The 288,358-nt window shown below is 40.2% G+C and overlaps 2 protein-coding genes and 2 long non-coding RNA genes across 11 annotated transcripts; 2 read left to right on the top strand and 2 right to left on the bottom strand.

Moving 5' to 3' along the window:
• Positions 1 to 39,932: 39,932 nt before the first annotated feature.
• On the bottom strand, positions 39,933 to 56,187 carry LOC113902310. Of its 2 annotated transcripts, none has more exons than XR_003513777.1 (3): positions 55,772 to 56,187; positions 40,955 to 41,111; positions 39,933 to 40,120 (listed from the first exon to the last, which is right to left on the bottom strand). It is a non-coding gene; the product is annotated as an uncharacterized LOC113902310 (long non-coding RNA). The 2 variants fall into 2 exon arrangements; XR_003513756.1 differs by lacking the exon at positions 55,772 to 56,187 and adding an exon at positions 55,020 to 55,394.
• On the top strand, positions 54,835 to 142,554 carry ST3GAL6 (ST3 beta-galactoside alpha-2,3-sialyltransferase 6). Of its 7 annotated transcripts, XR_003513721.1 has the most exons (14): positions 55,040 to 55,123; positions 79,047 to 79,199; positions 94,886 to 94,974; positions 97,157 to 97,256; positions 101,927 to 102,004; positions 106,460 to 106,563; positions 107,535 to 107,598; positions 129,947 to 130,042; positions 133,402 to 133,588; positions 133,691 to 133,828; positions 137,896 to 138,048; positions 139,213 to 139,328; positions 139,933 to 140,340; positions 141,183 to 141,905. XR_003513721.1 is itself a non-coding variant. In XM_027557094.1 (12 exons), exons 4-12 carry the CDS (start codon positions 97,168 to 97,170, stop codon positions 139,297 to 139,299), a joined length of 996 nt encoding a protein of 331 aa, XP_027412895.1. In that variant the 5' UTR covers positions 54,835 to 55,123; positions 79,047 to 79,199; positions 94,886 to 94,974; positions 97,157 to 97,167; the 3' UTR covers positions 139,300 to 142,554. The 7 variants fall into 7 exon arrangements, 1 of the variants encoding a protein (XP_027412895.1); XR_003513700.1 differs by having other exon boundaries at positions 54,835 to 55,123; positions 139,213 to 140,340; positions 141,183 to 141,535; XM_027557094.1 differs by having other exon boundaries at positions 54,835 to 55,123; positions 139,213 to 142,554.
• On the bottom strand, positions 140,970 to 226,251 carry DCBLD2 (discoidin, CUB and LCCL domain containing 2). The gene is made up of 16 exons (XM_027557045.1): positions 225,691 to 226,251; positions 202,808 to 203,035; positions 184,408 to 184,545; positions 170,191 to 170,242; positions 167,833 to 167,905; positions 167,404 to 167,537; positions 165,736 to 165,776; positions 164,124 to 164,339; positions 162,615 to 162,739; positions 160,040 to 160,190; positions 159,136 to 159,222; positions 158,865 to 158,990; positions 151,468 to 151,561; positions 147,566 to 147,615; positions 145,395 to 145,532; positions 140,970 to 144,734 (listed from the first exon to the last, which is right to left on the bottom strand). Exons 1-16 carry the CDS (start codon positions 225,905 to 225,907, stop codon positions 144,265 to 144,267), a joined length of 2,340 nt encoding a protein of 779 aa, XP_027412846.1. The 5' UTR covers positions 225,908 to 226,251; the 3' UTR covers positions 140,970 to 144,264.
• Positions 226,252 to 232,203: 5,952 nt separating this feature from the next.
• On the top strand, positions 232,204 to 237,909 carry LOC113898673. The gene is made up of 3 exons (XR_003512710.1): positions 232,204 to 232,466; positions 233,198 to 233,335; positions 237,827 to 237,909. It is a non-coding gene; the product is annotated as an uncharacterized LOC113898673 (long non-coding RNA).
• Positions 237,910 to 288,358: the final 50,449 nt, after the last annotated feature.

The raw sequence follows: 288,358 nt of genomic DNA on the forward strand, positions 1-288,358 counted from the left end.
TGCTTATTCTTCATAGATAAAATCAGTCTATTTTATCTGTTTATAGATTTTATGTATTCATAGATAAAATCAGTCTTCATGACATATCTGAAATTTCTTCCTACTGACTAGTCATGGAAATTTGCTCAAAACTGAAAATTCAATCTAATTTAAGAAGTGCCTGTTACCTACTAGGTATTTTGAAAAATTCAGGATAAGAATGAGATACTGTTTTGCTTTCAATTTTCTCATAATATGATTGCCATAATTTACTCTGGAATTTTAAACTCCTCAGTGCCTAATGCAAAAGTCACATTAATTTCCCCTTCTTTTTTTTTCTTTTTTGTTGTTCAGTCGCTAAGTTATGTCTGACTCTTTTCAACCCCATGGACTGCAGCATGCCAGGCTCCTCTGTTCTCCACTATCTTCCAGAATTTGCTCAAATTCTCGTCCATTGAGTCAGTGATAGTATTAACTATCTCATCTTCTGCCACCCCCTTCTCCTTTTTCCTTCAATCTTTCCCATCATCAGGGTTTTTTCCTAATGAATCGGCTCTTCAAATCAAGTGGCCAAAGTATTGAAACTTCAGCATCAGTCCTTCCAATGAATATTCAGGGTTGATTTAGAATTTACTGGTTTGATCCCCTTGCTGTCCAAGGGACTCTCGAGGCTTCTCCAGCACCACAATTCAAAAGCCTCAATTCTTCAGTGCTCTGCCTTCTTTGTGGTTCAACTCTCACATCCATACATGGCTAGTAGAAAAGCGATAGCTCTGACTATACAGACCTTTTTTGGCAAAGTGATGTCTCTCCTTTTTAATACAGTGTCTAGGTTTGTCATAGCTTCCTTGCTTCCAAGGAGCAAGCACCTTCTAATTTCATGGCCACAGTCACTGTCCACAGTGACTTTGGAGCCCAAGAAAATAAAGTCTGTTCCTGCTTCCACTTTTTCCCCCATCTATTTGCCATGAAGTGATGGGATGAAATGCCATGATCTGAGTTTTTGAATGTTGAGTTTCAAGCTAACTTTTCTTTTATAGCTAATTCTTATTAAAATACAGAGAATAAAAGCAATAGCTAAATAACAAATACCATTGGACATTTCTAAAAAAAGTTTTTTTGGCTGAACTGGGTCTACACTGCTTTGCACAGGCTTTCTTTAGTTGCAGGAAGCGGGGGCTAAACTTCGTTGCAGTGCGTGGGCTACTCATTGCTGTGGCCTCTCCTATTGTGGAACATAGGCTTTAGGCACACAGACTTGAGTAGCTCAGGTCCACAGGCTTAGTGAAAGTGAAAATCACTTAGTTGTAGTTGGGGTTACTCAGTTGTGTCTGACTCTTTGCGACCCCATGGACTATACAGTCCATGGAATTTTCCATGCCAGAACACTGGAGTGGGTAGCCTTTCCCTTCTCCAGGGGATTTTCCCAACCCAGAGATGGAACCCAGGTCTCCTGCATTGCAGACGGATTCTTTACCAGCTGAGCCACAAAGGAAGCCCACAGGCTCAGTAGTTCGGTTAATGGGCTCTAGGCCTTGGGCTCAGTGTTTCCAGTGCACAGGCTTAGTTTCTCTGCAGCATGTGGACTCTTTGGACCAGGGATCAAACCTGTGTCCCATGCATTGGCAGGTGGATTCTTATCCACTGCATATTACTAGGGAAGTCCCACATTTGCACCAACATTCTACAAAATTTGTGACCTCATTTAGGAAATGGATGTGCATAATTTGAAAGTCTTCAATATTGTCACAATTGCTTGGCGAATCAACAAGTAGCTTTACAATAAGGGAAGAGAGAATTGTACTACACAAAGGGAAGAAAGGATGAAAGAAAAGCTAGGGAAGCAATTTATTATTTTTTCAATTTTAGAAAAAAATATTAAAAATATGTTTCATTTGGTTTAACTGAGTTAGCATTGCTTCATCTTTAAAATATTTACTTGCAGGGAATTCACTTGCAGTCCAGTAGTTAGGACTCGGCACTTCCACTGCCCAGGGACTGGGTTTGATCCCTGGTCAGGGAACTAAAATCCTGGAAGCCATGCAGCACAACCATCCCCACCCTCCCAATTTTTTTTTTCTTACTTGCAGAATCCTCTTTGAATGCAGTTGAGAAAGAATACTATTTGAGTTTTTCCAAAATTATAGAATACATTATGATGTTAACTAATCAAATACTTAAATAAAGAAAGAGGCTAGAAAGAACAATAAGATGTGTGTGAAAACCAAGTTGTTACCTAAAAGAGTCAGGGCTTTTGACCTATAATCCCACTATTGGGAATATATCTTAAAGAATAAAAGTTATGTGTACATACCTTTGTAAAACAGTATTTGCAAAAGCAGAGTGCTAAAAACAATTTACTTGTGCAGCAGCTACACAATGGCTAATGAACAATGAGGGAATCTGTGCAACCACTAACAATATAAATAGACAGCTGCAGAAACGTGAATGCAAAGCTTTTAAGTGCAAACAAAGTAACTATAATTAGGTGAAATTAAAGTATGCATACATGTAACAGAAGAAGTGGTGCAAAGACATAAATAACTCTCCCGTATGAAAGCATACTTTTATATTAAAGGGTTTAGAGAGATACTGGGTTGGCCAAAAAGTTTATTCAGGGGTTTTTCCATAACGTCTTGTGGAAAAACTCGAACAAGCTGTTTGGCCAACCCAATATAGTAAATATACCATAAGAGTCATCTGTTTAAAGTTTACCATTCAAGGGTTTTAAATATATTTATAGAGTGCTTATTTTTTAGAATTATTAAAATTTTCCTTTCTTTTTTTTTTTAAAGATGAGATCAGTAGATCTAATTGCCTGGGACAAAGAAAGAGGAGTCACATTTTCATTTAAGATCTATTTGTTTAAGATCTTTTGAAAACTTGTTGCTGCTATACCCAGGCAATGAATATAATTTCCACTTAATATCTAAATAGATGTCCAGGCAATCCAATAAGACTTTCTTAAAAATCCAAATACACTGCTGACAGTAAATTACCTCTTCATTTTTCAGCTTACATAAGGTTTGTGTAGTCTGGTCCTTGCAAGTTTAAATCCACCTCGTCTACTGTCAAATACAGGGACACCAGTCTCTAGTGCATTCTGCACTGATATGAGGCTTTATTCTCAGGAATAAATGTGGTAAACATGTTAGGCTTTGAATTTAGACTTTCTGTTTATAAACAGTCCTGCTGGTTATCATCTAATCTTGGCCTCACTTGCCCGGTTACTTCATCTGCAGAATGGGGATAATGGCATTTTCTTTCAGGGTGGTAACTGGCATGATGGATACAAAACAACACAGTAGCTGAAATGCTGGTGAGGTTCACTCACTGTTATAATTACTACCATTATTCCTCCTATTATATTAGTATAGACCGAAATAACCACAAACAAGTCTTGTTTCTCAGATTGACCAACCATGAGTAAACCAATTAAGGACATGAATTGCTCCTAAGGAATTCTTCAGCACCCCTCCCATTTCCTGGGGTGCTCCTTTGCACCAACACTCAGGCTATGTGCCATTCCAGAAAGGAGGGGAGACTAGCCACCCTGTTCTTCTGCATGTGTGTGCATGCATATCCATGGAACTGTTCGGTAGCTACAACACCTCCAGCACTAATCTTCCTACTGCACTCATAACCTGCCCCCAAAGGGCCATCCACTCATTCCGATATGTGGCTCTGCTTTACTCCCAACTGTAGCTTTGGGGAAATTCCAAAGGATGGTCTTATCAGAGGAATAACCCAGTCATATCAGCCTTTGACTGTAAAATTAGCTAAAAGTTCTGCTATGTTGGCAGCAGCCTCACAAACCTATTTGCAAGAATATTCTGTACCTATACAGATACAAACCTGCTTAAACTGTGATCCAAATATTTTTGAGATGTGCCCAAAGTGCTGCCCAAAATATTTTGGTTATAGGTCCCTCGGGTTCTTTCAACAGCATTCTTGTAATTCTTATGTGTGTGTTCTTACATGTGGGCTCAGAAAGATTGCTTCCTAAAGAGGGTAAGAAGGTTTTGTATTATAAGACCCTGAGCTTCACTTTTGCCAGGAAAGAAGTTTAAAAGGCTTTGTTTTCAAAAACCTGGAGCAGAGTCTCCGAGGTCAGTTGTCTGAAAAGATCAGGGTTCCAAGATGGAAATAGAGTGGAGAGGCCTAGACTTGAGGGACAGGGGTGGTGGGAAAGACTGACACGACGGGGCTGCCCACTTCTCACACTTCTCATACCTGCCTGACTGCATGACAGTGAGGTTCCTGACAGTGTAGTTGGGGGTGGAATACACTATTTAACTTGAACAGTAAACAGTTTTGATTGTGACAATCAGAGTCAAGGTCAAGGTTCCATCTCAAATTTCCAATAAGCCCCAGAATTCCTTATAGAATTGAGAGATAGGAAAAGGGTTTCACCCACCCACTCCATGAATAAAATTAGATTTTCTGCCAGATAAAAACTAGATTGTCTTCCAAGCTGGATGGAAGTGTATGGGGAGACAGATTGATTTGATTTAGGGGAAAAAAGTTACATTTCTTTCATTTTGAATGAGTGGCATATATCGTGTTAGTTACTCTCCCACTTCAGCTGCATTTAACTGGAAGGGCTTTGGCAAGTATTCTTAGGCTTATTGTTGAGAAATTCTCTGTTACCTTGAGAAGTTGTATTCGCAAGAGATTATCTGCAAAGCAAAAACAGATTTATATATTTATATGTGATAGATTATTATTCTTTGGAATTTAACTTACATGATTAGATTCAACCATCTAGATTATTTAAATGAGGTATTGTCGGACAAGGCAATTTGTGAATTTGGAAGGAAACTGCAAGAGAAGATAAATACTGTGCAAAAACCAAAAGTTTTAGAGACAGAAAAACATGCTGTAAGAACTTGGGCAATTTGCCTACTTCCTCTTAGGCTTGGTATTTTCATCTGTAAAATAAAGATACGATAAGTATATATTCCAACAAGTTATAGTGAGGAAGAAAATGAATATATATTCAACAGCACAAATCCTTCAATAAATGCTCATTTTATTTTCCATTATAACCACACTTGGCTTCTTTTGATCTCCTTTATTTTATTTTTTAAAAGATTTATCTATTTTTAGCTGTGCAGGGTCTTCAATGCTGCTTTTGGGCTTTCTCTTGTTGGTGCACGGCCTTCTTATTGCGGTGGCTTCTCTCGTTGCGGAGCACAGACTCTAGGTGCACGGGCTTCAGCAGCTGCAACTCACAGACTACAGCACGTTTCCCCTGCACTGGCAGGTAGATTCGTAACCACTAGACCACCAGGAAACCCTGATCTCCTTTATTTTTAAATAAACTTTATTAGTATGTAACATACAGAACAGTACACCAAAAGCATAGTTTCATGAATTATCGCAGCAAGAATACACCTTTATAGTTACCATGAGGTCAAGAAATAGAACATAACTAAGTCAAGGAAGCCCCTCCTTCTCTCCCATTTGTTACCCCCTTTATATCCCTCACTGATGTGACCACTATCCTGACTTCTAACACCATCATTTAGTTTGGGGAGTTGTATTTTTCTCTTAACATTTTTTTTTTGTGATAAGGATATCACATGAGATATATTCTCTTAAACTTTAAGTGTACATTGTTGTTGACTACAGGTCCAATGTTGTACAGCAGATCTCTAGAGCTTATTCATCTTATTTAACTGACACTTTATGCCTGTTGATTAATATCATTATTAAGCTTGGATGATTTTTAAACTTAACACATATTGAATCATGCAGTACATATCAGTTGGTACCTGGCTTCTTTAACTTACGGTATTGATGAAATTCATTCATATTTTGCATTAAACAGGAATTTATTCATGATCATTGCTGAAGAATTCTTCCGTTGTTTGAATACACTACACTATGTGTATCCATTCTTATGTGAGTGAGCATTTGTGTTGTTTCCAGATTGGGACTTTCATGAGTAGTGCTGTGACAATTTTCACTCATGTGTATGCATTTCTGTTAGGAATATGTATAAGGGCCAAATTGCTATGTCATATGGTATGTATACAAACAGCTTTCATGTATACTGCCAAACAATTTTCTCAAGTGGCTGTGCCAATTTTCTCTCTCACAAGGAGTATGAGAGTTCCTGTTTTTTATCTCTGTACCTGGTACTGACAGTCTTTTCTTTTTTGATGTAGACTTTCTTCTCAGGATATGTTATCTCACTGTGGTTTGATTTAGATGCCCCTGATAACTAATGAGGTTGAAAAGCTTTTTCATGAATTTGCTACTTACTTGGATATCCTCTTTTGTGAAGGCCTTGTTTAAAAGTTTTATTGCACATTTTTAAAATTGGGTTGTCTGTTTTACTGTTAATCTTTTTATTTTGTTTTGGTAATTCTACTGTATGGATACCACATCTTTAATCCATTCACCTGTTGCTGGCATTTGGATTTCCCTGGCTTGGGGCAATTTTGAGTAAAATGTATACAAATATTTGTAAATACATATGCATATATGTCTTTCTATTCACATATGTTTCCATTCCTCTTGGTCAGAGTGAAATTGCTAAGTGAAATGGTATTTAATAAATAACTACCAAACTGTTTTCCAAATTGATTATACCATTTTATATTCCTACTGTATGAGTTCTAGTTGCTTCATATGCTCACCAACCCTTCTCCCTACCTCCTTCTCTTTCTCTGTCCCTCTCTCCTAAATTACTCCTAATCTACTCCTATTGCCTTTTAATTTTATTTTTTTCAGTTCTATAATTTCCATTTGAAGAATTTTATACTTTGTAGTTTTATACTGAGCTTTTCCATTTTGTCATCTTATTTCTGGAACATATTAATATGTTATCTTAAAGATCACATATAATAATTCCCATATTTGGATCTCCAATGAGTATATTTCTATAATCTGTCTCTTCTTGTTTTTCAGTCAGGTGCTCTCACCTCCTGGTATACCTGGTAGTTGGCAGGTATACCAATTGGCATACCAGGTAGGCAGCTAGACAATATATATGATAATTGTTTATGTGTAATATATATTATAGTTTTATATATGATAAATTGTAGAGATATTTTAAAATTCTAGATAATACCTTACAGAGAGCATTCATTTTTGCTTGGCAGTTTAGCAGTTAGCTAAAGGAAGATTAAGTTTCATTAAATCAAGGATTTAGTTGATTTACTGTCTAGCCTTTGTAGAGTTATAAGTTAAAACTGGAGTGTTTGCCTGAGTCTCTCCTTGGTCAGCCTGAAGTCTTCATTTTTGACCACAAGCACTGTAAGAATGTTGGAAACTCCACTCAGCTTCTCAGCTTCCTGGCTTCTACTCATAAACAGACAAATGGCTAAAGTGAGACATTAGGGTCAAGCTGGGCTCACTTCTCTAAATTTTCATTCTGTCTTAGCCTAAGTTCCTTAGAAAACAGATGCTGGGGTAAAGGTTAAGTGTTAATTTTTCACTAGGAAGTACACACAACACAACAACACAAGAGAAGGCTCTACACATGGACATCACCAGATGGTCAAACCAGAATCAGATTGATTATATTCTTTGCAGCCAAAGATGGAAAAGGTCTATACAGTCAGCAAAAACAAGACTGGGAGCTGACTGTGGCTCAGATCATGAACTCCTTATTACCAAATTCAGATATAAATTGAAGAAGGTGGGGAAAACCATTAGACCATTCAGATATGGCCTAAATCAAATCCTTTATGATTATACAGTGGAAGTGAGAAATAGATTCAAGGGATTAGATCTGATAATCAGAGTCCCTGAAGAACTATGGATGGAGGTTCATGACATTGTACAGGAGGCAGTGATCAAGATCATCCCCAAGAAAAAGAAATGCAAAAAGGCAAAATGGTTGTCTGAGGAGGCCTTACAAATAGCTGTTGAAAAGAAGAGAAGTGAAAGGCAAAGGAAAAAAGGAAAGATATATCCAGTTGAATGCAGAGTTCCAGAGAGTAGCAAGGAAAGATAAGAAAGCCTTCCTCAGTGCTCAATGCAAAAAAACAGAGGACAACAGAATGGGGGAGACTAGAAATCTTTTCAAGAAAATTAGAGATACCAAGGGAACATTTCATGCAAAGATGGGCACAATAAAGGATAGAAATGGTATGGACCTAACAGAAGCAAAAGATATTAAGAAGAGGTGGAAAGAATATACAGAAGTATACAAAAAAGATCTTCATGACCCAGATAATCACAATGGTGTGATCACTCACCTAGAGCCAAGCATCCTGAAACTCGAAGTCAAGTGGGCCTTAGGAAACATCACTATGACCCAAGCTAGTGGAGGTGATAGAATTCCAGTTGAGCTATTTCAAATCCTGAAAGATGATGCTGTGAAAGTGCTGCACTCAATATGCCAGCAAATTTGGAAAACTCAGCAGTGGCCACAGGCCTGGAAAAGGTCAGTTTTCATTCCAATCACAAAGAAAGACAATGCCAAAGAATGCTCAAACTATCACACAATTGCACTCATCTCACATGCTAGCAAAGTAATGTTCAAAATTCTCGAAGACAGTCTTCAACAATACATGAACCATGAACTTCCAGGTGTTCAAGCTGGATTTAGAAAAGGCAGAGGAACCAGAGATCAAATTGCCAACATCTGCTGGATCATCAAAAAAGCAAAAGAGTTCCAGAAAAACATCTATTTCTCCTTTATTGACTATGCCAAAGCCTTCAACTGTGTGGATCATAATAAACTGTGGAAAATACTTAAAGAGATGGGAATACCAGACCACTTGACCTGCCTCCTGAGAAATCTGCATGCAGGTCAGGAAGCAACAGTTAGAACTGGACATGAAACAACAGACTGGTTCCAAATAGGGAAAGGAGTACGTCAAGGCTGGATATTGTCACCCTGCTTATTTAACTTATATGTAGAACACATCATGAGACATGCCAGGCTGGATGAAGCACAAGCTAGAATCAAGATTGCCAGGAGAAATATCAATAACCTCAGAAATGCAGATAACACCACACTTACAGCAGAAAGCGAAGAAGAACTAAAGAGCCTCTTGATGAAAGTGAAAGGAGAGTGAAAAATGTGGCTTAAAACTCAACATTCAGAAAACGAAGATCATGGCATCTGGTCCCATCACTTCATGGCAAATAGATGGGGAAACAAAGGAAGCAGTGACAGACTTTATCTTTTTAGGCTCCCAAATCACTGCAGATGGTGATTGCAGCCACGAAATTAAAAGATGCTTACTCCTTGGAAGAAAAGTTATGACCAACCTAGACAGCATATTCAAAAGCAGAGACGTTACTTTGCCAACAAAGGTCCATCTAATCAAGGCTATGGTTTTTCCAGTAGTCATGTATGGATGTGAGAGTTGGACTATGAAGAAAGCTGAGTGCCAAAGAATTGATGCTTTTGAACTATGGTGTTGGAGAAGACTCTTGAGAGCCCTTTGGACTGCAAGAAGATCCAACCTGTCCATCCTAAAGGAAATGAGTCCTGAATATTCACTGAAAGGACTGATGTTGAAGCTGAAATACCAATACTTTGGCCACTTGATGTGAAGAACTGACTCATTTGAAAAGACCCTGATGTTGGGAAAGATTAAAGGCAGGAGGAGAAGGAGATGACAGAGAATGAGATGGTTGGATGGCCTCACTGACTCAATGGACATGAATTTGAGTAAGCTCTGGGAGCTGGTGACGGCCAAGAAAGCCTGGCATGCTGCAGTCCATGGGGTCACAAAGAGTTGGACACAACTGAGTGACTAAACTGAACTGAACTAAATAACTCTGAGATAGTAAAAGTAAAAGGAAAATAAAGCTGGTAGAAGAGGAGGAAAAGGAGATACAGATTAGTCTGCAGATGACCACAGCTTCATGTAGAGAAGCTCACTGTGTAGAAGCACTTTGTCTTGGAACAGTCTGTTAGAGGAAGAAAAAGACAGGAATTAATTCAATGGCTCCCTCTGTTGATTGACTTAACTTTTATTGGTCAACCTTTACCGTATAAGACATTAACATCTATGCATTCCTGATGTTTCAACTGACCACTTCAGACCCAACAAGGAAACAGAATCCCATACCCTACAACATGTTACTTCCTCTAACTCCAGAACTAATGAAAGAAATCAGATCCTTATGATTATGGTGGGACCTGGTGCCATAGCTGCAGCAGCTCATCCCGTTTCAGGAGCAATGCAATCTGTGCCGGAGACTAGCACTCACCTTGGAGGAAACGGAAGCACCCTGCAAAGCCTGTTGATGAAATAGTTGTGACTTCATGTCCATGGTAAGTTTGAGGACCTGGGGAACAGATAGGACCTTGAAGATTTAAGGAGGTTTCCTCAACTTATCCAACGCACCTTCTCCTAGGAATCTTGTTCTCTCAAAGCCCTTGGTGGTATCATAGTTTTCAAATGTCTTTTAGCAATGTTTTTATGTATTGTCCAGAATTTCTGATTGTCAGGGGAAGGTTTAGTCTGTAACCAACTACTCTACATTATTAGGAAACAAACAAACAAACAAACAAACCTCACTGCTATCTTTTAAAAGGGGCTTCCCGGATAGCTCAGTGGGTAAAGAATCCACCTGCAATGCAGGAGACACAGGAGACATGGATTTGATCCCTGAGTTGGGAAGATTCCCTGGAGGAGGAAATGGCATCCCACTCCAGTATTCTTGCCTGGAAAATTAAGTGGACAGAAGAGCCTGGTGGGCTGCAGTCCAAAGAGTTAGACATGACTGAGCACTATCATGGGTCCTTTAAAGATCTTAATAAAGTTAACTACAGGCACAACTGACACCCAAATATGGCTAAAAAGTGAGTTGACTTTAGCCTCAGAGTAAAACCTGTGGGACACCAAGAAGCCAGGTTCTCATCTGTTAGATGTAAATCACCCCTTATCTCTGTATTGATTTCTCAGGTAAATTCAGCTGATGTTTTCAAAGTCATCTTACCCGGATTTCCTCAGATTAGTCACAGACTTTATTACTCATTTAATGGAAATTCCCATCCTCACTAAAGCACTAACCTTGGGGAGGCAAGGGTACACAATATGCCAATGGCATCATTTCCAAAGCTGAGGGTTCACAAGTGATTTGTTACATATTTACTCTGTGTTTGTTACATAGTTACTCTGTGTTACATATTTACTCCGTGTTAATTTTACTGCTGCAAAAACTCAGCTCACACTAACATTTATCTTTCCTTCCTTATCAGACTTATCTCTGATCTTACCTACAGTGTATGATTCAACTCCTTGTGACATACTCTAAAAATTTCAGGGACTTCCCTAGCAGTCTAATGGTTAAGACTGTCCTTCAATGCCAGGGGAGAGATTTGATCCTTGTTGGGGGAGCTAAGATCCTATATGATTCCTGGACAAAAAAACCAAAACATAAAACAGAAGCAATATTGTAACAAATTCAATAAAGACTTAAAAAGAAAAAGAATTTTAGAATTTCCTCACCAGTTGTTCTGAAACACTGCTGACATATATGAACCCTGAAATTTTTAGCCTTGTCCAAGTTAGACCAAAGATTTTGGTTCCTAATGAAACCTTCTTACAGAAATTTACTGTTGTATCTTTCTATACTTTTATGTAATATGGAAAACAGGAAGTATAGTGTAAGGAGCTCTATCAGGAATGTTAAATAAAGGTCTTCTCTTCTACTTGTCTCCTTCTCAGAGTGCCTTAGATGCCTCTCTTTAGAAAATATCACCCTTTGGAGAATGGTAATAGATGCATGCTTAATGATACAAGTCATGGATATCCAAAAATGTTTCATTAGCTTTCTGCAAAAAACAAAACAAACAAACAAAAAAAAAAACAGCAAGTTTTCTATGAACATTTTAGGATAATAACCTTTCTCTACTTCCTCCCAATCTGTCATTTGTCTCCACCATGGGTCATCCTTGCCCCAGCAATTTGAACGTTTGTGACCAATGGGAAATGGTGATTTTTCCAAAGAGAAGAGGACTTTTCTTCAATGAAGGGAACATGCATGGCTGTGGTTCCCTGCTAATGTATAGGCCCCATCACAGCATCAAGAAATATTTTATCACAAAATTGTGTATGCAGTTAAAAAACTGTGTGCAGTATGATCTCAATTATATGATATGTGTGTCTACAAAATATATATGCATGTATGATGATATACACTAAAGTGTTAACCAATTATGAATCATAGAATTATGGGTATGAGCTAATTTTTTGTGCTTATCTGTGCTGTCATCATTTTACTTACTGGGCATATAATTTTTTTCAAAAAGCTTAAAAAAAACTGCTTTTGCCAGATGTTGTGTTCTCCCAAGTAAAATACACATCCTATGCTCTTCTAGGCAATAAGTCAATAAATAGACATGAAATGCATAGAATAGGACTTAGCACAGAGTCTGTTCTCAATAAAGATTAGTTATTTGCATACTACATAGGACATTAAATTCAGCTTTTTTGTTAACTGCAATTTTAAAATATCTGTGTGCTGCGTGCTAAGTTGCTTCAGTCATGTTTGACTCTTTGCGACCCTATGGACTACAGCCCACCAGGCTCCTCTGTCCAAGGGATTCTCCAGGCAAGAATACTGGAGTGGGTTGCCATTTCCTTCTTCAGGGGATCTTCCTGACCCAGGGATCAAACCCACCTCTCTGTGTCTCCTGCATTGGCAGGTGGATCCTTTACCACTAACGCCACCTGGGAAGGCCCCCCAAAATTTACAGTTAAGCTTTAAAAAATACCTTTTCAGTCATGATATCATTCAATTTAAGAAATTTTCATTCATTAATTTATTTTTTTTTGTCTATGCTGGGTCTTCATTGCTGTGTGTGGGCTACTCTCTAGTACGATGCACAGACTTCTTATCAGTGGCTTCTCTTGCTGCGAAGCATGGGTTCTAGCATGCAGGCATCTATAGTTGAGGCTCACGGGCTCCAGAGCTTGGGCTCAGTAGTTGTGGCACAAGGGCTTAGTTGCTCCACACCATGTGGAAACTTACTGGACCAGGGATTGAACCCGTGTTCTCTGCATTGGCAGCTGGATTCTAAACCATATGTCATTTAAATTTTAACATAAACCAGTGAGAGAAGCAGGAGAACATTCAGTAATATGTAATCAAGTAAGCACTAGAGTATCAAAATTGACTAATCAACTTAGTTCAGAATTTTAAAAAGTAAATGCTAAATAAAAGTAATTTTGTTTACAAAAAGTACAAATAAAAAATCTATATTCAAAGGCAAGGGTCTTAAAAGAGTATATGGATCTATTAAAGGAACCACATAATTTACTAAAAGTGCTTGCCTCCTTTTTTAATATGATATATAACTGAAACAGAGCAAAAAAACTTATAATGACTACTAGGCAGAAGATTGTAAGGGATTTGAAGTCAATAACTCTTTAGCTATGGGTGCTGCCCCTCATTAGCTAAGGTTATAATCTGGGTAGAAAAGAATGAAAAATTATTTGGAAAGAAAAATGATGAGCAAGAGAAGCATAAAAGAGGAAAAAGAAGGAAGGAATGGAAAGGAGAGGAAAAAGAGAATATTATAGAGCTTAACTGGAGGAAAGAAAAAAAGGAATGATGAAGCAAATAATTGGAAGCGTGGCATCTATGAAGACCAACTAATGCTACATATGCCAGGCCTCCTGCTAAGTGTTTTTCCAGAACTATCTCATTTAGTTTTTACATCAGCCCTCTGAAATTGGTATTCTATTGTCCATATTTAACAGATGGGGCTTCTTGGGTGGCTCAGAATAAAGAACCCACATGCCAGTGCAGAAGATGTGGGTTTGATCCCTGGGTAGGGAAGATCCCATGGAAAAGGAAACGGTAGCCCACTCCAATATTCTTATCTGGGAAATTCCATGGGCAGAGGAGCCGGTGGGCTGCAGGCCAGGGGGTCGCAAAGAGTGAGGCATGACTTAGAGACTAAACAACAACAACAACGACAACAATTTAACAGATGAGAAAACTAAGATTTTCAGGGTTTAAGTGATTTTCCCCCCAGATAAAATACTACATCTTTTTCATGAGGTATATCCTATCTCTTTGAGCCTCACTTTAGCCTGATTTATCTTCTTAGGGTGTGATGTCCCATCTTCCCATATTATAAAATAAATGAGCAGAATATCTGCTGTTTGTTTTACATCTTTTATATTGACATTATTTTCTATAATCCTCTAAATCAAGTAGGCTTAATGAGGCTTTCAATAATTTAATATGAGGAGGCATGGCAAGATCTAACAATAATACCATGTTCCTATTTTCCCAACTATAATTTGTCATTAATTCTAAGACATTGTATAATATTTTCAAATTTATTACACATAAAATTTTACTAAAGCATAAAGAGAAAATCATAGAATACTTTTTTGAAAAGCATCAAATAAAACAAAATTATGTTTTGGCCCCAGAATTCTAATGTCGTCACCATAAGGGCCAGACCTCTATATTGCTGCTTACTTAATAAGGAGATTTCCTATTAACAGCTGAATGGGAAAACTGTCTGATGTTAAATTTTATACTTCCCTCAATATTTGGATAAAAGGGTTCTGGATTGATAGAGAGTCCAGATGTAGGTTATAGCTTGTGCCCTGTCAGTTGTGCAATCTTTGACCTAGTCCCTAACTTCTCAGGGTCTTAGTTTTCTTTTTCTGTATAATTGTATTTATTTATTTATTTTTGGCTATCCTGGGTCTTCACTGATACAAGGGTTTTTCCTATACTTGCAGCAAGGGGAGGCTCCTCTCTTGTGCGTGGGCTTCTCACTGTGATGGCTTCGCTTGTCGTAAAGCACGGGATCTAGAGCACACGGCTTCAGACTCTACGGCACAGGCACAGTAATCGTGGTGCACAGGCTCAGTTGCTCTGCAGCATGTGGGAGCCTCCTGGTCGTTGTTCACATGATGTACTCTGCACAGAAATTAAATAAGCAAGGTGACAGTATACAGCCTTGACATACTCCTTTCCCAATTTGGAACCAGTCTATTGTTCCATGTCCAATTCCAACTGTTGTTTCTTGACCCAAATATAGGTTTCTCAGGAGACAGGTAAGGTGGTCTGGTATTCCACCTCTGAGAATTTTTCAGTTTGTTGTGATCAACACAGTCAAAGGCTTTAGCATAGTCAATGAAACAGAAGTAGATGTTTCCTGAAATTCTTTTGCTTTCTCCATGATCCAGTGAATGTTGGCAATTTGATCTCTGGTTCTTCTGTTTTTTGTAAGCCCAGCTTGTACATCTAGAAGTTCTCAATTCACATACTGCTGAAGCCTAGTTTGAAGGATTTTGAGCATTACCTTGCTAGCTTGTGAAATGAGCACAATTATACAGTAGTTTGAACATTCTTTGGCATTGCCCTTTTTTGGGGATTAGAATGCAAACGGGCCTTTCCCAGTCCTGTGGCCACTGCTGAGTTTTCCAAATTTGCTGACATATTGAGTGCAGCACTTTCACAGCATTATCTTTTAGAATTGTAAATAGCTCAGCTCAAATTCCATCACTACCTTTGTTTGTAATAATGCTTCCTAAGGCCCACTTGACTTTGCACTCCAGGATGTCTGGCTCTAGGTGAGTGACCACACCATTGTGGTCATCCAAGACTGGGATCGTCCCAGATCAGGGATCAAACCCGTGTCTCCTGCATTGGCAGATGGATTCTTCACCACCTAGCCACCAGGGAGGCCCAAAGGTCTTACTTTTCTGTTCTGTAAAATAAAGGTTTAGGCAATATGTTTGGGAAAATCCTATGAATGTTTAGCTTGTTAAAAAAAAACAAGGCAGGGAGCTCTCTTGTGATTAGAATTAGAATAAGAAGAACTCAGAAAGTAATACTTTAATGTCTCTGATACTTTGTTAACATTTTTTCATGTATTTAATCATGACTGTTGACTTCTATTTGGTGCCATAAATGAAGAAGGACTTCCCTGCTGGCTCCGTGGTAAAGAATCTGCCTACAATGCAGGAGATGTGGGTTTGGCCCCTGGGTCAGGAAGATCCCCTGGAGGAGGAAATGGCAACCTACTCCAATATTCTTGCCTGGAAGATTCCATGGACAGAGAAGCCTGTCAGGCTACAGTCCATGGGGTTGAAAAGAGTCGGACATGACTGAGTGACTGAACACACATAAATCAGGAAAACAGAGGCACTGTACTCTTAAACATTGGTTTCAATGATTTTTTTTTTTTTTGGAAATGTCTCTTAGGGAAGGGAAACAAAAGCAGAAATAGACAAGTAATACCACATCACACTAAAAAGCTCTTGCACAGTAAAGGAAGCCATCAATAAAACAAAAAGCCCACCTGCTGAATAAGAGAGGATATTTGCAAACAGTCTATCTGAGAAGGGTTTAATATATCCAAAATATACAAAGAAGTGATACAACTCAACATAAAAAAAAGAAACATGATTCAAAAATAGGAGGATCTGAATAGACATATTTACAAAGAAGACATACAGGTGGCCAATGGACACAGGAAAAGATGCTCACACTCACTAATGATTAGGGAAATGTAAATCAAAAGCACTGTGAGATATTACCTCAGACCTGTTAGAATGGCTATTATCAAAGAGACACCAAATAACAAGTGTTGGCAAGGAGATGGAGAAAAGAGAATCCCCATACACTGTTGCTGAGAATATAAATTGGTGCAGCTACTATGTAAAACAATATGGGGGGATTCCTCAAAAAATTAAAAAGAGAAGTACCATGTGAGCAAGCAATTCCACTCCTCAGTATTTATCCAAAGAAAACAAAAACAGTAACTCAAGAAGATATATGTATCCCTGTGCTCATTGCAGCATTATTTACAATAGCCAAGATATGCAACCAAATAGATAAATGAATCAAGAAGTTGTGGTATATATATATATACACACACACAAAAATAATAGTATTAAACCGTAAGGAGAATGAAACCTTGCTGTTTGCAGAAACATGGTTGGACCTAGAGGGAAATATGCTAAGTGAAATAAGCCAGACAGAATCCTCATGATTTCACTTACATGTTGAACCTAAAAACAAAGCAAATGAACAAACATAACAAAATAGAAACAGAGTAATAGATTAGAGGAGTAAGAGGTGATTGCCAGAGGGTAGTGGAGAAGTGCGAAGTTAAGAAATAGATGAGGGAGATTAACATGTACAAACTTCCAGTTGCAAAATAAATGAGTCACAGGTATGAATTGTGCAATGTGGGAAATACAGTCAATAATTATGTAATAACTTTGTATGGTGACAAATGAGAACTAGTCTCATCAAGGTGATCATTTTAAAATGTGCAGAATTATTGAATTAGGAACTGATTATATATCAGGAACTAGCATCATATTGTAGGTCAATTATACTTCAAAAATAGACAAACAGAAAAAAGATCATAGTTTTGGTTACAGGGGATGGGGGAGGTTGGATAAAGGCAGTCAGAATTTCTGGTTTTAAATAAGTGCTAAGGATGTAACATACAGCATAATCAATATAAGTAACACTGCTGTTAAGTATGCAAGCTGAGAGTAAATCCTAAAAGTTCTTATCACAAAGAAAAATTTTTTCTATTTCTTTAATTTTGTATCTATGTGATATAATGTTGTTTTTCAGTTGTTCAGTCATGTTCTGACTCTTTGCAACCCCATGGATTGCAGCATACCAGGCCTCCCTGTCCCTCACCATCTCCTGAAATTTGCCCAAGTTTATGTCTATTGCATCAGTGATGCCATCCAGCCACCACATTTCATATGTGATATAATAGATGCTCACTAAACTAATGATAGTAATTTCACAATGTATGTAAATCAGATCATCATGCTGTACACCTTAAACTCACAGAGCACTGTGTTAATTATAGTTCAATAAAACTGGAAGAAAAAAATAAGACATATTACTGGTAGGTGATAACGCTAAACCTAAAAAAAATAATAAGCCACCAATTTAGTGAATGCTAATACCAATTTGGTGAATGCCATTCACCTTTATCATTTTGTAATAATTTGGTTAAGATATGCCACAGCCAATGGTTTGGTCAAAGCTGAGATAATTGCATGCATTTTACTGATACACATAGTAGGTAGCGATCAGAGTGTTGACACCCAGTTAAAGAGTGTCACAGGGGCATGGAGGAAGAGGGGAAATAATTACTCAATAGCCCTTGGAAGCCATCCTCAATTAAGGTCAAATCGCACTAATAAATCACAACATTAAGATTGTATAGCTTACTATTTATGATACTTTTTCTCAGTTGAAAGATTTCAAAATCTTCAAAAGTGGAAGCCTTGAGAATTACAATTGTAAGTAGCTACAATTACAATTGTAAGTAGCTATATTTTTCAAATCACTTAGTGTGTATTTGGCTTCAAGCAATACATACACTACTTAAAGTGGCTTAAAAATAAAAATATGTTGCTTTACATTCAAGAAGTCTGAAGGGAAATGTTCCCAGATTTCTTAAAGCAGCTCAACAATTGCATTAAGTGGCAAACTCTACAACCACCAGCCCTGGTCATTGGCTCAATGCCTTCATGCTTACATAATGGCCTCCCGTGTTCCAGGCATCACAGGTCCATATGACAATATTTGGACCGCAAAACGATTATTTCTCCCATATGTCTTTTTTATTTTATTTTTTTTTACAGAAGAAATTCTTCCCTAGACTCCTTATTTTCCACTGGCCAGAAACGAATCTCCTACTAGTTCCCCAGCTGCAAGGGGTTTTCCTTGCAAAGCAGCACCTGCCTTTTCCAGGGCAAAAGGCAATACACGCTCACTCTTCCGTGTTGGTATGTGTCCTCCCAAGCATGTCTTTCTTGTGGAGTTTTAATCTACTTTGTTTAAATCATATTGAATATCAGGTTTTGCAACCTGTCTTTATATTTTACCGTAAGCATTTGTTCCACAGTAATAGTCTTTGGAGATTTATTTTAAATGATGACATGATATTCCATGCAAAAAGAGTACATCCTAACTAACGTATAATAAGCAGCATTCTTTTTATTTTTGGAAATCATACTGGGTAAAAAGCACTATATACCAGAAGATTTACACAAGTACCTCTAATCCTTAGAACAATCCTGCAAGGAAGCTATCATCATTCCAAAATAGGAAACCAACCCAGAGTTTAAAACTTACTGGCCAAAGGCGATTCAGCTCTATTTAAATAGAATTAAAGCCACAATGTATCATCTTGCTTTTAGTAAACCATCAGCAGGTATTCAATTCCTGTCAGTAGTTACACTGAACTTACTCTGACATCCTGTGTTTCACAATTCTTGGTAAGGCTTACTCTGATGCTTCATCCTTCATAATTCTTTAACAGTACTTCCTACAGTTGCCCTGACAGTTCATCTAGCACATACAATTAGTTATATTCTTCAACATTCTTAAAGTTAAGTTCAGTCTCTTATAGTACCAATAATAAAAATTCCTGGTTTGATTCTGTGTAGCAAAGTAAATTTCCTTATCCAATATACAATTCTGTGAACAAGATATGCAGATGCTTGTAGAGCAATATAGACAAAAGTATGTAAAGTAAGATTAACAAGTAAAGTTTATATTAATACATCTATATATGTGGGTACTTCCTATAAAAGGCTTGGTCCATATCCTCAAACAGGTGACAGTGTTTTTCTTCTGAAAACACTATAAACAGCATCTGGAGGTGTCAGTCATTTAAAGGGAATACCTAAATAAAAAAGGAAAAATAAGGAGTGGGGAAAGCAGGGAAAGAAAGAAGGAAGAAATGTATATATAGGGCTGCTGCTGCTAAGTCACTTTGGTCGTGTCCAACTCCGTGCGACCCCATAGACGGCAGCCCACCAGGCCCTGCCGTCCCTGGGATTCAACAGAAGGGAAAAACCAACATTGCCATAATTATTGTCAATTTTGCTGTGACAATGAATTCTAGAGCAGACTGGAAAACAGCACAGGGCAAATGTTTCTGGCCAACCAATAGGACTAGCAGAGATTAACCCAAATTCAACTTTGTCACTGGTTGCATCACTGCAGTTTACCTTCTCTGAGTATACACCCTCCTCCCCTCCCATCCAGGCACTTGAACTCTGCATCACAACATACTCCCTGTGCAGTTTCGGGCACTTTGCATGATTTGACTTATTTCCCTAGGACATACACCAGGGGCTTTCCCATATACCACCGCCTTTCAATGTTCAGGCCCTGCCTCCATGTGCTTCCCCTCCCCACTTGCCATTTTGGCTTTTGGTGAGGGTGGTTCCAGGACAAAGTTGACAGAAACAAGTTTCTTCTGGACTCCACACAGCAGAGCCAAATAGGAAATGATACTGGCAGCTTCACCTGTGAGGCCAGACACTGAAAAGCAGACGGGAACGCAGTCCCTTAGAGGAACTCACAGATCCACCCATGCGAGGAGCTGCCTGTGAGAACGGGGTCCTTTGTCCGAAGGACACAGCTCTGGGAGCTGCCTCAGTCCTTGAGGGTTTGCTTGCAAACATAGCTCTCTGTCCCGCCACCCCAGAGATTAGGCGCTTATTTACTGCAGGCACCTGGAGTTCTGTGCAAACTTCTCACGCACAGGGAAATGTTATCTGGTGTAAGAAATAATAACAGGGAGCCATTCCCATGTTCTCAAGATTTCTTGTGACTTTTTGTAAGATGTATAGGTCAACCAAGAAAAAATGTCAACTGTCTTGTCTTTCTCACGCTCTTCTGTATAAATATAAGATGCTGAATAAAGTTGGTGTCAGACTGCGTCCCTTCGTGGAGACGTGTCTGAACCTCTCGACCCCATCTTTATTGTAGTCTCTTGCTTTAGTTTCTTTCTTAGCCCCGCCGTGCACGTTCTCAGGACCTGATCGACTTTGCCGGCTAGCACTGGCACACCCAGCCACCCTGCTTTGCCCTCTGGCCTAGTTCCCCAGGCTGCTTCAGGGTGAGTGAATCAAAAAGTTCTTCTCAGTTTGTCTGATAACATATTGAATTAGGCTTCCTGGTGGTTTTTTTGCTCTATCCTAGTGGGATTTCTTTGGAAGGAATGATGCTAAAGCTGAAACTCCAGTACTTTGGCCACCTCATGCGAAGAATTGACTCATTGGAAAAGACTCTGATGCTGGGAGGGATTGGGGGCAGGAGAAGGGGACGACAGAGGATGAGATGGCTGGATGGCATCACTGACTGGATGGACGTGAGTCTCAGTGGACTCCGGGAGTTGATGATGGACAGGGAGGCCTGGCGTGCTGCGATTCATGGGGTCGCAAAGAGTCGGACAAGACTGAGTGACTGAACTGAACTGAACTGAGTGTAAGCCTCTGGGAGGGAGAAAGAAATTCAAGAATTTGCTGTGGTTTGATCTATGTAACTAACCAAGAAAAGTTTTGGTTTTATCTTTTCTTCATTCTAGATTACCAGTGTGGTTACTTAGTATCTTGTTAATAATCCAGTGCTACAGATTTAGCATTACTTGAGAGGAAAAAATGATGACTGAATGAAGACATGAAAAATATATCTTATTGATATGCATATTGATTAATAAGTAAATTTTATAAATTTATTAAAAGATAGACTTTTGATAAATATAGATCTGGTTTTCATTCCACCTTCTATATGTCCTAGCAGAGTGGCTTAGGACTAGTTGGCTAACTCCTTCAAGCATCATTCAATTTCTTCATCATTGAAATGAAGGTTATGGTTCCTACCTCAGAGGGATGTTATGTTTGATAAGAAAGGATGTCTATGAAGTGTAAGACATAGAGTGATCAAGCAGAAATACTAGTTCACTTTCCTCTCTCTTTAACCAATCATCCCCAAGAGAATATAGATTTTTTTTAAGTTTTTGAAATAATAAACAAATGCATTGCAGCATTAAAACAAATGCATTTTGAGCATAAAACCCTCAAAAAGTTTATAAACTAGTTGGGGACTTTAATGCTAGTTCACCTAGAACAATAAAAGAATGTTACAGGCTCATAATTTGATTACATGATTGTGTATTTCTGGTTATAAAAATATGATTGTTAAGAAAAAAATGAAGTAAAAATGGACTAGAGTTTTCTGTTAGGCAGGCCTTCTCCTAGAATTTTCTAGGTATTCTGGGGAGTAAGAAATAGATCTGGCGTGAGGTTAATTATGTAAAAATAGTAATTATATTTTTCTATTTAAAAAATGACTAACATATACCTGATGACACTTTTAGGGGTGTTCCAGACAAGGTCCTACTAATCCTCTGAGAACTAGTCCAAAGTCTCTTTCAAAAACAAAAATTCTTTTAAGAGCTCATATTAGAATTAACCTTTCCATAAAACTCTCTTATAAATCCCTAACACTTTGTTGCCACTTTATACCTATCATGGTGATTACAAAAGTATTTCACATGGCCAAATTTCCCCAGGCTTATTCACATTCAATAAAAGAACCATCAAAAATGTGTGACATAAGTAAGAATTCCCACCCTCCTTCCTGCTCCTGCTTATCAAAGAGGTAGATACTGTATCAAATACCAAGAATGACTTGAAAATACAAATTCCCCATTTGAAATTCCACATGGAATCAAAACTCCATAGGAAAAACTTCAAACCTAGACTTTTCATCTTGTGTCTTACCTTTAGAAGCAGTTGATGAAACACATTTGCAATTTTTAAAGTATTTTCAAATGACTCATGAATCATGTTCCTTCTTGGCTATCTAATACAAATCCAGGGTGTTAATTACCATCTCTGTGGAAACTATTCTTCTGTCTCTCTCTGGCCGATTCTTTTGCCACGTACTAAGGGATTTTATGATGCTTTTCCTCTCAAGAATCAGACAAAGTAATAAGTATACAGAAAGAACTGAAAATATCTGGATAAAAAACAAATAAGCTCAGTCAAAATTAAAGAGAAGAATAAAAGAATTTACATATCCTTCCTCTACTATGTGCCAGACACTGTTCAAAACATTTTCTAATTAACTCATTTAATCCTTACAGCAGACCTATGGGGTAGATATAAGTGTCTTCACTTTGAAGATGAAAAAAATGAAGTGAGAGAGATGAATTCACTTACCCAATGTCAAAGAGCTGGTGAAAAAAAAAAATGTAAAATAAATTCCTTTATTTAAAGAATTGGCTCACACAATTACTCAGGCTGGTAAATCCAAAACCTACAGGTTGAAACTGGCAGGCTGAAGACCCAAAAAAGAACCCATGTACCAGTTCAAGAACAAAGGCCTTCTAAGGCTGGTAGAACCCCGTCTAGATCTGAGGAGTTCAGTCTTTTCTTTTCAGGCCTTTAGCTGATTGCATGAGGCCCACTCACACTACAGACGGCAATCTGCCTTACTCAAAGTCAGCCACTTTAAATGTTAATCTGATTGAAAGACACCCTCACAAAAACATCCAGAATAATGTCTGCCTACATCTACATATCTGGGCACCATGGCCTACACAAGTTGACATGAAGTTGGCCATCGTTACATATATACTTCTTCATGAAAGAAGATATTTTGATGGTACCTTGGGGATCATGAGTTGGAATATTTGAAGTTCCTGCTTAAGGGCTAAATATATACAAGACATTGGGCCAAATTCTGTACTGACCACTGAACATAACTGAAAATTTGGTATCATAAATAAATCTTGACTATTATTAATAGCTTCGCTTGCAATTAGCCTCTTCCTCCTAAAACCTGAGGGTAAACCCAACAAAAAAAAGAGATTCATCAAGATTTTCAAATAAAATGACGTGTTTCTGCATATAAGTATTCCATCTATCTGAGAGAATTAGAAATGGCTCTACAGTCTACCCAAGTCTGAGCTGGAAATAGGGCAAACTTGGACAAAGCATTCAGACTTCTTTGTTTTCCAAAAGGACAATGACTAGAACCATCTCTCCCCACCTTCTGCCTGAAACACACACACACACAAGTTATGCACAGTGATTTAAAATTAAATTTAAACAAGTTAAAATTAAAGTGGTGTGATTTCTTCCAGAATGTTATAGGTAGCCCTGGTGATAAATTATCTAAAGCAGGGGATATATCAGACAGCCCACTGGGATGCAGGTAGCAAATATCAGAACCTATTAAATCTCTAATGAGAATGAGTATATAGTTTTTAGTTTAAAATAAATATCTAAACAATAGTCATATCTACATTTGTCCTTGGGATAATCTACCAATCGTTTGTCACATACAGTATTAAAGGGGACCTAAGGAAGGAGTGAGGAGAAGGCAATGGCACCCCACTCCAGTACTCTTGCCTGGAAAATCCCATGGATGGAGGAGCCTGGAAGGCTGCAGTCCATGGGGTCGCTGAGGGTCGGACACAACTGAGCGACTTCACTTTCACTCTTCACTTTCATGCATTGGAGAAGGAAATGGCAACCCACTCGTGTTCTTGCCTGGAGAATCCCATGGGCTGCCGTCTATGGGGTCACACAGAGTCAGACACGACTGAAGTGACTCAGCAGCAGCAAGGAAGGAGTGAAAGGTGTAGAAGGCCAAGGGGTTGACAATGGCACTCTTCTTTGTTGGTTTCCTGTGTATGGTAGACCACATGTACCTGGTTCAGTGGATTTATATATCCTGGTTCTAATTTCAAACTAACACTCACAAAATGAACAGATGACTGAAAAAAACATATCCTGGCAACTAGGTGAAAGGGTGAATAATGCATGCACAAATGAACAATGAGAAAACTGTAGAGATGACACTCATTTGCAAAACAAACTTGTCGGGCACATTATCAAAATATATTGAAATATCAGTTCAGCATTACGTTGTATGATTAGCATTATGTTGTATGGTTAACATAAGGACTACTATTTTTAAACTATTTCATTTTTATTTCATTGTATCAATTTATTGCAAAAGTGGCCACAAATTGTATCCATTCTGTATGCATGTTCCTTTGCAATATGACTACAGTTACTCCCATGAAGAAGGAAAGTCTATTCTTCTATCCATTGAATCTACACTGCAGAAATAATTACACAAGGAGAGACTTAAAAAGTGGTTGTCCACTGGGGATTGTTCCCTTGCTGCTCTTTGGAACCATGAGGCCCCTGCATGTAAATAAGTCTAAGTTAGCCTGGTGGATGATGAGGTGTGGCCCAGTCCCCATAGGAGAGCCAGCTAACTTAACTGTGAAAAGTTGAGAGGTGGAGCATCTAAGAATTTTAAGGCTGCTATCCCACAACACACTGACACACCCACATAATTCGACTTCTAAAGAATTGTGGATGTGGCTTTCCTTACACTGAATAGACTCCAGTCAGATTCAGAGACAAACCACAAAGTTTTAAGAGTTGTACTAATGAACCATGTACTTGGGTCAAAGAAATTAGATTGCTCAAATTACAAAATATGAGTCTTATGGTAAAGGAACAAAGTCTCAGAAGACAGCCAAGAGCTTAGAAGATAGAGCTAAGAGACTTGGAGGACAATGACACAGGGAGATGAAACTAGACTTAATCCAGAAATATTTCCCACCCCCAGAATGGGCAGACCTAGTAACAAATGTCCTATTGGATCTCAGAATTGCTGTAAACCAACGGCTGCTATGTGTTTCAGATACCTCCCCTTCGTGATGGCAGTGTTTCCTGTCCGATTCTGTCTGCCCAATCATGTATATTACTGGGTGTACTGACAAGCAATGTATGATCTAGAAAGCCACAAGCTCTGAGGAGCCTCATCTGATCTGATTTAGATCACAAGATTCCACACTAGCCTGATGCCATAGTGAGACGAGATTTGGGGGATCTTACACGTGGATGAAATGGTAATTTTTTCTGAAGGATAGACTGCTAGATTGTAAAAGTGGCTATAATACATCGTAGCTTCTTCCACCAGGAGATGTCTATTTTTCCACCCTTTGAATCTAGACAGATATTATGACTCATTTCACCATTCATGTACAACAAAATTGATACCACACCAATATAAGGCACCTTTCATTTCATAAACAAAATGAAAAGACAACCTACAGAAGAGGAGAAAATATTTGCAAATGATGTGACCAACAAGGGCTTAACATCTAAAACAGACAACTCATAAAACTCAACAACAAAGAAATTTAAAACAAAGTTAAAAATTGGGCAGATGGCCAAAATAGACATTTCTCCAAAGAAGACATACACTCTGGGCATGTATCTGGAAAAGATGAAAACTAATTTCGAAAGATACATGCACCCTGATGTTCATAGCAGCACTATTTACAATAGCTGAGACATGGAGACAACCCAAATGCCCATCAATAAACAACCAGTTTAAGAAGATGTGGTACATACACACACACACACAATGGACTATTACTCAGCCATAAAAAGAAATGAAATATTGCCATTTGTTACAACATGAATGGACCTAGAGATTATTATGGGATTTCTTTGGAAAGAATGATGCTGAAGCTGAAACTCCAGTACTTTGGTCACCTCATGTGAAGAGTTGACTCATTGGAAAAGACTCTGATGCTGGGAGGGATTGGGGGCAGGAGGAGAAGGGGACGACAGAGGATGAGATGGCTGGATGGCATCACCGACTCGATGGACGTGTCTGGGTGAACTCCAGGAGATGGTGATGAACAGGGAGGCCTGGCGTGCTGCGATTCATGGGGTCGCAAAGAGTCGGACATGACTGAGCGACTGAAGTGAAGTGAAGTAAGTCAGACAAAGATATATGATATTACTTACATGTAATCTAAAAGATAATACAAATGAATCTGTATATAAACAGAAACAAACTCACAGGCATAGAAAACAAACTTATGGTTACCAAAGGAGAAAGGGAGAAGGAAGGGGAAAATTAGGAATGTGTGATTAATAGATACAAACTATGATATATCATTTAGGTAAACAACAACGATTTACTGTACAGCCCAAGGAACTATATTCAATATCTTATAACAATCTATAATGGAAAGTAATCTGAAAAATCTATATGTATATATAATTGAGTCACTTTTTTGTACACTCCAAATTAATACAATATTGTAAATCAACTATACTTCGATTAAAACAAAAACAATGTAAGCTTTTAAAAAAATTTTATGTATTTTAATTGGAGGAAATTGCTTTATAATGTCATGTTGCTTTCTGCCATACATCAGCATGAATCAGCCATACATATGTCCCCTCCTTGAACTTCCCTCCCACCTTCCACCCCATCCCACCCCTCTAGATTGTCACAGTGCAACACGATGAGCTCCTTGTTTTATACAGAAACTTCCCATTAGCTATCTGTTTTACATATGGTAAAGGCTATATTTCAATGCTACTCTCTCAATTCATCCCACCCTCTCCTGCCCCTACTGTGTCCGTAAGTGTGTTCTCTATGTCTGCATCTCTATTCCTGCCTTGCAGATAGGTTCCTCAGTACCATTTTTCTAGATTCCATATATATGAATTGATATATGATATTTGAAAAACAATTTAAACTTTATGAAATAAAGCATAAGATATATTTCATGTTTCTCTGAGATGTCAAGGAAACTAAGGTATCCATAAGAACCAATATCAGAGTAAAAGTAAAAATGGGCTTCCCTGATAGCTCAGTTGGTAAAGAATCCACTTACAATGCAGGATACCCTGGTTCGATTCCTGGGTTGGGAAGATCCGCTAGAGAAGGGATAGGCTACCCACCCCAGTATTCTTGGGCTTCCCTTGTGGCTCAGTTGGTAAAGAATCCGCCTGCAATGCAGGAGACCTGGGTTCTATTCCTGGGTTGGGAGGATCCCCTGTAGGAGGGAAAAGCTACCCACTCCAGTATTCTGGCCTAGCAAATTTCATGGACTGTATAGTCTATGGGGTCACAAAGAGTCAGACACACCTGAGTGACTTTCAGAAAGTAAAAGTGGAAAACCTAAGTGGTAATCAAGAACAAAACCTAGCATTGTTCTGAGGCCATCTCCAGAAACCCTGGTGGCTTTGAGTTTCAGTTTTCATGTCTGGTTATTTCTGGTGACAGATAACAATGCTCAGGGACCTCTGAGACTGAGAGTTTAGTTGGATCACACCCTGCATTGCCTAGACCCTGTGGACAAATAATGGCCCTCCAAAGATGTCCATGCCACTATCTCCTAAACCTGTGAGTAAATTGTTACATGGCAAACGGGAACGAAGGATGCAGCAGGAATTAAAATTGCTAATCAGCCTACTTGAAGGTAGATTATCCCAGCTTATCCAGTGGATCCAGTGTAATCACAGAGCCTTTTAAATGTGGAAGAGGGAGACAGAAGTTGGAGTCAGAAAGAGGTTTGAAGATGCTATGCTGCTGACTTCAAAGACAGAGGAAAGGGCTATGACTCAAGGAATGTCTATGGCCTCTAAAAGCTGGAAGAGGCAAGAAAACAGATTCTCTCTCACAGACAGAAGCAGTGTAGCCCTGCTGATATCTTGAGTTTACCTTGATGAAACTCCAGATTTCTGACCTCCAGAACTGTGATTTTTTAAACCATGAAGTTGGTAATTATTTGTTACAACAGCAACAGAAAAGTAATACAAACCCTAAAGGGATAATATATTTCCAGAACATTTTCAAACAAGATTAAACATTTTCAAAATAGGATTGCTGTGGGGAAATTATGCCTATGGAGATGACTGAATAATTTCTATAATAAATGTTAAAAATGAAACACCAACATATTCAACCCACTCAGGAATTTAACAAACAGACTCTTAACTTATTGAATTGGATTTAATCAAATGAAAGGTGTTATTTGCCTCTGGGAAAATCAAAGCAAGTTTCTTCAAAAATTATATTTACTGAAAAAGAAAGAGCTGCATCACCATAAGCCTGAAACATGAAAATGACTTCAGTCCTTCTGCTGATTTCAAAGCCATAAGTAGAAATAGATGCCCTTGTCTGAAGTCGTTTCCTTCCTAGTCTTTCATCTGCCCTAAGCGGAAGAAGTGGGTTTTATAAGTGAAGTACAGTGGTACCTTGCTGTCTGAGGAGGATTGGCTCTAAGAGCCCAGAAGATACCGGATCTGCAGATGTTCAAGTCCTTTATATAAGACAGTCTATGATAGCCCTCTGTATAGGCAGGTGCAGAGGACCCACTAACAATGATTCTAATTTCATGGCATTCAAAATATGAATCATGAGGGTTATTTTGGGGCACACTGTACATATAGGAAATGCAACAGACCCAAAAGCTGCCAGAGTGAGAGCCCAGTACTGCTTCTGTCTCTTTTTCTTAAGGGCTACTGCTTCCAGGTGAGAAATCTTTTCATCTCCTTTAAACTCCACAGGGATTTGCTACTACAGCAGTAACCTCAGAGTTTAATATTTTCCTTTCAGAGTTCTGTCCTGTGTTTTAGAACACTTTTGCTAAAGAAAAGCTTTTATGGTGGGTGTGTGTAGTTACTTCAAAAACATTTGAAGCAAAGATAAATTAACTGACTGGGTTGAAAGGGATTCAGTGTTGGGGAGAAAGGAGCTAAAGATAGGATGCAACCAAGAGAACATAATATTGGCTTTATCCAAAGCTAAGAAACAGCAAATTGTATTCCTCCTTAATGCCCTTACCCTTCACTTCTATCCGTTGCTAAGTACTCAGGAACTAATACTGAGCCCTGGCAGCCTTATATCCTGCACAGCTAATCTGCAGAACCCTATCGGAGTGTAGTTTCTTTTTAACATCCTCACATCTCATCAAGACTCAACTGTTATGATTTTTTCATTCTCCTGCTTCCATGCTAGCTCTTACCAGGAAGGAGCTCACAAACTAACATGTGTGCAATAGTGCACATACAAGATTCTGGTATTTTCCTTCCCACACAGAAGTGGGTGATGCCTCGGACTACTCAGTTTATCTCCTCCAGGAATCCATCCACCCAGGGAGTATCTTTTCTGTCCTTGTCAAATCAGTTTATGGAATTGACGTTGAAAAGTGGCAATAAAGGTAGAACCTGAACTATGGGAGGAGAAAGAAAAGATATTATCTTCAAAATAAAGACAGAAAACAATTTTGGAAATTTAGAGTAAATGGAAAGTGCTAGAATGGTGCAGGTACCAGATAAGTGGGAAAAAGGTAAGAGAGTTATTACTGGGGAGGGTTAAAAAAATCAACCTTAATGCATTTCTAAACGCATGAAAATTAAAACCCAACTCCATTTTTACACCTAATGAATATTTGATCTGTACTTTTACGAATAAGACTATACATAGACTGGTATGTGTGTGTGCTCAGTCGCTCAGTCGTGTCCAGCCCTTTGCAACCCAATGGACTGTAGCTCTGCATAAGCTGTTTGTATATTTTGGAGACTGAGCCTTTGTCAGCTACTTTGTTTGCAATTATTTTCTCCCATTCTGAGAGCTGTCTTTTCATCTTGTTTGTAGTTTGCTTTGCTGTGCAAAAGCTTTTAAATTTAATTAGGTCCTATTTGTTTATTTTTGCTTTTTTTTTCCATTACAATAGGAGGTGGGTCAAAGAGGATCTTGCTATGATTTAAGCCAAACAGTATTCTACTTATGTTTTCCTCTGTTTAATAGTTTCTGGCCTTACATTTGAGTCTTTAATCCATTTTGAATTTATTTTTGTGTATGGTGTTAGGAAGTGTCCTAATTACATTCTCTTACACATAGCTGTCCTTTTCCCAGCACCACTTACTGAAGAGGCTTTTTGCCATTGTGTATTCTTAACTCCTTTGTCAAAGATAAGGTGACTATAGGTGCCTGGGTTTATCTCTAGGCTTTCTATCTTGTTCCATTGGTCAATATTTCTATTTTTGTGCCAGTACCATACTTGATGACTGTAGCTTTGTAGCATAGTCTGAAGTCAGGAAGGTTGATTCCTCCAGCTCCATTTTTCTTTCTCAAGATTGCTTTGGCTATTCAGGATCTTTTGTGTTTCCATACAAATTGTGAAATTTTTCATTCTAGTTCTGTGAAAAATGCCATTGGTAATTTGATAGGAATTACATTGAATTTGTAGATTGCTTTGGGTGACTTTTCTGGTAGCTCAGCTAGTAAAAAATCCACCTGCAAGGCAGGAGACCCCAGTTAGATTCCTGGGTCTGGAAGATCCGCTGGAGAAGGGATAGGCTACCCACTCCAGTATTCTTGGGTTTCCCTTGTGGCTCAGCTGGTAAAAAGTCTACCTGCAATGCGGAAGACCTGGATTTGATCCCTGGGTTGGGAAGATCCCCTGGAGAAGGGAAAGGCCACCCACTCCAATATTCTGGCCTGAAGAATTCCAAGAACTGTATAGTCCATGGGGTTGCAAAGAGTCGGACACAACTGAGTGGCTTTCACTTTCACTTTGGGTAGTAGTGTCATTTTCAGAAGATTGATTCTTCCAATCCAAGAACATGATGTATAATGCACACACATTCACACATATGTATTAAATATATGCAGCAGGCACTGTCCTAAGCTCTTTGCAGATATTACCAGATTTAATTCTCAGTCTTATAAAGGTAGGCATTCATATCTCCATTTTGTAAATGGAGAAACTAAGCTTCACAGAAGTAAAATTCCCCCTCAGAACTCACAGAGGTCACATAACAAGTAGCTATTAGACCCAGAAGATGAATTCATTATGCTGTCAATCCCCACTAATACTATTTCCCTTAATATGGACAGAGTAAATATTAAAAAATGAGTGGTTATATCAAGCACATGTCATCAACTCCATTTTGTACCCAAGGAAATTGGGATTTTTTTTTTTTAATTTAGCTGCTCTGCACTGCTTGCAGGATCTTAGTTCCCTCCCTAGGGATTGAGACTAGCCACCCCCCCTCCCCCAACTCCACCTGCAGTGAAAGCTCCTACTGTTGTACTGACTACTGGGCCACCAGGGAATTCCCAAAACTGGGATTTTAGACAAGCTAAATGAGTTATCTAAGATCACAGAGTTTGTTAGAGGCCCAAACTGGGAAAATTTTACTTCAGTCTTCTATAATTCAAGAAATCCAAAACATAGTAGTCACATAAGAAGGATAATACAATTTCTTTGTTCATCCAAGTTAGGGATAAAGTGGCTAGTATAAATGGGAAGGGTTTTCATTTTCTCCAGACAAAATATATAGACAAATTTTACTTTTTTTTTTTCCATTTTGGTTCAAAGTCATTAGCTAAAAGTTCATATTTTAATAAGGAAATGCTTGCACACTTAAACATGCATGTAGAAACTGGCATTTTAATCCTCAAAAATTTTTATATAAAGGATTTCATAACAGCAAAAAAAAAAAAAGGAAGAAAAGAGAAAAACCTTCCTCACTCAAGGTTTCTTTGTTAATGAGTCAAAATAGACAAAATCTAGAAGAGTTTCATTTATGTGCTGGTCAGATCTTCACAATTTTCTTTCACTGGTAAAGGCAGCCTTTCAGTCACAGACTCTAAATGAAGTGTGGTTCTATCCTGAGCTTCTCAATATATAACCTCCTGGGAAGTACCTTGTATTGGGTTGCTAGAGGCTTTCCTGATTCAATTTTACGACTTCAATATATATAACCTTCCCCTGATGAGCTAAAGGCCATTTATATAGTTACTGAAAACAGATCAGAATGAGCTGTTTCCTTTACTTACACCTTTTAAAGCTACCATTTTAGCAAGAATCTCCAAATTCTCTATTCATTATTCATGGGTCCTCATTATTCCGAGAAAGTGATCATCTGTTTTCTTCTCCCTTTGTGGACTCTCCCCTTGCTCTCATGGGCCACACATGGGGTTGACCATTGTTTCTAATGACACACAACACTCAGGTCTTCTTCTCTCTTCTTTACTCCCAGCCAGTGTTGTCTACCAGTGAATGATACTCACCTCAGTGTACCATGACCTCAGAAACCTGCCCACAACCACCTCCCTGCCTTCTGTTATGGTTATTCACCCTTCTGCTTCTTGTATTTGTAGAGAAGGATATCTGTGCCTCTTCTGGAGCGTGAATTTCTATTAAATTTGCTTTTGTGTCTGGAGCATGAACTCCGTAACGGCAGAGATCTGTTTTTCATCCTTGCTTCCCCTGCACTAAGATCAGGGTCTGATGTGACACAGGTGGGCCTGTAGAACTATTGGATGCAAACTGTTTGCTGGGCCAATCCACTTCACTATGTTACATTCCTTCCAAACCTGTAGGAGACAGGAAGAATAAAAGAAAAGCAGGCCCTGGCAAGGGCCGCAAAAGAAATTTATAATTATTGATAAACTGGATGCTATAAGGCGTGAATGAGACTCTTGGAACAAGTCCAGAGGGAACAGTTCATAATCTTGAAAACAAGATATGATCCTGGGGTCGTAAAACCGATCCCAGACTGTTTCTCGACTGGTGTCTCAGAGTCACATGTTTTACATATCTGGTGGAAAATCTATAGATCAATATATTAATCTTAGTTACTGATTTGTTATGATTACTGTTTCCTATGAAACAGTTTATGATTACTCAGTGGTTAATGATCACTTTGTTCTTCGGCCCCGAAGGCCACATGAGTTAGTTTAATTTCCGCATATTCTTTGATTCATGACTGAAAGTAAAATAAAGCCGGCTTGGATTCCGTTTCGGCACCTTCACTTTGGAGCGGTGTCGGTCCCCTGATCCTCGCTTTTCTCTGAATTCTTGCGTCTCGTTTCTCATTCTCTCATCGTATCGCGCTTTCGGAAACCCTGCTTGTCGAGCTGGTCTCCGAACAAACCAAAGCTTCTTAGTCTAATAGAAAGAGGGAAACCTGGGATCCGTTCTCTGGTGTGCTAGATATAGGCCCTTCAGTTCAGTTCAGTTTAGTTCAGTCGCTCAGTCATGTCCGACTCTCCAAGACCCCATGAATCACAGCACGCCAGACCTCCCTGTCCATCATCAACTCTCCGAGTTCACTCAAACTCAGGTCCATCAAGTCGATGATGCCATCCAGCCAGCTCATCCTCTGTCATCCCCTTCTCCTCCTGCCCCCAATCCTTCCTAGCATCAGAGTCTTTTCCAATGAGTCAACTCTTCACATGAGGTGGCCAAAGTACTGGAGTTTCAGCTTTAGCATCAGTCCTTCCAAAGAACACCCAGGACTGATCTTCTTTAGGATGGACTGGTTGGATCTCCTTGCAGTCCAAGGGACTCTCAAGAGTCTTCTCCAACACCACAGTTCAAAAGCATCAATTCTTCGGTGCTCAGCTTTCTTCACAGTCCAACTCTCACATCCACACATGACCACTGGAAAAACCATAGCCTTGACTAGACGGACCTTTTTTGGCAAAGTAATGTCTCTGTTCTTTAATAGGCTATCTAGGTTGGTCATAACTTTCCTTCCAAGGAGTAAGCGTCTTTTAATTTCATGGCTGCAGTCACCATCTGCAGTGATTTTGGAGCCCAAAAAATAAAGTCTGACACTGTTTCCACTGTTTCCCCATCTATTTGCCATGAAGTGATGGGACCAGATGCCATGATCTTAGTTTCCTGAATGTTGAGCTTTAAGCCAACTTTTTCACTCTCCTCTTTCACTTTTATCAAGAGGCTTTTTAGTTCCTCTTCACTTTCTGCCATAAATTATTTAACCTTTCAGCATCTGTGTTCTGTGAGAGTTTTGGAAAAGTAATAAGTAGTATATTGAAAATATATAAAGTACCTACCATTGTAACACAGTGTCACACACATTGTAACACAATGTGACACAGTTCAGTGAAGTGTGACTATTATTATAATGATTTTGTTCTTGTGGCCCCTCATGGTCACACCCCTGCTAAAAGATTGTGTGTGTGCATGTTACACACCTAGCTGGAGAGGACAACTCTCACCTGGTCAGCATGATGTGTTCTTTAGAAAATTTCCTGACCCTCACTTCCCACTGGGATCATTCATCAATCAATGCCACTATTTGATCTTGCCGTAATCCCTGTGCCCTTACTTCAGTGATAGTCATAACCTATGGAGGTTATATTTTTCTTTCTTTGTCTGGAGATTTTTTGTTCTGACATGTGTGCTACTTGTGGTGGTTTAATCACTAAGTCATGCCCCACCCTTGCAACCCCATGCATGTAGCCTGCCAGGCTCCTCTGTCCATGAAATTTCCCAGGCCAGAATACGGAAGTGGGTTGCCATTTCCTTCTCTAGGGGATCTTCTTAACCCAGGGATAGAACATGGGTCTCCTGCATTGTAGGCGGATTCTTTACTGACTGAGCCACCAGGGGAACCTGTTTGCTATTTTACACTAAAATATTCTGTACACTTATAAAAGAATCACACTTTAAAATATAGGAAATATTCTCTTTTTATAACCAGCCCTTGAGAACTCACTAAATGCTGAAACTTAAATTTTCTCATCATTAAAAATATATAGTAGCACTCTATGTGTTAATATATATCTCCCAGTCATATAAAGTGAAGAAGTTTCTTTGCTTTGAACTGAGATACTTTAGTTAAAAGCATCAGTTGTTAGGAAACCTTACTTGCTTTCACAATGCAAGGAACCATCTGGACCTCCAGTAGTTTAGATGGCTTGATAACAGATCACTGATTAAATGTTGAGGGCAAGAATATGATCATTTATTGCAGCTGCCAGATCAGAGAAGAGTGTTTGTCACGAAACAGATAAAGAAGATTGAAGGTATCTTCACCAGGACCCAGCTAGTACTGAGGCCAGCAGGAATTTGGACCTAGGCCTGACTGACCAAAGCCCTCAAAGCTTGCGCCTAAAGCCCGCGATCGTTTTACCATTGCAGGATTCAGTGTGTGAATGATCCTTCTAACATGTCCAGCTGCCATCCCTCCTACCACAAAGTACAAAACCCATAACCTATTCCCCTTCTCATGCAATATAGGTAGCCCAATTTGTCACTCTACTAGACCTACAGAAGAAAGGGAAGGCTTAAAAGAAATCATCCCTCCTAAAGAAATTTCCACCATCTCAAGAATATTTGGAGCTAATTGGAATCTAGAAAGGTAGGTGGTTTTTTGTACATCTGCAGATAACAGCGACCCTGGTAAACCATTTCCTAGAAATAATTCTTTGGTGGTTATCTGGAAGTGAGTGATTTTGTTTGGTTGTGTTTGGTTTATGGGTGGTTGGTTTAGGAAGGGATGAATAATTTTATAGTTAAGGGGTTAGGGTTAGAGTTAAACCCCCTCCTCAGGCTCGTCAGACCAGTTGGAAGAAATGAGCTTGTCAGTTTCAGACAGTTATTTTCAGGCTGTAGAAACCCTAGAAGGAATTTGAGTCAATCCATTATTTTCCAGATCTGACCTCCCTCTGCCAAACTTCTTTCTGGCTAACACTCTAATTTCCCTTGGGCTTTTCCTTCTTTAACAAGATGTCTTTGTTTTGATTTAGCCTAGGACTAGGCTGGGGTCTTAGGGAGGAAAAAATTTGCATTTGAAATGAGGAAGTGAAAACAAAAAAAGGAAACAAAAAACCAATGTTGTGGCAAAGGCAGCTGTTTCCTACAGAACCTTGATAACTTGCAGCTGTTCACTGTCTTTTGGAACCAGTGGAAACTGGCTTCCGCCCTGGCCTTGCCTGCTGCTTCTCCAGCCTCCCTCACCTGTCCGATAGCTCTGACTTCCCCACTGTCATTTCCACTGCAAGGTGACATCCTGGGATACATGTATGAGCTCTGGTACAACTCAATCAGTTCTTCGCTCACTTATGAGCAAAGCTATGCTTTTCTTACAATGGCGATGACAGATGACACTTTACAAATACTCCCTCGTTTAATCCTCAGAGTTCCCCAGTGAGGAAGACTGTATTATTATCCTCATTTCATCGAAGAGGAAAGCAAGACTTCAGCCTTGTGTCCAAGTTGCTTTTCTAACTCCAACGTCTGCTATCTGAACCAAAGGGTTTCAAAATATCTTCCTATCAGCAGAGTGCTTGTCTGGAGCAGAGATTTCCAGGCAGCCAGCTCAGAGATCCTAACTAACTGAGTAAACGTGGAGTGAAGCCCAGTAATCTGTTTTCAACAGACATCTCTGATGAAGGCAGGGTTTAAATCTTCCCAGTGAGCTTCTCCATTTTTATATACCCTTCTTGGCACAGCCCCATCACATGTCTATCTTCTGATTAATCACTCCCTCTGGTTTCTTAGAGCACATGGCTCTCATGGACAGTACAGCAGGAACCACGGTGTGTGTTAAAATTAGCTGGTTTTATTTCTGTCTCCCTCACGAGCTGGGAGCTACTTCATGTCCAGGATACTGTTTCTTTTTGGCTTCCTCTTCCTGAATTGCTCCCTCCGCTGATTTTTACATAGCTGGGTTCTCTTCATTACTGGGGCTTCAACTTAAAATTCCCTTCAGAAAACCTTTTATAATAATCTTAAGAATTTAAGTCAGAAGCCCACCACAAATTCACTGTTGTATCACTCAGTTTTCATGTAGAGCAGAGCACAGGACTTTGCATAGTCAGTGTTGTTAGAATTCTTGATAGATTATCCAAAGGTAAATTAAGTACATTCTTAGGGCACCAGGAGAAGAGGTACCCTATTTTTCTTTTTAATAGAGGTTGGCATATAATTATATTTTTAAACTTTAGAAGTCAAGTGCCAAAAAAAAAAAAAAAAAAGGTTCTTGCTGGTCTCTTCCACTTATATTATGGCTTAGAATTATTTTTATATTGAATTATTTATTGAAAATGAGCTCTGTAGCATGTGGGGCCTTTGAGTTTCTAAAGGTTTAACCTGGCACTGGTATATATTTAATATATTTGTCTTCCAAAACATTTTGAAAATAAATTGGACAGATATTATTATCCGGTCCCATGTTGAAGAGCACACTGCTCTCCCCAAATCTTCATGTGTTCACCAACCAGGAAGCTCTCTGAACCCTATCTTGTTGGGCTTTTACAGTAGGCACGATTGATTAAGTGATTGGCCAATGGTGACTTAATTCACCCTCCAGTCTCTCCCCACTTTGGGGAGGTCTGGGAATGAATCTGAAAGTTCCATCCCTCTAACCACAGAGTCAAACACCCTCTTCCAACACCACAAGAGAAAACTCTACACATGGACATCACCAGATGGTTAACACTGAAATCAGATTGATTATATTCTTTGTAACCAAAGATGGAGAAACTCTATACAGTCAGCAAAAACAAGACTAGGAGCTGACTGTGGCTTAGGTCATGAACTCCTTATTGCCAAATTCAGATTTAAATTAAAAAAGGTAGGGAAAACCACTGGACCATTCAGGTATGACCTAAATCAAATCCCATATGATTACACAGTGGAAGTGAGAAATAGATTTAAGGGACTAGATCTGATAGACAGACTGCCTGATGAACTATGGACAGAGGTTTGTGATGTTGTACAGGAGACAGGGATCAAGACCATCCCCAAGAAAAGAAATGCAAAAAATCAAAATGGCTGTCTGAGGAGGCCTTAAAAATAGCTGTTGGAAAAATGAGAAGTGAAAGGCAAAAGAGAAAAAGAAAGATATACCCAGTGGAATGCAGAGTTCCAAAGAGTAGCGACGAGAGATAAGAAAGCCTTCTTCAGTGATCAGTGCAAAGAAATAGAGGAAAACAATAGAATGGGAAAAACTAGAGATCTCATCAAGAAAATTAGAGATACCAAGGGAACATTTCATGCAAAAATGAGCTCAATAATGGACAGAAATGGTAGGGACTTAACAGAAGCAGAAGATATTAAGAGGTGGCAAGAATACACAGAAGAACTGTGTGAAAAAGATCTTCATGACCCAGATAATCATGATGGTGTGATCACTCACCTAGAGCCAGACATCCTGGAATGTGAAGTCAAATGGGCCTTCAGATCAGATCAGTTGCTCAGTCGTGTCCGACTCTGTGCGACCCCATAGACGGCGGCCCACCAGGCTCCCCCGTCCCTGGGATTCTCCAGGCAAGAACACTGGAGTGGGTTGCCATTTCTTTCTGCAATGCATGAAAGTGAAAACATAAAGTGAAGTCACTCAGTTGTGTCCGACTCCTAGCGACCCCATGGACTGCAGCCCACCAGGCCCCTCCGTCCATGGGATTTTCCAGGCAAGAGTACTGGAGTGGGGTGCCATTTCCTTCTCCAATGCATGAAAGTGAAAAGTGAAAGTGAAGTCACTCAGTCATGCCCAACTCTTATCGACCCCATGGACTGCAGCCCACCAGGCTCCTCCGTCCATGGGATTTTCCAGGCAAGAGTACTGGAGTGGGGTGCCATTGCCTTCTCTGGTATTTAGGAATATATGGTCCCAAAAGGACATTTATCAGAAATCAAAGGGACAATTCTCTTTTCCACATGAGGGAAATCATCTTTTGCTGCTGTTGGCATATTTTTCTGAGTATCTCTTGGCTAAATTTTCAAAATAGCAGAAGAATCAGTTTATCAATATATAGTGGGTTTAGCGCATTACTTAGAAATGTTGATATCATAGACTCTTAGACATATACATTTTAGGAATTAGAAAATTAATCCTATATATATGTAGAAACTGATTCTGAAAACAGTTATATTGCTAATACAGTCAAGTTATTCCATTACTAGACACCATGTGGTGTTAATTTGAATGGCTAGATAAGTATACTGCCCCTTAAAGAAATGCGTGTGTGCTAAATCACTTCAGTTGTGTCCAAATCTTTGCAACCACATGGTCTGTAGTCCGCCAGGCTCCTCTATCTGTGGGATTCTCCAGCCAGGAATACTGGAGTGGGTTGCCATGCCCTTCTCCAGGGGATCTTCCTGACCCAGGGATCGAACCTGCAGTCTCTTACATCTCCTGCATTGGCAGGTGGGTTCTTTACCACTAGTGCCACCTGGGAAACCCCTTTAATGATATGGTTTGGTCCAAAAGATAAAATTAAAGATAAGTAGAGAAAAAATGAACTAAGAAACATGTCTAACAGAATTTTCCACCTGGAAATCAAGCAGTAATCTTGATTTAAAATTAGTTCTCAAAGCCTGCATTTTTATAAACTCTATAGAGGGGCCAGGAAGGGAAAGGCTACCCACTCCAGTTTTCTGGCCTAGAGAATTCCATGGACTCATGGGGTCACAAAGAGTTGGACACGACTGAGTGACTTTCACTCACTCATAGAGGGTCCATGGTTATTTTCTGATGAGAGCCCGGATTGTCAGCATACTAGGGTGCTAGTTGTACTGCAAGACGCTTTTCAGGCTGTAAGATGAAAAATGTGACTGACTTTAACAGTGAGTGTATTTTAATATATTACATATTAATATAATATATGGCATACACAATTCGGTAAATTAACTGTACAACAATTCCAGAATTGGATAATTTAGCAGCTGGTCCACCTCATGAAGGATCCATCCTTTCTGTCTTGTTGTTCTGCCATCTCCAGATGCTAACTTGATGGCTCATTCCTGGAAGAAAGACAGAGAGAACACTCATTTTTTTCATTTACCTTCTGAAGAGATAAGAAAAAATTTCCAAAGGCATGCCTGTTATTGACCTCCTCAACCACAATGGTTACATGGTTGGTTCAAGCCAATCCTGATTTACACCCCTGGGGCTGGAAAAAGTCCAATCTCCCTTAAAGTTTATGGCCCATTGAGTTCTCAAAATACTTGGGTTTTGAGAGCAGGGGAAAATGGATTTCAGACCAACCATTCCTTCAAGAAGGCAGTGTGTCTGACGGTCAGTGGGGCACAAAGAAGGGTTTGTATCACTCCTTCTCCCACCATTTATATCAGCTTCTCCCTGATAGCTCAGTTGGTAAAGAATTCGCCTGCAATCCAGGAGACCCCAATTTGATTCCTGGATTGGGAAGATCCCCTGGAGAAGGGAACAGCTACCCACTCCAGTATCCTGGCCTGGAGAATTCCATGGGGTTGCAAAGAGTTGGACACAAGTGAATGATTGTCACTTTCTCCCACCCCATTATAAAAAGGAATCCTTATTATTCACAAGTTGTTCCAAATACTGAGATGAATGTTGCTTTTGTCATTTTCACTTAGGCTTGGCTATTTTTCTGGATAGAAGTAAAATAAGTAATTACTTTCTGTTGCTTTAACTGCAAGAGGATTTAAATGCAGCTCTCATGTGACTCCGATCCCTATTCCCGAAGCTACTAAGCTTAAATCCCTCAATCGGCTCAGCCAGTCCTTATGGTTTCCAAATCCTTTACTATGTCTTCTCACTACACATTTTTTATTTCTCGTTGATGAACTAGGAGAAACTCAACTTTCAAAACCTACCTCTGGAAAGCCTTTTCAAATTCCTTGTGGTCATTCTGCACCCCCTTCTCTGGTGTTGTCCTCTCATGCCTCCTCAGTACCAACATATACTGAACTCAACATGCAGTCATTATGCCAAAGGCTTCATCGAGTGTCTCACTTAGCCTTCACAGGAACCCTATGGGACAGTTAAAACTTTATCTCAGTTTCATAAATGACAACACTGAGACACAGAGAGGTTAAGTCATTTGTGAGGTCACACAGTATATAAATGGTGAGACCCGGATTCAAAACCAGATGATTAGACTCCAGGGTCCTGGCTCATGAGCATTAGATTCTACAACCTGCTATGCTCTTATCTCCAGAGTTCTTCTTGCCAAGTGACTGGAACATAGTGAACACTTTACAAATGCTAAATGAATGACTGACGATTTTTCTCTTCTGTAGAATATCATTTATTATGTGATGCCTGGTATTGAAAACACTGCTCCAAATGGCTTTTGACCAGAACAAAATAAATAGCACATGTGGGAAGCCAGATAATGCTCCCTCCCAAAACTGTCTATATCCTAATCCCCAGAAACTGTGAATGCTGTGCTACAGTCCATGGGGTAGCAAAGAGTCAGACAGGACTAAAATCACTCACTCAATGACAGCTAGCCGTCTTCTCGTCCTCTTGATGTTCGGCACGTTGAGTTTTCAGACTACAGACAGATTAATCTACAAATATAGATGCTCTCTTCTCATTTTTTAAAGGCTCTTAGTTGGCATCTGCCCCCACATGTTGTTCAAACCCTCTGGATTGTCACCGCCATCCTATGCCTGTTGTTTGCACTCACTGATGCTGCTACCTTAGAAGTCTGTTTCCCAAGAGCCCATTCACAAGAAAAAACAAATTCCCCCATAGGCTTGGGACTGTATTCTCATCACAGAACCTAACATTATGCATTTGGATGTAGTTAGAAATTGTTTTTAATCTAAATTTCTAAAACATCTGTGTATGGGAGAGAAAAAGAAAATTTATCTGAAGTTAAACCATAAAGCACCTTTAAAGTATTTTGAATCCTGAAAATCAGTGATAGAATGAAATTTCTGACCTCAAGCTAATAGATCCTTGCGTTTATTAAATAGGATATAAAATATTTACTGGATGACTCAATGGACATGAGTTTGGGTAAACTCCGGGAGTTGGTGATGGACAGGGAGGCCTGCTGTGCTGCAGTCCATGGGGTTGTAAAGAGTCGGACACGACTAAGCGACTGAACTGAACTGAAAATATTTATTATTGTGTCTTGCCTACCTATCTACATTTGTGTTTTGTTAAGAACCTTGTTATTCCTCCTATGAATCGGAGATATCATCTGTCTCACAGTCCTTTAATAAAGTCTTTAACTTGGGAAGTCGGTATATTTAATTCCCTAAACCGTTTTTGAAGTGGCATCAGCTACTTCTGGAAACCTATTAGAAATAAAAATTCCCAGGCCACACTCTAGTTCCACAGAATTAGAAACCCTGAGGTGGGGATGACAATCTGGAGCAATAATTAGGCTATTGAGCTATGTTAGGCGGCCAGAGTCAGAATGTAAGAACTCTAAAGCTCTTTTAGGAAAAGTCATTCATATTTCAGCGGCTAAGAAACTTGGGTAAGATTGTCTTCTGGCAAATTCTAAGTAAGTGCATGTCATTTTAAGCAAACACTAGAAAAGAAAAATATTTAGGAAAAAATAGACCAGGAAGATTATTTTTTGCATAAAGCAAATTTCCAAAGTTATCTCTCCAAGTTCTCCCAGGAAGTTGTTTCCTCTAGTTTCCACCAGGCTGTTTATCTCCAGCAGTTACAAAACCCTGATAAACAGTGTTAGTCTACAAGTATGCTCATTTGCAATCATCATCATGTTGGGAATTTTGGACATTCACCACTGTGTTCTTTGAACTTAGCCAATGTATGACACAGAATCTCAGAAAGTGTTTGTAGTCTGAAACTTATGAGCCTATTTCCCTCATATCACTTCACAAGGCAGAAACTCCAGTGTCTAGGATTCTGTATGTTTAATGCCTCAATTGTCATTGTGCTGGGCATACAGTAGGTTCTCGATAAACCTATAAATGACTAAATCAATGAAACCCTGATTGTTCACTTGCTGTCATGTCCAACTCTTTGCGAACCCCATGAACTGCAGTATGCCAGGCTTCCCTGTCCTTCACTTTCTCCTAGGGTTTGCTCAAACTCATATCCACTGAGTCAGTGATGCCATCTAAACCATCTCATTCTCTGCCACCCCTTCTCTTCATGTCCTCAATCTTTCCCAGCATCAGAATTGACTGGTGTGCAGAATGGCTGCGATCCAAAAGTCTACAAATAATAAATGCTGGAGAAGGTGTGGAGAAAAGGGAACCCTCTTACACTGTTGGTGGGAATGCAAACTAGTACAGCCACTATGGAGAACAGTGTGGAGATTCCTTAAAAAACTGGAAATAGAACTGCCTTATGATCCAGCAATCCCACTGCTAGGCATACACACTGAGGAAACCAGAAAGGAAAGAGACACGTGTACCCCAATGTTCATCGCAGCACTGTTTATAACAGCCAGGACATGGAAGCAACCTAGATGTCCATCAGCAGATGAATGGATAAGAAAGCAGTGGTACATATACACAATGGAGTATTACTCAGCCATTAAAAAGAATACATTTGAATCAGTTCTAATGAGGTGGATGAAACTGGAGCCTATTATACAGAGTGAAGTAAGCCAGAAGGAAAAACATAAATACAGTATACTAATGCATATATATGGAATTTAGAAAGATGGTAACAATAACCCTGTGTATGAGACAGCAAAAGAGACACTGATGTATAGAACAGTCTTATGGACTCTGTGGGAGAGGGAGAGGGTGGGAAGATTTGGGAGAATGACATTGAAACATGTAAAATATCATGTAAGAAACGAGTTGCCAGTCCAGGTTCGATGCACGATACTGGATGCTTGGGGCTAGTGCACTGGGACGACCCAGAGGGATGGTATGGGGAGGGAGGAGGGAGGAGGGTTCAGGATGGGGAACACATGTATACCTGTGGCGGATTCATTTTGATATTTGGCAAAACTAATACAATTATGTAAAATTAAAAAAAAAAAAAGATTGCATGTGGAAATGGAAAAAAAATAATAATAATAATTGACTGGTGTGATCTCCTTGCAGTCTAAGGGATTCTTAAGAGTCTTCTCCAGTACCACAGTTTGAAAGCATCAATTCTTCCATGCTCTGCCTTCTTTATGGTCCAACTCTCACATCCATACATGATTACTGGGAAAACCATTGTTTTAACTAGACGGACCTTTGTTGGCAAAGTGATGTCTTTTCTTTTTAATCCTCTGTCTATGTTTGTCATAGTTTTCCTTCCAAGGAGCAAACATCTTTTAATTTCATGACTGCAGTCACCATCCATAGTGATTTTAGAGCCCAAAGAGAGGAAATCTGTCACTGCTTCCACCTTTCTCCCTTCTATTTGCCATTAAGTGATGGGACTGGATATTGTGATGTTAGTTTTTTTAATATTGAGTTTTAAGCCAGGTTTTTCACTCTCCTTTTCACCTTCATCAAGAGGCTCTTTAGATCCTCTTTGCTTTCTGCTATTAAAGTGATATCATCTGCATATCTGAGGTTGTTGATATTTCTCCTGGCAATCTTGGTTCCAGCTTGTAACTCATCATGCCTGGCATTTTGCATGATGTGCTCTGCATATAAGTTAAATAAGCAGGGTGACAATAAACAGCCTTGACCTACTCCTTTCTCAGTGTTGAACCAGTCAATTGTTCCATGTAAGGTTCTAACTGTTGCTTCTTGAGCTGCAAACAGGTTTCCCAGGAAACAGTTAAGATGGTCTGATAAGAGTTTTTCACAGTTTGTTATGATTCATACAGTCAAAGGCTTTAGCATAGTCGATGAAACAGAAGCAGATGTTTCCTGGAATTCCCTTGCTTCCTTTATGACCCAGCAAATGTTGACAATTTAATCTCTGGTTCCTCTGCCTTTTAACCCAGTTTGTATATCTGGAAGTTCTTGATTCAAGTACTGCTGAAGCCTAGCTTGAAGGATTTTGAGCATAACCTTACTAGCAGAGGAAGTGAGTACAGCTGTCTGGTAGTTTGAACATTCTACAGTCCTGTCCTTCTTGGGAACTGGCATGAAAATTGACCTTCTCCTGTCCTGTGGCCATTGCTGGGTTTTCCAAATTTGCTAATATATTGAGTGCAGTGCTTTAATAGCATCATCTTTTAGGATTTTAAATAGCTCTGGTGGAACTCCATCGCTTCCACTAACTGAGTCCCTTTTAATTCAAAAATTGAGAATAATAGAAACCCTAAAACACCATCACTATCAGGGTTCTGATGAAAATGGTGTACAATCACCCTTTACAACAGAGTTTTTATTGTCACTTCTCAGAAAAACTACTGGAGGAGGGTCAAGCATTCTAAGTATTTTGATATGCTTCTAAGCAAGTTTCTACTGCATGTAAAAAATCCTAAAACATGTTTTGAAATTTTGGTTACAAATAAATAGGTGCTTATTGTGCAAATCAAACATTCAGAAATTTATAATTTAGAAAGAAAAGTCCTCCATGAATACATCCTCCAGAGGTGGTTCATGTTCATGGCTGGTGTGTATCCCCTTAGACACCTTCTGTTAGTGTTCTAACATAAGTTTTATTATAACCATCATTATTTCTATTACTTTTTTTTTTTTTTACATCTCACAATAACAGGATCCTACTAGGCAACCTGTTTAGCAACTTGCTGCTAAAATTTAATAATATCTTAGACATTATTCCAAGTCATTAGATGCAGGACTAGTTCATGGTTTTAGTGATTACACAGAAATCTCTTGTATATGTGATCCCTACAACTCCAATCCCTTAGCAATGGTTGTTTGACTCATTCTGGTATCTCTTCATTATATTTAATAAGCAATAAGAAAGTGAAGTCACTCAGTCGTGTCCAACTCTCTGCGACCCCATGGACTGTAGCCTACCAGGCTTCTCTGTCCATGGGATTTTCCAGGCAAGTGTACTGGAGTGGGCTGCCATTAATAAGCAATATCTAAATGGCAATTCTTAAACACAACTTTGCATAACTATGTAAGGTGTCTGCAACAGAAGTTTCTATCAGTGGAACTGCTACAATAAAGTATACATTGTATACATAAAGTATATATAATGTATACATAAAGTATATATTCTACAGTAAAGTGTTCATGTTTAAAATTATAATTGACTTTATTAAAATATCCTTTGGAAAAACCTCACCAGTTTGCATTTGCACCAAAAGCACGAGAAATTATCTTCACACTAAGTTTTAATAATCATGATTTTCACCAATAAGTGTAAATGATATATAGCTTTAAATTTGATTAGTGAAGTCAAGACTCTTTTCAAATTTACTAGAATGTAAGCTCCAAAGAGCCAGAAATTACTGTCTGTTTTCTTCACTGCTACTTAATATATACCTGTTTAGAATGGTATCTGGCACATAGCAGGCATACATATTTGTTTAATTAAGTAATGTTTATTTTTCTCCTCAGACTGCTGTTCTTTCCATGTAGTTTCCCTATTTTTCTACTAAATTCTTGATTTTTTTTTTTTTTTTTTTTTGCCTCCTAAGAGCTCTTGGCCTGATAAGAAGAGAAACCATTTGATATGTGCTGCAAGTATTTTTTCCCAGCTTGTCTTTTTATTTTTTGGTGTATTTTATCTTTAGAAACTGCATTTTTGTGAAGTCAAATGTATTAACCTTTTTCTTCAAGCTTCTTTCATGCCTAGTTTTTCCCACTTCAAAATAAAAGCAAGATTCACATAGATTTTCCTCTTGTTCTTTCAATGTGGGCTTAAGGGTTTTATTTTTGTTTTCATCTGATATTTTTATCTGGTCTCTATTGATTGGAAAAACACACTGTATAGAATAAAGAGCATACAGGTAAGGAATCACCAAGTTAAAGAATTCAAATTTGTACCTAAACACGGATGCATTTTTATTTGACACTTTTTTTACTGTCTTTCCCAAACACAAATAACTTTGTTAGTGTCTTTTTAAAAATTACAAGTATTACTCATATACATTATAAATATCACAAGTTAGAAACATTTAGAGTATACAGCAAAAAATCCTCCTTCCCTTTCTTTCTCTGCCACTGTAATTCTAGAAGAAATCTCTGTCAACATTTTGTCGTGTAGTCTTTAGGACCTTTTCTTATGTACTCACAAATATATACACACGTCAGTGATCCTTTATTTTTTCTGCTTGATATAAATGAATTGCACAATATGTTTTATGAATGTAGAACTTCTAAAGCCAATATAATGGCTGTCATCATATTAGTATATGTATATGCAGATTTCTAATAGTTTTGCAATAGTTGCATTCATTTTTCCAGGCCAGAATACGGAAGTGGGTAACTGTTCCCTTCTCCAGGTATCTTCCCAACCCAGGGATCAAATCCAGGTCTCCCACATTGCAGGCAGATTCTTTACCAGCTGAGCCACAAGGGAACCCCAAGAACACTAGAGTGGGTAGCCTATCCCATCTCCAGCGGATCTTCCCAACCCAGGAATCAAACTGGGGTCTCCTGTATTGCCCATGGATTGTTTACCAAAGGAGCTATCAGAGAAACCTAGGATATACTACCATAATATAATTAATCACTTTCTATTCTTTCTATTATTTTCCTGTTTTTAAACATTACAAGTAATGCTTCTGTGACCAACCCCATACATATTTTTGTGTTCTTATGTAATTATTTCTGCAGGATGGAGTCCTAAAACATAAAATTGCTGATTTGAAAGGAACATGCATTTACAGCAGACTAGAGTTTGGGACGGAGAAAGCAATGGCAACCCACTCCAGTACTCTTGCCTGGAAAATCCCATGGGCAGAGGAGCCTGGTGGGCTGCAGTCCATGGGGTCGCTAAGAGTCGGACACGACTGAGCTACTTCACTTTCACTTTTCACTTTCAGGCATTGGAGAAGGAAATGGCAACCCACTCCAGTGTTCTTGCCTGGAGAATCCCAGGGACGGGGGAGCCTGGTGGGCTGCCGTCTATGGGGTCGCGCAGAGTTGGACACGACTGAAGCGACTTAGCAGCAGCAGAGTTTGGGAAACACAGAGAAGCCTTTGTGCCACTCATAGCCCACTGTAATGACTCCACCTTGCACTCTGCTTCAGGAGTGCTATGGAAAATATTTTCTTTTAAGTATAAATTTTTGAACATAAAAATATAGTTAATTATTTGAGTGTAGGTTTATGTACACTTTGCCCAGCAATTCCGCTTTTAGGGATCCATCCTATAGCAAAACTCCCATGAAATGAAGTAGCAAAAGTTCAGCTCTGTAAACCAGTTATGAGACAAATGTGTTAGTTTAAAATGTCATAATTTTTATCATTAATGGTCTGAGAGCTCTGAGTGAAGTGACCTGTATATTTTGCTTGAATTATCAGTCACAGGACTGGATATTAGCAGAGCATCTTCATAGATAGATGGGGAGAGGGCATATCTGCTAGGACAGTGATCCAGGCATTGAATGCTTCTCAGAATTGAACAAGAGCTCTGAGCAAGCTGCTCTAACATACAGCAGCTTTGTGCACTGCCCCACACAACTCCGGGGGTGGGGGGTGGCGGGGGGCTACTATCTTGGGGGAGGGGCTGTCCTGCCATCAGGGGGTGCTGTGAAGGGAGTTACCCAGCAATCAGGAAGGCCAACCTCTTCATTGATGGGGTAACTGGGAACTGGTTGAGAGATTTCAGGTCCTTTCCCTTCCGATCCTCATTCCTAAATCACTTGGCTTGAGGCCAGAACTATCTTGCAGGGAGAAAAGTCAAGGAACTTTAATGAGGGTTTCGAAATTCAAATCCCAAACAACTTTTTACATCTGATCAGCTCAGTTCAGTCATTCAGTCCTGTCCGACTCTGCAACCCCATGGACTGCATCACACCAGGCCTCCCTATCCATCACCAACTCCCAGAGGTTACTCAAACTCATGTCCGTTGAGTCCGTGATGCCATCCAACCATCTCATCCTCTGCTGGCCCCTTCTCCTCCCGCCTTCAATCTTTCCCAGCATCAGGGTCTTTTCAAATGAGTCAATTCTTCCTATCAGGTGGCCAAAGTATTGAAGTTTCAGCTTCAGCATCAGTCCTTCCAATGAATATTCAGGACTGATTTCCTTTAGGATGGACTAGTTGGATCTCTTTGCAGTCCAAGGGGTTCTAAAGAGTCTTCTCCAACACCAGAGTTCAAAAGCATTAATTTTTTGGAGCTCAGCTTTCTTTATAGTCCAACTCTCACATCCATATATGACCACTGGAAAAATCATAGCTTTGACTAGACGGACCTTTGGCATAGTAATGTCTCTACTTTTTAATAAGCTCTCTAGGTTGGTCATAGCTTTTCTTCCAAGGAGCAAGCATCTTTTAATTTCATGGCTGCAATCACCATCTGCAGTGATTTTGGAGCCCCCAAAATAAACTCTCTCACAGTTTCCACTGTTCCCCATCTATTTGCCATGAAGTGACGGGACCAGATGCCATGATCTTCGTTTTCTGAATGTTGAGCTTTAAGCCAACTTTTTCACTCTCCTCTTTCACTTTCATCAAGAGGCTTTTTAGTTCCTCTTCACTTTCTGCCATAAGGGTGGTGTCATCTGTATATCTGAGGTTATTGGTATTTCTCCCAGCAATCTTGATTCCAGCTTGTGCTTCTTCAGCCCAGCATTTCTCATGATGTACTCTGCATATAAGTTAAATAAGCAGGGTGACAACATACAGCCTTGACGTACTCCTTCCCTGATCTGATAGCAGCCACCAAATTGCCCTCTAAAAAGGAAGTAGTTCTTTACACTTACTTGAATAGATTCCTTGCCACCTTTGCCAGAAATTCATTAACTCACTTATTTAAAAAAAAAGATTCACTTATTTTATTTTTGGCTGTGCTGGGTCTTTGTTGCAGTGTTCAGGCTTCTCCTTGTGGTGGCTTCTCTTGTCATGGAGCATGACTCTAGAGCAGTTGAGTTCCAGTGGTTGCAGCATGTGGGCTGCATAGTTGTGAAACCCACATCCCCTGCACTGGCAGGAAGATTCTTAAGCACTGGATAGCTAGTGGAGCTCTCATTAACTCTTTCACTGCCCCCCCCCCCACCTTTTTTTTTTTGCTTATCTGATTTCTCATTACTGTCTAGATTTTTTTCACATAGTTTTATTATTTAAAAAAGACACTAAAATTTTTGCAAGTTTTTGGATAATTTGTATTTCTTCAGTGAATTGCTTGCTGATGTTCTGTGCTCTATTTTTAAATGGGTAGTCTTATTTTTTGTTTTTTGATCCATAGGAATTCTTAATTTATTCTGGATATTAACCATTTTTAATAATATCGCAATCATTTTCCATCAGCTGTCTTAATTGTGCCTCCCATCATATAGATACTGACATGCTCCTGTGCTTAGAACACTTTGAGCCCCAGTTCCACCCTCCTCTGCTAGCTTGTTGAAGGAGAGTAAATACAGTCCCTGATAACTACTGAGCCACTAAGACCTCTGAAACCTTGACAGGACTAGCACAATCAGGAGACACTATCATTTATGAAGTGGCAAATAAGCTTTCTGGTAGACTTGAATTCCTTTCTCATGCACTCACAATTCTGGGGAAAACAATACAATGTTTATTTATGTATGCAAACATGTAGCTGATACCCTGCTCTGGAATAGAGATGTTGGAGAAGTTAGGGTTCGCTTGAGAGTACTAACTGCCATTTTCTACATTGCTGGCAGAGTCATAGCTCTAAGTTAAGATTTACATTCCTTACACACTGGTTTATTATTTTTGAGATCCACATATCCTTGAATTCTTTGTCTTTTTGGCTGCACCAGGCAGTGTGATAGGTCTTAGTTTCCTGTGCTCAGTCACTTGGTCGGCTTTGACTCTTTGTGACCCCATGGACTGTAGTCCACCAGGCTCCTCTGTCCATGGAAGTCTCCAGGCAAGAATACTAGAGTAGGGTGCCATTACCTGCTCCAGGGGATCTTCCGGAATAAGGGGTGGATCCTGTGTCTCTTACATATCCTGCACTGGTAGGCGGATTTTTTTTTACCACTGTGACAAATAATTGCTTGTAGGAGATAAAACCACAAGATAATCAGAAGACAGATCTGGCAGGATCTTTACCTAGAGTTGGAAGAAGGACTGTATGTTGGTCAAGTTCAGTCTTGAGCCAGGTACTGTTCAAAACTAAATCCCCCAAGCCTTGAGAATGTTAAGTTCAGTTCAGTTCAGTTCAGTTGCTCAGTTGTGTCCTACTCTTTGCAACCCCATAGATTGCGGCACACCAGGCCTCCCTGTCCATCACCAACTCCCCAGGGCTGATTTCCTTTAGGATGGACTGGTTGGATCTCCTTGCAGTCCAAGGGACTTTCAAGTCTTCTCCAACAACACAGTTCAAAAGCATCAATTCTTCGGTGCTCAGCTTTCCTTAGAGTCCAACCCTCACATCCATACATGACCACTGGAAAAACCATAGCCATGACTAGACAGACCTTTGTTGGCAAAGCAATGTCTCTGCTTTTTAATATGCTGTCTAGGTTGGTCATAACTTTTCTTCCAAGGAGCAAGCGTCTTTTAATTTCATGGCTGCAGTCACCATCTGCATGATTTTGGAGCCCACAAAAATAAAGTCTGACACTGTTTCCATTGTTTCCCCATCTATTTCCCATGAAGCGATGGGACCAGATGCCATGATCTTAGTTTTCTGAGTGTTGAGGTTTAAGCCAACTTTTTCACTCTCCTCTTTCACTTTCATCAAGAGGCTCTTTAGTTCTTCTTCATTTTCTGCCATAAGGGTGGTGTTATCTGCATTTCTGAGGTTATTGCTATTTCTCACTGCACTCTTGATTCCAGCTTGTGCTTCATCCAGCCCAGCATTTCTCATGATGTACTCTGCATATAAGTTAAATAAGCAGGGTGACAATATACAGCCTTGATGTACTCCTTTTCCTATTTGGAACCAGTCTGTTGTTCCAAGTCCAGTTGTAACTGTTGCTTCCTGACCTGCATACAGGTTTTTCAAGAGGCATGTCAGGTGGTCTGGTATTTCCATTTCTTTCAGAATTTTCCACAGTTTATTGTGATCCACACAGTCAAAGGCTTTGCCATAGTCAATAAAGCAGAAATAGATGTTTTTCTGGAACTCTCTTGCTTTTTTGATGATCCAATGGATGTTGGCAATTTGATCTCTGGTTCCTTTGCCTTTTCTAAATCCAGCTTGAACATTTGGAAGTTCATGGTTCGTGTGCTGTTGAAGCCTGGCTTGCAGAATTTTGAGCATTACTTTGCTAGCATGTGAGATGAGTGCAACTATGCAGTAGTTTGAGCATTCTTTGGCATTGCCTTTCTTTGTGATTGGAATGAAAACTGACCTTTTCCAGTCCTGTGGCCCCTGCTGAGTTTTCCAAATTTGCTGGCATATTGAGAATGTTAAAGAAAACATTTTTTTTCCCCCATAAACTTAAAAGAGGATATTGTGTGAAAGAGGTCTCTTGTCACTTTGTATCTCCAGTCCTGGGATTCATCTACTATGATCTGATGTGACCTGCTGAGAGTATGCCCCTACAAGTAGGTATCTTCTGCATAGAGTAGACAGTCCTATGTCAATCATGCCAAGAAAGCCTGCTCTTGGTCTAGGGTGTGAGAATTTGGAAGGCAGATCATATATTGGGGTCAGGAAGAAATACTACTTTCTTGAACTTTAGACTGTGATTCTCCAGAGTGCTGAATGGCACTCCAGGCTGGCGTGGGGAACCTGGCTTTCACCGGTCCCTGGATACCCTGGGATACATCCCATCAAACAATATCATTTTAATTCAAAGAGATCACACCATCTATAATTAAAAAACAAACCTAGCAAACTGGTCCAACCCTATGTGTACACTGCCTAAATATTATGGTTTCAAGGACCTTTAAAAGACCCTGCATGTCCCAATAGTTCTCTATTTCCTGGCCCTTCCCCTCCCGCTTTATTAGAATAAATCATCTATACAAAGGCTGAGTTAATTATCTTTACATTGTGAAAACATTGTAGCCCAGAGACTGCTACAAATTTACCCTGCTTAATTCTTTACCACCTTCCACAAGAATTCAAAAATTTTACATAGTTGCAATCATGTTCCCATGAAATAATGTATTCTGCATTAAAAAAAATCTTTGACATGTCAAAAGCACCTGCCCAGATAGTTACATAATAGGTAAAGCATTCTGGAAAGAGAGCTGATTTTGGTTCTAGGTACTTTCATTCAAATCACAGCTCCAAAATGGGTTGGTATGATCTTGGGCATATTATATAACCTCCTGACTCCACTTTGTCATTTCTGGGATAAGATTATTCTGGTTTGCGTGATGAATTGGAGGAACAGACATGATACATGAAGGGTAGCTGACTCATGGTAGGAAAGAACTGGTAGTTAATATCCATACTTCCTGATTTTTTTTGTGATAAGCATTGTGCCAAGAACTCTCTACCTCATCATCTATTTTAATCCTCATCACAACCCGTGAAGAGAGGTTGTACTCTCTCACTTTACAAAAGGAAGCACGTTGAGGTTAAGTCACTTGTTCAAGGTCACACAGGCCAGAGGAGGCAGTGGAATTTGAACTAGGTCATGGTGAGTAGTGTCTTCTTGGCCAATACTGACTATGAAGAAGCACAAATGTCACCTAAGAATAATGGACTGCCTCTTCCCTTAGCACATGACTTTGCAGATTCAAGAATCCTAGGAAAGGGACTTCCCTGGCAGTCTACTGGTTAAGACTTCACCTTCCAATGCCTGGTCAGGGAGTCAAGGTCTCATGTGCCCTGGGGATGAAACACTAAAACATAAAATAGAAGCAATATTGTAACAAATTCCACAGAGACTAACAAAAAATGGTCCACATCTTAAAAAAAAAAAAGTCCTAGGAAAGCTAGAGAGTAGGAGGTAAAATCACTGCTTTAATTCTGAAGATGATGAACATAAGAAGGGTAATAAACTCAGCAGAACCTAAAAGAGCATAGTAACTTCAAGAAAAATGGGCCCAGTTGGACAAATACCCTCTTCCTTGTGGTTCAGTCAGTAGAGAATTTGCCTGCAATGCAGAAAACCACCTAAAATGCAGGAGGCCCAGATTCATTTCCTGGGTGAGGTGAGAAGATTCCTTGGGGGAAGGAAATAACCCACTTCAGTATTCTTGCCTGGAAATTCCATGGACAGAGGAGCCTGGAGGTCTACAGTCCATGGGGTCTCAAAGAGTCAGACACAGTTGAGGAACTAATCCATCACCACCACTCAGATGTCTGAGGTACCACCTTTGTAATTACAAAATCTGTGTGGGTTACTACAAAGGCAATTTGTAGAAAGGGTACCGGTTGGGGAATTCCTGAACTCTTTGGGTTTTTTTGATTGTGTGTGTGTGCTCAGCCGAGTCGGATTCTTTGATAAAATTGGGAAAATAACAAGTGCTGCCTCCTAGGGCTGTTGTTAAAATCAACACCAACACCAGAAGGTCCATCACAAAGGACTTTGTTTCAGGGCCTGACACGTTACTCACTCTGAACTGCACCCAAGTCTGTGGCTCTTCTCCCAGGGCATATGATTTATTTCACAAACACTGACATTTAAAAAATACAGCTATCCAAGTATCATCACTATAGTACACGCATTTCTCAAGGGAGACCTATTTTAACAAGCAAATACACATTTCGTCTTCCTTCCCCCTAACGCATCGTTTCCTCCAAAAGACAAAAAGCACTAACACATTTGTCCTTGAAGGGCAGAGCTCAGAAATTCTGGTCTCTCTGGACACTCCCGCCCTTTCTGCTGGGGACCAACCGCCTGCCCCGCCTCGTGTCACAGAAGTCCCCGCCGAGCCAAGCAAAAAGTGTTTACTTCTGCCGCCTGCCAGCCCGGCGGGGAGGAGAAAGCTCCCTAGCCGCCCCTCTCTTTCTCCCCTGCAGCTTTCAAACAAACCGGGGCGGGAAAGGAGTGTCTCCTTGGCTGTGGAACCAGATCCTCCTACCTCGTCCAAAGCCACCCGCCGCTTTCCCCGGGCCTTCCCTTGGTGATTTTCCTGTCCGGGACGCCCGGGGAGGGCGCGCGGCTGGAGTCCCGCCAGCCGGAAAGGTAGGGGCTCGGCCGCGCTCCAGCCTCGCCCGCCCGGGGACGCCGGGCCCCAGCGGCTCTCTCTGCACCTCACTGCCCCGCACCTTCCTCGGCGCACTCGGCGGCGGCCACAGCCGCTGCCGCGAGAGGAGCTTCCCCGCGACTCCGGAGGCGCTCGGCGCAGTCGCCGAGGATCCGGCCCCGGGCGCTGTGGGCAGCGCACGCGCCGCCGGGCGCCTCGGATTTCTCGCTGGTCCCCCGCCGGGTCTGGGAGACTGCCTCCTTCCCGGGCCGCCGCTGAGCCGCGCTACCGTCCTCCGGTTTCCGCCGGCTCGATGCTGCGGCTGCCGCGGGAGAGGCAGCACCCGGCTGGAGAGAGCGGCTGCGGGCGAGCTCCCGGCCCCGGAGCCCCGCGCGCCTCTGCGGTCTTCGCGCCTGGGCCTCGGCGAGTAACTCTCCCCAGCCCGCTTCGCTGCGGGTTGGCATCGGCGGGGGGAGGGTGGGGGAGGGAGGTTGGGGGTGGGGAGATCCGCGGGCTTTGCCTCTGAGGCTGAGGATCAGGGGCCGGGGGGCGCGCCTCCATGCACCCTCCCACCCCCAGGAGCCTGCATGCGCTTGCCCGGCGCCCCGGGTTCAGGGAGTGGGGGGCGCGCGGACCCGGGTGCTCACCGGGTAAGGGCGGCTGGGGCGCTGGGCACTGGAGCGGCCGGCGGGGGTGACGGGTTCCTCGCTCACTGTTGTTTCTTTGTAAAAGGGGATGTACGCGACCCGGGGCGAGAGGTCTGGAAAGTTCTCTCGTTTTACCTTAGAAAAAATCTACGAGAAACCCTTCTTCCCGCCACAGTGGAACTAGACCTAAAGAAACCAGCTCGGAGGCGATTTGGCTCAAAGTGCAGGGACGAGAAAATTGCAGGGACTTGGCCTGCCGTTAATTTGGGGGAAAGGGGAGAAGAAGCTAGTGGTTTTGAGGCCGAATGCTACCGAGCTCCCTGGCGATCTCAGCTCCTTGTGTGGTGTTATTTGGGCTTGAAAGAGAATCTATAAAAGGCAGTTTTCAGAAAATAAAAACAAACCCAAAACACCTTTGCGGGGGTGGGGTGGGGGGGTGGGGTGCAGGTCTTAAGTGGAAGGGCGGGGAGAGAGGTTGGTGACCGGGTTGAGGGTGGGGTTGCTGTTCGAAGATGTTGTTTTAAAAACGGTACTTGGGAGTGGTGATGAAAGCGACATCTTGAATGCCAACGTATCGGAAACTACAGAAGCCGCAGATTCTAAATCCAAAAGTCACACGTGCTTTAAGAGGCCCGCCACCTGAGAACTGTAATTAGGTAGATAGTTAAGAATACTGCGAATCTACCAGAAGCTCCTTGCCCTCTGGCCCCATGTTCACGCTAGTCTCGTGGTTTCTGATAGCTGCTCTTACAAGGCTAGCTTTGATATTTGACTTTCCAGTGATAAAACTTAGTGTCCCGGCTGCAGGCTGAGAAATTATATCTTTTGACTTAAATGGAGATGTTACATATTTGGGAAGATCTGGTCAGGTTGCCAGGCTATTTTACATCTGAAACATGATGATTTGACATTTGTAAATTGATTTGTTTTCCCTTCCTTTTAGTCTCACCGCCGACTTTTAGTACGAAAATCTGTAAAGAGCCACTCTTAGATGATCTAGTTTGTCGTCTCCGAATGAGGCTGATTGGCTCGGAAGCACTTTAGATAATGGCAACTTTGGTTTATGAGAAGAGAACTTTTCTCAAAACTGTGTATCTGTTCTGGCATCAAGTGGTCCTTAAACGTGGAGGGGGAGGGCCTTCTCACAGGCCTTTTCTTGAGCAATATTTTCACCAAGTCCCTCCCTGGTTGTCACAGTTTCAGGTAGTACCGTGTCTCCGTATTACGGTGTAATAGAATGAGATTGCTGTTTTGATTGTTTCAGTAGATTTGTTGGAGATATTCAATTTGTTCTTATGCCCCAAATCAATACAAATCTTTGGAGCTCAAAAGGAATAGAAATAGTGTTGGCAGAAGAATGACTTTAAGAGACATAGCATTTAAAAAAAATCAGTCTGTCTTTTGTGAAGATTGTAATTTTAAGTTTTCTCATTTTAAATAATAGTGGCAGCTGTTTGCTTCTGTGGGAGATATTTCTGTGTTCCATATCAGATGGAATATTATGAGAGAGAAGTGAAGTAATGCTGTGCTTCCCATGTTTCTCTGACAAGCATCATCTGCTAACCATGCAGATTACCAATAGGCTTTTTTCCATTGTGATTGCATTCAGACTGGGGGCCAGAGACCTGTTTAAGTGCATTCTAGGTGATACTTATCAAGGAGGAGAGGAAAGCACAAAACTCAGGTGGTTCCCAGTATGGTTCCCAGTATTATCCCCAGTGAGTTCACCTGTGCTAGTTGATTTAATCTTCACAACCACCCTAGGAGAAAGGAATGCTTGACCTTATTTTATAATTAAAACAAACAAACAAACAAACAAACTTGAGACTGCCCAAGGTTAAGTGACTTAGATTGGATCACAGGAGGGTCGCTTCACTTCTGCCTTGCAGGGGTCCCAGGAAGCCTCTGTAGCAGATGTTCCTCACAGGTTCTTCCATTCATTTGCTTGTCTTTCTCCTGTGCCTTCCACCCGCTCACTTGTATCCCCCTCTCCTATCTGAACACACCTTCTTAATTACCCCTCAGGCTTGGCTTCTTGAGCAGATGCTCTACATACTTTGTCTTTCCTCTTGTTAGTTTCAGACTTTCAACGATTATCTTCTATCTTCTCCACATCTTTGACATGCCCCTTGGGTGGGTTGTGTCTGGCCAGGTTTACAAGGGCCTGTTATTGCCAATAGCTTATGTTCTGAATGTTCTTTTCATTCTGAATATATTTTCAGGGAAGTTCCTTTTTGCCTGGAAGAAATCTTCACAGGGCTACCTCCTCACTATCACTGTTGAATCTCTCTCTCCTGCTTATCCTAACTACAGTGGATAACAGCATACACCACAGTTTCCAGTTGAACCCTGATGAGTTAAAGTGTTTAATTTGGAGTGCACTTGATGTATAGAACAGGATGTGTGCATTGGACATAACAGTGTTTTTGTAGAAAGCTGTATTTATGGTTCTATGTCAGGGTGTCAGAAGCACAGTTCTCACTGTAGTGGGGTAGCAGGTGTTTTTTCTCCTGATGGTGACTGAATTGGTCAGGAACTTGGCTGCCAGACAGGCGGTCAGGCTAAGAAGCAATGATATTTTGTGGGTGAGGATATGATAAAAGAGAGTGAGGAGCAGTAGGATCTCAGTCTCTTCCCCGTGTTCATATTTCTTTTTTTCTTTTTGGATATCTTTTGGTCATCCCAGGAGGAATGGGCAGCTTACCACTTACTACCACAACCTTCTGCATCTGATCAGGGTTTTCATCTTCCTGGACCTTTGGGAAAAAGGAGAAGGAAAGCACCCAACCTTTAGGAAATTTCTTATCATGAACACTAGAAAGCTGAGTGAAGAGTCTCTTCTGTGTTCTCTCTTCTTCCCCCTTTTACCTGAGATGCAATGTGCAAGGGGGATCATTTCATCCAGTTGCACAGAGTAATGCTGGTTTTTGAAGAATTCTTTAAACATTGACTTACTTTTTATGTGATTGGGGATGGAAAGATCTGTGGGAGATGAGAGAATAAGGCCTCCAGGAGAGGAAATGGCAAGGAAGCTGGCGATTTCTCTAAGGGAAGGAAGCAATGTTATTCTCACCCCCGTGGCGTGTGGAAGCAGGCCTGGAATTGGTGTGGTTGTGGGTCATGGTCATGACCATGTGCTTTGATGGGGTAACAAAAGGGGCAGAGAATGGTTTTGCAGTGGCTCTTGAGTGACTTTCTGCAGTCATCTATATGGTGGAACTTGAGATTCAGCCAATATTTATTGCGTCCCTACCATGTACAGGAGATGTTCTAGGTAGGGTGTGCAGCATTGAACAAAACACATTCTTTGCTCTTACAGAGTTTATGTTTCTGTGGGAAATGGAATCAATAAATCAGATACAAATATATGGGAAAACACTTTTCAGATAGAATGAGTGTTATGAAGACAGTTCATTGTGGGGGTGTGCCAGACAGGGTCTGAGGGAAGCTGGTTTAGGGCAGAGAGCTGCCATGAGGGGGTGGTGTATGAAGAAAGATAGGAATGGTGAGAAGCCAGTCAAGTGAAGAGCATTCTAGGCAGAGGAAACAGTGGCCGCAGAGGCCCGGAGGCATAAACGAACTGCGGATGTTTGCAGAACTTGGAGAAGAGTGCAAAAGGGCAAGCTAGGAGGAGAGGAAGTCAGTGAGGTAAGCAGAAGACTGCTTGTGAGATACCTTCAAGTCTTAAGGAGGAGTTTGAATTGTGTTTTAATTAGAATAAGATGCCACTGGAGGCGGATTTAGAGATTCAGTCTTTACCTGGTGGTTGATGGACTTTCCTCTTGGGCTTTTTCTTGCTCTCTCTCTCTCTCTCTCTCTCTCTCTCTCTCACACACGTTTTCATTCTTCACATTTTTCTTCTCCCCATTTATTGGCCATCACTGATTTCCCTTCCTTGCTCTAGGCCAGGGCACAGGCATGTCCACACTGAGAAGCGGTTCTCAGAGGATTGTGTACAGTTTTCCTCTCACTCACTGAAATAAATCCTTGTACTCACTCAAGCATGAAACGCTCCATCACTAGCTTTGATTGCTCAACTTCTCTCTAGGCTGAATATCTAGTTGTCTCTAAGTCTCTGGGTTGGCTGGTGGCATCTGAAACTAGATATGAAAAACTAAGTTAATCATCTACTCAAATTGATCACAGTTGGTATCGTTTGCAAGTGTGATTGATTTGAGTAGATTAACTTAATTTTTCCCATCTAGTTTCAGATGCCACCAACCAAAAGGACAATTATCGTCTGAAGAGGGGATATTCTATATAATGGGAAACTCTTCCCTTTTCCTGATGCCAGCCCCCTTTCCCCCAGGCTATGCAGGGAGTTACAGTTTCAGTGGAAATGAACTCTTGTAATAGTTGCCATGGGACTATACTATGCCTTAGAAATTTTGTTTCTATCGTTCTTCATAGATAATCTTCTCAGTCTTAGAGTAACACTTAAATTATGAAAATTTATGACCAAGGCAGTACTTCCTAGTAGCACTGGTTTATCAGAAATGAACAGAGGCATTTTATCAGGTATCCTTTGATTCCAAGATAGCTCATCATCTCCAGTATCCAACTCTCTGGGGAAACTTGGTATACTCTTAGAAAATTACTTTTGAGATTATTTAGCCAGATGCCCTGCTCATTTATTAATTTACATACTTAACTGACATATATATATATCAGTTATCTTTCAGCTTTTGGTATCTGTTTCCTTATGGCTGATGTGCTGACATAAAATCTGGAACATGTTTCAGTTTAAGCAGGCAGCAATTATGTCTCGTCTTGTTTGCCCCGTGTCCTCCACCTGGTGTGGCGTTCAGAACTTTATAAATAGAACAGACGGTTGCCAGGTATCTCCATCCGTGCCCATGGATTAACTCACAGTGTGAATAGCTCAGCTGTAACATCTTAATAACTCTTAGGCTTCATCTTTGTAACTATTCGGATTATCAGTGTATCATTTCAAAAACTTGACCCATTGGAGAAAATAGGTGAAATGTGCATTCATTCCTGTGGGTTTGTCTAAATTAATTAAAACTTTTCTGGCTTTGAAACTTTTTTTGAAAATTATTAGGTTGACATGTAAGAGACTGGTATGTGAATATTATCAGATGGCTATTCTCAAATTTGTTTTCATGTACAGTAAACTTTCAGACATGAGTCTGAGTGAACTCTGGGAGTTGGTGATGGACAGGGAGGCCTGGCGTGCTGTGATTTATGGGGTCACAAAGAGTCAGACACGACTGAGCGACTGAACTGAACTGAACTGAAACTTTCAGAGATGGTTAGATAGTATTACTGACTCAATGAACGTGAATTTGACCACCTCCAGGAGATAGTGAAGAAGAGGGGAGCCTGGTGTGCCATAATCCATGGGGTTGCAAAGAGTCAGATGCAACTTAGAGACTCTGTTACAACAAATTTTCAGTTTCATAATTCATAATTTATGATAATTTGAGTTGGGTTTGTAGTTACATTTGTGAGGAAATAAGTGTGCCAAGAGATTAGATAACAAAATCATTTCCCTCTTTAATAGCCCAGCATCTCACATCTATGGTTTCATGCCCTTTAGTAAGCACCGCTTGAATTCCATTGCTTATTATGATATGTCTTAGGTTTCTGTTAGATATCATTTAACCTAGCTGGAGACACAAACAGATTCACTGGGGATAAAAAGCTCTTCTCATCTCTTCTCATCAGGGCCAGAGCTGAGAGTGAGTCCCTGCCTGGGAAAGGAAACTGAGAAGGGCCAGCTGTGGACTCTTGCTGAAACTCAGAGTGACAAAGTTTCTCACGAAGAATGGCGTCTTTAGAGGGCATCTTCCTGGTTAATAGAGATACTCTGTATACATATTTTAAAGGTTCTACCTTTTAGATTTTTTTCCCCCTGTCCCTCAAGGACATGCTGCTATAATACCAACAATATAAACAAAGTCTTCTTGTCTTTGAGCTGATTTTATGGAGTCTGCCTCCCCAATAAGATTTTAGTCCTCAGAGAAGTTATCAGCCCAGTGTTTCTGATAGCTTAGAGGAGTTTTCTTCTTAGGAAATATTTTATTGCAAATATTTAGGCCAGCACCATAGAAGGTGCTGCTTTTATTAAAATAATACAGTACAAAGTGTAATAAAATGAAATGCTTTTATTAAAATCTGTGCAGCCCTTTAGTGTGTAAGAGTCCTTCATGTCTTAAGGGATAGAAGAGGCAAAGATGGGGAATATGCGCATATTCTATGTTCAGCACAGAGCCAAAGAATTAAAAAATCAGGTTTTTTTTTTTTTAATTCCCTGGTTTGTTTTTATGGATAATATAAAGCTGGTATTAGATCATGTAATATATAATTATTATAGTATAATAAAGTTATAAACTGCACTTAAAATGGAAAAAAATGGGTTATCTTGTTGCATTTAGACAAGAGCGATGAGTTGATCCAGTTCCAGATGGATTTCCAGCTGCTTTTCAGCAACAGCAAGTAATTTAATTCATAATTTTATTTAATTGACAGACTCCGCAAGTTATAGGACTTTTTTTTGTGAATGATTTTGGTGAGATAAAGAATACTGCTGTCAAGATCCTTTTGATAGTTGAAGCCAATATCTCAAGTAAATGTCAGAGTAAGTTAGCTAATCACTCTTGTTTGATCCCAGCTATGCTACAATTAGATTAGAAATAATTGGATTTTTTCTTAAGCAGGATGTTAAGGGATATGTGTAATTTCTGATGGTTGAAATATCTGTAAATGTTTTGTAGGCCTGGGATATTTTTGGAGGACAAAACTGGCCCATCTACTGCAAAAAACCTGAAAAGCTTCCCTCCATTTTTAGAGTTGGTGTGTAGGCCTCCTCTGCTTTAACCGTAAATAATGCAATTACATTCTTCATACAGAGCTTCTACCCAAGGTCACCACCTATGACCACCAATATTCCTGTCCATGCACCTTTTATATTAACATTCCTCAAGCATGGTTTTTATTACAGAAATTTTTTTCTGCTCAAAAATCCAGAGAATTCTTCCCACAGGTCTTTGAAGTTTTCTGCTCTCTCCTGTTGCCTTTTTTTTTTTTTTTTTACTGTTCCATTTGCTCCTGCAGTCACTGCAAGCCTCCCTGTGCTGCAGATTGTGAAGGCCTTTAGAACTGGTGCCCTTCTCCTTCCACTCCCCTCCCACCCCCATCCAAGCTAGATGATAACCTGCCTTTCCAGCTTCATGGCTGATAAACTGCCTGACTCTGAACACATTGCCTAACTTCTGTGAAGATCACTTTCTTCATCTCTAAACTTGAATAATGCCCACTTCACAGTTATGATAATTAAAAAAGAAAGCATGTGCAAATAGTTCAGTATAGGGCCTGCCAAATACCTAACACTTAATCGATATTGTTACATTATTATTATAACTCTTATTATAGCTATTATCATAACTCTTGTTCACTGGATAGTTAAAATTTGACTTTCTCCAGAAAGTCTTTCTGTTTGGCCTTCTCTGGCTCTAATTTTTTTTTTTTTTTTTAACCAGTCTGAGTCCTATTAGAACCTGACTTCACTTTCAGTTCATGACTTCACTTTCAGTTCAGTTCAGTTGCTCAATTGTGTCCGACTCTTTGCAACCCCCTTGCAGCACGCGAGGCCTCCCTGTCCATCACCAACTCCTGAGTTTACTGAAACTGATATCCATTGACTCGGTGATGCCATCCCACCATTTCATCCTGTGACTTCAATTTGGACTCTATTTATCTACTCATGTTGTTATATTCTTCAGTTTTCCTTGAACAGTAATAAATATTTGGACACCTTTCATGTGCCAGGCACAGTACTAATTATAATATAGAGATCCATGGGCAAACAGTGGAGGGATGCAGTGTGCAGTGTATGTGTGTACACAAGTGTGCGTGTATGTGCATGTACGCATGCTTCAGGTGGAGTTGGGAGATGAAAATCTGTTGATTGGTACTGTGATTTTTCAGAATAAACTAGGGTTGAGAACAAAAACTACTCTGTTCATTTGTCCATTAAAAAAATGAACATCTGTTCATCTTTTTCTGTAGTTTAAAAAACCTGATAGTTGTATCTTGAAACATATGTTCTTGAAACACTTTACATATACTTTCTTTCTTAGAATCTTCTCTATCCTTATCTCAACATGGGTAGAGGTAGAGAAGGAAGACTTTCTTGAAAAGTGGAATCCCACTAGCTGCCTCCGATTTATGGCAGTTTTCACGAGAAGATGATGAAAACATTTCATGAGAAAATGATGAACATTATTGAACATAATACATATTTGATATTTGATCTCTCATTTTTAATAACCTAAGTGTTTGAAAGAAACGTGAGGGAGTTCCTTGGTTGCCTAGTGGTTAGGATTCCAGGTTTTCACTGCCATTGCCCAGGTTCAGTCCCTGATTGGGGAACTGAGATCCTGCAAGTCACACATAGCACAGCCAAAAAAAAAAGAAAAAGGAGATGTGAAGTATCATTTGAGACTTCTGAAACCTGGGTTTCTATATGAAGTTTGAGAGTGGAGATATCCAAGGAAAACAGTCCACAGGACTACTATAAATGCATGGCCTTGAAACTTCCAGTACCTCCCTATTACATTTCACACTCAAGAAAGCCACAGCTTCCTCTTCTATAATTATTTGCTTGATAATTTTTATGTGCAGTTTGATTAAGATTTTATTTTTATTTGTTTCCTTTGCAGTTAAAGTTTGGCTTCCTTTCCTCCTCTCTGTTCCCCTTTCTTATTCCTCTTCTCCTCCCCATTCCCATTTTTAAGACATCATTCAATTTTTAACACATCAATATGTTATTCAGAGCTTCTTCAATTGTTGTTGTTCAGTCACCAAGTTGTATCTGAGTCTTCACCACCCCATGGACTGCAGCACTCCAGGCCTCCCGGTCCCTCACCATCTCCCAGAGTTTGCCCAAATTCATGTCCAATGAATTGGTGATGCCATCCAACCATTGCATCCTTTGTCACCCTCTTCTCCTTCAGTCTTTCCCAGCATCAGGGTCTTTTCCAATAAGTCAGCTCTTCGCATCAGGTGGCCAAAGTATTGGAGCTTCAGCTTCAGCATCAGTCCTTCCAATAAATATTCAGGGCTGATTTCCTTTAGGATGGACTGGTTTGATCTCCTTGCAGTCCAAGGGAGTCTCAAGAGACTTCTCCAGCACAACAGTTTGAAAGTATCAATTTTTTGGTGCTCTGCCTTCTTTATGGTCCAGCTCTCACATCTGTATATGACTACTGGAAAAAAACCATAGCCTTGACTATATGGACTTTGTTGGCAAAGTGATGGCTCTGCTTTTTAACATACTGTCTAGGTTTGTCATAGCTTTCCTGCCAAGAAGCAATTGTCTTCTAATTTCATGGCTATGGTCACCATCCCCAATGATTTTAGAGCCCAAGCAGAGGAAATCTGTCACTGCTTCTACCTTTTCCCCTTCTATTTGCCATGCAGTGATGGGACTGGATGCCATGATCTTAGTTTTTTTAATATTGAGATTTAAGCTGGCTTTTTCACTCTCCTCCTTCACCCTCATCAAGATACTTTTTAGTTCCTCTTCGCTCACTGCCAGCCTGAATTTTAATACGAGGAGCTGATGATTTGAGCCACAGTCAGCTCCAGGTCTTGTTTATGCTGCTTGTATAGAGCTTCTCCATCTTTGACTGCAAAGAATATAATCAGTCTGATTTCAGTATTGACCATCTGGTGATGTTTATGTGTAAAATTGTCTCTTGTGTTGTTGAAAAAGGGTGTCTGCTATGACTGGTGTGTTCTCTTGGTAGAACTCTGTTGGCCTTTGCCCTCTTCATTTTGTACTCCAAGGCCAAACTTGCCTGTTACTCCAGGTATCTCTTGACTTCCTACTTGTGCATTCCAGTCCCCTGTGATGAAAGGGCCATCTTTTTTTGGTGTTAGTTGTAGGTCTTCTAGGTCTTCATGGAACCGGTCAACTTCAGCTTATTTAGCATCAGTGGTTGGGGCGTAGACTTGGATTACTGTGATGTTTGCCTTGGAAACAAACCAGGATCATTCTGTCATTTTTAAGGTTGCACCTAACTATTGCATTTCAGACTCTCTTGTTGATTCTGAGGGCTACTCCATTTCTTCTATGGGATTCTTGCCCACAATAGTAGGTATAAGGGTCATCTGAATTGAATTCACCCATTCCTGTCCATTTTAGTTCTCTGTTTCCTAAGATGTCCATGTTTATTTACTCTTGCCATCTCCTGCATGACCGTGTCCAATTTACCTTGATTCATGGAATTCCAGGTTCTTATGAAATACTGTTCTTTATAGCATCAAATTTTACTTCCATCACCAGACACTTCCACAACTGAGCTTATGCAATATCTGATGTTAAATGTCTGACTTATATTTAATTCTAGGATATCCTACATATTTTTACTGCAGAAATACATTTTCTACCAAATCTGAGTGGGGTCCAGTGTATTTTAACTCTGTCTTTTGGTGTTAATCTCTCTTGCTTAGAAATTAGGCAAGAGGATGGAAAACTCCATAACCACAAGAGTTTAAAATTCCCAGAGGAGAATTAGATGTGAAAGAAAAAACATTGGAATATACTTGAGCTGTAATTAGCCTGAAAATGGAATGTGTGGCAGAGGTCCCCAAGAAGGCTAGGAAAACAGGGCAGAGCAAAAACTGTTGTAGCTCATTTCTGGCACTGTTTTGGGAAGCCTGTGCCCTTATTGTGGGTCTGTGGTTGTCAAACAACTTTTTTTAAGACACCCAGAAATTTTGCCTCTAGAAATTGTCAATCTTTTAGTTCAAATATATGTACTCCTTGGCCCTTATATTTTTCTCATTATAAGTGTGTTACTTTGGCATTTCCATTTATACACCAGCACCTGGGAGTTGAACATCTCAGGTAAACTGACCACTCAAATGTCTGAACCAGCAGGGCTGAGTGGCTGACTGTTGGGTTGGGGCTTCTCCCAGGTAAAGCTCCTTTCTGAAGTTACACCTGGGCTGTCAACACCTTTATGGCTTGGACAGCACCAAGTTCTCTAAAAGTAAAGCTCTTATGGAAATTCATCATCCATGCAGAGGAGCATACAAACCATGTACATATGAAGTGAAAGTGAAAGTCGCTCAGTTCAATTCAGTTGCTCAGTTATGTCTGACTCTGCGACCCTATGAATTGCAGCACTCCAGGCCTCCCTGTCCATCACCAACTCCCGGAGTTCACTCAAACTCACGTCCATTGAGTCAGTGATGCCATCCAGCCATCTCATCCTCTGTCGTCCTGTTCTCCTCCTGCCCCCAGTCCCTCCCAGCATCAGAGTCTTTTCCAATGAGTCAACTCTTCGCATGAGATGGCCAAAGTACTGGAGTTTCAGCTTTACCATCATTCCTTCCAAAAAACACCCAGGACTGATCTTCTTTAGAATGGACTGGTTGGATCTCCTTGCAGTCCAAGGGACTCGCAAGAGTCTTCTCCAACACCACAGTTCAAAAGCATCAATTCTTCGGCGCTCAGCTTTCTTCACAGTCCAACTCTCACATCCATACATGACTACTGGAAAAACCATAGCCTTGACTAGACGGACCTTTGTTGGCAAAGTAATGGCTCTGCTTTTCAATATGCCATCTAGGTTGGTCATAACTTTGCTTCCAAGGAGTAAGCGTCTTTTAATTTCACGGTTGCAGTCACCATCTGCAGTGATTTTGGAGCCCAAAAATATAAAGTCTGACACTGTTTCCACTGTTACCCCATCTATTTGCCATGAAGTGATGGGATCAGATGCCATGATCTTCGTTTTCTGAATGTTGAGCTTTAAGCCAACTCTCTCACTCTCCTCTTTCACTTTCATCAAGAGGCTCTTCAGTTCCTCTTCACTTCTACCATAAGAGTGGTGTCATCTGCATATCTGAGGTTATTGATATTTCTCCTGGCAATCTTGATTCCAGCTTGTGCTTCTTCCAGCCCAGTGTTTCTCATGATGTACTCTGCATATAAGTTAAATAAGCAGGGTGACAATATACATCCTTGACGTACTCCTTTTCCTATTTGGAACCAGTCTGTTGTTCCATGTCCAGTTCTAACTGTTGCTTCCTGACCTGCATACATGTTTCTCAAGAGGCAGGTCAGGTGGTCTGGTATTCCCATCTCTTTCAGAATTTTCCGCAGTTCACTGTGATCCAAACAGTCAAAGGCTTTGGCATAGTCAATAAAGGAGAAATAGATGTATTTCTGGAACTCTCTTGCTTTTTCCATGATCCAGCAGATGTTGGCAATTTGATCTCTGGTTCCTCTGCCGTTTCTAAAACCAGCTTGAATATCTGGAAGTTCAGGGTTCACATATTGCTGAAGCCTGGCTTGGAGAATTTTGAGCATTATTTTACTAGCATGTGAGATGAGTGCAATTGTGGGGTAGTTTGACCATTCTTCAGCATTGCCTTTCTTGGGATTGGAATGAAAACTGACCTTTTCCAGCCCTGTGGCCACTGCTGAGTTTTCCAATTTTGCTGGCATATTGAGTGCAGCACTTTCACAGCATCATCTTTCAGGATTTGAAAGAGCTCAACTGGAATTCCATCACTTCCACTAGCTTTGTTTGTAGTGATGTTTCCTAGGGCCCTCTTGACTTCACATTCCAGGATGTCTGGCTCTAGGTGAGTGATCACACCATTGTGATTATCTTGGTTGTGAAGATCTTTTTTGTACAGTTCTTCTGTGTATTCTTGCCACCTCTTAATATCTTCTGCTTCTGTTAGGTCCATACCATTTCTGTCCTTTATTGAGCCTATATTTGCATGAAATGTTCCCTTGGTATCTCTAATTTTCTTGAAGAGATCTCTGGTCTTTCCCATTCTGTTGTTTTCCTCTATTTCTTTGCATTGATCGCTGAGGAAGGCTTCCTTATCTATCCTTGCTATTCTTTGGAACTCTGCATTCAGATGCTTATATCTTTCCATTTCTCCTTTGCTTTTCGCTTCTCTTTTTTTCACAGCTATTTAATAGTCACTCAGTTGTGTCCAAGTTTTGACGACCCCATGGACTATACAGTCCATGGATTTCTCCAGGCCAGAATATTGGAGTGGGTAGATGTTCCCTTCTCCAGAGGATCTTCCAAACCCAGGGATTGAACCAAGGACTTCTGCATTGCAGGCAGATTCTTTACCTGCTGAGCCATGAGGGAAGGCCATGTACATATAGTTCAATACATTTGCTCCCAAGACGCACACTTGTGTAACCTGCCTCCAGGTGAAGAGGCGGAACATAGCCTGCCTTCCAGGAGTGCACAGAGCACTCTCACTTGATCACTGCTCCTCTCCTACCATGTAACCACTACTCTGACTTTCACCACCATAGGCTATCTTTTTTTTCTCTTTCTCTTTAATTTGAAATGGCACCCATGGTGTTCTGAGTGACTCTAGGATGTCAGAAGGGCTTGCCAGGTGATGCTAGTGGTAAAGAATCCTGCTAATGCGGGAGACCTAAGAGACACAGATTGAATCTCTGGGTTGGGAAGATCCCCTGGAGGAGGGCATGGCAACCCATTCCAGTATTCATGCTTGGAGAATCCCATGGCCAGAGGAGCTTGGTGGGCTACAGTGCACAGGGTTGCAGAGAGTAAGCCACGACTGAGCAACTTAGCATGCACGCAGAGAATCAGAGTCCCTCTAGCTCAGAGGAAGGACTGGGCGTCAAGAGATGTGTTATGGGTTGAGTCGTGTCTCCCTAAAAAGACATGTTGAAGTTATAACTCCCAGTACCTCAGAATGTGACCTCATTTGAAAATAGGGTCACGGAGATGTAGTGGTTAAGATGAAGTCATGCTGGAGTAGGGTGGCCCCCTGGTCCAGTGTGACTGGTATCCTTATAAGAAGCATGTGTGTGAGGACAGAGACACAGGGAGAGCACCATGTGAAAACACTGGGTTGGAGTGATGGCATCTATCAGCCATGGGGTGCTAAGGAGTGCCAGCAAACCACCAGAAACTAGCACGAGGCAAGGAAGTATTCCCCCCTACCAGGTTCAGATGGAGCATGGCCCTGCCAGCACTTGGCATTTGGACTTCTAGCCTCCAGAACTGTGAGATAAACACCTCTGTTATTGTAAGCCACCGTGTTTGCGGTACTTTGTTGCTGCAGCCCTGGGAAATGAACACAGAGTGTCCGTGGTGGGCCTGGTGCCTGAACCCTCCTGTCTCCATTCCCCAGATCCCCCCTAGGCCTTGGTTCTGGAATTTTCCCTGTCTTGCCCCTGGCTGCTGCATGTCTGTGATGTGCCCCATAGGAGGACAGAGGTTTCATGGCAATGATATGGCTTTTTCTTTATTTCTCCACACTATTCTTCCCTAGTGTTTTTGGACTGAACCAGTTTGGTTTCCTGGGATATCCCAGACCAAGCTTCGCACGTCATCTCTCTAGACTTCCCACCAGTGCCTCTCTGGCCCTCTGCTGTGGTGTCCTTAAGCCATTCTCCCAGACCTGGCCTGAGCCACCTCCTCGGTCCAGTTGTCCCCAGTTACTCTGATTCACAATCATCTTTGATAGGGGAAAAAAAAATAGAACTTTATGCTTTAAATGAAATCTCTATTTTTCAAATAGTACAGCATGCTGTAAATAAAGGTTTCATTTTGCTCTACTTTGACATATCAAAGGCCAGTTCTCATTTTAGAAAGTAAAAAAAAGCCCTCAGATCAAAAAACAGTCCAACAGTTAGGCTTCAGTTAGTAAGAAGGGACTAAGCAGAGGGTAGCAGATGACAGAATGCTTTTTTCTTCAGCAAAGGATTGGGTTTAGACTGCCTGACAGTAACTTCTCTTATTCTGGGCTGAGTTTCTGGGGTAAGGGGAATGCTAAGAACCATACTGTTTTGAAGTCCCCAGGGTGACTTCACATGCCCGGGCCACTTGCTTTGCCCTTCTTTCGTACTCTTGTTTCAGGACCCAGAGATTTGCTGGGGACGTTTGTCTGGAATGCTCTCGGCACAGACTCGCCCTTCACCTTACATGTCCATAGCCTAGCGTGGTTGCAGAGGGCATGTGCCTGTCATGGCCCCTGCTTTCTGTTCAGAAGTCACTGCTTACTGCTAGTAACACCAGGGGAAGCCACCAGACATTTAGAAAAATCACAAAGGTGGGGAAGTTTGAAAAGTTTAAGCAGTTCTACTTTTGGTTTCTGACCTCTTGCTGATTCTCATTCTCTTTATAACTAGTTTCTACTGCTCATACAATATATTTTGTCCTTTGAGGGGGAATGCAAAAAAGTTGCATGTTTTAGGCTTCTATGTTTTTTCTATAAGATACATATTACTTAATTGAAAAACAAGAAAGTAGGGCACTTTGAAGTTATAGTTTGGAAAAGGAAATGGCAACCCACACCTGTATGCTTGCCTGAAAAATCTCACGGACAGAGGAGCCTGGCGAGCTGCAGTCCATGGGGTCTCTAAGAGTCAGACACGACTGAGCAACTAAGCATGAAGCTATAGTTAAGAGGTCAGCATGGGGCAAAGGTTATGTTTGGTATGTCTGTGTTTTTGTGGACTTGCCTTTAGAGCATCTGTGCTCTCAGACGGTTTTTTCCCCCCTGAGATTTTGTGCCATGTGATAAGATGGGCAATAAGTATCTGTGTTGGATGGATAAATGGATAATTGAGCTTCTCCATTTGCTTGGCCAGTTATTTCACTAAACTACTGGTAGGATGAATTGCAGTTGAGTTCTGAGCTGCCTCCTGAAGCCTGGAGGTTTTCCTAAGCCCAGGGGGATTTCTTGGACTGGAGACCAGGAATTTAGAAGTGATATCCCCTTGGCTCTGGCCTGTGAAATGTGCTAAAACATTTTGGCTAATTGTGACCATGGAGCTGACTGCATGGTGATCCCCAGTGCACTGGAGTTACTTCTTTCATTGGAAACCCAGCTTTGTTTACCTTCTTAGGAATGTTGAACACTTCCTTGGAAATCTGCTAAGAGAGGAAACATTTCTCCCCCCTCTCTTCAGAGAAAATACTCTTTCTTGAATTTCCTTTACATCTTCTAGACTAGGGTGGTTTATTTTTGTCTACACCTAGCCTTGTGGAATCTTAGTTCCCAAGGATTGAACTTGGGCCACGGCAGTCAAAGTGCAGAGTCCTAACCACTGGGGCCACCAGGGAACTCCTGAGACTAGGTTATTTTAGCGTGTAAAGAATGCAGCCATTAGTAAACATTTATTCATATTTTAAAACATCTACCTTTTGTGGTTTTCTCAGATTCTTTATATAAAGTGATATTAAAGGTAGAGGAATGCCATTGATAAGTCTTCACTTATTTGTAGACTTGACTTCAGTTTAGCCTGGATAATAAACTTTGTTACAATATCCTTGAACTAAACATTTCCATTAATGTAAATAGATCATTGTGTATGGTCACACTGTTTATGGGTCTAAAGACTTCAGGGTGAAAGACTTGGTGTTTTATTACTTTGCTTCGTTGTCCACTTTATCCATCCTTGACTCTGGTACATGGGAGTACCTCCCAATTGCTCGATTCTAAAGAGAAATTTGAAATTTGAAATTCTGTGGGGTAGTGTCTTGGATTATTTTCTGCCTAAAACACTGAACAAAGCATTCCAGGGAAAGCTTTGGTTTGTTTACTTGCTCAAGCACTCAGAGTTTTCTGCCTAGTCACTGTGGTTATCAGAAAAAGAAAGTGGTTATAAGACTATTTTCTGCACATGCTTTTTCTTCAATATGTTTTGTTTTCAACAGAATGATTATAGATTTACTTTACCTATAAATGTATTTTCTCATTTAAAATACTATTAACTTTGCATTTGCAAAGAGTCATCAGTTCAGTTCAGTCACTCAGTCGTGTCCGACTCTGCAACCCCATGAATCACGGCACGCCAGGCCTCCCTGTCCATCACCAACTTCCGGAGTCCACCCAAACCCATGTCCATTGAGTTGGTGATGCCATCCAACCATCTCATCCTCTGTCATCCCCTTCTCCCACCTTCAATCTTTCCCAGCATCAGGGTTTTTTTCAAATGAGTCAGTTCTTCACATCAGGTGGCCAAAGTATTGGAGTTTCAGCTTCAACATCAGTTCTTCCAATGAATATTCAGGACTGATTTCCTTTAGGATGGACTGGTTGGATCTCCTTGCAGTCCAAGGGACTCGCAAGAGTCTTCTCCAGCACCACAGTTCAAAAGTATCAATTCTTCGGCACTCAGCTTTCTTCACAGTCCAACTCTCACATCCATACATGACTACTGGAAAAACCATAGCCTTGACTATACGGACCTTGGTTGGCAAAGCAATGTCTCTGCTTTTTAATATGCTGTCTAGGTTGGTCATAACTTTTCTTCCAAGGAGCAAGTGTCTTAATTTCGTGGCTGAAGTCACCATCTGCAGTGATTTTGGAGCCCCCCCAAAATAAAGTCTGCTGCTGTTTCCCCATCTATTTACCATGAAGTAATGGGACCAGATGCCATGATCTTAGTTTTCTGAATGCTGAGCTTTAAACCAACTTTTTCACTCTCCTCTTTCACTTTCATCAAGAGGCTCCTTAGTTCTTCTTCACTTTCTGCCATAAGGGTGGTGTCATCTGCATATCTGAGGTTATTGCTATTTCTCCCAGCAATCTTGATTCCAGCTTGTGCTTCTTCCAGCCCAGTGTTTCTCATGATGTACTCTGCATATAAGTTAAATAAGCAGGGTGATAATATGCAGCCTTGACATACTCCTTTTCCTATTTGGAACCATTCTGTTGTTCCATGTCCAGTTCTAACTGTTGCTTCCTGATCTGCATACAGGTTTCTCAAGAGACAGGTCAGGGGGTCTGGTATTCCCATCTTTCAGAATTTTCCACAGTTTGTGGTGATCCACACAGTCAAAGGCTTTGTCATAGTCAAAGAGTCATAACTGGTATGTTAAATATCTAGGTATTTTTAAACAGCTTGAGTTATCAAAGTTTATGCTTTAGAAAAAAAGACTATGTGGAAGTGAAATTTGAATTTTAAAGTATTTCTAGCAGTTTGTAGGGATTCCCTGATAGCTCAGTTGGTAAAGAAACCACCTATAATGCAGGAGATACCTGTTCCATTCCTGGGTTGGGAAGATACCCTGGAGAAGGGAAAGGCTACCCACTCCAGTATTCTGGCCTCCATGGGATCGCAAAGAGTTGTTGGTAAGATTATCTTAGTAAACTGCTTTTTTTTAGATTGGAAAAAAAAATATTTGGCTCCAAAATGACATTTAGATCTCTGAAAACAGCCTAAATATCTGCTGATAGGGAATGGAAAGAGTTGTGGTGCAATTGATTAATAGGATACTGTACAGAATTTGAATGAATCAGACCTTTATGCATTGGTATGGATGGATCTCTGAGCGTGAAGTGTAGAGTGAAAAAATTCAAATTTCAAAACATTCTGTATTTCGTATGTAAATGTTAAACCATTACTTAAAACAGTATCATATACCACGTATGTGTGTACATGTATGTGAATAAAAAGTAGGCAAATTCATGATTGTGGTTGGATCCCAGAGAAAAAGAGGAGGGTAGGGAGAGGAACACAAATCTCCATTAAAAAAGAATCCCTGAGAAGATAATGGTTATTTTGGTTAATGGGTTTGTGAGCATTTGGTATATTAACATTTGGATTTCTGTTAGTGCTTCTGTAATGAAAAACTTCATGTACTATTTCCTAATGAAATAGGTTTCAACCTAGGAATCTTACATTTATCAAAACTCTGGGAATGAAACTGAAGATTTTCCAATACATCCATATTTCACTATGTCATTCTGTGAAAAATGAAAATTGGCGTAATGAATCTTGAAGATGAGGAAGGCTTCAAGTTGATCTGGTTCCTGGAAAGACAGAGTAGCTGATGGGTTCAGAATAAATAGACCAGCAGCGGATTACCTCACCCAACCCTGGCTCGACATCTAGCTTTGAGACACCCTGGACAAGTTAACTTCTCTATGCCTCTCAGTCTCCTCATTTACAGAATTAGAAAAACAGGCCCAACTCCGCACAGAAGTCCAAATGTTAATATACCAAATGCTCACAAACCCATTAACCAAAATAACCATTATCTTCTCAGGGATTCTTTTTAACGGAGATTTGTGTTCCTCTCCCTACCCTCCTCTTTTTCTCTGGGATCCAACCCCAGTCGTGAGGATTCTGTGAGTTCATGCATGTGGTAGGTATGCAACAAAGATGAGCTCTTACTTTCATGCTCACTTCTATTAGCAGCAGCCTCAGTCACAAATGCCATTTCCTTTGCCGGGAATGCTTTTCATTTTTACCCTGATTTCATCTGTTTACTCCTCAGAGGAGTTCTCTGTGAATTCTCTCAAATTCCTCTGAGGCTCTCTGTCCTCCCCTACCTAGGTTAGTGCCTTGTCCAATCACAGTTGTAAATTTAATAATTACTACATAGTAATAACACCAAATAGTATTACTTAATAGTAATAACAACTGCTTGTTACTTTCTCCGTCTCTTCCTGGATTGTAAACTAATTTTCTTCTTCACTACTGTGTCTTTGGTGCCTGGAACAGGGTCTGGCATTGGGAAATAGTTTTTTGTTTTGCTTTTTAAAATTGATTTTTGGCTGTGCTGGGTCTTCGTTGCTGCACAGGCTTTTATGCAGTTGTGGGGAGCGGGGGCTACTCTTCATTGCTCTTCATGAGCTTCTCACTGAGGTGGCTCCTTTTGGTGTGGAGCACAGGCTCCAGGGCCCGTGGGCTTCAGCAGTTGCAGCTCCTGGTCTTGAGAGCACAGGCTCAACAGTTGAGACTCACGGGCTTAGTTGCTCCTCGGCCTGTGGGATCTTTATGGATCAGGGATCCAACCTGTGTCTCCTGCATTGGCAGGCAGATTCTTCACCACTGAAATACCAGGGAAGCCCAGAAATTGGTTATTGCCTAAATCAGCAAAGTTATAGTAGAGGTGAAAACTTCCATAGTTAATTTTACCAGGAAATGAGTTGACTCCCTTTGCCTAGAGGATTAATTTAGCTTGCATTCGGAAGTAAATCTAGGATTATATGATTTAATAAAAATATATATCACATGTATGATGGTTTCTTTGTAACAATAATTATACCCCAAGTTAAGATTAGCATCGTATTTGTAATTTGATTTTGAAGGATCCTCTGGTGGATGGTAAGCTGGAACATTTCCAACACTTTAGCCTTAAGATTTGATAGATGCTCTTCTGATTGTTTATCCTCAAGCTTACTTACTTTTTTCCTTTTATTTTTTTTTACTTTTTTCCTTTTAAAAAGAGCAAAAGGGGAATTAAACAGGAAATGATGCTTCTCAGGGAGCAGAATAAGCTTACATTCATTCAGAATACACTGATGTAATAAGTAGCTTGAGGAAAAGGGCTTTTGTAAATCAGATGAAATGTTACTTATAACTTTTAAGCAAACTATAAAACAATAAGCCCTTTGGAAAGGGGACTTACTGAGTAGGAGGAAAGACAGGAAGCTGGTTCCCTCTTAGCTGTGGGCTTATTTATTCTGGGAGAGAAACCTATGAAGGATTTAAAATTTGAGGAAGGGCTGTGTGTTCAGATACCAGCATATTTCTCCAGGAAAGACGTCACTTAGGATTTTGAACTGATTAAAAGCCCAAGTTTCTTAGATAAGGAGAGAGCTAAGCAAAATCTGAGCAAGAAGGAAACTTTCAAACCATTGAAGGGATTTTACCACCCAAATGGGGTGGAGGAGAGGTGAAATGTCAGGGCAGAGCCCTACATGGAAAAAGAAGACCACAAGTGTCGCCTTGGGAGTCTTCTGTCCGCATACCCTCACTTTGGAGACACATGATTTTTAATACAAATCACTAGGAAAAAAAGTTATAGCTATGTTTTATCTTATCCTACTTCTCTGTTAACTGTTGTATACGGAAATCATAAGTAACTGCATTTTAAATGCTGAGCATGCATTCATTCATTCACTGGGACACACTTACTTTGCCAAACTTGGAGTAAAATTGTCCTTTTTTAACTTTTTTTTTTTTAAAGGAAGTTAAAAAAAAAAAGTATTGTTTAAAATTGGGCAAAATTGGTTATTGCTTTAAAGTATCAGCTGGGGGGATATTGGAAGGTACCAACCCATAGCTTTATTTATTTATTTATTTTTAATTTGAAGGTGTGTGCCTGCAAAATTCCAGTAATAACTACTTAATATATAAAATGTATTAATCATCTGCCCCCAAATCAGGGTTGGAGAGTACTTTTGAAGTCATGTTGTTAGAAAACTTTGGGAAATACTGGTTTAAGTAACATTCTAACACTTGTAACCACACTGCATTAGCATGGGCATCACCTTGGAGCTTGCAAGAAATGCAGAATCTCATGACCCTCTGACCTTCTGACAGGAACCAACAGTTTACAAGGTGCTCAGGTGATGATAATGGACATTAAAGTTTTTTAAGGACTACTATACAAATCCATCCCAAGCAGTTTTTTAAAACAGTATCTTTAGCAATGAGCGACTCATTGTCCAGAAATGGAACCTGTATTATCTTTAGGTAACCTAAGCGTGTTCTTCCATGCCAACTTCAAAGTTGTTAATTCCTTGAATTTTGCACTCACTGGCCTTGGATTAACCCCCACTAGCCCTCAGAACCAGGCTATGCCTCTTTTTCATGAAGGTCATTCAGACTTGAGAATAGCCATCTTGTTTGCCTTCCATGATTTAAGCTTCTCCAGGTGTAACTAAATCCCCATCCTCTAGCTATTCCTGGTGTGACATTGTTTGAGGTTTCTTGCCTAACCTTCCAGCTTCAGATTTTTGATCGCTTCTTGACTCTAGTAGATAGTAACTAGTATAGGTTGAAGACAATAGAAACCCAGGAGTTGTGCTTTCTATACATTTAGGGAGAATGATTCTGAGGTGCAAGTTTATCATTATCTGCAATTTCCTTAGCTTCAAAATTCTGTCTCATGGTGGAGACTTCTATTATCATAGAATTAGGATAGAATAGAATGGTGGTTGTTTAGTTGCTAAGTTGTGTCTGACTCTTGCAACCCATGGACAGTAGCCTGCCAGTCTCCATTGTTCATGGGATTTTCCAGGCAAGAGTACTGGAGGCAAGAGATCCAGGGGATCTTTCCCACCCAGGGATTGAACCCTGGTCTCCTGCATTGCAGGCATATTCTTTACCAACTGAGCTACCAGGGAATTCCCTAATAGAATAGAATAGAAGTCTTCTATTATAATTGCCACTAAAGAGCACCCCTTTGCTTTTGTTCTGATTTCTAAATGCACAAACTGCTTAGCACTTCACAAGTGAAATGTATATTGAAATATATGAAAATAAGCATTTTCTGTTTCTCCATAAATTTTGAACTTTAGAGAAAAAAAAAATCCCATGCAGTCCACAACTCAGCATATCAACTGATTTCTTTTTTCTCTCTCTTGCAGTCATGAGTCACCACACATAACATCTCACGTATGGAAATGTACTCAGCTTTTTAAAACTTTATTTGGTAGAATCTAAATATTTTTCATGTTACTCTATGATTTTCATAATTAAGTGTAATCATTTTCTTATTGTAGGATATTAGAGTCATAAATGAGTTCTGAAATAAATATTTGCTCTATTTTTAGTGGTTTTGTTTTTGATATTTGTTTCCTAAGAGTTTTTATTAAGAAAAAAACACACACTTTCTACTAACACAAGAAATACAGAACATGCAGGGTTTTATGTTTTATTTGTTTCTGTATCAGAGTTTTTAGTCTTGTATAAGAAAAACGGTAGCAGGAGCAATTTGAGATTTTTTTCTTCCAAAGTTTTTTGGAGAAAGTAGCCTACCACACATTGTTAAAGCAGTTGCTGTTCTCACTAATTTCCCACCCTTCCTTCTGGATATTTTTGTTCTTGATCTCTCCTCCTCCTCCTCCCTCCCTCCCTCCCCTTGCTCTTCAGAGTTTTCCAGCAGCTCCTTCTCTCACCTCTGCATTGAACAATAAAGCTGTGTGTATGTGTAGAGAGGAGCTGAAAAAGGAGACAGATGGTTCTTTCATTACCAGGTTGCTCCGGATTAATTGAGTTGGATCTGTTATTTTTTTCAAGGAGACTGAGCTGGATCCCGTGGATAACCAGTCATGAGCTACAGTCATGTAGTACATGCAGCCGGTTTTGCTGTTGGGTTTCTTTGTTTTTGGTAATCACGTCATCCTGTGGAGAATTTAGGGAGGGGCCTGTAGTGACTTTACTAAAGTAGTGTTTTCATTAAGACTTTTCTTTTTAATGGCTTAAGATTTTTCTTGGGTTGCTGAGCCATCCTTGTAAGCATGCTGAATTTGTGTTTTGTTTCAGCACTTGGAAGTGAAGAAGCAGCACAACCTCTTATCTTGGATAATTTCTAGTGGACAGTATAGCAGCAGCCTTCTGGGCCTCTGGCGCCCTTACCACATTCTACACCCTCACAAACAGAGAGGACCTCTGGGAAACAGATTCCTAAAAGTGCAGGTGAGCAAAAGCACCAGGACTGTCATCTCAGACTTCTTAGATGTTTGAACACTTGAAATGTTCTGATACAATTCTTATACAGTTTAAACTGACTTTATTGGTATATAATTGCTTTACAATGTTGTGCTAGTTTCTGCTTTAATAACAAAGTGATCCAGCCATCAGATCAGATCAGTCGCTCAGTCGTGTCCGACTCTTTTCGACCCCATGAATCGCAGCACGCCAGGCATCCCTGTCCATCACCAACTCCCAGAGTTCACTCAAACTCACGTCCATCGAGTCAGTGATGCCGTCCAGCCATCTCATCCTCTGTCATCCCCTTCTCCTCCTGCCCCCAATCCCTCCCAGCATCAGAGTTTTCAAATCCAATGAGTCAACTCTTCAGCCATATGTCTACATATATCCTGCTTTTTGTGAACCTCCCTCTCACCCCACTCTCCATTCTACCCCACCCTCTATCCTACCCCTCCAGGTCAGCACTGAGCACCAAGCTGAGCTCCCTGTGCTTTACAACAGTTTTATGCTGGCTGGTGACTTAAAATACCCTCTCCTTCTATGTATACAGCTACCTGTTAATTTATCTCTTACTAGTTTAACATGTAGCCAGAGGGCCTTTGAAACTATGTTATTATGTAACCAGTGACTCTTTCAGTTCAGTTCAGTCCAGTTGCTCAGTCCTGTCCAATCTTTTGCCTCTCCTCGGACTGTAGCACTCCAGGCCTCCCTGTCCATCACCACCTCCCCGAGTTTACTCAGACTCCTGTCCATTGAGTTGGTGATGCCATCCAACCATCTCATCCTGTCATCCCCTTCTCCTCCCAATCTTTCCCAGCATCAGGGTCTTTTCAAATGAGTCAGTTCTCTAGCATATCCCAAAATTGAGCTATGAAAGCTTTAGTTATTATTTTTATTCTCAATCTTAATGGCCTTCTTTGGGACTGTTCTAAACCAACATAAAGTGAAAGAGTAAGTAAACTGAAGTTACAACTAGAATATTACATGCATCACAAGTGCTGTTCACCAGCTGTGTTAGAATGAACTCTAGTTCCTTCTCTGCCTTTATGGTACAATTAATAATATTCACTCAAGTATTTTAATATAGTTTGTAGTTATATTCTCCTTACATTCCTAGAATCCCATTACAAATATACACCAATTTATAAATTTATTCTGAGAAAGCTCTGGAGCTCAAATGTCTACTAGGAATTAGCTCTGTGTTTTACCCATGAATCCATCATCTTTCTGATACGTTGAGATTTGTCAGAGAACTATTATTCATCTAGCAAATTTGTCATCACTTTGTTTACAAATCATTTTGTGAAGGACACTTATTGACTGACAACATTGTGCTTTATGGGTACTGGGGAGTTTGGGCATTTACAGTGGTTTGGGGATTTAGTCCTTGGGAATCTCTTGAGATCTTCATTGTTCCCACCAAAATTATGAGTGGATTCAAAGCCTATTCCTCGTGTCCCAAGCCACTGGGCTTGCAGAACTCTTGAGCATAGGCTGGAGGTAGGGCTGGGTCTTTAGTTTCTTCCTGCCAGAATATTTATGTTTGGCTACATTGGGTCTTCGTTGCTGCATTCGGGCTTTCTGTAGTTACACTGAGCAGGGGCTACTCTCTAGGTTTCTCATTACAATGGCTTCTCTAGAGCATGGGCTCTCGAGCACAAAGTAGTTGTGCCTCATGGGCTTAATTGCCTTAAGACACGTGGAGTCTTCCTGGAGCAGGGATTGAACCTGTGTCCCCTGCACTGGCAGGTGATTCTTAACCACTGGACCAGCAGCGAAGTCCCAGAAACATCTTAACTGAATGAAATCTGGGCTTTAAAGGGCTTCCCTGTGGCTCAGTGGTAAAGAATCCATCTGCAGTGCAGGAGACATGGGTTCAATCACTGAGTCAGGAAGATCCCCTGGAAAAGGAAATGGCAACCCACTCCAGTATTCTTGTCAGGAGAATTCCGTGGACAGAGGAGCCTGGCAGGCTACAGTCCATGGGGTATCAAGAGTCAGACACGACTTAGCAACTAAACTACCATTGCTGGGCTGTAATCTCTTGGTGATTTGTGGAACTGCCTTTCCTGTCTGCCTATATATCTCCTTCTATCAAGAAGATGGAACTATTTTGAGTCTTTATAGCCTAAGTGTGAAGAGCAGAGATTCTGGTGTGTGCCTGGGTTCAAATTCCAGCACTGCCACTTACCACTTGAGCATCTGTGGGCACATTATAACTTCTCTGTGCTTTAGTGTCTTCATCTCTATGATAGGGGTGGCCTTTCTTAAGGGGTGGTTTTGAGGATTAAGCGAGTTATATACCCAAAGCATTTAGTTTTATTGCCCTCTGTTGCGTTGTTTCTTCTTCTTTCTCCATTCCCAGTCTAGGGCTGACAGATATTCAGCTCTTCATCCTTACCTTATTAGGATGAAGGTGTTAGGTGTTGCTGATTGACCCCAGCATTTGCTTCTGAGCCTCGAACATAGTATTTGAATCCTCAGCATTGTAATGGATCCAAATCAGAGTGTAAGATGAAAACTATTTTCCAAGTCAGATTATCTGTAAAGCTCTTGATTTCATTTCTTGCTTCAAGACATAAATTTGGGGTCGCACAGAGTCGGACACGACTGAAGTGAATTAGCAGCAGCAGCAGCAGCTGATTACAAATCTAGGTTGTTTGGTTTTACTAGTGCTCGGAGCAGTTTTATTATGAAAAGCATAAAACGGTATGGCTTCTATAGCCAGAAATATGGTCTGAGTTTTGCTAATGATTTACTATTATCTTAAATGCCTTTTTATTTTATAAGCAGATGAGTAAGGCTTTCTAATACAGATACTTTGAAATGTTTAAATGAATGTAGAGAAATAACAGCTAGCATACAGTAATGGAAGCTTAACTTTTTTTTTTTTTTGGCTTTTGTTGTACAACGTCATGAGTTCTGTAGTATATTTACAAGGATGTTATGAAGTTAGTTTTTTAGCGACGTCTTGGTGTATGGGCAGCTGATACTTTATTAGTTTTAAAAGAAGAATTAAAAACAAGATTAGGAAAGTCCTTATCATGCGCCAGACATTTTTCTAAGTGCTTTATATTTACAACTTACCTAGCTCTATTAGGTACTATCTTTATTCCCATTTTACAGATGAGGTATAAAGAGATTTTAAAACTTCCTAGGGTCATATGACTAGACAGAGGTAGAACTGAAATTCAACCGAGGGGTCTGATCACCACACAGGCAACTTTAACACCCAATTGTGCTGCTACCTACGAAGACTAAATTGTATGAAGATGAGAAGGAAGATGGAAGAACCAAATTAAAGATTCTTAAATGCCAGGCTAAGCGATTTTATGTGTATTTGGCAGACAATGGAATGCCACTGAAGGTTTTCCTGTGGGGCAGGTGACAAAATGCGAGCTGGCCTTTGGGGAGTTTATGCCAGCGAGCACGTGGGCTGGTTTAAAGGGAAGATAGCTTAGAGATCATTGCTAGTGGTTTGAGAAGTAATGAGAACATGGGTTTAGGAACAGGATTGAGATAAGAGCTCTAGAACACCTATATTTAGGTGTGGTGAGGAAGAAGAAAAAGGCGTTAGAAGCTCAGGTAGCAGGAGTGAGACCCTGTGCTGCCCAAGGGAGGCATTTTAGGGACTGAAAACTGTAGAGACTGGAGAGGACTGGAATGAAATGAAGTTCAGTTCAGTTCAGTTCAGTCGCTCAGTCGTGTCCGACTCTTTGCAACCCCATGAATCGCAGCACGCCAGGCCTCCCTGGTCTATCACCAACTCCTGGAATTCACTCAGACTCACATCCTTCAAGTTGGTGATGCCATCCAGCCATCTTATCCTCTGTCATCCCCTTTTCTTCCTGCCCCCAATCCCTCCCAGCATCAGAGTCTTTTCCAATGAGTCAACCCTTCGCATGAGGTGGCCAAAGTACCCGAGTTTCAACTTTAGCATCATTCCTTCCAAAGAACACCCAAGACTGATCTCCTTTAGAATGGACTGGTTGGATGTCCTTGCAGTCCAAGGGACTCTCAAGAGTCTTCTCCAACACCACAATTCAAAAGCATCAATTCTTCAGCGCTCAGTTTTCTTCACAATCCAACTCTCACATCCATACATCACCACTGGAAAAACCATAGTCTTGACTAGATGGACCTTTGTTGGCAAAGTAATGTCTCTGCTTTTGAATATGCTATCTAGGTTGGTCATAACTTTCCTTCCAAGGAGTAAGCGTCTTTTAATTTCATGGCTGCAGTCACCATCTGCAGTGATTTTGGAGCCCCCCAAAATAAAGTCAACCATTGTTTCCACTGTTTCCCCATCTATTTGCCATGAAGTGATGGGACCAGATGCCATGATCTTAGTTTCCTGAATGTTGAGCTTTAAGCCAATTTTTTCACTCTCCTCTTTCACTTTCATCAAGAGGCTTTTTAGTTTCTCTTCACTTTCTGCCACAAGGGTGGTGTCATCTGCATATCTGATATTTCTCCCGGCAATCTTCATTCCAGCTTGTGCTTCTTCCAGCCCAGTGTTTCTCATGATCTACTCTGCATAGAAGTTAAATAAGCAGGGTGACAATATACAGCCTTGATGTACTCCTTTTCCTAAGACTGCAGGGTTATTACTGTGTACCCACGATGGGCCTGGAATCAGGCTGAAGGAAAACCCACATAAAAATGTTCTCCTGAGCTGCCAACTCTGCTACTTATGAGTGAGGTCACTTTTGGCAAGTCTTTACTTTTTTTCTAAATCCTGTCTGCTTCTCCTGTTATGTGGTGACATAAGACCTTACTCTGCCTGAATGCCCTGAACTCTTGCAGTTTTTCTAGCTCTAAGATCTATAATACTTGGGTTCCAGTTGTGAATAGCAGTCATTGGAAATGTTGTTGTGATTGTTTGGCAATTCAGTTGGCCCTTTTAGGTAAATAAGGTGATGAAGAATGAAGTGTCTGTCCCTTAGGTGTAATCTGAGAGAAATCCTATATATTTTCTCTGAGGCTGTAAACAATATAGGAAAGAAAATGTCTGGGAATTTACAAAGAGACTGCAAACATCTCCTAGAATGGTGAGCAAAATTTTTCTCAAAGCCATTTGTTTTCAGAGAGTCCTCTAGTTTGTTCAGACAAAATTCTGTTGATTAGAAATTTTCAAAGATCAAGCCCAAAGGACTCTTAAAAGTGGTATTATGGAACTTAGAATGAGCTTCCAGTTCCTCTCAGACTGCTTTTTGTGAAGCCCTGATCCTCTTCATGGGATCTAATTCCTTTTTCCTTGGACCTACTCCAGCAATGCTTCTCAAACATGCAGATCACTGGGGATCTTGTTAAAATGCGTATTTGATTCTGTGGATCAAGGAGTGGAGCTGAGATTCTGCATCTCTACCAGGTTCCCAGGTGATACTGAAACTGTTAACCAATGAAGGTTCATGAGCCTATAGTGATACTGAAACTGTTAACCAATGAAGGTTCATGAGCCTATAGTGAGGCCAGATAACTAAATGTCAGATTTTGGAGCAGAGAAAGGTTTATTGCAGGGCCAAGCCAAGAGAATGGGTGGCTTGTGCTCAAAACCCCTGACCTCTCAGTTTATTTGGGGGGAGAAGTTTTTATAGGTAAAATATGGGATGAGAGAGGCAGGGTATGTGACTTCGTTCTGATTGGTTGGTGCTGAGGTAACAGGGTATGTTCCAGAAATCTTGTGCTGAGCCTGAAGTTACCATCTTATGCCTGGGTGGGATGCTGTAGTTTCTGCAGAAGAACTCAAACATGCATCAGTTCAGTTCAGTCGCTGAGTCATGTCCGACTCTTTACAGGAGTGAGACCCTGTGCCACCCAAGGGAGGCGTTTTAGGGATTGAAAACTGTAGAGACTAGAGAAGACTGGAAGGAAATAAAGTTCAGTTCAGTTCAGTTCAGTCGCTCAGTCATGTCCGACTCTTTGCGACCCCATGAATCGCAGCATGCCAGGCCTCCCTGTCCATCACCAACTCCCGGAGTCTACTCAAATTCATGTCCATTGAGTTGGTGATGCCATTCAACCATCTCATCCTCTGTCCTCCCCTTCTCCTCCCACCTTCAATCTTTCCCAGCATCAGGGTCTTTTCAAATGAGTCAGTTCTTCACATCAGGTGGCCAAAGTATTGGAGTTTCAGCCTCAGTATCAGTCCTTCCAATGAATATTCAGGGCTAATTTCTTTTAGGATGGACTGGTTGGTTCTCCTTGCAGTCCAAGGGACTCTCAAGAGTCTTCTCCAACACCACAGTTCAAAAGCATCAATTCTTCGGCTCTCAGCTTTCTTTATAGTCCAACTCTCACATCCATACATGACTACTGGAAAAACCATAGCCTTGACTAGATGGACCTTTGTTGGCAAAGCAATGTCTCTGTTTTTTAATATGCTGTCTAGGTTGGTCATAACTTTTCTTCCAAGGAGCAAGTGTCTTTCATTTCATCGTGCAAGCACCATCTGCAGTCATTTTGGAGCCCCCCAAAAATAAAGTCTACCACTGTTTCCACATCTATTTGCCATGAAATGATGGGACCGGATGCCATGATCTTAGTTTTTTAATGTTGAGCTTTAAGCCAACTTTTTCACTCTTCTCTTTCACTTTGATCAAGAGGCTCTTTAGGTCTTCTTCACTTTCTGCCATAAGGGTGGTGTCATCTGCATACCTGAGGTTATTGATGTTTCTCCCAGCAATCTTGATTCCAGCTTGTGCTTCATCCAGCCCAGTGTTTCTCATGATATACTCTGCATATAAGTTAAATAAGCATGGTGACAATATATAGCCTTGACGTACTCCTTTCCTTATTTGGAACCAGTCTGCTGTTCAATGTCCAGTTCTAACTGTTGCTTCCTGAACTGCAAACAGGTTTGTCAAGAGGCGGGTCAGGTGGTTTGGTATTCCCATCTCTTTAAGAATTTTTCACAGTTTGTGGTGATCCACACAGTCAAAGGCTTTGGCATAGCCAATAAAGTGGAAATGATGTTTTTCTGGAACTCTCTTGGTTTTTCAATGATCCAGCAGATGTTGGCAGTTTGATCTCTGGTTCCTCTGCCTTTTCTAAAACCAGCTTGAACATCTGGAAGTTCATGGTTCACATACCGTGAAGCCTGGCTTGGAGAATTTTGAGCATTACTTTACTAGCATGTGAGATGAGTGCAATTGTGCGGTAGTTTGAGCATTCTTTGGCATTGCCTTTCTTTGGGATTGGACTGAAAACTGACCTTTTCCAGTCCTGTGGCCACTGCTGAGTTTTCCAATTTTGCTGGCATATTGAGTGCAGCACTTTCACAGCATCATCTTTTGGGATTTGAAAGAGCTCATCAAGCGTGCATAATGACATATATTCCTTGAGGAGGAGCCAGGACACTGCCCTGAGGCTGCACTGTTGTTTCTTAACTGCTCCTCCTCGTTTCTACATCCCCTCTCTGTCCTGATTAGCGACTGTTTGCCCTTTGAAACTCAGGGAAGGTCTGTTTCCTACAAACAGAAAGTGGGAGACACAGGAAGGATTTATACCAGGGAGGGCCCCATGGGGTCCTGCTGGTTTTTGAACCACACTCTGAGGAGCTGGGATCTAAAATGTTTCATTCTACTTACCACAGAAGATAATCATACTCCTTTTGGAACAATGTAACTTCTCTCGCCAGACCAGGAGCTCTGTTCACCATGTCTTGAAGTAGAGCACACATCAGTAATAAGTGTTCAATAGTAGTAAGGTAATCCGTTCTTACCCATGTCAGTGATTTGTATGGTTCAGTGGCATCAGTAATGTGAATTGTTTATAGATAGAGGATTTTCCTTTTAACTGAGAGATTGAAGCAAATAATCTTCATGTAAGTTAAGAAATACATTTACTGTGTGACCCATGATAACATGTATATACCCAAATCCTTAATTTTTAGTGTAGTGATTCTGAAAACTGAAGTCTCTGTGCACCAGTGTCAAATTGAATCTGAGAGACAGAGATTTGGGTGAAGTTAAAAGGAAGAGCTTTATTACTTTGCCAGGCAAAGGGGAACAGAGCAGTCTTGTGCTCTGAAAAACTGTGTATCCCCTCCTGGAAGGGTTTGGTGAAGAATTTTACAGCAGTGGTCCAAGCGTATGGTTGCTGATAAGGGTCTAGATGTGTGCAGGTCCTTCGCTCTTTTAACCTGGTCTCAGGGTCTCCTTTGTATCTGCATCCTCTTCCTTCCCTAATTAGCAACTGTTTGAATCTGCTCTTTAAAACTCGGGGAAGGCCACGGAGGCTGGAGGGTGTTCCGTACAAACAAGGAAAGGGGTGGGGGCACAGGAAGGCCTCTGTGCCCACAAGCCCACAGGGTCCTGCTTGTTGGTTTCAGTAGCTGTATTTATATAATAGTAACTAAATGTCTGTTAACTGGTGAATTGATAAACTGTGATTATAGTATAGACATAAAATGGAAGTGATGTCATCTAATTTAAAAAGTATACAACCTAAAAGTTGAGAATTATGTTTTATTTGGTGGCCTTTCTGAAGACTGTAACTGGAGAGACAGCCTCTCAGATAGCTCTGAGGAACTGTTCCAAAGAGGTTAGGGAGGAGCTAGGATATAGAGGAGTTTTTGCTAAATTAAAGGACTTCCCTGGTGGCTCAGATGGTAAAGAATCTGTCTGCCATGCAGGAGATCCAGGTTTGATCCCTGGGTCAGGAAGATCCCTGACCTTGCCTGGAGAATTCCATGGACAGAGGAGCCCTGTGGGCTATAGTCCATGGGGTCACAAAGAGTCAGACATGACTGAGCAACTAATGCTTGCTTTGCTAACCAAACAAACAAACATAGGTGGACATCAGAAAATTACTGCTAATCACAAAAGGGACATCTTAAGTTAATGATTTTGGTGCTTCTCTGTGTGTGGGAAGATGCAAAGTCTGGGCTCATTGAAATTACTCCTTTGATAGACATCTTAACTGTTGAGGACCCATATCCTGTTTTTCTCCCTCTCAGGGTGTGCTGTCAGAGGTTTTAGGGGTGATAGAGGGAGTGGGGAGAGTGGCTGCAGTGGCCGATGGTTTGATGGTGGGCAACCGTGTTGTTTATTGGGATGGCAAGCAACATTTTTTCCCTCACAATAAGGAAAAGGAAGGAATTCCTGGTAGAAATAATGACATGGGCAATTTTTTTCAAAAGCATTATGCTAATATACATAAGCCAGAAATAAGATATGACCTATCTGATTCCATTTATATGGCCTTTTAGAGAAGTGAAACTACAGTGGTAAACAGATCAGGGGCCAGAAACTGGGGGAAGAGAATTGCCTCCAAAGAGGGACGCAAGAACTTTCAGACTTGATGGAAATGTTAAGTATGATTTTGGTGATTGTTACACGACCTTACAGGTTTGTCAAAGCTCATGAAATTGTATACTTAAAAGTGGTGGATTTTATTATAATTTTTTCCCTGTACACAGTTAATCTTAAAAATTGGCCACATCATTAACCTGTTAACAGTACCTCTTACTCATAGAGTCTACCAAGTCAGTGGAGCACTAATATAAGTAGAGAAAATTTCCACTCTGGGAGAAGAAATGAGTCTCTGGGAGAAAATATGAATGAACAGTAGGAACATAAGAAGTTCCCTTAAAAACTTCTTTGTTTATTTTCAACAAAGCTGAGTCTCAAAGGAGAAATCTTGAAAACAGGAGCTTCAGTTCATTTATTTTTAACATCTAGTATAGTATACTATTAGCTGAATGATTTTGGTGTGTCCTGTTACACTATTAAAAACACCAAAATTCTGCTGATAAGTCATTTCTTTTTATATTCTTTGCAGAGAGCATACCCAGTTTAGGGGGAAAGATTTGGTCATCTGCTTTGGCACTGAGGACTTAGCTTTTATTGGGTAAAAAGATATGTCTATACATCCTAGGGATGAAATCTGGGGAAAGCATTGGCTTTTTCGAAGGATTGAAAGAGGAGGTATGTGTATGCATATAGGAAATAGCTGCATAGCATTGTATAGCAGAAGAACCGAGGGGAAGAAGAGAAAAAAAAATGATACATATTCTTCTTCTGCTATGAACAAAATGCTGTTTAGAAATCAGCCAAATGTATACAGTTGTTCCAATTTGTTGAAACTATACAAATCTTTTGTAGGGGGAAGTGTGCATAAATCAAACTATAATTTTCTGTTTATTTACTCAGTAATATCAGATTTCCCTCCTTAATTTGTTTTAAATAACAGTAGCTCAGAACTTCAGATTTCAGTTTAGCTTTTTAAGGTGGTATAATATTACTACTTAATTTTATAGGTATTATTCTTTATTTTAAAATTATGGCCTATTGAAAATTTTCAGATCCTTCTAGTAGAAATCTGATCAACCAGATTTACTAATTCCTTAAGATTTATCTCTTTGTGAATTGAACAGTTTTTCATATTATATTATTTCTAAGTATATTTTAATAGATGCATACTTTATCATTCCCTTGCTTAAAAAGTTAAGTGACTATATTAAGTTCATGCTGTTATAGTTATAAAATACAGTGATTATAGTTTTTCAGAATGTACAATTTAGAAGTTTCCCATAATGTATAGAAAGATCTCTTGAGTGGGAATGCTATCATCCCTGCTTTCATCATTGTGTGTGGAAAGAGCTTAGGGCAAGGCTGGCCATTTTTTAAGTACTTAATAAAAGTGAAAGTGTCAGTTGCATCGGACTCTTTGCAACCCCATGGACTACAGGAATCCATCAGGCTCCTCTGTCCATGGGATTCTCTAGGCAAGAATGGAGTGAGTAGCCATTCCCTTCTCCAGGGGATCTTCCTGACCCAGGGATCGAACCCAGGTCTCCTGCATTGTAGGGAGATTCTTTACCATCTGAACCACCAGGGAAGTTTCTTAATGAAGTGTGCTGTTATTTATACCATCATCAGCACCAAAGGGTGGAGCTTCTTGGTGTATAAATGAGGGGACACATTTGAATTGTGCCATTCATAATAAGGACCATTACTTGAAAGAGGGGCAGTAAATGAGTTAAAGAGAACTGAGGCCTTTCCGCCCATCACTACAGAGTCCTGTGTGTCTCCTTTAAGGCTTGGACTCTGTGGAGATGGCTGGATCTAGGAGGCTTTGGGGGCCCATGGGGCTGGAGTCAGAGACCTAGACATCAGGGCAGAGATGGAGCTGCTACTCATGCTCACAGGGACATGTAACCGCAGAGGAGTTACAGGCTGAGCAAGCAGTAAACACAAAGAGGAAGGAAGGAAGGATGTAAGATCTGTTGTCAAGTTGAGATGGTCTTGGGTGTCATCGTGAGCTGTGGTCTGGTGGAGCCCTGAGTGAAGAAGGACCTCTCCCAGGGTTGAACGGACACAGGCTGAGAGCAGGGCCAGTTGGTAAGATTGTTGAGACGAGCCTTGAACAGGGGCGGGCAGCTGAGAGGAAACTTGTGGTTGAAATTCTGTCTGCACAGGGTTCTGCGGAGCCAGAAGGGATGTCCTTTTCTAACTTGCACAAGGATGCAAGTTATTTAGTGTTTTTGTTGAGCACTAGTATGCTGGGTTAGAGCAGAGGCAGAGCAGCAGCACAGCAAGACATTGGTCGCTGGCGAAACAGAGGGCGTCGGGACGAGAGTGGATGAGGACACGGTTTAGGATGCTACTTACTTAAAATTGGAAGTTTGGTTGCTGGGCTCCTGGGTTAGTTGTGAGAGAAAGAAGAATGCAGACCCTGGAAAACTAAGGTGTAATTCAGGGACCTGGCAGCAGGAACTCAGGCCTGGTGAATGACATGTTCAAGGTCAGCGTGGGATTAGTAAGAACCTGACCAAACTGTTGAGCTGCTGCTGAAGGCTTCTCAAGTTCCTTTGGGCCAGAATCAGTCTCAGAGGTTGGGGTGGGACTGAGCCTCAGATGGGCTCAGGGATGTGTCTGCATCTGAGCCTGGAGGGCACTGGGTGTACAGAGGCCAGACAGGCTGGGTCCATCCACATGGGGAAGCATGATTCTTCCCTGAAGTCATATAATATTGATTGAGATACCCACGGGGTTTTTGTACTTAGGGAATAGAATGCTGTGTCCAGAATTACTGCCGAATATGCTTTTATCTAACTGGTGGTTGGAAAAACAAGCCCCTTTATATTCGAAAAAACATTAGGAGAGTCTAAAAAAAGAAGAATCTGACATTTTCAAGTGTCATTCCGTAGGGTTTTTGTTCAGTTTTTGTAAGCAACACTGTTATGGTTCTCTGGGGCTCAAGGAAGCACCTTGAAATAAAAACCCTCCAGTTTGAATCTTAAGCATACTGAAGTTTGAGAATTACTGCTCTAGGACACTTGGAGGAAAAAATAACAGGTTTACTGAAATCCAGAAGAATGGGGTAGGGAACAACAAGGTTGTGAATAGTAGAGTTTTATTTCAGCACAGCTTTTGACTATGAACTTGATCTCCATTTCACCAGTTCCTAGGATTGTCACTGCATAGGGGGATGGCAGGATGGACAGATTAGACCTTGTGTAGTGCTTAGTCTGGTATCAGAAGGATAGACCTGCACCCATTCATAAAAGCTCATATCTGGAGAGCAACAGTACAGTGTGTGAACTCTGGTCTGATAGATATGGGTTTGAGACCTGTTCTGCAGTTTATCAGCTCAGGAAAGTTGCTGTTTCTCTGAGCTTCAGTATGCTTATTTGTGAAATGGGAGATACGAGTTTACTATAGTCCTTACAAGGTGATTGTGAAGATTACATTAGATAATATACCAAAAGCATTTTATCAGGGGCCTTGACACATATATAATACATATATATCTTAATGATTCTAATCAGCCATTATTCACTGGGCATTGGCCATGTGCTGAGCATTTTGGGTAAAAAAATTAATACAGAACATCTAGTTATGAGACCTGGAACTCCATTCATTGACTGTCTACTTAGCGTCTTCTGTGTAACATGTTTTGTTAGATGCAGATACATACATGGAAATAAAATGATGGGCAAGTCCTGCTCTCATGGGTCTTGCCATCTAGCGGGGTCATCATTGTAACGTCTGTTATGGTCTCTGTATCAGTACATTTGTTATTTGTTTCCTCTGTGGTTACCTTGAGAATCCTAGAGCAATGATTCTCAAATTTTAATTTGGGTCAGCATAAGAATCAGACTGGAGTGCGCTTGTTTGAATACATGTCCCCAAGCCCCAGAAACTCAGGTGTAGTAGGGGCTGAGGAAAGTGCATGTTAACAAGTTGTCAGCTGGTGCAGACCCTTGAACCTGCCATATCGCTTTGGGGAGCCTGCCCTGCAGCCCTCTCCCATCCACTGTGTCTGAATTTGCATTTTGGAACTCTGCCCACCAATGGAGCACTCTCAGGAAGCTGTGTGTCTGAATTTTCTCGTTTGGGTTCCCCTCATGCCTTTTGTCTTGATAGATAGGCATAGAACTGTGAAAAGCAATGGCCACACTTAGTCTGCTTCTGTTTCTTACACCATGTGAGCTGGGACAACTCACCCCGAGAAACTTTCAGTTCCTTCATTCATCAAGGAAATGATACCTGCACATCCATTTATCAAGCTTGTTTTGAGCCTTAAGTGAAGTGATGGCATACAAGCTTTTTATGAACTTAAAAAAATATACTTTAATTATTAAAGAGAAGGAAAACCTGTTGCCAAGATTGAGCCCACTTTGGTATATGTAGTGTGTGCTCAGTCACTCAGTCCTGTCTGACTCTTTGCGACCCCACGGACTCTAGCCCACCAGGCTCCTCTGTCCATGGGATTTCCCAGGCAAGAATACTGCAGTGGGTTGCTGTTTCCTACTCTAAGGGATCTTCCCAACCCAGGGATCGAAACCCAGTCTCCTGTATTGGCAGGTGGATACTTTACCATTGAGCCACTGGGGAAGCCTCTGGCATATGTAGATTACTCATCCATTCAGTTATGTATCATGATTTGAGAAGAAATAAGCATTTGATCTCTGCCAGCGATTCCTGCTCTCCCTTGAAACTCTACTCACACTGTAGGTGAATAATTGATTTATGGTTTAAACTTTGTAAGGGTATTTTAGGGACCCTGGTCTTATTAATAGTGGCATCTGCAGCCAAGAATCTGCTATGTATTGTTTAATGTCAGGATTTTGAAACTTGTTTTGGTTATTGGAGCTATGTTGAAGGGCTTTGTTTCCCTTTAAACCAGGCACTCTGTGTTAAATCCTAACTGGTGTTGCTTTGAATCTTGGGCTTAAAGCAAAATGGTTGTGTCATTTATAGACTTACAATTAGAGACTTCACTTATTTCTGCAAGTTTTTTCCTGTGAGCAAGCAGAAGAACTCAACATGCTTATCACACGGATATCCTGGCTGTCCCCAGTTTGCTTCGCAGCTTGAGTATGGATGCTGTGAGTTGCCCATGACACATGAGAGAGTGAAAAAGCTTCCAAAATTTTTCTGAGTTGGTGTACACAGTGACCCTTCATGAGTAGATTCATTTTACATTTTGAAGGGAAAAAAATGTTTCTCACCCTTCTTTGGTTTCAACTAAACAACGAACTGGTGAGGCAAAAACAACAATCTCACTTACTCATACTTCCTTGTTCTGTAAAGTAATAGGTAAAATTTCCAAGGAATATATTTTGAGGGACAGGTAAGCAAACTGAATTGAAAATACTGAGTTCTTCCTTTAGACTTTAATGTGCTGCTTTACCTTAATGCAAATTTTTTTTGATTAATTTTAATTATATTTGACTGTGCTGGGTCTTCACTGCGTGCAGGCTACTCTCTAGTTGCAGTGTTCAGCTCTCTGATTGCAGCGGCTTCTTTTGTTGTGGAGGGTGGGCTGGCTTGGACTTCAGCAGTTGCGGCTCCTGGGTGCCAGAACACAGGCTCAGTAGTTGTGGTGTGTGGGCTTAGTTGCTCCACAGCATATGGGGTCTTCCCAGATCAGGGATCGAACCTCGTGTCTCCTGTACCAGGGAAGCCCTAAGTATGTTTTTTTAAAAAACTGCTGTTACTGGTAAGTGGTATCCTTGTTGAGTGTTTGCATAACTGATGTTACTTTGGATGGAGTCTTAAATATTTGAGTATTTAAACAAATTGTTTGGTGATTATTTTGGCCCATGGTAAAATGCCTTCCAGGACAGTCTTAAGCCTGGTATTCGTAATTTCTAAAACTTTCTTGGTCCAAGTCTAATTTGTGCATTTTAGAACTTAGTTGCTAAACATCGCTGATAACTGAAACCATCAGATATGCAACAAAAAAGGCTTAGTTGCGGTGTATTTTTAGATGAGTCACAGGATATATAGAGTTCCTCAGTGTTCTTTGGAGTTTTTTGTATTTATCCTACATTCGTGTTTGTGTGACGCATGAAAAAAGAAACATTTGCCAGGGCCAGTTCAGTCCGAGGCATGAGCCAAGGCCAGTCCAAGCCAGCTCCCTGTATCCTGTCCGCATGAAGCCTGGCTCATGGCCTCTGGCTAAAGGGTTTAATATGATCACTTCTCTCACATGGGCTTCCCAGGTGGTGCTAGTGGTTAAGAATCTGCCTGCCAGTGCGGGAGACGCAAAAGACACGGGTTCGATCCCAGGGTCTGGGACCCCCTGGAGAAGGAAATGGCAACCCACTCCAGTATTCTTGCCTGGAAAATTCCATGGGCAGAGGAGCCTGGCAGGCTACAGTCCACAGGGCCGCAAAGAGTTGGACACGACTGAGCAGACATTATTCTCTCACACAGGAAGGGGAAGAAGTGGAGCCAGCATTTGCTGCACATGTCCTAAAGGTCAGGCTCGCTGTCTCGCTGTCCTTGTTTCCTCAATAAACTAGGTAAGTGATGCATCCACCATCTTCACTGCCTCATTTTCTTGGGCTTTCACTCTGATCATCCAAAACCTGAGTTTTCTCCATTCCTTGGATTTTTTTTTTTTTTGCCAATTATTTCTCAAGAAACCCAGAACCATACTTTTTTTTTTTTTTTTTACCCACTGGATGATCATGCAATTTATTTCTTGCTTTTTACCAAAAACTTAAGATGATTTCTAAAATAATGCATAATATGTCAAGACATATATTACAGAGGGATGAGGAAGACAGAATAAAGTGGACAGGGAGGCCTGGGCCCAGGAAGATCTGTGCCCTTCCTTGCTTTACTCTCTCTGCCAGCAGAGGGTGTGGCCTTTGTGCCATGGCTGTGCGCAGTTGACTCTTCCCTTCAGTCCAATAGGAATACTGCTCAGGCTGCCCAATGGGTGGGCCAAGTCTCCCTTTGGTTTTCTCAAACCCATGCACTTGACTGTGTAGGAAACAAAACTCAGAGCTGGCTTTAGTTTTAGAAAACAAACAACCATAAGATATACACGCTTCTTCAGCACTCACTTTCGTGTCCTCAGTTATGCCAGATGCCCATCCTTTTGGCTAATGTGTCTACTGGCCCAAAGAGGATGCTTGTGTGCTGTCACTCCTCAACATGTGAGAACAGTCGGGCTGGAAGAGGAAGACTAATTTACCTAAGGCCCTCCCACCCCCAGGCCAGGAATTATGTGGAGTTGGGCCATGATTTCTGTCCTCTGATTTCCAACCAGTGTTGATTGGGGATTTTGTTGCTAAACTGAAAGTGTGTGTAAACTAAAGTTTGCTTGTTTAAGGCATTCATTTGCTTCCTCCTGACACAGCCTTTGCTTCTAATTAGTTTATAATAGTGGCATGTGGGGGTGGTGGCTGCATTCATTGCAGTGAGAAGCAACAGCTGACGGCGAGGGTGGTGCGCCTAGCAATCTCCATGGGATCATCACTACAGTTGAGGATCACTTCCAAACAGCCCCGCTCCCTCAATAGCTCCTGAGAGTCTCAACTCTAATTGTGCCCAGAACAATTAATGACACTTGTTATGATGACCTCACATTATCAAGAACAGTTTCGAGTGTAGTCGATTATACCTATAAAGGCAATGGCACTCTTTAAGAATCTAACCAATCACATACATTTCAATAAAATTACAAAAAGAAAAAAGAATCTAACTAGACTCACATGTTCTACACTGCATCGCCCTAATTGAGGTTAGCTTTCTTGGTGGCTCAGATGGTAAAGAATCCGCCTGCCAATGCAGGAGACCTGGGTTCGATCCCTGGGCCAGGCAGATCCTCTCTAGAAGGAAATGGTTACCCACTCCAATATTCTTGCCTGGAGAATCCCATGAACAGAGGAGCCTGGCAGGCTACAGTCCATGGGATCCCAGAGTCAGACATGACTGAGTGACTAAACACTTTCACACTTTGGACAAGAGTGAGTGGAGTGGTACGTTCAAGTCTAGATGGACCAGAAACCTGGTAAGAGATGCAAAGATGCACTGAAATAAAAACATTTTTAAATTTGTCTTTCACATTTACTTACATGTAGAAGTGAGAACATATTCATATCTGCCTATGAAGCAGAAGTGGAAACTAAAGAAAATGTTTTAGGCTTAAAAAAAAATCTATTTTGTAAAGGTGTTAAACTTACCTATGCTGTGACATGGTGCATATAAAAGTGTGTAAAAATTGAGGCTATGGTAAATATTTTTTAGTAGTTTTTTCCCCAGTCTTTTAAAGTGAGGAAATGACTTTTAGCTTATATAACATTTAAAAGTCATTTTGAGCACTGATGAAACAAAATGTTTTTTTTACATCTTAAGGTATATATTCACTTTCTCTTGAGAGAGAGAAAATAGATATTTTTTTAAAAAATGGGTATTAAATGGATGTGTAAAATTTTGTTCTGAATGAATTTTTTACTTCTTTAATATGGGAAAGTATTGTTCTAAACATGGATCGTGTTGTGTTGTTTAAAAAAGATGAGAGACAGAAAAAAAAAATTCTCTTTCTGCATATTTAGTAGGTGTTTCCAAAATAACAGGCTGACATCAGTTTCTTCTGTTCTTCCCTCTATATGTTTCTTTATTCGCTAATGCTTGTAGGTAGGTCATTGTGTAAATCATCTGTGTAATGATCTTGGCTTCATTCCCTGTGTTCAGGTGGGCCAGCCATGAGAGGGTACCTTTTGGCCATCTTCCTGAGTGCTGTCTTCCTCTATTATGTGCTGCATTGTATATTGTGGCGAACAAATGACTACGGGTAAGTCTTATTTTTGCTGCTTAAAAATGGCCCCCGACTGGGTCTTTCACATGGACACACAAATGATATTAGAAGGACCTATTACAAAGCAAACAAACAAACCCTGTAACATTTTGAGCCTTTTCTAGCTTTTCCATTATAAGTTAGAGTTTTACCATCCTAGTATCTTATTCATTACAAATAACCGTTTAAATATTGGTAAGCAACATTGGGTTTTCTTTTTTTTTTTTGGACTTTTCAGTGAAGCAGTGCTCTTGATCATCTTTGGGATTCTGATTTATATAATTCATCTTTTTGAATTGATGGAGTAATTCTTAGACTCAGTGGCATTTGAGTCTTCAGTTCAGTTCAGTTCAGTCGCTCAGTCGTGTCCGACTCTCTGCGACCCCATGAATCTCAGCACACCAGGCCTCCCATCACCAACTCCCGGAGTTCACTCAAACTCACGTCCATCGAGTCAGTGATGCCATCCAGCCATCTCATCCTCTGTCGTCCCCTTCTCCTCCTGCCCTCAATCCCTCCCAGCATCAGAGTCTTTTCCAGTGAGTCAACTCTTCGCATGAGGTGGCCAAAGTACTGGAGTTTCAGCTTTAGCATCATTCCTTCCAAAGAAATCCCAGGGCTGATCTAAGAGTCTAAAATACTGGGATAAGATTGTTGATAAATGTGGACACTTACATATGGTTTCCTTTGTTTAAAAATATTTGCTGAATAGTGATATAGGCAGAATTTGAAGTGACTTTGACTTGAAATATTACATGCAAAATTTGGAGAGGCACAGATAACTTTATTACAGAGAAAACTCCTATATTAAGCTTTTTATCCTTTTCCCTTTTCTATTTTGAAAAGTATTTACTTAGTTTGAATAAACAGATTACAAATAAGAATAAACTACAATATGTGACCTGAATAGAAATGACTGGAACAAATACAACACAGAACTTGATTTCCTTGCACTAGTCGCAGAGCATGTAACAATTGAGAAAGCTTCAAAATCAATTATATTTCTTTGAAAAAGGAGTAACGGCAGTTCCTGATCTATCACAACTAATCAACTTAAATACAAGCTTCCGGACATGAATTTCATGAGTGAACCCACATGATCATTTTTTAAAACAAGGAAATTTTGACAAGTTGAAGTAAAGTAAAATGGTTCATGGCTTCTAAGCAACAGGTTTTGTTTTTTTAAAAAACAGAAGAAAATTCAGAGCAGCATTGTCACAGGATAAATTAATGCTATACTACCATATACAAAATTTTGCTAGAGCTGATTAATTACAATGCAACTTTTCAAATTAAAGCAAAACAAATCCAAAGATTAAAAAAATGATTCTGTCTAATCTGAAAGTGTACTGATTTCTGTAAGTCACAGAGCATGTGATGTAGGGCAACTGTCTATACTTTCCTTGGGATGTGTTTAAAAAAAAAGGGAGGTGCATCTAAAAGCAAAGAACTTACTGGAATTTGAGACTAAATTGACCATGCAAGTATGTCTCACCATATGACTGTTGCTGGTGCTTATCAGTGCCAACCAGACATTTCCTTGAGTCACTCTATGACAACTGTCCTTTTGGGATTCAAGTTCACAGTTAAGGCTGGGCTGTTAGGTTGAAAAAAGAGCACTGTTGTCATTTAAGCTTTTATACCTCCCTCAATTTCTTAACACCTGAATAAGTCCAAATACAGGATAGTTAATCATTTCTTTTTCTAGAAACAAATGAAGTCACTTGTCTTTCTTGTTAATTGATGTTTTTTCTGCTTTTTCTCCTGGGAATGATTTTTTTTACTTGAAACAGTGAACAGATGAACCTCAGTTTATATCTAAAAAATAAACTTGCCAAATGTTGCTGATACTAAAAACAGATTAGTTATTGTGGGAGAAGAAACAGATAATCTAGTTTAAACAGTGTATTAAACATTTTATAGCATATAAAATGTTTCTTAGCATTAAGTTTTTGTTATGATGCTACCCTAGGGAGAAACGTTAAGGAAAAAAACTTTCCCGATTTTCTTCAATGTAGTTAACAACAAACACCTCTTATAATGGTAATTAATATGAATTTGTTTTTTATGAAGTATTCTAATTTACCAAATTTCACATTTAGGTGGGGTGGGGAGAGAGGCTCTCTCTTCCTAACTTTCCAAATTCTTGAGCTATACTTTGCTTAACTACCATTCCCACCAAGAGTTTCAGACCATTGATAACCATGCTAGTCTATCAAGAACATTCTAAAATATTTTCTATAATAAAGATAAATAGAAAAGTTAATATACATATTGCTTTATTTTGCAATGTTTGCAACAAACCATGTAAAATTACATGCTTTGAACCAAAAGTATCCTCGGTTACACGAAACTGTTTTTTTAACACTGAGGATGGGTTATTCAAAAATACTAAAATGAAAGCATCAAAATAGATTATGTCTTTTTCTCCTCAAAGTATATCTTTAAAACTCAGAATTCAGAAATTACTTTGCTTGAGTTTCCCAGAGTTCTGCTCAGAAATTGCCTACTGTTTAGTATAAATGTTTAAAAAAAAAAAACAACTCTTCTGCAAATGACTAGAGCAGAAAAATTGTGATGTGGACAGCAGGTTGGAAAACCCAATTACTTAGCTTGTAAATGTATAACGTAGTTCTGGAGAACAGCTGTCTGTTAGTCTCGAGGTATCCTTTCTTCCTATTGCCAGTCCTTTGGCAAGGAATCAAGTCTTAATGACCTTTAAATTCTGAATGGGTGGTATTATAAGACGTCAAATAAACCACAAAAAACTCCTTCACTTAGACAAAAGTTCAGTATTTTTTGCCAGTGTTTGAATAGTAGATGCTAGATCGTGTTTCTAGGTTTTGTTTTACTAAATTAAAAAAAAAATGGTGCTTCTGCATTTGATTTCATTACTGGTTGGTTGAAAAATCATTGTAAGGCTCTTTATGGAAGGAACTTAGGCAAATCATTGTAATGCTCTTTATCGTCGCTGGAAAACTCCAGTGCCAGGTGCATGGGTTTGGCTGTAAGTTTTGAGGTTTTTGGACAACCCGGCTTTGATCCCTGGGTGGGGAAGATCCCCTGGAGAAGGAAATGGCAACCCACTCCAGTATTCTTGCCCGGAGAATCCCCATGGACAGAGGAGTCTGGCGGGCTACAGTCCATGGGGTTGTAACAGTTGGACTCGACTTGGTGACTAAACCACCACCACCAATGAGTCAGAGATCTTAGAAGTCTGATCCTACACCACGTGAAGCTCCTACAGGCATCTCTCCCTGTATCTTTGCTCCTTCCTGTCTCTGTTCCACACTTAGTAATGGGAGATAAGAACAGAAGAGAAAGCACGAAGTTGGCTAGATTGCTAATTCCCAACAAAGCATATTCTGGCTCACAGGGGAAATGATAAAGAAGACAATGAAAAGGGTCCAAATTCAGCACATTTTTTGGTCATTAGAATTCGAGGCATGTTCATGTCACTCCTAAACTAACACATTACTCCACAGAAAATATCATGAAATTACTTCAGATGCTGTGAACTTGCTTCCTTAAGCAATAATGAATAATTATTGTCTTTAAAAAAAACACTCAAAGTTTGGCTTCACTGTATCCTCAAATAGTTTGTTTTCTATTTTAATAGACTTGGAAGCCAAGTAATATTTTATACTTTATTTTGTCCTCTGACTATAATTTGACTTTCATGGCTTGGTGTCATATCCCACCATATTTATTTATCTTCCTTACAAGTAAATCAAGAGGTTTTTGCCATTTGGGGTATTTACCAAAGATGAGTCTCTTCAACTAGCCTTATAGTACGGAAACCTAGAGTTTTAACTGGGAATTTTGTACTAAAAAAGTTTAAAATTGAGTCAATCCCTGAAGGGGTTAGGCTATTTCTGTCTGAATCTGATGATTATAGAAGAAAACTGATTGGTTTTCTTTTTTAGGTTAATTCTCCGTACAACTGATGATCATTCCTAGTTTCTCATGTGAAGCCGTTTTCCTCTTTTCTGGCTGCGTCTGGATCCTGCTGCCCTGTCCCCTTCATCTAGCTTCATTGTCATGCTCTGTCTTGTTTCACAATACCCTTTCACATGGTGGAGACAAGTGTTCCATTCAGGAGACACACAAGCACCTAACCTGTGCCAAGAACAGAGGAGAGTTCGCTGTGATGCCAAATAGTGGGATGGTTGAGTCCCCAGGTCACAGGCAGGGGCTACGGAACCTGCCCAGGGCAGCATCTCTCTGGCATTTACTGCCCATAGGTATCCACGCAGGTGGCATGGAGGACCTTGACAGCCGTGTGCATTTCTCAGGAGTTCAGGAACTTCTAAAATATGAGCCAGGTCATGGCTTCCATACTGTGGGCGTCCTAGTTCTTCTTTCTTTATTTTTTTCCTAGTTCTTCTCGAAGGGTCCTTTGAGTCGCTGCTCTCTGACCCTTCTGGGTCACTTGTCACCTCAGCCTTTTTTCCACTCTCTCTTGCTTTATATCCATGAATCCTCAGACATGTCCAGGACTAGGAGAAGTTTCTGTCCTACCTCAGGGGCTACAGTGAGGATTCCTATCCCCTGTCTGAGAAGCCTCTCCCTGGTGATACCACTTGAGTTCCCAGGATACCGTTTGCTTCCCTTTGGGCTGGCTGCCCAGTTCTACTTTCTGACTGACACTATTTTTTGTCTCCTAGGGTGACACCTATGGAAATGAAGCAGAGAAATAAGATCCGGTCTTGTTTATCAAAGCCAGCTTTTGCCTCTCTCCTGAGGTAAAAATACAAAAGAAACCGTGGCACACAAAATGTTCAAAAATGTGTTTGTAATTGTTCTCCACACTTGTTTGCTTTTTTTTCTGTGCAAATCTTAACAATGTAAAATGGATACCCTACATTTAAGGAAGAGCTTGACTGTCCTATGTCTTTTTGTGCTTTTAGTCAGAACTCTGCATGTATTTTAAGAAAAGGCATTGAAGAACTCAGTCAGACCAGTTTTCTTTTCACACAGGTGAGATTAGAGAGGTCTGGTTGTCTTTGATCATAAGCGTGCACTGTCCTTTTAGGGTTTTATTTTCCCACCCTTGTTCCCATGTTATTTTCCGCCCTTTTTATTTTGTGGTTTCTTCTGCCTTACCTCTAGGTTAAAGTTTACAGCAGAAATTTTCCTTTCACAAACTTTTAATGAACTTCATAGAATATAAATAATGATTATTGATTATGGTTATCAGGACTTGAAAAGAATTTACTTTTCCATCCACAAATATTCTCTTATCACCACAGCTTTGATAGAGTGCTGGTCAAAATGCTTCCAGAAATAAATAACAGTCAGGTCTGGGCATGTTGAATTGTGTAAACACATACAAGCTTTTCAGCATTTTTGTCTGTTACGGATCTAAAATTCACATTTTTTTTTTCCTTATTTCCTTATATTACTGTACTGTCCTGTCAGCTTAAAAAATATTCACAGCCTAAAAGTTGAGAGTTATGCTTTATGTGGTGGGCATTTTTAGGACTTCAAGTCCAGGAGGCAGCATCTCAAGTAACCCTGAGAGAACTGCTTCAAGGAGGGAAAGCTAGGTTATATAGAAGTTTTGCAACAAAGAGCAGGTAGTCTGAATGTTAAAAGATTATTGCTAATTAAAGGAAAACCAGACATCTCAAGGAATTTAGTGCTTTTCTATGTATGGGAAGATGCAAGAGTCTGGGCCCACTGAAATCATTCCTTTGACATACACCTTAGCTATCTGGGGCTAATGTCCTGTGTTTTCACATCCTGAGTTCCCAGGGGCTCACCAGTTCACTGTCAGTGGTGGCTACAATCACTGATGACTAAGACAGTATTTACTGGTGTGGTAGGAAATATTCCATTTCTCAGTACCTTTCCGTGACTGGTTCTTAATCTTTAGAGGCTACCAGTTCCTTTAAAATCAGCCAACTCTGGAATGCTTTAGAAACATAAATATTTTTATGTCTAACTATGGGTGTGCCATGGCTGCTTGTAGTCAATCCATGGATGTGTGTCCGATTAGGACCATTGCAAAACTAGAAGAGTGATTAAAAAAATTTTTGTTTACCATGACCCATAGTAAGAAGTATATCTTGCCTTGGAACTTAGTGTTTGTACTAAGTTTATTTATAATAAAAAATAAACAATTTTTACCTCTCCTACTCCAGATACCCTATAATCTGTTCTATTCACTTTTTAAAAATGAGCTGATCTTGACTTGCAAAATTGACTTCATGAGCCACGAACGGTTGCAAACAGCAGGTTTGGAATGCTTCTCTAGAATCAAGGTACCCTTTTATCTCTAGCTTTAGGGAAGAAAGGTATTTCCTTTCTGAGAAAACCCAAAGGGGTTAAAGTATTTATGAAAGACTGCTCAGCAGATGTGTAAGTCTGCACACCTGTCCTTTGAATAGCATTCCTTGGAGGCAGGGCTATCCTTTGCCAGTAACCACTGGGAGAAGCTCTGCTGGGAAACCTGGCAGTGTTAACCTGTGGTTAACGTGCTAGGACTGGACAGCTTTCCTTAGTGTTGAAGTTAGGCGTAGTTTCAGCTTTGTTAGCTGAAACAAATGGGTTAGTAACTCCAGATAATAGTTACTTCACTTTTTTATAGCTTCTGTTTCTTTATCTTGTCAACTGAATTAAAAAAAATCACAACCTAAAAGTTGAGAATGTTTTACTTGGGAACCTTATTACCTTACTCTGGCTCAGCAGGTAAAGAATCCACCTGCAGTGCAGCAGACACAGGAGATGTGGGTTCGATCCCTGGGTCGGAAAGATCCCCTGGAGGAGGAAATGGCAACCCACTCCCGTATTCTTGCTTAAAAAAATCCATGGACAGAGGAGCCTGGTGGGCTACAGTCTATGGGGTCACAAAGAGTTGGACACGACTAAGCGATAGAGCAGAGCACAAACATTAAGGACTGGAGCCTGAGATGGCAGCCTGTCAGATAGCGCTGAGGAATTCTTCCAAAGAGGCAAGGGAGGAGCCAGGACACAGAGTAGCTTTTACTGAAAACGACAAACAGACATGTTGTCAAACATTAAAAGATGACTGCTAAGCACAAAAACAGACATCTCAAGTTATTGGTTTCCATGCGTTTCTATAGATAGGAAGATGCAGGAGTCTGGGTTTATTGAAATTATTCTTTTTGTTATGCACCATAACTGTCTAGGGCGCCAAGACCAGTATTCTGTTTTTCTCCATTGTGAATTTCCCTCTGGGGCAGCTGTAGTGGCTGACGGCTTGCTGGCCTCAGCATCCTTTGTTTACTGAAATAGCAGGTCACCTTTTTTGTCGACAGTCTAAATTGACTAGTAGAATTTACTTTTCTTTCCAGGCTTTCGTAGGAGTACCAAGAGCAGATATGTAATATGATTATTATAATGTAATATAACCCACTGTAATATAATACAATGTCATGTATAATTATTATAGATAAGGGTGATACTTATTGAGCCCCAACTATGTGTGAGACATGGTACTATCAACTGGAAAAAAAAAAAAGAAAAAACACACAACTAAAAGTTGAGCATTATGTTTTATTTGGGGTGTTACTGAGGACTTAAGCTGGGGATACAGCCTCTCAGATAGCTCTGAGGGACTGTTCCAAAGAGGTATAAGAGAAGCCAGGATTTATAGGAGTTTTTGCAAAAACAACAAACCAACATCAGGGAGTCAAACATCAGAAGATTAGTGCTAATTAAACCAGACAGACATCTCAAGATAATGAATTCAGCCCTTTTCTATGTGTGGGAAGATGCAAGAGACTGGATTATTGAAGTTACTCCTTGGATATGCACCATAGCTATCTGGGGCCAGTATCCTGTTTTTGTTTTTCTTCCTCAATTCCCGATAGAGTGCAGTTGGAGTTCAGATGGAGTAGCTGAAGCCTTGAAGGCTTCAACATCCTTTGTTTACTGAAATGGCAGGCCACATTCTTTGCCCACAGTGTTGAACAATTATTTCATTTAGAAATTTAAAATCAAAAGACCTGACACTTTTCCCAGAGCAGATCCCAAGCTTAGAGATCAACCCTGATACAGATAATGACCTTTTGAAATTGGCTGGGATCCCCCTCTCCAGGCTGCTAACACTTGTCACAACTGAATCTGACATACACACTCTTCTCAGGTAGGAAGGGATGGTCTCTCAACTCTTTGCCTAGTTTGAATATGGTGTCAGTTCTCAGTTCAGCTCTGGAGATCTTGAGCTCCTCTGACTTGCCCAGGTTAGTAGTTCCTGAGAAGCAAAACCAGGATAAAGCTGAAGCTAATTCATCCTTATTTGTGCATGCGTGCATGCTCAGTCGCTTCAGTTGTGTCGGACTCTTGTGACCCCTGTGGACTGTAACCCACCAGGCTTCTCTGTCCATGAGATTCTCCAGGCAAGAATACTGGAGTGGATTGCCATGCCCTCCTCCGGAGGATCTTCCCAACCCAGGGATCCAACCCATGCCTCCTGCACTTGAAGGTGGACGCTTTTCCACTGAGCCATTGGGGAAGCCCTCGTTCCTATTCTAGTGCTTCTTATTTCCATTTGTCATGTGGCCTCTGAAAACCCAGGGGCACTCTGGTCTCTGCCTGCAGTTTATTTAGGAAGAACAAAACTGGTAAAGGCGGAAAGAAGGGACCATTAAAAAAACAGAGATGCCTCATGAAGCATTCTTGTCTGAGAGAGTACCCGAGTATAGCAGCGGGGTAGAGAAGCAATAAGACACCCATCATTCTTGAGTATATTTTAATTTAATGACATCAGGAGAGAGTTCAGTTCTAGTTACCTCTAGCTTTTAGTGTATTTTAATTTTCACTGCTGACAACAGCTTTATATATATGGTATCTTTTCTTTGGGGAGTGGGTCAGCATTTATACTTTTATTTTCCCTCCTTTGTTCTTTTGTTTCTTCCTGTAGATGGCTGTCTTTGGGGTTCACTTGTATTTAAATTCTGTGTCCCCTCCCCCAAGCTGTTACATAATTTTGGTTTTACTACCTGGAAAGCATTTCCATTCTGGGTGTGTAGTTCCATTGCCCATCCTATTCTATGTAACATTTAAATAGTGTTTAAGATGGTTTTGAAAGAATCTTAAAAATAATTATATGCTCATTTTATAGTCAATATAATGATAGGAATGACATACTACAGTTTTTTACAGTTGTGATTTTAAAAACCTGCAAATATTATACACATTTGGGAAAGTCATTCTTCATCCTTATCTTCCAGGTATCATCAGTTTCACCCTTTTCTGTGTGCAGCTAATTTTAAAAATACTGCTTCCTTCTATGGTAGCGATAAGTTTGATTTGCCCTATGGGATGAAAGCATCAGGTCAGTAATATTACTCTTACCCTGCCCTAATACTGTGACTGGTGTTTGATGTGAACCATATGTTTGTATATAATTTTAAGGTCTTTTAATCTTTTTGTTTCATAGTGATTCCTAAGGATGTGATTTTTGAGATTGGGTGAAAGGAATTATATTTTAGTATGTAAATCCCCATTCCTTTTGAGTCAGTGTAGAATAAAAGAATGAAGAAAGGTAGATTTTTGTTGTTGTTGTTGAGAAACTGTTTTTCCTGCTTTTGTTTTACCACCGTAATTCGTGAGTTCGATGCCTTACTTTATTCCAGTTGAGAATTAAGAAGACAATTCTGTGGATTAACTTCCTCCTGTCTCCCATTTTGCCTCTTTACCTAGGAGTTTTATGTCATCAGCAAGCTCTAGGTCCTTGGTCAGTCTTTTAATTTAATCAAAGGATATTTTGTTTTTGCTAAATTTAGAGAGAATTGCTCCATCCACTAATGATGAAACAATTTTCCCTCTGCTTACTGACCACTGCTTTGCTTTACATTCTAGATTTTTGAGAAATCCTGAAAGCCTTTTAGGTGACAAGTCTATAGTTTCCTGAGTTAGATTTTCCTTATTCAGCTGATCCTGTGTGTATTTAGAATACATTGTAGAGAGTTCGATAAGTTTAAACTTGCAGAATATTGAGTTCTATATCAATATCATTTTCTGAATCATCTGATATGGTAATTTTTGGTTATGATTGTTTTCAGATTAAGCATATTATTTTTCTGAGATTTTTGCAAAGTGTCCTTAGAGTGTTTATATTTTAGGTGCCCTTGTTAAGTAGTGCTGACTAGTTGCAGTTATATCATGAATTTTCACCAGGGAATAAATCATAGGTAATCATACCAGTTTGAAGTGGATTTGGGGGAGGGCAGAGGATAAAGTGGTTTACCATGTACCTAAGAAGTCATGATTGCTTTTATTCCTAACAGTCCACTTGTTTTCTAGCCACACACTTTCGACTGGCTCTTTGGAAACTGCCGAATTGTGATATCTTTGATGAGTTTGACAAGTGAGTTTGTTTTCTTGCTTCTGTTTTACTTTTAGCTTTAGCTAAATTTTAGTACAAAATATGTACTTCAGTGTAACATATATTCACTCAGGAAGATTCCATAGCTTTTGTGCATAACTAAAATGCCTAGGAGTTATTTCTGTGGCACTTGAAGTAACAAACTACAAATATAATTTAGACACTGCATAATTGTTGGCTCAAAATTGCAGACAGTCTTGATTACACACCACGCTAGTGCCAAGTCAGGACATTTTTAACCCACAGTCATCTTTTCTAAGTTGTTGTTACTGAAGAATTAATTCACACTCCCTGTTGATCAGCTCACAGCCTCCCTCCATGGTCCCCATACCTTCCCATACATACTCTAAATTGCTCAATCATGAGAATCTTTTCTGTTTCACTTGAATATTGGATTTCAGAAACAGCTCTCTTCCTTTTATTCAGAATTATATTTGAGGGAAGTTAATGGTGTGCTTAGACACACATTTTCTGGCAACAAAAGGCAGTTTAGTTTTTGGAAAATTCGGGGGTTCAGTTACCTCTTAGGAACTGAGTTGCCTAAGACAGACTTCTTAGCAAGTCAACTTATTTTACAGAGATGGGCTTATTTCCCTCAGTTTTAAACTGAATTTTGGAATTTAGCTGGTTGTCCAGTGGGATGAAAAGGGTGACCTGCAGATGTGAGACCTCTATTGAAAAGGAAAATGGGCAGAATTCCCTTCTTATCCAGGAGAATAGAGGCACTTTTTGATACATACAGAACTTATGGTAGTGGACAAAAGTGTGAAATTGGAGATAGTTCGCAAGACAGCACTGGAGGAGCAGTGCCAGATTTTGTCTGAATTTATCTCATTTTTCTCTGTCAGGGACCCAGATTCAGTTCAGTTCAGTTCAGTCGCTCAGTCGTGTCCGACTCTTTGCGACCCCATGAATCGCAGCACGCCAGGCCTCCCTGTCCATCACCAACTCCCAGAGTTCACTCAGACTCACGTCCATCGAGTCAGTGATGCCATCCAGCCATCTCATCCTCTGTCGTCCCCTTCTCCTCTTGTCCCCAATCCCTCCCAGCATCAGGGTCTTTTCCAGTGAGTCAACTCTTCGCATGAGGTGGCCAAAGTACTGGAGTTTCAGCTTCAGCATCATTCCATCCAAAGAAATCCCAGGGCTGATCTCCTTCAGAATGGACTGGTTGGATCTCCTTGCAGTCCAAGGGACTCTCAAGAGTCTTCTCCAACACCACAGTTCAAAAGCATCAATTATTCAGCGCTCAGCTTTCTTCACAGTCCAACTCTCACATCCATACATGACCACAGGAAAAACCATAGCCTTGACCAGATAGACCTTTGTTGACAAAGTAATGTCTCTGCTTTGTTGAGGTGTAATTTATGTAATAATGTTGATTCATTTCAGATTATACTTTTTTATAATTTAAAACTATTCTATCAACCTAATCACTTTCAATTTTTATTGCATATCCACAGCAGCCATATATATTCTTTCCTGACATTTATATAACTCTTATCTGTATTGTTTTATGACGACTTTTGGCATGTGTGCTTTTTATCAGTTCTCTCCAATTTTTACAACCACTCAGCAGAGTATGCTTGATGATTTTCATTTTTAAAATCGAGAGACTGAGGCTAGGCAAATCCATGTTGTTTGTTATAGTTGGTGAATGTCAGAGCCAAGATGTGAACCTGGATGGGTCTATCCAGGGCTGGATGTTTAAGAGTGATAGTGGTTATGTCTTAAATAATTGTAGCAAGTATCTGCAAATCTTTGAAAAACTCTTTGTCCCTGTAAATGTGAGATACTGTCAGGATTGTAGATGGTACATGACTGGAGGTTTTGTTCTGGCCTGGTTTCTGTCTCAGAACTGTTGTTTAGTTGCTCAGTCATGTCCGACTCTTTGTGACCCCATGGACTGCAGCATGCCAGGCTTCCCAGTCCTTCACTAGCTCCCGAAGTTTGCTCGAACTCATGTTTATTGAGTTGGGGATGGTATCTAACCATCTCATCCTCTGACGCCCTCTTCTCCTTTTGTCTTCAATCTTTTCCAGCATCAGGGTCTTTTTCAATGAGTTGGCTCTTCTCATCAGGTGGCCAAAGTATTGGTGCTTCAACTTCAGCATCAGTCCTTCCAGTGAATATTCAGGACTGATTTCCTTTAGGATTGACTGGTTTGATCTCCTTACTTTCCAAGGGACTCTCAAAAGTCTTCTCCAACACCACAGTCTGAAAGCACCAATTCTTTGGTGCTCAGCCTTCTTTATGGTCCAACTCTCACATCTATACATGACCACTGGAAAAACCATAGCTTTGACTAGACGGACCTTTGTTGGCAACGTGATGCCTCTGCTCTTTAATACATTGTCTAGGTTTGTCATAGCTTAAAACTATCTATGCTTTATTTAGTTGCTTTCAGAGCCACTCTCTACACAAGTGTTCATCATCTGTACTTAGCTCAGCCAGGCTACTTCCTCTCTTCTTGCTGACTTGATCTGGCTCTTCCCCACACTTCCTCTTTTCTCACAGGGAGTGCCCCCCACACCCACCATCAATTCACATCAGGTTCTTAGTGTCACCAGCACTGGCAGGGAGGCGAGTGTGGGTGGTGATAAAGGATTGCAAATCATGCTGATGGTACAAGGGTTCTTGGATCTGAACTTGTTAAGAGATGGAAGTCACATCAGTGTACAGACAGAAACCATTCAGGTGTGGAGTGAATGGCGAATATCCATTCGCCATTTGGGGCCTCCCAGAGCGAGCACAGTGATGCACTGGACACTCAGCACTGCTCAATTGCTTGTTTGACACGTCCAAAGTTGGTCCCTAGAGATGTCAGAAAAAGTGTTTTGAAAGTAAATAAGAATATACTTGTGACAAAATTATCTTCATTTACATATTGACTTTTAGGAGGAGCTCACATGTAATAATAAATTTGACCTACGTTCTAAGTATGGGCTTCCCTTGTAGCTCAGTTGGTAAAGAATCTGCCTGCAGTGCAGGAGACCCGGGTTCAATCCCTGGGTTGGGAAGATTCCCCTGGAGAAGGAAATGGCAACCCACTCCAGTATCCTTGCCTGGAAAATCTCATGGACAGAGGAGCCTGGTGGGCTGCAGTCCATGGGGTCGCAAAGAGTTGGGCACGACTGAGCGACTAACACTTACTTACTTACATTCTAAGTACGTCCTTCTACATTTGTCTGAAACCCACAGTACAACCCAAAGATCATAGCAGGCCTCAGCCCATGCCCAAGTTTATATTTTAAGTAAACTCCAGCAAAGCAGAATACACTAAACTGCCAACTGCTGCCTCAGAGTCCCCTTAGTCTGTCCCCCGAGTGACCTTTATATGGTTCTCATTTCTCCTCTTTGCCTGGGAAAATGCTCTAGAAGAAAGAGGTCTGAGAACAGTCGGGCTTCTCAGGCTGAGGACCTGGACCCCCTCTTAGTTGAGGAGTCCTCCCGGAGCCTGCTCTGTGGATCTGGGAGCTGTGGCCCACGTGCATTAGGAGGGGTCTGTGGGTGCACTCTTTGTAGGATTCTGTGAGTCAGAGAGGAGAGGGGCTCAGGTGGAGAGAGGCAAGAACCTCCTTTTCAAGTCCCTTCCCCCTTTGGCTTTTCTATTCACCCTCTGTCCTCTTTGTCCTCCCAGAAAGCTTCAGATATTTTTTCATTGTTTCAGATCTGAATTCTTTACTTACCCATGTAGCAATCACGATCTCTTAGTTGGGGTAGATTTCTGTTTTGTTTTTTTGGCTGCTCTACCTGGCTTGCAGGATTTTAGTTCCCCAGGGAGGGATTGAACGTTCACCCTCTGCAGTGCAAGCACTGTTCTAGGGACATCCTGGGATAGATTACACTGTGAATGAAGAAACTCCAAATATTAGTTCCATTTATAAGATACAAATTTTCCTCTTTCTGACAATTGTCATATAAATGAAGTTTGCATATAAGCATTCTCAGACCAGCTCAGTGACCAAGGCTTCTCTATTGTGACTGTTATTCCTCCCTATGGTCCATTCTGATGGTTGGACTTTGACCAGTCGTATGTCACATTCTAGCAGTAGAGGGGACAAAGGAGGAAGGGCATGCCCCTAGCCATTGAGACTTGCTTCCTTCTTTAAGGCTATTCCCCAAAAATTACATACAACCCATTATTACATCCAGTGATGTGCTGGAGCCAGTTGGTACCAACTTGTGAGAGCTGCTGCTCTTCCCAACTCTGTGTTCAGTGCCATCAAGGTAGAAGATTGAAGTTAGCCATGGTGGGAATGTATACCATTGAAAATGGCAATGCTACGAACCAAGGCTCCCCATCATCTCCCTGTCTCCCAAGGGGGACTAATTGTTAAAAAAAAAAAAAAAAAAAAGCTTGCTAGCAGCCACCAATTATATCCCACTGGCTAGAGGTATAATCACAGGGCCACACCTCACTGGGAGGTGGACTGGAAAGTGTAGCCTCTATTCTAGGTGGCTATGTGCCCGCCTAATGAAACATAATTATTGAGTGGCAAGTAACAGTCTTTGTCAGTGTTGTCTACCATCTTCTGTTTCTGTGCCTGGAAATATTCAAGATTCTAAAGTCAGTTATGTAACACTATACCAACCTAGCTCACTTGAAGCAGCCAATTGTGGTTTGTCTCTTGGAGATGAAAGCTGTTGAAAAATGTTGGTGTTGCAGATCATTCGGAGGTGGAGTTTCTTCCAGAGGTCTTTTTTATGCCATCTTTGTAGGTAACGTGAGTAAAGTAACTCAGTGAGGCAGATCAGCCTTTTTCTAAAGTTAGTACCATGAAGAACTTGGGCCAGAATTAGAGGGGAGGGAACAGGAGTGTGTGTTTGGCCATAACTCTGTGTGGAAGAGCCTTGGAGTTGTAACAATTCCACGCTTGTTCTTTGTTCTACCTCCATGCTTCCCTAACCTCTTTGCCCCGACCACCAACACTGCTCCCCACCAACCCGTTCTGTTTCAGAGTTTTTGGTCACTTAGCAAAAATTGTGATAATTGGCCTCTCCTCTTATAATTACTTCTGTTATATTTTTGTTATATGAAAAGTATTCATTTTAGAAAAAATGTTCATTCTAGAAAATTGTCTTTCTCTGTGATTTTGTGACAGTTCTCAGTTTTTTCCTGTGAAAAGATGAGAACACACAATAGGCCATTTGCATCCCCCATTCTTGTTTTATTTGTTTATCTCTTTGGTATGTGGTTTTTTTAATTGAAATATAATTGCTTTACAGTGTTGTGTTTCTGCTACACAATATTGTGAATCAGCTATATGTATACATATATCCCCTTCCTCTTGAGTCTCCCTCCCACCCTCTCCCCTATTCTGCCTCTCTAGGTCATCACAGGGCACCAAGCTGAGCTCCCTGTGTTATGCAGCAGCTTCCCACTAGCTGTCAGTTTATACATAGTACTGTATATATGTCAACACTATCTGTCAATCTGTCCCACCCCCACCCCCTTGCTGTGTCCACAAATTCATTCTTTACGTCTGCATGTCTGTTCCTGCCCTGCAAGTGTGTTCATCAGTACCATTTTTCTAGAATCCATATATATGTGTTAATATATGATGTTTGATTTTCTCTTTCTGACTTAATTCACTCTGTATGACAGACTCAAGGTTCATCCACATCACTTCCACTGACTTAACTTCATTCCTTTTTATAGCTGAGTAATATTCCATTGTGTGTGTGTGTGTGTGTGTGTGTATATATATATATATATACACTGCATCTTCTTTATTCATCATCTGTTGATGGACATCTAGGCTGCTTCCATGTCTTGGCTATTGTAAATAGTGCTGTAATGAACACTGGGGGTACATGTGTCATTTTGAGTTGTGGTATTCTTAGGGTATATGCCCAGTAGTGGGATTGCTGGGTTCTATGTTTAGTTTTTCAGGGAGCCTCAATACTGTTCTCCACAGTGGCTGTACCAATTTGCATTCCCACCAACAGTGTAAAAGGGTTCCCTTTTCTTCACACCCTCTCCAGCATTTATTGTTTGTAAATTTTTTTGATGATGGTCTTTCTGGCCAGTGTGAGGTGATACCATAGTGTATTTTTGATTTGCATTTCTCTGATAATTAGTGATGTTGAGTATCTCTTCATTTGCCTCTTGGCTATCTGTATATCGTATTTGGAGAGATATCTATTTAGATCTTCCACCCATTTTTGATTGGATTGCTTGGTTTTTGATATTGAGCTCCATAAGCTGTTTGTATATTTTGGAGATTAATTCTTTGTTGCTTCATTTGCAAATATTTCTCCCATTCTCATGGGCTTCCCAGGTGGCACTGGTGGTAAAGAATCCATGCCTTCTAATGCAGGAGATACAAGAGAAGTGGGTTTGATCCCTGGATCCAGAAGATTCCCCTGGAGAAGGAAATGGCAACCCCTCCAGTATTCTTGCCTGAGAAATCCCAGGGACAGAGGAGCCTGCTGGGCTACAGTCCATGAGGCTTCAAAGAGTCAGACATGATTGAGCAACTACGCCTGCACACACTCCCGTTCTGAGGGTTATCTCCTCATCTTGTTAATGCTGCAAAAGCTTTTAAGTTTAATCAGGTCCCATTTTTTAATGTTTGTTTTTATTTCCATTACTCTAGGAAGTTGGAGAAGGCAATGGCACCCCACTCCAGTACTCTTGCCTGGAAAATCCCATGGATGGAGGAGCCTGGTAGGCTGCAGTCCATGGGGTCGCTAAGAGTCGGACACGACTGAGCGACTTCACTTTCACTTTTTACTTTCATGCATTGGAGAAGGAAATGGCAACCCACTCCTGTGTTCTTGCCTGGAGAATCCCAGGGATGGGGGAGCCTGGTGGGCTGCCGTCTATGGGGTCGCACAGAGTCGGACACGACTGAAGTGACTTAGCTGACTCTGGGAAGTGCGTCAAAAAGGATCTTGTTGCAGTTTATGTCAGAGTGTTCTGCCTATGTTTTTCTCTAAGAGTTTTATAGTTTCCAGCCTTATATATAGATATTTAATCAATTTTGAGTTTATTTTTGTGTATGGTGTTAGTATTCTAATTTCACTCCTACATGTAGCTGTCCAGTTTTCTCAGCATCACTCAGTGAAGAGACAGTCTTTTCTCCATTGTATATTCTTTCCTCCTTTGTCATAGATTAAGTGACCATAGGTGTGGGTTTATCACTGGGCTTTTTATTCTGTACCTATTTCATAGGTCTGTATTTCTGTTGTGTATGTGTGTGAGTACCATACTCTTTTGATTACTATAGCTTTTTCATATAGTCTGAAGTCAGGGAGCCTGATACCTCCAGCTCTGTTTTTCTTTCTCAAGATTACTTTGGTTATTTGGGGTCTTTTGTGTTTCCATACAAATTGTAAATTTTTTTGTTCTAATACCATGATGAATACTATGGTAATTTGTTATGGATTGCATTGAATCTGTGGATTGTTTTGGGTGGTGTATTCATTTTCACTATATTGATTCTTCCAATCCAAGAATATGATATATTTTCCCATCTGTGTCCTCTTTGATTTCTTTCATCAGTGTTTTATAGTTTGCTGAATATGGGTCTTTTGCTTTCTTAGGTATATTTATTCCTTGATATTTTATTCTTTTTGTTGTGATGGTAAATGGATTCTTTTCTTAATTTCTGTTTCTGATCTTTCATTGTTAGCATATAAGAATGCAAGAGATTTCTGTGCATTAATTTTGTGTCCTGTAACTTTACCAAATTCATTGATTAAATCTAGTAGGGTTTCTGATGGAATCTTTAGGATTTTCTATGTATGGTAATGTGTCACTGCAAACAGTGAGAGTTTTACTTTCTCTTTTCCAATTTGTATTTCTTTTTCTTCTCTGATTGCCACAGTGAGGACTTCCAAAACTGTGTTGAATAGGAGTGGAGAGAGTAAACATGCTTGTCCTGTCCCTGATCTTAGAGGAAATGCTCTCAGTTTTTCACCATTAAGAATGATGCTTGCTGTGGGTTTGTCACAGCAAACAGAGTGTGTGTGCTAAGTTGCTTCAGTCATGTCCAACTCTTTGTGACCCTGTGGACTGTGGCCCACCAGGCTCCTCATGGGCCACATGGGGATTCTCCAGGCAAGAATACTGGAGTGGATTGCCATGCCCTCCTCCAGGGTATTTTCCCCACCTAGGGATTGAACCCAGGTCTCCTGGTCTCCTGCATCGCAGGCAGATTCTTTACCACCAGCACCACCTGGGAAGCCCTGGCCTTGTCATATGTTGCCTTTATTATGTTGCCTTTATTATATAGATTCCCTATATGCCCATTTTCTGGAGATTGTTTTTAAAATCAGAAATGGGTGTTGAATTTTGTCAAAAGCTTTTTCTGTATCTATTGAGATGATCATATAATTTTTATTCTTTAATTTGTTAATATGGTGTATTATGATTTTGGGTATTTGATTTTGTGTATTTTGAAGAATCCTTGCATTACTGTGATAAATCCCACTTGATCATAGTGTATGATCATTTAAATGTGTTGCTGGATTTTGTTTGCTGGTATTTTGTTGAGGATTTTTGCATCTTTGTTCATTAGTGATATTGGTCTATAATTTTCTTTTTTGTGATAGTTTTGTCTGGTTTAGGTATCAGGGTAGTGGTCTCACAGAACAAATTTGGGAATGTTCTTCCCTCTGCAATTTTTGGGGAAAGTTTTAGAAGGATAGGTTTTAGCTCTTCTTGAAATATTTGATAGAATTCACTTGTGAAGCCATCTGGTTCTGGACTTTTGTTTGTTGGAAGATTTTTCATTCGTTTCAATTGCATTACTTGCGATTGGTCTGTTTATATTTTCTAGTTCTTCCTGGTTCAGCCTTGGAAGGTTGTCCCTTTCTAAGAATCTGTCCATTTCTTCCAGTTTGTCCATTTTATAGGCATATGGTTGCTTGAGGTAGTCTCTTGTGATACTTTGTATTTCTGCAGTGTCAGTTGTGATTTCACCTTTTTCATTTCTAATTTTATTGAGTCCTCTCCCTTTTTTTCTTGAGTCTTGGCTAAGGTTTATCAATTTTTTTTCGTAAGAACCAACTCTTAACTTTTATTGATGCTGTTGTTTTCTTCATTTCTACTTCATTTATTTCTGCTATGATCTTTATGATTTCATTGCTTTTAATTGACTTTGGGTTTTCTTTGCTCTTTCTCTAGTCACTTTAGGTGTAAGATTAGATTGTTTATGTGAGAGTTTTCTTGTTTCTTGAGGATTGAATTGCTGTAAATTAGAACTGTTTTTGCTGTGTCCCATAGGTTTTTGGTCATTGTTTTTGTTGCCATTTATTTCTATGTACTTTTATTTCCTCTTTAATTTCTGTAGTTATCACTTGGTTATTTAGCGGTGCATTATTTAGCCTCCATGTTTTTGTGTTTTTTATAGTTTTGTTCCTTTGATTAATTTATAATCTCATAGCATTGTGGTCAGAAAAGATGCTTGATACTGTTTCAGTTTTATTAAATCTTCTGAGACTTGATTTGTGACCCAAGATGTAGTCTATCCTGGAGAATGTTCCATGGCAGTAGTGTAAGTTCCATGGCACTAGTGTAAGAAGTGTATTCACCGATTTCAGGTGGAATGTCCAAAATTATCAATTAAATCTATCTAGTCTGTTCAGGAAATGGCACCCCACTCCAGTACTCTTGACTGGAAAATCCCATGGATGGAGGAGCCTAGAAGGCTGCAGTCCATGGGGTCACTGAGGGTTGGATATGACTGAGCGACTTCACTTTCACTTTTTACTTTTTTGCATTGGAGAAGGAAATGGCAACCCATTCCAGTGTTCTTGCCTGGAGAATCCCAGGGACGGGGAGCCTGGTGGGCTGCCGTCTATGGGGTCTCACAGAGTCGGACACGACTGAAGTGACTTAGTAGCAGTCTATTGAGTCACTTAAAGCTTGTATTTCCTTATTTATTTTGTATATATGATCTGTCTGTTGGTGTAAGGGTGGTGCTAAAGTCCCTCACTATTATTGTGTTAACTGTTGATGTCTCCTTTTATGCTTATTAGCTTAGCATTTGCCATGTGTATTGAGGTGCTCCTATGTTGGGTGCATAAATATTTGTAATTGTTATATCTTCTTCTTGGTTCGATCCTTGAGGTATGTGTATCCTTGAGGTATGTGTTTTTAATGGAAGGTTAGTAATCTTGGGCTTTTCCCTTTATATTCTTTCTGGGTTTCTCCTGAGCAGTGGTCCAGCAGGTTGGGATGGGGTGAAAGTTGAGGCTGCTGAACCATTCCGAGAATCCCAGTTACCCAGCTCCCTGTCCCTGTTCAGTTGTGTGGACTGGGTCTGTGCTGTGCTCAGTCGCTTCAGTCCTGTCTGACTCTTTGCAACCCCGTGGACTGGAGCCTGCCAGGCTCCTCCATCCATGGGGATTCTCCAGGCAAAAATACTGAAGTGGGTTGCCATGCCTTCTTCCAGGGGATCTTTCCCACCCAGGGATTGAACCTGTGTCTCTTGCATCTCCTGCATTGGCAAGTGGGTTCTTACCACCTGGGAAGCCTGTGGACTGGGAGCCAGACCCCAAAGCATGGTAGAGTCACAGAGTGGGTCAGAGGCAGGAAGGATGGAGATCACTAGTCCAGTTCCCTCATATGAAGATGAGAGGACTGAGGTCCATTAGAGGTTAGGAGGTCTCTAGAGTTGCACTCCTCTCTATTTCCTCCCTCTGCATTTTAACAAGCAGAGCAAAAACAGAAGACTCCACAATTAGTGTCTTAGATTGAGCGTCATCTAAAGAGGTAAGGGAAAGAAAACACTGTAACTGAATTCCATTTGAAACATTCTTTAGAATTTCCAGGGCTGTAAGCAATCCCCCACCATTATTTAATGTGGCTTCTGTCTTTATCCTTAACCCCAAACCATTAAAAAAAATATATTTAAGACTGCATTGGGTCTTAGTTGCAGCTTGTGAGGTCTTCTTGCATCATGCAGGATCTGTTGTTGTAGTGCACAAGTTCTCTGGTTGCAGTTCACAGGGCTTCAGAGATTGTGGGCTTAGTAATTACAGTATTCAGGCTTAGTTGCTCCATGGCATGTGGGATCTTAGTTCCTTGATCAGGGAATTGAACCTGGTCCCCTGCATTTCAAGGCAGATTCTTAACCACTGGACCACCAGGGAAGTCCTGACCTCAAACCATTTTTAATACTTTCATAGGGTTAAACTAAAACATCTCTATGTTATATATATATAATCGCAAGGGATTTGATTGAGATCATACCTGAATGGTCTAGTGGTTTTCTCTTCAATTTAAGTCTGAATTTTGCAATAAAGAGTTCATGATCTGAGCCACAGTCAGCTCCCGGTCTTGTTTTTGCTGACTGTAAGGAGCTTCTCCGTATTTGGCTGCAAAGAATATAATCAATCTGATTTTGGTATTGACCATTTGGTAATGTTCACGTGTAGAATAGTCTCTTGTATTGTTGGAAGAGGGTGTTTGCTGTGACCAGTGCGTTATGCAGGAAGTGAAGAAGAACTAAAGAGCCTCTTGATAAAAGTGAAAGAGGAGAGTGACAAAACTAGCTTAAAATTCAACATTCAGAAAATGAAGATCATGGCCTCTGGTCCCATCATTTCATGGTAAATAAATCGGGAAACAATGGAAACAGTGAGAGACTTTTTTTTGGGCTCCAAAATCACTGCAGATGGTGACTGCAGCCATGAAATTAAAAGATGCTTGTTCCTTGGAAGAAAAGCTATGACCAACCTAGACAGCATATTAAAAAGCAGAGATATTACTTTGCTGACAAAAGTCCATCTAGTCAAAGCTATGGTCTTTCCATTAGTCATGTGTGGATGTGAGAGTTGGACTATAAAGAAAGCTGAGTGCTGAAGAATTGATGCTTTTGAACTGTGGTGTTGGAGAAGATTCTTGAGAGTCCCTTGGACTGCAAGGAGATCCAACCAGTCCATCCTAAAGGAAATCAGTCCTTAATATTCATTGGAAGGACTGATGCTGAAGCTGAAACTCCAATACTTTGGCCACCTGATGCAAAGAACTGATTTATTGGAAAAGACCCTGATGCTGGGAAAGACTGAAGGCAGGAGGAAAAGGGGATGACAGAGGATGAGATGATCGGATGTCATCACTGACCTGATGGACACGAGTTTGAGCAATGTCCGGGAGTTGGTGATGGACAGGGAGGCCTGGTGTGCTGCAGTCCATGGTATCACAAAGAGCTGGACACAACTGAGCAACTGAACTGATGTTGCATGTGTAAATTAATTGAAATAGAACTATATTCAAGTTTTTTCCTCTTAAAGATAAATGATCTGGATAGAATCTTCTCTGAATAGATACTACTGAAAAAGTTTTCTCAACTGTCATTCTGAAGATCATGCACAGAAAATATATCAGTTGGCCTTCTCTGTAATTTCACCTCCAGCCAGAGAATCCTAAATGTGGGAAAGAAAAACAAAGAAATATGTTGAGAAACCATTTTTTTTCCTTTAAGGTGAAATTTACATAAGATAAATGAACCATTTTAAAGAGAACAGTTCAGTGGCATTTAGTACAGTCACAATATTATGCAGCCACCACCTCTAGCTAGTTCCAAAAAGACAAACCATTTTAAAACAATTATTAGAGTAACCTTTTGTGTTTGCTTTGATTTTTCATGTTCCTCCTTTTATGGGAATACTCAAACTAGCTGTCTGACTAGAACTTCGGCAGCAGAGAGGTGATGATAAGGACAGAAAAGGATAGGTTAAGAAACAGTTTGTTTTATTCTTTTGTGAGGGAGTGGGGAGGGCAGGTGGTGGGCATGGTCCATCTAAAACAGGAGACAGCATAGTGAAAAATTGCTAGAGCCAGCAGGTCAGTTGTAACTTTCCTGTGATCTTGGGCAAATTTCTGAATTTCTGAACCTTGGTTTCTTATAAAAGAGGAGGCAGAACTGCATATGCACATTATACCAGGGTCAGTTTTGCTAGTTAATCGTTAAGTGAGGGTGACCATTATGCAATAGTTAAGTCAGTGTAGCCGCTGGAAGAAACTGGGTGAAGGGTACGCAGGACTTCTCAGTACTATTTTTGCAACTTCCTGTGAGTCTAGAATTATTTCGAAATAGAAAGCTTAAATTGAAAACATATGACCACCTGAAACTTGTACATGAATGTTCATAGCAGCACCATTCATAATAGCCCCAGAGTGGAAACAGTCGAAATGTCCAGCCTCTGCTGAATGGATGAATTAAATGTACATCCACATGATGGAATATAATTCAGTCATAACAAGCAGTGTAGTACTGATTCATGCTCTAGCATGAAGGAACCTTGAAAACATTTTGCTCAGTTCAGTGAAGGAGATCAGTCACAAAAGATCACATATTTGTATGACTGCATTTACTGTACATGACTACCATTTCCAGGTGGTGCACTGGTAAAGAGTCTGCCTGCCAATACAGGAGATGCAAAGAGATGAGGGTTTGATCCCTGGGTTGGGAAGATCCCCTGAATAGGAAATGGCAACCCATTCCAGTATTCTTGCCTGGAAAATTCCATGGACAGAGGAGCCTGACAGGCTACAGTCCATGGGGTTGCAAAGAGTTGGACACAACTGAGCTCAAGACATGTCAACATGTCTACTGTACAGGAAATGGGCAGAATAAGCAAATCAATTGTAGATAGAAAGTAGATTAGTTGAGCCACTGACAAGGGTGAGTGACCCCTACCGGCTATGGGGTGTCTTTGTAGGGAGGTGAAAATGTTCTGGGTTGGATAATGGTGATTGTGGCACAGCTTTGTTAATATGCTAAAAACCTGCTGAATTTTATTATTTAAAAAGGTGAGTTTTGTGGCATGTGAATTATATTTCAATTAAAAAAAGTTTTAAAAAGGGGAGATGGTTGAGATATCCTCTAGATTCCTTTCCAGCTGCTTTGTTCAGAGGGCACAGTGATGCCCCAATTAGAACAAATGTTTAGGAATAACACACTCTAGTTCTCTTGCCATATTTGCCCTGTGCTGTCACTGTTGATTTCTCAGGACTCAAGTTCCTCATTATTCTTCAAAGCACAGCGTGTGCAGGGTGGCTATATATATATTTTTTTTTCCCATAAATGTCAGTAATTGAAGATATTTTAAGGGAATTACATCACAAAGAAGCAATACTTAGAATGTGCCCATGTAATGAGGTCCTGACCCTTCCTGGCTATCTGTGGAGCTCCTTAGCACTCGCTTGAACCCTGGCCTTGAGGGCTGTTCCCTTTTCCTCAGTGGGAGTGCCTCCTTCCACAGCCAGAGCAGTGGAAACCCTGAATTACAGAATCTTAGCCCTCACTTAAAGTACATGAGCCAGCTCTCCACTCCCAACCATCACCATCGCATTCTGCAACCATGCCAGATTCTGCAAAGAGTGCCTGAGTCCTGCACAGGTGGTTATAGAATAATTCAATATAAATATGTCACTTAATGGAAGCACTGTGTTAAGTCAGTTGCTTGTTAAACGGATGGGGGATTTGTGAAAGTTTCCTAGTTGCTCAGTCAAGCAGAATGAATTATGTCAGCATCAGCAGAGCTGGGTTAGATTGGCAGTCAGCCAGGACAGGAGCATAGCCTTTGACAACTTAAGATGTCAGCAGTGTATTTATTAAAAAACAAACCAAACAAACAAAAAAAAACAAGCTCTATAAGAAATATCAATGTCTGCTTCACTACTCTGGACATCTTCCAGTCTCACAGTATCTTTACATGGCAGCATTTTCAGCCAGGAGGAAGACTTGAGACTGAGGGGAGGTTGATATTCTGCTTTAACAAAGTGAACCATACATGGCAAAGAGAAACATAAGTGTGTTTTATAGCAGCTACTGTGGTCAGATGTTGGATAGAGAGAGATACAGAAACCATGGTATACATGCTAGGGGTAATGGCTCCATGCAATGTAGATCAGCAACATTCCAGACCTCAGTAAGGGGGCTTCCCTGGTGCACTAGTGGTAAAGAATCTGCCTACCAATGCTGGAGGTGCAGGAGATGTGGGTTCAGTCCCTGGATAGGGAAGATCCCCTGGAGGAGGAAATGGCAACCCACTCCAGTGTTCTTGCCTGGAAAATTCCATGGATAGAGAAGTCTGGTGGGCTACATCCATGGGGTCATGAAGAGTTGGGCTTGACTGAGAGACTGAGCATGCACACAGACCTCAGTGATTTCCTTACTTCATAAAGGCATACTGAGACCCAAGAGGTTCCATCACAAGACCAGGGTCCCAAAGATGCTGACTGAGGGGCCAGAGCTAGCAGTGAGCGGTCCATTGCACAGGGTTTTAGAATCTTCAGGCTTGCAAGTGACACTCTTCCTAAGAGTGATCTAAACTCAGCGGATGTTTATTATATCCCATATCTAAAGATGTGTGGGTTCAGGTCCACAGATTTGTGGATCCGGCTCATAGGGCAGCCACTTATGGCTGCACACACTGGATTGCACGAACCCGGGGGTGCCGACGTGCACATGTAGTTGTCTGGATGGTACCTGTGTATTTGGACTGTGTACCACCTTACATCTGTGTGGACTGGCTCTGGTTACAGGATTGAATTTGTGGCTCAGTGATGTCAGGGCAGCTTCTTGGTGGTTCTCTCTATCTTTTTATCTCAGGTTTGAGATGACTACAGCTGCTCTAGCCTTGTCATCATGTGTCAGTATCTAAGCGGAAAGGAAGGGATGGCTAAAACGAAAGTGTTCTGTTCAAACCGTTCTCTTCCTAAGGGTAAAGGGTTTCCCAGAACATCTAACAGATTTCCCTAATATCTGATTGCCCAGGGATGGGTCACATGGCCACATCTAAACCAACCTTGGCACAAGAATATACTCACCCCTGTTAGACTTGTGAAAGCAAGGTTCTGCCAGCAGGCACAGGGGTAATGGGAAGATGACAAGTGGGATCTGCCAAAGATTGTTACATTGAAGATGGAATGATACATTTTAATGTATATGATGCTGCTGAAGGGACAAATGAATATCGAAAACCATTCAGAAAAGACAGATCATAGATCACTGGAAGTGGACAGTTCAAATTTACTTCCCCTATATTGATAGCTGATGTTTCACTGCATAAGTTAGTAACTTTTCTGGATTTGCCTGACTGAAAAATATGTCTTTTACCTACAGGAAGTGTAAGCTCTTACCATTACTGTCTCAGCAGTTTTCTAGATTTTTCATTAACAGGTTCAGGCAGTCCAGAATTATTTTGTTTTCTGGGTAAGCATTTTGAGGCACATGGATTTCTCTGTTTCCAGGATAGAGGAAGGAAGAACAGATATCTGTTTCTCCAGATACAAAGTCATGCTTAAAGTGACAACCAAAGCAGTTTCTAAAATGTACAACTTGTGAATCAGGAAATTTCAGATTAGAGGATGCAGAAATATAAATGATACTATTCTTGCCCTTTAGGGATTCACAGTTCACTGCAGCTGTTTGTGCATGGTGTGCTCAGTTGTGTCCGACTCTGCGGCCCCAAGGACTGCAGCCCGCCAGGCTTCTCTGGCCATGGAATTCTCCAGGCAAGAATACTGGAGTGCATTGCCATTTCCTCCTCCAGAATCTTCCTGACCCAGGGATTGACCCGCCATCTCTTGCATCTCCTGCATTGGCAGGTGGATTTTTTAACTACTCGCACAACCTGGGAAGCCTGTGTTAATTAAATAGCGTAAAGTTAATAGTCTCCCAAAGGTCACTGAAAATTATTGATTCATGCCTCGGAAACAAGGGAGGCCAGGAGCCCAGGCCAGGGGATGAAGCCATGGAGAGGGCGAACCACTCCTTTGATAACATGAGGGTACCTTCTGGGGAGAGAGGGAAGCGGGGAGTAACAAGGTGTGTGGTTCAGACTGTATCTGTTCCATTGTGCATTTCCTAGCGTCACGGGAGCATTGTGAGTCACCGCTGCAGAGAAGATGTTATTGCCAAAGAGAAGTCTTAGGCACATCCCTAATGAAGTTTCTAGTGTTATATTTGATATGATATTAAAAAAAAAAAAGTGTTGATCTTTGCTGTATCCCTTGCTGGGAGGAAAAGGAAAATTCCATTGATAAGGTTTGCTTTTAAAGACATCAGTAAACTATTCCCATGGTGAAGGACCTTCCCCAATTCCACCTGCCCTCTGCAAAGCCAACAGAGAAGAAAACAGTGAAATTTCTAAAATGTGTGACCTTGGCAGTATAAAGCGTCTTTGTAACTGGAGTTCTCTTGGGTGAGGTAGTGTCCATATGATTTGTTTCCATTTTTCCCAAGTGGGAAGAGGCTGAGATGATTGGGTAGCAGAAATGACTGGGGAGGGGAGTGGCTTGCAGCCTTCTTTGAAGGAAAGAGGGTTGGTCTAGATGCCATAAATTATAGATATTCTTCCTTCACCTCTCCACACAGGTGACCTCATAGGAACAGAGCGGTTATTCCGATCCTGCCCATTCCTAGCCACTCCCTCCCCGGTGCCCGGCCTTGCTTAGTGTTCTGATGGGGAGGTGAAGCCAGTGTCTGGAGTTTCAGCATCTCACTTGCATTACTGGCCCTGAGGTTACAGAAGGAAAAGCCATGCAAGCTGTGTGTGTAGGAGCTGCTCACTGCCATGGAGCCCTCATGGGCTAGATCTGCCAGGGAGGATGGCCACAGACCCAGAGAGGACAGGGTTGACCAGGGAGCAATCCCATCTTCTCCAGGCCACCTAGCTGCAGACCACTGTGGACAGAGTGGTTTCCTGGAATTGGGGTTTATGTCAAACGTGTATATTAGAGCAACTAGAAATGTTATTTTAATAGTTGAAGGCAAGCAGATTTAGAAAAGAAACACGTCTAGAAAGTTTAAGGTGTAAAACCATCAAATAGAAATAGATGAACTAAACAAATTCTAAATTAAAAAGGTACATTTACATGTATAGGAATGTGTATCTTGTCTCTTGTTAACCCAACAGGGCCAATGCCTGGCTCCTTTCAGTAGTTCCTGTACTGCTGTGTTCTCTGTGTTTAAGAATTCTACAGCGTTTATGCAACTTTGCTACTTATTAGTTTCCTAAAGCCCTTAGGATCTGGAGTTCATCTGGTCTGCTGATTTCATGGTACTTAGAGAAGCAGTTTTTTCCTCATAGTTCCACGTCATGAGGGCCCTGCAAGGACAATCTCAATAGCCTTACCCTCTGTAGTTTTGTCCCTTGGAGAAGAAGGACATTATCTTTTGTCATTTCTCTAGGCCTAGCCGAGTGGTGGTGAGAGCTTGGAGCTGGATGGGCCAGGCCATAGTTTTTTGTTTGTCGGTTTGTTTTTAATTAGTTTTTATTGGAGTGTAGTTGATTTACAATGTTGTTAGTTTCAGGTGTTCAGCAGCCTGAATCAGTTCTACATATATCCTCTGTTTTTAGATTCTGTTCCCATATAGGCCACTGAAGAGTGTTGAGTAGAGCTCCCTGTGCTATATGGTAGGCCCTTGTTGCTTATACGCTGTTGCTGTTCAGTCTCTAAGTCATGTCTGACTCTCTTGCTCCCAATATTTCCCCCTTCTGTCCATAGTTTGTTTTCTGCATCTACGGCTCTATTTCTGTTTTGTAAATAGGTTCATTTGTACCATTTCTTTAGATTCCATATATATGAGCTATCATCTGGTATTTGTCTTATACTGACTTACTTCACTCAGTAGGCAATCTCTAGGTCCATCCATGATGCCACAAATGGAATTCTTTCTTTTTTTTTTTTTGGTTGACTAAAATTCCATTGTATATATGCACCATATTGTCTTTATCCATTTCGCTGCTGATGGACATTTAGGTTGCTTCTATATCCTTGCTCTTGTAAACAGTGCTGCATTGGGGTGCACGTATCTTTTCAAATTACGGTTTTCTCCAGATTTATGCCCAAGAGTGGCACTGCTGAACCATAACAGTAGCTCTGTTTTTAGTTTTTTAAGAAACCTCCATACTGTTTTCCATAGTATGTACCAATTTATGTGCCCACCAACAGAGTAAGAGGGTTCCCTTTTGTCCATATCCTCTCCAGCATTCATTATAGATATTTTGATGACGGCCATTGTGGCTGGTGTGAGGCGATACCTCACTGTAGCTCTGATCCTTTCTCTACTAATTAGTGATCTTTAGTATCGTCTCATGTGCCTGTTTGCCTTCTGTGTGTCTTCTTTGGAGAAATGTCTATTTAAGTCTTTTGCCCATTGTTTGGGTCTTTTTTTGTTTGTTTGTTTTTTGATATTGGGCTGCATGAACTGTTTGTATATTTTGGAGATTAATCCTTGTCTTTTTGTTTTCTTCATGGTTTCTTTGCTGCACAGAAACTTTTAATTAGGTCCCGTTTGTGTGTTTTTGTTTTCATTACTTTAGGAGGTGGATCAAAAAAGATATTGCTGTGATTTATGTCAATGAGTGCTTTGCCTATGTTTTCCTCTAAAAATTTTATAGTACTGGGTCTTACAATTATGTCTTTAATCCATTTTGAGTTTATTTTTATGCATGGTATGGTGTTAGGAAATGTTCTAATTTCATTATTTTACGTGTAGCTGTCCTGTTTTCTCTATACCACTTATTTCTTCTTTGTAATAGATTAGCTGACTATAGGTGCATGGGTTTATCTCTGGGCCTTCTATACCATTTCATTGGCCTATATTTCTGTTTTTGTGCCAATACCATACTGTTTTGGTTTTTTGGTTACTATAGCGTTTTAGTATAGTCTGAAGTCAGGGAGCCGTATTTCTGCAGCTCTTATTTTTCTTTCTCAATATTGCTTTGGCTATCTTGAGAAAAAAGAATGAAACTGGAGTGGTCAACCTCCACATGAAAAGCACGTGAAAAGATACTCAACATCACTCATTATTAGAGAAATGCAAATCAAAACCACAGTGTGTTATCATCTCATGCTGGTCAGAATGGCTTTCATCAAAAAGTCTATAAACAATAAGTGCTGGAGAGGATGTGGAGAAAAGGGAACATTCTTACACTGTTGGTGGGAATGCAAACTGGTATAGCTACTATGGAAAACAGTGTGGAGATTCCTTAAAAAGCTGAGAATAGAACTGCCACATGACCCAGCAAACCCACCCCTGGACATATACCCCGAGGAAACCAGAATTGAAAGAGACACATGTACTCCAATGTTCATTAAGGAAAGGAAAGGAAAGTGAAGTCCCTCAGTCGTGTCCGACTCTTTGCGACCCCATGGACTGTAACCTACTAGGCTCCTTTGTCCATGGGATTTTCCAGGCAATAGTACTAGAATGGGTTGCCATTTCCTTCTCCAGTGGATCTTCCTGACCCAGAGATGGAACCCAGGTCTCCCGCATTGTAGACAGACGCTTTACCGTCTGAGCCCCCAGGGAAGTCCAAATGTTCATTGCAGTACTGTTTACTATAGCTGGTACGTGGAAGCAACCTAGATGTCCATTGGCAGATGAGTGCATAAGGAAGTTGTGGTGCATATACACAGTGGAGTAATACTCAGCTGTAAGAAGGAATGCATTTGAGTCAGTTCTAATGAGGTGGATGAAACTGGAGCCTATTATACAAAGTGAAGTGAGTCAGAAAGAGAAAAACAAATACTGTATATTAATGCATATATATGGAATCTAAAAAGATGATAATGATGATCCTACATGCAGGGCAGCAAAAGAGACACAGATGTAAAGAACAGACTTTTGGACTCTATGGGAGAAGGTGAGAGTGGGATGACCTGAGAGAAATAGCATTGAAACATGTATATTAACATGTGTAAAATAGATGACCAGTGCAAGTTTGATGCATGAAGCAGGGCACCCAAAGCCAGTGCTCTGGGACAACCCAGAGGGATAGGGTAAGGAGGGAGGTGGGAGGGGAGTTCAGGATAGAGGCCACATGTATATCCATGGCTGATTCATGTTGATGTATGGCAAAAACCATCAAAATATTGTAATTACACTCCAATTAAATATCTGTTTTCCAAAAGATTGCTTTGGCTATTTAGGGTCTTTTGTGTTTCCATACAAATTGTAAAACATTTTTGTTCTAATTCTGTGAAAAATGCTATTGGTAATTTGATAGGGACTGCATTGAATCTGTAGATTACTTTAGGTAGTGTAGTCATTTGCACAATATTGATTCTTCCAATCCAAGAACATGGCATATCCATCTGTGTGTGTCATCTTTGGTTTCCTTCATCAGAATCTTGTAGTTTTCTGGGCACAGGTCTTTATTTCTTTAGGTAGGTTTATTCCTAGGTAATTTATTCTTTTTGATGTGATGGTAAATGGGATTTTTTCCCCTTAATTTCTCTTTTCTGATTTTTCACTGTTAGTGTATAGAAATGCAAGAGATTTCTGCATGGTAATTTTGTATCTTTCAACTTGATCAGATTCATTAATGAGCTCTAGTAGTTTTTTGGTAGCATCTTTAGGATGTCCTATGTATAGTATCATGTCATCTGCAAGCAGTGATAGTTTTACTTCTTTTTCAATTTACATTCCTTTTGTTTCTTTTTCTTCTCTGATTTCTGTGGCTAGGACTTGCAAAGCTATATTAATAGCTTTGTGTGGACATTCTTGTCTTGTTCCTGATCCTAGAGGAAATGCTTTCAGCTTTTTCTTTCTACCGTTGAGAATGATGTTTGCTGTGGGTTTGTCATATATGGCCTTTATTATGTTGAAGGCTAGGTCCTGTTGGCTGAGAGCTGAACAGTAGATGATCCACTGGCTGAGGCTAATACCTGCCAGCAACAGGAAGTTCCACCACATGTCCTACTTTAAAGCTCTTTGGCAGGAATACAGAGTAAACTTTTCATTTGTATACTGGCTAAGCTTTAAGGACCAGTACCTGTTTGGGGAACTGAAGTGAGCATGGGCGGATACAAAGAAGTCACACTTTGCCCACCAGGTTCTATACTGTCTGTCTCCACACTTACAATACATAGCCATAATTCAAAGCTGGCATCTCAGGGGAATGGGTAACGCTGATGGAAAATACATACACTTCTAGTATAGAACACACTTGTATCAATATTAACATGGAGAATCTTATGTTGAGGCATATTTTTGTAGTCCAGAGGCCTGGACTCAATCCTAATTCTACCTCTTTGGAGTATGACTTTGAAATGTTACCTAAACACTTTTTAAAAAATCTTTTCTTCTGTAAAATGGAAATATCAGTCTTACTTATCTCCAGGGGTGGTTATGAGAAGCATAATGAAGGGATGTATGTGAACTGATAAGCATTAATAGTTGCTAACAATGATATAGTTCCTATGGAACATGATTTCTTGAGTCTTACTATATCCCTAGACCTGTGAGTTACAATTGATTCTTTTTCTGGGTTCCTCAAAGTATGAACAGGTTGTTGGAATCAGCCAGTTTTGTAAAAGATGTCTCAAGCTCTCACTTGTCTATTTGTTCAACAGTGTGCCATGTAAGAAGTGTGTGGTGGTTGGTAATGGAGGAATTTTGAAGAATAAGACATTAGGAGAAAAAATTGACTCCTATGATGTAATAATAAGGTAAATATATTTTCTATTTGCTAACACGGAACTGTTTTAAAAGAACATAGTTTCCTGCTTTAGTATGACCTTTTTAAAAGGAAGTGGAGTTGCTTTAGTATGCTTAAGTACAGTACATATTACTCAAGTTGTTGGCTGGAGTAGACTTCGATTTCAGGTCATTCATTTAGCAAATATTTATGAAATCCCCTGAACATTCTGGGCACAGGTCTAGCCCCAGGGAGCTATTACAGTGAATAAAAATAATGTTCTTCCTCCCTGTGAAGCTTACATTCTAATGGGAAGAAGAAAACAGTAATTAAGAAAAGAAATATAATAAATGTCATGTAAACAATCAAAACAGTTAAATCATCAAGAATGAATGAATGGTTGTTTTTGAATGGATGGCAGTGCTGAGGCAGAGACATCTTAAACTAGACCTAAGTGGCCATATGAAGACTAGGGAAGAGCAATACAGGCAGAGAAAATGCTGGCTGAAGGTCCTCCGGAAGGCATGACGCTGGGTTTGAGAGCAGCAAAAAGAAAACCAGTGAGGTTGGAAGGCAGCAGACTGGGGAGAGGGGTGCAATTGGCAGCTGAAGATGTAGTTAAGGAGTGGGCTTTGTAGGATTTTGTCAACTTGGATTTGGGCTCGTGTTTAAGTATAACAGAAAAGTTTTGAAAATCATTCAGCAAGAATGCAACTCTATCTGGTTATGTCTTTTTTTTTTTTAATTGTATTTATTTATGACTGCACTGGGTCCTTGTTGCTGCACGCAGGCTTTTTCTAGTTGCAGTGAGCAGGGCCTGCTCTCTAGTTGCGCTGCATGGGTTTCTCATTGAGATGGCTTCTCTTGTTGTGGAGCACAGGCTCTAAAGTGTGCGGGTTCAGCAGCTGGGACGCATGGGCTTAGTTGCCTCAGGGCATGTGGGATCTTCCAGAGCAGGGATCAAACCTGTGTCCACTGCATTGGCAGGCAGATCCTTAACCACTGGACCACCAGGGAAGCCCTGGTTTTTTCTTTAGAATACGCTGATGGTAGCATGGAGAATAAAACATGAAGGACAAAGGTGAAAATGAAAAGACCAGTTAGGTTGCTGCATTTGGATAGAGAATGGTGGCTTGCAATAGGATTGTCATGGCGGGGACAGAGATAAGGGACTAGATTGAGGCATGTATTAGAGTTACAGTTATCAGGATTTGCTTTTTATTGAATGTGAGCAGAGATGGGAATAAAGGAATGCAGGATACTTCCCAGGTTTTCAGCTTAATAGACTAGCTGGATAGTGGTACCATTCATTGAATTGGGGAAGACTAGGGTAGGAACAGGTTTAGGGGAGAATCAAGATTTTGGTATGAACATACCACGTTTGAGATGCTTATTAGATTTATAGTATATACATCAAGTAGGCAGTTAGATAAAGCGGTTAAATCTTATAAGTTGTATGTAAACCATGGACTGGGTGAGATTTCCCAGGAGCAGACAAAGAGGGCTCAGGACTGAGCTTTGAAGTACTGAAAGGTTGTGAAAGGAGTAAAGGAGCTGGAGAGGATCTGCTACTGAAGTAGGAAGAAAGTCAGGAAAACGTGGTCATAAACGCCAAGCCAGGTGATCATAAATGCCAGCCAGACAAAGAGGGCTCAGGACTGAGCTTTGAAGTACTCAAAACTTAAAGGTTGCAAAAGGAGTAAAGGAGCTGGAGAGGATTTGCCACTGAAGTAGGAAGAAAGTCAGGAAAAGGTGGTCATAAACGCCAAGCCAGCACAGTGTTTTAAGACAGGGAGGTTTCAACCATGACAGATGCTGGTGAGAGGTCCTGTAAGATGAGGACAGAGTTCACATTGGACTGCCAAGTTGAAGCTCACTGATACTCTTGACAGAAGACTTGGAGGCGTGGTGCTGGGGAGAAGCCCAAGTGGAGTGGTTTGAGGGAATGACAGGTGAGAAAGCAGAGAAACTAGTAAACTAGTATAAACAACTCTTTGGAGAAATTTCACTGTGGTGTTGAGACATAAGATGGTCACTGGAGATAATTCCAGACTCCTAAAGGAGATTTTCTGTTTTGTTTCCTTTTATAGATAGGAGATTCTAAAACATTAGTAAACTGATGGAAATGAATAAAGAGATTGGCATGGTAACGAGAGAGGGCATGGGGCCCAGAGCACAGTGTGGTTATCTCTGCAGTGGAAGGGAAAGTTGGGGTTGTGGTCACAGCTACCGAGAGTCCCACAGACCTAGTGGTGTGGTAATGAGAACATTTCCGTCTCTGTTTTCTTGTAGTAAAGGCTGAAGTCAGGTCATTCAGTGTGTATGTGTTGGGAATGGCTATGAACAGTCTTCTGAAGAGTGGGAAAACTTCCTGCTGGGCAATGCATTAGGGTGACCTGGCAGTGCTTGGGCGTTTTGCTGGGTTACAAGTTGCCGAGGGTTTCTGCATAGTATGGTCACCTCATTTTCTGGTGGTTATCCATTTTGAGGAAGCTGTGAAGATTTATCCACAAAACAATGTTCAAGGACTCACAGAATTCTTTGTAATTGTGTAAAATCTGCTTGCCTAGAACCACATCAGGCCCTTGTGGGAAAATGCCACTGGCAAGACATTATGAAAGTCATTTCAGGTGTTATTAAGGCTGCTTTATATTACATAGTGCCATAGGGTCAAACAGTATTTGTCTCCTGGGTGACATTATTTTGGCAACAAAGCATTCCTTTTCATACCACACTTTCATGATGTGTCATAAATAGTGCATGTCTAACCTTGGCTTATTTTGAACATCTGCAAATCCAACACTGGATCATTTGTGGTTCATTCACCCCAGCAGTAGTTACTCTTGGTTATGCTTAGGTATAAATATAGCAGTTTTGTTGTTCCTTTACTTCAGAGCACATCAATTCTGATGGGTCTTCAAATCACCTTAACTGTGACTCTTGCCTGTTAGTCACTTAGGCACACATCCATGTGCTCCATGATGGTGTAACCCTGGGCACGGAACTTTATCTCTATGGATGTCAGGGCCCTTACCTACAAACACAAGGGGTTTTATCGAGATGTCCTCCAAGGTCTGTTTTGAGTATCCTGGGGTTTTATGTTCCCGTTTGTTTCATTTTGTCTTCAGTTTTTCTGGAGGTAAGAATGAACTATTGGTGGCCCCACAGTTAATTTTCAAACACAAATGAATGTTTCTGCCTTTGATCAAGCAGCTGTTTCAGGAAGGGGAGTTATTTCCTTGGCTGTGAAAGACTTGGTGGATTGCCACGTGGCTTTAGAGCCCAGCTACGTGGCTGACGATGTTTGTCTGGCTCTGAAATCTGAGAACTGTGATGGAAATGACCCTGACTGCTCTTGGTCTACATGTCTTGTGTGTTTACTACCCACAGAATGAATAATGGTCCCGTTTTAGGACATGAAGAGGAAGTTGGGAGAAGAACTACCTTCCGACTTTTTTATCCAGAATCTGTTTTTTCAGATCCTAATCACAATGACCCTAATACTACGGTGATTCTCACTGCTTTTAAGCCGCTTGATTTAAAGTGGCTGTGGGAATTGTTGACAGGTGGAAAAATAGTAAGTTGGCAAAATCGATCTGTCTTCTGATTTCCTTTATTTTTTAATATTAAAAAAAAGACAACAACAAATTGTATTTTCTATATTCTTACTTTATTTCAGAGCCCTAATGGTTTTTGGAAGGAGCCAGCCTTAAATCTGATCTATAAACCTTATCAAATCAGAATATTAGATCCTTACATCACCAGAATGGCAGCTTACGAACTGCTTCATTTCCCAAAAGTATTTCCCAAAAATCAGGTATGTATTTTCCTTCACACAGTTTCAAACTAAAGACATTACTGCGGTGGAATAGAGGGTCCCTGGGAGTCTTAAAAACTGGGTGAGAATCACAACTCATGAGGTGACTTCTGAGGGCCACATCTGAGTTAGTGAGATTAGGTTATCTGTGGATTTTATCTGTATGTTGTTCAGGTTGCAAGGAAAACAGCCTTTTAAATGTAGTGTTTTTCCTGCTCTTGCAGGGCCCTTCTGGGGTCTCCTTTTAGATGTCCAAGTGGCCCATCTCTCATCGCCTCCTCTTCACTGCTCTGCAGGGAGGAGAGTATTGATGGGGGAAGGGGGAGGGGGTGTGTAGTGCTGATGGCCAGGCTGTGTGCAGACAGCAGGATTCTTTAATTCTTTTTAATTACAAGGAATCTCATTGACTTTGACTCTTGTATCCCTGTTTGTCTACGTTCCCTAGGAAAAAAGTAGTTTAGATCCATACAGTGACAGGCTGTATTTTTCATTTGAAGCTTGAGTAAATGTGTAATGTGATATCTCAGCTGAAAGGAGGCTTTCCTTTTTGTAATTGGGGAAAATCCAAAGAAATAAACTTGTATTTTGTTCCTTTTCATTAGCACAATAAAAAATTCTGAAATATTACATGCTTAAACAGCTTTTACAAGGGAATATTTTTTTAAAAAGGAAATCATCCTTTTTTTCTCTGTATAATTCAGATTATCTCCCAAGCTCTTTTGCATTTTTTATATCCTTCTAGACTCTTGTCTGTGCATTTACAAACATAAATACTTTTTTAAAAGTTAATTTTATTGGATATAGTTGCTTTATAATGTTGTGTTAGTTTCTGCTGTACAGCAAAGTGAATCACGTATTCGTATGCCTATATCCCTTTCTTAGACTCCCTTCTCATTTAGGTCACCACAGAGCACTGAGCAGAGCTCCCTTGCTGTACAGTAGGTTCTCATTAGTTATCTCTGCCATACATAGTGCTACTAGAGTATATATGTCAATCCCGATCTCTCAATTCATCCCATCCCTCCTCTCTCCTTGGCATCTGTAAGTTTATCTGTCTCTATTTCTGTATAAGTTCATTATACCATTTTCCCAGAGTCTACATACAAGCAATATTTTTCTTTCTGAATTCCATCTGTATGACAGTCTCTAGGTCCATCCATGTCTGCAAATGGCACTATTTCATTCCTTTTTACAGCTGAGTAGTATTCCACTGTGTATATGTACCACATTGTCTTTATCCATTTCTGTCAGTGGACATCTAGGCTGCTTCCATGTCCTGGATATTTTAAATAGTGCTGCAATGAACATTGAGGTGCATGTATCTTTTTGAACTATGGTTTTCTCCGGGTATACACCCAGGAGTGAGATTGCTGGGTTATATGGTAGTTCTGTTTTTAGTTTTTTAAGTAATCTGCATACTCCTTCTCCACCGTAGCTGTATCAATTTACATTTCCACCAAAGGTGGGAGGGTTGCCTTTTCTCTGCATCCTCTCCAGCATTTATTGTTTGCATCAACTTTTGTCTATGCAGTTACAAACACAAGCACTTTTTTTGTTGTTGTAATTTGTGATTATACTATATTGTTCTGCTGTTTCTCCTCTCTAACTCTTCCCCTATTTACAGACCTTTAGTTTTCTAGCCAGCTTTTTTTCCTCTATAGGTAATGTAGAAATGCATGTGCTTATAGGGATTTTCTGCACACTTGTGTGATTTCTGTAGGCAAGACACCTGGAAATGGATTTCCGAAGTCAAAAAAGCATAAATATTAAGTCCTGTCTTGCTAATTTTGAGGGGAAAGGACAGCTTCTGAATGTGTATTTTGTGAATTTTCAGCTCTTACTTTCCTAAGTGAGGTAAGATCAGATTTATCCCTTGATTTTTGCTTTAGGTAGTGCACAGGAAGCCTCTGGTCTTTCTTAGAGGTGGTACTAGAACTAGTTGTAAGTGCACTGAAATTCCACTAGGGCAGTGTCCGAGAAGCCAAGTGAGGGGCACAGCTGTATTTCAGAGGTCAACTGTGTCAGATGCCGTCCTGGAAACACAGAGGTCACACTGATGGGAACAAGTATAGGAAGAGGAAGAAAGCCCGATTGAACTGGGTAAAAGAGAAAGAACGTGGGACATGAGTGAATGGAGGCGAATCTTCAATGGAGTTTTGCTAGAAAAGAAAGCAGAGGAATGGCGGGAGACATAGGCTCAAGGAAGGGTTTTTTTGTTGTTGTTATGGCTTTTTAGATAGATATGTTTGTATGCTGAAGGGACGATTCATTAGAAATATTGATGATGAGACAAAGGGGATACTTGTAGAAGCAAAATTGTTGAGAAAAAAGATGGGGTAAAATGGAGCGCATGAGTGGAGAGGCTGGCTATGGGTAGAAACAGGGACAGCTCATCCACATAGGAGGGAACACTGAAAATATGGGTCAAGACAAAGGTAGATTTGGGATTGGGAAGATGATGTAGCTCTTGTCTGATCGATTCTGTTTTCTAAGAAAAATGAGGATTAAACTGGCAGTTTAAAGTAGGAAGGAAGTAGAGCTGTTGGATAGAAAGGTATGAGATTGTCATCTTGCAGAGTAGAAATGGAAGTTTACTGGGGGAGTATAACTGGATTGTTGGACATGACTGAATGCCCACTGGAGGTGGTCATAAATGTAACCTGTGACCAGTCAAGTATGCCGTTTTCTCTGACCTTAACCAGGGTTAAGATTCTGTCAGGGACAATATAGGTTCTGTGGGTGATGGGTGCTAAAGGAAATTGAAGGCCTACATAAGGGAATGACTATAATGGTGAATGGAAAACTCTAAGGTGTGAAGAAAGGAAAGAGTGACCTTGAAATGTGATGGCATCAGTGAGGTGGGATGACTCCTAGGTTTTTAACCCTACCATTAGCTTCCTTTCACAGCAGATGGAGAAGCTGTGCTGGAGTCACTAGTGTCAGGGGTAAAGAAAAACTTAGGTAAAAGGCTGTTAGGCTTTCAGACAAATTTGCTTCCTGGAGTTTACCTGATTTTATTATGCTGCTCTGATTTTTCCTGAAACCATAATAATCATATGTAATGTCCATGGGATCTGTAGGAAACATTTAATCAAAAGAAAATCTCCTTGAATTTTTGTGTTAAAAAAAAAAACTTAAGATATATTTTGTTTTCGCTTTTGAAGGCTACCCTATGAGAATTAAAGCTTAGAATGCCAAGACCCTTCAAACATCTATGATAGTACTTTTTAGGATATATGTACATGTGAAGGGGATGTTTGGTTTCTTTTAGTTAAAATTTAAATTTATCAAGTTAAAAACAAAACTGAGTGTGACTTTACTATGTATATACATTTGGAATCTTCATTTTCTAGTCAGATCCTCACCTTGGCAGTTTGTTATTGAAGTTACTCGATTAAAGCCATCTTTCCCTAGAGCTGAATTATCAGCATTATGAAACAGAACTATTTTCTGGCTAAATGATTTGAAGCCTTTTAGCATGATTCCGTGGGCTTCCCTGGTGGCTCAGAGGTTAAAGCGTCTGCCTGGAATTCGGGAGACCTGGGTTTGATCCCTGGGTCAGGAAGATCCCCTGGAGAAGGAAATGGCAACCCACTCCAGTATTCTTGCCTGGAGAATCCCATGGAGGGAGGAGCCTGGTGGGCTACAGTCCATGGGTCGCAAAGAGTCAGACACGACTGAGTGACTTTAGTGAATTAAGTGGTTCTTACATTTCATACATGGGTTTAATATGCTCAGGCTTTGCTTTTTCCACAAGTCGCCGGACTTGATGTGTTTTTTAAACAAGGCGGTACATCCTTTTCCTCAAGCCTTCATCTGATAGGTGTCTTCTGGACTAGTACTGCAGTTAGGTTTTACTTGAAAGACTTTCTAAGATTTCAACCAACACTTTATAGAGTCAGGATATTAACTTGGCACTTGAGCCTTGGGGCATGATGAAGGTTGAACTTAAGTTTTTGTCTCGATGAAATGCTCAGAAGATGCTGTAAGATGGATCACCGAAATAGGCTTTGGAAACAAGTACCTTGTGTGGACTTTTTTCCCTAAATTTTCATTTCCTCCCCCAGAAACCCAAACACCCAACCACAGGCATCATTGCCATTACACTGGCATTTCACATATGTCATGAAGTTCATCTTGCTGGCTTTAAGTACAACTTTTCTGACCTCAAGAGCCCTTTGCACTACTACGGGAACGCCACCATGTCTTTGATGAGTGAGGTAAGCTTGTATATTCCGCCATCTCACCCTGTCATTTTACTGAGGGAACAGGTTTTGAGAGGTTGATGGCTTAATAAGGGTTTACAGAGATAGCACGTGCTGAAATTAGGAGTGGGGTCCAGAGTTCATACTACAGCAGCAGCTCCCAATCTGTTGGCCTCAGACCCTTGGAAGAATCTCATCAAACCGACATAGGGACCAAGCCTTACCTTAGATGCTGTATTTGATGCACGGTTTGAAAAGACAGAAACCTGTTGTTTGAGATATGACAAATTCACCTAAAAGCATGGCCGTGATCATGCTAATTATTTTTATGCAGTTTTTCAGTTAAGTAGATGGGAAGGTCTATAACTTTTTAACCTCATGAATGAATCATCATGGTCAGAAAAGTAGTAAACTTTTATACTAGATCATTTTTCTCTTGAATAGGGATTAATAATGGTAGATTTGATCCTTAAATTTTTACTGTGAATGGGAACGAATGTCCTATTTTCCTAATAACTTAGATTAGTGGCACAAGAGATAGGAGTTAAATATGACATGTACATTTTAACACTGAACAATAAATGATTTATTGTTAAGTATATGGATATATCCCATGAAATGAAACCAATCCCCTTAAATCCTCATCCCTAAATACTATGTAAGCTGAATACGTGGAATTATTCAGGTTAGATCTTGTCAATTTGGTTTCTAGATTTACACCATAATTCAGTAGACCAGGGTTGGGTTCTTTACTGGCTCAGAGGTTAAAGCGTCTGCCTGCAACGTGGGAGACCTGGGTTCTATCCCTGGGTCGGGAAGATTCCCTGGAGAAGGAAGTGGCAATCCACTCCAGTATTCTTGCCTGGAGAATCCCAAGGACGGAGGAGCCTGGTGGGCTACAGTCCATGGGGTCACAAAGAGTCGGACACGACTGAGTGACTTCACCTCAGCAGACCAGAAGATGATGTGAGGGAGCCTCTTAAGTGATGGTTTAAGTGGAAAGAGTGGGCTTTTAGGGAAGGCTCTGGCAAAAGAATGAGCAATGAAAAACAATAGACAACAAAAGTTCAAGTCCATGTCACTTGTTACTTGAGTTTTTTTTATATAGCATATTCCATTGCTGCCACTGTTAATATCTTCAGATTGGGATAGACGGTGACTTTCGTTTTTCTTCTTTAGAATGAATATCACAATGTGACTGCGGAGCAGCTCTTTCTGAAGGACATTATAGAAAAAAACTTTGTAACCGACTTGACCCAAGAGTAACCCTACAGACTCAGAAGATAATGCTAACAGTATTAGTTTTATTTTTATACTGCAATTTTTAGTTTATTTTTAAATATGTTGGATGTACTTGTCAAGAAATTATGTGTATTAAGTCTGTTGCTGCCTGGTGATTCATAACCACCAGCTTAATTTCTGTGAATATATTTAATTTATGGAAACCAAGATGTTAAGATATCAGGGAAAGTGAACTTTTCATTGCCTTGTTTAAAAATAAGCTAGTTTTCTGAGGTGTTTTTAACTATAGTTAGTTCATCTTAGACTTCTGAAGGGACGTTGACTTCCTAGTAAATAAGGGGGGGTTAGTTTCCTACAACAAATTTTGAATGTAACAGGACATTTTGCGAGGTTCATCTGGCTACTGTAAATTGGTAGGGAACTGGTGTGCAGCAGTTCCTTGATGTAGTGTACTGGACCCACTTCAAGTGTATAACTCTAGTTCCTTTTAGTTATATCTGAGGAACTGGACTGGAGTCTTAAACCAGACCTGAAGCGTGGATGGTTATGGAAATCTAAGATCATACTGGCTGAATTAAGCATTTTTCTCCTGCAGTTAAGTAAACAATGATTATGATCAGTAGTTTGGTAGAATGAAGATTTTTTTTTCTTTTTAAGTCAAAAGAAACAAGATAAACATGAAACTCTGGATAAGTAGATAACCAAAGACTGCAGTTCTTAAAGCCTGGTGACTTCATTATTTTAAAGAAATAAAGTTCATACAAAGAAGCTGAAGTAGGCAAGCTCAAGGAGGAGAAAATTTGTAAGCAGTATTTTTTGCCTGGCTTATTCATTCATTACATTTTCGAAGCTTATTTGAAGTAAAGTAAAAAAGACAAGACAAGAAACAAAGAAGACAAGAACGAGTAAACCTTTAGAAGAGTCAAGCTGTTTCTGGATTTCAGTGGCACTGTCATGACAAAACCAGCTGTCCACATGATTCAGTCACATCTTCAAATGGAAAGCTTACCTAGGGTGCACCAGAAAAGACTTGTGGGATGCAGACAAGCCAGTTGGACTAAAGTGGTGAGCCAGTCTCCCTTTTCACTTGAATGACTATAATCAATGGTTATGGGAAGGGAGGAGGACAGTGGGTGAAGAGAGCAGTAGAAGTTACATGGCTAGAATCAAAAGCTGTCAGAAGAGGTATGTGTAGAAAGAACTGGTATCACTGGGAGACAGTGATAATTATCACTGACAACCTGCCTCCCTAAAGAGGGTGTATAAATATTAGGTCAGAAACAGGAATAAATGACATACTTGAAAGTGGTGTTGGGGGAGAAAACTAGTAGCTGGTTGAACTCAGACCTACATGTTGAATATGGACTCTGTGCTGTTAATCCCAGCGTATGTTCACACATACCTCTCATTTGATCCTTCTGATAACTCAGGTGGAAAAGGCATAGCTGATCATCCCCTCATACCACACAGCCAGGGGCCACAGCTAGACTGTGGATGCTGCGTCTGGCTTCAGAAAGGATGGTGCTGGCTACAGAAAAAAGTCAAACACTAATGGTGGCATTTTCAAATGTTACTGTGAATACTATAACACTGGCCATAATATTTCTGGCTGATCTTAAAATTGAGGAATCTGGTATTTTGTATAGTACGAGAATTGTTACAAACCTCAAGGTTTAAGAAAAAAAAAAAAGGAACAAGACACATATATACAATTTATTAAAAACACATGAACACATTAAAATCTCACTATTTATACAATCAAACTCTAGCAACATATACAAATATTGAGTGACTACAGTACATGCCGAGGTAAGAAAAGTACATTCTGGGAGAATATCACTGACACTCAAAGCCATTTTTATTTCCAATACGTATTTCAATATATGTTTTGTTTCTACCTTTCCCAGTGCCAAAAAAGAAGAGGAGGAGATGAGAAGAAGAAACTAGTTACAAGTTGGATTATATGAGAACTGGTGCCACAGTTGACCTAAAAATATCCAACTCTTACTTAGATATTGCAATTTAGGGATTTCAAGTTCAGAACCAAAAGGCAAAGCCAGTAGGTAATTTTTTTCTTTAAATAAACAGAACTTAACTGATTTCTCTTAAGAGGGTTGAAAAGCTTTTATTGTCCCACCTAATCTAGTTGTTCTTTCTAATCCTATTATCTGACATGGTGTTTTCCCATAACCCTCTTGCTCTCCAGGTAACAATTTGGAGCCCAGGGAAAGAGGTTCAAGCTTTATTACATTCCACAGAATTATGGCCACATGTATATTTAAATAAGCTCATTTTCTGCTCCCTCTTGTGGATGGGAGGGAGAAGGGCAAATGTATACATAACATATTTTCAATTACTGTATAAATCTTCTACTCGAACCATTTCAACAGCAAATAAACCCATTGTTCAATGCAAAGTGCAAATAGCGAAACGTGAACTTAAATAATTGGGCTAGACCCTGCATACACAATAGGATCTATTTAGATTTACAGCTTTTAATACAATATAAATCAGCATTCACAATATCTTACCTTTAACTGTGCTGGTTCCTAAGATCAAGTAACAGCGAAGTCAGTGTAATTTTATGAAACCTTAAGGGCCACATTTCCTGTACCACTGTCTGATTCTATTTTTATAACTGCATTAACAGGAAAAAATTTAACCCAGTAAGTCACAGTGACTTTTTTTTTTTACATGTTTCAAGCAAAGAATAAAAAATCAAGGCAATTTTGTAAAAAAATGGTTACCTTCACATTTTCAGTTGTTACTTGATTGTCTCCAAAGCTGTATATATATCAGACATAGTAACGTTAAAAAAAAAAATTGTAATATGAAAACGAATTAAAAAGTACAAACCAGAACAACCTTTTGTATCAGGCTCAGCTCAATTGGAAAGTAAAATATATAATAGTAGTTAAAAACTAGATATTTTATAAAAATTATTGGTAGTTCAGGGACAGCACAGTGGCAACATATGAATCAAGTCTTAAAACATGCATTATTTAAGAAAACATTTGCTTCTCAAAAAAAAAAAGTTCTATGGGAAAACAATCAGGTACGCACAATTAAAAATAGCAAGCATCTTTGGAAAAAAGAACTAGTTACTGAACTCATTTCTCTTAAAGCTTCAAATAGGCATATGATTTTAGAAAGTAGATTTTTGTATACTAAAGATGAATAAAAAAATAAAGCAATTGGTTTACTCTCTTCCCACCTGGAGGGGGATGACTATGTGCTTTACACATTCATACCTGTTTTAATAAAAGTTCAACATCTGTGCTTTTTGTTTCAAATATTTTGAAACAAAATGTGTATTGGTTTTTCAGTGAATAAAATTATGCCTCAAAAGTCTGTTGGAAAAAGGAAAAGCAACTGAAAATAAGACCAACAAAATCATACAACTAGAACGCAGGGAGGCTGTAGAATTTGGCAGTTCTGTTTTGGTTCAACGTTTTACAATACTGAAAGACTCATGGAAGCAAGCAAAATGAACACTGTACATAGTTGGTTAAATTTAGCAAATTCTGCCATCATCTGGCGGTACAGGCTAAAAGAAAAGACTAGAACCTGCTGGGGAAGTACATTTCAATATTAACTATAAACTAGGGGATGTAAAATTGATATATTTTAATTATATGGTTAGCTTCTCATATCATCTTACCAATCTGAAGACTTCTAAAGATGGTTTCTACACTAAGGCTAGTAAACTGCAGATGATTTCTATTTCAGTCATTTAGACTACTTCTGGGTGACCGAAGTTGCCCAGAGGTACCAAAAACAAGATAGGAATTTTCCTTTGCTAGGATGCTAAAACATTTGTTCCCTCTGTTCCCTGTGATACACGAGACTACTCACACCCCCGACCACATAGATGGCATAATCACACAGAGCCGAAAAATACATGCTGGGTTTGCATTTCTTACTGTGGGAAAATATTTATTTATTTCACTAAAAATAATAAATACCTTGAGATTCAAAGAGTCTGTATATAAAACCAAAACAATTTGGTTACTTTTGTGGAGGGGAGGTAATTTATACGATTCCTGAGGAATAATTTTGCCTTTCACGTTGAGAAATATTAAGTGGGTATTGTTTACAGTGTTCACGTTTACAAGTCCTTAACTTTTCACACTCTCCTAGGAAGAATCCCATTGCAAATAAAGTCTGGAGCAGAGGATCTCCTTTATAGCTTTTTTAATTTATAAAATTCCTGTTTCCGCATGAAGACACTAGGGGATCTAAATTAATGAGATTGATAGAGCAAGCATCACGCACTGAAAACACTCAGGCATTTATAACATGAGAATGGGGCAGGCCCCAAGGGCCCCAGGTGGAACAAGCCAGGGATGAGACCAGGTCATGTACTATGAAATGTTTACGTTCATCAGAGTGTCAGAAAGTGAAAAATCACTCTGCTCTCTACAGGTCAGTTTCCCAGCTACAGCTCTTCCTAAGGAAAAGATGGTTAAATATATAATGCTGCAATCAAAACCATGATTATATCAATATATATTTTTTAAATTCAGAAAGCAATACAGGAATAGAAGAGGAAGAAATCACAATAGTACCCACCTTTCACAAATTGCTGAATTTCAAGCCATTAGACATTTTAAGAACAGTACCATGCGTTATTGCCAAAAAGGCTTACAGAGCCATCTCGAGTTCATCAATGTACCTGCAGCATCAGTAATAAATACTCAGTGATTTTAAATTTCTTTGAAGTGCATAGTAGGGAGCCTTTTCTGTATAAAATAGTGTTTTACAGTAGTAACAAACAAGATGTTTGAAATTTCATAGGCAAGCAGTAACTGTGCCACAGTAACCCTTTTAAAGCAAGATGGTAAGATTAGTAGTTTTTTGTACCTCGGTCATCACACTTCCCCTCAACCACATCCGTGACAGATATGTAATACGTTCTACCACTAATACAACAACAACAACAAAGGCCATGTGCTTTAAAATGACGCTTTGTAAAAAGCAGCATCACCTTCAAAGGACTTCTTTAAAAACGTCACATTCACCCTCCCTCCCTGCTTCTGACACCTCCTGCGTGCTCTGCGGCACCTGGTACACCAGTTCGTCCGGGGCGCTTGGGCCCGGCTTCCCACCTTTCGGGGTATCATACTGGGCCTGCGCCGAGGAGCAGCTGTCGGTCCTGGAGAGGAGAGTGTTGTATGTTCCCACTGAGGGCGGTGGTTGGTTCCCTGCAGCTTTGAAAGTGGAAGTTGAGGGCAGGCCAGCTGCAGCTGAGGGGTGCCCGGACATGTCCATGACGATTGGTGTTGCGTACTCAGGCCCGGTCACCGGCAGTGGTTCTGCATAGGCGTGGTAAACTTCTTGCATTGGGGAGCTGTAGGGATCGAGGTCAGCATACCCTGCTTCTTTTCCTTCTTCTGGTTTAAAGGTAGACCTCTGATGGAGGGGGCCCACAATTCCTCCCACAAGTGGCTGCGCATACTCTGGGTGTCGCAAAACACAAACAGAAGAGTTCTCTCATTAATGCCACAGGCTTACCCTGAAAACACACACATCTTTATGGCACCTGTGCTATCATGGAGACGGATGGATTTTCCTGCAAGAATCAACTTCAAAATGAAAAAAGATGTTATCTCAAGGTAGTATGTCAATGTGCCAGAAAGCTTCATTCATGGAATTCTGCATAAAGAGTGTATGTGTTCTTCAGATTTACAGATAACTATTTCATTCGAAAATAAATAGTCCATTACTGTATTGGTCTTGAAAAATAATTTCATGTTTTTCTTTTTCAAATATTAGGACATGTTTAAAATATACACTGGGTTAACAGGATAAATACTGAGGCCACTGTGTCTTTTTCCTGCTCTCCTTTTAATACCCCCAAACTCCCAATAAAACCAAATGAAATTCCACATAAGCAGACAAAATACCCAAAGTTTTTAAGAAATGAATACCCTGATTTTATGGATAGAACATCTGAGACACAGAAGTGACTCTCTTGAGGTCTTTTTTAAAAAGTGGTTCTACATTTGGAAACTACCTCATCTCGTACACGTGGAAAAGATAAAGGATACTGTGAATACCCAAGCACTTTACAGCAAGCTCAGCGGTGTGCCCTCGAGCCCGGGCTGTGCTGTGATTACCTGCGGAGTCCGCCTGCAGCATGGTGGGGACCTCTCTTGGACTCAGGTGGTTCACCTCGCTACTGCTGTAGCGAACTGGGGTTTCCTCGTGCTCCACTGATTTGGCGGGAAGAAACTGCTTCATTCCTTTCCACCAACCTTCATGGTGATCATAAGCAAGAGAGACCATTAAAGAGAAAGCTATGTTTGAAATGTAACAGTATACGAAGGGAGAAATTCTGCTGCATTTAAGCCATTTCTGTAACAAAGATCTATAAAATGAGCCTTGATGATCAAGAATTTTTTTTTAAAAATGTGGTAAAATACACATAACATTTTCTATCTTACCCTTTTTTTTTTTTTTGGCTGCACCCACACGGCTTCCAGGATCTCAGTTTCCTGACCAGGGATTGAATCCAGTAGTAGGAAAAGCCTGGAATCCTGACCACTAGGCACCAGGGAACTTTCTGAACCACTAATTAAGCAGCTCAGTGATACTACATATGTTTACATTGTTGGGCAACCCTCACTCCAGCCATCTCCGTCTTGTGAAACTGAGGTTTCACATCCATGAAACCGTAATTTCTGATTCTCTCTTCCCCTCAGTCCCTGGAAACCAGCACTCTACTTTGTCTTTAGAATACTATATATAAGTAGTACCTTGTATAAACGGAGTCATATGTTATTTTTCTTTTTGTGACTGGCTTATTTCACTTAGCATAAAGTCCTCAAGGTTCATCCACATTGTAGTATATAGTACAGAATTTCCTTTTTTAAGGCTTAACATTCCATTTTATGTGTATACTGCATTTTGCTTATCCATATACTAGTGGATCGATACTTGGGTTGCTTCCATGTTTTAACTATTTAATACTGCTATGAACATGGAAGTAGACACATTTATTCAAGACTCTGTTTTCAATTCTTTTGGGTATACACCTAGAAGTGGAACTGCTGGATCATACAGTAATTGTATTTTTAACTCTTTGAGGAACTGACCAAAAACACACACCTACTTTCCAAAGAAGCTGTACCATTTTACATTCCCATCAACAGTGCACAATGGTTCCAATTTCTTCACATCCTTGCCAATACTTGCAATTTTCTGTTTTTCCCCTATTCTCTATTTTCTCTCATTTTATTATTTACTTCTTCCCAGTAGCTCTGGGTTTAGTTTGTTCTTCTTTTTCTAGTTCCTTAAGTTGTTCAAGCTTTTTTTCTGCTTTGATAGACTGTCCAATGCAAAGCAGAACACGGTACAAATCTCTATCAAAAGCAAACTGAAGCAAACCACTGCTGTTACAGTGCAGCCAGACAGTTGTTACAGCAGTGGTTTTTAATACAGTAATAAGTTCAAAGAATTCTAAGATTAACCTTGGGCGGGGGATGGGGGGAAGCGGCACAGGATCTGACCCCACCACTGCTCTTTTCTGCCCTAGTCACAGTGAACTCTCTGGGCTCCGAACAGTCATTCCAGTGAGGCTGGGGAAGAGGGAGACCCGCAGAAGGGCCCTGCTGTGACCTGCAGCAAGCTGCCACCTGCCACACACAGTAGGAATCAGAAGGAACGACAACTCATGGCAGAGATGGCAGACTAGCTCCACTGGGACAAACAGCCACAGCAGAGTGAGCCACGCTGTCACCAGAACTGCAGTCTCCCACCTCTTGCCTAGCGTTCACGTATACCATGCAGAAAGCTGGTCTCAAGACAGAGACGTACATGGAGGCAAATCAGACACGTTTCCAGAAGGAAAAGAGCAAAGCGTGTGTTATGAGAAATTCTTATAACGAAATTCCATTTCATTACTCAGCGACTACAGGAGATTTTTACAGAAAAGAAAAAAATCAGAACAGAAGAGGAATGCCATTTTTCTAACAGTGCCGGGGAGTTCATGTGGGCCTGAAAATGGCTTTCCTCTTCTACTGTCGCCCCCTACAGGGCAGGGCTTCCCTCTGCTGCTGCTGCTGCTGCTGCTGCTAAGTCGCTTCAGTCGTGTCCGACTCTGTGCGACCCCATAGACAGCAGCCCATCAGGTTCTCCCGTCCCTGGGACTCTTCAGGCAAGAACACTGGAGTGGGCTGCCATTTCCTTCTCCAATGCATGAAAGTGAAGTCGCTCAGTCGTGTCCGACTCATGGACTGCAGCCTACCAGGCTCCTCCACCCATGAAGAGATATGAAGCTGTAAATTACCTGCCCGGTCCCAGTACGGTAAGTCATAGGTGCCTTTAGTTTTTTTCTTTCTGGAAAAATACAGGAAAAAAAAAAAGCAAATAGAGTGAACTCACTAGTAAGAAAGCTCTGAAACAGTAAGATAAACACTCAAAAGTTAATAATTAGTCAAGAGTACACACTGCTACTTGCTGATCTACCCGGGGGAGACCTCTTTTTCATTTGACTTTCAAAGTTGCCATGGTTGAATTCTGGACTCAATAAATATTAAGCAACTATCTGCTGACAGAGTTATTTTGTTAACCAACTCTTTCCCACTCAAAACGGATAAAGAGTTGTTTTTTTTTTTTTTAAAGACTGATTCTGTAGATAAAAAAGCTGAATCAAACCAGAGACCCAACCCTGACATGTTAGGTTTATTTTGGTTTCAAATACAAATTTCACAAATCTGTTGATTCATCAAGTTCACAGGACAACAAGAATAACAAAACCCTTACATTTTCTTCTCCATTGTTATTATTTTCTCAACTTACTGTTTTTTCCCTACGGTCCTTTGCCCCTGAGAAGTTTAAAGTGTCACACATACCCTTAACTGCGTAGACCTGATTCCTCTACCCTGCCCAGGACAAGCCACACCATCACTAACAGGGAGAGAGCTGAGGACCATGCGGGCTGTGGAGAAGGTTCTCCTTAGCCCACTCCTCAGAATTCAGAACATCTTTCCCTGGGGAAACTTCCATCCCTCCCTAGCATTAAGAACTGCTATCTACAGAGAAAAATATCAAGCACATGAAAGGACATTTTCTGGTTCAAGAATGTAAATCTAATTAAAATAATGCTCTGCAAGCTAAAGAGAAAGAAGCTGTTGCATTGTTATAAATGAGCTCCAGAGGGTTATGTGATTTGCTCATGATCACAAATGAGGCTTCCTCAAAAGCCCAAGGTATGCGCCTTTCCTACTTGGACACATTCTTCTCCAGTATAAGACTGTGTTTTTATTATTGATACTAAGAGCTTCCTCACTTAAAAGTATGGCTGTATTTAAAATATAATACTTCATTATTTCAAGGAAGTAAAGTGTAAAATTTGTGGATAAGAAGATAGGTGCTGAAGCTGTCCAATGGTTGTACTATAAAATAGGATGGCATATTCTTGATCTCAAATGAAAAAGCTTCAGGTTGTTTATTCATGACATGTAAAGTACTTAGAACAGTGCCCGGCATGGGTCAGGGAGTCAGTAAGTGGCAGCTGTTTTTATTATTACTTTTCTCCTGGCTACCTTCCATAAGCCCCTTAATGGCAGTTCCTCTTTGCTCCTTGTCACAAAGCCAGTTGTCTGCAATTTCATTCACTAAGTTCTTAAAAGTAACCTTAATTCTGCAGCTCAGATCTTCTGTCCTGAACAGGATCGTGTTCCATCTACCTCTCTGTGGAGTCTGAATACCCACAGAGTCCTCTAGACACCATCCCAAACCCATCCCAGGACTTGTCTCGGGGCTCTCAAACAGTTCTGCTCACCATTCCTCACCCCCCGGCCCGGGGCTTTAACCGTAGGTGATTAGACCTGATCAGCTGATTGTCAGAGGCCTGGACCAAATCCCCACCCTGCCATGTGCTGACCAGGTGACCTCGGCAGGTTACTTGTGCCCTCTCAGTCTCACTTTCCTTTTCTGTAAATGGGATCTGTAACAATACCTGCTTTACAAACTGGTTAAATGAGTTAAACATGTAAGGCATTTAGAATAATGTGTAAAGTCAGCATTTCATTTGATTTTGTATAAAGATTTGCCATTGATGTTCTCATCACCACTATTGCTGGAGAGCAGCATAAACTTCCCTTCCTGGACTCTCCAACAGCCCTGTTCCCTCCTTCCCCTCCTCACCCTCCCCCGCCATGCTAAGCTGTCAGTCCTGCAGACAGGGTCCTTCCTCCCATGGAACACGCTGTAGTCAGTCCTGTTTTGATGGGACTTCTTTTGTGTTATGATTCCTACTCCTCTTGTGTGAAACTTACGGGATTTAAGCTATTTATGATGTGTGTGTGTGTGTGTGTGTGTGTGTGTTATTTGCTCAGCTATATCCAGCTCTTTGCGACTGCATGGACTGTAGCCCAGCAGGCTCCTCTGTCCATGGTATTCTCCAGGCAAGCATACTGGAGTGACTTGCCATTCCCTCCTCCAGGGGATCTTCCCGATCTAGGAATTGAACCCAGATCTCCTGCATTACAGGCAGATTCTTTACCAACTGAGCTACCAGGGAAGCCTGTACGACTTGCTACCTAGTTCAAAATGGGAGTCCCAGTGGCCAAGGTGAACTTTCCTAAGAGTTGTTTTGAAACGTCTGCTGTAGGGTTGCCAGTGTCTTAGCATGGTAAACTGAGAACATTACTTTAGATCAGAAGTTTGATGGGCCATGTACAGCACAGGAACAGACAGAGAGACCAAAGGAATCAGGACTCCTCCCCTGGGTAACAGTTACTCCATAAGAGGAGACCACTGAGCTGAGTGACCTGAAGGCTCTTGGCTGGAGGCCCTAACCCCATGCACATGGACGTTGCCTGTGGCCCTGCTGGGGCCAAGGCCTGCAGTTGGACCAGAGACTGCTGCTGCTGGTGCCAAGACGCCTCCTTCCAGACTGCTCCTTGGAGTGGTTCGTTACCCCACTTTCCCTACTCTGCCCAACCTGAGTTCTGTGCTAATTACGTGTAATAAACCCAGTGACTTGTTGAACACGGGCTACTGTTTTATCTCCAATCTTGTGATTCCTATCTGCCCTGAGAGCTCGGCCCTGTGACAAGCAGGTTCCATGGTGGATGGTTATCTGCAATGTATTCTCTCCCACTGGACAGACTTTGGGGCTCACGAGAGGATTCCCACCAGATGGCTCAAATATTTGGTACAGAGTCAGAGCGCAAATATTTAATGGCTAAACAAATGAACTCCCTCCAAACCTGTTAAGTCACCAAAGCTGTCCCCGCTGCTATGTTATCCCTACTGGTCTAACTGCACAAGCCAGAAACTGGAGTGAATCCTAGATCCTCCTCCTCCTCTGGCAAGCAGCCCATCAAGCCCCCCACTGACACCACTGGCAAACTCTCCCCCTCATGTCTGCCCCCTGTCCTAGAACTGATGTGTTATGTTCTTGCCTGGCCTTAGTAGATTCCTAACTCATCTCTCTCTTTTCTAGTCTCTTGTCTCTTCAATCCACCCTCACCAACTGCTGCCACCATTTACCTATAGTCATCTGAGAGTATCACCTGCCCGCTGAACACTGGTCAATGTCTTCCCCATCTACAGAAAGCCTTCCTGGTCCAGACCCAGGCTTCATTTCTATGAGTCTCCCAGTGCTCCCCGATGCCAAGCCCCTGTGAGACAACTCACTATTCTGCCTACATTCCACATCTCTGTGCCTTCTCCCAAGCCATGCCCTCAGTCTGGGCCATTCTCTCTTCCTCTATCTAGCTAAAATCAACTCCTCCTTTAAGGGAAAACTTGTCAAATGTGAGGATTACTCTTTTCTGGAAAGAAGGTTTCAGGTAACTCTCAAAGTTCTTGCATCTGTGTTCCTCTGCACTTCACGTACAACTCATCAAGCCAAAGTACAGTGGTCAATCTGCCAGACAATCTGGAGATAAGAATGTGTTTCATTCTCTCAGTAAATGTTACTCAGTGTCTGTTATACCTTACTACTGTGTGTAACCCAGTGTGTAACACAAAGTTTGATATAATAAAGGTACTCAATAACTTTTTACGGGATTGAACTTACTCATTTTTTATGGGAATAAAGGAGAAATGTACATATTTTTATTTTAATGACCACCTTAACTCTTCCTCTCAAAAGGGTTCATCTTCTATATTTAGTTCTATTTCATATTTGGAAACATCCCCTCTAGGACCAGTCAGGTGAACTGGTTTTGCACTAACCTGTTTCTCCAATGCCAAGCACACACTAGTATGAGAATGAGAGTGGTGAGCACCATGACCAACACAGGGACAAGGACCGCGGCCAAGGCTACATCTGAAAAACAGCAGCAGACAAAAACACATTAACACCAAAGAAAGAATCATTAAGGAGAAGAGTAAAGATTAACCGTATCATCATTCAAAGTTTTTCTAGCTCAAAAAAAAAACAACCCCATAATTTATGTCATGAGAGTGGGCACAGGTGGTAACTGTAGAGATTTCATAGATACATGGAAATTTGTTGCATTATTTGCTCCACCATTCTATGTTTTTAAAACACCAAGACAGATTAAAAGACAAATGATAAACCAGGAAATATTTTCTGCATATGTGGTAAGAGGTTAATAATAGTTAATCTATTACAGAGTTTACAGTAAAAAATAAACAGGAAGGTCAGTAGAGATAATAAAGCAATGCATTAAGAAGCAAAGAATTCAATGCTGAGGTACACTGAAAGCATATCGTGGAGCACAATGCTGCAGATTACATGCGTTACCTGATTGAAGAATATGAGGATGCTTACAAGAAACAATTCTCTCAGTACATAAAGAACAACGTAACTACAGACATGATGGAGGAGATGTATAAGAAAGCTCATGCTGTAATACGAGAAAATCTAGCATATGAGAAGAAGCCTAAGAAAGAAGTTAAAAAGAAGAGGTGAGGTGGAACTGTCCCAAAATGTCATTTGCTCAGAAGAAAGATCAGCTTCCTTCAAGTTCAGGAACAGGCTGCCAAGAGTTAATAAACCAAACCTCAATTTGCTATCAAAATTTTTCAGATAAAGACAATAATAAACTTATTGAACAAGCGAAAAAAAAAAAAAAAGGGAGCATTAAACATGTTCACCTCACTAGTAATCAGAGAAGTAGAACTCAGACAAGAATAAGATGCTATGTTTGCTTATCAAGTTGGCAAATATTTAAAAGAACAACTAATTGCTGAAGAGGGTCTCAATGCCTATTGAGATCATTCTGATTGGCATTTTGGGGCAAAATTTATAAAAAGGTGTTACTTGACAATTCTCTATGCAGAATTATTCTTAGGAGAAAACTATGATGCCATTCAAAGATGTACCTTTAAAGATCTTTGCTACTGTGTCTGCAGAAGAGTGAAAACCGGGAAATGATCCAAACGCTCAACAATGAGGGGGAGGAAGTAAATCACTGTATCCTCCTTATAATAAAATATTACCTAGGTACTGGAAGTGACTGCAAAATAGTTACAGATGTGAAAAAATAACAACATAGTACCAAGTTGTTGTTCAGTTGCTAAGTTGTGTTCCACTCTTTGGGACCCCAGGGACTGCAGCCGCCAGGCTTCCCTGTTCTTCACCATCTCCTGGAGCTTGTTCAAACTCATGTGCATTGAGTCAGTGATGCCATCCAACCATCTCATCCTCTGTTACCCATTTCTCCTCTTGCCTCCAATCTTTCCCAGCATCAGGGTCTTTTCCAATGAGTTGGCTCTTTGTATCAGGTGGCCAAAGTATTGGAGCTTCAGTATCAGTCTTTCCAATGAATATTCAGGGTTCATTTTCTTTAGGGTTGACTGGTTTGATCTCCTTGCTGTCCAAGGGACTCTTGAGAATTTTCTCCAACACCACAGTTTAAAAGCATCAATTCTCTGGCACTCAGCCTTTTACTGTCCAGCTCTCACACCTGTACATGACTACTGGAAAAACCATAGCTTTGACAATACACATCTTTGTAGGCAAAGTAATGTCTCTGCTTTTTAATACACTGTCTAGGTTTATCATTGTGTTTCTTCTAAGGAGCAAACATCTTTTAATTTCATGGCTGCAGTCACCATCCTCAGTGATTTTGGGGCCCAAGAAAATAAAGTCTATCACTGTTTCCATTGTTTCCCCATCTATTTGCCATGAAGTGATGCAAGCAGATGCTATGATCTTCATGTTTTGAATGCTGAGTTTTAAGCCAGCTTTTTTACTCTCCTCTTTCACCTTCAAGAGGCTTTTTAATTTCTCTTTGCTTTCTGCCATAAGGGTAGTGTCATCTGCATATCTGAGGTTATTGATATTTCTCCTGGCAATCTTGATTCCAGCTTGTGATTCATCCAGACTGGCATTTCACATGATGTATTCTGCAAATAGTATTAAGTATTGAAACCAAATGCATGTATGAACAAGGCAGAAACCAACACAATGCTGGAGCCTGCGGGAACTTGGAGATCACTTAATAAGGGGATTAAGTGATCTCACTCTATAGATAAAGAATCCTGGGTAGAAAATGGTCTGCTTAAGGTCATCTGTATGGAACAACTGATCAAGAAAGGAGTAAGACAGGGCTGTCTGCTGTTGCCCTGTTTGTTTAAGCTATACACTGAGCACATCATGAGAAATGCCAGGCTGGATGAGTTACAAGCGGGAACCAAAATAGGCGAGAAAAACATCAACAACCTCATGATAAGCACATGATACCACTCTAACGGCAAAAAGTGAAGAGGAACTAAAGAGCCCCTTGATGAGGGTGAAGGAGGAGAGTGAAAGAGCTGGCTTAAGACTAAATATTAAAAAAAAACTAAGATCATGGCATCTGGCCCCATTACTACATGGCAAACAGAAGGGGAAAAGGTGGAAACAGTGACAGAATTCCTCATCTTGGGCTCCAAAATCACTGCAGATGGTGAGTCCAGCTATGAAATCAGAAGACAATTGCTTCTTGGCAGGAAAGTGATGACAAACCTAGACAGTGTGTTGAGAAACAGAGACATCACTCTGCCAACAAAGGTCCATATAGTCAAGGCTATGGTCTTCCCAGTGGTTAGGTACAGTTTTGAGAGAAGAATCGTAAAGAAAGCAGAATGCCAAAGAATTGATGCCTTCAGACTGTGGTGTTGGAGAAGACTCCTGAAAGTCCCATGGGCACCAAAGAATTAATGTCTTCAAACTGTGGTGCTGGAGAAGACTCCTGAAAGTCCTGCGGGCAGCAAGGAGATCAAACCAGTGAATCTTAAGAGAGATCAACCTTGAATAGTCACTGGAAGGACTGATACTGAAGCTGAAGCTCCAGTATATTGGTCATCTGATGTGAACACATGACTCATTGGAAAAGTTCCTGATGCTGGGAAAGATTGAGGGCAGGAGAAGAGGGCATCAGAGGATGAGATGGTAGACGTGAACTTGGGCAAACTCTGGGATATGGTGAGGGACACGGAGGCCTGGTGTGCTGCAGTCCATGGAGTCACAAAGAGTTGGACATGACTGGGAGACTGAACAACAAGGTCATCTGGTTCAAAACTGGGAAAGGAGTATGTCAAGGCTATGTATTGTCACCCTGCTTATTTAACCTGTACGCAGAGTACATCATGCAAAACGCTGGGTTGGATGAATCACAAGCTGGAATCAAGATTAACGGGAGAAATATCAACAACCTCAGATATGCAGAGGTTCACCCTTATGGCAGAAAGTGAAAAGGAACTAAAGAGCTTCTTGATGAACATGAAATAGGAGAGTAAAAAATCTGGCTTAAAACTCAATGTTCAAAAAACTATTAAGATGATGGCAAGGCATCTGATCCCATCACTTCATGGCAAATAGATGGGGAAACAATGGAAACAGTGGCAGATTTTATTTCTTGAGCTCCAAAATTACTGTGAACAGTGACTGCAGCCACAAAATTAAAAGATGCTTGCTCCTTGGAAGAAAAGTTATGACAAAACTAAACAGCATGACCTATAATCTTTGAACCACTTTCGTACCTCATGTTTTTATCCAGCACTCTTATTGTAATATGTACTAGTCTGTGAACAATGTCAAATAAAAAAGAACGAACAGGTAGTGTGGTGGAGCTGAGCTAGTGTATTATACACTAGTTGTAAAAATAAAAATGAAGTGAGCTATATTTTGTTCATTTAAAATGGTGTTTTGAATTTCGTATGCAGAAAACGTTTTGTTACATTGCAGATTTTAATGTATTTAATAAATGCAACATGCAAAAAAAAAAAAAAAAACTAAACAGCGTATTAAAAAGCAGAAACATCACTTTCCTGACAAAGGTTCAATAGTCAAAGCTATGGTTTTCCAGTAGTCATGTATGGATGTTGAGAGTTGGACCATAAAGAAGGCTGAGCGCCGAAGAGTTGATGTTTTTGAATTGTGGTGCTAGAGAAAATTCTTGAGAGTCCCTTGGAGATCAAGAATCAAGGAGATCAAACCAGTCAATCATAAAGGAAATCAACCCTGACTATTCATTGGAAGGACTGATGCTGAACCTGAAGCTCCAATACTTTGACCACTTGATGTGAAGAGCGAACTCATTGGAAAAGACCCTGATGTTGGGAAAGTTTGAGGGCAGAAGGAGAAGGGGACAAGCAGAGCATGAGATGGTTGGGAAGCATTGCCAACTCAGCAAACACAAGTTTGAGCAAACTCCGGGAGACAATGAAGGACAGGGAAGCCTGGCATGTTGCAGACCTTGGGGTCGCAAAGAGTTAGAAATGACTGAGCGACTCAACAACAGTAAAGGTCATCTGGGAAGTTGGTTTTTCCCCCCACTCCTTAACCTCCTCCTGGCCATGAGGGTGACGATAGCAACAACTGCTGATATTTACTGGGTGGGAAGCTCCAGACCTGCATCTCCTTTACTCCATATCATCATAACCCAAAGAAAGAGCGAGCCTGAAGATTCAGGAAGGGAGAAGATAATCCATAACACCAGGCCTCTGAGAAGTAGGATGGATGGGAAATGGATGAGTATGCAGGTTCCAGAAAAAGGTTCCATTGAAGTGCCCTTCAAATGGCTTCTACTTTGTGAAGTGGAAGATGTAACTGAGAGTGAGTGAGGATCTCTAGGTCAAGGGTTTGAAAAATACAGAGAATGTTTCTAACAACTACTGTTGGGAACAGACAGAAGAACTAACCAGGGAAACAGAAAGACCACCAGCTGGTACTGAGGGAGGACCCTGATGTTAGAGCAGCACAAATCTGACCATGACGTGATTTTCACCAGCATCACTCTTACACTGGATGTAAAAATGGAGAAAGGAGAAGGGCATACAACAGAAATCATGACTCAGGATAGAAAGGACTAAGACATTAGAAAAGTATAAGTGCTTTATCCCTAAAATGTGTGAAACTGTAGAGAAAATAGTCAGGCTAAGATGGATACTGTTTGACTTAATCAGAGGTATTATTAATACAATATATGCTTAGGTTCAAAAAATAATAAATTCTATACAGTACTATTTCAAAGAAAAGGAGACAGGAGGTCTTCAATCAAAAATGCTCTTTGATTAGTATGCTCTTTGTTAGTCTTTTAAAGATTACATGGACCCTAGTTCCAGAATAAAATGCTTTAAGAACAATTTTAGACCTAAGATTTTAAAATTCTATAATCAGATTTTAAGATGAGCAACACTTAAAAATGACTATTCTTCCATATGGTATGTGGTCTGGGATTCCACCCAAACGCATGGTTTCTGTAAATTGAAGGTCTTTGTGGGATGCTGAAATTTCTTGTCTCTGTCAACTCTTGCTTCTTTCTAAAGTGGACAAAATAAATGTTGCCCGCAATTTCAATAATCAGAGTGTTGCCTCAAGTTCTCAGCCACTACCCCCTACCCATGACCATGTACCCCCAGAGGAATTTAGGATGGAGAAAATTGGAATACCGACTCTAAACAGTTAAGATACATATTAATGAGTAATTTCAGTGAGCTCAGACTCTTGCATCTTCCCCTACATAGAAAAGCATTAAAACCGTTAACTTTAGATGTCTTGTTTTTTTATCTTTTTTTTCCCCGGCAAAAATTCCTATATATCCCAGCTCCTCCTTTATGTCTTTAGAACAGTTTCATAGAACTACCTGAATGGCTGTATCCCAGACTACAGTCCTCAGTAAGAACCTGCATAAAACACAATTCTCAACTTTTAGCTTGTAAGTTGTTTTTTTTTTTTTTTCAATCAACACTAGCCTTTCCTGCAGCATGAGAAAGACACAGGTCTCTTTGGGAATACTTCAGAAGATACGAAGGAAACTGATGTGGAAAGTTGTAGAAAGCTATCTGAATCCAGACAAATTTTCAGAAAATTAGAATGATTAAAATTGTATTAAGTTACTCTGAATGAATGCTTTCTCTTCTCTGCACTGTCCCGAAAATTAGGGTGCTTTTTATCTGTCAACACTGAAATCAATTCCTTAATGGCATTGATGTGATGTTTTTGTTCCTGAACTCAACTGAAATTTTGTTTTCAACTAGTAAAATCAAACACTAGTATGCTTATATATTTTAACATTTTATATAACAATAATAAGCAACAAGCTTGAAAGTAAATTGGAAAACAGTATTTGTCATCTTAAAAAGTAACTATAAGCATTTAAAAAAAGAGACCAAATTTTTAAAATAAATGTTAACAGTATCTTTTTTTTTTTTTTTTAAAAAGTATATTAATTTTCACCAAACCTTTTGTTATTTTTCTTCTTCCCTTTTTGCTACCAAATCCCTATCTAACAAATTAATATACAATCAGAAAAAAGTTTGCTTCTTGCTATGGTTTTAGTTATTTTTAGAAAAATTTTCTTTGTAAGGCTGAGGCTCCATGTATTTATAGATATAGAAGGGAAAAAAAATCACAAAATGAATTTTATGATTCCTTTATCATCTAAAGTTAATTATTTTAGATGATAACTTTATCATCTAATTAATGATTGTAATGCTTTTCTATGTAGGGAAAGATGCAAGAGTCTGAGCTCACTGAAATTATTCATTAATATGTATCTTAACTGTTTAGTGGAGAAGGCAATGGCACCTCACTCCAGTACTCTTGCCTGGAAAATCCCATGGATGGAGGAGCCTGGTAGGCTGCAGTCCATGGGGTCGCTAAGAGTTGGACACGACTGAGCGACTTCACTTTCACTTTTCACTTTCAGGCAATGGAGAAGGAAATGGCAACCCACTCCAGTGTTTTTGCATGGAGAATCCCAGGGACGGGGAAGCCTGGTGGGCTGCTGTCTATGGGGTCGCACAGAGTCAGACACGACTGAGGTGACGCAGCAGCAGTAACTGTTTAGAGTCAGTATTCCGTTTTTCTCCATCCTAAATTCCTCTCAGGGTACATGGTCATGGGTGGGGGTAGTGGCTGAGAACCTGAGGCTGAGAACCTAGAATACAGCAGCCAGCTCTAAATATTTAAAGAATCATTTTACATTGTAACAGATAAAAGAACTTAACAATGCAGCCAGTTTTTTCTATAAGGTATGGAGTTGAACTTTTTGCAATACTTAAAAAACAAGGGGGAAAAAACTTTGAGGGTTTAAAAGCTGGAGATGTTCCTGAAAACTTGTTAAAAACAAACAAATTCACTCCTATAAACAGGTGTTAATTTTCGGTCTGCATACCTTTGGTCACACTTGGAGTTACGGTAGTGTTTTTGATTTCAGGAGCGGCAGTTGTCTGCTCTGTCTGTGTAGGAAATTCATTGCTACTTCGAGGTTGTAGTGGTTGAGTAAATTTGGGGGCACGACCTTGAAAAAAATTTTAAAACTCTTTATTCTTTTATCTATACCAACTTGATTAAAACAGTTACTTTATAATGCTTTTAACATATTTATGGAAAATTATACCACAAAACTAGGGAATACTGAATGCTCACTTTTAAAGGAGGCATACCTTTGGCTATTTTTGGAGGGGTTGTAGTATTTCTGAGGTCATTGCTGCTCCGAGGAGGCGGAGGTTGAGTAAGTTTTGGAGGACGACCTTGAAAAATGGTTTAGAAAAGTTTCTACATTTTGCTTATAAAAATCATTGTTAAAAAATAGTAATTTTAAATGTCTTTAACATTTCCCACAGTACTTAGTTTTGCACAGTAACTTTAAATCTCAGAGAAAAATGTCAGAATGATAAATGTACTCTGCAGTAAATGCACAAATATACTTTGATTTCTGAGTTTTTTAAAAAATTAAATTGTCTGAAAAGAATCTTCTTAGGAAGGAGAATATCAGATGATATTGAAAGGATAGAGAACGTTGAAAGGATAAAGCTATAAAAATGTTGTCACAATATATATGCTTACTACTCATTCAACTCATTTAATAAATATTTATGGAGGGCGTACTATGTGTCAGGCACTATGGTAGTTTGGGGGGATATAACAGTAAACAAAGTATTAAAATATTATATAATTTTGGTGGAAGTTATTCCTACTTTTAATTTATTCAAAGTAAAATGTACTTAGGCTAAGATGAGTGTTACAATCATCAGTGCTTAAATGATAGAAATATTCTACTACATGAGACCTGATTATAAATGATTAAGGTTGAGACTACATTTGGAAATCCAACTCTTTTCTTTGTCTCATCAGTGATGCTCTTTCTTCTTCCACCTGTAACTTTAGAAACCAGTTTGATATCTAATATGATAGTTAATAGGGATAACTATTTCTTTTTAAAAATCCCTTTAAGAAGATATGATAACTACAGGATAAGCACATTATTATTAGTTTCTCAGAGAACAGCGAAGTCATTTTTAATTAATGCAATGAAAACAAGATGCCTTAAACATATTGTTGAATTACCTTTAGGAATAAATTGACATCCAAGCAGTTCCATTTTCATGGCAATTTTCTGCTGCCATTGGGTAGGATTCACTCTAATAAAACGTGCAATAATTGGTGGCAAAAAGTTATTACGCACATCCTGGTGATAATCTTTGTTTCCTTGAAATATCTTTAAAAAACAACAAAAAAAATTGGTACTTTACATCAACAGAGGCCAGGGCTAAACTGCTCCACTGAAACATGTTTTTGAGTTTTGCTCTGGGCCTTAAATGAGCTCTGCAAAGTATGACAAGAAGCATTAATTTGTATGAAAATAAATCATAATTTGGAAAAACTATTAAGAAGCTGCACATTCTTCATAAAAATGTCATAAAAGGAAATACTGAATATAAAAATCATTTTAAATGACTTAAAAACATAACAAAAGTTCTAACTTGGCAATTTGAGGAGAAGGTTTTAGTTGTAGTGCACAATATATTGTATTAATAATTCCTGTGGAATCATCAGCTATTTAAATAAATTTATTTTTAAAGTAAAGAATAATTGAACATTTGAGGTCTTAGAGGAAATGCTTTACTGTATACTTTTCATAATTTTTCTCTCAATAAATTGACTGAAAGTGAACACACTAGTAAACACATAAGGAATATATATCTCCACCTACTGGAGAAACTGTATAAGCACAGTTCCCATTTCTCTGCCAGCGGAGAGTGGGAAAACCTCACAGACAAAGGATACCGGGTTGAGTTCTTAGAACTATACTGTCTCAGAAAGATGAGAACTAAAGCTGCTCAGATCTTGCCTAACAACACAAAAATGTAAGCCTTGAAAAGATCACGATTTCCAAGTAACCTAACTGCATCCCAGAATAGCTATGTGTGCTACAGCAGAAAAGCAGGTCAGAACTGATAAACCAGACCACTTCCTCATTTTACAGGTAAGAACTCTGATCCTATAGGCAGTGGTTTAGTTGCTAATTCGTGTCCAGCTCTTTGCCACCCCATGGACTGTAGCCAACCAGGTTCCTCTGTCCATGGGCTTTCCCAGGCAAGAATACTGGAGTAGGTTGCCATTTCCTACTACAGGGATCTTCCCAACCCAGGAACTGTACAGATGTATCCTGCGTCTCTTGCATTGGCAGGTGGATTCTTTACCACTGAGCCATGTGGGAAGTCCCAACCTAGAACTCTAAACCCAGTGAAATTATCTTTCAAAAAAGAAGTCAAAAATATTTTTTCAGAACTTTGTTAAGACGTTTTTAAAATATAAGCATTGATAATACTTATGATTATAAAAATTATTTCACAAGTATAACAAATATTACTATACAAATAAATATGGATGTGTTAATAGTAAAAAGTTGTCAAGTTTGGGGGCATTAAGCAGAAATAAGTTACATACAGAGACAATATTGTTATTTGCTTCAAGGGGTGGAGGCTCACTAAAGGTGAAGTTCATGTAACATCAAGTAGAAGAGAAGGGGGAAGGCCTTGAATAACAGCTGAAGAGTTTAGATCCAGATGAAAGACTAAAAGGAACCCCTGGAGTTTTTTGAACAGAGATAAGTGGCAAGTGAAAATGTCAGCATACCATATATATGACAGAGAACTGGCAGTATCGTAAAATCAAAACAAAACTCATGAGGAGTTTCATTGAAAAAATGTGCTCGTAATTCAATTCCAGATGAGAGGCAGTCACCTTCCCTGGGGACAGGGACCCCTTGCGGTAGGTGGATCAAGACCGGGAGCCCTGGTGAAAGAAACTGACCTCCAGTTGAGAGCCACCTCTGCTGTTCTCTCTCTACCCCTTAGCATCTGTTCTGGCACACAACAGAACTGCCATTTTTGGCTAACTAAAAAATAAGATGAGGAAATTCTCTAGGTAGGAAAAAAATAGTTGTTTTTTTTACAACAAATGTTGGTAAGATCTTGAAATGATCTTTCTATAATTTCGTATAATTTAATGCCCTTCTGCCTTATCCTCTGCACCCCCCTCACCTTGCCTAGAGAGTAGAAATCTAGGAACAAATTAGGATCTCCACATTCTGTGGATTGATAAGAAAAGTTTTTTAAAGATAAGAAATTAATTAATTGTAATAAATAATAAATTATTTAAACAATGTAATTAATACTGGAAAAAGAAATCAAGAAAGTACTTACCCTTATAATCATCAAAAAGGACCCAGAAGCCCTGAGAATGTCCTAACCATGTTAGAAGGGTAAGGCTAATAATTGTGCTATGCTTAGTCACTCAATCGTGTCCAACTCTTTGTGACCCTATGGACTATAGCCCTCCATTCTCCAGGCAAGATTACTGAGGGGATTCTTATGCCCTCCTCCAGGGGATCTTCCCAACCCAGGGATCAAACTCAGGTCTTCCACATTGCAGGTGGATTCTTGACCAGCTGAGCCACCAGGGGAAGCCCAGTAACCAACACTACCTAAAATAACCAGGAGAGGGCAGAGTAAGACCAAACGATATTTAATTGTTAGTATCACAAAGGAAGAGCTTCTGTGGCTTATTGCAAAGGCCACACCTACCCATCACCCTCTTCTGAAAATGCTCTTTCGAAATACTTTAGTGATCATTTTACCTTATCCTGGTCCACACCAGGCTCTCTGTACACAGTCCACCTCTGCCCATCAGCACTGTATAGAATCTTGTAGGCTGACACGTAGTAATTGTGCTCCACCATGGTGGAGCCAGTAGTCACAATGCCTAGAACAGGAAGGTCATTCATTAGAGCTCACAGTCTGATCCTTGAAGTTTGTTCATCACTGAAGCATTAACACCTAAAATGTACTGTTCAAACAGTTCTGTCTGTGGCACAGGACCATACCTAAGGGCAAGGTTTCATCCTGATAGGAACTACTCCTTGGCTTTGTTCCCTTGGAGGGACAGGAAGAATTATGACCACATATAAGGAAAGGACTATTGTATTTTGGCAGCCTGTATTCATGTCACTGCAAAATACTGCTCACTTACTGAAAAAGAATGACTTCCTGGGAATGAATAAAGATTATTGGCATTATTTTTAGTACCAAAGCAAAATAAATTTTAACAAGCAATCCTAACCAAATATTCTGACCATTTGTTCAGTTCAGTTCAATTCAGTTCAGTCGCTCAGTTGTGTCCGACTCTTTAAGTTGCTGTAAATAATTAAATTTATACTCGGCACGTGGGATATTATCTGTAGCACTTAAAATGGACTCATTGAACACAAACTTCTCTTAATGCTGTTGTTGCTGTTTAGTCACCAAGTCGTGTCTGACTCTTTGTGACCCCACGATTGTAGCCCTGCAGGCTCCTCTGTCCATGGGATTCTCTAGGCAAGAACACTGAAGTGGGTTGCCATTCCCTTCTCCACTTAATGACTGTAGGAGATGGTTATTTCAGATGCCTCAAGATCCCTTTACTCTAACACTACCCTAAAAAAAAACTTACTACAACAAAAAGAAAAACTAATAAGAATCAAGTACCAACTCCTCTCCTTTGCAATGTTTTATAAAACCTTCTTTGGTCATATTAATACCAGTAAAAGGAATTCTTTGGGTGTTCTTTGGAAGGAATGATGATAAAGCTGAAACTCCAGGACTTTGGCTACCTCATGCGAAGAGCTGACTCATTGGAAAAGACTCTGATGCTGGGAGGGATTAGGGGCAGGAGGAGAAGGGGACACCAGAGGATGAGATGGCTGGATGGCATCACTGACTCGATGGACATGAGTCTGAGTGAACTCCGGGAGTTGGTGATGGACAGGGAGGCCTGGCGTGCTGCGATTCCTGGGGTCGCAAAGAGTCGGACACAACTGAGCGACTGAACTGACTGACTGACTGAAACTAAACCTGGTGGTGGTGGTTTAGTCGCTAAGTTGTGTGTGACTCTTGTGACCCCATGGACTGTAGCCTGCTAGGCTCCTCTGTCTGTGGCATTCTCCAGGCAAGAACAGTGGAGTGGGTGGCCATTTCCCTCTCCAGAATTAAACTTAAAATCATATAATTAAATTTGCAGTGACCAAATTTTCCATGAAATTCTTACATGTCACCAGGTTTTCAAATGAAATCAGCATTATAAATTGTCTAGAAAATTCTGTCTCTTTTACCTGTGATCTTCTTTTCCTTATTCAGATCTACTTGCAACCACTGATATTCATCAGTGGCAAAAGCAGCCCAAGGAGGTCCAGGTTTTTTCAGCCTGGCCTTTTCAGGTTTCCAGCTGTTCTCTTGTCCTGTGTGGTCCGTCCACTCCAACACAGATGATGCTGTTATTTGAGCATCAGCGATCACGCCAGATTCCATGCCTAGTGTTCCATAACAACCTGAAACAAAGAAGAAAGTAATTCGGTTTCCAGACATAAATTCAAAAAGCTATAAATACTTATTCATTGGAAACTCTGAATTGTACCTTTAATTAACATTCACTATGCTGACAATAGCCTATACTAGAGGATTTCAAAAGCAGGCAAATGCTTCTTGGGTCTGTCTTTGTGTTTCATCAGAGAACATACAGATGTATTTATTCACAGCAATGCATGTGAGTGTGCTCGGTCACATCCGATTCTTTGCTACTCCATGGACTGTAGCCCACCAGGCTCCTCTGTCCATGGAATTCTCTAGGTAAGAATACTGGAGTGGGTTGCTATTTCCTCCTCCGGAGGTTCTTCCTGACCCAGGGATCGAACCTGCGTCTCCTGTATCTCCTGCATTGGCAGGCATATTATTTATCACTGAGCCACCTGAGAAGCCCATTCATAGCAATAACCACTAGTTACTGGTGACACCTTACCCTCTCCCTGGGACACTTTCCTCAGTGGGCAACAGGCTCCCCTACTCAGATGTCACCTTCTCCATGAGGCCTGCCCCAACCCACTTCAAACTTCCAACCAGTCCCTCCTGCACTGCCTGTCCTCTCTCCTTGCCTTATTTCCTACATCTTCTATAATGTTATAGACAGTACATTATAAACATTCATTTACTTATCCACTGTTCATTGTCCATATCTCACTACCAGAATGTAAATTCTGCTCACTTTTGTTTCACTAGCACCAGAAGAGTGTCTGGTGACAAATGAAAAAAGGCACTTAATATTTTCTGTTGATTAATTACTTCAGACATATTAAAAAAAAATCCCTTTTTCTTAGGAAACTTCCATGGTCACTTGATCATTTCTCTATTAATATAAAACCTCCAGTTTATTCTATTCATTAAATTATTATCTATTTTATCCTAAAGGAAATCAACCCTGAACATTCATTGGAAGGACTGATGCTGAAGCTCCAATAATATGGCCACCTGATGCGAAGAAATCGACTCACTGGAAAAGACCCTGATGCAGGAGATAGAAGGCAGGAGGAGAAGTGAGTGACAGAGGATGGGATGGTTGGATGGCACCCCCAACTCAATGGACATGAGTTTGAGCAATCTGTGGGAGATGGTGAAGGTCAGGCAAACCTGGTGTGCGCCAGTCCATGGGGTCACAAAGAGTTGGGCACGACTGAGTGACTGAACAACAGCTACAATCTATTTTCTCTCCTAGAGTTATTTGTGGTAACTAAATGAGGAAGTGCAAAAAAAAAAAAAAACCCAAAAAACAAAAAACCCATCACAACAAAAAACAAAACCTAGAAATTGGCAAAATGCCTGACATACAGTGTTCAAAAAAAAAAAAGGCTATTATACAAATCATAATAGTTATGAAGTCCATGAGAGGCTTACCACTTGTCTTAAATGTAAAAAGACTTGTAGATAAGTGTCCCCTGAAAGAGAAAAAGGTTTTTTGGTGACATTCATATACAACACATTACTTGCTCATATTTGTCTTAGCAAAACTTTCTTGTTTTTATTTTACTAAGAATCATCTATGGCTATATATTAGTCAACTGCTATTGTTCCTAGCAAAAAAGAAGTCACATTTCTAATTAAGCAGAACAACTACTGAAATCAGCATAAATAATTTTGTCTTCAAGTATCTAGTGCCTAGTTTCATACATGATTATGTAAGTGTATCCATGCAACCTTTAATAAATACTTATTCTATTTCTTTCTCATATTAACATAGGAGATTAACACATTCCTAAAATGTTTCTACAGAAATTGCTTTTTGGGACTATAAAACAAAAGGTGACCTTCTCAGAGAAAGAGGCTCAAGTTTCCAGGGGCAAACAAGAAAAGCTGGCTACTAAGAAGAGACTGCATTTGTTACAGGAAATCAATGTTTCAGTGCTACAAGGTAGCACTGCATTTGGGTTTTGTAACTGGCAGGAAGGTGCTTGGGGAGAGCACATGGGTGGACAAGTGATTAGTTCACCACATGGCAGGTCCAGGGGTCCTGAGGAACTTGCAGGGATAAAACCATCCAAATCAGCAGTGTATATGTCTGCCTTCAGCACAACATTCAAACCATTACAAGTGGATGTGACTTGTCCTTCATTAAAAAAAAAAAAAAAAAAATGAAAGAACTCATGAAAAAAAAATTCTTTCTAAAAGTAGAACAGAGGAAAGGAATGAAACAACTTGCATAAAATTATCCAGAAGAAACCAGAAGAGAAAAGGTAGCTGACTCCATCTATATCGTGGATGGACCAATGACAGTCCAGGTGTCGCCCGCTTTGTGTGGTCAGACAGCTTAGAATGGTTTTCACATGGTTAAAAAGTTGTCAACAAAACGAAAAAGAGTAAGCGACAGAGACGCTGGCTTTCTACAGTAAAACTCTCCACTGTCCGGAGTGTGGAGCTCTGGACTTCTGAAGGAAACTGGCCCAGGACCTACAGAGAAGCTGGTTTCAATTACACTGCAGGATCAGGCGTGTCTGAGATGTAAGGTTTAGGGACAGATCATCCATACTATGTTTCTATTCAGTGTTTCAACTCCTCCCACTTTTGATACCTAGTTTAGGTTTTGTGCAACAGTAGATCATAAATACAATGAAAACACATTCCTACAAAATTCTCTCGGGATGGCAGGGATTCATAATAGTACTATCTCTGATTTATGTCAAAATTTGACTTCTATTCAGTGTATTTCAAATATCTTAATCCACCTTGGGCCACACAGGCATAAGGAACAGAGTAGTTATGCCTTCTCATCTTTAAAATGAAGTAAAGATTTGGCAATAAACTTCTAGGCTTATTCTGGGCTCTTTCTACGCTTAGAAAGAAACAAATTACTCCCCCAAGTGACTACCACCCTCTCAGCTGGAGAACAAGCCAAGAGAGCACAACCTTGGCTGTGCACATCAGTGCACTCAGACGCGGACATAGCCGTGAGTCCTTATCACACAAACGTTATTTCATGAACACCATCACCAGCAATACCGCTCAGGCCTCATTTGGCCCTATCCCGCCCCATGCAGCACGTTTATTATAAACAGCACAGGTACTTACACCACGGACGTTACGTTGTTAGCCAGGGAGCTTTCATAGTATGGGATGCCCTTGCTAATTACGACACTGATCTGGCCACCCAAAGTGTTTGACACGACGCCTGCATGCACACCGGCCATGCACAATGGGGAGGACTTCAGGAAGGAAAGAAACAAGATGAGTTCCACATTTTCTTTTGATAATTCATAAACAAGACAGTTACACTGCCTCTAGAAATCATTTGATCTGGGCAGTTTTCTTAATAAACATGGGGTAGATGACTGGTAATATAACACAGAATAGATTTTTAGCAGAAGAAAAAGAACAAAACATTACGTATTACTAAAAAGAAGTAACTGTCAGAAAATAAAAGTCACGATAAACAACAGTTACACATCTGTCTATGAGAAGTTGTGGCATCACTTTAACTTAAGTCTACAGCCAACTTACATCTCTATATCCATGAGGGATGGCTCCTGATATCTCAGCAAAGGGGAGCAGGCAACCAGCTGGGCAGTACTTGCTGTGAAATAAAAACAAGTTAAATGGTACACGTTGCTGTACTTTCTGGGGAAAAAGACCAAAAAATAACACTTACCATTTTTTAGTTCACTGTAAACACCATAATCTCACCAGCCTGAGAGAACCACCACTTCTAAAAGGTCCTTAAGACTTTCTTCCATCCATCTACACACGTCTTCACCCACATATATACAAAAATCACCTCATATTCTACATGTTGATTTGATTATTTTATTTCATAATGAATGGCAGACATATTTCTACTGTAAAAGCAATTCACAATACTTAGTAGCTACATAATACTTGATTTTGTGGATGAACTGTAATTTGATTCACCCATCCTCTACTGATTAAATTAAGGTGATTTAAAATGGCATTCATTCACTTACTCACTCATCCACCCACACACTCCACACGTTTACATGTATGTCTGTAACTCTGTCTATTAAGTGCTGGGCTGTGCAAGGGGTGGGGTTCACGAAGGTCAACCAGACAAATGGTGGCGGTCCTCCCTGGGTTTACATGCCCAGGTAGGAGAAGTATTAGGTATTGAGCCAATACTTCATGAAATCAAAGAATGAGATTACGTTTCTGCTGTAAAGAAAAGGTAGTCTGTGAAATAATCAGGACTGTAACTTCACAAAAGTACGATGAACATCTGGCAAACCTGCTATGCGCCAAGCAGCATTCTGAGTTACACTCAGGTCATCCACGTAAAGACCCTACGTGGGGTGCTAGGTACCATCATTGTCCTCATTTTACGGATGAAGAGGCTGAGGAGCTGTGTTTCCACGTCACACAGCAGTGCCGAGGCAGCTGGGCTCGTTTCTGTGTTCACATGTGGGGCTCTGCAACTGCCTCAGCCAGGGGATGGGGCTCTGAGGAAGCGGAGCCTCAGCAGGGAGCCAGAGACCACCACCGCAAGACAGCAGGGACATGCGCCTCAACCAGAAGGGACAGCCTCTCCCTGGGGCAAGGTGGCTCACGTGGGTCTGGACCAAGGACAAGCCACGCAGGCCGAGCGCTGTGAGAAAGGTGCGGCTGGTCTGAAATAAGCCTGGAACAGGAGCCAGGGATCAGATCACACAGAAGCTGGGGGGTCTGTGGTGAGAAGACTTGGGGGTACATTTCTAAAAGAAGTCATTAAAGGATTTTGATGGTGTCTACACATAACCTGATTCATTGTGTTTTATTTTGCCTTTTTTTTAAGTTCTTCTGGCTCCTGGAAAGAAAAGAGACTGTAAGGACCATGAGTGGAGGATAAGACACTGTTAGGTAGTCCACGCAAGAGAGGATGGCAGTGTGCACTTGGGTGGTGAAGATGGAGCTGGTGCAGGGTGGGGTTCAAGACAGCTGACCCTCTGGCAGGGCTGCGTGACACACACTGACACCAGGATTACCTCTGCTGACCAGGATCCCCCTGGAGGGCTGAGGAGTACCCCCAGCTCACACAGAGAGAATCATTCTTGAAGACAAAATGAAACCATTCTTGAAGATAAAATGAAGTTTCTTTGGGAAGTAGTAGCAAGTTGGGGGAAGTAAGTGAGATGGGTCTTTGAAGATAAGAATGAATTTACTAAGCAGCAAAGAGTAAAGTGGTTCCAGACAAAAGTTCGGAGAGCTCAGAGCAGTATAAATAATCCAGAGACGTTTCAATGTAAGACTAGAAAAATGGCCTACAGACTATTTGCAAAGGACCCTGAGAACCAGGCTAAGGAACAGTGATGGTGTTTTGTCATAGTAAGTTTTGAAATAATATTTCAAAGCAGAGGAGTGATAGAACACAGACTTTAGAAAACATCTTGGCAGAATGTGAATGGCAGAAAAAAGCCAGCAAAGGTTAGAAATGGGAAACCAATTATGAGTTCATCCTAGTCCAGGCAAGAGTCAAGGGCGTAATGCAGGGAAATGATAGTAAAAATGCCACCGGGGTGAGAACAGTGAGGAATTCTCTAACAGCCTCAATTGTCTTCCTAACTCTTTTTGAGTAAAAATAAATAGCTCTTCTATCTTTCCAAGGAGTTTTTACTAGATTTTGAAGAGTGACTAGTTCTACTTTTAAAGTATATCCAAATTATATTTCCACTGTGGAGAAGATTTAAATGCTACAGGTAAAGCAAAATTTAAACATGGCAATTGAGTGGCTTTAAATAAGCTCTGATTTATTGATGTTTTAGAACAATGGTTATGAGTCATACAACATACATTATAATCAAGTGCGTAAGATGAGGATAAAGTAGATGAACAGTAACATTTAAGAAAAAAAAGTCACAAATACAGTCATACCTGAACTCAGGTTCCAAAAATTTGGATGCAGTGTCTAAACAAGTAATTAGATCTAGAAAAACAAACAAACAAAAAAATGATTCAATAAAATTAGGTTTACTCTTGCAGAAATACCAACTGTTTTTCCAAATCCAAATCATGTTGTTTTAAACTTCAAAATCTTAACAGGTTGTACTTTTAATTTTTTTTAAAGTTTTTGTTAATTACGACTTATTTCTGATTTTAAGTATCATGATTTCTGGGGCTATGTCTGCTGCTGCTAAGTACCAGTACTAAATACTGCCACATCACCTCATACAATCACATACCATACACATGGATGGTACACAGAAAAAGTATAATTTATAGCCCTGAAGTAGCTTCTATAATATACAGCTCATGAAACAAAAAATGTTTGTTATTACAAGACTAAAAATGATTCTTTGCTGATTACACATAAGGAAAACAGTAACAAAAGAGAGGTGAAAAAAAAAAAAAAAAGAGAGAGAGGTGAGTTAGTTCCATGGCTCTAAACAATTGCTATTCAAAATCTGGTCCTTGGGTAGACCAGCAGCAGCAGCAGCATCTGCTGGGGTGTTACTAGGAATTCATATTCTTGAACACCATCCACAGCTACAGAATCTCTGGGAGTGGGGCCCCAAAATTTGTTTTAACAAGTCCTGCAGGTAATTCTAAAGCACACTCTGCACAAGATGAAGCATAAAAGTTTTAACATTTTCTATCTCAAAATCAAATCTGTGTAAAAGCTAACCTTGTCCAATTAAGAACTAAGTCACATGCTGTGTATAAGAGGCTTCTGGTCCAAACACTTCAGTGGTTTCCTTCTGCTCTTAAGACAGACGGCAAAATTCTCAACATGGCCCACAAGGTCCCACCTCAAGGAACAACATCTCAAGGTCTGGTTTTGTCCCCATCTTGCCTTCTTGCCATATGAGCCTTCTTTCTGTGCCACGGTGCTCTCTTGGCCAGGAAGGCTTTCCTACTATCCCTTTACCTGGCTGACCCTCTCTAGAGCTCAGCTCAACCATCACATCCTCTCAGAAGCTGTTACTGATCTTTTCAAGTCCAACTGTGATAGCATATAGTAGGCACTTACAGGTTTTCTGGTTTAATGAATGGATGACTATATATATTCTCACAGTCTTATGTAAGAATGGTCTGTTGCAATTCTAGAGTTAGAAGCAACATCATCTTATGTCTAGAGACTGAGGCTGTTGGTCTCTATCTTGGTATCATCAGCAGCTATCAGAGCATACAGTTTTAAGAGGAGACTTTCTACCAACATTTACTGAATAAATGGAAAAATAAAAGTTTGATTGCTAGCATGTTTGGCTAAGTCCAATCATAGACTAACCCACAGGAGGAAAACCTAGAAGGTCGTAAGCCAATCAAAAAGGTGAGACTTCACATACAATATAAATGATGAGGCCACCCAAAACACTGACAGAAGTAACACTTCACATGCTTCCTAGCACAACGAAGGGACACAGATATCTGTTAAATCAGTAGAAAGCACAAAATAACTAAGTATTCTTTTTTACAATTCTGAAGGAAAATTATGTATTTATTATCCAACTGATATGTGTCTTGAAAGAACTAGAGCGTAATAACTGTTAAACTAACAGGAAAGTAGTATTTTGAGAGCGAGTACATGGATTAATATTTACATACCACAGGTACTTGAATGACAATTAAGGTAAATCTGTGTTTAAGGAGTTTGAGGGGATACATGCCTGGTTAGAGTTTCATGACCACCTGGTTGACTGACTGGGAAAAGCAGACAAACTGAATTACCTGTACTTTATAGCTATTCAAGGCAATCTTTACACAGCCTCAATAAGAAATTATTTTCCATTTTCCTGCTCCGCCAAAAGACTTTCCAACTTCTAAGATTAGAAAGTGAACTTCTAAGATTAATAGCCCGGGATGAAAAGGTAGCTGTGTGGTCCAGCATGGTATTCAAGCCACAAGAGGACTGCCAGCTGGCCCTATTACCTTCAGGCCACATGCCAGAACGCTAGTCTACTATGGATATACTTGATCAGAGCTGGGCTTTATTATAGTAAAAGTCCACGCAGTGCTGAAAGTCCAGATTATGCTCGAATGAATGTAACTCACGTGACCTTGCTCCCAAATGCCCTGGGGGCTCAAAAGCGCTCCTAGGAGGAAAACATGAATTCAAAACAGAAGGCTTTATAAGGAGAGTTACGAAGACAACAGACAGAGAAAGGAAGTCATGATTTAGAGATTTTGACCTTTACAACTCCACAAAGGCAAAGGAAATAGCAATTAAGCAGAGAACTGAGAAGTTTTAAAATGTGTTTTTTAGAAAGCATTTCCCAAGTAAATAGCCTTCCAGAAAAAATCACTATTACTCTAAGGCTCCTAGTTAATAAGTACACAGCCTGGGCAAGATGAATACAGCTCAAAGAAAACCATCTGACTCAGGAAAGACTTCACATAGCAATGTAGGAAGTTATCGTAATGAATGGAACAGAACTGAGGGTCCAGAAATAAATCTTCAAATTTACAGTCAATTGATTCCAACAAGGATGCCAAGACAACTTAATGGGGGCAAAAATAGTCTTAAACAAATGGTGCTAGGACAACTGGAATATCCACATGCAGAAGAAGGAAACCAAACCCCTATCTCAGACCATACACAGAAGTTAACTCAAGGTGGAGTCAAATTCAAGACTTCAAACTATAAAATACTTAGAAGGAGATACAGGTATAGATCTTGACTTTGCCTTAAGCAATGGATTCTTAAGACATGACACCAAAAGCATAAGCAAATAAACTGATTTCCTGATTTCACCAAAATCTGAAACTGTTACACTTCAAAGAATGCTATCCTGAAAGAGAAAAATAAGTCAAAGAATAACACAAAATATTTGTAAATCATGTATCTGGTAAGAATCTAGTATTTAGAATACACAAGGAATTGTTACAACTAGACATTAAAAAGAAATCTCAATTTTAAAAGGATCAAAGGATCTGAATAGTCATTTTTCCAATGAAGATATACCAAAAGGCCAATAAGCACCTGAAAAGACATTCAACATGATTAGCTATCAGGGATATAAAAATAAAAATCACAGTAAGGTCTGATTCTGATAAATAGGTACATATATACTCAGAGAGGTGGTTGATGGATGTGAGGTTTGAGACAGAGTCAAAGATAACTTGAAGGCTTCTGATCTGTGCTAATTAAAAGTATGCATTCCAAGTACAGCATATGGGCAGTGGGTTTTCCCGGTGGCCAAGTGGTAAAAGAATCCACCTGCCAGTGCCAGAGATACAAGAAGACGAGGGTTCCATCCCTGGGTTGGGAAGATCCCTGGAGGAGGAAATGACAACCCACTCCAGTATTCTTGCCTGGAGAATCCCATAAACAGAGGAGACTGGCAGGCTACACTCCATGGGGTTAAAAGAGACCGACATGACTGAGCACACATGCACAATTAGTCCCTCAGTATTATCCAACTCTTCGCGAGCCCACACACTGCAGCACACCAGGCTTCCCTGGCTATCACCAACTTCTGAAGCTTGCTCAAACTCATGTCCATTGAGTCGGTGATGCCATCCAACCATCTCATCCTCTGTCCTCTCCTTCTCCTCCTGCCTTCAATCTTTCCTAGCATCAGGGTCTTTTCTAGTGAGTCAGTTCTTCACATCAGGTGGCCAAAGTACTGGAGCTTCAGCTTCAGCATCAGTCCTTCCAATGAATATTCAGAACTGATTTCCTTTAGGATTGACTGGTTTGATCCTTGCAGTCCAAGGGACTCGCAAGTCGTCTTCAACACCACAGTTCAAAAGTATCAATTAAAAAAAAAGTATCAATTCTTTGGTGCTCAGCTTTCTATATGGTCCAACTCTCACATCCATACATGACTACTGTAAAAACCATAGCTTTAACTAGATGGTCCTTTGTCAGCAAAGTAATGTCTCTTCTTTTTAATATGCTATTTCAGTTGGTCATAGCTTTTCTTCCAAGGAGCAAGTGTCTTAATTTCATGGCTGCAGTCACCATCTGCAGTGATTTTGGAGCCCCAAAAATAAAATCTACCACTGTTTCCACATCTATTTGCCATAAAGTGATGGGACTGGATGTCATGATCTTTGTTTTTTGAATGTTGAGTTTTAAGCCAGCTTTTTCACTCTCCTTTTTCACTTTCATCAAGAGGTGCTTTAGTGACTCTTTGCTTTCTGGCATAAGGGTGGTGTCATCTGCATTTCTGAGGTTATTGATATTTCTCCTGGCAATCTTGATTCCAAATTGTGCTTCATCCAGCCTGGCATTTTGCATGATGTACTCTGCATATGTTAAATAAGCAGGATGATAATATACAGCCTTGATGTACTCCTTTTTCAACTTGGAACCAGCCTATTGTTCCCTGTCTGGTTCTGACTGTTGCTTCTTGATCTGCATACAGATTTCTCAGGAGGCAGGTAAGGTGGTCTGGTATTCCCAACTCTTTAAGAATTTTCCACAGTTTGTTGTGGAAGTCAAAGGCTTTGGCGTATCAAGCAGAAGCAGATATATTTCTGGAATTCTCTTGCTTTTTCTATAATCCAACGGATGTTGGCAATTGGATCTCTGATTCCTCTGCCTTTTCTAAATCCAGCTTGAATATGTGGAAGTTCTCAGTTCATGTAGTGTTTTGATGTCTAGCTTGGAGAATTTTGAGTATTACTTTGCTAGCGTGTGAGATGAGTACAATTGTGCAGTAGTTTGAACATTCTTTGGCATTGTTTTTCTTTGGGAGTGGAATGAAAACTGACCTTTTCCAGTCCTGTGGCCACTGCTGAGTTTTGAGTGCAGCACTTTCACAGCATCATCTCTGAGAACTTGAAATAGCTCAGTTGGAATTCCATCACCTCCTCTAGCTTTGTTTGTAGTGATGCTTCCTAAGGCCTACTTGACTTCACATTGCAGCATGTCTGGCTCTGGGTGAGTGATCACACCATCATGGCTACCTGGGTCATGAAGATCTTTTTTGTATAGTTCCTCTGTGTATTCTTGAGACCTCTTCTTAATATTTTCTGCTTCTATTAAGTCCATACCATTTCTGTCCTTTATTGTGCCCATCTTTGCATGAAATGTTCCCTTGTTATCTCTAATTTTCTTGAAGAGATCTCTAGTCTTTCCCATTCTATTGTTTTCCTCTATTTCTTTGCATTGTTCACTGAGGAAGGCTTTCTTATCTCTCCTTGCTATTCTTTGGAACTCTGCATTCAGATGGGTATATCTTTCCTTTTCCCCACTGCCTTTCGCCTCTCTTCTTTTCTCAGCTATTTCTAAGGCCTCCTCAGACAACCATTTTGCCTTTTTGCATTTCTTCCTCTTGGGAATGGTCTTAATCACTGCCTCCTATACAATGTCACGAACCTCCGTCAATAGTTCTTCAGGCACTCTATCAGATCTAATCCCAATCTATTTGTCACTTTCACTGTATAGTCATAAGGGATTTGATTTAGGTCATACCTGAATGGTCTAGTGGTTTTCCCTACTTTCTTCAATTTAAGTCTGAATTTGGCAATAAGGAGTTCATGATCTGAGCCAGTCAGCTCCTGGTCTTGTTTTTGCTGACTGTATAGAGCTTCTCCATCTTTGGCTGCAAACAATATAATCAATCTGATTTTGGTATTGACATTCTGGTGATGTCCATGTGTAGAGTCGTCTCTGGTATTGTTGGACGAGCATGTTGGACATGACCAATACGTTCTTCTGACAAAACTCTGTTAGCCTCTGCCTGCTTCATTTTGTACTCCAAGGCCAAACATGACTGTTACTCCAGCTATCTCTTGTGTCCATGGGGTCACAGAGAGTCAGACACGACTGAGTACACACACATAACAGTTAGGCAATGATAACTGCAAGAAGAAGCACCAATAAAGCACTCATTGTCAGCTCAATTATGCTGGGTCCACTTTAACATGTCTGGTAACACCAGAAAATCAGTAGTTTGTTCACAGTGAACAGCAGTATATAATTCACTCTGTTCACTAAGAGCTTCTGCATGGGAAACTTTTTTGGTAATTTTAATCCTTAATAAATACAAAAGAATATTTATAACATACACATTACTACACAAAACACCAAATATATGGCATACTTCATCTTGGTGCTCTGGACAACAGAGTAGCAGCAGTAGCAAGGAGCATGCCACAGGGGTTCTTCCAAAGCCCATAGCACCCAATCCCTCTTTTCTTGCACAGCCCAAAGGACAGGTGGTATCCACAGGGCAGAGTCTACACTTGTCTTAGCAGCAGTGTCTACCCCGAAGTGAGTGTGATCATAATGTCTACACGAAGAGCTGCTGTAACATCTGCCTTCCTTAACCTCAGAAGGCTTCATAGAGGAGGAAAGGGTCAGTGGGGTTTTGCAGGGAGGATAATGTGATTGCGAGGAAGAGCATGAGAAAATTAAAAAAAAATTAAAAGGTGAGCCAATATTCAATAACAGGATGACAGATTCAGGGTTTTCTTAACGAAAACATCAACATCAGATTTTCTAAGACAGCTCTGACTTAGCAATATCACTATGAGCCATAATTGATATCTTATGCATAGGCCTTTCTTTAAATTACAATTAAAAATTTTTCCAATACATAATAACTGAATAGGCTTGGGAGCTTCATAATTATTTCATGAAATAATTTTTAAAAATGACATCTAATGCTAATCCACATAAAATACTATGAAAATATGATAAATATTTTATAAGTTCACATACAATAAAAAGTATCAGCATATTGGTTACTAACTTAGAAATATTTTTGATTGACAGCACTGGTTATTCCTGAGACTACAGACTGTGAAAGAGATTTAGATTTTCCTCCAATTAATACTGTTATGATCTTGAATATATTGAAAATGACTCGCAGCAGTGTTAGTATCTATCACAAGAGTATAACACAAACTATATTAGCTGCAGGGTGTAAGTTTTGTTCACTTGATGCCATTTACTCCTGAGGGAAGTGATGCTTGAGTGCCTGTATTTATTCTAACTCAAGAAAGCATGGAGTAGGAAATGGCAACTCACTCCAGTATTCTTGCCTGGGAAATCTCAGGGACAGAGGAGCCTGGCAGGCTGTAGTCCATGGGGTCACAAAGAGTCGGACATGACTGACTAACACTTCCACTTTTCTTTCAACAAAGCATAAAGCACTATAACTAATTATATTTATTTACCAGAAGTAAGAAAATACATGAAGCAAGACAATGTAGACCTATAGATTCTCCTCCTTTATTTGCTTGAAATTCTTTTAACTAACAAACTCCCCAGAGCCTGAAGGGACATGACACCATGCTTTCCTAATTCTGTCAGCAACCTTGCACTGTAAGTGTACAGATAGTCCCTCCATTCAAGAGCTAGCGGACTAGGGACAGGTTCATCTTTCTACTTGATTCTCATGTCAGTATTATTGCGTGACCCTGGGCATAATTCCTTGTTTCCACAATAGGAACCTGGCACTGATTTGTACCATCTGCAATGTAGTGTCAGGGAAATTTACATATATAATAAAATGTAATTTATCGTGATTGAGAGTCTAACATTAGCAAACCAACATTTACTAAGTGGGAGATAACTTCTGTAGTATTTTACATGGAATCTCCTTTTACATACTGAGAGTAGAGTAAGTCTTATGTTTCTCCTAGAAAGATTATTAATACATCACCATCTATGGAAGCTGAGTCCACAACAGGAGCTCAGGGGAAATTTTCTCAGATGGAAATATTAAAAAAAAAATTTTTTTTTAAACAGACAATGTAGGCATGGCTCAGTTGCCTAAGCAGTAAGTGATACAGTTGAATAGACCACAGACTACTTATGGATAAATCAAATCCTCTTCACACCTAAATGCCTATATACTAAAAAATGAATTATAAGACACGTTAAAATGACATAAGACATTGTATATTAAATATACAAGACATTTAAAAATATTAAAAATTATAAGACATCTTTTGTAATTTAGTATCGAGGACACGCATAATATCTAGTGAGAGTTGCAGTGAATGAATTTGTCCCCTGGATGGCACAAGTCAGCACAAATATATATGCAGCCCCTTCAAAGCACTTCTAACTTACTAAAAAGAAAAAAAACAAAAACAAAACCCAAACCACATAGAAAACACTTAAAATCATTAAGGTGCTCTTCAGGTTATCTGTCAGCTTGAAATAAACTTTATCTCACAAAGATAAACTGCCTCTTTGGGTTATATCATCTTAACAAACTAATTCTGTTTATAAATGCTCTTTCTCTGCAAAACTGGTAAAACTATTCATCAGCACCTTAGTTCTACAAATTGACAACAAAATACAGATATTTTTCTGCATGTATACAAACACCATACATACTGATTTGTGTACAAGGACAAATTTTAAAATATGCATGTCAACTGAGACTTCATTAATAAAATCTTACTGAATAGCTTAAAAGTTTTAAACTGCTTGCCAGATACAACAGAAACTAGGTACACAACAGAAAAACTAAAAACAGAAACGTAGCTAACATAGTACTCAAAACAGAAAGGATCCTATAAAATTACTGTACAATTAAGGTAGCAAACAAGGAATTCATGCTCTATTTTCAAAACCAAAAACATCCCAAGCAGGAAAAAAAACAACCAGTTACAGAAATCTGGACTCTATTAGAAAGGAGCTCTCTATTCTGCCCCTATGTTTCATTTATAAGTTAATATAATCTGATGGAAGATGGAAGAAATGGAAAATATCTGCCAAAAAAATGTGGTTAAAGAATGTAGCAATTAAAACTTTTTATACTATTGTTGTTAATTCTAAAAATAATCTAACATATAGCAACAATAACCCTGTCAAGTGGGAATATTTGCCAGGCTCAGCTGTTCCCAAGTCTTATGCACACTGTCATCAGATTCGAAGGTGTTGGCAGACAATGAATAAACAAGTGTTTATGAATTCCACTTAGGGAACAGGTTAATATATCTTCATTGGATTACTTTATTTCACATGAAATTTTAAAATAGTTCCTGTTTCTTTCTAAAAAAAAGAAAAAGGCAAACTTTGACCACTATAAAACTCTGGATTGATGAAATCTGAAGTAATAAGCTTTAAAATTACTTTTCAAGTGATAATTCACATTTTAAAAAAGGAATATCAGACTATCACTTTTCAGCTGGCCATGTACCTAGATATGTGTACACACAGAGAGTCACACACACAGACAACTAATTGATGGCACATGACAAACAGAGGCTGCCTTAAAAGACCTGAAGCTACTGATGCAAATGTAGACATGTCTTCTGAGCTCATTATTCAGTAACTAAAATTACCTAAAAAATTATTGCCCAGAGTCATCCTAGAAATGTTGAGCTTTACTTAGAAACTGGCTAATGTTGAACAGATTCAAAACCAGGAATTGAGAGCACTCATCTATAAAATTTATTTTATTTTCAAGTCCCATGGTAAATGTTGTTTTTTACATTTACATTTTAGGATAAAAATGTCAGCATCATTTATCATTCTGAATTAAAAGACCTAAGTGCATCTGGACCTGTGCAAGGCTGGCTGTGCCTCTCTTGGTAAGACCAGCAGTAACAAGGAGTTTCGCTCTACAGAACTTCTAACCCCAGGATACCTCAGAATCCATGAATATCTTCAACTGTCAGAAAAGGAAAAAGTGTTAGTTGCTCAGTCGTGTCCGACTCTTTGCAACCCCATGGACTGTAGCCTGCCAGGCTCCTCTGTCCATGGAATTCTCCAGGCCAGAATACTGGAGTGAGTTGCCATTTCCTTCTCCAGGGGATTTTATAGACTCAGGGATTGAACCCGGGTCTCCTGCATTGCAGGCAGATTCTTTACTGCCTGAGCGACCAGGGAGTCCCTTCAATTGTCAGATAAAAATTTCAATTTCAGAAAGTCTAGTTCCATCCCTGGGTTGGGAAGATCCCCTGGAGGAGGAAATGGCAACCGACTCCAGTATTCTTGCTTGGAGAATCCCATGGACAAAGGAGCCTGGCGGACTACAGTTCATAGGGTCGCAAAGAGTTGGACACTACTGAAGTGACTTAACACACACACCAAGTCAGAGTAGAACTACCAATCTTCTAATTATCACTGAAGTGCTGATTCATATATTTTTCTGTCTTTCTATGTTACCCAGTGGAAACAGGGAAACTTCCTTTCATTGGTAGATAAAATCATTTACAGGTGAAAATTAAAAGTGGTAACTGGTAATGGGAAAGATTGGAAACTTCTGCTCAAAGATCTTAAAAATAACAAAGAGGAATAAGACCATAAATTACAAAAATTAGACTCTGAAGGGAAGAGGACACCAGGTACAGAGCCCAAGACACCACAGCAACTCAGCGCCTCACCCAAGAGGCTTCTTTGTGTCCAAAGCCTCTTACTTCAACATGAATTTGTGCAGACCGAATACTAACTCTTTGAAATGTTTCCCTGGAAAAGACACGCCTGTTCAAGTCTTTAAGAAGAATTAAATTGGAATCTGGCCTAATTCTGGAGCTACTTTTATAACATGCATTGTATACACGCACGCTAAGTCACTTCCTGCTTGTCTGACTCTTTGTGATCCCATGGACCATAGCCTGCCAGGCTCCTCTGTCCATGGGATTCTCCAGGCAAGAATACTGGAGTGGGTTGCCATGCCCTCCTCCAGGAGATCTTCCCAAACAAGATCTTAATTTGATCATCTCTGATCCAGGTTCCTCTGAATAGCCTTTTAACTGGCCTCCTTACAATTATTTTCCCCTCTCTTTGGCCCATTCTTTACAGATCTAGGAACTGCAAAAACATAAATCCAGTTACATCACTTCTCTGCTCTAATAGCTTCCATGCAATTTTATTTTATTTTTTTTTGATAAAACTCTAACCCTTACATCTTCCACAAGGTCCTGAATAATGTGACTGACTTTCTACTCATTCACTTCACCTCAGCTGTGCTGGCTGTTTCTCCAGTTCCCTCAAAGTTCCTGGCCTGTGCATCTGCTATTCTCTTCCTTGTAGTGTTCTTCCTTGTTTGTCTGGAACCTCCAATTAATCCTTTGATTCTGGGCTCAGGAGTGGTTTCTTGAAGAGAGCTTTAATCTTCATCTATCTCCTACTACCCGTACCCCTATGGCCTCTTATTGTTTGAATGTTTCCTTCATCACGCTTATTTTAACTGCAATTAAGCAACCACGTGTTTAATGCCTTTTTCCAACCCTTTACTGCAAGTCCTATGAAGGTGTGATTGCCTCTGTCTCATTTACTGCTGTCTTCCCAGTGCCAGGAATATGGCAGGAAATAAGGTACTAAAGGGAATATAATTTTGCAATGGGCTCCTGTAAGAAGTAACGAAAACTAGTCTATCTCACACAAAATCATGCTATCAACAACACATCACACTATAACATTAACAAGTCTTTGTGACACTTTAACACATGAGGAAGCCAGTGAAGCAAGGTTTTCACCACTTTTGCATTCCCAAATACTCTCAACCTTCACCTAGGTTATGAAGCTGGGCACATGTGATGTTCCTTGAAAATATTCATGGAATTCAGTGTGGCAGCTAGGTTTCCTGGATGGTAACAAACTGAGACTCTAAACCAAAGCCAACCAGCCTTCAAATGAACAAGTCATTACAAGAAATTATGCCTGAAAGGCCACCCAAGAAGAAGTAATATGAGATTCAACCAGTGCCCTCTTGAATCTAGCCAATTCACTTCAAATAAAACAAATGCTTGATGGATGGGCAAGAGCACACAAAAAACATTAAGAAAAAGTCCAAGAGCGAGCTGTGAAATAAGGAATTCCCAAGATGATTATGACTTTGGACAGTGTTACTATAAAGAAGTTCCAGATTATGGTGGATATTTCAAAAAATCTTTGGAGCCTAAGATTCATCTAAAATAGTGACACAGCTATTTGAAGTTTAGCACAGACAGTGCTTCTGGTATCTGAGATGACTATTAAGTTCTTAAGAAACTCTACTATAGGACATTCAGGTCCCTGTGGATCAAAAGCTCTGTAATTTAAATATCCAATGTAAGAAACCTTTTTTTTTTTTTTTAAAGAGGAGATACTTATTTTCCAGAAACTTTTAACTCAATGAATGACAAAGAGAGAAAGGGGCAAATGGGAAAATGTAGAATAAATAATTTAAACTGACACCGTGACAAGAAACTTAAGGAGAATAAGAAACTAATTATCTTCTATCCTTTCACCCAATAACCCAAGACTTTCACAAAGTAAAACTGAAAAGGACAGGAAGCTTATCATTTTACTGTGTTTTCTGCCTTATTCTCTTGATAGTGGGAGGGTGGGCAGTGGGAAAAATGAGATACATGTTTGTACAGTAGTGAAGGGGTGAAACTAACATTTTTTTCTGCCTACTGTGATATGTGCCTAAGACACTAAACATGTATTATTAGATTTAGTCCTTATAACTAACCCACTTGCAGATGAAGCTCACTGCGGTGACGTGACCGGTCAGAGGTCCCCTGGCTGGTGGCAGAGGCAAGCTCTTACTCCAGAGCTACCCAGTGCCCCTTCTACAACACCCCGCTGCCTTAGTCTCCTTGTTCTGTCAAATACATTAACTATTTATTTAGCAGAACATTTCCAGTTCATTTCTTTCCATTATTCCATTCAAATGAGCTTTCTTTTTCACTCTGAGGGATTCTATTAGCCTTCACACCTTTTCCCATAGCTTAGAGATTAAGGGAAAGCAGATCTTCCTTTACATACAGCAGCTCCCCTCTCTTATACTCTTAACGCAACTTTTTTTTTTTTTTTAAACTTTACAATATTGTATTAGTTTTGCCAAATATCGAAATGAATCCGCCACAGGTATACCTGTGTTCCCCATCCTGAACCCTCCTCCCTCCTCCCTCCCCATGGGTGTGGAGAAAAGGGAACTCTCTTACACTGTTGGTGGGAATGCAAACTAGTACAGCCACTATGGAGAACAGTGTGGAGATTCCTTAAAAAACTGGAAATAGAACTGCCTTATGATCCAGCAATCCCACTGCTGGGCATACACACTGAGGAAACCAGAAGGGAAAGAGACACGTGTACCCCAATGTTCATCGCAGCACTGTTTATAATAGCCAGGACATGGAAGCAACCTAGATGCCCATCAGCAGATGAATGGATAAGAAAGCAGTGGTACATATACACAATGGAGTATTACTCAGCCATTAAAAAGAATACATTTGAATCAGTTCTAATGAGGTGGATGAAACTGGAACCTATTATACAGAGTGAAGTAAGCCAGAAAGAAAAACACCAATATAGTATATTAACGCAACTTTTAATGAGGCACAGAGCGTGTATCTCAAACCCAGCACAGCCAGGAAGGAACAGCTGGCACCGCCCCGAATCCTTCCCAGGCTCATTCATTCCCAGACATTCTCATGCCGAGGAGGTTCTTAACGATTTTCTCATTTACACAACATAAAGTAGAGGCTAATTTTTAATTTTAAATGGTCAGCCTAGATAAAATCATTGTTGAATATCAAAATAATTATCACTTTTCTACTTTAAATGATTTCTTTGTATTAGTAAAATTAAAAAAATTTTTCTCACCACAAGAATCCAATGGCAGAGGGGAATGAACGAATGCTACAGTGACCAAAACTTGAGAGAGATTTCATTCAAGTCCTGCATTTTAGCTTACAGAGATTTGAGGTAATTTTCCATTCTATTCCACTAAATAGCCTTGTTTTTAACTCCCCCTTCATATTGTAAATGTTAACAATTTAGAAAATATCTCATACTTATTTTGCAGTGTCTCAGAGAGCACTTTCCCCATTATTCCTGCTGGTATGCAACACACTTTTTTAGGAAAGAATGGTAATACGGTTTTTAACACAGTAAGATGAAGCAGTAACCTGTGGATAATAAAGCTTTAAATTGATTATTTCAGTAACTGACAGATTTTTTAAAAGTTATTGCTTGTGTTCCAGTCTTATAAAAGTGGAAAAATCAGTATTTCTTCTGCCAAGGAAAGGTAAGTATATAAAAGGACTTTATAAAAAGTTAGTATACTTAATTTTTAAAATTCTGAAACTGATTTAATTTTATTTGTCAGATTTATGTATGTGTTATAAACTGTTCGATCTTCCTACTCTATTCCAATCTCAGATAACAGGTACTCACAGAAAATATCGCATTTCTGTTTTCAGAAATTGTAAAATGTGGGAATCATCATATAAAGTGAAAATTACCTTGCTTTTCTATAACTGAGTATGAAGCCAAAAATCCTCGTCCAGAAACGTGAATTCCACTCATGAACAGCACTGTGACTTCATTGCTTTTTGATTCAATTGAATGGTTCATTTGCAAGCCCAGACCGCAGTATTTGCCTAGGATGAAAGAAAAGCAGATATTTGGTATGATTCATAAAGTCAACATTATGTACGATGTAGGTAACAGAATCATAATAATACACCAAGCTGACCAAACTAGGTATTACATTAATCTAAAATGATGACTAGAATATTACTCTGGAGAGAGAATAAAAAAAAACCGGAAGTAATAAACTGTTCAAATGACTCAAAGGCAGAAACAGTGTATTCAGACATCACTGACCTTATAATGACTCAATTTCCTGTGAAACACAAGTATTCCCTTTTAAACAGTGACAAGGAATTAAAAAACAAAATTAAAGTATTTCAGGTAGGCAAGTGGCTCATAAATGAACCAACAGTTATTGGTGGTATTCTTAACATGTTTCCCATAGGGTTACCCCAGATTTCTGAGCACAGGGACCCCTCCAAACTTTTACAGATCTTCTCAAGTTTTCTTCCAAGAACTGTTGGACTTCTGTCAACCCCTTTAGGTGGTCATGTTCAGTCCTACAGTTTTAACTATGATAACGACAATTCACATTCATGCCTCTATAAAGCCTTTTCCTTGAACTTCAGAAGCATATATCTAACTGCCTAGCAACTTTTACTCTTTAAGGTTTCACAGACATGTAAAAAATAACAGATCTTCCGTCAGAACAGATCTAAGTTTATTAATATAAAAGAGAAGAAAATAAAAGAATTAAAAGAAAAGATGTTGAACCAATAACTAATAAAAATGAGTTTTTCTTATGTGCATGGTAACTTTAACAAATTCTGAATAAAAAGTTCTAAAAATATTTTAAGTTGAGCAATATCACTTTATGTGCTTCCCTTATAGCTCAGTCAGGAAAGAATCTGCCTGCAATGCAGGAGACCCGGGTTTAGTTCCTGGGTCAGGAAGATCCCCTGGAAAAGGAAATGGCAACCCACTTCGGACACGACTTAGTGACTAAGCCACCACCAAATCACTTTAATAAGAGTAATCTGTACTTCCATAGACATCATTTTCAAGGACTATATATTATCATATGAGTAGAAAATGCTAAATAATTCACCTCTATCACCACGACCACCACTCCAACCAGAATTGGTAAGGGAACTAAGGTCCCTTATATATACAGAAAGTGAAGTCTACTCAGTCGTGTCCGACTCTTTGCAACCCCATGGCCTGTAGCCTACCAGGCTCCTCTGTCCATGGGATTTTCCAGGCAATAGTCCTAGAGTGAATTGCCATTTCCTTCTCCAGGGGATCTTCCCAATTCAAGGATCGAACCCAGGTCTCCTGCATTGTAGACAGACACTTTACTGTCTGAGCCACCAGGGAAGTCTATATATACAGAAGTCAATTGTAAAAAATAACCTAATCAAAATGGACAGAAGACCTAAATAGGCATTTCTTTAAAGAAGACATTCCAATGGCCAAGAGGCACATGAAAAGATGCTCAACACTGCTAATTACTAGAGAAATGAGGTGTCACCTCAAACCTGTCAGAATGCTATCATCAAAATTCTACAAATAATAAATGCTGGAGAGGGCGTGAAGAAAAGGGAACTCTTCTATATTGCTGATGGGAATGTAAACTGGTGTAGCCACTATGGAAAACTGTAAAATAAAGCTACCATATGATCCAGCAATCCCACTCCTGGTAATATATTCATAAAAGACAAAAACTCTAACTTGAAAAGACACGTGTACCCACCCCGCCCTGTGTTCACAAAGACACGTGTACCCACCCTGCCCTGTGTTCACAAAGACACGTGTACCCATCCTGCCCTGTGTTCACAAAGACACGTGTACCCACCCCGCCCTGTGTTCACAAAGACACGTGTACCCACCCCGCCCTGTGTTCACAAAGACACGTGTACCCATCCTGCCCTGTGTTCACAAAGCACTATTTACAACAGTCAAGATACAGAAGCAATCTAACTGTCTATCAACATATGAAAGGATAAAATAAAGATGTGATATATACATACATACATATATATGTGTATGTATGTATATACACATATATACACGCACAGCCATAAAAAGCGAAATATTGCCATTTGCAGCAACATCAATGGACCTAGAGAAGTAAGTCAGACAAAGACGATATATGATATCATTTATACAGGGAATCTAAAAAATAATACAAATGAATTCATTACAAGATAGACTCACAGACACAGTAAACAAACTTATGGTTACCAAAAGGGAGAGAGAGAGGTGGGGAGGGACAAATTAATATGTTTAAAAGGGACTCAGTAATATCACTAAGAATAGATTTGCCTTTCCTTCTAAAGAAGGAAAGATTAGGACTACTTAGTCATTGTTCACTTTGATTTCAGGGAAAGTGGCTATTTCAACATTATTTTGTTCATGAATAAATGACAGATCCAGTATTTGCACATTTTAAGATGAATAAGGTTCATGAGAACCCCATGCTGCTAAGTCACTTCAGTCGTGTCCGACTCTGTGCAACCCCATAGAGGCAGCCCACCAGGCTGCCCTGTCCCTGGGATTCTCCAGGCAAGAACACTGGAGTGGGTTGCCATTTCCTTCTCCAATGCATGAAAGTGAAAAGTGAAAGTGAAGTCGCTCAGTCGTGTCCGACTCTTAGTGACCCCATGGACTGCAGCCCACCAGGCTCCTCTGTCCATGGGATTTTCCAGGCAAGAGTATTCGAGTGGGGTGCCATTGCCTTCTCCGGAGAACCCCATGAACAGTATGAAAAGGCAAAATGATAGGACACTGAAAGAGGAACTCCCCAGGTCAGTAGGTGCCCAATATACTACAGGAGATCAGTGGAGAAATAATTCCAGAAAGAATGAAGGGAAGGAGCCAAAGCAAAAACAATACCCAGTTGCGGGTATGACTGGTGATAGAAGCAAGGTCCAATGCTGCAATATTGCATAGGAACCTAGAATAGTCAGGTCCATGAATCAAGGCAAATTGGAAGTGGTCAAACAGGAGATGGCAAGAGTGAACATCGACATTCTAGGAATCAGTGAACTAAAATGGACTGAATTTGACTCAGATGACCATTATATCTACTACTGTGGGCAGGATCCCTAAGAAGAAATGGAGTAGCCATCAAGGTCAACAAAAGAGTCCGAAATGCAGTACTTGCATGCAATCTCAAAAACGACAGAATGATCTCTGTTCATTTCCAAGGCAAACCATTCAATATCATGGTGATCCAAGCCTAGCCCCAACCAGTAACGCTGAAGAGGTGAAGTTGAATGGTTCTATGAAGACCTACAAGACCTTTTAGAACTAACACCCAAAAAAGATGTCCTTTTCATTATAGGGGACTGGAATGTAAAAGTAGGGAGTCAAGAAACACCTGGAGTAAAAGGCAAATTTGGCCTTGGAATACGGAATGAAGCAGGGCAAAAGCTAATAAAGTTTTGCCAAGAGAACACACTGTTCATAGCAAACACCCTCTTCCAACAACACAAGAGAAGACTCTACACATGGACATCACCAGATGGTCAATACCGAGATCCGATTGATTATATTCTTTGCAGCCAAAGATGGAGAAGCTCTATACAGTCAGCAAAAACAAGACCAGGAGCTGACTGTGGCTCAGATCATGAACTCTTTATTGCCAAATTCAGACTTACATTGAAGAAAGTAGGGAAACCATTAGACCATTCAGGTATGACCTAAATCAAATCCCTTATGATTATACAGCGGAAGTGAGAAATAGATTTAAGGGACTAGATCTGATAGACAGACTACCTGATGAACTATGGACGGAGGTTCATGACATTGTACAGGAGACAGGGATCAAGACCATCCCCATGGAAAAGAAATGCAAAAAAGCAAAATGGCTGTCTGAGGAGGACTTACAAATAGCTGTGAAAAGAAGAGAAGCGAAAAGCTAAGGAGACAAGGAAAGATATAAGCATCTGAATGCAGAGTTCCAAAGAATAGCAAGGAGAGATAAGAAAGCCTTCCTCAGCAATCAATGCAAAGAAATAGAGGAAAACAACAGAATGGGAAAGACTAGAGATCTCTTCAAGAAAATTAGATATACCAAGGGGACATTTCATGCAAAGATGAGCTCGATAAAGGACAGAAATGGTATGGACCTAACAGAAGCAGAAGATATTAAGAGGTGGCAAGAATACACAGAAGAACTGTACAAAAAAGATCTTCACAACCAAGATAATCACGATGGTGTGATCACTGAGCCAGACATCCTGGAATGTGAAGTCCAGTGGGCCTTAGAAAGCATCACTATGAACAAAGCTAGTGGAGGTGATGGAATTCCAGTTGAGCTATTTCAAATCCTGGAAGATGATACTGTGAAAGTGCTGCACTCAATATGCCAGCAAATTTGGAAAACTCAGCACTGGCCACAGGGCTGGAAAAGGTCAGTTTTCATTCCAATCCCAAAGAAAGGCAATGCCAAAGAATGCTCAAACTACCGCACAATTGCACTCATCTCACACACTAGTAAAATAATGCTCAAAATTCTCCAAGCCAGGCTTTAGCAATACGTGAACCATGAACTTCCGGATATTCAAGCTGGTTTTAAAAAAGGCAGAGGAACCAGAGATCAAATTGCCAACATCCACTGGATCATCGAAAAAGCAAGAGAGTTTCAGAAAAGCATCTATTTCTGCTTTATTGACTATGCCAAAACCTTTGACTGTGTGGATCACAATAAACTGTGGAAAATTCTGAAAGAGATGGGAATACCAGACCACCTGACCTGCCTATTGAGAAACCTACATGCAGGTCAGGAAGCAACAGATGGAACTGGACATGGAACAACAGACTGGTTCCAAATAGGAAAAGGAGTACGTCAAGGCTGTATATTGTCTCCCTGCTTATTTAACTTCTATGCAGAGTACATCATGAGAAACGCTGGGCTGGAAGAAGCACAAGCTGGAATCAAGATTGCCAGGAGAAATATCAATAACCTCAGCTATGCAGATGATACCACCTCTATGGCAGAAAGTGAAGAGGAACTAAAAAGCCTCGTGATGAAGATGAAAGAGGAGAGTGAAAAAGTTGGCTTAAAACTCAACATTCAGAAAACGAAGATCATGGCATCTGGTTCCGCATCTGGTTCCATCATTTCATGGCAAATAGATGGGGAAACAGTGGAAACAGTATCAGACTTTATTTTGGAGGGCTCCAAAATCACTGCAGATGGTGACTGCAGCCATGAAATTAAAAGATGCTTACTCCTTGGAAGGAAAGTTATGACCAACCCAGATAGCATATTCAAAAGCAGAGACATTACTTTGCCAACACAGGTCTGTCTAGTCAAGGCTATGGTTTTTCCAGTGGTCATGTATGGATGTGACAGTTCAACTGTTAAGAAAGCTGAGTGCCGAAGAATTGATGCTTTTGAACTGTGGTGTTGGAGAAGACTCTTGCAAGTCCCTTGGACTGCCAGGAGATCCAACCAGTCCATCCTAAAGGAGACCCATCCTGGGTGTTCATTGGAAGGACTGATGCTGAGGCTGAAACTCCAATTGTTTGGCCACCTCATGCGAAGAGTTGACTCATTGGAAAAGACCCTGATGCTGGGAGGGATTGGGGGCAGGAGGAGAAGGGGACGACAGAGGATGAGATGGCTGGATGGCATCACTGACTCGATGCACATGAGTTTGGGTGAAATCCGGGTGTTGGTGATGGACAGGGAGGCCTGGCATGCTGCGATTCATGGGGTCACAAAGAATCGGACACGATTGAGCGACTGAACTGAAGTTTCACGTGAGAAAATGTACCTTGAGACCTTTACTCTTACTTCACACATTCACAAAGAACAATCTGGATGGACTGAGGATTTAAATGTGGAGAAGGGGAAAATTAAAGCATTTAGAGGAAAACCCTGAGAACATCTTCATAACCTGTAAGGGGGCAAACATTTTAAAACAGAATGTGAAAAGTATTAATACTAATCATGAAAAAAAAAATTGTGAACATTAAAATTAGGTTAAAATTAATGTTTGATTATCAAAAGATACCAATATAAAGGAATAAAAAGGAAAGGTATATTAAGGGAGAATATTTGTAACATTTATATCTAAAAAGAACCCATAACCATTTATATCTAAAAAGAACCCATATATTTAGAATATATAAAAGAACCCCTACAAATGAGAAAATAATCATCCAATAGAAAAAAATGCATTAAAAACTTCAAGATTCTTCACAGAAGACATTCAGTGGCTAATAAATACATGAAGAGAGAACAATATCATTAGCCATTAAATAAGGCAAAGCTACAACGTGATATCTGTTCATACAAACTAGAAGTGTGATCAAAGAAAAAAATAGAGAACAATAACTAGAACTCTCCTACATTGGTGGTGGGTGTGGAATGGCACAACCACAGAGGTTCTTGGCAATATCTACCAAAGCTGACCATATGGACACTCAGTTTAGTTCAGTTCAGTTGCTCAGTTGTGTCCGACTCTTTGTGACCCCATGAATCGCAGCACACCAGGCCTCCCTGTCCATCACCAATTACCAGAGTGCACTCAGACTCACGTCCATTGAGTCAGTGATGCCATCCAGCCATCTCATCCTCTGTCGTCCCCTTCTCCTCCTGCCCCCAATCCCTCCCAGCATCAGAGTCTTTTCCAATGAGTCAACTCTTTGCATGAGGTGGCCAAAGTACTGGAGTTTCACCTTTAGAATCATTCCTTCCAAAGAAATCCCAGGGCTGATCTCCTTCAGAATGGACTGGTTGGATCTCCTTGCAGTCCAAGGGGCTCTCAAGAGTCTTCTCCAACACCACAGTTCAAAAGCATCAATTCTTTGGCGCTCAGCTTTCTTCACAGTCCAACTCTCACATCTATACATGACCACAGGAAAACCCATAGCCTTGACTAGATGGACCTTTGCTGGCAAAGTAATGTCTCTGCTTTTCAATATGCTATCTAGGTTGGTCAGGGAACCAACAATTCCTCTTCTAGATACAGAAATATGCATTAATGTTCACCAAAAGATAGGTGATAGAACATTCACAGCAAACAATTAATAACAGCCAAAAAGGGTTATTCATATAGTGGATATATCTTAGTTTCCTTATTGTCAGAAGTTTAGCTTGCTTCTGATTTTTCTACACAGTGAATAATATTGCAATAAACATTTTCCTAACATAGCTTCTATCTTTTAAAATATTTAAGAGTGATTTTTAGAGTGATTTTTAATATTTGCTTCTACACTGCTACTTAAGTGAGCTATGCCAGTTAATATAGCCTCAATATTAAAAAAAGACAAATTTCATCACACCACTATATTAAAAGCTATGTTTTTAACCAATCCAAGAGTAAGGGAGGTCATATACTTAGCTCTAAAACTTTTACATTTCTCTGATTATAAGAAAAGTTGCCTCCTCCAATATCCTCCTTCATAATGGCAGCATGGACAAAAGAGCACCCAAATTTTTATCAGTACCCATGATGGTGACCAAAGGGTCCTGACTGAAAATGTTTTTGCGATCATGCGGATCAAAATATCTGCAAAGCAATACCAATCTTCCTCATCAAATTTTTCTAAGTAGGCTTTTCTTCTCTCTTGTGAAACTTTCTACCTGAACTGAGAACTCTAAGACTTTTTCTCTGGAAAATCAGCACATTTCTGGATAGAGGAAAGCTCCATACTCAGAAAAGGTAAATGACTCAAGGCACTGGCTCTTATTAAGTTGACAGCTTCTTTTAGGACAGCTGGCAGAGTTTTCTTATACTAAGTACACTAATGTGAAAAGCAATGAGTTATAACTGTGTGGACTTCAGCAAAACCAAATGTGCTGCCAAGCATCACAGGTGAGACATACATAGCATACCAAGAAATTTCTTTCAGAGATTTTCTGGAAAAGTAAACTTTTTACCACTAATAAGATGTCAAAGACTTTTTAACATTTCCTGTAAGGGTTCACAAATACGAGTTCTTGGGCACGGTCAGCATCACATGGCCTAGTTTTATCCAGCTGAATGACAATGAGAAATGGGACAGGTGTCAATTCCTCACTAACCTGTCTCAAAACATTAGAAAAAACATTCCGAAGGACACCATTTACAGAGACAAAGCTTTAGCATTTCTCTGTTCTTGTCCACAAACCAGCTTGACCATTCTAGAGTACACAGATTCACTAAGGCCTTTTGAAATGCATGTGGCTTCTGTACTTTCCAATGCAACAAACAACCTCATACAACTCTTCTGCATTAGGAACAAATCCAAGTTAAATGTCGGTACCCATCCAGCTTCTAATTAAAAAAAATTCACAGTAATCAATGTATTTTTGTGGTAAACACATATGAGATGACTTTAGCCTTCTTGAGATCATGTTTTCACAGACCAGGACTTTATCTCACATGAAATTCTTACATGGCTCTTATGTCTACTACATAAGATGCCCATAATCATTAAGATTAGAGATCAATTCTTTAACTCCTGCCCATAAATAAAATGTTAATGATGATTTTATTGTAATAACACTTCTTTCAAATCAAATAATTTATACTTTAACTTGATGTAAAACAATACTTTTTTTTGACAAAGAAAACTTTATAAGAAACTCCAAGAATGAAATTTATTTTATTTTTGTTAGGGTCACAAATCCCTAAAACATATCAAGAGATTTCATGGAGTCTAAAAGTAATTTAACTGGCAAAGGTTAATGAAAGACCCATCAGGGGAGACAAAGACACTTAAAGATATCCCATGCATAGCTAGAAAATACTGAAAACTAAATCCACTGGTAGATAAGATGACTGACCTCAGAGAAGGAACTTAAAAGCAAAGAAATCCTGAATAGGGGAATTTTGGATAGGAAACACTTCGGTGGGAAAAGTAGGTTAAAAGTAGCAGAGAGATATGGAAACTGTATGGCAAAGATGGGGACGTGATCAAATAAGAGCAGGAAATTTAGGATCTTGCAAGATTATATATATATATATAAAGGATATACAATCCCTTCCCTTCTATAGCCTCTTCTCTTGAGGGGAAAAATAAAGTAGGAAAGAAAAATTTACTACACTAATAGAAGAGGGCTATCATGAACTTATGATAAACTACAAAACTTGTAAACCATATAAACCACTGCAAACTGCCAGTATTGTCCACAGAAATACTTAGGCATTGTCTTTATCTATTTAAACAAAAAAGGTAGGAAAAAAAATGAGAATCTCAGCAATTCAATTTATGGAAACCCCCTCATCCCCCAAAATGATGGTAAAACAGAAAGAAACTGGAACACAGCACTAAACTTAATTAAATGTCCTCAAACAAGCAACTGGGGATATGGCAAAACACCTCGAAACAGAAACTCAAAAACTAAGAACAGAAATGGACCAAAAGTAGGGAAAAAAAAAGAGTTGGCTGATCTCAGAAAAGAAATGCTTTAAAAAAGTGACAAAATTATGTCAGAAATATTACAAGGTGCACAAGGAATAATATTTGAATGCAAATATGATAATAAATGTTGAAGAAAAGAACAAATACAATGAGAAAAGGAAACTGAAAAAAGTAAAAAGTATCAATGAGAACGTGGCTTAAATGAATGTGATTGAAACAGCAAAGAAGGCTGTTTTCTTACAATTAAGGTATTTTAAAAAGATACACACGACAATGGAACAGAAATAACATTAAACTATAATTCAAGAAAGTTTTCTAGAATCTAAATAGTGAAAGAGCTCATTGGATACAGTGAAAACTAACCCAATGATAAACTTCAATACATATCCTTGTAAAACTGTTTGACTTTAAAGGAATCTTTACGTAAGCTTCAATACAAAAATTAAGTATCTTATAAGGGCAAGAGAATTCAATTAGTATCAAACTTCTCAAAAAATAACAATAACATAAAAAAGCCAGGCAATAATGGAAGAGCATTTTTTTTTAACTCAAAGAATGAAAAAAAAAAAAAGTCAAAGAATGAACATATGAACCAAAAACTTACATATAAGATCAAACTGATACTCAAGGTAAGAAAAAATTTTAAATTAAGCAGCTCTAAACATACAAGATAACTGTACTCAAGCCTCTTTTAAGGAATCAATCTATTCAAAGATGAACTTCACTCATTTAAGATACATTTGGGAGAACTTAAGTAAAAAGACTGCCAGTGAGCATTTAATATATTTAAACAGTGATAAAAGTTGGATGAGTTGAAGATTCAGATATTATATGATACAGGCTATGTGTTATAAATTTTGTTCTGTCAGAGTAGAAATGAGGAAAGCAGCAGGAAGGAAAGAGGAAAGAATTAGGTTGGTACAAATGTAATTGCAGTTTCGGACTGTGAATTTTATATCATTATAAATAGGCTCCAACACATCTTTATTAATCGAAATAGGAACCATTACAATCAGTACATTTTTGCCCATGAGAAATATGCTTTCTTATTCTTGTAGCATAAAAATTGTGCTTCAGGATTTGATAAACTCTTTTAAAACATTTTCTGCCTCATGCTGGTTGTGGAAGCATTTTCCCCACAAAAAGTCGTCCAGATGCTTGAAGAAGTGGTAGTAGGCTGACGAGAAGTCAGGTGAAAATGGTCAACGAGGCAAAACTTTGCAGCCCAATTCATTCAACTTTTGAAGCATTGGTGTGAGACATGTGGTCAGGCTTTGTCATGGAGAGGAAGCGGGCCCTTTCTGTCAACCAATGCCGGCTGCAGGCATTGCAGTTTTTGGTGCATCTCATAGATTTGCTGAGCATACGTCTCAGATGTAATGGTTTTGCCAGGATTCAGAAAGCTGTAGTGGATCAGACCAGCGACAGACCACCAAACAGTGACCATGACCTTTTTTTGGTGCAAGTTTGGCTTTAGGAAGTGCTTTGGAGCTTCTTTCCAGTCCAACCACTGGGCTGGTGATCGCCGGTTGTTGTATGAAAGCCACTTTTCATTGCAAGTCACAATCTGATCAAGAAATGGTTCCTTATTGTTGCACAGAATAAGAGAAGACGATACTTCAAAACGACAATTTTTCTGATTTGTGGTCAGCTCACGAGGCACCCACTTACTGAGCTTTTTCACCTTTCCAATTTGCTTCAAATGCCAAACGACCATAGAATGGTCGACACTGAATTCAGCAACTTCTCGTATAATTATAAGAGGATCAGCTTCGATGATGCTCTCAATTGGTCATTTTCAAATTCTGATGGCTGGCCACTATGCTTATCTTCAAGGCTCTTGTCTTCTTTGCAAAACTTCCTGGACCACCACTGTGTTGTATGTTTGTTAGCAGTTCCTGGGCCAAATGTGGCAAGTTGTCTCTGCTGCTTTTTGACCCATTTTGAACTCAAATATAAGAAAATCACTTAAATTTGCTTTTTTGTCTAACATCATTTCCATAGTCTAAAATACATATAAAATACACAGCAAGTAATAAGTCATTAGCAAAAAAAAAAAAAACACAGTGAAAGACATGTAGTAAAATGAGGTATAACATAACCATATTTATTTCAGAACGTATTCAATATCAAATGGTAAATTCCAACAAGGCAAAAATCACAATTACTTTTGCACCAACCTAATAGAACAGTTCACTGAATGTTATATGAATAAAAGATAGGAGTTACAGGCAACTGGTAGGAATGAAAAGACACCATGAAAAATAGACAAATCAGATAATAAAACATGAAGTCAATGGGATTAGAGGCATTTAAGAACATAAAATCAAATAAAGTGGAAGGTAATACTTAAAACTACAAAACTTATTTAAACTCCAAAAGGAGTTTAAATATAGATGAAAAGAAAACAATACAAAGAAATAAACACAGCAAATATAAAACACATGACTGATTATACCTTAAAATAACATGAGTTAAGCCAAAAAAAAAAAAAACAGTTTTATAAACAGATAAAACAGGTCTTAGCTTTAATTATTTTAAAAAAATATTTTCAATTTGGTTCATAAAATGAGACCCTCAAGTATGTAATATACAAGAAATACATCCCAAACAAAATGATTCAGCAAGGCTAAAAGGAAAGGAATGAACAAAGACAGGAATGCCAAGCAAATGAATGTAAAAAGAGATGAGGAGGAAGGTGTCTATGTGATACTATTATCAGACAAAGAAAAATGCAAACTAAAAAGTACTAAATATGACAAAGGAGAAACTTTTTAATGCTAGAAGTCACTATTTAAAATGAAGACAATATAATTATGAATAGCTATGCAACGACATTGCAATCACCTTTATAAAAGTAAAAACCCAAAGATATGCCGAAAGAACAAAGATACTAGAAACAGATCAAGTAGATAAAAATATGAAAACCTAAACAGCATAATAAGATATTTTGGATGCATATTAAACTTTATATCTTACTATTAGAGAATAAACCATCCTCTCAAGCATACATCAGACAGTCACAAAAAAAGATAGCTTAGATTATACATAAAAGCAAGTTCCATAAAGAAGAATATTATAATTTTTCTAAGCACAATGCAATAAAACTAAAACACTATTAACAGTAACAGTATGTGTACAATGTTTATTTTAATACTAACTACCTGAGGATCAACTTGGAGGCAGTGAGCTGATACTCTCAATCTAAAGCAGCACTACTGAGAATTGGGGCCAGACAGTACTTTGGGGGCCTGTCCCATGTGCTGTAGGCACATAACACACCTCCTAGATGCCAGGAACACTGCCTGTCCCCAGTGGGACAACCAAAAACATCTCCAGACATCTCCAGTGTCCCCTTGGAAGGCAAAATACCAAACTTTTGAGGACATTGTCCAAAGAGAAAATGACAAAGCTTGCAAAAAGAAAAATCAGTTGACTGAGGTTTAGAGAGTTAAATTAAGCATGAGGCTGAAGCTAAATACAAGAGTTACAGGTCCAGCTAGGATTTAGAGAGAGAGAAGGGTAAGGATTAGGATAATCTGTAATAGAAATCTGAGCGAGTTAATGAAGGAAGATATTACCTCTGGGTGGTTAGCTTTCATATAAGTTGTGTTTGTTGTATAAAAAGTTTGTCTCTCTTATGTTTGTGCATCAGTTAACATATTTTAGTCACTGTAGAAAACAGATTTTTCAGGGCTGACATTTGTTTTGATTGGTCAATACCTATGTTGAAACTACTATTAAATATTTTATAATACTGACTGTAAAGAAAAAATAATGTCAGAATAGGGAGTTCCCTGGTCACCTAGTTGTTAGGATTCTGGCCTTTCACTCTTGTGGCCCAGATTTAGTCCTTGATCAGGGAAATGAGATCCTGCAAGCTGCCACGTGCCCCCCTCACCCCCCCAAAAAAATGGTTATTTCAAAATAAATAAAGGAAAAAGCTAAAAGGAAAAAGTTAATGTTTACTAGAAAGTTGCTAGTTTCAACAGTTTAGGGTAAGTGGCTGCTGCTGCTGCTTCAGTCGTGTCCGACTCTGTGCGACCTGATAGACGGCAGCCCACCAGGTTCCTCTGTCCCTGGGATTCTCCAGTCAAGAACACTGCAGTGGGTTGCCATTTCCTTTTCCAATGCATGCATGCATGCATGGTCGCTTCAGTCGTGTCCGACTCTGTGTGATCCCACGGACAGCAGCCCACCAGGCTCCTCTGTCCACAGGATTCTCCAGGCAGGAATACTGGAGTGGGTTGCCATTTCCTTCTCCACAGGATAAGTGGACCATGTAGTAAAAGAAATTAAGGAGTAATGTCACCACCACCATGTGTGTACGCTCAGTCAGGTCCTGCTCTTTGCAACCCCATGGACTGTAGCCCGTCAGGCTCCTCTGTCAATGGAATTTTCCAGGCAAGAAATATTGGAGTGAGTTTGCAATTTCCTATTCCAGGGGATTTTTCCAACCCAGGGATAGAAACCATGTCTCTTGTGTCTCATGTACTGGCTGGATACCTGTTAATACCTGCCAATAGATACCTACTAATAGCTGGTATCTATTACTCTATAGCCTAGTGGTTGAGGTTATAGACTTTGCTGTTAGCCAGACCTTAATTCAAGTCCCAACTCTGCCTATACGACTTTGGGCAAGTTGCTTACTTTTTTTAATTTATCTGTTTTATGGGAATAATGTGCAGGATTCTTGTAGGACTCAATACAATCAAGCATGCCAAGGGCTTACAGTAAGAGACACCAATTCTGGAGCCAGGCTGCTTAGGTTTGAATTCCACACAGCAATTCGCCAGCTGTATGACCTTGGGCAATTTATTCAACCTCTCTGTGCTGTAGTTCTCTCATCAGTAAATGGGGGTGATGAAAGTACCTATCTCAAGAGTTCTTGTGAAGACTACATAAGTTAATTGACAAAAGAGATTTGAATAGTACCTGGCACAATGCAAGCACTGCATGCATGGTAGTTATTTTCATTATTAAACTGAGCTTCTACAGAATAAGAAATAAAAAAATTAGAAATCATTATCATCATTATATACCTAATATTATCATTACTTTAGCTTTTTCAAAAGGTTTGGTGGTAAAGAGAAAGAAAACATATTTACTTTTTCTCTTAAACAAGGAAGACCTAAGCATATTATAGAGAAAGGGGACAAACAATACAGAAAGGGAAACTTCTCTGAAAACATAATAGACACGGAATCATTTACGAGATGAAGCCCTGAGGACCTCAGTTTCCCTCTTTGTAAATATTATCTGAAGAATCTAAGAGACACAATTTTTAAAGATACTTTGGATGAAGGTTTAAGACAGAATATATATCTTTAAATATACCTTTGAACACATAGACACACATTTACATTTATTTTACAGAATGCATTTTCCTTTAATAGCTACTAGGTTTTAAAATATTTAGCTTCTCTTTTAGAGATCTACCCACAAATTACTTCATCTCCCCAAAAGTTCATTTAAAATGGAAATTTTAAGCAAAATCCAGGAAGAAAATATATACAATAGAGTGGGAAAAGGACACAAGTAAGCAAAGATTTTTCTCTTAAATATTTGTTTTTAAATTTCACGTTTGGACTAATTATCAACAATATCCATCAGGGAAACGATGCTGCTGCTGCTGCTGCTGCTACTACTGTGTCGCTTCAGTCATGTCTGACTCTGTGCGACCCCATGGACTGCAGCCCACCAGGCTTCTCCGTCCATGGGATTCTCCAGGCAAGAACACTGGAGTGGGTTGCCATTTCCTTCTCCAATGCATGAAAGTGAAAAGTGAAAGTGAAGTCGTTCAGTTGTGTCCGACTCTTAGCGACCCCATGGACTGCAGCCTACCAGGCTCCTCCATCCATAGGATTTTCCAGGCAAGAGTATTCGAGTGGGGTGCCATTGCCTTCTCCAGAAACGATGCTAGTAGATGTCTATGAACCAAAATAAAATATTGGAGTTATATATGTATAGAAAGTTAAGATTAACAACAAATGAACTTAATTTTCACCTCCATGATTGTGGGGCAACCACAGAGCAACCACTATGTCTCAGACACCAAAGATTAAAGAATAATCAAAGGGGAAAAGCCACAATGAAAGTTTTTCTCATTCCAACACAATCTGCCTATCAAAGGAACAGATCTGGAGAGCCAGTCTTAACTCTATCATTAAACACATCCTTTTTGTCTGTGAAAATAGGTACCGCTACACTAATTTCACAAAGATTTCTGGACAGTCTAGCTACTTAGAAAGTTGTTATATAGTATCATAAAACACTCGTATGTTTAAATAATGTTACATATTACTGCCCACTCTTTAAAGAAAATAGAAAATAACCATGTAAGCCAAAAGTGCTTTATCAATTAAGTCACATTCTAATGATTTACAATTTAAAAAGTGATTCCTTGAGAAACATTCCTTTCACTTTCTTGATTATTCCATAATACAATCTTTCAGGGGATAAAAGTCCCTAAAATTAACACTTACAGGGGAAAAAAAAAATCTAAGCTTTATACCAATGTAGGAACCATATTTATAGGAAAACACAGCTCATTTGAAGCTGCCTCTGTTCAGAAGGGACCCTGAGAAAAGATAACACAGAAAACAGGATTCTTTACCATTGTCACTGGAATCCTAATGCCCACATATATTTGTTTCTATCCTATAATTCCTGGCATATCTACCTAATCAGAATATTAAACAGTTATTCTTGAATGACCTTTATTTCTCTGCCAATCAGGAAAGTTACTTTTCTACCCTTCCCCTCCCCTGCCCCAAACAGCTCCTCAAATGGAGGACCAGAGGATATATGGTAGGTGGTGATGGGAGGGGTAGGGAGGTGGGGTGGAGCAGAACTAAAGTCCAACAGGAATCATCATCACTCAGTCCCCTTGACCTTTCTGCATCTTTCCACTCACCTGTGTGAAGAGATAGCAAGGGAAAACAAACCCCATGGAAATAAGGGAGAGCTGAGCACTGTAAAGTATTACTTCATTTAAGCTTCCTACAGTACAGGTGATGACTTTGCAGTCTGGACCGAGGCCCTTGTAGAAACGATTCTCAGCAAGTAGGTCCTAGAACTGGTATGAGAACCTGGTGAGTGATTTAAAACCTGTGCTCCATTTCTTTCCCATGTCACTCTTCCTCTTTAGCAGCATAACCCTATTGTCCAAATACATAATCCTCTTGTCTTTTTTTAATAAAAAGCACTTTCATTATGGAAATTAAAAAAAACAAACAAACACGAAAGTAGAGAGATGCACTCCCTTGTGCCCGGTGTGCCATTCTGGTTTCACCTGCCCTCTTCCTACCACTTTTTTCTCTGACATATTTAAAAACAAATCCAAGACATTTTTTTTGAACTTCAGAATGTCTCTAACAAACCAGATCTTGAACAAACCAATATAACATTACCACATCCCAAAAAATTATTCCTGACTATTGCTGTATGCCCAATTACTCTTATCTTACCCTAAAATTTCTCTGCTTATCTTAAAAATGTCTTCTTGCAATCAATTTGGATCAAGATCCAAACAAAATCACAAGGGCCACACATTACTTTTGGAAGACATCTCTCTCTAATGCATGCCAGTTATCTTGATCTCCTTCCTTTTCTTTTTTTAAAAAATGCCACTTATATATAGTCTTTATGGTTGATAGAATGTGTTTCTCTAGCTCCTTTATTTCCTAGAAACTGCTAAGGGCTTGATCAGATCATGGTTCACATTTTTCATCGTTGTCTCAAAGCTGCTCAGGTGGTACTGCTGACTCCCTACTGCATCACCTCAGGAGGCAGTTAATATCCAGCTGCCTTCTATTAATGTGACAGTTATAGATAGTTCCTCAGGCAATTTGAGTTTCTAAAAGTTTATCTGAGACCATATATTCAAGGCAACATGCACATGGTGATCAAGAACCCAGATTAATTGAGAGCTGACTGGGAGACAACAGTGGTTATCGCTCAATAGACCAGGAACTGTTCCTCTTGGTAGGTAAGAGGCTGAAAAGTGGGGAAGAGATGAAGGGTTTGACTCGAGATGGAGAGGAGCCCAGGAGATGCACACGATGCTCAAAAGAACAAGATACTAAGTTCCAGTTATAGTTCTAAAAGACATTTTACATACCTGTATCAGTAAGTCTTTCCAAATAAAGTCACAGATAGATTTATTTATTCTATGATATTAACTCACCAAGATAGTCCTAGGAATTTTTCTACCTTTCCTGCTAAAGAGAAAGGTGCTGATCTCTAACCAAAGGTTCTCAACTTGACCTCAAAGTATATTCTCCTGGGAAGCTTTAAAATTCCCAAGGTGTGAGTCCAACCCAATCCTGATTCAACTGCTTTAGGTTGGGGACCAGAGATCTGGCATTATTTAAAAATCTATCCAGGTGACTCTAAAATGCAGCCGTAATTGAGAACCATTGTTCTTAGCTAAAAGTAAGGACAACAGCAGCTAATATTTACTAAGCAAATATTATGTGTCAGGTACCCTTCTAAGCACTTCACATGTACTAGTCTCATTTGCTATATTACAACTGAGGAAACAGAGATCAGGTAACTTGCCTGAGGACACAGAGCAAGTTAAAAGCAGAGTTAGTACTTTACTAACAGGAGGTTTGAATCCAAAACCCGTGCTCTTAATTACTATGATATACTGACTCCTAAGCATGACTTATATTTAACTGCAGATAAAATTATCAAAGAAAAAAACCAATACAAAAAGATAATTGACTTTCTCCTCCTTAGAAGCAGTAGAGTGGTATCTTGTTGCAAAGGAACCAACACAAGCTTATTAGAAAAGTGGACAAGACAGACAAGAATCTTCTTTTCCAAAAGATTCAAATTTAAGATTTCCAGACATTCCAATAATTTCCCACATATCCTATGGAGCATAATTACTCAGTGTTAAGTATCTAATACGGCTTCAGTTTTAAAACTCTGGCCACTGATATATTGAAAATGTCCTACCTATTTCGGTTCTACCAACTCCAATTCCATTGTAAATTCTCAAGTAATTAAAGTGACAAGAATCAGAATCTTCGATGTCAAAGTCACCAAATTTGATGCGCACTCTCTCTCCCGTCTTTACACGAATCTCCCATTCGCAAACAGTGCTGTTAGGATAGGTGTGTGGGTAGTTTATAGACGTCAGGGTTCCACTTTCAGGACCTAGTACAGTATGTCCACATCCATCACCTTTAAAAAAAAAAAGTTAAAAAAGTGATATATTATTCTTTATATCTTTAGCTTACACTATAAATAATCAGGGTTCTGTGAATATTTTAAAATACGTATGACATCAGATATTTTATACCAACCACCAATACGTCTGGTACACAAGATATACTAGATGACATGGTTCTTGGTAAATCAAGTTGTGTGAGCCAGGTGAAGCCAGGTTAGGTCAAAATAATCAATGGTTAGCTTTATGAGTTCAAAGAACTTTCCACTCAGAATAAACAGAAGTAAACATAACTTAGCAACAATTATACCATATTTATATATACATATCATAATAAATCCAATCTTTAAGAGTATTCACAGTAATTGTTCAAAATAAATAAAACTATAAAAATAAATCTACATGATCAGTTTCATCTATTTACTTACAAATACCACAAGCCTTTTCTAAAATCTCTGTAAGAAGTTGAATGATTTCTAAAAATACTTAAGCTATACTAAAGACAGGCTTCCCAGGTGGCACAAGTGGTAGAAGAACCAGCCGGCCAATGCAGGAGACTTAAGAGATGGGGGTTCGACCCCTGGGTGGGGAAGATTCCCTGGAGGAGGGCACGGCAACCCTTCACATATTGGTAGCAGCATTATTTGTTCCAGAAATTCCCTCAGCAACTGAATATGGAAACCTAGGTAACTTAACACATAGTAAAAATCCAATATCCGCATTCTTCCCTCTATCATAAAATGTGCTATTTCACTGAGCACCTAGAAAGAGACAATAATACTGATTAAAAAGTTTCAGCTGCTGCTCCAATTGTATCATTTAGCATTCCTTAATGATGGGATTCAAATAAATGTCTAATAGGAAAATGAATACATCCTTTCAAAATGATACTATTTTCTCCTTCAAAAGAGCTGTTTATAATCACCTTCTCGAATTGTTCAGAACTTCAAAAAAAACTATTAAAAGTGACACTTCTGAGTTTTAACCTCAATATGGATACAGATGAATTTAAGAAAACTTTCTATTATCTTGATTTTTTATTTTTAAGAACAATGCAGGGCTGATTTTATTTACTAGAACAGAGTTTTAAAAGCCTATGAATAAGAACATAGTATCTAGCAAGTAGCAGTTGTAAAATAAATGTTTATTTGCAAGGAGATCCAACCAGTCCATCCTAAAGGAAATCAGTCCTGAATATTCATTGGAAGGACTGATGCTGAAGCTGAAACTGCAATACTGTGGCCACCTGATGTGAAGAGCTGACTCATTTGAAAAGACCCCGATGCTGGGAAAGACTGAAGGTAGGAGGAGAAGGGGACGACAGAGGATGAGATGGTTGGATGGTATCACCAACTCCATGGACATGAGTTTGAGTAAACTCCAGGAGTTGGTGATGGACAGGGAGGCCTGGTGTGCTGCAGTCCATGGGGGTCACAAAGAGTTGGACACGACTGAACTGAACCGAATTGAATGAATAAAGAAACTGTACATTAACCTATGAAAAAGTTATCTCTAACTAGTCCCACAACTAGCTTCAAGGAAGAAACAACAAGTCTGTACCTAGATTCTGAGGACAATACTTAGTGTCTTTTGCTAATAAGGAAATTTTACTCTCAAATCCACATTAGTATTGTTACTTAGTCTACTAAGGTCAATGCCAACATCCGGCTTCTTAAATGAATCTCCCTCTGTTGGTAGGTTTTAACCAACATTGTGCTTAGTCACTCAGTTGTGTCTGACTCTTTGTGACCCCATGGACTGTAGCCCGCCAGGTTCCTCTGTCCATGGGGATTCTCCAGACAAGAATTCTGGAGTGGGTTGTCATGGCTTCCTCCAGGGGATCTTCCCAGCCCAGGGATCGAACCCATCTCCCTAATTGTGGGCAGATTCTTTACCATCTGACCCACCAGGACTTCATTTGTCTTCTATACCTGCCTTCACTCCACACGCAAAAATGAGGCATTGTGGCTCAATAATATCATAATACAGAAAGGCACCATTAAATAAACCTGTGAGTTTTTGTGATACATCCACTGATCTTTTACAAATATAAAATTTAGAACGTTATACAACTCAGAGGAATAGAAAATAACCACAAAGTTCCCCTGAAACTACCATGAAAATACCTTTAATATCACTACTGGATATCACCTAAATTAAAAACACAAAGATACAAAAACCTCCCTTGTGAAAATAAATGAATTATAATTTAAATAACTTTTGAATAATCACCAATGTTTTTCCTTAGAGAAAAAGACAACCATCCTAAGAGAACTTCTATTAATAGCAATATGAAACTAGTCAGAAATGTACTCTTACCACTGAAAAGATGAAACCAAGCTTTCTGGAAGCGTTTCAATCTTTAAAAAGTACCCTGAATAAATGAAGTAATTCAAAATATAAGTGTATTTTCTTTAGTATGTATAAAACTAAGGCAGTTTTTTAAGTGATTAGAAGTGTTGATGGATTTCAGAGCGCCAAGAATTTTGCTATTAACAGCTGAAGTCAGAACTTAGTAATGGCAGACTGTGGCATTTCATGTATTCCCCACAGGCTATTATTTAACCTAAGGTTGTCATGTAAAAATGATTTTTTCAAAAGGACAAGTAGAGTGTTAGGAGATACCTGTTTTAGATATCAATTTTTAGATATCTTTATGTACATATTTGTTTGATTCTTCATAAATACACAAAACGTCTTTTTGCCTTTTCCCCTATGCAGTGTAGTTCTTACAAAAGTTAACAAAATAAATACTAACCGATGAAAAAACAGGATTTTTGCACACGTGCTGATGAAGAAAACAGTTAAAATGGAGCTATCTTTTTTCAGTATCTTGTGTAGGGGGAGGGCATGAATAGTCCACAAGTTACGTGCCAAGAATGTTCTAAAATATGTGATGGAGTTCAGAGCTTTTCTCTTCTTGCAAACAAGATGATATGCACCAGAAACTAAAGTTAAAAGAAAGTCTCAAACCTACTGCAATCCACAAGCTTGAATGTTTCATATTTCCAAGTCTATTTGATAAGTTTAACCTGATTTGGCTGGGCTGACCAAATACCAACTGCTATGAAGAACATGTTTAGAATATTCCAGTTGAAAAGGGACACTAGACCAGCAGTTTTCAAATGTTTTTTTTCTGTTATTACAAGTAAGAAATGTTTTTACACTGCGACTCAATATTGTTTTAAATATATATTCCTGACCCACAAAAGGGTCCCCACCTGCACAAAAAAAAACACTGTACCACGCACCCAAAGGTGACAGTGCTGAATTCTCAAATCAAAGAAAGACCCTGCGCTCATTTTTGCCCAAGTTAGAAAATGTGCTTTCAGTTTATTTCTACAGTGCCTAAAATACTTGAAATGGGACACAATATTTAAAAAATAACACTAAAATCGGGAAAATATTATCAACAAATCACCTAACACATGACAGCAGAGGTTCTCAAATAGGGGTGGGGGACATTGGAACAATTCTACCTTCCACTTGGCAGAGCACAGAGGTGGGTGGGAGAGATGCCCTGGAGGAGGGCGTGGCAAGCCACCCCCCTGACTGAGGGGCTAAACAACAACAAGAGACAGGTCACCACTGGAGGGGGAGGGCGCTACCAGCATCCAGTGGGTAGAGGTCAAAGACACTGGCTAAAGTATCTTACAAGGCACAGAACAGCCCCCAAGAATAAAAGGGTGATGGACCCGAAGTGTCAGATAGTATCAAGGCTGAGATGGGCTGACTTGGAGAAAAGGCTAGGACGTCTCCAACAGAAGATCTGAGTTAGTTCCTTTTCCTCTGGCTAAGGGTACAACCCAGGGAATAGTTTTCCCCATAAGGTCAAAGAAATAAGCAGAAAGCTTATTTTTCTTTAAGCCAACAGGAGAAGGAAAAAAAAAAGGTTCTTCTTATTACTCTACAGCCCTCAAGTATTTTTCTTGGTCGAGGCCCCTTACTTAACACGAGGGTTTGAAAAAGGACGGTAATAGGGTCAGGAAGTAAGAGTCTCCAGATTTTCTGCTTAGCTTTGTAACTGGAAAGAATAATAATCTGTGACCAGGCTAACACCACCTACTATTACTCACTTTCACAAGGTAGAATTGACAGAGAGTGTAACCACTACTGGAAAAATAATTTTCAAAATGGGTATCGTAGGACCAATCCATATACTCCCTCTCATCAGTAACTCCACATGTCCAGCTCTTTCTCCCTCTCTAACTCCATCATCACCACCGTGCTTGTCAGCCACTTCTCCTTCTCCCCTAGATGGTCTCTACCAGACTACAGTGGGCCATAAAGGGTAGAAAGCCTCTTCATGCAACTTTTGAATTTTAATTTTATTTCAGTGGAGAGAAAACACTGGAATTTGATCTCACTGCCCCTTCGGCTGCAGATTTATCTAGGGGATTACTCAGAGAACATGTGTTCACTTCCTCTGAATACTGTCAGGTCAGATGTGTTAAGCCAGATACAAATTTTGATACTGCTCCAGGAAAATAGCTGAGTAATTTTTTTTTTACTATATATCTCAAGAGAAAACACAAGGAATGTTAATTTAAATAGCAGTGAATTAATACAGCAAAGAACACATGCTTATTTTAGGCTGCTTTCTAAACTTCAAGTGTGTTTTTCAGATAAACATGTGCTCATGATGCTGATTTTATGTAACCTTCCAGCTAACCCCATATTGTAGTCACATTACTAGTAAAAATAATAAACATTATCTTATTTAATTTTATTAACATGAACACGAAAGGACTTCAAAAAACACTTTCTTTAACAAGAACAAACACAAATGTAAGAAACTTTCATAAATATGCCAAAAACGTAGAGCAAGGCAACTTTCATTACAATCATCATAAACTAGGAGAGGCTTATATTTTTCCAGTGGACTTTCACGGGTTTTTGTCAGAGTGCACGGGTGAGTCTGACTATATACTTCCTCTAAATAAGAGTCACTTCTGTCACATCTTGTAACACATCTGTGAGATCTTATAAGAAATGGAGAAGAGAGGCATTCAGAGTAGGAAAGTGTTCCGAAGAACGACTTGCAAGTATCAATCAGGATATCCTATTTCATTATTTCATTTGACTTCAATGAAAATTTTTAATGCATTATTTAGCACTAAGAATTTTCAGACTACAAAGTACTGTATAAATCCTATTACTCTAAGATTTTTAAAGCTGCATCACTACAATCTCAAAAAGATATTTCAAGGCCATACTTTAATTTCATTCATTTTTTGAAAAAATATTGCAATAAGATGGATACGTGCTGAGAGCTGCAAGAGGGTTATGGTGGCAATTTTAAGGAAAAGAAACAGCTCCCAGCTCGATCTTTAAGCCCAAACTCCTGCCTGCATGTAATAATAATTTACAAAACTGAATCACATGAAGGAAAGTGAGATGTTTAAATCCTCTTCAATCCCCACCAAGCACACACTCTACATAGAACATAATGGTTAAGCAAATGGGCCCTGGGGTCACACGATGAATGTAAATGCCCTACCACTCACTGTGATCTTGAGAAGGTTGTTTACTGCTGCTAAAGGTCAGTTTTTCTTCAAATGGGTATACTACTATCTCAAACCACATAGGGTAAGAATTAAATGAGGTACTGTATGAAAACACCTACTGTCAGGCTTCCCTAGTGGCTCAGTGGTACCCTACCACTCACTGTGATCTTGAGAAGGTTGTTTACTGCTGCTAAAGGTCAGTTTTTCTTCAAATGGGTATACTACTATCTCAAACCACATAGGGTAAGAATTAAATGAGGTACTGTATGAAAACACCTACTGTCAGGCTTCCCTAGTGGCTCAGTGGTAGAGAGTCTGCCTGCCAGTGCAGGAGATGCGTGTTAGATCCCTGGCCCGGGAAGATCCCACATGCCACAGAACAACTAAGTCCGTGTGTCACAACTCCTGAGCCTGAACTCTAGAGCCGGGAAGCCAAAACAACTGAGCCAGCGTGCCCTAGAGACCGTGCTTTGCAATAAGAGAAGCCACCACAGTGAAAAGCCCATGGGCTGCAACCAGAGAGTAGCCCCGCTCGCAACTAGAGGAAAGCCCACAGGGCAACAACATCCCAGCACGACCAAAAATAAATAAATACATAAATAAATAAAAAGATAAAACAAAGCAAAAAAACCCTCCCTACTGCTGCTGCTGCTGTCGCTTCAGTCGTGTCTGACTCTGTGTGACGCCATAGACGGGAGCCCACCAGGCTCCGCCGTCTCCAGGCAAAAACGCTGGAGCTGGTTGCCATTTCCTTCTCCAATGCATGAAAGTGAAAAGTGAAAGTGAAGTCGCTCAATCATGTCCAACTCTTCGTGACCCCATGGACTGCAGGCTACCAGCCTCCTCCGTCCATGGGATTTTCCAGGCAAGAATACTGGAGTGGGGTGCCACTGCCTTCTCTGACCCTCCTTACTATCAAGGGCCTAATCCACAATAATGTGCTCAATAAATGTCTGAGGGTATTTATTACAGTCATGAAGACCAGAATCATATGTGGATCTGGTGCGTTTGGCACAGCCTCGCTAAGCCATCAGAACAACGGCTCATTACTTTAGAAGATTTACAGCAGCTTTAAAGCTTCGACTACAGTGTCCTGTGAAAAGTATAAATCATGAGAAAGTAATTCTCACTAATCTTCTCCCGGATGACCTCTACTTCACTTCAGTGACTCATGAAAACACAACCTAGACTTTGTTTTTGCTATTACTGTAGACTCCTCCCACCTGTGAATGTCAAAAACTTTAATGTCTCACTCCTTTGGTCAGTCTCCTGACCTTTCGGCTCTCTTACACCCACTGCTGGCTTTCTGTGAACTTCTCTCTTTCCTCCCCATCTATTATGTGGCCCTTAGCCTTACTTCTTTCCCCACCCAGCCTGGATCTCACATCCAGTGTGTGAACTACACTCTTCCTGGTACCTTCACTTTCTGGCCACTATGCCTTCTTGAGGATCTCTCTGCCTGGGAAACCCTCCACCTGGGATCAAATGATCTCTCTGCCCAGGAGCCAAGCACGGTTGGAAAAAAAAAAAAACCACCACAGTCTAAGAACAGCTGTCATTACAATAATGGATCCTGATCTCAGATGGGCATTGAAAGTCACCAGTATTTTTACTTAGTGTTTCTCAAAATTTCGTCAACATTAGAACATTAGGTTCTCAGGCCCCCATCTCTGTTTCAGTAGATTATAATAAATATGGCAGAAAAATTATCTGAAACTTGGAAATACGCTAAAAAAAAAAGGTGAGCAGTAGAAACTTTAAATGCCATAGAGACCAAAAGCTGCCCAAAAATTACAGAGCAAAGTATTTAATTGGACTTGTAATTTATCATCAACTAAAGGCCCTAGTCTTCATTGGACATAAACTTGCAGTTTTTTAAAATTAATTTATTTTTTAATTTAACAGCATAAGGTTGGGGTACTGGTGAGAGCCTGGCCTCTGTGTCCATCTGCTTACAGACTAATGCTGACCAAGCCACTAAGACTTTTCAGCTCTATGAAATGCTTTATTTACTACATAAACTCCGAGACCAAAATAAGGGTTACTGAGAATGAGGTAGCATTCAATGTAAAGGGGAAGCTTTCATCAAGTTGTTGTCTTCAAACTTAAATTTACTCTTCCTATTAACAGAGTAAGTAAATTGTAAGAGTAAGCCAAAGGACAAGCAAGAGTGAGTCCCTGTAACCAAAGATGAACAGCATCACCCCGGATTGTTAGATAAACCACTGTTTATACTAAGAAGTGTTTCCTTCCTGGTGGTGAAGGGCAGGTGGCTGGAAAAGAGCTTTATATCCTGTGTATCCCCGTGTTGGTATCATGGATGCACTTACACAGGGTACTAAGCTTGACTTAAATTCCTTATTCAGTTGTATATTTTTTGCACTACTTCAGTTGTATCATGTGCAATCTCTTGACCAAGCCTATTTTTAAACTCTGGTAGAGTACCATTTTATACATATTCCCAGCTGCAGAATTGGTATTGCTTATTCTCAGCAAGAGAGATTGTTTGCATGGAAAGATTAATAGCACTAATTAGCTTTCTAATATTTTGCACTTTTTGAAATGTTTGTTTTTTATGTGATTATATTTAAAACTTTAGTAAATAATGAAATAAAACCAATTTGACCAGTTGAAAAAAAAATTAATTTATTTTTTAATTGAAGGACAATTGCTTTATAGTATTGTGTTGGTTTCTACCAAACATCAACATGAATCAGCCACAGGGTTTACCTATGTTCCTCCTCTCTCATTTGAACATCCCTCCCACCTCCTTCCCTATCCCACCCCTCTAGGTTGTTACAGATTCCCAGTTTGAGTTCCCTGAGTCATACAGCAAATTCCCACTGGTTATTACTCCTTGGAAGGAAAGTTATGACCAACCTAGATAGCATATTGAAAAGCAGAGACATTACTTTGCCAACAAAGGTTCGTCTAGTCAAGGCTATGGTTTTTCCTGTGGTCATGTATGGATGTGAGAGTTGGACTGTGAAGAAGGCTGAGAGCCGAAGAATTGATGCTTTTGAACTGTGGTGTTGGAGAAGACTCTTGAGAGTCCCTTGGACTGCAAGGAGATCCAACCAGTCCATTCTGAAGGAGATCAGCCCTGGGATTTCTTTGGAAGGAATGATGGTAAAGCTGAAACTCCAGTACTTTGGCCATCTCATGCAAAGAGTTGACTCATTGGGAAAGACTCTGATGCTGGGAGGGATTGGGGGCAGGAGGAGAAGGGGACGACAGAGGATGAGATGGCTGGATGGCATCACTGACTCGATGGACATGAGTTTAAGAGAACTCCAGGAGTTGGTAATGGACAGGGAGGCCTGGCGTGCTGTGATTCATGGGGTCACAAAGAGTCAGACAAGACTGAGCGACTGATCTGAACTGAATGTATGTTTCCATGTTACTGTCTCTATACATCCCACCCTCTCCTTCCTCCGCTCAAGCTGTGTCCATAAGTCTGTTCTCAACGTCTGTCTCCACGGCTGCTCTGCAAATAGGTTCAACAGTACCATCTTTCTAGATTCCATATCTATGTGTTAGTATATGATACCTGTTTTTCTCTTTTGACTCACTTCACTGTGTTATCAGTTCAGTTCAGTCGCTCAGTCGTGTCTGACTCTCTGCGACCCCATGAATCGCAGCACGCCAGGCTGCCCTGTCCATCACCAACTCCCGGAGTTCACTCAGACTCACATCCATTGAGTCAGTGATGCCATCCAGCCATCTCATCCTCTGTCATCCCCTTTTCCTCCTGCCCCCAATCCCTCCCAGCATCAGAGTCTTTTCCAATGAGTCAACTCTTTGCATGAGGTGGCCTAAGTACTGGAGTTTCAGCTTCAGCATCATTCCTTCCAAAGACATCCCAGGGCTGATCTCCTTCAGAATGGACTGGTTGGATCTCCTTGCAGTCCAAGGGACTCTCAAGAGTCTTCTCCAACACCACAGTTCAAAAGCATCAATCCTTTGGTGCTCAGCTTTCTTCACAGTCCAACTCTCGCATCCAAACATGACTACTGGAAAAACCATAGCCTTGACTAGACGGACCTTTGTTGGCAAAGTAATGTCTCTGCTTTTCAATATGCTGTCTAGGTTGGTCATAACTTTTCTTCCAAGGAGTAAGCGTCTTTTAATTTCATGGCTGCAGTCACCATCTGCAGTGGTTTTGGAGCCCAGAAAGATAAAGTCTGACACTGTTTCCACTGTTTCCCCTTCTATTGCCTATGAAGTGATGGGACCAAATGCCATGATCTTCATTTTCTGAACGTTGAGCTTTAAGCCAACTTCTTCACTCTCCTCTTTCACTTTCATCAAGAGGCTTTTTAGTTCCTCTTCACTTTCTGCCATAGGGGTGGTGTCATCTGCATATCTGAGGTTATTGATATTTCTCCCGGCAATCTTGATTCCAGCTTGTGCTTCTTCCAGCCCAGCTTTTCTCATGATGTACTCTGCATATAAGTTAAAGAAGCAGGGTGACAATATACAGCCCTGACGTACTCCTTTTCCTCTTTGGAACCATTCTGTTGTTCCATGTCCAGTTCTAACTGTTGCTTCCTGACCTGCATACAGGTTTCTTAAGAGGCAGGTCAGGTGGTCTGGTATTCCTATCTCTTTCAGAATTTTCCAGTTTATTGTGATCCAAACAGTCAAAGGCTTTGGCATAGTCAATAAAGCAGATGTTTTTCTGGAACTTTTGCTTTTTCGATGATCCAGCAGATGTTGGCAAGGCTCTAAATTACAAGTCCATCTACCTCATTAGGACTGACTCAAATGGGTTCCTTTTTATGGCTGAGTAATATTTCATTATATATATGTACCACTGTGTCTTTATCCATTCATCTGTTGATGGACATCTAGGTTGCCTCCATGTCCTAGGTATTGTAAATAGTGCTGCAATGAACATTGGGGTACATGTGTCTTTTTCAGTTTTGGGTTTTCTCAGGGCATATGCCTAGTAGTGGGACTGCTGGGTCATATGCTAGTTTTATTCCTATAAAATTGTAGATTTTTGTCCTGTGGAGATGTATATAATTTCTGGACAGTTGAAAAAAAAAATCCAAATATTACAGTTTAGAGCCCTAATAGCCCACTTTTAGTCATCTAATCTAGCAATCACAGCCTAAGACTGCCTATCTAAACACCTAGTCTCTCAAATACTCTTTGGACACATTTTAACCTCTTACTGATTCCTTCACTAATTAATGAGTTGAATAAAATCTTTGATGTGTTAATTTTACATTTGCACGACAGGTACAATTTTGCTACAGTGGCGCCTAGGAAGGGTCCACGCTTTTAATAAATTTCGGAATTCTAACAATGAGAGCAACAAAAAAAACACACAATCTTTCTCCACCCAGTGTTCCCCAATATCTGCCACTTTTTCCCACTTTTTTTTTCTTATAGAGAGAGCTTTGTCAGTTTTCCACGTTTGCTGTCTTATTTCTTTTCCTCCTGTACGCCCTCCCATTCTAGGCTCAAAATACAATAATTCAGTTTCTAGACAGTTGTGGGATGGATTGTACTCCCCCTAGACCCCATTATCCCAACACCCAAATTATATGTTCCTAATTCCTGGAACCTATGAATGTCACCTTATTTGGAAACAGGTCTTAGCAGATGTAATCAATTTAAAATGAGGTCATACTGGATTAGGACAAATCCTAATCCAGTGTCTGGTGTCCTTATAAAAAGAGGGAAAGTTGGACAGGGATACAGACATAGGGAAAATACCATGCAACTTCAGAGGCACAGACTGGAACGATGCAAAGGGATTCCAAAGACTGCAACTCCCAGAAGGAGCAAGGAAGGGCCGTCACCTAGAGCCTTCAGAGACAGCACATGGCCCAGCCGATACCTGACTTTCCGAAGTTCAGCCTGCACAACTGTAAGACAATAAATTTCTGTTGCTTGAAGCCATCTAAATTTGTGGTGATCTGTTATGGCAGCACCAGGAAGCACAGACCTACCTTCCCAATGGGACTATTCACTAAAGCGGTCAGTTTACGAGCTGCCAAGTCAACAGATATTTTGCCATCCTTATCATCTGTGACCTTTCCACAGCATCTGGTATTGCTGGCTTTTCCTTCCCTCCCACCTTCCTTCCTTCCTTATCGGCCCTCCCTCCTTCTTAGAACTCTTCTTCCCCAACTTAGTTCTTCTTTAAACTCTCTAATTGCCACTTCTCCAGCATCTTAGCTGACATCTTTTGACTACAGATAACTGACTCTGCGGTTCTCCAGCTCTTTCCCCTCTCTCTGTATGCTGCCAGGGCCATCTCTCCACCCTGACTTCAGTTACCACTAGGTGGAGAATGCTCCAAAGTTTCCAACCTTTCTCCTAATTCTCAAATCTGTCATCTACTTCTATATTAAGCATCTCCGCTCAGAAATTCCACAGTATTCAAACTCATGTACCAAGATTCAATGAGCATCTTCCATGTGCCAAGTACTGAACCAGGTTCTAACGAACAAGAGAAATGACAAGGCCCTTGTCCTTACAAAATTTACAAAATAGTAAGACAGACATAGTATTAATGAATAATTTCTGGAATGTTGAGTACTGCAGGGAAGTAATGGATGTGATACAGTGTGTGCGTGCGCATGCATAGGATAAATAGCAATTAACTAGACAATTACTTGTGGATGAGGGAGGTGCTGAAAGCAGAGAGAAGACAATTCCAGAAGGAAAAAAACAGCATTTTTAACTGACCTTTGCTCTCTCAGATTTAACTGGTCATTAAGTTTTATACTTTGTTTCCTTAGTATCTCTAAATTTAGTCCCTCTGAACAAGTGCAGGCCCTTTCAAGAGTTCTCTAACAGGTTCCCTCCACTTCCTTTTTTTCGTCTCCAATCCACTTGCCCACACTCCTGCCAGTTTCTTAGACTGGGTCATGCAGGTCGCTCATTTTAAAAACCTTCAACTGTTCTCAAACTCTTCGACAAGAATACAAAGTCCATTATAATCTGTCCCCTGACTCCCTTTCCCATCTCATCTCAACTTTTCCCACAAACTCTCTGCCCCCGCTCTGGAACGATGGGCTCTCAGGTAACTCCCCCATGCTCCACCCACTCTCTCCTCTGCACTTCTCAGCTCTGCCAACAATAATGTCCTTACTCCTCAGAGCCACCTGGCAAATACCTACTCAGTGTTCTCTTGGGAAACCTTTCTGAAAGTCCAGGTCTTTCTCTCCATTTCCATTATTAAAATCTCTTTATTGAATGTGCTTAATTATGCATATTTATGTCGGTTTGCCACACCAGCTGTAGAACTCTGCTAGGCAGGCAAGGTATTCTGTTTGCCTGGGTAGCCACAGACATAGAAACAAGGTGCACTGGGTTCTTAACATATGCTGCCAAATTTAGAAAATAATGAACTCAAAACACAAGGGTAGGCACAATGGTAGATAAGTGATACAACAGAAAGTACACAGACTTTCCAATGTAAATTCTAGCTATGCCAACTTCTGAGGTGATCCTAGCACTTAACCTCTACATCCTCAACTATACATGGGAATAATACCACCCATCTCCCAAGGTAACTGTGAGGGCTTGGTAAGAACTTACATAAAGTGCAGTGGATTCTATAAATGTGAACAATCTCTCTGAAGATGATGTCTACGTATCTAGTACCCTCCCTTCCTTCTGGGAACTACTCTGTAGTTTGCAACAGTTTTCATATGACCACATGCCCCCTGGTTAGCTAACTGGTCCAAGGGTGGGTACTGACTCACACTGGGCCCATCTGAGGCCAACTTACCCTGCCCTCCCATTTCCTGCCCTTGTATGTCAGGGAAACCCCAGAATCTCTCTAGTGCTGAGGCCATAAGCCTTGAGGATTGCCAGCAGCCATGATCTGCTACATACAGAGAAAGCCTGACTGTAACAAGACAGAGCCCTTGGTGTCTGAGGTCTGGCTGCATCTCTGCTTTTCTCAGAGCTTAGTCTGGCTAAGTCCTTAAGAAGATTCCGCAAACTACCTCAAAATGCTCCCCAAAATTACCTTTTACTTTAAGCATGTGTAATTTTCAGTTCCCTATAACCCTCCTAACTAAAACACTCTTCCTCCACCCATGCAACAGAATGTCTCACATCCAGACCTATAAAGTTAGCATCTAGGATAAAAAGAGTAACCAGAAATAGTTCATGCTTGGAAGAGAGAGAGGAACCATGAAGCTGAAAATGATCTGAGGGTGGAGATCAAAGAAAGTTGAAGTCTATCAACAGGTAGGAAGTTGGAGAAAGGGGAGGCCAAAAGCGAGGGGCCAAAACCTGTATTAAGGTCTCAGTGGGCTGGAGGCCAAGTAAGGATATTTCACATGAACAATCACACCCTGCTGGCTCATTTCTTCACTACACGGCCTGACCCCTTCACTAAGCTAGGGGTGGAACTTTCCTATACAGTAAGTGTAGGGAAAATGGGAAGAAGGACCAGAAGGATGGAGAAGCACTGGATCTCAACAGAAAGCCAACACTTGAAAATGGAAATCTTAACTGTAGAGTAGGGAAAGAGAAACAAAATTTTCATTCACATGTTGTTTTACTCACTGAACCAAAATTTAGCAACTGCCTAGATTTGGTCACAGCCTCATGCATTCTACAGAGGTGAGTTATACATTAAAAAAAAAACACTGAGCGTGACATGCCTAGTATTAATATTTAAACCCATATATGTCTGACTCCAACATCTCTATACTTTCAAACTCCATCCAAGTTAAAAAATAATGAAGACAAAGAAACCTCTTGGGTTTAAAAGAAAAAAAAAAAAAAAAAAAACAACTCACAGTTGAAAAGACACTTTCAGAAGAGCAGAAGCTAGACTGCAAGGAAATCATCATTTAACAAATATGTGTGCTGACACTAAGAAAATGTACAGCACAAATTTAGTCTACTTGTTAGTTGGTCACTGAAAAAAAGGAGAAATATAAGCTGCGGGCAAAGCAACCAGTTGAAAGAAAAGATGTATATATAAGCCAGTGGCGTCTTGACTGTGTTTCCAGATACACGGTTAAGAAGCACCATGGAAGTTTAAATTATACTAAAAGCACAACTTATATTCCCCAATAAAGCAGGGTTCTGGACAAAGTGGAAGAGATGATTTGAGGAAGAAGAAAAGGCGAGGCAGGAGGTAGTTTTACTTGCAGGGATGAAGAACAGGACAAGGGTTTAGGACAAGGCAGGTCAGTCACGATGCTGTGGCTGAGCAGAAATCCCATGGGAGGTTCGACCAATGGTCCTTATCTGAGGCAGATCTAGTCACAAAGGTCACACGCCTTTCTCCAGCAACCCTGAGCTATTCAGAACAAGAGAAAGCGGTGGGGACTGGCATGTGGGCCAGGTTTAGGATCTATCCAGGACATGGAGAAAAGCATCAATGGGATGATGGACCTGGGCTGAGACAGGTGATCCAGAAATGGGCAAAGGGACTGGGTAGAAGCAGAGGTAGCTAAGGGTGATGTCACTGCTAATATCACATAGGTACAAACGCTTCAGTCTGCCCTGCAGTGGAAGTCCTCCACAATCTTGTCCCCACTGACTTTTCCAGCCTGTTTCGCATTACTTTCCTCTGACACCAGATTAGTGAAGCTACCTGAATGTGCTCCAGGAATTTCAGCCAGCAAAGAAAAAGGAGGCAGGCAACAACTAGAACCAAAACTAGGGAGTTTTATAAAGCTGGAGGTGACTATTCAAATCGAAATCTGAATGAGAGGGCAAAGGAGTGCACCTCACTGGCTTTCATTGATTTTGGCTTAGCACAGCTCTTAAAGACCAACTTATTTGACAGGGCAACACAGCAGTGTTCTCTAAATAGCAGCCGTGGCTTTGTTCAGAGTTCCAGTTGAGGGGGGACTCCTCTCATTATGAAAGCAAAAGAGTCTAACTCCTGGGAAGAGGGTGGCTGGGAGAACACTGGGCAGAATGTCAGGCCCTGTGCAAGCAGGTTAAGGTTCAAGAAAAGGCTCTATTTCCATGGAACTAAGAAGCCCAGGCTCTGAGGGAATCAGACAAAGGACAACAGTGTGAAGGACATGCAGGTGCCCAGAGACTAATGAATAACATGCTTGGGGCAGCAAATTCACTGCAGAAATGAGTTCTGATTTTTTTTTTTTTTTTTTGGCCCGGCTGAGTGGTTTGTGGAATTTTAGTTCCCTGACCAGGGCCTGAACCCAGGCCCTTGGCAATGAAAGCACCATGTCCTAACCACTGGACCATCAGGGAGTTACCCTAAATTCACATTTTTGAATGACGGACATCATGGTAAGTATTAGAATTTAGAAAGTGAATAAAACTCTGCCAGATATAAATATTTAATATACATTGTGATTAATGACTGAACAGAAAAAACTAGGAATTACCATCTGGAGATGAGTGCATGTGGTGACAAGAGAACTCTTCTCAGAAAGGATGATACTGAGGAAGGTTTGAAGGATGATAAGAGGTTACTGCTTCCCGGGGGGCTTAATGGTAAAGAGTCTGCCTCCCAAGCAGGACACATGGGTTCAATCCCTGGGTCGGGAAGATCCCCTGGAGAAGTAAACGGCAACCCACTCCAGTATTCTTGCCTGGGAAATCTCATAGACAGAGGAGCCTGGCGGGCTACGGTCCATGGGGTCACAAAGAGTTGGACACGACTCAGCAACTAAATAACAAGGAGGTGACCAAGCACATAAGGAAAGGGGCTCTTTCTCTTCAAGTAGAGAAAATGATACATGTAAAGAGATCAGTAGAGAGAACAAGGTAAAACAGGATCAAATTACATATGAGAGGAATAAAAATCTCAGTTTTACACAGAACTATATATATATATATATATATATATATATATAAAGGGTGAGGGATGAGATAAAGTCAGAGAAGGAAGGGAGGGGCCAGATTCTGAAAAAATATATATAAAACGCAAAGGACTCCTCTCGCTATAAAAGCACAGGAGTCTAGATACTGGGAAGATGGTAGATTTTATCTTAGGTGGTAAAGGGGCTACTGGACATACTACGGAAGTATTAACAGAGCTCCAAGAGGGCAGTGCCCCAGTGCACAGAACCATAGCCCTCAGAAAAGAACCAACAAATATTTGCCCAAATATGGGGCAAGAGTGCAGGGTATGGGGCTTGCGGAGGAAGCAGTGGGCCAGGGCCAGAGGCTGAGGCATGCTACTCACCGCAGCAGGGCTGGCTTTGACACTCACAAGTTTCCTGACTCCTTGCTGTTCTGATGCTGTGATCTTACTCCTTAAATGTCACTCATCCCTGTGAACTAGGAATCTACTGACCCTAACAGCTGATCTGCTTAAAACCATTTTATCAGCAAGGTTTCTCCTACTTCCCTAGGCACTGTGAGCTTACCCTCCTTTTCAAACTCACAGCACTGTGCAACTTTCCCTGACTATTTACACACACGCTCCAACTCGAAGATGATTATTACTCCAACTAGACTGCAGGATCCCTGAAGACAATGACAGTATTTTACTCGTTCATAACTATCTTGGGGCTGTGTTAACATATGTGCACACACCCTGGGAGTTTATAGTTGGAACTCTCTCATGCTGAGAGTTGATCCCAAGCAATTAAGTCCTGACTGCAAACTCCCAGAAACTGTACTCCACAGAAGCAAGGAACGCTGAGCCTCCTCTCCTTAGAAAGCAGTTGAGGGACTGTGCATCTTGGTCTTTCCAGTAACTCAAGCAGCTAGCCAAAGATCTTCTTCCAACTACGTACCTTCAGAGTGCAGGTGGATCTAGCAGGCGATGCTTTAGCAGCCTGTTAAGATCATTCCATTATCCGTCTGCTTCAGTGGACACTGGCATTCATTTAGTTCGAGTTTATGTGACTATTTGTATTTTTTTGTACTAATAGAGTATACTGATTCAATCCACATAAGGACCTGGAAAATTAGCATTATGTGGGTTTCTAAACTAATCGTTTGAACTGACATACTTTCTTAAAGATCCTATCGTAAATGAAGAATTTAATCAAATGGATTAAAGAAAATAATGTAATAGCAGTTTTTGAACAATATAGTAATTACTTCATAAAGAATAAATGTCCTGTGAAAAAATTTTTAATTTCAAAATTTTTGTCTTGCCATATTTTCAAAGTAGCCTTCTGTTTACTAAATCAGCCTATATTAATTTTAACATGTATGTTTGCAGAACATAACACCACATTACTAAGATTACAACCACATAAGATTATGTAGGTGTGTGAACATGGACTAGAAAGGAAGATGAAGTAAAGTGAAGTGAAAGTTGCTCAGTCATGTCTGACTCTTTGCGACCCCATGAACTATACAGTTCATGGAATTCTCCAGGCCAGAATACTGGGAAAGGAGTATACTCCAGGGAAAGAAGTGGGTAGCCTTTCCCTTCTCCAGGGGATCTTCCCAACCCAGGGATTGAACCCCAGTCTCCTGCATTGCAGGTGGATTCTTTACCAGCTAAGCCACAAAGGAAGCCCAACAAAAATTATAAATTGATAGATTAAAGGTAAGACTGTAATTATTAGTTAAATTTTTGGTTTTGAGTAATTGTTATATAATTGTTATCTGTATGATATTCTTAAAATAAATAAAATGCTAAGGCCATAAGGTTGTTATAAAATAAACTGAATCTGTGAGCCACACAAGAAAAACTGCCAAGTGGTCTCACTTCCTATATCAACAATCACATTTAGCAAATATCACTCCCTCTACAAAGCTTTTCCTGATCTATATAGTTTCATGTTATCAGTCCACATCCTTCCAACTAGTCAAGAAGTGGAAGTGAAAACCATCTATTTGCATGCATTTAATTAATACCTAGGATTACCACCTGAACTTTCATACCCTAGGTTTATTTTGTAAAGTACAATCTTATATTTAAAGTCTAACTCTATGTAAATCAAGACTTTCCTCATCATACTATAATCTGATGCTTTCTTTTTGGAAATTAATTAATTCATTATCTTTTAAATTCTAGTACTGATACTTTAACACATTTTGTTGGTCTTTTAGAATGAAACTTAAATGTTCACACAGAACTATTCATTATTTCCAGAACAAAATAAAGTTTCCTCTCTGTTGATAACATTGGGAAATCTACCTAAAAATCATTAACCTGTAATTTTACAATTAATTTTTAATTTACAAGCTTTTAAAATATGGATTTTAAATTTGATCATTAACACATGGAATATGTGCTATATTTCTAATCTCCACTATGCAAAATTCATCAGAAATAGAGAAGAAAAAGCATGCTTTGATTTTTGCCTCTCAAAAAAACTATATATAAGAGCCCTAGTGTTAGTTGCTCAGCTATGTCTGACTCTTTGCAACCCCATGGACTGTAGACCTCCAGCCTCCTCTGTTCATGGAGTTTTCAAGGCTAGAATACAGGAGTGGGTTGCCGTGACCTCCTCCAAGGGATCTTCCAGACCCAGGTATTAAACTTACGTCTCCTGCATTGCAGGCAGATTCTTTACTGTTTGAGCCACCAGGGAAGAACTTAAGAGCCCTAATGTTTCATCAGACCAAAAATAATTAATTAGGTTAATTCTAAATTAACCTAATGTCAATATTAGTAATAATTATAAATGTTCTTTGCACTGGGACGTGTTCATTTCCAACAATTCACAAATACTGCTCAAAAACTATTTCCCTGCATCACAAGCAAATAAAGGCACTACTGACAGACTGTACATTTTTTTCACACATTAGTTCAAAAATCATTGTGAAACTGAATGATTCTTTTTAAAAAAGAATTTGACAGATTTATTAAATTAGCTAACAAAAATAATTACTTTCATGAATATTTTCTATTCATAGGCATAAAGAAGTCAGTCTCAATGGATTTTTAAAATTTATTCCCCTGATATTTTACCACATTCAAATAACATTCTAATCTACGGGCTTCCTTGGTGGCGCAGTGAATAAGATTCTGCCTGCCAATGCAGGGGTCCTGGGTTCAATCCCTGCCTGGTCTGTGGAGCAACTAAGTGTGCGTGCCACAACTACTGAAGCCCGAGCCCCCTAGAGCCTGTGCTCCACAGTAAGAGAAGCCACCGCAAAGAGAAGCCCATGCACCGCAACTACAGAAAGCTGCACAAAAGCAATGAAGGCTCAGCGCAGCCACAATGAAAAAAATTCTAACCCAGAAGGTAGGCAAACCTTCCATGACACAAATGAGGAAGCTGAGCTTTTGAGATGAGGCGACACAAATTCCTACAGTCATAATGTAAACCAAAGACTTAAATTCATTCAGTTGCGGAACTTCCTATTAAGTAAACTTATTACAGTAACAAATAGGCAATCAGCATAAGTTCCACCAATTTAAGTTTTTTAGAGAGACATACACTTTATAGGTAAATAATGCTTTCAATAAAAACAAGAAAGACTTTGAAGATGAACTTAATATCAAACTCAGAACTCAAGACACAAATATAAGCCATGTCTAAAACAGCATCATAGTCAAACAGATGTGAATAAACAGAAATTACAAATATATTAATGAAGTAAGATTAAATACATCTCTGTTGTGAAAGGTTGACAAGTTTTCAGACCAATGACAAATTTTATTCTAGACCAAATAAAAAGAAAAAAAAAAAATTTGGTCAGCAGAAAATCTGCTGAAGAATGGCATTAATGTGTGGCATTAACTGGAATGAGTGTAGCATCTTCCACTTCAAAATGAGGTCTGAAAGATTAAAAGAAAAAAATCCTGAAATACATTTCTACCTCAAAATACATATTAAATGCATTTCTACCTAGGATGGCTAAGGAAAAAAAAAATCTGTATATCACAAAACACTTTCTCACAGCTTACTTTTATTGCAATTTGCAGAACACTGGAAAATGCATAAAGAAATTACTTACAACTCTACCATCGAAAGACAACTTTTATCATTTTATTATCTCCTTCCAATCTTATTATAAAGACTTCTGATAGAGTAAAAACTCCAGCTTGTAACTTAACATTACAATATAGTAGACATCCCCATTAGAAAAAATTCTATAAGCATCTTAAAGCACTGCTTCTCATTTCAAAGTCAGACTTCCTTCCAGGTTATGTGAAGAATCCCAGAGGACCCTAAAGCACATCTGTTAAGACCGGTAACACGGACGGCACCACAGACTGCATCCGGATCCGCTGAGTAAGAAATACAATTTTTTAAAAATTGGGGAATTCAAATGCCATACAATTTCTGGGTTTTCAGGTGATGTATACCTAAATGACCCTTACTTTATCAATTTAGTAAGCTCATGATAACAATGATAATCAGTTATAGCTGTTTGTACTTTACCCTTTGCCAGACTCCTATGTACTAGCATTTCATTTTTATCAAGCTAAGAAACAGGCATATACTCATTTCACTGATGTAGAAAACTGAGGTACAAACAACTTAAGTGATTTTACAAAATTTACCCAATCAACTTGGGAGAACTAGAAATCAGGTCTTTTAAATTATCAGGATCATTTCTATTTGTGTTAATCTATACAGATGTTTTTATAAACATGACACTGTGAAAGAGAACCAGATACCCTAGTTGTTAAAATGCTTGGTAAAAACTAAAATTAAAAAAAAAAAAGGTAATGTTGCATGTTTAATTAGGCCAGGCTTGAGAAACTCTAAAAACAAGGCAATTGTCTCATTTGCAGAGGAGACATTTAATCAGTTATAAACTATTCAAAGATCTTTTTTTTTAAACATGACATAAACACTTTCAGATTCTGAAATAAGTAAAAGTGGTCAGAGTATCCTGCTTATGTAGTTATACTTTGTATCAACATAACTTACTTTATGGGTGTCTCAGTTTCCTTATGTTTGAAATGGGATAACAATACTTAACTCAGAGGGCTGTGGTGAGGATTAAATGAGTTAATAGATGTAAATCACTAAGGGTTGTCACAAAATAAGACCCATTCAATCAGTGTTAGCCATATGTTAATATAATCCTGTTTTGCTTTTTCTTTCTACCAGGAGGAAAATAGAAGCATAGGTTCTAAAACTTTAATGAAGGAAAGGAATTTCACTCTAATTTATTAAGTGCTGATGTTCAAGAATTCGATTAAGAAGATGATCTAACTGAAACCTGAATGCTGCCTAGAGCTGAAAGAGGTCAGTTTACCAAATACATTGTTTCCATTTACATTATATTTCCACATGCCTGTCAAAGTTTTAGCATCTTCACAATGACCTGCTTAAGACCATGATTCCATACTCTACTGAAAACTACATGAAAGCAACATTAAGCTGGACTTAAACGTGGAGATCAACCTAAAAACAAACAAACAAATATCTTCCAAGTGTTAAGCAACAATCCAGTTCTTATCTCTCTCAGTGTAATAAAATGGAAATTCAATGGAGAAATGTGTTCAATAATTTGATGTCAAATTGTTTTCAAAATTGCTGTTCAATGCCTGAAAAAAGTACTAAAAGGGGGAAGAAATCAGCCCAGCATTCTCTTTCAACTATGATTATTAAGTAAATAGCTTTATACGCTCTGGAATAGGTTCTCGAAGGATTGTAGTAAGAAAGAAGTTTTGTCACTTTCTGTAAGGGCTTGCCCATTTAATACGGATCGCTCCGTCTGGGCAATAGAGCACGCTGCCTTGGGTCCCAGACGCAGAGTCTGACCCAAACAATCTATCTAGACCACCATCCTGAATAGGCAGGGGTTGCAAAGGGCATGTTCTAAATCCAAGACTCAAAGATAACCAGAATAAACTCTATTCGATTTTGAACTTGACACTTTCACAAAAGATAATCGTCGTCAACTCCCTTCAATGGATTTAAGATGCTATTCAATTACCTGGCCGTTTTACTCTGTCCATCCATCCACTTAGCTTAACATTAGACAGCGCATCTCCAAAACCTCTCCTTTTCCTCACAAATACTTTCCCCAGAACAATCCAATGCCCAAAGGAGGTCTTCATAGCAAGGTCTCACTTCCCTCTTTTCAAAAAAAAAAATGAATGGGCTCCCCCAAAAGTAAAGCCTCGCCAACTTGGGGAAAAACAGCCTGCCAAGCTTTGCAATTCAACCCAGCGAGTGCGGGACCAGGCACCGAAGCGCACAACTACCCTGCGCGTCTGCAGATTCCGTAACGACCCGGACACCCTGCGCCCCAGAGGCTCCCACGGCGCCCCCACGGCCCCCGGGGCCCCGCGCGCAGCGCACTCCTTGGGAAGAACTCACCTTGCTGGGCTCCGGCGTCCTCGAGCAGCAAGAGCAGGATAAGTAAGAGAAGGAGGAACAGAGGCCTGGGGAAGGAGGTGGAGGAGGAGTTGGAGCGAAAAGGGAGGGGGTAGGAGCGGGAGAGGGGGAACGCGGCCCGGGCGGGGGCGGCGACCGCGGCCCGGACTAGGAAACGTTGAGGGCTGTGCCCGGCTCTCACCACCGCCCGGCTCGCCATCGCGGCGGCCGGCAGTCCGCCTGCATAGTGCGGCCGCCCCGGGGCCGCGGCACCGGGCGAGGAGGCAAAAGCAGCGGCGGGAGAGCAAGAGGCAGCGCGCGCTTCGCCCCACGCCGCCCGCACTCCGCGAAACCTCCTTCTTCTTCGTCCCTTCCCTCCGCTCCCCTCCCCGGGACCCCAGGCCGGAGCGCTAGGGAGGGGAGGGAGAGAAATGGGGTGCTCGAGCCGCGGAGGACAGCTGGGGCGACGCGCCTCCAGAGCCGCGTTCAGCAATCCGACCCCTGCCCACCGCGCTCGTCCTGGGCTCGGGCTGGCTGGCAGGCAGGCCGGCCGCCCGCTCCCTCGCGCTCCCTCTCGCGCGTGCTGGCCACGCCTTCACAGCCCACCCCGGCCAATCCCCGGGCAGCTCTGGTCCGTCTCCCTCTGTGCCACCCAATCAACACTCGTTCGCCTCGGTCGACCCGTTAGCTCCCCGGCCCACTCCTCGATCTCCACCGCCCCTCATCTCTCTCCTCCAATCCCCTGCGGCCTTGGGAAGCGTCCCACCCGCCTCCCCCAAAACGGGTTCCGCCCCCAAACTCTAGCCCCCGACAGCCCCCGCCCGACCCGCGCGCCTGTTATTGTTGGGACTTCAGCCCAAGCTGATCCCGGAGAGGCGGTTGCTTGCTCTGGTCAATGACTTCCGGGACTTCCCCTAGCCCGCTCTCCCTGCTGCTCTGGCCCAACTTGCTCATTGCTCCTCCCACGTCGCACATCAGGCCACTGGAAGGGGTGGGAAACCTGGATTCTGGATGATTTTAGCTGGGAGCTGAGTCTGAGGGACTTTTTTTTCCTCAATAGCAGAGCATTTTTTTTAAAAATTACATCCAGTTGTTGCAGCAACTCCCAGTTACAATAACAGATACAGTGTTCAGTGTAAGATATATATGTATTTACTGTTTCCTATGCCTTTTTACTATGTTAATGTGGGCCGGAGGATGGCCGGAAAAAAAAGTATATGACAAGATCCATGCCCCTAAAGCAATTTAAACCTGACTTCCTAACATTCACTAAGCCATTCTACCAAGACTTGTTGGTCACCTGCTGTGTACCTGCAAACGTACAAGTTGTGGGATTTGCAGTCATAATACAGAAATCTTCCAAGATCTTGTGTTGGGACAGAGATGGAAATGCATCATGAAAATCAGAATAAAATAAATACTAACTAGAGTCGCGAGTAATCAGATGGAGGCTGTTAAGAAGATGGAGTAACCAAAAGAAAAAAAAAAAGAGAGAGAACAGGCTTTGGGAAAGGGGAAAGCAAAGGACTAGGCAGAACTGGTTTTAGGAGAAAGATGCCATTTAGGATGTTTTTCTTATCTCTCCTCACTTTTCTTTGGAACTCTGCATTCAGATGGGTGTATCTTTCCTTTTCCCCTTTGGCTTTCGCTTCTCTTTTTTTCCTCAGCTTTCTGTAAGGCCTCCTCAGACAAACATTTTGCCTTTTTGCGTTTCTTCCTCTTGGGAATGGTGTTACTCACCGCCTTCTGTATAATGTCACAAACCTCCTTCCATAGCTCTTCAGGCACTCTATCAGAGCTAATCCCTTGAATCTATTTGTCACTTTCACTGTATAGTCATAAGGGATTTGATTTAGGTCATACCTGAATGGTCTAGTGGTTTTCCCTACTTTTTTCAATTTAAGTCTGAATTTGGCAATAAGGAGTTCATGATCTCAGCCACAGTCGGCTCCCAGTCTTGTTCTTGCTGACTGCATAGAGCTTCCCATCTTTGGCTGCAAAGAATATAATCAATCTTCTTGATTTCTGTGTTGACCATCTGGTGGTGTCCATGTGTAGAGTCTTCTCTTGTGTTGTTGGAAGAAGGTGTTTACTATGACCAGTGCATTCTCTTGGCGAAACTCTGTTAGCCTTTGCCCTGCTATATTCGGTACTCCAAGGCCAAATTTGCCTGATCATTGCATGCAAGATGGGCACAATAAAGGACAAAAATGGTATGGACCTAACAGAAGCAGAAGATATTAAGAAGAGGTGGCAAGCATACACAGAACTATACAAAATAGATCTTCACAACCCAGATAATCACAAAGGTGTGATCACTCACCTAGAGCCAGACATCCTGAAATTCAAAGTCAAATGGGCCTTAGGAAGCATCACTACAAACAAAGCTAGTGGAGGTGATGGAATTCCAGTTGAGCTATTTCAAATCCTAAAAGATGGTGCCGGGAAAGTGTTGCACTCAATATGCTTCAAATTTGAAAAACTCAGCAGTGGCCACAGGACTGGAAAAGGTCAGTTTTCCTTTCAGCCCCAAAGAAAGGCAATGCCAAAGAATGCTCAAACTACTGCACAATTGTACTCATCTCACACACTAATAAAGTAATGCTCAAAATTCTCCAAGCCAGGCCTCAACAGTATGTGAACCATGAACTTCCAGATGTTCAAGCTGGATTTAGAAAAGGCAGAGAAACCAGAGATCAAATTGCCAACATTCGTTGGATCATTGAAAAAGCAAGAGAGCTCCAGAAAAACATCTACTTCTGCTTTATTGACTATGCCAAAGCCTTTGACTGTGTGGATCACAATAAACTGTGGAAAATTCTTCAAGAGATGGGACTACCAGACTACCTGACTTACCTTTTGAGAAATTTGTATGCAGGTCAGGAAGCAACAGGAAGTAACAGTTAGAACTGGACATGGAACAGTCCAAATAGGGACTGGACTGGTTCCAAATAGGGACTGGACTGGTCCCAAACAGGGAAAGGAGTACATCAAGGCTGTATATTGTCACCCTGCTTATTTAACTTATATGCAGAGTATGTCATGAGAAACGCTGGGCTGGATGAAGCATAAGCTGGAATCAAGGTTGCTGGGAGAAATATCAATAACTTCAGAAATGCAGATGACACCACCCTTATGGCAGAAAGCAAAGAAGAAATAAAGAGCCTCTTGATGAAAGTGAAAGAGGAGAGTGAAAAATTTGGCTTAAAGCTCAACATTCAGAAAACTAAGATCATGGCATCTGGTCCCATCACTTCATGGCAAATAGATGGAGAAACAGTGGAAACAGTGACAGACTTTATTTTTTAAGGCTCCAAGATCACTGCAGATGGTGACTGCAGCCATGAAACTAAAACACGCTAGTTATGACCAACCTAGATGGCATATTAAAAAGCAGAGATGTTACTTTACCAACAAAGGTCCCTAGTCAAAGCTATGGTTTTTCCAGTGGTCATGTATGGATGTGAGAGTTGGACTATAAAGAAAACTGAATGCCAAAGAATTAATGCTTTTGAACTGTGGTGTCAGAGAAGACTCTTAAGAGTCCCTTGGACTGCAAGGAGATCCAACCAGTCCATCCTAAAGGAAATCAGTCCTGAATATTCATTGGAAGGACAGATGCTGAAGCTGAAACTCCAATACCTTGGCCACCCGATGCAAATAACTGACTCATTTAAAAAGACCCTGATGCTGGGAAATATTGAAGGCGGGAGGAGAAAGGGATAACAAAGGATGAGATGATTGGATGGCATCACCGACTCAATGGACATGAGTTTGAGTAAACTGCTCCGGGAGTTGGTAATGGACAGGGAATCCTGGCATGCTGCAGTCCATGGGGTCACAAAGAGTCGGACATGACTGAGTGACTGAACTGACTAACTGGGATGTTTTTAACATGGGACCCTAAAGACGGATGGTGTCATTAAAAAACTGGAAAGGTGAATTAGGTTGTATGAGAGAGCGAGTCAGTTTTGGACATACTGGACTTCCATTATGGTCCAGTGTTTAAGAATCCACCTGCCAATGCAGGGGACATGGGTTCATTCCTTGGTCCAGGAAAATTCCATATGCCTCGGAACAACTAAGCCTGTATGAGACCACTGAGCCTGTGTGCCTCAGCTACTGAAGACTGCCTACCTAGAGCCGGTGCTCCATAACAAGAGAAGCCACCATAATTAGAAGCCCGTGCATTGCAACTGGAGAGTAGCCCCAGCTTGCTGAACCTAGAGAAAGCCTGAGTGCAGTATCAAAGACCCAGTACAGCAATAAATAAATAAATAAAAATTCTGGACATACTGAACTTGGGATGTTCACTCAGCTAGTACATTATGTTATATAACAGGCAGGTTAACATTTTAGTCTAAAGCTCAGGTTGAGGAATACCTTGAAGTTATGGGTGAGGGTCATAAGACTAAGATCCTCAAATGAAAATCTGAGAATTCAAAAGGACTTTGGAGGTCATCTTTTTCAATTCCCCTGCTAACCCCTCATACACTAAAACCCTTCCACCAGTTTTTATTCAATTAGCATTTATTGAATGCCTATAAAACCCGACTGTGCTTAAGGCCTAACATGGACAGTAAGCAAACAAAGTTCAGTCAAAGGAGCCAACATTGTATGGGGGAGGCAAACATATAAAGAAATTTGTTGCTATCAGTGCCATGTTGGAAGTATGGACTGATGACCCAATATCAAATGGAAGGAGTTCAAGGAACCCGTCATGGCAAGGATGAACCTCTACCAAGTCCTGAATGAGAAGACAAAGTGAGGAAGGTGGTCTCAGGCCAGCTGTAAAGTAGGCTGGCCCACAGACCCCATGGCAAATGGCGCTGATGGAGCTGAATGAGGGTAACTATTGCTGACTTAGTGGGAGCAACTGGAGACTAGTGTGGAAAAGTGGGTAGGGACAAGATCTACAAGAGAATGAGATGGTTGGATGGCATCACTGACTCGATGGACATGAGTTTGAGCAGGCTTCAGGAGTTGGTGATGGACAAGGAAGCCTGGCATTGCAAAGAGTCGGACACGACTGAGCGACTGAACTGAACTGAACTGAAGAAGTCAGAATTTTATTCTGTAGTATTGAGAAGCAACTGAAGGATTCTAAGAAAGAGTGACATTATCAATCTTTACTTTAGAAAGCTCAACCGGATAGGTAGGTGAGGAATGGACTGGAGGAAGAGAGACTGTGGAGACAGGAAGAGCCAGTGCAGAGACTAGCCCCATGATCTGTGTGATTAAAGGGAGTGATGGTGGGTCTGAACAGCAATTCCAGTGGGCTTTGGAAAGGGGAGAGTTTTCAAGGAATGTTTATGAATGTTTTACTGCCTCAATATGGTGAGTAAGGAGGAGTTGAAGAAGATGCTCAGGTTTCTAAGTAGAAGGCAGTGCCTATCACACAGCAAGGGAAACTGGTTGGATGAGAATGTAGAAGACAAGGCTATGAGTTCAGTACGGGGACAGTTGAATATGTACTGATGTGACAGGCAATCAGTCATGTGCTAAGACTTCCAGGTATTGCCGTTCTCTCTGAGACAACCTGTCTTGTTTGTTGGACAACTCCTTTCATCAGGCATTGAGAGATAACCTTGAGGTCACAGAGGTGGTGGACAGAGCAAGATTTTATGAATCTCAGGATGGTGTTCTATCGACTACACAGAGCTGCACCAGAGGCAGAGTCTTCCTCTGTGAGCTAACAGGTTAGAGAAGCCTTCCTGGAACAGGGAAGCTGGGCTGTAGGTGCCTCGACTCCTTGTTATCATAGGATGAAAAGATCCTGGCAACACATACCTACATATGCCTAGCACAAGAGGTAGGAGCACTTACATTCTTCATCTCTTTTTTTCATCCCTGTTTTACAGACTATCTGGAATTTTAAAGGGTTATTAAAAGTGGAGAATAGAGAGCTAAAGAGGTTCTAACTGAGGTCAATGGCAGGAAGGGGATGAGGGGGAAAGGAGCAACTCAGAGTTATATAGAGAGAGGTGAAATCAAAATATCTTGATGACTGAGATCATTGAACAACTTCAGTATGTATTCTTATGCTTCCATTTCCTGGGATTTAGGAAATACAGAGTACAGAACTCTGGCTGAAGACCATCTGTGGAGGCCCCATTACTGTCTGAATGAGGGAACTGTAAGCAGAGCAAGTAGGTAGAAATTCTTTCTGCCTCTGTTCTCTTCTCACTTCTGAACATTGTTATTCTACTAAGTTTGCAAAAATGACCACAAAAGACCACACTGAGAGGGCCAGAATCTTGGAACACCTCACACCAGTAGAGTATAACAGATACTCATTTCTAGGACAATGCCTGGGGAGGGTAGAATTCTAGTTTATATGAGGTTTCTCACTGCCTGCATGTTACTCAGGCCAATTTTGTCATCTTCCTCATCTCTGGGGCTTGGTGTGTGTGGGGGTGGGGGTGGGGGTGGAGGGTTGACATCTGCTGAGGCATTACTTGTCCAGGACTATTAACACGCATGACTCAGATGGCTGGGCTAGATTAGAACTGAGGATTCTAAGCAGGACCCAGAGTAGATGGTTCTAGAGGAGGGCCATCATCTGAGCAACCCCTGGAAGCTAAAGTGCTTCCACAAAGGAGACCCTGGTCCAAGCTCCTTCCTACAGAGTCTCAAAAAGGCATGTACTTTAGGGGTTCCCATGGGGACAAGACCAACATAGAAAACACATACTGAGTAATTAATGCCTTCACGACACAGGAGCTCACTGACAACGCACTAGGACTTGTAGCAGTCACGGTGACTCTGTTCATGGACTGGTAAGTGAATGAATACTTTGGATGGAGGCTCTGGGAAAAGGCATGCATGGGGTAATTGTATATGAAATATAAGAAAACTGAAATATATATCATTTTAATATATTTATGTTTGTTTAATCCATGTTAAGAAATTTAAAAATAAGTAGAGTCTCACCTTAAATTTTAATTCCAAGACCTTACTCCCCTTTTTTGTCCTCTCTCTGTTCCTCTCATTCTTTCTTCCTTAATTGATAAGTGGAGGAATAGTGAAAATGAAATTGACCTGTAGAGAAAAGGAGAAATATGAAAACAGAGGTAACATACCACTATTTCTGCTTTCAAATGAATCCCAGATCAGCCACTTCTAAGGAAATAAGATGGAGGAAAAGAAGCTGGGGGCTGGTGTATTTGCTTCTGACTGTACCAGAACATCTGGGTTTTAATGGTATGATACAGTAAGAATCCTTGGCACCATCATTGCTATTAAATGTCTGTTATGCATTAATAAAACAGAAGAGGCTCATTTAATATGGCATTTATACTGGAAACCTTGGGATGATGATATGTAATGAATCACTGGTGGGTTTTATCAGTGAATGTGTATTTTTGGCAGGATAACAGAAAGAGAGAACAAATGAGAATTTACTTTTGTGATCTTCTAGAGGAATGGGAGAAAGAGAATGTGGCAGTTCTAGGGAAATATTTCAAACTTCAAAGACCAGAGCCCTAAGATCTGGTTACTGTTTTCACAGGAGCATTTTCTTTGTCCTGTTGACTGTTTGGACAAATGTTTACAACCAAGATGGTTGCTAAATGTCTGAATTCTGCTGAGGAGACTTTCTTCATTTCCACAGAAGGAAGTGGTTTGGATACATTTTTCTCCCTCTCTTGTAAGTTTCTTTCAGTGAGCCTTGTCAGTCAAATGTAGCGCTCAGGTTTATTGCTCCAATTTCCTTAATATGTATAAATTATTTCTTTAGGTATTTATTTGTTATAGCAAATATAAGTGTTGGGAACCTAATTTATTATAGAAGATATTGAATTTCTACTGGTAGATAAAGAGGTTAAATATTTTTTCTTGTCCTATTTCAGCAACATGATTAACCATGATAATTTTCCATTTGCCTCTTCCTCTATTACAAGCATCTCTCTCTTTCCCCACCCTACCCTCCTTGGTTTTTCTAGGAACATAAGAAATTTAACCAATTCACTTTCTTGGAGGTCAAAAGAAGAAGGCTTCAGCTTGGTATTTTATCTCTAATGGAAGCTGCAAAGGATTTGTGTACACACTGACCTCCATAAGAGCAATATCATGCCTAGAAATTAGAGAATTAATTACACATGCATGGTTAGCAGAGAAGTGAAAATTGAAGAGTGAACATACCAGAGTACTGGCAATAATATGATTTAGGTATGTAGTAGCTGCACGCCTCCCCCTGAATTCTTTCCTCTGGGACCTTGGCTGGCAACGCAGCCCAGAATTAAATAGACAAAGATGAAATGCTGTTTGGCTTCTGAGAAATTGAGTTGTTTCATGAGCTCATGGAAAACTATAACCAGATAGTTCTATCCAACTGAAAAGTGCTGTCTAGCCTCCAGCAAGGCTCCTGGCCTCTTTAGGTATCAGTTTCCTTGTCTGGAACAGAAGATATTTAGATATCAGTATATGCATCTGTTTGGGTGAGTGCTCAGTTGTGTCCGACTCTTTGTGACCCCATGGACTATAACGTGCCAAAGCTCCTCTGTCCATGGGATTTCCCAGGCAAGAATATCAGAGCATGTTGCCATTTCCTTCTCCAGGGGATCTTCCTGAGCCAGGGATCGAACCATCTTCGCTTACATCTCCTGGATCGGCAGGCAGATTCTTAAACACCTCACCACTTCATTTGGAGCTTCTGCTCCAAATTTTTGCATGATTCTTTTCTAATTTGTATTTCCTATAGGGTCCATGGGATTCCCTGGTGGCTCAGAGGGTAAAGAGTCTGCCTGCAAAGTGGGAGACCTGAATTTGATCCCTGGGTCGGGAAGATCCCTTGGAGAAGAAAATGGCAACCCACTCCAGTATTCTTGCCTGGAAAATCCCATAGACGGAAGAGGAGCCTGGCAGGCTACAGTCCATGGAGTTGCAGAGATGGACACAACTGAGCGACTTCACTTCATAGGGTCCGTAGTAATAGGATGCATGCTTGCATGCTAAGTCGCTTCAGCCATGTCCAACTCTTTGCAACTCTCTGGACTGCAGACCACCAGGCTCCTCTATCTGTGGAATTCTCCAGGCAAGAAAACTGGAGTGGGTTGCCATGCCCTCCTCCAGGGGGTCTTCTTGGATATATGCATAAAGTTAGACAATTCTTCCAAATTCTCATTGTCTGCTGCTCCCTTTCATCTCACAGCCAGATTCTAAATCCTTAATCCCTATATCACTTCCTATAATAGAAGGGAGAGGAAACTGATGACTACAGAATTCCTATCTGTGAAAGCATTGTTTGTGCTGAGCAGGAGTGGCTTTACAGGAGTTGCTTCACACACCCTCACCCTGCCCAGCAGTGCCCTTATAAACAGGGGCTGGATGAAGAGTTTCAGTTCTGTTCTGTGAAAGGAGCAGATGGGACCTTGGAGGGGGAGGGGACCTTATCAGGAAGGAGATGGGGGAGGTCAGAGAAGATAAAGCTGGCCTGCAATTTGAATGGAAGCTGGAGTTGAGGAAAGGCGAGAAACAGTGCAAATTCCCCAGTGATTGGAATGCTAAGATTGTTTGTGGCATATGCCACTCCCACCCCTCTTCCTCCCAAATTCTTCATTAAGTTTGCTCTAGTCACAGCCTAGACCGGGTGAAACTCTGAGAAAAGGGGAGTTGTACACAAGTTGTGTAGGGGACAATCAGGTTGTAGAGTTTATTGATTCTATATGGAAAAGGAGGGATGCTTCCTTAAGAGGTGAAATGACAGCAGAGATCAAAAATTCAGAGAAATCAGAAAACTCCTAGAACCAGAGGCCCGGAGAAACCGAACCCTCTGTGCCACTCACCATTTCTTAACAAGAGACTCAGATTCCATCCCTAAGTACGTCAGGATATTTGAACTATTTTAAGTATTAAAGGACGACGTGATTGTTGCAAGCTAGAAGATTTGGAATCATCCAGGTAGCTGACATCTGTTATACTAGGACAAGTGAATAATAATAACAATAATTCTACTTTTTATTTTCTAAGATTCAAGAGAATAGAATTAGAGATTGTTTTTAATGTGCATATTCTTTCAACGATTCCTTTTGGATCTTTTAATTAAATTTAATTTAGATCCTTTAAATGTAATAAGTCAGTAAAATAGGAAGCAGTATTTTCAACAATCAGCCTTTAGAGATTCAGTGTGTAAAATGAATACCTAAGGCTTTTAAAACAAATAAGTATATCATTTCCTTCATATCACATTCACAGACTAGCTAATGTTAGCCTGCCTTTCAGTACAATAAGGTATAAATGAGATGCAAAATATACATTTTCATTTAAATTGATTTTTTTATTTGGGGCATTCTATTAACCATAGTTTGTGAAATGACAGACTGTAGACTAAAAGGAAATAATATATTGTTCAGATTAACCTGACTTGCCATGAGCTTCTGCATTAATCATCAGGTTTTAACACCAATAGAAGTCATGCTTTACATTTGACTGACATACACTATCATTTTGCTCCTAGTTAACATACTGCACAAAAGTGATAATGTGAGGGATTTTTCTGAAGGATTGATTGCAGACCAAGATAACTCCTAGGAGGGGAAAAAAGCAGAATATAATTTCCCTTGCTTGGCTAATTTCTTTTTTTAATCTTGAAGGACAGTACATGCCTAGTGCTCACAGAATTTTGAATAAATAAAATTATTTTCTCATCATATATCTGGCATTATATACTGGTAATCCCTTTAAATCAGAGCTTAGTTTCCATTTGTAGGTCTGAAAATATGTAGATTCATTTTTGATAAATATAGTCAGTATATTTGATACTACTGATGACTAAAATGGAGGGTGAGAGAAGACCTTGATAAAAGATATAAATTATTGTCACAAAAAGTCACATAGTAACAAAAAATCATGGATTTCCTATTTGCCTAGGTGTCATTTGGAAGATGCTCAGATATTAACAACAGTTCCACCTTATAACAAAATTTAACTATTTGTTTAGCTGCTTGATTTGAAACAGTAAAAGTGATTTTATTTCCCCCAAATCAAATACCAGACAAAGCAATTCAGGATTCAATTTGGTCTTTTTTATCACATGTTATTATACACATATACAAAAATAAGATTAACAAAGTACTTCCTATCATAATATAAATATATCCATTCACTCTAGATACTGTTAGATGTCACATATGCATAAAATTAATTAAAGCACCTACAAAATAATATCCCCAACAGAGAGCCACGCAATATGTATATAATTCAATTGAACTTCTCTACAAGTTAACCAACTCTTAATAGCCATACATACATGCTTATGGCAGCTGTCAATTTAGAGAAATTATAGTTGTGCATGGCCCAGAATAAAATCTTTTAATACCATCTATGTCCTAATGGAAAACAAAATGAAACAAATGAGCTGTGTTTAAAGATACATTAAAATATTACACTCAGATACTTCTCTGGTGGTACAGGGGATAAAAATCTGCCTGCTGATGCAGGGGACATGGGTTCGATCCCTGGTCTGGGAAAATCCCACATGCTGTGGAGCAACTAAGTTCATGTGCCACAACTCCTAAGCCCACATGCCCTAGAGCCCGTGCTCCGCAGTAAGAGAAGCCACCGCAATGAGAAGACCATGCTCTGAAATGAAGAGTAGCCCTCACTCACTGCAACTAGAGAAAGCCTGTGTGCAGCAACAAAGACCCAGCACAACTAAAAATAAAATATAAATACATTAATTAAGAAAATATTATACTCAAATCCTATCTGTCATCACATATTCTCTCCTGAAAGTAAGTTTCCAACATTTATGTCCGTATACTATGTGCGCAAAACATTTAAGCTCTTCTTTACCTTTCAAGATTTTTTTCCTGGTCCTAGAATCATTTTCATAGTTGTGAATTTCATTCTATTCCATCCTGTGAAATTATCCCCACCTTTATTTTCCCAAACCAAATTAATCCAAGAGGTGGCTAACATCCGTGAAAGATAGAGTAACCTCTAAATATCTTTCTTTAAAAATTATCTTCATGGCCTTCATGTAGCCAATAAATGATAAGAAAACTGTATTTAGGAGAAGACAGTGTGAATTGTCTCTGATGATATCTTGAGAATGTAAAATATCCTTGAAAAAAAAAATGTAAAGAAACTCAGAATTCCACACTTTACCCAGTGAATGTTCATTTTTTTTCTCTAACAGATTTCCAAATTAATTTAAAACAAGCTGCATAAAAATTATGACATAATTTTCTGGACTGCAGAATCAATGAGTTGCTCTCCTGAGATGGTGAGTACCAACTAAGTCACCTGTGGTCTCTTTTGAGTAGTGATGGGAAAAATACTGAGAACCACTGGGCTAGAAGATTCAGTTCTGACAACCAGGCAGTTTGAGTTCATTTGGGTCTCTGACTTTTTCAGATTTACAGTTAAAAATCCTTTTTATGTCTGTTTCTGCCAAGCTTATGTCCCTTCCAAGCTGTATATCTTCCATATTCCTTCTCCTTTTCTATGAGTCTAAAAGAAAACACTTTGATCCATTAATGGAATGTAGTTGACCCAATGCCCTCTCTGTCACAATGTTGATTTACAGCCTCCAGGAGCAACGGGCAGCAAGCCAGGCTGCAGACAGTGACTAAACCCCAACAACACGTCAGATGCGGTGCTTGCTTAATGGGCCCCTCTGTCTCCAGTGAGCAGCCCGCCTGTCACAGTGGGTGCAGCTTTCTCATGGTAGGAATTAGTTGCACACATTTTCCTGCCTCCAGGATTTGTCAGAAGGCTGTCTATGACCAGGATGAGCCACTGAAGAATCATGCTCTAATACTGGGTCCCCTCCTGTGTGTGGGGAACCTGGCCAGAAGGGGAAGGGCAGGGCACTCACGTTTAGTGAGCATCTACCTCTGCTAGGTATTTGACACATGTGATGTTACTGATGTTTTCTGGCATCTCAGTGAAGTTTAATTATTCACACATGAAAACACTGGTTCAGTGATTAGGAAAGGACTCAGCAGGGTTGAGATTCCAGGCCTGCCTCACATGAGCAATGATGGTGTTTTTTCAGCCTAACCACACTGCCTCCATATTATTCTGAGAAATGCTTATATCACTCAGTAACCTAGACGTTTTACAAAACCTGCTACCAACAGGCAACGAATACCTAATAAAAGTGCATTTTTTGTGTTACAAAATTATCATTTGATACAAATGGTTATTTTGAAAACCATGCTAGGAGATGTCCATTTTATCTCTTGTATTTTCTAAAAGCTCATAAAATTTTTGTCTTGAGTATTTTGATAAGTACACAAGCCCAGGTCCTGGAATTGTATAGCATTGAATTTGGGGTTCAGAGAATGTACTGGCATTCTTCATCTTTGCTGAATCCCACCAGAGATCAAAGAATCTGAGAGATTAGTTTCCAGTTAAAAATGGTAGATTGACCACAATGTTTATTCCCTCCTCAAAATGATGTCAAAATGATATTAAAAGAATTCGGAAAGTATTAATATATACCAATAAGGACAATGGCTAGACCTGAAAATGGAGGGGTGGTGGTGGTGATCAGTCAGTGAATGTACCTATTGATCTGCAGGTCTCTGGTGCCCTTTTGCCTTCCTACTCTCACAATTCCAAAAACCAAACCACAATGTATATCTATAAAGTAAATGAAATGCTGTGAAACTTTCTGAGATTCTGGAACATTCTCCTATGCCAGAAGTATGCTGCTTATATTTTGTCTTGGGCCCATTGAAGGTCTCTTGAGGTAGGCTTGGTCAGTGGGTATTTTCATCTCATATCTCTGGAAGTCCCAACATTCTGTTTGCATTTTAACAGCTACTTACTAGATAGGCAAGAGCACGAACTGACTTGGTGCCAAGCTAATTGTCAAGCTCTTTTGCAGTGAGCCAGTTTGGCAACATAAAACTGTAAATTTTATAGTGAACCATATGATAATTTTGTCATAAACTGGGTTCTGAAGGCATTTCTTTTCAACCACCAGTGTGTATTAAGTCACTTCAATAGTGTCTGATTCCTTGCGACCCCATGGACTCTAGCCCATGAAGCTCCTTTGTCCATGGGATTTCCCAGGCAAGAATACTGGAGTGGGTTGCCATTTCCTTCTCCAATAGATCTTCCTAAGGAAGATTCAAACCAGGGATTGAACCTGCTCTCTTGTATCTCTTGCATTGGCAGGTGGGTTCTTTATCACTAGCGCCACCTGGGAAGTTCCAACTTCCAGTAAATCTTAGAATAACCCTTTACCACCATAACCCCAAACATGAGAAACAATTGCTCTGCCGAAAGTCATGCTTGTGTCTCTACTTTGCTTCACTTCTTCCCCTCCTCCATGCTTTCAGCTGCTTTGCTACATCCACTTGCGTGAAGTCCACCTACAATGGACTTGGTACAAACTATTAAGAGTAACTGGAAATCACAAATATTGCTTTACACTGTTGGACTTTCTTAGCTTAGGTTAAAGGTTTTACAGAATCCCTTCTGGAGCTTAATTTTTCCCCTCAAATCTTACTGTAAAGTGAGCCATAGACCATTCCTTTAATATCACGTGATCTTAAGATCCAGGCTTAACTGTGAATGTTGTTCCACATACATGCTTACATTTTAAGTAACTAGAGTATTTGCTGCTAGAGATCATGGAATATTTTATATTAATTTTAGTGTCTCTTGACAATAGACAGCACCATAGTGGTTTTCAATACATTTTTGATGCATTAATAATGTATCAATGAAAGAACCGTGAGTTGTTTTTTTTTTGCTCAGAAAAATTGTCTTCTTTTTTAGATTTTATGTGCCACCCTTCTATTTCCAGATTTCGCCAGTACCTTCTGTCCTAAAACCCATGTTACAGGATAAAAATAAAAAATAAACCCCTATTTAGCAAAGTCTGTATATTTAGGTTTCTGTTATTTGCAGCCATATGCACTCTTAACTGGAGAAGGCAATGGCACCCCACTCCAGTACTCTTGCCTGGAAAATCCCATGGACAGAGGAGCCTGCTGGGCTGAAGTCCATGGGGTCGCTAAGAGTTGGACATGACTGAGCGACTTCACTTTCACTTTTCACTTTCATGCATTGGAGAAGGAAATGGCAACCCACTCCAGTGTTCTTGCCTGGAGAATCCCAGGGACGGGGGAGCCTGGTGGGCTGCCGTCTATGGGGTCGCACAGAGTCGGTCACGACTGAAGTGACTTAGCAGCAGCAGCAGCACTCTTAACTGATGTGTATGTGTGGGGGGAGGGATGTACCACACTCCTGCTGAAACAAATCATTAAGCAGGTCAATAATGAACATGTTCTAGGAGGAATTTGTATTGAAAAGGCTTTGCTGTAAATTGGCCTAACAGTCACTTTCATGGATGCTGAGCATGAAATTGGAAAAGAATAGGTGTGTGTATACGTATAACTGAATCACTTTGCTGGGCACCTGAAACTAACACAGCATGGTTAATCAACTATGGTGGTGGTTTAGTCGCTAGGTCATGTCTGACTCTTGCGACCCCATGGACCATATCCTGCCAGGCTCCTCTGTCCATGGGATTCTCCAGGCAAGAATACTGGAATGGGTTGCTATTTCCTTCTCCAGGGGATCTTCTCGACCCAGTGATCGAACCAGGTCTCCTGCACTGCGGCAGATTCTTTACAGACTGAGCTATGAGGGAAACCCTTAATCAACTATGAAGTATGAAGTGAAAGTTGCTCAGTCGTGTCTGACTCTGCCACCCCATGGAATATGCAGTCCATGGAATTCTCCAGACCAGAATATTGGAGTTGGTAGCCTTTCCCTTCTCCAGGGGATCTTGCCAACCCAGGGATTGAACCCACGTCTCCTGCATTGCAGGCAGATTCTTTACCAGTTGAGCCACCAGGGAAGCCCAGAGATGTCTGGCAAGCATACAAATACATGTGATAAAAAGTGGAGTCCAGTGCCTACCATGAAATGGGTGTAGATGCAGTGGGTAAAGACTTTGCATTTTGTTGGGGAGATCTGGAAAGCTTCATAGAAGAGGCCTTGAAGATGAACTAGATTTCAGTAGGTTGAAAGGTTAGGATATGATCAGAGAAGAGAATGGTGTAGACAAAGGCATGAACGTGGGAACATGGAAAGTATGATCTTAAATGTTACTAGCTACCATACAAACTATACTATTTTTTCCCAACTCCTGATAACTGTCAAAATAACATTTTAGATCACTGAGATCCTGCATTTATATTTTAATTCAGCTACCACTGACCCTTTTGTCAGAGAAAAAATTTATTTCTCTGTTTAGTTCTAGCAACAAAAGGATGAACTGAGGACATTGTGAATTGGTGGTATTAATTAAACAAATTCTTCATTTTTACCCTCTCTCTGTGATAGAGTTTGGAATATACTAGTACCATATTTATTTTCCATGATTTTTTGGAAGTTGCTGTTTTTAACGACCTCAGGATTATAATAAATGCAATCTCCTTGACTATCTTTGCCCACCCTGTAATGTGTGATGATCTTTAACTGGACTCCTTGTCAAGCAAAAGAACATTCTACAAAGGAACTGATAGGGCCTGTGTACTGATAAGAATGTGTATTTTGTGAATTTTTCCACAGTGTGGGAGAATCCTTAGTGAATCTTTATTCACCACTTTAACTCCTATATTTTTAAAATCAAGTCTCTGATATACTTTGTTCCTTGATGGTGGGATGGAGAGATTACCTTTCTTCAAGGTTGCCAAGTAATTAATACCATGGACTTCTTGGCACATAATCGGAGCCAACCATCTGAATGATTGAACACACTGTAGGGTTTTCAGCAAAGAAATGTAATTAATTAAAAGTGTGCGTAACAAAAATTATATTCTCTGTGGGCACAAGGAAGCTGGAATAATGCTACTCTGAAGCTGCCACATGCCCATTGTGTATTGTTCAACTCTAGACAGTGACATTCGCAGCATAGTCTGGGGAATGGCACCCTTGTTGCTGGGTGGTGCACAACCGCCAAGGCCATACAAGGCAGCCCGGGCCATTCTTTGGTTGTCTTTTGTTGTGCTGACTGTAGCTGAAGGAGTCTCTTGCCAAGTTTCCCTGTATATTTTGCCGTTCCTGCAGCTCTTACTTTTCTTGGAGCTTTGGCAGTGGGATCTGTTGGCAGCTCTGTTATCCTAGGCCGTCTTTGCCTGTGTCCTTGAGTTCCTAGACAACCTGGAAAACTGACATGCATATACCCACAGTCTTTGCTGGGCCTTTAATGGGGATATTTTCTCTGTTAGCATTTTTTCCCCTCCTTCCGGTTGACAAGGTCTTCCCCTGCCTGTGACTTTTTGCTTCTAAGAGAACCATATTTTGTTTTTGTGTCCTTTTATGAGGGTGACTATATCATATACAGCCTAACTGAGAACACTTTAAAATATTTCATATGGTCATCCTAATACAAGGACACAAAGACCAAACATGATTCTCTAAGAAGGAGCTATTGATAATGATGCTGGGATAACAAATATAAACTGGGACTATCCTGAGCACCCTGGGGTGTCTGATCACCTGCCCTTCTCTCTCTCTAAGCTGATATGCAGCAGGTTCACACCTTAAAGAGTAGGAGCTATGTGTGGGATATTTCTGGGCTTCCCTGGTGGCTCAGATGGTAAAGAATCCACCTTCGATGCGGGAGACCTGGATTTGATCCCTGGGTGGGAAGATCCCTTGGAGGAGGGCAAGGCATCCCACTCCAGCATTCTTGCCTGAAGAATCGCCATGGACAGAGGAGCCTGGCAGACTATAGTCCATGTGGTTGCAGAGTCCAACATGACTGAGCGACTAAGAACAGCACATGGGATATTTCTGTTCAGTGAATCATTAGACAAAGCACCTTCACCATTAGCACCGCTTCCAGGACTCTCCAGACCTCCCTCCAGCATCTCAACAGCATGGCTTTGGCATGGCCAGAGGCCTATAGGGCCCTTGCTTGCTTGCTAAGTCACTTCAGTCGTGTCCAACTCTGTGCGACCCCCCCATCCCTGGGATTCTCCAGGCAAGAAGACTGGAGTGGGTTGCCATTTCCTTCTCCAGTGCATGAAAGTGAAAAGTGAAAGTGAAGCTGCTCAGTCGTGTCCAACCCTCAGCGACCCCATGGACTGCAGCCTTCCAGGCTCCTCCATCCATGGGATTTTCCAGGCAAGAGTACTGGAGTGGGGTGCCATTGCCTTCTCCGTATACCAGGCCTAAGGTTTGCATGTGCTGTGATTATTAAACATAATCATAAACAGTTATTAAACACCTTGCTATTATGCCAGTTCTTTTACCAGCTCCGTAGTCTCCCTTTCTCTTACTTTGTCATCTATCAACCTAGTCTCAGGACTGTGAAGATACCCACAGTCTATTTTTCTGTTTCATCTCTATTATACTTGTATGTCACATTCAATTTTGTAGCTGTTATTTATACTTATCATAAATAGCAAGATATTTATTTAAGAGAGGAAAAAAAAGAAAAAAAGAGAGGAAGGTATTAGATTTTGTTATCAACATTACTGAATTGCAGGGTATTTATGGTTTCTTCAAGCAAGGAGCTTTTAAAGGGGAGTTCTGTCTCTTCTCATAATCACAGCATTGTAAAAAGATTGTTTCTGTGTGTGAATCCACTCCCCTGGCTGGAATGTGGAGAAGACAATTGGTCTCCATGAATAGGATTAAGAAAACCAAAGGAGAGTTTCAGAGAGTTAGGGCTAAGAAGAGGGAAGAAAAAGATTGTGTTGTTTTGCTCAAAAATCACATGGCAAATATTTCGGATTACTAGGTCAAGTTAAGGCTTTGTGAGAAGTAGAGAAAAAAAAAAAAGAAATTTTGTGACTGGTGAAAAAAAAGTTTCTTTTTTGAGAGCATCAACTATGAAACTTGGATGAAATTCCCCATATGGCAATTGTGAATTGAAGGGTGAGTTCTGGATCAAGAACCAATGTTTTCATGGCTTTATATAAATGTGAGACCTGAAATATTTAAAATGCTAATAAGCATTTAGCAAAGACTTCTTTGAAAATTTGGTATCTTTTAGGTCATGTCCAGAACTGAGATAGAGACAGGTGTAAGGGGAGCATAGAAAGTCTCACAGTGTGGAGACATATAGAAAGAGCATGTGACCCAGAGTCAAGTGAAAAATATGGGTTCAAATCCCAGCTCTGCCCCTTGCTAACCAACCTCTCTGAACAGTGACTCTTTCACCTTCAGTTCTGTTCAGTTCAGTTCAGTCACTCAGTCGTGTCTGACTCTTTGCAACCCCATGAATCGCAGCATGCCAGGCCTCCCTGTCCATCACCAACTCCCGGAATTCACTCAGATGCACGTCCATCAAGTCAGTGATGCCATCCAGCCATCTCATCCTCTGTCATCCCCTTCTCCTCCAGCCCCCAATCCCTCCCAGCATCAGAGTCTTTTCCAATGAGTCAACTCTTCGCATGAGGTGGCCAAAGTAGTGGAGTTTCAGCCTTAGCATCATTCCTTCCAAAGAAATCCCAGGGCTGATCTCTTTCACCTTAGAACAAGGCAGATAATACTTTTTCTATCATGTTGTCAAGATTTTACAACTTAATGTACAAAAACTGCCGACTAGCATGCCTGCTGCTGCTGCTGCTGCTAAGTCGCTTCAGTCATGTCCGACTCTGTGTGACCCCATAGACGGCAGCCCACCAGGCTCCCCCGTCCCTGGGATTCTCCAGGCAAGAACACTGGAGTGGGTTGCCATTTCCTCCTCCAATGCATGAAAGTGAAAAGTGAAAGTGAAGTCGCTCAGTCGTGTCCGACCCTCAGTGGCCCCATGGATTGCAGCCTTCCAGCCTCCTCCGTCCACGGGATTTTCCAGGCAAGAGTACTGGAGTGGGGTGCCATTGCCTCTCTGACTAGCATGCCTACTCCATAGTAAATGCTTAATAAATTCATGTCTTAGAACGTGGGCTATTTTAATGCAGAATGTAGGTACTAAGGTACTTGATTTTTAATAAAGAATTTAAGGCAGAGAGAAAGGAAGGATAAATGTGACCTGAAAATTGGATAAACCTCCATGTGTGGAGGGTCTATGGAATGTGTGGAGAGGTGAAGAAATACATACAATGAGGGAAGGAGAAAGAAGGAAACTGGCAATCTTGGAGGTGTTGATTTTATATATCAGGTTAAGACAGGTGACGTAGTGATACCAATATAGGAAATGCAAGAGATGTGTGTTCCATCCCTGGGTTGGGAAGATCCGCTGGAGAAGGAAATGGCAACCCGCTCCAGTATTGTTGCCTGGAGAATCCCATGGACAGAGGAGCCTGGAGAGCTATAGTCCATGGGGTCGCCAAGAGTCGGACTCAACTGAGAGAATGTGCATTCATACACACAAGACCAAAGAACTTCCTGGCATACACATGATGCCTTTGCTTTTCTGGAGGTCAGAGGGAAAACTGTAGCAATTTCTGGCTGAAGAGACTGAAGAAAGTTCTAGTGCTAGCATGACTGCAGCACAGGGTCAGTATTTTGCTGAGAAGTTCATAACCTTGAGGTCTGTAGGCTCCTAGAGGAGGTGTATGGAGAAGGCAATGGCACACCACTCCAGTACTCTTGCCTGGAAAATCCCATGGATGGAGGGGCCTGGTAGGCTGCAGTCAATGGGGTTGCTAAGAGTCAGACATGACCGAACGACTTCACTTTCACTTTCACTTTTCACTTTCATGCATTGGAGGAGGAAATGGCAACCCACTCCAGTGTTCTTGCCTGGAGAATCCCAGGGACGGGGGAGCCGGGTGGGCTGCCGTCTATGGGGTTACACAGAGTTAGACATGACTGAAGCGACTTAGCAGAGGAGGTATAAGTGTGCTTCAGGAGGCCCTGTGAACCCCTCTGAAGCTATGGGAAAATCTTGGCAGATATTTGTGTCCTGGGGAACAGGCTCCATCATGTTCTTTGGATTCAACAAGAGCCGTCCTGGGAGTTAACTCCCACAGTCTATGGTTCCCCACTGTGTAGCAATGATATAGTTTTGGAAACTAATATCTGCTCTAGGGAGGTGTGCTTGATCTAAGGATAACCCCACATCTTCGAAATACTTGGTTTAAATTAGAGAGAATAGAAAAATAAACCTGATGTACCCATCACTGAGTGTTTTTCCTGATTTTTGAGAGAGAAAAACTGCTCTTTGACTAAAGGCACAGTCAGGGGAAGCATGTGACCAGCCTACAACTATGAAGGGATGAGTCTGACACTGTGGACGGAAGCACAGAGAAATGGAAAGAACTAAAGCCCTCATGACTTCAGTAAGCCCTGGTCCAACCATTTCCTGAAGCCTGACCTCCATCTGGACTTCCCTCCTGTTACTGATAAATGTTATGTAAGTGACCTTGGGTAGGGTTTTCTGTTACTTTTAAACAGTCATAGCTGAATGGAGATGGTGACCCCCAAAGCTGAGAGCCAGTTGTTTACACTACATTAAAAGAAGAATCATAGAGAATGCTTAAATGAACTGTTTCATGGTTAAAACCATTTCAGTATAACTGGATAATGATATCTTTCTTTACTTCATCTACAGAGGTGAAATAATTTGTGCTTTTCACTTTAATATGAGTGCCCTTGAACCCTTCTATAATGGTAGTGGGAAGAAGGAGCACTATCACATAGACGGAGGTGGTAGTGTGAAACTTAGGGAGTGTGCGTGGGGGAGGGCCTTTTAATTATGCAGTGTATACACTTATGCTTTCACGATAGTTTAGAAAAAGTCATATACATAAGAAATGTAATCAGGAAGGTCTGTGATGCAACTGTCTCAAGGCATCACTGGGCATGGAGCTGTCTGCTTTCAATCTTGATCCACAGTGCTCTTTGCTAGCCTTTTATCCTGGAGGTAACTCTTCTGCTTTGGTGCCATTGGTAATTGGATGGTCTCTGGGCACCAACCTAGTCTGTGTGCTTCACTTGCCTTTACAATCTACAGAGACACAAGTAAACCCTAACTTTAGTGGAGGACTATCCTCCCTGTACCCTTCTCATATCCACTCCTCATCCACACTGAAGAACCCTGGATTGGCACATCACCTTGCTTTTCTCTCTAGTGCACACTTACTTAAACCCCATATTCTACTTCCAGCTGCTCTCTATACCACTATAGGTCATGGAAGACTTGGGAAGATGAGGAGGGTAATCTATGGCCCGCCCACGGCTAGATCACAAAAAATGAAAGTGAAAATCGCTCAGTCCTGTCCAACTGTTTCCAACTCCAGGGACTATAGCATCCCAGGCTCCTCTGTCCATGGAATTCTCTGGGCCAGAATACTGGAGTGGGTAGCTGTTCACTTCTCCAGGGAATCTTCCCAATCCAGGAATCGAACCCAGGTCTTCCACATTGAAGGCAGATTCTTTACTGTCTGAGCCACCAGGAAGCCCAGATCGCACCAGATTGCAAAAGGAGGGTAATTTATGGCCCTCTCATGCCTATATCGCAAAAGAGTCAGGTATGACTTGGCAACTAAACAACAATAACAATATGGCTGTTAATAATATAATGTCAATGGCAAGATTTGCTATCTCTATAGCCTCTTCCATAATTCTGTGAAGTTGACTCTTCTAACACTCTAGACAGAAAGTTAGGTGAATGTCTACTTTACTCTCAGAACTCAAACTTAAAGGAAAATCTAAGGGAAATTCTGTGGGTCTATCCTTACTGCTATCCTGTTTGCATTTTTATCAATTTGATTAATAAATAGAAATCATAGTACTCTAGTCTACAGATGACACAATGCTGGGAGAAACAGCTAAACACAAAATATCTGAAAACCCTTGTCTAGTGCTTACTATATCCGTTCTTCTATCTACCTTACCTGTATTAGCTCATTTAATTCTTATTTCATAGATGAGGAACAAGTTACTTGCCCAAGGCCACTTAGCAAGAGAAGAATAGAGTTGAGGTTTGAATCTAAGTGGACTGGCTCTAAAGTACATGCTCCTAGTCTTTCTGTTTTGATGCCCTCAGCATGGTGTAAGAGTTAAGCCAATAGAATGGGTATTTTAGATATGCTAAAACAAACAGCAGAATACAATAGATAAGGAAAGAGCTGATTTTACAACAGATTATATGAAAGAGGTCAAGGGTTTTTGGTTGATCATAAGCTGGATTTGAAAGGAAATAAGCTGCTTCTAAAAAGGTTAACACAACCCTAGACTTCTGACAAGGAAAAATATGATTCAGCAGAGGAAGTAAATGTTCCACTGTATTCTAACTCTGACTAATAGATTATGCTGGAATATTTCATCTATCAGGTATCAGAGTTCACGAGCAATACTATCCAACTCAAGATGTTAGCCAAAATGATGTTCAGTCCAGTGACTACTCCATGTAAAATGAGGGCATATAATAGCAGTTTTTAGATATTTGAAGAATATCTGAAGAGGTATGGTCTATGGTATGGTTAATATCTTAGCTCAAAACCAAAAGGAATCATCTAAATATTCAAAGTCTTTCACAATAGTTAGGGCTGCCTCATTAAGCAGTGAGTTCCCAGGCAATAGAAGGTTCAAAAAGTGTCTGGATGACAATTTGTTGAACATCTCATTTGTTGGAAAATAGTGTTTATTGGAATAGCATTGCAACAAAGCTGTTTTAGGAATCTGGGTTTTCTTAGGAATCTGGCTTTTCAAAGGTAATTTTTAGCCAAAAATCAGGTATCTACACAATTGTTAACTGGAAAGCATCAAATTAAGAAAGCTTTGAAGGACTCATCTTAGCATATAATAATGGGCAATATTACCATTAAATTTGAAGTAAAATACTTAAATGAAACTCCTAAACTCCTTATCATATATTTTACAAAAATGTTGGAATCCAATTTCAAATGGATGTTTTCCTGCCACTTTAGTGTTTTTAAGTGCTTTGTCTTTGAGAAAATACTGTAATAAATAAAAGTGGGCAGGTGAAGTGGCTGAATACCCTGTCAAGATGCCCTGTCCAACGAGTGCACATGTGATGAGTGAGGAAGGGAGAAAAGGTTAATGTAATTAGAGAAATGAATTCTGGGTAGCCCCAAAGAGCATGTCTTGTGAGTCATCTACATTCACATTTCTTTGAACTTTGTCTATCCTAAGGGAGATGAAGCAATTACATAGACATAATGTGTTACCCTTTCAGTACAATGCAACCCACATTCCTCCATACATTCATCATCATCTGTGGTATTTGTGTTCAGTGCTGTCACGCAAGCTAGTTGCCAACAATTATTAAAAAGAAAACCGAAAGGTTATGCATTTAGGAGATAAAGCAAGGTTAACTTTTGAAACATGCTCTATGAAGATGTCAATCCATTAAGGGGAAAAAAATCGCTAAGAAGCTCCTCAAAGATACTCCTGCATCAAGAACTATCTCCAGAGACCTACGAAGTAAATGAAGTGATTATCTGTCACTCACAATTCTCCGAAATGGAATCCACAATGGCTGTGATATAGCTGCATATGAGCTTCCCCTTGCATTTTTACCTACATTCTCATTCACTGATTGTGAAAGTCTTTTTCTCTGGACTTTCTCTCATTACCTGCTTTTTTTTTCTTTAACAACAAACAAAAATACTCTAGATTTCATTACCAGAGCCACTTATGTAGGGAGCATCCTGTCTGGCACGGTGTTAATACTACCTCTCTCAACTTCTCAGGAAAAAAAGAAACTATTTTCAACACATATTTTTCCTCCTCTTACCTCCTCCCCTCCCTTTCTCTTCTTTCCTCCTTTTTTCTCTCTTTCCCTCCATTCCCTTCCTCTTACTCCTCCTCCCACTCTTCCTCCTCTTCCTCTGGAATCCATGTTTCCCTTAAAAATGAATTTTCTTCTATCCCAATTAATTTTCTCAGACTACAAATAAAATAGCACTTATACTGTGCTTGCTATGTGCCAGGCAGTTTACTAAACACAATGCATATATTGGCTCATTGGTCTTTGTTGGTCTCTCCAACCTGAGAAAGTATGCCCTATTGTTACATCTTTCAGAGAAAGAAAACCAAGGCATGGAGAGGTTGTATAATTTGGCAACAATCACATGGTAATGAGGTCTGAACACAGGCCTTGTGGTTCCAAAGTCCATGCTTGAACCAATGACACATACCCCTTCTCGAACTTTAGGGTTTTCCAGAGCATGGCTTCCTTAGAGACTGATAAAGAAGGGAACTAACATTTACTGGGTACCTAATTCATGCCAAGCACTCAACATATATTATCTAGTTAGATCTCTGCTACAGCACTTCAAGTCAGGGATTATGATCCCAGCTTTATAGACAAAGTTAAAAAAAAGCAAACTTACCTAATGTCACACTGTAAGTCACAGAAACAGATTTCTGTCTAGCTAATTCTATACATTACCTTCTTCATATTAGATTGTCACTTGTAGCCAAATATAGAGCAAGAAGCCTGTACCTGAGACCTCATCTTTGGCACTGTCTTCTCATTCTCATACCTTGACTTCTTGGGCACTCTAGAAAACTTGAGATAGTCAGTCAAGGCTTCATTTTTCTCTTAATTAGTCCTCAAGAATGTGCTCTCTTGTCTGGTAGACTTAGGCGACCTATGACCTCAGCTGGTTCTGAGTCATGCTGCTAACTCTGATCTGCATCACACACTTTTTTTCTTTCTTTGTGGTGCTTAATCCTGAGATGGGATATCGAGAGGCAATGACTACAGAAGAACCGCATGCATTATAAGAACTATTATAAGAAGATTATAAGAACTATTAGGTTGAACCACATATGAAACAATGTTGCATACTTTTTATATGAAAAAAACTAATGTTTTTGTTGGTAAAATAAGTCAAATAGTGAAATTTAATATGGATCAGCATCTTATGTTTTACAATACCCATTTTTACTTCAATAATTTGTATAAAGTACAGAAAATAGACCAATTTTTAAGGAAAGCGTAATACTATTGTGAAAGTATACTTGTATCAGTATGTCTAATATAATTTTATTTCTTATCTAAATCATTTTTGGTGGGCCAAGCAGCTCTGGCAGCCTAGCATTTGCCATGCTGCTAAATCTCAAAGAAATTTAAAAATACATTGAGTTTCATGAAAATTAAAATATAGCGTATGTAAATTTGGGGGATCTAGTTAAAGCAGTGCTGAGAGGAAATCTATAGTGCTAGGTACCCTAGAAAAGAAGAAAAATCTCAATTGATAATCTAAATTTCCATCTTAAGAAACTAGGAAAAGCATTATAAGATACCCCCCAAGTAAGCATAGAAAGGAAATCATAAAGGAGGACATAAATAAATGAACTTGAATATAGAAAAAAAGAAAAAAATCAATGAAACAAAGACCTGATTCTTTGAAAAGATTAATAAAATTAATAAGCCTCCAATAAGATTAACAACATTGAAAAAAAGACACAAGTTACATAAATCAGGAATGAATCACTGTAACAAGGTCTATATAAGTATAGACCCTGCAGACATCAAGAGGGTAATAAGGGAATACTGCACAGAACCCTATACGCATGAACTTGACAGCTTAGTTGAACTGAACCAATTCTTCTAAAAGCACAAACTACCACAACTCATCAGATATGAAATGGACCATTTGAATAATCCTACAACAACTACAGATATTGAATTTATGATTTAGACTATCTTTTCCGCCCCTTCCCTAGGCCCAGATGGTTTCATTGATAAATTCTTCCAAACATTTAAGGAGGAATGACTGCCAATTCTACACAGCCTTTTTGGAAAATAGAAGAGGGCACATTTTCCAATTCATTTTATATGGTCAGCACTAACCTGATAGCAAAACTTGGCACAGGTATTATAAGACAATAATAGTAATAATAATAACAATAGTACTAATACTATATGACTCCTCTGCTTAGATCTGCTTCAGCTTCCTATGTAGAGGTGATAAGGAGAGGCTTATTTTATCCTATTCTTTGCAAGACACATACATTCTATGCATTCCTGATAAAGTGCTCTCCAGATGTGATTGACTATATGTGTGGCAGACCTAAACAGAATGGCTACTCTTGGGCTGATGATTAGAGTGAATGAATATATATTTAATACAAATATTTAATTAATATTTAACTTCTGTTATTGTAATAGCAATGTATTTTCCCATTAATAAGTAGTAAGAGCAAAAACTGTGCTTTTAAAATCACTGTGGTTAAAAAAAATCAGTATGGTATGCATTCATGTTCATAACAGTATTTCTCAAAATAGCCAAAAGGTGGACATAACCCATATGCCCACTGATGGATCAATGGATAAACAAAATGTGGCATATATATATATATATATATGTTGTATATATATATATATACGACAGAGTATTATTCAGCCTTAAAAAGTAAGGAAATTCTGATACATGTTACAACATGGATGAACCATGAGGATGTCATGCTAAGTAAAATAAACAGACACAAAAGGACAAATATTGTATATTTTGACTTATATGAGGTACCTAGAGAAGTCAAATTCATAGAGATGAAAAGCAGAATGGTGGCTGTCAGGGTCTAGGGGCAGATTAGGGGGAAAGTGGAAGTGAGAATGAATAGTTGTTTAAAGGGTACTGAGTTTTAGTTTTGCAAAATGAAAAGCATTCTGGAGATTGGTTGCACAACAATGTAAAATTAATTAACACTACTGAACTGTACACTTAAGAATGGTTAAGAGAGTAAATTTTATGTCTATTTTACCACAACTAGGAAAAAAACACTATTGTAAATACTATAGTATACATGCCTTTTCTTAAAGACATTTAGGATAACTTCCTTAAAGTGTTGGGGTCACATTTTAAAGTGTTTGGTGAATATTTCCGAAGTGTTCATAGAAACATGGCACCAGTTTATGCTCCTTGCTGTTTAGTCGCTCAGTCCTGTCTGATTCTTTAGAGACCCCGTGGACTGCAGCAAGCTAGGCTTCCCTGTGCTTCACTATCTCCCAGAGTTTGCTCAAGCTCATGTCCATTGAGTCGATGATGCCATCCAACCATCTCATCCTCTGTCACCCGCTTCTCGTCATGCCCTCAATCTTTCCTAGCATCAAGGTCTTTTCCATTGAGTTGGCTCTTGGCATCAGGTGGCCAAAGTTTTGGAGCTTCAGCTTCAGCATCTGACTCTTTGCGACCCCATGGACTGTACCCCACCAGGCTCCTCTGTTCATGAAATTTTCCAGGCAAGAATACTGGGGTGAATTGCCATTTGCTACTCCAGGGGATCGTCCCAATCCAGGGGTTGAACCTGTGCCATCTGTATTGGCAGGAGGATTCTTTACCACTGAGCCACCTGGTTTCAGCATCAGTCCTTCCAATGAATATTCAAGGTTGATTTCCTTTAGGATTGACTGGTTTGATCTCCTTGCAGTCCAAGGGACTCTTAAGAGTCTTCTCCAGCACCACAGTTCAAAAGCATCAATTATTCAGTGCTCAGCCTTCTTTATGGTCCAATTCACTGGAAAAACTATAGCTTTGATTACATGAACTTTTGTCGGCAAAGTGATGTCTCTGCTTTTTAATGTACTGTCTAGGTTTGTCATAGATTTTCTTCCAAAGAGCAAGCATCTTTTAATTTCATGGCTGAAGTCACTGTCCACAGTGATTTTGGAGCCCAAGAAAATAAAGTCTGTCACCATTTTCAATTTTACCCCCATCTATTTGCCATGAAGTGGTGGGACTGGATGCCATGACCTTAGTTTACTGAACATTGAGTTTTAAGCCGGCCTTTTCACTCTTGCAGCTAGATGTGACAATATAGCTGAAGTCTAATAATGAGATCTAAAAATAATGGTATGTATAAATAAAAAAAGTTGTATCTAAAAGTAATGGTATGTGGAGTTTCTGGAATGTTTTCTTTAAGTAAAGGACTTGTCTTCTTTCCCCTTTGTACCTGCTGCTCAGAATGTAGATAGGGCTGATGGGTCAGCTATCATTTTGGACATTGATTTCCACTTGAAAGTCACATGAAGCATAGCAACAAATAGAAAAGCTATGAATTCTTGACATCTGGAACTGCATTGTGGGCTCTGGACTGCCTGCCTCCAGACTGTTAATGTTGGAGACAAATACATTTCTAGCTCATTTTGATCTCTTTGCTCCTGAATTTATCCTTTAGCTTTAGTTTTCATTCTTTTCAGTTTTTGTCACACAGGTGAAAAATACCTTAGTTTTGTTATACACAGCTCCTTGACCACTAAGAGATAAGATTTCTGGAGTTGTTGCTACTTTTAGCTAAGCAAAGGAGAGGTACCCAGGGGGAATTTTTTCTTCTTTTCGTATCTGGGATGGCATATTGCTAGGGTTTGCAATATGAAAGAGTAAATTCATTATCATTACCTTTCTCTTTAATTCAGAGACTGTCTGGAAGATAAAGTTGCTAAGATCAATAGATATTTATTTAAACACTCTATGCAATTGATACTTGGAAAGAATGCTTATATTTTGATCATCATGCTTTAGAGGATTTTAATAAGGATAAAAAACCAAGGTGTCAGATACTTCTGATTTTTTTTAATAAAACAACTGCCCTGAGAAACTGGATCTAATGTCTCAAGGCAATTTAAGCCTTGTTACTCTTGTGGGATGGGTATGGGGAGGGAGCATGGTGAAACTCTGAAACCTTTGTTGATGTTTTTTAACCTGAGTGTATTATCACATGGGGGGCTTCTAAAAACACAGATTGCTAGGCCCCATGCCTCCAGGATTGACTAGCCACTTTCTAGGCAGGAAGAACAGCAAAGTGAGCAACTCTGGTGACACTTGCCTCACTTTAGGCATTCTGCCACCCTTTTGGAATAACTCTGCCAACTCCAGGGACCAGGGAAAACAATTAGAAGGAAACAGAAATGGCAAGAAGGAGACTGTACTTATTTGAGGTCACTGCTTAGATTTCTTCAGGACTTTGGACTGATTTTCATCAAGTAGACTGGTTTCTGTCAAATTAAACTTTTCCTTATTCCCACAGTAGGAGCACCATGTAAAACCTAATCTCTGCTTCAGTGCATGAGGTGAAGTATTAGTCGCTTAGCCCTGTCCAAATCTTTGTGACCCCATGGGCTGTAGCCCACCAGGCTCCTCTTTCCATGGAATTCTCCAGGCAAGAATACTGGAGTGTGTTGCCATTCCCTTCTCTAGGTGATCTTCCCCATTCAGGGATCAAACCCGGGTCTCCTGCATTGCAGGCAGATTCTTTATCACTGAGCCATCAGGAAGCCCTCTTTGCATACAGAGGACATTCTCCTTTTGGCATTAGGGAGCAGAGCTGCACACCCTCATCTTGTCTCCTTATAGATTAAATGATGCAACTGAATTTATATCACAGTGTCCTGGAGAACATGCAACTGCTATAGTAGATATTCCTGGCTATGTTTCAGCAACAAGAGAATTGCTTTAACTACTATTCCAGACTCCACCGATCTTTTCTGCTTTACTGTGTTTAGCATTAACTCTGAATTAGGATGTATGTGGTTGAAAATAAATGTTCAGCCACAGGATGAATTTATAGATGAGGTTTCTTAATAGTTGTTTCCTTTAACAACACTTCCTTTAAAGGCATTGCACATTATCAATATTTAACTTGGTGCTTATCCACTCTAAGTATTTTGTTTACAATTACCAAGTTACTATATTGTTGTCAGTTCTATGCAAACTTTTATCAACTAAAACACATCTGAGTGGAAAGTATTCATTATCTCACTTCAAACTCTGCAGTCAGGTCAATAGCTAAAAGATAGGTGAGACATAATTGAAATTTACAGATGTGATTTATTTTCTTATGTCAGTTGGAGATCTTATTCTATGAAAAAAATAGAGAAATAAATTTGGAAAGCCATTGAAAAACTGCTCACTTTAGCAATTTTGTTTTACAATTTTTTAAAAAAAAAATCAGAGATTCAGAGAGGTTAGATAATTTATTTGCTCAAGATCATGACTAAACTCATGACTGATCCAGTACTAGAAATGGGCCTCCTAGTGCTTTGTGAAGTCAATATTAAGTGTAGTGAACTGAATCCTAGCATTTCAAAGGATGTATGAATCATTATCGGAGAAGGCAATGGCACCCCACTCCAGTACTCTTGCCTGGAAAATCCCATGGATGGAGGAGCGTGGAAGGCTGCAGTCCATGGGGTCGCTGAGGGTCGGACACGACTGAGCGACTTCACTTTCACTTTTCACTTTCATGCATTGGAGAAGGAAATGGCAACCCACTCCAGTGTCCTTGCCTGGAGAATCCCAGGGACGGGGCATCCTGGTGGGCTGCCGTCTACGGGGTCACACAGAGTTGGACACGACTGAAGTGACTCAGCAGCATGAATCATTATAATTCTCTTAGTTCTATTTTATGAGGATTTTTTTAAAAAAACAGAATATTCAAATATATTTTGAAAGAAATGCACCAGACGATTTACGTACTGATGTCCTTCCAAACAGTTCATTAAAATGTCTGATTTAAAATAAGTAATATTCACTGGAAGGATTGATGCTGAAGCTCCAATACTTTGGCCACCTTATGTGAAGAGCTGACTCATTGGAAAAGACCCTGATGCTGGGAAAGATTGAAGGCAAAAGAAGAAGGGGGCAGCAGAAGATGCGATGGACCAACTCAATGGACATAAATTTGAGGAAACTGGGAGACGGTGAAGGACAGGGGAGCCTGGTGTGCTACAGTCCATGGTGTTGCAAAGAGTTGGATATGACTTAGCGACTGAACAGCAACAACAAAAAACCCTATCATTAATGATGCATATCTGCTGACTTATGAGGAATCATAAGTAAGTGATACAGGGAGAAATTCGGAGAAGTGATAAAGATGCTGAAGAGAACCCATAGGAGAAATAAATAGTCCATGGAATGTGTTTGGAGTAAACCTTTTCCTTACTTTCTCAACATTCAACATTCTCAGTATCTCAAAATATACATCTACTATTCAGACTTATTTTTTCTTCACTCTGTATTGTTGCCATAATTACACAAGATACTTATGGATAGATAGGAATTCCCTGGCAGTACAGTGGTTAGGGCTTTGTGCCTCTACTGCCAGGGGCATGAATTTAATCCCTGGTTGGAGAACTATAATCCCACAAATGTCACAGTGCAGCCAAAAAAAAAAAAAAACCCACACAAAACACAAAAAGCCCATACCACATATGGATAAATGATGACAGCAATACACTGATGACAGTAATCCATTTCATAGCAAACTAGTATTCTCTTAATTGAATGTAGTTAATAAAAGTGATTGAGATTTCAAAACACAATATTAAGTCCTTATTCCTTGAGGAGTTATAGAGAACAATTGGGTTGTGAAAACAAGGGAAATTGTGAAAGAAAATTGACTTTAAATGACTAATTTTTAAATTAAACTTTTTATTTTGTATTGGAATACAGTCAATTAACAATGTAATAGTTTCAGGTGGTCAGCACAGGGGCTCGCTCAGCCATACATATATATGTTACCATTCTCCCCCAAACTCCTCTCCCAGCGAGGCTGCCATATAACACTGAGCAGAGTTCCCTGTGCTATACAGTAGGTCCTTGTTGGTTATCCATTTTAAATATAGTAGTGTGTACTATATTCAGTTTTCACCTTGACAAGTTCTGTGGCCATACAAAGATATGGCTGAATGAATTTAGGACAAAAACAACCTATCAACCATGATGAACTCATTAAAATCAGCTAATGCACTGCCAGTTTGGTTAGACAAAACACAGTCAAGTCAGATGAAGTGAAGTGAAGTGAAAGATGCTCAGTCATGTCCAACTCTTCGCAACCCCATGGACTATATAGTCCATGAAAGTCTCGAGGCCAGGATACTGGAGTGGGTAGCCTTTCCCTTCTCCAGGAGATCTTCCAAACCCAGGGATCAAACCCAGGTCTCCCACATTGCAGGCAGATTCTTTACCAGCTGAGCCACAAGGGAAGCCCCCAAATGAGATGACTGGAGTGAGAAATATTGATGTCTTACTTACTCAATGTTTTATGGGTAGGCTTGAGCACGTCACCAAAAAGGGAACCTCCAAAAGAATGCCAGAAAACGATTTCTTTGCTTTCACTTGTCTTTTTGGCTTTGCCCTTCCTGTTTCTGCACTTTGGAACCATGTGGATGAAGGGAATTCACTTCTTTCCCTTTCTGTGACTAAGGGAATAATCACATTAATTAGTAATAATTAATAATTATTAATGACTAATAAATAATAACTAATAATGTGATTATTAATAATAATCACAGATCAGACTATGGAAAATATTTGTAGCAGCTGACTATTCTAGAAAAAGAATTACATCAACATCTATATGTTGCCTGATATATTTCACAAACTAGAACAAAAAAATCTTAAAATTTGTATGGAGACACAAAAGACCTCAAATAGCCAAAGCAGTCTTGAGAAAGAAAAACAGAGCTAGAGGAATCAGGCTGCCTGACTGTATATAGCAATCTTATTGCCATTGACAGACTATACTACAAAGCTACAGTCATCAAAACAATATGGTGCTGGCACAAAAAACAGATATAAATCAATGGAGTGGGATAGAAAACCCGGAAATAAACCCACACACTTATGGTTAATTAATCTATGACAAAGGAGACAATCTTATACAATGTAAGAAATATAGTCTCTTCAATAAATGGTGCTGGGAAAACTGGACAGCTACGTGTAGAAAAATGAAATTAAAATACAATTTTGTACCATGTACAAAGATAAACTCAAAATGGATTAAAGACTTAAATGTGAGACTGGAACATAACTAAAAAGAAGCAGGAGAATCTGGGCCTTGCTTTAGAGCTGCAGCATGCAAATTTGGCTTTGGAGTACAGAATTAAGCAGGCAAGGGTGAATAGAGTTCTGCCAAGAGAATGCACTGGTCATAGCAAACACCCTCTTCCAACAACACAAGAGAAGACTCTACACATGGACATCACCAGATGGTCGACAGTGAAATCAGATTGATTATATTCTTTGTAGCCAAAGATGGAGAAGCTCTATACAGTCAGCAAAAACAAGACTGGGAGCTGACTGTGGCTCGGATCATGAACTCCTTATTGGCAAATACAGATCAAAATTGAAGAAAGTGGAGAAAACCACTAGACCATTCAAGTATGACCTAAATCAAATCCCTTATATCCCTTATATACAGTGGAAGTGAGAAATAGATTTAAGGGACTAGATCTGACCAACAGAGTGCCTGATGAACTATGGATGGAGGTTCATGACATTGTACAGGAGACAGGAATCAAGACCATCCCCAAGAAAAAGAAATGCAAAAAAGCAAAATGGCTGTCTGAGGAGGCTTTACAAATAGCTGTGAAAAGAAAGGAAGCGAAAAGCAAAGGAGAAAAGGAAAGATATTACCATTTGAATGCAGAGTTCCAAATAATAGCAAGGAGAGATAAGAAAGCCTTCCTCAGTGATCAATGCAAAGAAATAGAGGAAAACAACAGAATGGGAAAGACTAGAGATCTCTTCAAGAAAATTAGAGATCCTAAGGGAACATTTCATGCAAAGATGGGCTCAATAAAGGACAGAAATTGTAGGGACCTAACAGAAGCAGAAGATATTAAGAAGAGATGGCAAGAATACACAGAAGAACAGTACAAAAAAAGATCTTCATGACCCAGATAATCACGATGGTGTGATCACTCACCTAGAGCCAGACATCCTGGAGTGTGAATTCAAGTGGGCCTTAGGAAGCATCACTACGAACAAAGCTAGTGGAGGTGAGGGAATTCCAGTTGAGCTCTTCAAATCCTGAAAGATGATGCTGTGAAAGTGCTGCACTCAATATGCCAGCAAATTTGGAAAACTCAGCAGTGGCCACAGGACTGGAAAAGGTCAGTTTTCATTCCAATCCCAAAGAAAGGCAATGCCAAAGAATGCTAAAACTACCGCACAATTGCACTCATCTCACACGCTAGTAAAGTAATGCTCAAAATTCTCTACGCCAGGCTTCAGCAGTACATGAATCATGAACTTCCAGATGTTCAAGCTGGTTTTAGAAAAGGCAGAGGAACCAGAGATCAAATTGCCAACATCTGCTGGATCATGGAAAAAGCAAGAGAGTTCCAGAAAAACATCTATTTCTGCTTTATTGACTATGCCAAAGCTTTTGATTGTGTGGATCACAATAAACTGTGGAAAATTCTGAAAGAGATGGGAATACCAGAGTACCTGACCTGCCTCTTGAGAAACCTGTATGCAGGTCAGGAAGTAACAGTTAGAACTGGACATGGAAAAACAGACTGGTTCCAAATAGGAAAAGGAGTACGTCAAGGCTGTATATTGTCACCCTGTTTATTTAACTTATATGCAGAGTACATCATGAGAAATGCTGGGTTGGAAGAAGCACAAGCTGGAATCAAGATTGCCAGGAGAAATATCAATAACCTCAGATATGCAGATGACACCACCCTTATGGCAGAAAGTGAACAAGAACTAAAGAGCCTCTTGATGAAAGTGAAAGAGGAGAGTGAAGAAGTTGGCTTAAAGCTCAACATTCAGAAAACTAAGAGCATGGCATCTGGTCGCATCACTTCATGGGAAATAAATGGGGAAACAGTGGAAACAGTGACAGACTATATTTTTCTGGGTTCCAAAATCACTGCAGATGGTGATTGCAGCCATGAAACTAAAAGACGCTTACTCCTTGGAAGGAAAGTTATTTAGGACCAACCTAAATAGCATACTAAAAGGCAGAGATGTTACTTTGCCAACAAAGGTCCATCTAGTCAAGGCTATGGTTTTTCCAGTGGTCATGTATGGATGTGAGAGTTGGACTGTGAAGAAAGCTGAGCACCGTGAACTCCGGGAGTTGGTGATGGACAGGGAGGCCTGTGTGCTGCGGTTCATGGGGTCGCAAAGAGTCGGAGATGACAGAGTGACTGAACTGAACTGAACTGAATGCAAACTCTTAGTTACAGCATGTGGGATCTAGTTCCCTGATCAAGGAGGAAACCTGGGCCCCCTGCATTGGGAGTATGGAGTCGTATCCCCTGGACCACCAGGGAAGTCCCTGACGAGAGTTTTAAAAGTGTTTTAGAGGAGAACAAGATGGTGGAGGAATAGGTGGATGTGAAGTACATTCTCTTTCCACAGATACATCAGGAATACACCTTCAGACACAGAAGTGCATGGAGAACACCAGCTGAGAGCAGACAGGAGTACCTGACCAGTGGAAAAGGATACATAGAACCACACAAAACTTAGTAGGACAAAGGAACTACGTGGGGAAACAAGAATGTTAGCAGGACTGGACTTACGCTCAGCAGGTAGGGGAACTGAAGCAGGGGTCTGATCCCCACAGTGGGGCAATTGTCTGAGTCAGAGGAGAAACATTTAAGGCTGAGAGTGAAACAGCTGATCTGTGGCAGCCTAAATGGAATGAGAATCAGACAGTCTTTGCCTCAGCCATACATACCCCAGACAGGAATGCTGGTCTCCTGGAAGGCGCAGTGGCTGGGAGCTGAAGCTTAGGGATTGTGCAGCAATTCCAGGGCAAGGGCCACTATTGACTGCAGAGAGATGGATTGAGGGGATGTGAGGGAGGAGATAGTGGTGGGAAATGCCAGTGGAGGGAAGGCAGGCAGCCACGGAAGCAAGGCAATACTGCTGAGTCACCCATAGTGGGTGGAGCCATCACCATAGCCTCTCTCTCCCCACACGCCAGTATTGGCAGCTGAACATTAGAGAGCCTGGCCCATCAAACACTTGATGCACTACAGAGTAGGACCCCAGCCAGGGGGCCCCTCTATGTGCCTGATGTGCTGAACAACAGAGAAGGACCCCACAGCAAGGGAGCCCTCTAAGTGCCGGAATGGGCAGATCTTCGGAGAAAGACTGGTCAGAGGCCATCTGATAGCCAGCTACAAGAGGCTCGAAAAAAGATTCCGATAGGGCTATAACTCCTGCACACTTGGCACCACCAGGGTCCCCACAAGCCACGCAGCTGCACCACCTTCCTACTCAACTCTCACTGGGGCAGAGCTGCCACAGGCAAAAAAATGTCTTGAGTCTATGCACGCAGGGTCGGTTTGGTCATGTCCAACTCCTTGCGACCCTGTAGACTGTGGCCTGCCAGGCTTCTCTGTCATAGCTGGGGTTTTCCAGGCAAATATACTGGAGCATATCGACCAATACTGGTTGCCATACCCTTCTAGAACACTATATTTCCTGATGCCCTAGTCGCCAACCCCTCTGAGTACCTGGTGCTGCCAGAACCCCTGTGACCTAAGCAGCTGCACTACTTCCACACCTGGCCCTCACAGGGGCAAACTCAAGTCCTCCAGGGCAGCCTCAGGAGCTAAACCCCAGTGGACGACCCGTAGATAGAGGTGGAAATAAAACCACAATTGAAACCCAGGGGCAGTGTGGCTAAGGAAGAAGACCAAAAACCCTCCCACCAGTTGTACAAGCTGCAGATTAAATCCACACGATCAACTAAGCAGACTCTGTGTCGATGGAATATATGAAAGGCCACTGAGAGCTCCTACAAAATAAAACTCACAAGCTCTAAGAGCTGTGGACATTGGAGGAAAGAACACACAGAAATAGGACCAGATTAGAATCTGAGCTGCCCCTACAGCCGGTCCTGAGATCAGCACAGTGATGGAGGGCATCCTAGGGAGTTAAGTTGGACTGTGACTCACAGAGAGGGAAGGGACTCTGACAGCAGTGACTCCAGAAAAAACATTTATTATTCTTATATTTTGACTTGTTCTGTAGATTCTTTTGGATTTTTTCTGCCCCGCCTTCCCACCTGTTGTAGTTGTCGATTTTATTGGCACTAAGAAATCCAATTTAGCTTTTGAGCTTTTTTTTTTTTTGTCTCAGTCACATTTTTTACTGTTGTCAAAAACCTCTGCCTCTATATTGGGCTTTTGCAGTTCTATGGAGTTTTCCTTTTTCCTTTTCTATTTTTTTAATTTTTAACGTTTTAAACCTATTATTTTTTCTACACTTATTCTTTTGTTTGCTTTTCCTACTGTTCTTTTCCCCTTGCAGTTACTCTTTAATGTATATAAATCTTCTTTAGCTACCTGTATTTAACTTTGCATATCTATTCTTTCTTTCTTTTCTTTCTCTCCTTTCCTCTCAACATATTTGTTAACTTGTTTTCATTGCTTTATTCCCCAATTGGCACCTTGCTTTAGTTTTGTTTTCCAGTTTGTGCTTTAATTAGTTTTGTTTTGGTAGATATAATTTTTGGTTTCCTTTGTTTGCCATGTCAATCTATTGTACTTTATTTTTGTTGGACTGTTTTGATTTTGATTATGGGTGTATATGTATATGCGTATATGCAGTCACACTTCCTATTGTTATAAACCTCTGCCTGTTCATTGGACTTCTGCAGTTCTGTGAAATTTTCCTTTTTCCCCCTTTTTTCTTTCTTCTTCCATTTTTTTTTCTTTTCTCTTTTTAAAAATTAATTTTTAATTTTTAACACCTATTATTTTTTCTACATTTATTCCTTTTTTTGCCTTTCCTACTGTTCTTTTCCCCTTGCAGTTAATCTTTAATGTATATAAATCTTCTTCATCCACCTCTATTTAACTTTGCATATCTATCCTTTCTTTTCTTTCTTTCATTTCCTCTCAACATATTCATTAGTTTTGTTTTCATTGCTTTATTCCCCTCTGGGTACCTTGCTTTAGTTTTGTTTTCCAGTTTATCCATAAGTTAGTTTTGTTCTTAACTGGTAAATATAATTTTTTATTTCCTTTGTTTGCAGGGTCAATCTATTGTACTTTATTTTTGTTGGACTGTTTTCACTTTGCTCATGGATGTATATGTATATGTGTACATTTCATTATTTTAATTATTATTTGCCTGATTTTGTAACTGCCATTTGTCTGGGGTTCATCTTTGGTTTCTCATTTTTGGATATTTGTTTTCATCTCACTTAATGGCCCAGAGGTTAAAGCGTCTGCCTGCAATGTGAGAGACCTGGGTTCGATCCCTGGGAAGATCCCCTGGAGGAGGAAATGGCGACTCACTTCAGTATTCTTGCCTGGAGAATCCCATGGATGGAGGAGCCTGGTGGGCTACAGTCCACAGGGTCACAAAGAGTCGGACATGACTAAGCGACTTCACTTTCACTTTCAAAGCCATAACAAACCATTTGTGGAATCTTTGTTCCTGACCAGAGATCAAGTCCTGAGCCTTTGGAGTAGGAGCACTGACTCCAAGACCCTAGCCTACCAGAGAACTAACCCTCAGTTCAGTTCAGTTCAGTCACTCAGTCGTGTCGACTCTTTGCAACCCCATGAATGGCAGCATGACAGGCCTCCCTGTCCATCACCAACACCCAGAGTTTACTCAAACTCATGCCCATCAGGTCGGTGATGCCATCCAGCCATCTCATCCTCTGTCGTCCCCTTCTCCTCCTGCCCCCATTCCACCCGGCATCAGGGTCTTTTCTAATGAGTCAACTCTTCGCATGAGGTGGCCCAAGTACTGGAGTTTCAGCTTTAGCATCAGTCCTTCCAATGAACACACAGGACTGATCTCCTTTAAAATAGACTGGTTGGATCTCCTTGCAGTCCAAGGGATTCCCAAGAGTCTTCTCCAACACCACAGTTCAAAAGCATCAATTCTTCAGCGCTCAGCCTTCTTCACAGTCCAACTCTCACATCCATAACATGACCACTGGAAAAACCATAGCCTTGACTAGACAGACCTTGTTGGCAAAGTAATGTCTCTGCTTTTGTATATGCTATCTAGATTGGTCATAACTTTCCTTCCAAGGAGTAAGCATCTTTTAATTTCATGGCTGCAATCACCATCTGCAGTGATTTTGAAGCCCCCCAAAATAAAGTCGGATACTGTTTCCACTGTTTCACCATCTTTTTGCCATGAAGTGATGGGACCAGATGCCATGATTTCAATTTTCTGAATGTTGAGCTTTAACCCAACTTTTTCACTCTCCTCTTTCACTTTCACCAAGAGGCTTTTTAGTTCCTCTTCACTTTCTGCCATAAGGGTGGTGTCATCTGTATATCTGAGGTTATTGATATTTCTTCCAGCAATCTTGATTCCAGCTTGTGCTTCCTTCAGCCCAGTGTTTCTCATGATGTACTCTGCATATAAGCTAAATAAACAGGGTGACAATATACAGACTTGACGTACTCCTTTTCCTATTTGGAACCAGTCTGTTGTTCTATGTCCAGTTCTAACTGCATATAGGTTTCTCAAGAGACAGGTCAGGTGGTCTGGTATTCCCATCTCTTTCAGAATTTTCCACAGTTCATTGTGATACATACAGTCAAAGGTTTTGGCATAGTCAGTAAAGCAGAAATAGATGTTTTTCTGGAACTCTCTTGCTTTTTCGCTGATCCATGTGTATAGTCACCCTGCTATCTAAGGCCTACTTGACTTCACATTCCAGGATGTCTGGCTCTAGGTGAGTGATCACATCATCGTGATTATCTGGGTCATGAAGATCTTTTTTGTACAGTTCTTCTGTGTATTCTTGCCACCTCTTCTTGATATCTTCTGCTTCTGTTAGGTCCATACCATTTCTGTCCTTTATCGAGCCCATCTTTGCATGAAATGTTCCCTTGGTATCTCTAATTTTCTTGAAGAGATCTCTAGTCTTAGAGAAGTGCAAATCAAAAGTACAATGAGATATCACCTCATACCAGTCAGAATGGCCCTCATCAAAGAGTCTACAAACAATAAATGATGGAGAGGGTGTGGAGAAAAGGGGACACTTTTGCACTGTTGGTGGGAAAGTAAATTGATACAGCCAATATGGAAAACAGTATGGACATTCCTTAAAAAACTAGGAATAAAACCACCATATGACCCAGCAATCCCACTTCTAGGCATTTACTCTGAGGAAACAAAAATGGAAAGAGACACATGTATCCCATTATTCATTGCAACACTATTTACAATAGCTAGAACATGGAAGCAATCTAGATGTCCATCAACAGATGAATGGATAAAGAAGTTGTGGTACATATACACAACGGAATATTACTCAGCCATAAAAAGGAACACATTTGAGTCAGTTCTAATGAGGTAGATGAACCTAGAACTTATTATACAGAGTGAAGTGAGTCAGAAAGAGAAATATTGTATTCTAACACATATATGCAGAATCTAGAAAAATGGTATGAAAGAATTTATTTACAGGGCAACAATGGAGAAACAGACACAGAGAATAGATATGGACATGGGGAGAGGGCAGGAGAGGGTGAGATGTATGAAAAAGTAACATGGGAACTTACATTACCATATGTAAAATAGATAGCCAAGGGGAATTTGCTGTATGGCTCAGGAAACTCAAACAGGGGCTCTGTATCAACCTAGAGGGGTAGGATGGGAAGGGAGATGGGAGGGAATTTCAAAAGAGAGGGGATATATGTATACCTATGGCTGATTCATGTTGAGGTTTGACAGAAAACAGCAAAATTCTGTAAAGCAATTATCCTTCAATAAAAAATAAATAAATTAAAAAAAAATGTGAGGCTGGACATTATAAAAATCTTTGAGGAAAACATAGGCAGAACACTCTCTGACATAAATTGCAATAATATCTTTTCAATCCATCCCCCAAAGTAATGGAAATAAAAACAAAAATAAACAAATGGGACCTAATTAAACTCAAAAGCTTTTACACAGCAAAGGAAACCATAAAGAAAATGAAAAGACAGCCCAAAGAATGGGAGAGGATGTTTCCAAATGATGTGACCGACAAGGAATTAGTCTACAAAATTTACAAACGGTTCATGTGGCTCAATATAATCAAAACAAACAGCCCAGTCAAAAACTGGGCAGAAGACCTAAGCAGACATTTCTTCAAAGAAGGCATACAGATGGGCAAGAAGCACATAAAAGATGTTCAACATTGCTATTTATTAGAGAAATGGATTTCAAAACTACAATGAGATATCACTTCCTACCTCAGGATGCCTATCATCAAAAAAATCCACAAACAATAAATGCTGGAGAAGACAGGAAGAAGGGGAACACTTTTACACTGTTGGTGGGAATGCAAATTGGTACAGCTACTATGGAGAACAATATGGAATTTCCTTAAGAATCTAAAAACAGAGCTACCATATTATCTTGCAATCTCACTCCAAAGCATGTATCAGGAGGAAAACGTGGTCTAAAAGGATAAATGCACCCTACTGTTCACTGCAGTGCTTTTTATAGTAGCCAAGACATGGGAGCAACCTAAATGTCTATCAACAGAGGAATGGATAAAGAAGATGTGTTACATATACACAATGGAATATTACTCGGCCACTAAAAAGAATGAAACAGTGCCATTTGCCACAACGTGGACAGATCTAGAGATTGTCATACTGAGTGAAGTAAGTCAGACAGAGAAAGTAAAATACTGTACGATATTGCTTAAGTGCAGAATCTAAAGAAGTGAGACAAATGAACTTTCTTTACAAAAGAGAAACAAACTCACAGACTTAGAGGATGAACTTATGGTTACCAGGGGAAAAAGGTAGTTGGAGGAATAGTTAGGGAGTTTGGGATTGACATATACACAATGCTATGTTTAGAATGGATAACCAACAGGACCTATCATATAGCATAAATAAATAAGTGTTTAGAGTAAAAAAATGATTCATTAAAAAAATCTATATATTGTTTCCATGATTGATTCTTAGCCTACATAGAAATGATTGATAACAATAAGATCTAGCACGTATTTTTTGTTAACTGCTGCTGCTGCTGCTAAGTCGCTTCAGTCGTGTCCGACTCTGTGCGACCCCATAGACGGCAGCCCGCCAGGCTCCCCCGTCCCTGGGATTCTTCAAGCAAGAACTTTGGAGTGGGTTGCCATTTCCTTCTCCAATGCATGAAAGTGAAAAGTGAAAGTGAAGTCGCTCAGTGGTGTCCGACTCCTAGCGACCCCATGGACTGCAGCCCACCAGGCCCCTCCATCCATGGGATGGGGGGATTTTACAGGCAAGAGTACTGGAGTGGGGTGCCATTGCCTTCTCCGTTTGTTAACTATGTATTATATAATTACTGCTTAATGTACATGTTATTTGATCCTTAATACCATCTAATCAGGTTGATTCATTTATTATTAATATTTCTATTTTACAGAAGAAGAAATAAAGGTAAAAAAAGCTTAAGCTACTTGCTTACGATGTGCAACATATCATTGATAGAGTTAGAATTTAAACCAGGGCTTTAAACCCAAATCTTAATCATTCCACTCTTCTTCTTCTTGATCAGAGGTCAAGTTCGAAGTATTTGAAAAGAAGACAATTTTTTTGTGAATCAAGACAAATTATTCATGGAAGTTAAAAACCCATGCAAAATGAGAAATATAGCAGATGCATTGATATTATAGTCCATCTGGTTGTTTGGAAACAAGAATTTTAATTATAATTTCCATAAACAAAACCCTAAAAGTCTAGTATCTGAGGAAAAAAAACAGATAAAAAACATTTTATGAGATAATCTAGCCCATTCTTTGTCTTAACCCAAGGATGACTGGAACGAGAATCTTAAACGTCACTTGAATTTCTGGGTTCTTCTTTCAACAGGTATACTTGTTAGTATTATGAACAGCTTAAAGAATTTTAAGATACAGTTCTTGTCTCCCTAGAACTTACCATTAAGAAAACTGGTTATTCACATTACAATTTAGATGACCATATGTAGCCTCACAGAGCAATTCTATTTAGTTAAGTATTACAATGAATACTACAAACAACATCTAAGTCTTTGTCCATGGATTCCTGGAGGGGTGCTCTGTGCTTAGTCCCTTTGCTAGATGTATTCAAGCAGGGGTAGAGCAATGTGGACCATTTATGAGAAGTTTCATGAAGGAAGTGAGCTTGAGTTAGGACCTGAAGAATTAAGAGAGTGGCAAAGTGGGTGTAATACGTGGGAGGAAAGATCAGCTTGGTATGTTCTGGAGAGAGTGAAGAGACAGATGTGGCTGGAACAAAGGAGTGTAGAGAGCAGTTAACTGGGTAGGGGCTTCCTTAATGGTTCAGTGGGTAAAGAATCCACTTGCAGTGCAGGAGCCACAGGAGGTACAGGTCTGATCCCTGGGTCTGAAAGTTCCCTTGGAGAAGGCAACCCAGTCCTAGGAAATCCCATGGACAGAGTAGCCTGGTGGGCTACCATCCAAAGGATTGCAAATAGTTAGACATGACTGAGTGACCATGCACTCATGCAAGGTACTCTTAGGCTTAGCAGTTTGTAGTAGATCTTAAAGCAGCATGGAATTATGGAAGGTTTTAAAGAGATGTTCAAGTGTTTTAGGATGAAAATAACAAAGATATGGAGAAAAGATTGGAAAGGGACAACTTCAAGTCAGGAGAATGGTTAAGAAACTAGAGCAGAACTCCTGGTATGGTGCAGGAGATGTGAAATCGGATGGATTGTTTCTGCCTCCTGAAGGTATGGCAGGGCTATTCCCTGGGATGGTAAGATAAGATGGAGCTGCAACAAACTATTAGAGAAGATAAGATCCATAACTCAAAATTCAAGAGAGTAAAATCCGTTCTTCAGGTTATAGGGGCAAGCGTGGGGCTGAGAAATAAAGATGAAGCTAAAATGAGCTGCATAAAGGCAAGATCTGACCTGCAGGAGAGGAGATAGTATGGGGCAAAGTAACAGGTTGTAAGAAGGTGAGGTTTTGTAGAAAGTTGTCTAAAGCTCTTTGAAGGGGGTGCCAGTCCCATGGCCTAACTAAGTCATTCTAAGCAGAGAATGAACAGATAACCATCACTGTGGCTTATGAAACATTAGGAAGTGTATTGCAGTTGACAATAATCTTGTTGGACATCAACCTGTCACAGTTTTGAGGACCTTGGGGAACCTACATCAGCACTAGGCGTTTTCTCAGAATTATGTCTTTCTCTGAAATGACAGAATATTTTGGATGACCACAGATTTTGCATGATCCAAGTCCTGAACCTTGGAGAAGATTGCAAGATGGGAACGAATTCAAGAAATTTATAAAACTGAATGAAAAAATTTTTGATGGAGTAAGATCTAAAATTATATGACTTATAAGATCTAAAATTATGTAGTTTTAGATGAGAAAGAGACTTTAGAAATTTTTTATAGTTCCCCACCTAAGCTGGAGTCTCAAAAATAATATTCACTATTGTCCTTTAAAAGTTTTTATATCAATAATATATCTGTATACTTTATAGCATTTAAATTTCCCCCTTTTATAATAGTAGGTTGGACTCACAGACAAATATTAACATTTGAACTACCACATACTTTATTATAAATCCTACTGCTGTGATCATATTCATTAAAAGATAAAATAAATTGGGATATTTAGATGATAGTTTTTAAAAAAATCTAAAATCTGTTGCCCAAAACCCCCAAAAGCTGTTTTAAATGATGTTGTAGAGAATTCCATTGAGAAATTTCTAGCCTAGTTAGTAATACCATCTATAGTTGCACCCTACATATAAGTAGGTGAGAAATGTTTAAAGTATTAAATCTCACCTGCTGCTGCCAGGGAGAATAGTTGACAGAGCTACAGGAAGTCACAGAAAGCCAGGGATATATGCCCCAGTTGGGAGACATTTTCAGGGGACATTGAAAAAAATTTTTTTTTACTCAGAATCTGAACATTGACCATGTGAAGAGAAGGACAAGGATGTTCTGCTATTATATTCATAGTCCAGCATGAGAAACTGAACAATCATAAAAATCAGGATGATAAAAATCAGGATGATCCATGAAGGATCAGGGTGTATTTTCTATAGTGACAGCTGGCTAAGCTTTGTGTCAGATCTCTAGAGAAATAGTGATACTAACACCAGGATTAAAGAAACTTACGAATTGGTTCACACACATGTATTTATGTTATAAAGTATTATGTTACTGTTTATATTATAAAGTAATAGAATTATAATCTTATTCTATTGTCACTTTAATTGAGAGTTTTTTTTGGTAGCTCTTTTTTCTCCATTTTCTTCTTTTGTTCTCTTGTGATGTGCTGGCTGCCTTAAGTGTTATATGTGTTGTTGTTGTTGCTAAGTCGTGTCTGACTCCTTGAGACCCCATAGACTGTAGCACACTGGCTTCCCTGTCCTTCACCATCTCCCGGAGTTTGCTCAGAGTCATGTCCATTGAGTTGGTGATGCCATCCAACCATCTCGTCCTCTGTCATCCCCTTCTCCTCCTGCCTTCAGAATTTCCCAGCATCGGGGTCTTTCTCCATGAGTCAGCTCTTCGCATCAGGTGGCTAAAGTGTGGGAACTTCAGCTTCAGCACCAGTCCCTCCAATTCAGGATTGATTTCCTTTAGAATTGAGAATTGATGCTTTCGAACTGTGGTGTTGAAGAAGACTCTTGAGAGTGCTTTGGACTGCAAGGAGATCAAACCAGTTATGAGTAAGAGGTAGTATTATGAGCCAAAGACATAGGATTTGTCTTTGTAACCAGTTCTTCTTCACCAAGATGAATATATCCTGGCTCATTTGCTTCACTATTTCTTCTCACTAGTTTGGGCATGAAGAATGTTCTTAAAACCATATTACAAAGGCAATCAAAGAGATATATTCTGAAATAAAATCATACTTTTCTCTACATAAAAAAAGACCACAGCAATATAAACACATCCTAAATAATCTGTTTTCTCTGGAGAATAAATTTTCTGCTCTCAAAACAGCTGTACATCCCATCTTGTTCTTATTAGAGTTTAAGTCATATAATGAACTGTGAAAAGAATGTTACGTGCCAGTGTACCCTGTCCTCACACTAAACAGCTTCGCAGTAAAGGCTAGTTTATCATTCCTTGTTTAAAAATGCAATTCCTGTGGTTCCTTCAGAGGTAGCCAAATTCAACTTGAATGCTACCAAATCATTCCTTGTTTCCTCTTTTAGCTACCCTTGGGTGTTTTCAAATGTGTGTCACTTTTCAATAAAAGGTCTCCTATATTGCAAATTTACAGTAGCATTCTTTGATTTTTTAATAATAAAATATGGAAGTAAATTTAGGAATTGTCTGCTCGGTATACAAGGCGGCATGATACATTTCAATTTTGCACTGACATCAGTGACTAACTTTTTAGTAAGGTGCAAAGCTGTTGTAAGACATTTTCTAAAAAAAAATCCTGATCTGGATATGTCTGTGTTTATGAATTAGCTAATTTAGGGGAATCATGCCAAGAAAGTCAGATGAGTAAGAGGCATCCCCAAGATGACAGAAATATGTGAACCATTTCTATAAAAGTGGAGCCTGTGCCTCTAGTCTTGCGAACATTCAAGGCTGATTTTACATGGGATGCATGAAAACATTTGTGCTTCACTGTTTTAAAGTAAGAGCTACAGATTGCAATGGCAGGCTCACCGCTACAAGGTTTCCTCATTAGAAATTCTCACTTATTGAACAATCCAGCTATACACCTAGACTTGAATTAGTCTCCTGGAGGCTGAATCACAGATGATAATTAGTCAGGATGCACTCTTATAGGAAATGACTATGGATGTTTTGGATTTGTAAGAATGAGAAAAAATGACCCTGGCTAAAAATTAGTGATGAGTAAGGGATATGCAAAGGAAGGTGTCTTCTGGTGAGAGGCATGCTGGGGATATTTGATCTTCTTGCCTCTGTACTGTATTTAGAATTGGTTATTCCATCAATATGTGTCTAACCTCTACAAAGAAAATATATGAAGCCTGAAAATCAATCATTCTCCATCTCCAGCAAGGTGGAATGAATTAATTGACATCGATGTTGCTCACACTTGTTCAGTTGTGAATCCTTGAACTTGTGTGGATACATCTTATTATAATAACTGAGATGAGAAATACTGATGCCTGAAACACAAATGCCAAAAAATGCACAGAAAAAGAGGAAAGGAGAATTTGAAATAATTCTAAAGGAAATCAGTCCTGGGTGTTTATTGGAAGGACAGATGTTGAAGCTGAAACTCCAATATTTTGGCCACCTGATGTGAAGAGCTGACTCATTTGAAAAGACCCTGATGTTGGGAAAGATTGAGGGCAGGAGGGGAAGGGGACGACAGAGGATGAGATGGTTAGATGGCATCACCAACTCAATGGATATGAGTTTGGGTAAACTCTGGGAGTTAGTGATGGACAGAGAGGCCTGGCATCCTGCAGTCCATGGGGTCGCAAAGAGTCGGACAGGACTGAGCGACTGAACTGTACAATCAGGAATGACACTTTATCCTGTGATTATTTTTTTTCTAAAGTCTTTTTGATTATAGATGTAAACATTCTGGAAATCCCACTCTGCACTGACCATTTTTCTTTGCTAACTGTCTAGGAATGCAAACGTTTGGAGTTTATGAAAATTCTTGACTTTGTTAATTCTGTACTTCCTGCTTTGCCTATAGAGTATGAAATTCATACTACGTATTCAAAAAAACATTAATTTGAACAATTTGGCCATTTTCATTGATGCAGAAAGACAATTCCAATATTCAGAGTGTCTGAGGTTCAGTTTGATTTTATTCATCTGTCCTAACCTCTATCACCAGAGCTTTATTTCTCAAGTACCTGATTTCCTAACTTGTAACAAAAACTTTGTCCACAATTAATAGTTCCTGCAACTCATTCACAGAAATGAATAAGATAGCTATGAGTGATTGTAAAAGAATATAGTTGTGAGAATAGAGTGAGTAATGATCTTGATGACTTATATGGCAGGAAGAAAACACTGACTTTGAGAAAAGTCCAGATGGATGTTTTTACTTAACACTCATTCTAGTCTGGTTTAACATAGTTCAGTATCATTTGTTACTAGTTTGATGCCATCTAGCCTCTAGTTACTTTTTTATTTTTGAAGGGGTCATGTGGGTATTGTTTTGTGGAGTTTCTCTAAGGAGCAGTTTATAAGAAAGGTTTTAAGATTAATGAACATGAATTTCCTCCAGTGATGTGAGTAGATAGGAACTGTGGGAAGCAGATCTATGAAGAATGCAGTGCTGAGTAATTTAAGCCCATACTCTCCCAATGCTTACAGTGAAAATTCAAGGATCACTTACAAATCTATTGTAATTTAGGCTAGAGTTTCATAATTCACTCAATAAATAATATCCATCATCTGTTATATGGATACCATGGTATTGGGCACTGAGTAGAAAGTGAATATGAAGAAACTGTGATCCTGTATTTAAGGATTTCACATTCTAAAGTTAAATTCTAGTTTATAATCTAGGTTTATCACAATATCAATATCACAAGGTGCCTGAAGAGAGGCTAAAATAAAGGCTAACAGAATTTTGCCAAAAAAACACACTGGTCATAGCAAATACTCTCTTCCAACAACACAGGAGATGACTCTACACATGGACATCACCAAATGGTTCATACCAAAATCAGAACGATTCTATTCTTTGCAGCCAAAGATGGAGAAGCTCTATATAGTTGGCAAAAACAAGACCAGGAGCTGAATGTGGCTCAGATCATGAACTCCTTACTGCCAACTTCAGACTTAAATTGAAGAAAGTATGGAAAACCATTAGGCCATTCAGGTATGACCTAAATCAAATCCCATATGATTATACAGTGGAAGTGAGAAACAGATTCAAGGGATTATATCAGATGAGCAAAGGGCCTGAAGAACTATGGATGGAGGTTTGTAGCATTGCACAGGTGGCTTAAAGCTCAACATTCAGAAAACGAAGTTCATGGCATCTGGTCCCATCACTTCATGGGAAATAGATGGGGAAACAGTGGAAACAGTGTCAGACTTTATTTTTCTGGGCTCCAAAATCACTGCAGATGGTGACTGCAGCCACAAAATTAAAAGACGCTTACTCCTTGGAAGGAAAGTTCTGACCAACCTAGATAGCATATTGAAAAGCAGAGACATTACTTTGCCAACAAAGGTCCGTCTAGTCAAGGCTATGGTTTTTCCTGTGGTCATGTATGGATGTGAGAGTTGGACTGTGAAGAAAGCTGAGCGCCGAAGAATTGATGCTTTTGAACTGTGGTGTTGGAGAAGACTCTTGAGAGTCCCTTGGACTGCAAGGACATCCTACCAGTCCATTCTAAAGGAGATCAGTCCTGGGATTTCTTTGGAAGGAATGATGCTAAAGCTGAAACTCCAGTACTTTGGCCACCTCATGTGAAGAGTTGACTCATTGGAAAAGACTCTGATGCTGGGAGGGATTGGGGGCAAGAGGAGAAGGGGACAATAGAGGATGAGATGGCTGGACGGCATCACTGACTCGATGGACATGAGTCTGAACTCCGGGAGTTGGTGATGGACAGGGAGGCCTGGCGTGCAGCTATTCATGGGGTCACAAAGAGTTGGACACGACTGAGCAACTGAACTGACTAACTGACTGACAGGAGGCGATGACCAAACCATCCCCAAGAAAAAGAAATGCAAAAAGGCAAAATGGTTGTCAGAGGACGCCTTAGAAATAGCTGAGAAAAGAAGAGAAGTGAAAGGCAAAGGAGAAAGGGAAAGATATACCCATCTGAAGGCTTTCCTGGTGGCTCAGCAGTAAAGAATCTTCCAGTAATGGAGGAAACCTGAATTCAATCCCTGGGTCAGGAGGATCTGCTGGAGGAGGGCATAGCAACCCACTTTAGTACTCTTGCCTTGAGAATCCCATAGACAGAGGAGCCTGGCAGGCTGCAGTCCTTAGGGTCGCACAGAATCGGGCATGACTGAAACACCTAAGCAGCAGCAGCAGCATACCCATTTGAATGCAGAGCTCCAGAAAATAACAAGGAGAGATATGAAAGCCTTCTTAAGTTAACAATACAAAGAAATAGAGGAAAACAATAGAATGAGAAAGACTAGAGATCTCTTCAAGAAAATTAGAGATACCAAGGGAAAATTTCCTGAAAAGATGGGCACAATAAAGGACAGAAATGGTAAGGACCTAACAGAAGCAGAAGAGATTAAGAAGAAGTGGCATGAGTACACAGAAGAACCATATAAAAAAGGTCTTAATGGCCAAGATAACTATGATGGTGTGGTCACTCACCTAGAACCAGACATCCTGGAGTGTGAAGTCTTAGGAAGAATCATTATGAACAAAGTGGGTGGAGGTGATAGAATTCCAGCTGAGCTATTTCAAATCCTAAAAGATGATGCTGTGAAAGTGCTGTACTTAATATGCCAGCAAATTTGGAAAACTTAACAATGGCCATAGGATTGGAAAAGGTCAGTTTTCATTCCAACCCCAAAGAAGAACACCACCAAAGAACGTTCAAACTACCACACAATTGAGCTCATCTCACATGCTAGCAATGTTCAATATCTTTCAAGTGAGACTTCAACAGTATGTGAAACAAGAACTTCCAGATATACAAGCTAGGTTTAGAAAAGGCAGAGGAACCGGAGATCAAATTGCTAACATCCATTGGATCATAGATAAAGCAAGGGAATTTCAGAAAAACATCTACTTCTGCATCATTGACTATGCTAAAGTCTTTGAATGTTGGATCACAACAAACTGTGGAAGATTCTTAGAGACTGGTATACCAGACCACTTTACCTGCCTCCTGAGAAACCTGTATGAAGGTCAAGAAGCAACAATTGGAACCAGACATGGAACAATGGACTGGTTCCAAATTGGGAAAGGAGTACATCAAGGCTGTATATTGTCACCCTGCTTATTTAACTTATACGCAGAGTGCATGTGTGCCTGCTAAGTTGTTTCAGTCATGTCCAACTCTTTGCGACCTTAACATCATGCGAATGCCGAGCTCGATGAAGCACAAGCTGGAATGAAGATTGCCAGGAGAAATATCAGTAACCTCAGATATGCAGATGACACCGCCCTAATGGCAGAAAGTGGGGAGGAATTAAAGAGCCTCTTGATGAAGTGAAAGAGGAGAGTGAAAAAGCTGGCTTAAAACAACATTCAAAAAATGAAGATCGTGGCATCTGGTTCCATCACTTCACGGCAAGCAGATGGGGAAACAATGGAAATGGTGACAGACTTTATTTTCTTGGGCTCCAAAATCACTGTGGATGATGACTGAAGCCATGAAATTATAAGACACTTGCTCCTTGGAAGAAAAGTTATGACAAACCTAGACAACTTATTAAAAAGCAGAGACATCACTTTGCTGACTAAGGTCTGTATAATCAAATCTATGGTTTTTCCAGTATTCATATATGGATGTGAGAGTTGGACCATAAAGAAGGCTGAGCACTGAAAAACTGATGTTTTCAAACTGTGGTGTTGGAGAAGACTCTGGAGAGTCCCTTGGACAGCAATGACATCACACTAGTCAATCCTAAAGGAAATCAACTCTGAATATTCATTAGAAGGACTGGTGCTGAAGCTGAAGCTCCAATACTTTGGCCACCCTTAATGCGAAGAACTGACTCATTAGAAAAGACCCTGATGCTGGGAAAGATTGAGGGCAGGAGGAGAAAGTGGCGACAGAGGGTGGGACGGTTGGATGGCATCACCGACTCAATGGATATGAGTTTGAGCAAGCTCCAGGAGATAGTGAACGAAATGGAAGCCTGCCATGCTGTAGTCCCTGGGCTTGCAAAGATCTGGACGTGACTGAGTGACTAAAGAACAACGGGTTTGAAAGGAGGACATATTTTGTTTGGTGACCTGGGGATATGAGTTTTGAACTGAACCTTGAAATTGGGTTAATTGTTAGCACAGGTAGGAAAAGAAGATGGAGAGGAATCCTAGTGAGAGTGAATGGCATCTGATTATCTCCAAAATTCTCTCTTCAACTTGCCTCTAAACATTACTGCCACTGTATTCATCAACACGTTTGTTATGTCTTACTTACTCTATGGCAGTTTCCTCTTTGGTAGATCTTCCTATCTCCAGTCTCACCTCTTTGAAATGTATCCTCTGAAAATACATTGCCACATGTAACTCTCCCACTAGAAAACATGAAGTATTTCTCATTGCATGCCTAGAAAACAAGTCCACATACAAGGTCCTTTATGATCTGACCAAGTTCTACCACTCACGACTTTGCACCTTTCAGGGGACATTTAACAATGAGTGGAGACACTTTTGGTTTTCACAGTTCAAGAGAGGGTGCTCCTGGCATCTTCTGCAAGAGGTCAGGGATGCTGCTAAATATCCTAGAGAGCACATGATGGTCTCCCAGCACAAAGAATTACTTGGCCCAAAATGTCAATGGTGTGAGATCAAAAACCCCTGGTTTACATTACACTTAATTCAATTGTGTAATTATAATAACAACAGATTTGGGAAAAGGGCCCACTGACTCTTAATAAATGTCAAATTCACCCAGCAGCTATAGAATTCTACGGGTAAATAGAAGAGTTTAATATTAATTTATAATCATTTAGCATGTCCTATGCATCAGCCAAATCAGTGCAAACACAGCCAACACAGGGAAATCAGTGCATTATTTAATCTCTAGTGTTTTTCCAGGGTCATGTATGGATGTGAGAGTTGGACTGTGAAGAAAGCTGAGTGCTGAAGAATTGATGCTTTTGAACTGTGGTGTTGGAGAAGACTCTTGAGAGTCTCTTGGACTGCAAGGAGATCCAATCAGTCCATTCTGAAGGAGATCAGCCCTGGGATTTCTTTGGAAGGAATGATGCTAAAGCTGAAACTCCAGTACTTTGGCCACCTCATGCGAAGAGTTGACTCATTGGAAAAGACTCTGATGCTGGGAGGGATTGGGGGCAGGAGGAGAAGGGGACAACAGAGGAGGAGATGGCTGGATGGCATCACTGACTCGATGGATGTGAGTCTGGGTGAATTCTGGGAGTTGGTGATGGACAGGGAGGCCTGGCGTGCTGTGATTCGTGGGGTCGTAAAGAGTCGGACATGACTGAGTGACTGAACTGAACCGAACTGAGTGTTGTTTTAGTGAACATTAATTAAGGAAGCTTCTACTCAGCTTGTATTCTCCTGAACAAGCTGCCTATCTTCGTATTGCTAGATTCTTGGATGCCTTCTTCCTGTCCTGGAATTCTCTTTCTTATTCCTTCACTGAATAAACGTACACCTATTGCCTGGAGAATCCCATGGACAAAGGAGCCTGGTGGGCTGTGGTCCATAAGGTCACACAAAGTCAGACCTGACTGCAGTGACTTAGCATGCACGCACGCATCTTTTAAGTCCCAGATTAAATATACCCAAGGGGAAACTTTTCTTAATTCTCCATACAGTGGATTGGTCTAGCAATTCCCTCATAACCCACTTTTGACATGGTTCACAGATTATTATAATAATTTATCATGTGTGATTCTTCTATAGTCCGTTGAAGATAGGGTTCATGTTTCATTCATCTTTGCACCACTGGTACTTATGACAGTACCTGGCACACAAGAAAGCAATCAATATATGTTGATTCAAAAATGAATAAAGGGCTTTGCAGGTGGTGCAGTGGATAAAAATCTGTTTGCCAATGTAGGCAACACAGATTTGATCCCTGGTTCAGGAAGATTCCACCTGCCATGGAGCAACTAAGCCCATGTGCCACAGCTACGGAGCCTAAGCTCTACAGTGTGTGAATGAAAAGCCCACTCACCACAACTAGAGAGTGGCCCCCGCTCTCCCCAACTAGAGAAAGCCTGCATGCAGCAAAAAAGACCCAGTGCAACCAAAGATGAAATAAATAAGCAAAAATGTTAAAATGAATGAATGAGGAAGGATGAAAAAATTATATGTACACTAGAAACAGTTCATAGCCTGTTTTGCATGGAAAGAAGACATGAATAAAAGACTTGTAAAAGATCAGACTGCAAAGATATTTAGGACTTAGATTATAGAGTGCTTTGAAGGCCTGGGATTTGTGGTTTATATTGTAAGGTTTAGAGAAAGTAGAACTTTTTTTTTTTTTTTAATAAGGGGTGACACAAAGTGGCACTGTAGAAACATTAAGCTGGTGGAGGTATTAGAAGGTATTTGGTAATTAGAAAGCATTTAGCCACTTAATCATAATGTATGTGAGGCTTATGTAAATATTGTGGGTTTTAGTGCTGAAGAGAGCATGTGAACTTAATCTTGGGTCACTCCCAAGCCTGAAAGAGAAGGAGGCAGAACATCACTGTAATCATAGTACTTGTCCCATGAGATCTGTGTATTCCACTGAAGAATGGGAGTGAACAGCAGTGAAGAAATTGACAGGGACACAGGGTAACTGCTAGAACTGACCAAAGTCAGATGTGCCCTGGAGGTGTCCGTGCCTCTCTCGGTAGGCATACTTCCTAGGTATATATCATGGGGGACTTTGCTCTTGGTATTTGTTATCTTAGAGGAATCTGGTAGCTTTTATTCCTGCCCACTCATCTTTTCCATTTTCCTTTTTATAGCTACAGAATCCTTTGGGGGGATTCTTCTCCATTTTCCTTTTTATAGCTACAGAATTCTTTGGGGGGATTCTTCTCCTCTTTTACGTGGTCTTGGTATACAGATTGATCATGCCATTCCTGTCCTCTTCCTTTCCAGGCATATTTGAGCACATGACTCAGGCTGAGCTAATCATAGTGCCACACCTACCTGGACAGTTCTTTCCAAGGGTCCGTATATCAGTCAAATCAGGTCCATCAGAATTCTTCCTCATAATCTTACAGCTGGGGAGGAATCACTTCCTTTCACTTAGTAAACCATAAGGATATGGACCTAGACTGTCATTGGCTGTGCCCTCCAATGCATGGAGAGGCCTTGCAAGGAGTAGAAAATAGAAGCCAACATGCAAAGTGAAGCAGAGCTCAACAGAAATAAGAATGGGATGGAGACAAACATTGTGGTGGCAATGAGGCCCCAATCCAATCTCTGAATGACTGGTTTCTGTGGCTTCTTGTCTAAGTTCATGACCTGTCTCAGTATGGTTCCTAATCAGAGGAGTCAACTCACTTCCTTTTCTGCTTAAGTTAGTTTTTGCTGGGTTGTGGTCATATGGAGCCAAAGGAACCTCAACTCATAGAGTTTCCTATTACCTGCTATTTGCCTGTATTATTACTAGCAGCAGTCTATGATCCAAAGTATCAGCTCTTATTGCTATATAAAATTTCTCTTACTCTTGATCAGAGAAACTAGGGATATTCCTCCTTGGTTCTCTACCACATCTAAATTTGATCCAACAAAATTATTAAAAGTCAAAACATAAATGTTTTAAATTCTAGTAGTGTAAGTGCTCAAAACAGTTAAAATTTGAAGGAGAATTTTGCTCTTTCTCTGTATCGCCGCAGCCGTGATAGAGTGAATTTCATTACAGTGGAGTCTCCGTCAGGTCCAGATGTGGCTCCTCTTGTTTGGAGACTTAGGAACTTCAAAGACCGGTTTTGTCCCCTCTCTCCCTACTCTATAATAGATAACAATGGAAGAAAAGGGACACACTGATTCAGAGAGTGGGGAATGGTGACAGATAGCGGGCACTGGGCTATGGAAGTACTGAAATCCCACTGAGTAGACATTGTGAGTATCCTGGGTGAAAGAGCTCCCTTAATTCATTGGGCTGTGATTCTGTTCTCAAGAGGAATCTCTTTTTCTGTAGGTCTTCACAGGATGTCTTTTTCTCTTTAATCTTTGGTGGATCTGAAGTGAGCATTGGGTGGGTATTCCCTCCTTGGGAGCCGAATAGCTTTCTCAACCCATGCTTATCAAGGAAGCTCTGAGGTTTTAAGACAAATGCTTTTTTGGTCAAAGTTCTTGTTTCTCTGACAATTAATTCCCCTAAGAGGAGAAGGTTTCTGATATATTTCATATACCAGTAACCTTCCTCTTCTGAAACCTAGTTCTCAGATCTGCTTTATTTCTATGCTGATTCAACCCTAAACCATGTTTTATCTAGATCACTTTAGGGCTATTAAGTTTAAATGGCCTTTAATCTGACTTTGCCTAGGAGCACTTTGACCAACTAGGAATTTTAATTGTGCATTTGTCACTGAAAGCTTTTGTAAGTCCTGTTTCTTACTTTTGAGATGTAGAAGATAACTTTCCAACCTGAAAGGACTTGAATTTCTGGTCTTTTTCTACGATTTCCTTCCAGCCTGCTTTCAAATGGTCAGTTTTCTTGTTTTTGTTTTTTTCCTGAAATTCATTTCTCCTTGGTAATGCCTTGCTAAATGCAACAAAAATCACCAACAGATAGCACTAAAGATCTATTTTCCATTGTTTCACTGAAACTTCTGGCTGAATATTAATGTGAGCTGACTTCCAAGTTACTACACATGACAGTTATACCAAATATTTTATCACTGCAAAACACATATCATTATCTTTTTAGCCTCTGATATCAGCTTCCTTGCTGTTCATCAGCCACTAGGCAAATTCACATATGTTAGGTTTTGTTACACCAACACCCTGCATTCACGGGTTAGTTTCTTTATTGGGATGATTAATGCTAGCTACCACAATAAATATGTTGAAATCAGTGCTTTTACAACCAAGGGTTCATCTTATTTGTCTATGTCCAGAAAGAATTATAGGCAGGGGATGAGGGAAATTTTCCTCTACACTGTCATCCAGGAAACCAGGCTAATGGAGGTTATAATATCTTGTAACTATATGACCCAGGGATCAAACCCAGGTCTCCCACATTGTAGGCAGATTCTTTACCACTGAGCCACCAGGGAAGTTCCCTAACACACAAGCACTACCGGTAACACTTGGCTTTTGAGATTTCCCTAGCACAGGAAAGGAAGGATGGAGTGGCCCACCAGTCTTAGCTCTATAGGCCCAGAAGTCATAAATATCACTTCTACTCAATGGCCTGTTGCCTTAACTCATCATCCTGCTCTAAAATAATTGCAAAGGAGGCTGAGAAACATCAGGATGCACATGGAATAGTTGGTGAGCCCTGACTGTCCCTGTCCCTGGGAGCTGTTATGGAAGTTAGACAGCAAGGTCTTGGCAGGAAAGTGTCTGGTAGTCATTAGTTCTGTTCAACAAATATTTCTGGTTCTTTTTCCCAGCAGATTTGTACTTCCCTATTTCCCTGGAATTAGAGTGGTCATGAACTTTGGTCATTCATTGCTTTGGGGAATGAAATGTGAAGAGAAGGTTATGTATTTCTTTCAGATGGACTCTTTAAGACCAGTGTGCAATTTGTTGTGCACTCTCTTCATCTGCTGCGAGGACCAGCAGTGTTCCAGACAGAGTTTGCTTCCCTAGCGTGGGTCCCAGAGAGGATGACTTGAAGCAGAGATCCAGACAAATTGCAATAGACATGCAGTGAGAGCACAAAATTAATCCTAGTTTTGAGTAGGAAGTGGGTGGCTGTTTATCGCTGAAATATATTTCATTCCATTCTCATTGATATCATACTTTCTCATCTTTGTTTCTTTAATGCCAGGGATTCAACAAATGCCTGACTTTTTGGCTTGTGTTACTACTGTTTTCCCCAGTAAATCCTTATCTTTTATTAGCAATGATGTTCCCAAGTAGTAGAACTGAATTTTCTGATGGTTACGTGAATAGTATTCCAGCCAGTAGCCGTTCATGGGATGGAGTTATAGTCAAGAATATGAAGAAAGACCACCAGTGGCTGTTAGCCTTGCTTTCAAAGTAACGCTTTCTGCAAGTGAATTTTAGCAGAAAGTCTTTCAAATACAAACTTTTATATTCCTTCCCTTTCTTTCTCATTCTCTCTCTCCCTGCCTCCTGGGTTCAATTTAACTGGAGGAAAATTCTTCTTCATTATGATGACAGAACAGTGAATCTTAGAGTGATCACAGAAAATAGGTGAAGTGGCTTGATTGTACTTCTGGGTTTAAATGTAGGTAGAATTATATAATGGGAAGGGCTTCCCTGGTGGCTCAGATGATAAAGGATCTACCTGCAATGTGGGAGACTCGGGTTCAATCCCTGGCTTGGGAAGACCCCTTGGAGCAGGGCATGGCAACCCACTCCAGTATTCTTGCCTGGGAAATCTCTTGGCCAGAGGAGCCTGGCAGTCTACAGTCCATGGGGTCCCAAACAGTCAGACAGGATTGAGCAACTAACACTTTCACTTCACTTCATATAATGGGAAAGTTACTAGATTTGTATTCAGAAAATTTGAATTTGAATCCTGTCTCTGCTACTAACTAGCTATGGACACTTTAGTTAATTTCTTCACATAAATTTGGGCTAGTGTAGACTGAGTATTCTACAGTGTTGCTATGAAAATAAAAATATTATAAAAAGATATATAATGATTGTAAATTCTCTTTTAAGATGACCATAAAGGCCAAAGTTACTATTATCAGAAAATTTTTTTTTCCTCTTTGACTTATTTGCATTAAAAGCTTTTTAAATATGAGGAAACCTATGAGACAGACTTACCTGATTGCAAACTGTTCTCGTTCTCTGCACCTGTCTGCACTTTACATGCAGAAGGTTTGTGTGATGACCTAGAGGGGTGGGATGGGCAGAGGTTAGGAGGGAGGCTCAAGAGGGAGGGGATGTAAGTATACATATGGCTGATTCACATTATTGTACAGCAGAAACTAACACAAGCAATTATCTTCCAAATTAAAAAAACATTTTTTTTAAAAGAGCGTTTGGCACAGTCAGCCAGGAAGAAACCTTGTTAAGACTTCATTTTTGAGAACAGTCCTTTACCTGTCCTTTAAAGTCCTTTACCTTTACTTGTCAATTTGGGGTTTAAAAAAAAAAACCTATTGACTGTAATTTAAATACGACATTTACTCGATTCATATTTACATACCTGGAGAAGTTTTGACTTTTGAACTTTATACAGCAACAAAAAGATTAAATGGAAAGGACTGCATCTACACAAAGGTATGAGAACTCTATGCAGTTTACCAACGGGTAATTCAGGCAAAATTGTGTCTCCAAACCATTTTGATATTTGCTTTCAATTCTTCTCAGTAGGGAGCTGGTAAACCTTGTGGGCAGTTGTGCTTAAAGGAAACATGGCTCATTGTTGCTTCCTGATGCTTTCCAGATTCTCTTCTCTTTCAATCATACTTCTTTGTACAGTGTTGAATCATCTAGTGATTTCTGTGTCCCTCGCTTGGATGACCCACCTAATTATACTGGAGTAGTTGTTTTACTTACAATTTCAAAGAATTTTCAGTCTCTCTGAAATTTTATCAAAGATTTTAAATGCAGCCTTTATTGATTGGTACTTCTACAGAGCTAAATATTGCTGGTCTTAATTTCATGTATTTAAGACAGGCAGGCCAGATCTCTTCCACTGACCCCCACTGGCCTCACTCTCAACTATTCTGTACCTTGCCTTCTGCCCAGACAGGGAGACTCATACAGACCACACCAGGGGCTTCCCACGGGGTTTCTGGTTGAGTCTTTCCAATGGAAAGTGCTGGGAGTAGATTGGAGGCAGAGAAAGGGGAGGGAGGCCCTGGCACCCTTCCTGCAAGGTCTCCTCCAGCCAGCTGTGTCTCTCCAGCAGTCATGGATTCTCTCAAGGCAGCAGGCATGACTCTTTCCCTGGTTTCCAGTACTACTCCCTCCCCTCTTAATAGCTTAGGTATTAGGCTATTATTATGAAGTCTTGGATGCATGGTGACCCTAGTCCACTTCATTGAAAATGTCTCTTTGTAAATAAACCTTCATTGAATTACTCTATTTTGACCCACCAACTGTTTCCTCTTGGGACACTAAGTAATTCAGTGGACATCTCTATTTGAACCTACTCCTCATATTCCTACTTTCTCTTTCATGCTGCTGTTATTGTTGGCACTTTACCTGTGTATGATGTATACCCTTTCTGTGTATTTCTATTTAGTATTCTATGTCTCTGAACTGCCTTTATATTCTCTGCCAAATGAGATATATAATTTTCAGGTCTGTGGTGTATTTCTTTTTTTCCCTTTTCTTTCAAAATAATTGAAAACCTACAAAAAGGAGCAAGAATAATTTGAAGAGTTTTTTAATTTTGAACAATTTGAGCAAGTGGTTGACAAGATGACTTATAATCTTCAAATACTTTAATGTGTATTTTTGACAAATAACATTTTTCTGCCTAACTACAGTAACACCACTGAAGACAGGAAATTTATGTTGATATATTGTTACCACCTATATCACAAATATTATTCAAGTTTTGCTATTTGTCCCAAAATGTCTCCTACAGTAAAAAAAATTTAACCCAGGGTCACATGTTATACATAGGTATTTCATCTCTGTAGTCCCCTTAAAATCAAGAACGATTCCTCAGTTTTTGTTTTTTTTTTTAACTTTCATGGGTTTGACAGTTTTTGAGTTAATTTATAAACTGTCTCTAAGTTTATCTAATGTCCCCCAAGGATTAGATTCAAGTTGTGCTTCCTCTAGGGCTGGAATACCATCATAATGATTTTGTGTTCTTCTTATTGCATCCAATTACATGGTACATGTTTTCAATTTATCCCCATAATACTGACATTAATTTTAACAATTTGTTTAGGTGAAAGTGAAGTTGCTCAGTCGTATCCAACTCTTTGCGACCCCATGGACTGTAGTCTACCAGGCTTCTCCGTCCATGGGATTTTCCAGGCAAGAATATTGGAGTGGGTTGCCATTTCCTTCTCCAGGAGATCTTCCCAACCCAGGGATTGAACCCAGGTCTCCCGCATTATAGGCAGACGCTTTACTGTCTGAGCCACCAGGGTGGTTGTTTAGGTGGTGTCTGCCAAATTTCTCCTTTGCAAAGCCATTTTTTTCTTTATTGCAATGAATAAGCATTTTGTGGATAGTTGAGACTGTGTAAACATTTCATTCTTCATCAGACTTGTACTCACTAACTTTAGTATCTACTGATGTTTCATGGCTAAATTCATTATTACTATGATGGTTGCCAATTGGTTATTTTCTAATTAGACCATTTCTCCTACACTGATTAGTTGGCATTTTATGGTAAAGAATTTATTCTTCCAATTGATTTTTTCACTTATTTGTTTGTATCAGTATAAACTTATAAATTCCTTAGAGAGGCCAGTGGGAGCCCTTTCAGGATGATTTCTATAATTGACCATTTCCTGACTAATAAAATATTCAGACTCATCTTTAATTTTTCCTTGCCTTAACCCTAAAGTCAGCCATTTCTCCAAGGAACGCTGGCTTCTTTTAGTGGAGAATTGTGTTTAGAAACTGGGCATCTGGTATGCTAACTAGTTTCAAAGTGTCATTGCACCCAGGTGCTATCAATGGAAAGGATTAGGCCATATATGTAAGTAGGTGCTCTCTATATGTGTATTGTATATGTTGCTACGTAACTAACATAGTAGCTTAAAACAATGGGTATTTATTACTTCACAGTCTAGTCCAGAATTCAGAAGGGGTTTAGCTGGGTGATCCTGGCTCTGTCCCTCTCATGAGGTTGCAGTCAAGATGTTGGCCAGGACTGTAGTTTTCTTAAGGCCTGACGAGGACTGGAAAACATACTGACAAGGTGGCTTACATGTTTGGCAAACGGACCGGTTGTTGGCAGGAGGTCTTTTTTCCTCATGTCATTGAGCGTCTGTCACCTTAGTGCGGTGGCTGGCTTTCCCCAGACGGAGGAAGCCCAGATGTCTTTTATGACCTAGCCTCAAAAGTCTCACTCTTTCATTTCTTTAACATTATTTACACAACTGAACCTTATTCGGTATAGGAGAGGACTTCACAAAGGTATGAATAACTGGATTCAAAAATACTGGAGGCTGTTTTAGAAGCGGGCTACAAAAACATCCATATCTATCTATTTATCAACTTACATATCTCCCTGCCTACCTAACATCTAACTACTGGAATCTATGTGTTTATACTGGTTCTTCCAAGTTCAATCCAGCATCACAGGATTCATCCTAGCTTGTCCTAGGCAGTGAAGATGCTGATCCCCACCATTCTTAAAGTTCCAATATATCTACTTATTTCATCAACACCCATATATGTAATCAATCTCCTGGCCCAATGCCTAGCAATAGCGACACCA

This window comes from Bos indicus x Bos taurus, chromosome 1 (assembly GCF_003369695.1).
Source record: "Bos indicus x Bos taurus breed Angus x Brahman F1 hybrid chromosome 1, Bos_hybrid_MaternalHap_v2.0, whole genome shotgun sequence".
Taxonomy (NCBI): Eukaryota; Metazoa; Chordata; class Mammalia; order Artiodactyla; family Bovidae; genus Bos; species Bos indicus x Bos taurus.

Excerpts from the sequence above, each read along its gene's own strand:
- ST3GAL6 (XM_027557094.1), top strand. The coding sequence starts at position 97,168 with ATGAGAGGGTACCTTTTGGCCATCTTCCTGAGTGCTGTCTTCCTCTAT. Across the intron at positions 130,043-133,401 it reads TCCTATGATGTAATAATAAG|AATGAATAATGGTCCCGTTT; the intron begins GTAAATATATTT and ends TACTACCCACAG. Across the intron at positions 133,589-133,690 it reads TGTTGACAGGTGGAAAAATA|AGCCCTAATGGTTTTTGGAA; the intron begins GTAAGTTGGCAA and ends ACTTTATTTCAG.
- DCBLD2 (XM_027557045.1), bottom strand. The coding sequence starts at position 225,907 with ATGGCGAGCCGGGCGGTGGTGAGAGCCGGGCACAGCCCTCAACGTTTC. Across the intron at positions 184,546-202,807 it reads AGTTGGTAGAACCGAAATAG|GCAAATACTGCGGTCTGGGC; the intron begins GTAGGACATTTT and ends CTTTCATCCTAG. Across the intron at positions 167,906-170,190 it reads TTTTTGGAACCTGAGTTCAG|CAAGTACTGCCCAGCTGGTT; the intron begins GTATGACTGTAT and ends TTTATTTCACAG.